Below are 287,500 nucleotides of genomic sequence, written 5' to 3' on the forward strand. Positions count from 1 at the left end.
ACAGGAGGGAGCACCAGGACAGGAGGCAACCCCTCCCCCCCCTGGTGGCCGCAACCCTGCACCTACCTACTATCACCCTGGGCGGGTGGGCAACCACGGAGACCTGGGGAAGAAGGGGGGACACTGCGCAGCCACCAGTAGAGGAGCGGGAAGATTCTGCGTCACGGACAGTCACGCGCTCACTAGCAGCAGGCACAGGAAGTGCCGCGAGCAGCTGTGAGCGGGCTCGGGGGGAGGAAGGGAGGGTCCCAGGTGGGGGGGGGGAAGCAGGGAAGATACGCGCGCGCTTCCTTGCACATCGTGAGCGCGCTAAATCCTGTCACGCCAGTGCCCTCTGTCCCCCGCTGTTGGCAGCCCAGGATCCAGGGGGGGGGCAAGCGCCCCCCTTTGCCCCCCCCCCCCTGCAGACGCCCATGCTCCTGCTCTATGTAACGGTGTTTCCCCCACCCAATCGCAGATAGGGGCCATTACAGGGTGTGTGGTGCATATACCTGCTGGTAACAGGAGGGCTGCGTCGTCCGGCGATGGTAGTGGGGACACAGAAACAGGCTTCTAGGGTTCATACTCCACATATCTCCTTAGCAGTGCAGCGCCTCCATCTGCCGTAGGCTCCAGGAACTGAAGGTGATCTCCCACGGTATAACTTATTACCTCTCCCCCCAGTAAGGTCACAGGCCAAGGGCACCCGCAGCCGTCCTAGCTCTTCCCCACCTCCCTAGCAGAGGCAGAGGTATGGTCTCACTCTCCCCTGGATTTGAGAGCACATGGGAAGGCCCCAATCTCAGGCTCCCAGTTGTGTGACCTGCCTAACTCAAGTGGGGGAAGGCACAACTAACTTTAGGGTGGTCCTGTCTTTAAGTACAGCCAGGAGATGGGCATCGCGTTGTCCCAGCTACAACAGGATGCACCACCCCCTGCTGTCACTCAAGTGCAGTACCAAAGGTGAGGGGGAAAACCCCATACCAACTACTGGCAACCTGATTGTACCAGGTTTTACTGCCAGCCCATTGGGTAGAATAGTAGTCAGGGGTGGCCCTGCTACATCTATATATGTCTGTATAAAGGTCGCTGTCCTTGCGAGTCTCCCCTTGTTCTTTTACACTCCCCATTTCTCACACACCTCCTTGCTCTCTCACCCCCTTCTATTTCTCTCCCCATTCTCACTTCCCCCCCCCCCCCCCACCTCCCTTACTATAAAGTCAATGGATACCAAGGCAACAATATTTGTGCAGAAAAACTGGTTTAGTATATGAAATATTTAAAACCAGAGACAGCACAGAAAACACAGACAAAGCTCAGTTTTAGCACATCCAGTGAAAATCATACACGGTACAGTGCCTAAATATATATGTATAAATATCTATTACGTAAAATGGTCTTTTAGTTTGACATTTTTGGCCAAAATTGTTGTAAGCCCCTGAGCCAACGTCACGGCAGACCACAATTCAGGGGTCCCTAACGCTAATATAAATTCTTAATAACCTGTGTAATAACAGGAAGAATGATTTATAGTAAATCTGTCAATATTAGTTGCAAAGTTCTAAGTCTGATTGAAGCCTTTATTAACCTGTACATTACCAGGAAAAGCACTCTGAATTAGAGTTGTCACAACCATCCAGCAAGCAAACAAGTTCCCCTGTGTGGAAGATGCTATGGAGTGAGCCCTTAACCATTTAAATGTGGGAGGGGGTGAGCTTAAATTAAGTAGGAGGTTGCCAACCTCCAATCAGCCAGGACTAGCTGAAACACAATTGTAAAATATACAACTATATGCTTATATATATGTTGTGGTTATTTTGGGGGTTCAATAGGAGCTTGTTAGGTGTCCAGTATATTTTAGTATATGAAATAGACATACAATGTCACAATAAGACTTGATCATACAGCATATATAATCGATATGACCAGATAAATCCACATTGGCATGTAGATACCAAAAAGTATTACATGAATATCCCAATTAGACGAATGCAGAAGAAACTAAATATATAAACAAACTATCTTACCAGAATTGAGAAACATGTGTAGGCTGATTCCTTAGACCTGAGAGGCATCTTGCAGCCCTTTGTCAGACTCCATTTAATATACTAAACCTTTTTTTGAGCAAATATTGTTGCTTTGTTATTCGATGACTTTGTAGTGACCAGACTGCTCCCATTTTCTTTTTGGTGTATTTATACATGTCCCATGTCCACATTAATTCACATCTGCGGTGTGATCACAGTGTGATATTTAGGTGTCTGGAGCTGGTTGTGACTGGATTGTGGGAAAACACAGAAGTGTTTTGAATCTGTTCTGTACTATACGGGATGCTATGTTTTTGAAAGCTTTCAAGTGCATTTAAATGGAGGTGTTCAGTGCTCAGTTTAAAGCTGCAGACCAAGCAATATCCTACGTGTTTTTTTGTTAATAAATCAGTTCTGAGAAAATACTTGTAGCATTCTTTTTTTTAAACAACCCTGAATTACATTTTTAATGTATTATAATGTAAAATAAAGCATTTTTGTTTCTATAGCAACCATTTACAAAGTCACATCCCCTTCCTCTTCTGAAGCAGGCTCTGGCACACCCCTTTTTGAGCCCTTTCCGTTTTCTAGCAGTGCACCAATTGTATCTAGTGACTGCCTTGGTCACATGATCTTCCCCACAGAACTTTGCATCTTTGGTCCTCTTCTGCTGCACTGACAGCCATTTAGTGAACCCCCGAGCCGAATCTTCGCCAATGGATCACAGGAGAACGGATCGATCGGTAACTTAGCTAATTACTTATCATTGTGTGGATTGTATTGACGCACATATTAAGGGGAAACATTTTATTTATTTATTTTTTAAATGGCAGCTTGGACTGCTGCTTTAATTTGTAAAAGGTAATGACATGACAGTTTCTTAAAACATGTGCCTAACATTGTCACCTAAACTATCAATATATATGTAACCCTTATCCCCTCTCCCCCCCCCAGTCTCCTAGGGAATCTAATGCTCAGGCTACGTGTCTTTGTGTGATGCATACCAGGGGGCCCGGAGTCTCCCGCGATGACATTGGGGAGAACAGGACAGGCTTCTGGGGTTGTGCCTCCATCTCTCTTACTGGTGCAGCGCCTCCATCTCCTGCAGCCCCCAGCTGTATGGGGTGAAGTATCTACAAGAGAATGTTCCTACCCCTCCTCCCGATACACTTCACTCTCAAGCAGGAGTACAAGTAAAAGTGCAAGGTCTTTATTGGTCTTCTCTAGTCAGCAGCCAGATCACACAGCAAGCTGTCCTCCAGGATGTCCCTGACCTCACTCCCGGCCTAGGGCACCAAGAGTGGGTGTGGCTCTTCCCCTATCCTCTATGCAGGATAGGAGGTATGGGGTGCACCCTCTCATTCCCCGTAGGGAGGCTTCAAGCCTGCCAGTCCTGGCAGCTTGGTTTGTGTCACCCTTGTCCCTCTCACTCTGGGCACAGACCCAAATAGGAAGTGGTAGTACACTAAGTAGCTCCAGCAGGCACCGTCCCTGTGTCTTCTGATTGGACACAGAGCCTGATGACCTGCCTTCATTGACTCACTGCACTGCCTGAAGTGGGGAAAACCTATGATTGCTCCTGGTACCTGCCCTTACGCAGGGATTACTTCCAGGAGGAGGGCAGATCTATAGCCCAAACCACACAGGGCTACATATACTAATACAGGAAAAGATCAAGTTTGAGTAACGTCACATAAACCATAGTGAAAGAAGAAGAGACAAAGGGGGTGTATTTATAGGGTGACCAGATTTTGAAAATAAAAAACCGGGACACATTATAAATATATATATATATAACAGTTTATTTATTGTAGTACACTTATACTTTACTACCATTAGAGAGTGTGTGTGTGTGTGTGTGTGTGTGTGTGTGTGTGTGTGTGTGTGTGTGTGTGTGTGTGTGTGTGTGTGTGTGTGTGTGTGTGTGTGTGTGTGTGTGTGTGTGTGTGTGTGTGTGTGTGTGTGTGTGTGTGTGTGTGTGTGTGTGTGTGTGTGTGTGTGTGTACACCTCAATAATCGAACAACAAAAAAAACCCAGATGTGAATGATTCTGAACCCATTAACCAGTGTCTGGATGCCCCCTCTTCACAATTTCTAAAAGCAGCAATCCCGGCTGGGATCTTACCTGATCCGCAGTCCCTCAAGGTACTATACTGGAGGGGAGGTGTTCCTTACCTGTCTTCCGATGTCTCCCGCGTGAAATTTGAGCCAGATCTGGAAGAAAGCAGAGTAGGTTACTTCGGTGTAGGTATACGGCAGTTAAGATAAGACAGAGGGTGAGGGAGACAGGGAGGGAGGGCGAGGGAGGGAGGGCGAGGGAGGGAGACAGGGATGGAGGGAGACAGGGAGGGAGGGCGAGGGAGGGAGACAGGGATGGAGGGAGACAGGGAGGGAGGGCGAGGGAGGGAGACAGGGATGGAGGGAGACAGGGAGGGAGGGAGACAGGGAGGGAGGGAGACAGGGATGGAGGGAGGGCGAGGGAGGGAGACAGGGATGGAGGGAGGGCGAGGGAGGGAGACAGGGATGGAGGGAGACAGGGATGGAGGGAGGGCGAGGGAGGGAGACAGGGATGGAGGGAGGGCGAGGGAGGGAGACAGGGATGGAGGGAGACAGGGAGGGAGGGCGAGGAAGGAAGGGAGGGCGAGGGAGGGAGGGAGAGCGAGGGAGGGCGAGGGAGACAGGGAGGGAGACAGGAAGGGAGGGCGAGGGAGGGAGACAGACAGGAAGGGAGGGCGAGGGAGGGAGACAGACAGGGAGGGAGACAGGGCGAGGGAGGGAGACAGGCGAGGGAGGGAGACAGGGCGAGGGAGGGAGACAGGGCGAGGGAGGGAGACAGGGCGAGGGAGGGAGACAGGGAGGGCGAGGGAGGGAGACAGGGCGAGGGAGGGAGACAGGGAGGGAGGGAGGGCGAGGGAAGGAGACAGGGAGACAGGGAGGGAGACAGGGATGGTGAGACAGGGAGGGTGAGACAGGGAGGGTGAGACAGGGAGGGTGAGACGGAGGGTGAGAGGGTGACACAGGGAGGGTGAGGGAGTGTGAGGGTGAGACAGGGAGGGTGAGACAGGGAGGGTGAGACAGGGAGGGAGGGGGGGATGAGACAGGGAGGGAGGGTGAGACAGGGAGGGAGGGTGAGACAAGGAGGGAGGGAGGGTGGACAGGGAGGTAGGCAGTGAGGGTGAGACAGGGAGGGAGGGTGAGACAGGGAGGTAGGGAGGGAGGGTGAGACAGGAGGGAGGGAGGGTGAGACAGGGAGGGAGGGAGAGACAGGGAGGGAGGGAGGGTGAGACAGGGAGGGAGGGTGAGACAGGGAGGGTGACAGGGAGGGAGGGAGGGAGACAGGGTGGGAGGGAAGGAGGGAGACAGGGTGGGGGAGAGAGAGGGAGGGAGACACACACCCACTGACACACACACTGATATAGACACACACACACACATACACTGATGCACACACACCCCACTGATACTGTTACACACACACACTGATACTGATACACACACACACTGATACTGATACACACACACACTGATACTGATGCACACACCCCCACTGATACACACACACCCCCCCACTGATACACACACACACCCCCACTGATACACACACACACACACCCACTGATACACACACACACACTGATACACATACTCACACCCACTGATACACACAAACCCACTGATACACACACACCCACTGATACACACACACACACACACACATACACTGATGCACACACACCCCCACTGATACTGTTACACACACACACTGATACTGATACACACACACACTGATACTGATACACACACACACTGATACTGATGCACACACCCCCACTGATACACACACACACCCCCACTGATACACACACACACCCCCACTGATACACACACACACACCCACTGATACACACACACACTGATACACATACTCACACCCACTGATACACACAAACCCACTGATACACACACACCCACTGATACACACACACACACACACACTGATACACACCCACCCACTGATACACACACACACACACTGATACACACACACACTGATACACATACACACTGATACACACACACTGATACACATACACACTGATACACATACACACTGATACACATACACACACACACACTGATACACACACACACACACACACACACTGATACACACCCACTGATACACACACACCCACTGATACACACACACCCACTGATACACACACACCCACTGATACACACACAACACACCCCCACTGATACACACACACATACACACACACACACACTGATACACACACACAGATACACACACACACACACTGATACACATACACACTGATACACATACACATACACACTGATACACATACACATACACACTGATACACACACACCCACTGATACACACACACCCACTGATACACACACACCCACTGATACACACACACCCACTGATACACACACACACACACTGATACACACACACACCCACTGATACACACACAACACACCCCCACTGATACACACACACACTGATACACATACACACACCCACTGATACACACACACATACACACACCCACTGATACACACACACCCACTGATAAACACACACATACACACACACAGATACACACACACACTGATACACATACACACTGATACACATACACATACACACTGATATACATATACACACACACACACACACACTGATACACATATAAACACACACACACACACACACACACTGATACACATATACACACACACACACACTGATACACATACACACACACACACACACACACTGATACACATACACATACACACTGATACACATACACATACACACACACACACTGATACACACACACACACACTGATACACACACACCCACTGATACACACACACCCACTGATACACACACACCCACTGATACACACACACCCACTGATACACACACACCCACTGATACACACACACCCACTGATACACACACACCCACTGATACACACACACCCACTGATACACACACACACACCCACTGATACACACCCACTGATACACACCCACTGATACACACCCACACCCACTGATACACACACAACACACCCCCACTGATACACACACACACACTGATACACATACCCACTGATACACACACACATACACACACCCACTGATACACACACACCCACTGATACACACACACATACACACACACAGATACACACACACACTGATACACATACACACTGATACACATACACACTGATACACATACACTGATATACATATACACACACACACACACACACACACACACACACACACACACACACACACTGATACACATATACACACACACACACACTGATACACATACACACGCACACACACACACACACACTGATACACACACTGATACACACACACAGATACACCCCGCCTCCCCCTGCACTGCCCGCCAGCCCCTGCACCGCCCGCGACAGCGCAGCAACCACTGCCCGCCCCCGAGCCCATCTCCCACACCAAGGGGACGGGGGGAAGTGAGCGCTGGGGGGCAAAGCTGTGAGCGCCGGGGGGCAAAGCTGTGAGCGCCGGGGGGGCAAAGCTGGGAGCGCCGATGGGCAATGGTGGGAGCGCCGACGGGGCAATGGTGGGAGCGCCGGGGGGGGGGGGCAATGCTGGGAGCGCCGGGGGGGGGGCAATGCTGGGGGCGCCGGGGGGGGGCAAAGGTACAAGGTGGTACAAAGGCAGGCGCACCCCCGCTACCACCTCCTATTACCCCCCCTGGCTGGGACCCGGGACAGAAGGGGGACACTCACGCGCACAAAGGAAGCCGGGAAGACACCTGTGCTCTGCACAAAGCGGAAGTCCCGCCCCCCACTTCCTCTGACCTGCCTGCAACCAATCCCCTGCGGGCCGGCTGGCATTCTAAGTCCCGCCCCTGGCATCATCATTCATCCAATCCCCTGCGGGCCGGCCGGCATTCTAAGTCCCGCCCCCGGCATTCTCCTGCATTCAGTCCCCCCGGCAGCATTCTCACACACATACAAATACTTACCGCCGCCGCATTCTCGTCACCGCCGCTGCCCCGCACTACCGGGACCAGGGACAGAAACCGGGACAAAAACCGGGACAGACTTAAACCGGTACAGGCCTCAAAAAAACGGGACTGTACCGGTAAAACCGGTACGAATGGTCACCCTATCGATAAGGCCCTTATCGAGCACTTATCGACCAAAATGGCTACTCGTATTCAGATAGCCTCGATAAGTGCTCGATAATGGCCTGTATCGACGCAAAATTTTATCTCCATCCGAAATTCGCTGACTGAGCAGCGATCAGCCCCTTATCGACCATTTTCGGATGGTTGATAAACTCACGCGATTCAGAGACCCGCGAGTCTGGTGTCGCTGCCTATCGCAGCCCATCGCAGCCCTAAAAAACGATTTTCTCCCCAAATCCAATTCACCACAAAATTGTTGGTCAATTGGTGGGGAGATGGGTCGGGAACTAGAAAAAATCAGGCCCCTTTCCTGCCTCGGATTGATGCCGGGGGTCTCCGGAGCTGATAGCCATTAATAGCAGCTCCGGACCCCCCCGGCATGCATCCGAGGCAGGAAACATGCATGTACAGCAACTTCATTACCTTAGTGGCTAACCGCTAAGGTAATGAAGGGGTTAAACACCCGTGCCAGGCTTACTGTAAGAAACATACAAAACAATACAATACTGTGGATAGCGGGGGTGGGTGAAGGGGGAATTTGGCCCTTAGTGGCTGTTTAAGCATTGCGGGGGGGTTTCGGGTGGAGTTAACCCCTTCATTACCTTAGCGGTTAATACCGCTAAGGTAATAAAGGGGTTAACCCAACCGCTACCCACCCGCAAGGTCTAAACACCCACCCTTAGGGCTAATACCCCCTTCACCCACCCGTCAGGCCTAAGCACGCACCCCAGACTGACTATACCCACCCTATACCCATTGAGTAGTATAGTGGTACATCATACCCATATAATAATAATAATAATATGGGCATGATAAGCCTCTATAGCACTCAATGGGCACCCTAATAAAAATACAGTAATACATAAGACACACAATAATAAAGCCAACTAAACTACCAAAAAACACACTTCACTAAATACAAACAGTAGCCAGCTAATCCAATCAATATAATCAATAGCAACATCAACATTGAATTAATGAAAGCATTAACCAATTTAAACAATTAATTTCGAAAGCAACTCAAAATGAATAGTAACACTAACCAATGTAAACAATGAATTAATCCAACATTAATGAATGTAACCATTAAAAGACAAATAAATAAATTAAAACAATCTCTGAAGTATCCATAAAACACATGAGCTAACATAATATAGCATTAAGTACAAGCGAACACCAATCGCAAACATTTTATTACATTAACCATAAACAAACAATCACATCCACATCATTAACTGCAATAACAAGCGAGAAATGCCCCCCAAATATTGGCAAAATAATGTATTAATCTGATTGACTGAAATACCTTGTGACACAGCGGCCATCTTGGATTTACCGACGTCATGTTAAAGGTAAATGAAGCACAGCCATTCTGATTGGCTGGCATCATTCCCTTTAAGTGACGTCATGTAAAAAAAAAAAAAAAAAGTCGGAACATGGTTTTAACAGCCAATCAGGTGGCTGTTAACCATTTTGAGGCTAAATGTGACATCACAAGCCCTATTTAAGGCCGTGACGCCTCATTTGAGCCCAAGAAGCCGACGAGACAGCATCGGCTGGGATTTAACATGGGGTATTTTGGATTGACAGATGAAGAAAGAAGATAAAGAAGAACAAGAAATGGTTACAGATGAAGATAGAAGACGGTGAGTAAAGAAAGAAAAAAAGAAGATTGGGGTACCTGAGCCGGATCTTCATGGCGGATGGCATCGGATGCTGTTCGAGGCCTTCAAGGTACGTGAGCTTCCTGTTTCCCCGGGAGTCGGAGGGCCACCGCTTCTAATGGTAAGTAAGATATTCTATGTTTGTAAATGTCTCTTTTTACAGGTTTAATCTTTGGATGTGATTTTTTATTTTTGGGGGGAGGCACATTGACTGATAATATATTAATCTGTACCTCTTTAGGGAACAGATTAATACATTATTATGCCAATATTTGGGGGGCATTTCTCGCTTGTTATTGCAGTTAATGATGTGGATGTGATTGTTTGTTTATGGTTAATGTAATAAAAGGTTTGCGATTGGTGTTTGCTTGTACTTAATGTTATATTATGTTAGCTCGTGTGTTTTATGGATACTTCAGAGATAGTTTTAATGTATTTATTTGTCTTTTAATGGTTACATTCATTAATGTTGTATTAATTCATTGTTTACATTGGTTAGTGTTACTATTCTTTTTGAGTTGCTTTCGAAATTAATTGTTTAAATTGGTTAATGCTTTCATTAATTCAATGTTGATGTTGCTAATGATTATATTGATTGGATTAGCTGGCTACTGTTTGTATTCAGTGAAGTGTGTTTTTTGGTAGTTTAGTTGGCTTTTATTATTGTGTGTCTTGAGTATTACTGTATTTTTATTAGGGTGCCCATTGAGTGCTATAGAGGCTTATCATGCCCATATTATTATTATATGGGTATGATGTACACTATACTACTCAATGGGTATAGGGTGGGTATAGTCAGTCTGGGGTGGGTGCTTAGGCCTCCCGGGTCACGGTGGGTTAACCCCTTAATGACTATAGCGGTTAGGAACCACTAAGGTGATTAAGGGGTTAGGGGCAATTAGAATGTATTTATTTTGTATATATGATTTCTGGCAACGGAGGACAGAGGGACCTGCTGTTGTGGTAAGTATAACTTTATTTATTTTTTTATATATATGTATGCTACTGCACTGTTTAATAATGGGCAAATAATCTATTATCCATATCTGGATAATAGTTATTTTGCCCATTACTGTACTGTATGGGTTTGGGCGGAGGGGGGGGCGTGTATTGATGTGTTTTTAAATATTTATTTAAATATATATTTCTTCAATAGTGCAGAGGTGCAGGGGGTCTCCGGAGCTGAACCACGTTGGTTTTATGTCCGGGGATCCCCTGCTTCCCGAGATACAGGCCTCTTTATGGGGTGCCGGTATCCCTCTGCATTGAAATGTCCCACGTCACGTGACCGGGACATTTCCTTGCATAGGAGATACCGGCACCCCATAAAGAGGCCTGTATCTCGGGAAGCAGGGGGTCCCCGGACATAAAATCAACGTGGTTCAGCTCCGGAGACCCCCTGCACCTCTGCACTATTAAAGAATCTATATTTAAATAAATATTTTTCGGGCCACATTTCAGCTGGGAGAGGCGGCTCTCTCAGAGCAGCTCTCTCTGCAGCAGAAATAAATTGCTGGTTTAGGCATTTTCAGAGGCTCGAGGCTCTCGCTGGCAGCAACTCGCCCGTTTTGGGCATTTTGCTATCACTGGTAATCGAGCCTTTCTGAATACCGTGATAGCAACGCCCAAAAAAAACTCATTTTAAATTCACTGGCGATTTTTTTTATGAACCTTCTCTGAATAAGGCACAATATCCCTATGCCAATGAACCATGTAACATAAGGAATCAAGAGACATACAAAACCAATAAAATTATAAACAAATAAATCCAATCATATACTGATACTCCAATAGGAGGAGGACTTATAATCAGGTGAGACACACAGTGAAGAGGGGGCTGCTGGAAAATGGAGAAGTGGCAGGTAGAATAAGTTCCAAAACTACCCAAAAGCCCAAATGGACTAGAGAAATAGGTAAGATTTGTTGAGGTGGAATATATTGAGCCCAGTAACTGCAGAAGAAAATGAAGTGCACTGATAGGGGAGGGCTCAGGTGGATCTCACCATTCCAGTAGATGTAAATGATCCTGTTCGGTAGTACACGCAGAACCCGTCAGATAAGCCTCCAGAATGATAGACAAGGAGACCACGATGTACTAATCCGTTGTGCGGTATCACCAGAAGGGGTATGTACAGCTTCTCCGTCGGTCATTCCACTCACCACGCCAGGAATCCGGTGCTGTAGCATAGATCGGAAGCCCGAACTCCGTTAGTGGTCAGCCAAATCATCAAGTGCCTGGCCACCTCACAAATCCTCAGCCACATGAAGTAAAGTTTGCCACCAAACAATTATTGCTAATTTCTCCTAGACCCCAAACGCCTCGACCAAGGAATCCTCTCAACAGCTGTTCGGCACTAACGTGATGAACCTACACGTTTCGTCAGCTGATGCACTGACTTCATCAGGGATGTGTCCAAAAGTGGTAACTGTAAGTCCATATAAAACATCCTGATTGGTTAATAGTAATGGGACAATTTGAAACTGAAAATGAGAGTTTGTAACTTGAATACTCAAATGGCAAAACAATACATGAATAGAGATCAAAAGACATGTGAAGACATTAATCACAAATGTAATAATTGTATAATGAAATGTCAAATGAATAACAAATGACAACATAGATTACTCAAGTGAAAGACTCTGAGCATGTCTACTGCATATGCCCGAAAGTAAATCACAATTTTAATGAATAATAAATAAATAAAATATACGAAATAACTCAAATCACTACATCTAAATAAGTTATTACATTGAATCATCATAATTAATATTTTAATGAAACCTTATCTAATGTAACAAGAATAAAAAATGATAAATCAAAAACAAATATAAAACATGATACATGAAAGCCAGACCTAAAACGAGAAACTGGACACTAGACGATGGTACTAGTGTACAGATTCTCATTTAGACCTCCTGGAATCAAGCTGTTGAGCTTGAAAATCCAGAAGGTCTCCCTACAAGAAAGCACCTTAACCCCATCGCCAGCCAATATGGAAGGGGGGGTGTGTCCCAGGCCCATAACTTTGGGACCTATAGTACTTTTACTGTGGCAAAGAAGAAAGTGTTTGGACAGTGATTAGTGACACCATTTTTCATGGATTAGGTTAAACCAATTTAGAGCTGCATTTTACTTTACTTGCATGCATTTCCACGATTTCTCAATTTAATCTTTTCTGTAGTACACTTGATTGTTTTACACTTTATTTTTATTTATCATATACACCTTTAAATCTGAGAGCTGGTTCTCCTTGAAAAAAAAAAAAAATTATATATATATATATATATATATATATATATATATATATATATATATATATATATATATATATATATATATATATATACCATAATACTGAGTTAAGTTATGGTGAGTAAAAAAGTGGAAAAAAACCTCCACAGGAGCAAAAAGTGGCACTGAGTGCTCATTTGCATGTCATTTCCCAGAATCCCTTGCTGCAGTGGAAGTGCTTTATGCTGGGTGATAATGGTGAAAGGTGGGGTTGCAGACCTGCCTAAGACATGCAGATGAGCATACAGTTGTATTTGCATATATATATATATATATATATATATATTGCAGAATAAATGAGTTCAGAGAAAGTCTGAGGAAACGCGTAGGGATGGTACTATTGCACATTATTATAGTGCCCATTGAATTTTACTTGCAGCCGAGAGGTTTGAGCAGGCCAAACATTGCTCCGGTATACTGGGACTCTTTCATTAGTGGGAACCTGCGCCACAGGACTATTGTTGTCGGAGGAACTTGGAACCTGTTACACTACTGATGAGGAGTGACGACATCAGAAGTATTCCCAGCGGAAGAGCGGAGACACCTCGAGGCTACTCCTGCACATGAGCATAACTCACACAATGCTGGTTTTTTTATTGTACTCTTGTGAGTTTTGAATCGTCTTCACATATGTTTTATAAAATTTTTAAACGTTATCACACGAAGATCGGGCGCTTTTTTCTTCTCTTTTTTGTTAGGTTCGTCAAGGGAGTTTGTTGCACCCAAGAAGGAAGCTGCCAGCATCTTTGTTTCATTTGAGATCAACACAGGTCACATCACTTTATTAGATTCACTCACATAGTATACATATACATCTGGACAATAATATACACACATACATTTTTTCATATATATATTTTTTCACTTGTATTTTTATTTTTTCAATTTTTGTATTTTTATTTTTAATATTTTTTCATTTCATTTTTTTGTATACTATATTTTTTGTTCCATTGTATTTGTATTAGTTAGCATTGTATTCACATCATTGATCACTGTATGGGCACATCATTTTTGTTCATTAATACCTTATCATCTAGGTTAGTGGTACTGTATTTATATTGAAACATAATAATATTTTCAACCCAATATTTCCGGTTATATCTTGCATTTAGGCGCAGTCTTTTTCTTTTTTCTATATATATATATATATATATATATATATGAAAAAAGAAAAGACAACAGGCGCACACCTAGTGCATTAAAGTTTACCAATAATTTTATGGAACATTTAAAACCAGACAAATGCCCACTCACAAGTAAAGCGTTATTTGAAAGCAGTTATGAGATTGGCCCTCATAAGCCAGTGGTGCCGTTCGAGCCTGTAATGGTGTCCTCTCGTGCGCGGTCTCCTTCTACCGGAAGTGACGCTCACCCGGTCTGGTGTCCCGCACAAAACGGAAGTCCCTCCAGGAAACCGAGGCCTCTCCTGACTGCCTCTAGCTGCTGCACCATATATATATATAAATAATACAGGGGTGGGCAACTCCAATCCTCAAGGGCAAGGCCGCCGACAGGGGGGGAGAGCTGGGACAGGTGCCCCGGGACCAGTGGCTTCGGGGGCCCAACCGGCTGGCGCTGCAAGTTGGGTCCGACCTCTGGCCGCCCTCTCGCGGCCAGGCTCAGGCTCTCCCTCAGCTGCAGGCCTCTTCCTTTCGCTGTCCCACGCCGAGCTTCCAACACTGGCGCGCGATGGGCCTCTGATGTCAGACGTCAACCCAGCTTCCAGTGCGCGTCCGCATTGGAAGCTCAGCATGGGACAGAGTAAGAAAGAGGCCTGCAGCGCCGGCTGGCCAGGCCCCTCGCAATCACCGCGCCGGCCTGACCATCCACAAGGTAAGTCTGGTTTTTTTATATGTATTGGGGGGTGGGAGTATTTTGTATATATATTGTCGGGGTATTTTTTTATATTTATTGGGGAGTGGGGGTATTTTTTATATGTATTGGTGGTGGGGGGTGGGGGGATTTTTTATATGTGTGGGGGGTGGGGGGTGGGGGTATTTTTATTATGTATTTAGGGGTGGGTTTTTTGGTATGCATTTTGTGGGGGAGGATTAAGTGAGAGGGGCAGTCGCGTAGCTAGACACGGGCGGGACACCGGGCAAAAAAAAAAACAGGGCCCCATTAATATTATTACTGACTGATTTTTTTTTTCTACCTCCCTGATCCTCTCTCTCATCATCAGTTTCCCCCCCCCCCCCCCTCAGCTCACTCTCTGTCTCTCCCTCAGCTCAGCCCGTGCTCTCTCTCTCTTTCTCTCCCTCAGCGCTCTCTGTCGCTCCCTCAGCTCATCGCGCCCTCTGTCTTTTTCCCTCAGCTCAGCGCGCCCTTTCTCTCTCCCTCAGCTCAGCGCGCGCTCTCTCTTCTCTCTCCCCCCCAGCTCAGCGCGCCCTTTCTCTCTCCCTCAGCTCAGCGCGCGCTCTCTCTTCCCCCCTCAGCTCTGCGCTTTTCCCCTCTTCTCTCTCTCCCCCCCAGCTCAGCGCGCTCTCTCTCCCCCCCTCAGCTCTGCGCTTTTCCCCTCTCTTCTCTCTCTCCCCCCCAGCTCAGCGCGCTCTCTCTCCCCCCCAGCTCAGCGCGCCCTCTCTCCCTCAGCTCAGCGCGCGCTCTCTCTCTTCTCTCTCCCCCCTCAGCTCTGCACTCTTCCCCTCTCTTCTCTCTCTCCCCCCCAGCTCAGCGCGCTCTCTCTTCCCCCCAGGTCAGCGCGCTCTCTCCCCCCCAGCTCAGCGCGCCCTTTCTCTCTCCCTCAGCTCAGCGCGCGCTCTCTCTCTCTTCTCTCTCCCCCCCTCAGCTCTACGCTCTTCCCCTCTCTTCTCTCCCCCCCCCCCCAGCTCAGCGCGCTCTCCCCCCCAGCTCAGCGCGCCCTCTCTCTCCCTCAGCTCAGCGCACGCTCTCTCTTCCCCCCTCAGCTCTGCGCTCTTCCCCTCTTCCCTCTCTCCCCCCCAGCTCAGCGCGCTCTCTCTCCCCCCCAGCTCAGCGCGCCCTCTCTCTCCCTCAGCTCAGCGCGCGCTCTCTCTCTCTTCTCTCCCCCCCCCCTCAGCTCTGCACTCTTCCACTCTCTTCTCTCTCCCCCCCCCCCCAGCTCAGCGCGCTCTCTCTCTCCCCCTCAGCTCAGCGGCCTCCCCCCTCTCTCAGCGCTCTCAAGCTCTCTGCTTCAGCACTCTCTCTCCCCCTCAGCTCTTCCTATCCCATACCTACCTTTGGCGGGAGATGATAAAGAGGAGCTGTGGCAGCAGACACCGGCAGTGAGGCTTCGGCTCCCATCTTTACTGTAGCACGCGCGCCCGGCGGGGAGGCGGCACGTGGAAACCGCGATCTGCGGTCTCTGGTGAGATGCAGGACATTGCGACGAGAGGCGTGGCGGGGATTTCGCAGGGGCGTGGCCATGACCTCACGCAGCTGGTTCACCCTCATTGGCTGAACCGCTGGTGGGGGTGTGGCCACGCCTGTCGAAAGTTGTAAATACAATTTTGTTGTCTTTGCAAATACTTGTCGTAGAGCACGGCTGCCAAATGCGCGCCAAGGTACATAGTGGGCCCAGCCCCATTGAGGGGCAGTTCTTGTTCGTCGCCTTCGCACACCATCTCCCCCCACCTGTCTCTACGGTGGGGAGGGGAACGCGGGCTATAGCTACGCCCCTGGAGAGGGGTAATTGACGAAAGGTGGTGGCGAGTGAGAGGAGAGAGGGGGAGGGAGGGAGTGAGGAAAATAGGGAGTAAGAGTGAGACGCAGGGGAGAGAAATACATGCGAGACGAGAGGGGGTGAGCGAGGAAGAAGGAGTGAGATGGAGGGGAGAGAAATACATGGGAAGAGGGTGGGAAATAGAGGGGGCGAGTGATGTGTGAATTGGAAGGGAGGGCTCGTAATACCGCCGAGATGGGGGGACGGATATAACTCTAGTCCTGAGCTCCGGGAAATCTGTCTGTGGCCATGCTCAAGGGCCACCAACAGGTCATATTTTAAGGATATCCCCACTTCAGCACAGGTGGCTCAATCAATTGAGACACCTGTGCTGAAGCGGGGATATCCTTAAAACCTGACCTGTTGGTAGCCCTTGAGAACTAGAGTTGCCCACCACTGAGATAATATGTAGCACAGATAGCTTCATAATAAATAAAGAATGCAGGTTACCAAGTCCAAGAAGAAGAATTTGCTTCAAAACAATGGAGAGAAACAAATGACCTGTGTTAACTTTCTAACATTTCATGCCGTTCTCTTAGAAGATGAGTTTAGTGCCACCTTGGACCTGGCAGGTTTATTTGACACAAAGAGAACAGAAAACTGCAAGTTGTATCAATTTTTGCCTATATCTCATAATATGGCACTGACTTATCCCCCAATTCCTCTTATAACCACCGCTAAAACACGTAGTGGAGCAAAGCCCATTGAATAATATATATAACTTGTGAGCACATTCACATGTCTTAGACAGGTCTGCAACCCTGCTTTTCACCATCATCACCTAGCATACAGTGCTTCCACTGCTGCAAGGGATTCTGGGAAATGACATGCAAATGAGCACACCGTGTGACCTTTTGCCTGAAAACCATTTTTACATGGAACCCTTATAAGCTAATGCTTGCTGTTAACACAGCTTTTAAGCAACCACTGATGGGTCTCATCAGTGTTAGGTTGGTTGGACTGTCTTTGCAATTTTCATGGCTGTATACATTGACGCAACGTCAAATTGGATTAAATTTGCACCGGTTTTGGGGGCAATGCTCCAGTTGATACAAATGAACACTTAATACATATCCCCCTTTTGTGGACACATACTGTAACACAGGGGGGCGCAAACTTTTTTCCCTGCGCCCCCCTGCCGGCTGTCCCCTCACTCCCGCGCCCCCCCCTATCTCCCACCTACCTGCGCTCTGGCGTCATGACGTCACGTTGCCAAAGCAACGTGACGTCACATGACCTCGCGGCTTCATTTTGACGCCGCGTTGCCATGGCGACGCAGGAAGGAAGCCGCCGGAGCCTAGGTAAGTTAGGTTTACAGAGGCCCTGCAGCTCCCCCGGCACGTAATTTAAGTGCATGCAGGAAGCGCGCGGGGCCTCTGTAAACCCAGCGCCCCCCGGCCGGCAGTCTCGCGCCCCCCCTGGGGGTCGCGCCCCATAGTTTGCGCACCGCTGCTGTAACATACAGTAATGATGATTCAAAATCCCAAAAAGTAAAGTACGATCACAGATGTTGCAAGACTTACATTCTTTCTTACCACAGCTCTCGGCAAATGGAGACCAGTAGCAAAACATAAACCATATTCACTGAAGGCAAATCAGTTTCTTTGCTGTGACCTCAGAGAAGATAAATCAGGATACAGCTGTATACTGTTAAGCAAGTCTAATAGTTTCTGCCACATATATGGTAAGACTGACATGCCACCAGGAATCTACACCTAGTCCCCCAGGTTGTTGAGAGAGGGTGGGGTGCCGAGACCCTGTTGGGCTGGGGGTGAGGAAGAGGGAGTGCCGAGACCCTGTTGGGCTGGGGGTGAGGAAGAGGGAGTGCCGAGACCCTGTTGAGCTGGGGGTGAGGAAGAGGGAGTGCCGAGACCCGGTTGAGCTGGGGGTGAGGAAGAGGGAGTGCCGAGACCCTGTTGGGCTGGGGGTGAGGAAGAGGGAGTGCCGAGACCCTGTTGGGCTGGGGGTGAGGAAGAGGGAGTGCCGAGACCCTGTTGAGCTGGGGGTGAGGAAGAGGGAGTGCCGAGACCCGGTTGAGCTGGGGGTGAGGAAGAGGGAGTGCCGAGACCCGGTTGAGCTGGGGGTGAGGAAGAGGGAGTGTCAAGATCCTGTTGAGCTGGGGGTGAGGAAGAGGGAGTGCCGAGACCCTGTTGAGCTGGGGGTGAGGAAGAGGGAGTGCCGAGACCCTGTTGAGCTGGGGGTGAGGAAGAGGGAGTGCCGAGACCCTGTTGGGCTGGGGGTGAGGAAGAGGGAGTGCCGAGACCCCGTTGAGCTGGGGGTGAGGAAGAGGGAGTGCCGAGACCCGGTTGAGCGGGGGGTTGGAGAAGAGGTAGTGCCGAGACCCTGTTGAACTGGAGATGGGGAGGAGTGCAGAGACCCTGTCGAGCTGGGGGTGAGGAAGGGGGAGTGCCGAGACCCTGTTGAGCTGGGGGTGAGGAAGAGGGAGTGCCGAGACCCGGTTGAGCTGGGGGTGAGGAAGAGGGAGTGCCGAGACCCGGTTGAGCGGGGGGTTGGAGAAGAGGTAGTGCCGAGACCCTGTTGAACTGGAGATGGGGAGAGGGAGTGTCAAGATCCTGTTGAGCTGGGGGTGAAAAAGAGGAAGTGCTGAGACCATGTCCACCATCCTTTGCATCACCATCCAAGCTCCTCCATTCTCACCCCCACCCAATCCCATCCTTTGCAGAAACCTCAAATCCATTAAACCATCCTCCCTTACCTCATCAGTCTCCTCCCCCACTCACATCATTTTCCTCTCCCACTGAACTCTGTCCTATCCACCCTTAACCTTGCATTAACCTCCTCACTCAATTCAATCGCACCACTACACCCTGTGTGTCTCACCACAAAGCCACCGCAACCCTGGCTCATCTGCCAACTCAAAAACACTCAGTCTCTCCCTTCGCACAGCCGAGAGATCATGAAATTCTTTCACTTGCCACCTTCCAATCCCTCCTCCACTTTCAAATTGCAAAAACAAATATACTATAACACTCTTACCAAACCATGATCACCCCATCCATGCCAACTGTTCTCTACAATAAACAATCTGCTATCTCCCCATCCCTCTCACCTAAGCCACCCTTTCCCTCCCTCGTATCATGAACCTTGCCTCCTACTTCTCACAAAAAATTAACATCCGTGCTTCCTTCCCCGCTGCTGCCCCCCTCCCCCATACCCACTCCCTCCGCCCAACCTCTGACGATGATCTCCTCTCAATCATCAAACGCTCTCATCCCCCTACATCCCCTTGTGACCCCATTCCACACTCCCTTTCCTTTCTCTCCTCCTTCAACTTCTCCCTATCCACGGTCAATACCTAGACTCCTTCAAGACTGCGGCAGTCATCCCTCTCCTCAAAAAAAAACATGTCGACCCTGCCTTCCAACTTTTGCCCTCCCACATTTCTTCCATACTTATCCAAACTCTTTGAGCGCATCACTCACAACCAACTCTCCACCTTAATCCACACCCATTCCCTCCTTCCCATTGTCCAGTCTAGCTTCCGTCCCTCACACTCTACTGAAACTGCCCTCCTCACCATCCATGACTTTCTCTCCCAAGCTCGCCACTCCAAACTCTCTTCCATCCTTATCCTCCTGGGACCTCTCTTCAGCCTTTGACACTGATAACCTCACTTTTATCTCCACCCTAACCAACCTTGGCATCACTGACACCGCCCTCATGGTTCAAATCCTCTCTCCCACCGCTCCTACTCTGTCACTTTCAACAATTAATCCTCTCCGCCAACCAGCTTGCAAGTAGGCGTGACCCATGGCTCTGTCCTTGGTCCTCTCTTTTTCTTTTACACTGACCCCCTCTGACTTCATCTCCTCCCATGGATTCAAGTCCATTTCATTGCAGACGACATCCAAATCTATTTCTCCTTCCCACTATTCTACCCAAATTTTCCACACAAATCTGTCAGCCTTTTCCACCTGGATATCCTCCCACTTTCTACAAATTAACACAGCTAAGACTGAAGTTCTCTACTTTCCTGCTTCCTCCCATCATATCCAATCCCCACCATCTCCCCCTCTGCTCACAACCTTGGAGTCATCTTTGACCCTTCCCTCTTCATCTCTTAACACATCACTTCCACCTATCGCTAACACCTATACAGTATAAGAAAAATGTGTCCACTCATTTCGCTCTCCTCGGTCAAACTTCTCATCCACTCCCTCATCTTAACCTGTCTCAACAACTGTAACTCCCTTCTCCTTGGGTTCCCCCCTCTACACCTCCATACCCCACTAATAAATCCAAAATGCTGCAGCCCATACACTTCTCAAATTCCCAAATCCCCCCTATCCGAACTCCACTGGCTACCCATCCAACACCGTTCCCGCCTTAAATTCTTCACCCTCATCTACAAATCTCTCCATGGTCTTGTCCATCCTTATCTTTCAACACTCATCGCTCGCTACACCCCTTCCCGTCCTCTTCGCTTCCTGACTGCCACAACCCTCACTCCCCCCCCCCCCCCCCGCCCAATCCCGTGCCTCTTCTCAATTCTGATCATTTGCCCCCCTCCACTGGAACAAGTTCCCCCACCACATCCAATCTGACTCCTCCCTATCTTCAGAAGCCCATTCAAATCTCATCTCCTCTCCAACACATTCCATGATCCCCTGTTAACCTCCTATCCAAACGCCTCCAAGAACCCACCACCCATGATGTCCCTTACCCCCACCCCTGACTAAAGTCTCTCCATAAATCCTCCAAAGTCACCCACCTCTCCGATACAATCGCCTCCACTGGCCGACCTAATCACCATACCACGACAAGACTAAATCCAGAGACCTGACCCCAACCCCTGCCCACTAATCAAGCAAGTTTTACCAACTAATGTACAGCACCCTGGATAAGGGCGCTATATGAATGTTATTATAAATTAAATAAGAGAAGCCCCTGTGTTAACTACTTCAAAGGGTATAACATTGCAGAGAGCTTGCAATTCATCATGACAAGATTTTTAGTCATAGTAGATGTTAACCTTATAACAATGTTGCAATTTCCATTTTGAAGTTCAAATCGAGCTACTGTATAGTAGTACTTTATAATTGCAATACTGTTTCTGTATTGTATTTCCACAACTGAATACTGTACGCAATGTTGTTCTGGCTGGATAAATCCTAGCAGCTATAACCCCTAATCTGTATAGGTAATTGTCACGGGAGACCAGGTTCTACAACACCTTTTCATAACTGGGATCATTTGATTGAGCAAAACAAGATGGTAAAATAAATGGTAATTTATTTCTTATAAAAGATAGACACAAAGTTACACAATTCAAGATTAACACACGTAGGGGATGGGGCTAATGAATAAATCCGTTTCTGGAACGAAATTCCTTCATATCACCTTTTTAGAGCACTTTCCAATGACCGGTAGTTACTCACAAAAAGTCCTGGACATCTGTTACTTCGCCGCTGTTGGTGTGGCGAACCCCTTCTTACCCATTTACCTTGTCTGGAAGATGCTGCAGCAGGGATCCTGGCGGTGAGTCGTAAGAACGTTTCCAGGGTCCGAGGTTGGCGGAGTAATGCGCTTAGCTGTATCCGAAGATATCACTCAATCTCCGTATACAACTGTTGGGGTATTACATAACTCTGAAACCCAGCTACATAGACACATTCTGCAAAGACTTTCTCCGCCAAACCCACCCTGAAACTTACAGCCTAGACATCTCCCGATCCCAGCAAAGGCAAAAATCACATAATTCTTTAATGTCGCAAAATCAGTATACAGTTGCAGTAATACATTTCCGACATCTGGGACCAAGAGCTGACACTAAGACCCTAACACACGGGTCAGGGTTAACCAAGTGGGCTTGACCTTTATTATAAGGCTGATTAACCCCTTCACCGTCACAGTAATAGATGAGACAAAAATCGGTGAAGTGTAAGAATGTCCCTATTAAGGAATTGTGTCTTAGGTTGTGAAGACTAGATCATCAATTGCCAAGGCAGCAGCCTCCTAACAAGTTATAAAATAGCCCTTTGTGGAAGTGACAGTGCTCCGTGTCAAAGATGTCAAGACTCCCATCTGGCTAACACGTGACCAGGTGGTGTCTGATGTGACGTCAGATGCTAGACCGACGTACGTTTTGCATCATGAGGGACCAATTGCCTTTATTTTGTACACAAACCTCATGTGGCCACAAATATAAATTCAAAACTGAATCTCCTGATTACATTGCATATTTCTATTGGTCACCTGAGCGAGCCCTAACCCATGGCAACAGTAGCCAAATGGAGTGGAAACAGGGCAATGGTGACCAGATTTTAAAAAGTAAAAACCGGGGCCCAGTAACAACAATTATTTCTAAAACAAAATGACATCACTTAAAAATAAATATAATGGTGTGTGTCCAATAGCGTCCCAATGTATGCTGTATTACCGATTTATCCCCCTATCGTCTGACACTCTGAGTGCCATTAAACATCAATACAGACGATCTGCCTAATTATTTAGTTGGAGCTTATTAATAATATATCAAATGGATTACTACGAAGTCCGGAATCAAAGTTGCCCAAACTACAACTAAAAGTAACTAGGGGCACAATAAAGTGATCTTCCCAGCCATCTAAATGGGGTGAGGTTCAACAGATTTATCCAAATGAAGTCAGGTTGAAGTATGGGACACACAGACACATGCTTACCGTATCAGTGACAGCATACAGTACTGTAGCCAGGGAGAGGATGAGCTGCATGAGCAGAACATGGCCACCTATGACCTGAGGAGTCATTGCGCTGCAGTCCCTGCTCCTGGCAAAACGGGGACATTACAAAGATTGTCGGAACAGTTACTGAAAACCAGGGACTGTCCCAGCTAAACCAAAACGTCTGGAGACCCCAGCAATGGTGGTACCGATATCTTCAGCTACTCTTTGCATCAGTCCAGGGTTCCTGCGGCATGTCCACTCAGTTACACTAATATAATACTTACTGCATTGGACATTAAATATCAAGCAGAATGCATTAACTATCATCAGTTATAAAATGTAGAATGTTTTCTTCAATTTTGAGACGATAATGACTATTTCATAGCATTTTTCTCCCTGTGGAACTCAAAGCGCGTCACAATGACAGTATAGTGTGCGGCTTACAGCACATAGGATTGTTACAGACACAGTCCCTGCCCCGATGAGCTTACAATCTATGTTTTTGGTGCCTGAGGCACAGGGAGATAAAGTGACTTGCCCAAGGTCACAAAGAGCTGACACCAGGAATGTAATCACGGAGGCATGCCTCCTTCTCACTGCTACATGTGTTTAAGGCACAGTAGGTTTACATCAGACTAAGCGTGATTGTTTAATGCAGCTTAATTCAACAGGGGTTCCTTACAATGCATCTGATCTCAGACGCGCTATTAGAGGATTGGAGTTCCTCAGAATTTCACATGGGGTTCCTTAACCAAGAATGGATGGTAAACCATTGGTGGATAAAAGTGAAGCAAACAATAACCCCGGGTTGCGCAAACCATTGGCGCTGCGCACCCCTCACCTTTTTGCCGGCGTCAAATGACACCGTGGGTTCACGTAACCCCATAACGTCATTTGACGCCACGTCGCCTTAAGCCGCCTGAAACAAGGTAAGTAACAGAGGCCTTGCGTGGTCTCCACAGCATTTAAATGCCTTGGAGAACAGCGCAGGGCCTCTGTAACCGCCGCGCCCCCCTGCTTTAACCCATTCATTGTATTACTGTGAAAAGGTTATAAAAGAACATATTTAGAAAAAACTTGGAATATACAAGTATTTTATTATTTCTGTGATTACTGAATAATTACAACATTTAGATGTGGCAAACATTTTTTTTTTTTTTTTAAACACGACTTTGCTTAAGATTGCATCGTAAATAGCAAAACATATTTGGTTGTCTTAATGTCTTCATTTTTAGAAAGTTAAATACTTGGGGAAAAAACTGCTTTTTACACAACTTTGCTCCATTTATATAAAAGGCAGCTCTATAAAAAACACTTTTTAGAGACTGAAATTGTTTTATTACCATATTAAGGGACAGAGCAATGTACACAGAGCACAAGTAGGTTTTGCTTTGACACTGACAGAAGACCAGGTAAAAACTGTGTAAAAATTTTTTTTTTAAATGTCCCTAAAATGTTTAAAGTGCAGGTTTTGTTTACAAATACCACTGTTTTGAAATAGAGTGCATTTTGTTTGGGTGGCATTTAATTGTACAGGTATAAAGACTTACAAAGTTGCAGCTTCTGTAATAATGTTCATCAGGAAAAAAAAACAGCATGGCTTTGCAATCACATGCAGACTTCCAGTGACTGGGGGTTAAAATGAAGGTTCATTGCGGCTGTGCCTTTTGCAGAGAAGAGGATTATGAATGATTTATGGGAATCAGACGTGAGAATACACACCTCCATACATGTAAAGTCTGCTGCTATAGTTTTATTGATTCTTTTAACTTGCCTGAACTGGGGGGTGGGGTCCTGTGGAGTACATCTAGGGACTCCCAGTTTCCAAGTAACATACTGTTTAAGACCACCACGCAAGAATCCATGCCCACGCATAGCTCCTGGTGACCCCTTGGTTCAGGTAAAAGCAAGAATATATCGTGGTGAAAAAAAACGTTTGTGAACCCCATTGATAATTACGGAAATGCCATAGTTTTTCCATGATAACCTTCTTGAATCAAAACCAGTCTTTTCTTAAATATCCAATATGTTTTATATTGAGCAATTCCATGTCTTTTGAAACAAAATGATGTATGAATTAGACAAAATGAGTGATTAAGAGGCAGGGTATGTGAAAAAGTGGAACCCTGGTGTTATCAGCTCAATTAAAGGGGATAATTAGAATCAGATGTTTAAATAATTAGGTAGATCTTCAGCAGTAAGTTTGGGAGGCCCCACCCTATATAAAGATCAGAAACTTTGTGAGTTTGGTCTTCATACAGCTGTGTGGAAACATCATGCCACGATAAAAAGAAATATTTGGCGGACCTCGGAGAAGCAGTTATTAATGCTCAGTCTAGAAAGGGTTACAAAACCATTTCTAAAGATTTGGGGCTCCAACAACAGTCTACAAATGGAGAAAGTTGAAGACCATAGTCACTCTACCCTGGAGCGGTCGTCCTCTCCAAGAACAAACCGGCAAATCATCGAGGAAACCACAAAGAACCACAGAATAACATTAAAGGATCTGCAGGCCACTCTCGCCTTGGCAATGGGAGTGTTTGACTCAACTATCAGAAAATGACTGAACAAGAATGGTGTCCATGGAACGATATGGAGCAGGAGGGAACCAACCAGGCACTCTAACAAAAAAGTTAATTTCTTAGCAAATCCAGTACCAACGTTGACTGCATAAGCAGTCTTTATCAAGGTGAGGGCTAAATAACAGGCACCAAAGTGAAGTATATATACTTATGCAGTCGAAATGTTGGTACTGGATTTGCAAATAAATTTACTTTTTTGTTCGACCGAGTGCCTGGTTGCTCCCTTCTGCTCCGTGACTTCCTTGGGTGCAGTAAAGGATCTACCCCATCTCCATGTGCACCGGCAAAGTGCTTTCAGTACCACCTACAATTGTGTGTCTAACGCTCTCTGCGGTTCATGGAAGGATAGCCAGGAGGAAACTACTGATCTCCAATAGTAACATTGCTGCACTTCGGAAGTTCGCCAAAGAGCACCTACATGATCCAAAAGACTTCTGGAATAATGGACAGACTTGTCAAAAGGTTAAACTGTTTGGTCTCAATGAGAAACATTATTTTGACAAAAACCAAACACTGCATTCGAACAGAAGAATCTCATCCCAATCGTCAAGCATGGTAGTGGAAGTGTGATGGTTTGGGGCTGCGTTGCTGCTGCCTCAGGACCTGGACGGCTTGTCATCATTGAAACAACGATGAATTGTTCATTGAATCAGAAGATTCTAGAGGAGAATGTCAGGCCATCCATCCGTGAGCTGAAGCGAAAGTGGATCATACAGCAAGACAATGATCCTAAACATACAAGCAGATGTACAAAAGAATGGCTACAGAAGAAGAAATTTCACGTTTAAGAATAGCCTAGTCAAAGTCCGGACCTAAACCCCATAGAAATGTTGTGGCAGGACCTGAAGTGAGCTGTCCATGCAAGGAAGCCCTCAAATGCTATAGAGTTGAAGCCGTTCTGTAAGTAGGAATGGGCCACAATTCCCCAAAACCGATGTGAGCGACTGACCGGCAGTGACAGGAAACTCTTAGTTGATATCATTGCTGCTCAAGGGGGCGCCACCAGGTACTGAATCTAAAGGTTCACATACTTTTTCACACACGGATGTTGAATGTTGAATTATTCGTGGATACATAAATGTTGAAAAAGCATCAAGTTGTGTGTCATTTGTTTGATCAGGTTATCTTTACCTACTATTAGGACTTAGATTAAGATCTAACAACATTTTCAGATTGAAATATGTAAAAATTCTAAAGGGTTCACAAACATTTTTGCCACTGTGTGCACGCACGAATACATAATTACACACACACTTTTCGGGGGAAGATTGCTACTTTACTTCACTTACATAAAACATGTCACCACTTTTAAAAGCGCCCCTACTGATGTATTTCATGGTGAGCAGCTACTCTTTCAATTTGTCTTTTGTGTCTATGAAGTATATGGACACAAGCCCATATTTACTAAGCAGTCTTCTGCCACAAACCACCTTACCGCCCCATCGACTTGCAAATATATGTATCCCTTTGCATCCACTGTTATTTTTAATATCTTAAGATACTTTCTTACATTTCTATTTTTTTTTTACACTGGCATGTAGTTTGAAACCACTCTCACTAAACCATACAACTGCTCACATCATCTATAAGCATCCCAGATCTCTCATACTACAAGTAATACAGTATTGCTTGTGACCTTAAATACTGAATATGAATATACAGTGATGTGAAAAGCTTTCCATTAGTAATTTTTGTTGTACATGCAGATTATTAGAAGTTCGCAGCACCACGTAGATCTCACCTAAAAATTTTTTTAAAAATAGCACTAAAATACCGTTTCGGGGACACAGCCCCTTCCTCAAACAAACAACCCGGGTGGCTTTTGTCTGAGAAAGGGGCCTTTTTCCCGAAACATTACTTTAGCTCTGCCTGCTCCTATGCAGTAAACCATAGCATTGTTTGGCATCATTACTCGTTTGCCTCCACCTTTGTTTTCTACATTATAATGATAAAGCGTTAAGACATGAAATGCATATGAGCTGTGAGAGTACAGACGACCACCATAAACAGTGCTCCTTTATGTTGTAATGAGTTTATTATCTACTGTAAATAAAAGTACCCCTTCGGGTTCTGTGCTATGACTATCTGAGATCCTTATTACAGTTTTGGAAGAGAGCCAGCAGGTGCCAGGACTATCCCAAAAACATAGAAGAGTCCAACGAGGAGATTCAGTTTGGCTGTCCTCTGTGGGATTTTGCTGAAATTCTGACTTCTGAACTGTCGCTCTAAAGAAAAAGCCATGGGGATGGTGAGCAACGGCAGGGCCATGCTGATAGTGTAACGTGTTGCCAGGATGCTGAAGATCAGGTAGGGGAAAAACACAAGCAGGTTAAACAGCATGTAAGAGAGTGTTGGGCCAATGAGAATGGCCAGTGTGACTATGCCAGCCTGGCGGTCCGATTCCATGTCCCGCGTGTTGTTGCTGTGCAGGATAGCCTCGGTGCTGAGTGCCAGGGGGACGGCATACAGTAAGGGCGAGATGGTGAGATACCCAACCTGAGCCGCGTGAGCAAACATGACAGCCAAGGGCCCGAAGGTGATGAGGATCACAAGGTCTCCCAGAGCCACGTACTTAAATCCGATCCCTGTAAGAAATGTAGAAGGAGCCATATTTGGAAACGGAAGAAAATGGATAACAGAAGTTTTACAGCAGGTGTAAGATGTGCCCTACGCCGGAAAAACGTTTCCTTCTTTCCTATGCACTAAAAAACTGGCAAAGAATGTACTCTTACTGCTGTCACCCCCAACACGGGCAAAATAATGAAGGGAAAACATCATCAGCATAACTAGCCTGACTCACAATGTAGACTTGTTTGCTTACTGCAATCAGTAAACATTTATCCAAAGTTAAGACTATGCAGAACAACTATAGTAACAAACATAGAAGGTAATAAAATGTCAGATTTAGACGTTATAAACTAAAAATAAAAAAATAATTAAACAGTACAGGTATCCGAACGCTTATTCTAGATTGTCTGCTTCGACTAAACTGGCCCATTTTCAGGCGGAATTTCCCATTGACTTCAATATAGAATTTAGGCTGAAAACAGCCCAAATCGGCTGATCTAGAATAAGCTCCTGAATTCGATTTTTTTTTAGCACAAATAAAAAGTGGAAGAGCCTCTTAAACAACCTGTGAATGGATACTAACATGTGTAAATTGGGAACTCAACACTTGTATTCTGTTGTGTTGCTGCCCATGCAATTCTCCATGTTTTAAGTGTTGTATGGATTAGTTGTATGTATGTGTGTATCTCTTTATGTATATCTTTATTTACATAGCGCCATCCAGGTACATAACGCTTTACAATACACGTGACATTATATTATAACACAATGGGGAAAACCGCTTCAGACAAAATAGGAAAAGGAGTCCCTGCCCCGAAGAGCTAACAATCTAAGTGGTAAGGGGAGAATTGACAGAGGACAGTAAGAGGGCGTTCTAGTAAGTGCGCCTGCAAGGGGCCAAGGTCAGTGCATATGAGATGTATAGTGTCTAGTTGAAATAGCAAATCACTTTCACTGGTAAAAGGATTACTTAGATATACCGGAGATGTGTTATCGGCTCAACCTTTGATACATCACATGTATACAATTATCTTGAGTGATTTTTTTATTCGCCATTAAAAGCTTTTAGGGGTGCCAGGCTCCACTACATTAGATATTAAAAACGGAAGACCCCCAAACCCCACACATTTGTTTTTCCTCCACAGTCCGAAACCCCTATTCTCAGGAACCTGCCAAATCCTGAGAAATGTAAAAAAAAATTTTTAATATAACGATAGATTAAAAAGAATTAACATGGCCAAATGTGAGAGAGAGAGTGAGAATGACCTGTTGCCTCCAATAAAGAAAAGCAGCACATAAAAATGGTCGATATTTCAGGACCCTAGGGAGACCCCTACATTGTAAATCGCACCGTCCAGCTCAGGGGGTTACCCTGGTTTCAATTATAAATAGAAAAAACCTCTTACAGAAAAAAAAATGGGGTTATTGGAGATTTAATGTTTAAATAGAATTGCTGCTAAATCTCAGTTGCAGACGTCATTCTTTGAGTTCTTGACAACAGCTGGCACCGGGCTCCAGTGCTGTTGATCTCATATCTGAATACACTTTACATTCCCTTCGTGACACTTACCTCCAGTATAGAGGAACGAACTGGACAGTCCTCCAAAATAAATTAGAGCCATGTGCTCTAGCTTCAACTTAGACAGAAAATAAAGGCAGGCAGCACACAAACAGCCCAGCGAGTAGAGGAAAACGCCAAACCGTACCACATCCTGCGGCTCCAGGATTCTGTCTACTAGTGTCCGGTCATCACTTTTCTTGTGATCAATACCTTTGGAAAAGTCATAGTAAGTGTTCACCAGGTTCCCAGCTCCATGCACGGCCAACACTGCCACTGCACAGACCAGGAAGACCAGGAAGTCCAACGTACCTTCAGATCGGTAAGCAAGGGCACTGCCCAGTGCCACAGGGGTAAGAGAGGCACTGAAGCTCCAGGGCCGAAGTGCCAGGACATAGGTAGCACATTTCTGTTTCCAGCTGATGGTCTTTGGTGCTGCTCTGTCCGTTAGCTGCTGCACTGGGCCATTACATAATGAATGGACTTCTCCTTTGAGTTCTGTCGGCTCCACCCCTGTGAGGTCTTCTGTGCCGATACCAACTTTATTCACCTTGTCATCTGGATTCATGATCAGGTTTTAAAGTGGAGCAGGTACAACTGTTGGAACTGTGTTGTCGGTAGCTGCAAAATGTAAACACACGAGAAATCAAAAAGGTTTTTATTTAAAAATATTACAAAAGACAACTCTGTTGAATTTGAAAAAGTAATTGTAGAACACGAAACGGAGAGGAACATCTAGCGCATAAAAAGATAAACGTCAACATTTTCGGGTTTTAAAAGTGAACGCCGCAGAAACTGAAATACTAATCCTATCAAGTAAAAACAATATGAAATGGGAAGGAAAATGCCCAAATCAAGGTAACCACTAAAATATTTAGGAATCTATATTGATCCGGAGGGTAAATATCTTTACATATCCCTACAATAAATCACAGAATTAGAGGGGTGGCAAAATCCTGGCCCAAGATAAAATTGAAAAGTCAATGCATTGGACTAAACAGTAATATTATGCCAGGGCCAATAAAGCAGACTCCCCCCTTGCAAACAAACTTAAGTCTATCTCCAATGTTGAACAGATTAGAAAAAGAAGGATATTTTCCTAAGCTTCATAATAACCCGAGGCCTCCGACTCAGGAGGGAAGAAAGAGGGGAGCAATTCAAGAATATTTAGAAAAAGCAGGCTTGACCAAAATATTGGACGTAGATAGAGAAAATTTGGAGAATCCCATCTCATTAGATGAGATCGGAGACAATTAAGTCTCTCAAAAATAATAAGTCCCTGGGCCCAGATGGATTCCCGAATGGGTACTATAAATAAATTTGCCACCGGACTGGCACCTCACTTGCGGGAGGCATTTAATTTATTTACGAGAGGTGACAGTTGCCCCAATACCCTGACACGGGCACATAATGGTTATCACTAAAGGACAAGACGAACTGTGATTGGGTCATCATATAATACAAATTACATGTTATGAAAAAGATATTAAATTAAAAAAAATAATTCTCAATTACAAATAGATTCTATTTTAGAAAGTGACTAAGATTCCACTCTACATGCATCCCAGTGGGGAAGCGAAATGTAAAAAAAAAGCTGTGTGTGCTGTGCACGCGCATAGTAAGTGAAACGTCTTTAACTTTTGTCACAGAAATTGTATTTGTGTTGTTTTAAGAAAAAATCAAAAAATACCATTTCATTGACAAAACGCAAATAAATTTGGACTTAGAACGTGCGTGCTTGGCACACATCCCCTGTATTTGCAATAAGCGTGAATTCCTTGTGTGTGTGTGCGTGTGACTGTGTATGTCTGTATGTGTGTGTCAGTCAGTGTGTGTGTATGTGTGTCAGTGTGTCAGTGTGTGTGTATGTGTGTCAGTGTGTGTGTGTGTATGTGTGTGTATGTGTGTCAGTGTGTCAGTGTGTGTGTGTGTATGTCAGTGTGTGTGTATGTGTGTCAGTGTGTGTGTGTGTATCAGTGTGTCAGTGTGTGTGTGTGTATCAGTGTGTCAGTGTGTGTATGTGTGTCAGTGTGTGTGTGTGTGTGTGTCAGTGTGTGTGTGTGTATGTGTGTCAGTGTGTGTGTGTGTATGTGTGTCAGTGTGTGTGTGATGTGTGTCAGTGTGTGTGTGTGTATGTGTGTCAGTGTGTGTGTGTGTGTATGTGTGTGTATGTGTGTGTGTGTATGTGTATGTGTGTATGTGTGTGTATGTGTGTGTATGTGTGTCAGTGTGTGTGTGTGTGTGTGTGTGTCAGTGTGTGTGTGTGTATGTGTGTCAGTGTGTGTGTGTGTATGTGTGTCAGTGTGTGTGTGTGTATGTGTGTCAGTGTGTGTGTGTGTGTATGTGTGTCAGTGTGTGTGTGTGTATGTGTGTCAGTGTGTCAGTGTGTGTATGTGTGTCAGTGTGTCAGTGTGTGTGTGTCAGTGTGTGTGTGTGTATGTGTGTCAGTGTGTGTGTGTGTATGTGTGTCAGTGTGTGTGTGTGTATGTGTGTCAGTGTGTGTGTGTGTATGTGTGTCAGTGTGTGTGTGTGTGTGTATGTGTGTCAGTGTGTGTGCGTGTGTATGTGTGTCAGTGTGTGTGCGTGTCAGTCAGTGTGTGTGCGTGTCAGTCAGTGTGTGTGCGTGTCAGTCAGTGTGGGTGCGTGTCAGTCAGTGTGGGTGCGTGTCAGTCAGTGTGGGTGCGTGTCAGTCAGTGTGGGTGCGTGTCAGTCAGTGTGGGTGCGTGTCAGTCAGTGTGGGTGCGTGTCAGTCAGTGTGGGTGCGTGTCAGTCAGTGTGGGTGCGTGTCAGTCAGTGTGGGTGCGTGTCAGTCAGTGTGGGTGCGTGTCAGTCAGTGTGGGTGCGTGTCAGTCAGTGTGGGTGCGTGTCAGTCAGTGTGGGTGCGTGTCAGTCAGTGTGGGTGCGTGTCAGTCAGTGTGGGTGCGTGTCAGTCAGTGTGGGTGCGTGTCAGTCAGTGTGGGTGCGTGTCAGTCAGTGTGGGTGCGTGTCAGTCAGTGTGGGTGCGTGTCAGTCAGTGTGGGTGCGTGTCAGTCAGTGTGGGTGCGTGTCAGTCAGTGTGGGTGCGTGTCAGTCAGTGTGGGTGCGTGTCAGTCAGTGTGGGTGCGTGTCAGTCAGTGTGGGTGCGTGTCAGTCAGTGTGGGTGCGTGTCAGTCAGTGTGCGTGCGTATGTGTGTGTCAGTCAGTGTGTGCGTGTGTATGTGTGTCAGTCAGTGTGTTCGTGTGTATGTGTGTCAGTCAGTGTGTGCGTGTGTATGTGTGTCAGTCAGTGTGTGCGTGTGTATGTGTGTCAGTCAGTGTGTGCGTGTGTATGTGTGTTAGTCAGTGTGTGCGTGTGTATGTGTGTCAGTCAGTGTGTGTGTGTGTGTGAGAGTCAGTCAGTCAGTCAGTGTGTGTGTGTGTGAGTCAGTGTGTGTGTGTGTGTGTCAGTCAGTGTGTGTGTGTGTGTGTATGTATGTCAGTCAGTGTGTGTCAGTTAGTGTGTGTGTGTGTGTGTATATGTGTGTGTCAGTCAGTCAGTATGTATGTGTGTGTGTATGTCAGTCAGTCAGTGTGTGTGTGTGTGTGTGTGTGTGTGTGTGTCAGTGTATGTATGTGTATGTGTGTGTCAGTCAGTGTGTGTGTGTGTGTATGTGTGTGTGTCAGTGTGTGTGTGTGTGTGTGTGTGTGTATGTGTGTCTGTCAGTGTATGTGTGTGTATGTGTGTGTATCAGTGTGTGTATGTGTGTGTCTGTCAGTGTATGTAAGTCTCTCTTTCTGTGTCCTGCCCCCTCTCTCCTTATCCCCCCCCCCCCCGAGCTGCGGACTTGCGGGGGGTCGGGCTTGAGGGCCCCCCCTCCAGCAGTGCTGCGTGGGAAGCGGCACGCTCAAACCCCCCGCTTCCCGCGTTACTGGAGCAGTAGCCGTGGGAGGCGACAGGGCACGTCGCTGGCATATGCTGACAGCGCAGCGGGCGTGTGGGGGGAATTGGCGGCCATTAGGAGTGACGCCATCATCCGGTTAGCCTCCATGATCTCGGGGCTCCTCTCCTCCTCCAGCCCCGGAGGCGCTCAGTCAGCGGGACACACCCACACCGGAAGCTCTGAGCCAGCCATCTTTGTATACCCATGGCAACGGACGTGTGGGGTTAACGGCGGCCGTTAGGAGCGGCGCCAGCGGGTGTGTGGGGGGAGTGGCGGCCGTTAGGAGCAGCGCCGGCGGCTATCGCCGCATGTCACATCAGGCATGTGGGGGGAGGGATGGGGGAGCCGTGACGTTACTTCCGTTTCACATTTCGTCCCCCATCTCTCCCGTTTTACCCAATCAGAATAGGTGCCACTAAAGAAATTTCACTTCAAAAAGAGGAATGGTGTTCATAGAACGATTGCCAGGAGAAAAATTAACATTGCTCTAAAAAATAACATTGCTGCACGTCTGACATTTGCCAAAAAGCACATAGATGATCCACAACACTTCTGGAACAATGTACTCTGGACAAACGAGAAAAATCTAAAACTTTTTGGCCTCAATACGAAACGTTATCTTTGGCAAAAACCAAACACTGCATGCGGACAGAAGATCCTCATACCAACCGTCAAGCATGGTGTTGGAAGTGTGATGGTTTTTGGTCTGCTTTGCTGCCCCAGGGCCTGGATGGCTTGCCATCATTGATACAACCATGAATTCTGCATTGTACCAAAAGATTCTAGAGAAGAATGTCAGGCCATCTATCTGTGAGCTGAAGCGAAAGTGGGTCATGCTGCGAGACAATGATCCTAAACATGCAAGCAGATCTACAAAAGAATGGCTGCAGAAGAAGAAATTCCACGTTTTAGAATGACCTATTCAAAGTTCAGATCTAAATCCCATTGAAATGTTGTGGCAGGACCTTAAGTGAGCTGTTCATGCAAGGAAACCCTCAAATGCCACTGAGTTGAAGCAGTTCTGTAAGGAGGAATGGGCCAAAATTCCTGAAAATCGATGAGAATGACTGACCAGTTACAGGAAACGCTTAGTTGAAGTCATTGCTGCTCAAGGGGGTGCCACCAGGTACTGAATCTAAAGGTTCACATACTTTTTCACACATGAATCATTTGTGAATAAATAAATGGTGAAAAGGTATCATGTTTGTGTGATCAGGTTATCTTTATCCATTATTAGGACTTATATTAAGATCTAATAACATTTTAGGTTTAAAATATGTGAAAATCTTAAGGGGTTCAAACTTTTTCTCGCCACTGCACGTCCATCAGGTTCAACCAACAGATACGTATCCTATATTTGTATTTACTGTATATTAGAAGACAACGACAGAAGGGTCACATTCCAATAATCTGTTTAAAATACTGTGACGGTAGGGGTAGCTGGCATCACAAGTGTGTTTATTCTCTGTATTTTGTATTTCTGTGTGTTTCCGAGGTCTTATCCAAATAAACCTCATTTTATTTAATTACCTTGTTTTGTTTTGTGACTGATCCCTTAAATATAAATGTGTTAAAAAGACCTGATCTACCGTGACAGGCTTTTTGCGTTTTATTGCTCTATTTATTTTATTTAGTAATCAAAGACTAAGTTTTAAGTCCACTCAATGTACATATACTACACAAAGGCATATTGAGTGCTCAACAGATCTGGGATCTTTTTCTCTATTTGTAATTAAAATACCTTATAGAAATAAAAGTGGACAGGTGAAACACACAAAGGTTTCATTTAGACAACATAGAGTAGGTAGTATGTAAACTACAGCCCAAAAGCCAGTTTGAAATGTGCTCATGATTCCACACAGACTTGAGAATAGCAAACCTCAGTAATGATTTGAAGGATGTATTTTGTGGCTGGATCATTAAACAGTAGTTTAATGATCTTTTTCTGTAAAAAAAAAAACACAGTGCTACTAAGAACATGCAATGCCACTTTACACAAAGTGGAGTGTTTTCACTTTCGATAGTATAGAAAGAAAAGGGAAAAAAACACAGAAACACACACACACTTTCAAATTATCTTTTCCTCTGACCACAATACCAGCTAATCACCAGGGCAATAAGGCACTCGTTACGCCACCACACAGGCTTTGTGATATCACATTACACATGGTATAGTGAGGGTCCTTGTGATAACTGAACCGTTATATATCTGACACACTTAGAGTGACAACTGTCGGTGATCGACCCTCACTGGTGAGATCGCCGGAGCCTTTACTCACCTACTCTCTACCTCCAGACGTGTCCCCTGGACGCGGCCATCTTCCTTGTGCCGCTGTCAAATGATTCCGACCGGGAACGTGTGCTACCGTTACTAATATCACTGCGCGCTTGTGATTTGCCGCCACAGTATCACCCCGCGCTCCACTTTAATGTGTGAGTTACAGATAGCTGTGTGTGAACACAAACCTGCAGAGCCAGGACATTAACCCCTTCACGGCCAGAGACCAGCCATACCAGGATCCCCATCCCCTCTCCCCAGGAATCCTTTCACTGCCAGAGACCTGCAGAGCCAGAACTCCACTCAATATTAACGTATTCACTGCCAGAGACCTGCAGAGCCAGAACACCACTCAATATTAACGTATTCACTGCCAGAGAACCAGAACACCACTCAATATTAACGTATTCACTGCCAGAGAGCCAGAACACCACTCAATATTAACGTATTCACTGCCAGAGAACCAGAACTCCACTCAATATTAACGTATTCACTGCCAGAGACCTGCAGAGCCAGAACACCACTCAATATTAACGTATTCACTGCCAGAGACCTGCAGAGCCAGAACACCACTCAATATTAACGTATTCACTGCCAGAGACCTGCAGAGCCAGAACACCACTCAATATTAACGTATTCACTGCCAGAGACCTGCAGAGCCAGAACACCACTCAATATTAACGTATTCACTGCCAGAGACCTGCAGAGAGCCAGAACACCAGTCAATAGTAACGTATTCACTGCCAGAGACCTGCAGAGCCAGAACACCACTCAATATTAACGTATTCACTGCCAGAGACCTGCAGAGCCAGAACACCACTCAATATTAACGTATTCACTGCCAGAGACCTGCAGAGAGCCAGAACACCAGTCAATATTAACATATTCACTGCCAGAGACCTGCAGAGAGCCAGAACACCACTCAATATTAACGTATTCACTGCCAGAGACCTGTAGAGCCAGAACACCACTCAATATTAACGTATTCACTGCCAGAGACCTGCAGAGAGCCAGAACACCAGTCAATATTAACATATTCACTGCCAGAGACCTACAGAGAGCCAGAACACCACTCAATATTAACGTATTCACTGCCAGAGACCTGCAGAGCCAGAACATTAAAATATTCACTGCCAGAGACCTGCAGAGCCAGAACACCACTCAATATTAACGTATTCACTGCCAGAGACCTACAGAGCCAGAACACCACTCAATATTAACATATTCACTACCAGAGACCTGCAGAGCCAGAACTCCACTCAATATTAACGTATTCACTGCCAGAGACCTGCAGAGCCAGAACACCACTCAATATTAACATATTCACTGCCAGAGATCTGCAGAGCCAGAACTCCACTCAATATTAACATATTCACTGCCAGAGACCTGCAGAGCCAGAACACCACTCAATATTAACGTATTCACTGCCAGAGACCTGCAGAGCCAGAACACCACTCAATATTAACGTATTCACTGCCAGAGACCTGCAGAGCCAGAACACCACTCAATATTAACGTATTCACTGCCAGAGACCTGCAGAGCCAGAACACCACTCAATATTAACGTATTCACTGCCAGAGACCTGCAGAGCCAGAACACCACTCAATATTAACGTATTCACTGCCAGAGACCTGCAGAGCCAGAACACTACTCAATATTAACGTATTCACTGCCAGAGACCTGCAACGCCAGAACACCACTCAATATTAACGTATTCACTGCCAGAGACCTGCAGAGAGCCAGAACACCACTCAATATTAACGTATTCACTGCCAGAGACCTGCAGAGAGCCAGAACACCACTCAATATTAACGTATTCACTGCCAGAGACCTGCAGAGCCAGAACACCACTCAATATTAACGTATTCACTGCCAGAGACCTGCAGAGCCAGAACACCACTCAATATTAACGTATTCACTGCCAGAGACCTGCAGAGAGCCAGAACACCACTCAATATTAACGTATTCACTGCCAGAGACCTGCAGAGAGCCAGAACACCACTCAATATTAACGTATTCACTGCCAGAGACCTGCAGAGAGCCAGAACACCACTCAATATTAACATATTCACTGCCAGAGACCTGCAAAGCCAGAACACCACTCAATATTAACGTATTCACTGCCAGAGACCTGCAGAGAGCCAGAACACCACTCAATATTAACGTATTCACTGCCAGAGACCTGCAGAGAGCCAGAACACCACTCAATATTAACGTATTCACTGCCAGAGACCTGCAGAGCCAGAACACCACTCAATATTAACGTATTCACTGCCAGAGACCTGCAGAGCCAGAACACCACTCAATATTAACGTATTCACTGCCAGAGACCTGCAGAGAGCCAGAACACAACTCAATATTAACGTATTCACTGCCAGAGACCTGCAGAGAGCCAGAACACCACTCAATATTAACGTATTCACTGCCAGAGACCTGCAGAGCCAGAACATTAAAATATTCACTGCCAGAGACCTGCAGAGCCAGAACACCACTCAATATTAACGTATTCACTGCCAGAGACCTGCAGAGCCAGAACACCACTCAATATTAACATATTCACTGCCAGAGACCTGCAGAGCCAGAACTCCACTCAATATTAACGTATTCACTGCCAGAGACCTGCAGAGCCAGAACACCACTCAATATTAACATATTCACTGCCAGAGATCTGCAGAGCCAGAACTCCACTCAATATTAACGTATTCACTGCCAGAGACCTGCAGAGCCAGAACACCACTCAATATTAACGTATTCACTGCCAGAGACCTGCAGAGCCAGAACACCACTCAATATTAACGTATTCACTGCCAGAGACCTGCAGAGCCAGAACACCACTCAATATTAACGTATTCACTGCCAGAGACCTGCAGAGCCAGAACACCACTCAATATTAACGTATTCACTGCCAGAGACCTGCAGAGCCAGAACACCACTCAATATTAACGTATTCACTGCCAGAGACCTGCAGAGCCAGAACACCACTCAATATTAACGTATTCACTGCCAGAGACCTGCAGAGCCAGAACACCACTCAATATTAACGTATTCACTGCCAGAGACCTGCAACGCCAGAACACCACTCAATATTAACGTATTCACTGCCAGAGACCTGCAGAGAGCCAGAACACCACTCAATATTAACGTATTCACTGCCAGAGACCTGCAGAGAGCCAGAACACCACTCAATATTAACGTATTCACTGCCAGAGACCTGCAGAGCCAGAACACCACTCAATATTAACGTATTCACTGCCAGAGACCTGCAGAGCCAGAACACCACTCAATATTAACGTATTCACTGCCAGAGACCTGCAGAGAGCCAGAACACCACTCAATATTAACGTATTCACTGCCAGAGACCTGCAGAGAGCCAGAACACCACTCAATATTAACGTATTCACTGCCAGAGACCTGCAGAGAGCCAGAACACCACTCAATATTAACATATTCACTGCCAGAGACCTGCAAAGCCAGAACACCACTCAATATTAACGTATTCACTGCCAGAGACCTGCAGAGAGCCAGAACACCACTCAATATTAACGTATTCACTGCCAGAGACCTGCAGAGCCAGAACACCACTCAATATTAACGTATTCACTGCCAGAGACCTGCAGAGCCAGAACACCACTCAATATTAACGTATTCACTGCCAGAGACCTGCAGAGAGCCAGAACACAACTCAATATTAACGTATTCACTGCCAGAGACCTGCAGAGAGCCAGAACACCACTCAATATTAACGTATTCACTGCCAGAGACCTGCAGAGAGCCAGAACACCACTCGATATTAACATATTCACTGCCAGAGACCTGCAAAGCCAGAACACCACTCAATATTAACGTATTCACTGCCAGAGACCTGCAGAGAGCCAGAACACCACTCAATATTAACGTATTCACTGCCAGAGACCTGCAGAGAGCCAGAACACCACTCAATATTAACGTATTCACTGCCAGAGACCTGCAGAGCCAGAACACCACTCAATATTAACGTATTCACTGCCAGAGACCTGCAGAGCCAGAACACCACTCAATATTAACGTATTCACTGCCAGAGACCTGCAGAGACAGAACACCACTCAATATTAACGTATTCACTGCCAGAGACCTGCAGAGAGCCAGAACGCCACTCAATATTAACGTATTCACTGCCAGAGACCTGCAGAGCCAGAACACCACTCAATATTAACGTATTCACTGCCAGAGACCTGCAGAGAGCCAGAACACCACTCAATATTAACGTATTCACTGCCAGAGACCTGCAGAGAGCCAGAACTCCACTCAATATTAACGTATTCACTGCCAGAGATCTGCAGAGCCAGAACACCACTCAATATTAACGTATTCACTGCCAGAGACCTGCAGAGCCAGAACACCACTCAATATTAACGTATTCACTGCCAGAGACCTGCAGAGCCAGAACACCACTCAATATTAACGTATTCACTGCCAGAGACCTGCAGAGCCAGAACACCACTCAATATTAACGTATTCACTGCCAGAGACCTGCAGAGCCAGAACACCACTCAATATTAACGTATTCACTGCCAGAGACCTGCAGAGAGCCAGAACACCAGTCAATATTAACATATTCACTGCCAGAGACCTGCAGAGAGCCAGAACACCACTCAATATTAACGTATTCACTGCCAGAGACCTGCAGAGCCAGAACATTAAAATATTCACTGCCAGAGACCTGCAGAGCCAGAACACCACTCAATATTAACGTATTCACTGCCAGAGACCTACAGAGCCAGAACACCACTCAATATTAACATATTCACTACCAGAGACCTGCAGAGCCAGAACTCCACTCAATATTAACGTATTCACTGCCAGAGACCTGCAGAGCCAGAACACCACTCAATATTAACATATTCACTGCCAGAGATCTGCAGAGCCAGAACTCCACTCAATATTAACATATTCACTGCCAGAGACCTGCAGAGCCAGAACACCACTCAATATTAACGTATTCACTGCCAGAGACCTGCAGAGCCAGAACACCACTCAATATTAACGTATTCACTGCCAGAGACCTGCAGAGCCAGAACACCACTCAATATTAACGTATTCACTGCCAGAGACCTGCAGAGCCAGAACACCACTCAATATTAACGTATTCACTGCCAGAGACCTGCAGAGCCAGAACACTACTCAATATTAACGTATTCACTGCCAGAGACCTGCAACGCCAGAACACCACTCAATATTAACGTATTCACTGCCAGAGACCTGCAGAGAGCCAGAACACCACTCAATATTAACGTATTCACTGCCAGAGACCTGCAGAGAGCCAGAACACCACTCAATATTAACGTATTCACTGCCAGAGACCTGCAGAGCCAGAACACCACTCAATATTAACGTATTCACTGCCAGAGACCTGCAGAGCCAGAACTCCACTCAATATTAACGTATTCACTGCCAGAGACCTGCAGAGAGCCAGAACACCACTCAATATTAACGTATTCACTGCCAGAGACCTGCAGAGAGCCAGAACACCACTCAATATTAACGTATTCACTGCCAGAGACCTGCAGAGAGCCAGAACACCACTCAATATTAACATATTCACTGCCAGAGACCTGCAAAGCCAGAACACCACTCAATATTAACGTATTCACTGCCAGAGACCTGCAGAGAGCCAGAACACCACTCAATATTAACGTATTCACTGCCAGAGACCTGCAGAGAGCCAGAACACCACTCAATATTAACGTATTCACTGCCAGAGACCTGCAGAGCCAGAACACCACTCAATATTAACGTATTCACTGCCAGAGACCTGCAGAGCCAGAACACCACTCAATATTAACGTATTCACTGCCAGAGACCTGCAGAGAGCCAGAACACAACTCAATATTAACGTATTCACTGCCAGAGACCTGCAGAGAGCCAGAACACCACTCAATATTAACGTATTCACTGCCAGAGACCTGCAGAGCCAGAACATTAAAATATTCACTGCCAGAGACCTGCAGAGCCAGAACACCACTCAATATTAACGTATTCACTGCCAGAGACCTGCAGAGCCAGAACACCACTCAATATTAACATATTCACTGCCAGAGACCTGCAGAGCCAGAACTCCACTCAATATTAACGTATTCACTGCCAGAAACCTGCAGAGCCAGAACACCACTCAATATTAACATATTCACTGCCAGAGATCTGCAGAGCCAGAACTCCACTCAATATTAACGTATTCACTGCCAGAGACCTGCAGAGCCAGAACACCACTCAATATTAACGTATTCACTGCCAGAGACCTGCAGAGCCAGAACACCACTCAATATTAACGTATTCACTGCCAGAGACCTGCAGAGCCAGAACACCACTCAATATTAACGTATTCACTGCCAGAGACCTGCAGAGCCAGAACACCACTCAATATTAACGTATTCACTGCCAGAGACCTGCAGAGCCAGAACACCACTCAATATTAACGTATTCACTGCCAGAGACCTGCAGAGCCAGAACACCACTCAATAGTAACGTATTCACTGCCAGAGACCTGCAGAGCCAGAACACCACTCAATATTAACGTATTCACTGCCAGAGACCTGCAACGCCAGAACACCACTCAATATTAACGTATTCACTGCCAGAGACCTGCAGAGAGCCAGAACACCACTCAATATTAACGTATTCACTGCCAGAGACCTGCAGAGAGCCAGAACACCACTCAATATTAACGTATTCACTGCCAGAGACCTGCAGAGCCAGAACACCACTCAATATTAACGTATTCACTGCCAGAGACCTGCAGAGCCAGAACACCACTCAATATTAACGTATTCACTGCCAGAGACCTGCAGAGAGCCAGAACACCACTCAATATTAACGTATTCACTGCCAGAGACCTGCAGAGAGCCAGAACACCACTCAATATTAACGTATTCACTGCCAGAGACCTGCAGAGAGCCAGAACACCACTCAATATTAACATATTCACTGCCAGAGACCTGCAAAGCCAGATCACCACTCAATATTAACGTATTCACTGCCAGAGACCTGCAGAGAGCCAGAACACCACTCAATATTAACGTATTCACTGCCAGAGACCTGCAGAGAGCCAGAACACAACTCAATATTAACGTATTCACTGCCAGAGACCTGCAGAGCCAGAACACCACTCAATATTAACGTATTCACTGCCAGAGACCTGCAGAGCCAGAACACCACTCAATATTAACGTATTCACTGCCAGAGACCTGCAGAGAGCCAGAACACCACTCAATATTAACGTATTCACTGCCAGAGACCTGCAGAGAGCCAGAACACCACTCAATATTAACGTATTCACTGCCAGAGACCTGCAGAGAGCCCGAACACCACTCGATATTAACATATTCACTGCCAGAGACCTGCAAAGCCAGAACACCACTCAATATTAACGTATTCACTGCCAGAGACCTGCAGAGAGCCAGAACACCACTCAATATTAACGTATTCACTGCCAGAGACCTGCAGAGAGCCAGAACACCACTCAATATTAACGTATTCACTGCCAGAGACCTGCAGAGCCAGAACACCACTCAATATTAACGTATTCACTGCCAGAGACCTGCAGAGCCAGAACACCACTCAATATTAACGTATTCACTGCCAGAGACCTGCAGAGACAGAACACCACTCAATATTAACGTATTCACTGCCAGAGACCTGCAGAGAGCCAGAACGCCACTCAATATTAACGTATTCACTGCCAGAGACCTGCAGAGCCAGAACACCACTCAATATTAACGTATTCACTGCCAGAGACCTGCAGAGAGCCAGAACACCACTCAATATTAACGTATTCACTGCCAGAGACCTGCAGAGAGCCAGAACTCCACTCAATATTAACGTATTCACTGCAAGAGATCTGCAGAGCCAGAACACCACTCAATATTAACGTATTCACTGCCAGAGACCTGCAGAGCCAGAACACCACTCAATATTAACGTATTCACTGCCAGAGACCTGCAGAGCCAGAACACCACTCAATATTAACGTATTCACTGCCAGAGACCTGCAGAGCCAGAACACCACTCAATATTAACGTATTCACTGCCAGAGACCTGCAGAGCCAGAACACCACTCAATATTAACGTATTCACTGCCAGAGACCTGCAGAGAGCCAGAACACCACTCAATATTAACGTATTCACTGCCAGAGACCTGCAGAGAGCCAGAACACCACTCAATATTAACGTATTCACTGCCAGAGACCTGCAGAGCCAGAACACCACTCAATATTAACGTATTCACTGCCAGAGACCTGCAGAGCCAGAACACCACTCAATATTAACGTATTCACTGCCAGAGACCTGCAGAGCCAGAATACCACTCAATATTAACGTATTCACTGCCAGAGACCTGCAGAGCCAGAACACCACTCAATATTAACGTATTCACTGCCAGAGACCTGCAGAGCCAGAACACCACTCAATATTAACGTATTCACTGCCAGAGACCTGCAGAGCCAGAACTCCACTCAATATTAACGTATTCACTGCCAGAGACCTGCAGAGAGCCAGAACGCCACTCAATATTAACGTATTCACTGCCAGAGACTTGCAGAGAGCCAGAACGCCACTCAATATTAACGTATTCACTGCCAGAGACCTGCAGAGAGCCAGAACACCACTCAATATTAACGTATTCACTGCCAGAGACCTGCAGAGCCAGAACACCACTCAATATTAACGTATTCACTGCCAGAGACCTGCAGAGAGCCAGAACACCACTCAATATTAACGTATTCACTGCCAGAGACCTGCAGAGAGCCAGAACACCACTCAATATTAACGTATTCACTGCCAGAGACCTGCAGAGCCAGAACACCACTCAATATTAACGTATTCACTGCCAGAGACCTGCAGAGCCAGAACACCACTCAATATTAACGTATTCACTGCCAGAGACCTTCAGATCTAGAACACCACTCAATATTAACATATTCACTGCCAGAGACCTGCAGAGCCAGAACACCACTCAATATTAACGTATTCACTGCCAGAGACCTGCAGAGAGCCAGAACACCACTCAATATTAACGTATTCACTGCCAGAGACCTGCAGAGCCAGAACTCCACTCAATATTAACGTATTCACTGCCAGAGACCTGCAGAGCCAGAACACCACTCAATATTGACATATTCACTGCCAGAGACCTGCAGAGAGCCAGAACACCACTCAATATTAACGTATTCACTGCCAGAGACCCGCAGAGCCAGAACACCACTCAATATTAACGTATTCACTGCCAGAGACCTGCAGAGCCAGAACACCACTCAATATTAACGTATTCACTGCCAGAGACCTGCACAGAGCCAGAACACCACTCAATATTAACATATTAACTGCCAGAATCCTGCAGAGAGCCAGAATACTCGCCCTGTGTTCCTAGCATATGGGCCGCAATCATTGATACCATCTTGTTTTTGTCAATAAACAAAATTTACTTTAAGCAGAACACAATATTCACTAAGAGATAGAAGAGTTGTGTTTTTTTATTTAGTGTTTTCGGATTACCAATGGTTTTTGACATTGTTATCCAGCCATTGATGGCTATTGCTTCTTCATCTGTGTATGTAAACTGGCTGTCATTACATTCTATCCCACACATGTACCGGTTGGGCCTACATGTGTGCGTATTAAATCCTCACATTCTTCAATGACTGTTGGTTTTGTTTTGACAGTTTGCTAGACCTCTATTTTACAGAGGGAAAGGATAAGGATACCAGCTCAACCTATACAAATTGTACAAATGTAAATAGATAAAGGGTCAGTGCACTAGGGGAAAGTGAACTTAAGAACGTAAGAAGAGAGGTTCTGTTTAACAGATATCTCCTGGGTAGAGGAAAACAGGAAAGGCCCCAAATAGCATGCACTCTAACAATAGGACTGGTTGAAGGCAGAGACACGCAGAATGACTCGTATGTACAAATGAGGGATTAGTTAGTGAGAGAATGGAGTAGGACAAGGTCTAAATATACTGAAGACCAAGCTAATTCATCCCTCAAATATCAGCAGGTATGAGGATATGAAATTAAATTTTAAACCCATTTATTTCAAACTAATTAAAAGAATGGGGGGACACAAGTGCTAACACAACATGGCACAAAAATGTTGACAAAGACTATGGTATGACCCTTTTATGGCACCCTCTGCCCATTATCTATCACCCCTCAGTTTAAAGTCCCTACCTGTTAAGCAAGGAGGGGGGGGCTGCCAAGGGACCATTCGCCACAGCCGATCAGCTGCTGGACACCCACTGGCCGTTTCACCAATAAAGTAAGTTAATTGGAGGATTTTAGCGGTTAGGATAGGGGGGTTTAGGGTAAGGAGTTAGGTTTTTAGGGTAGGGGATTATGGTAAAGTTTTTTAGGGTAAGGGGTTAAGGTTTAAAGGATAGGGGGTAACGTTAGTATTAGTGGTTAAGAATAGGGTTTTTTTTAGGGTAAGGTTAGGGGCTTACCTTGGCGGCGAAGCAGCCGGAGAGGTGAGTGGCGGCTAAACGCCTGCGGAGATTTGGTCGCGTCCAAATGTCCTCGACCGTAGCCAGCCATCTAGAAATGTAAAATTGCGACACGTGCTTGCATCGCACTAGACACTTTCTCGTCTTGTCATGCATAAAGGAGGAGCAGCTTTCAAATGAACTGTGTGCCACTTTCTTTTTATGACTCGCTGGTCACCTAGAAGATACTGTTTTTATTTAAAAAAATTTACTGGCGACATCAAGATTGATTGACAGTCTCTTAACGATGTGTACAGTTCCAAAGTGCAGGGAAGCAGTTTCAGGCGAGGAGAATCCGACTCCTGCAGCCAACACAACAGAGACAAACAAATTCTTCAAGATGCACGTCGCCTCTGGGACAGAGGTGGTAGAGCTCTACTCACAAGTTCAAAATGCTATTCTTCATGTATTGTGACAGCCAAGAACAGAGGAGGAACAACGTTTCAGGTCCCACATGGACCTTTTGTCAGGTGAAAGGCCTCTATGGGACCTGACACGTTGTTTCTCCTCTGTTCCTAATAATGTGTGTGTAGCCGTGACCCCTGATTCACCTCAAAGAGTGGGAGGTTGCGCTTGCAAATAGTAGTTGCAAAAGCCCGCGAAGGAGGAGAGTGCATTTGGCGGGAGAAAGCAGTCCCTTGTCCCAGCAGCCCTGCTGGGAGGGTCAGGTGAGAGAGTCTAGCCAATGGGCGGAGGAGGTGCCGAAGATATAGGCAGTGGTTGCGCGCACGTGGAGCTAGAGCTGATTGGAGAGGAGACGGAGAGTCTGTGAGGGGAGGTTGACCCGCCCCGGCGCAGGCCAGGTGCCCCAGGCCCAGTTAGTCCTGAGTCACCTTAGAGACAAGCTGAGCTAGGGATCGCCTTAGTGAGGTTCCTGTTGCCCTAGTAACTATACGCCTTGACCGGGACTATACTTGCGAGGAGGAGGTCTGGGCTCAGACCACACTTGTGTTGCCGAAGTTCAGGTGGGAGCGCACCGAGACCCTTTGTGAAGATTGTGGCGGTCCCGAGCACCGGAGTGCTCGGCAGGTATTTCATCAAGTGCACCAACGGTACCATTCATTCACCCGAGACACAGTGGCTGCGCAGTCACCCATACACACACATAGGGCTTGCTGTGAGCGGGAGAACTAATCCGTAAGGATCGGACACGGGGTGGGCTCACCCAGTGGCGGGTGTGGGAAGTATTGGTGGCGTCCGCCGTGGCGCATGTTTGTGGGGCGTCCGCCGTGGCGCTAGGGAATGTTGGCGTCTGCCGTGGCGTGCTATATAACGTATATATATATATATAGGAATGTTATGGCCTGTAATGTACTGTGAATTTGGTCTGCAAGTAAACGAGATTGGTTTTATGACTTGGCTGTGTAAGTGTAATTCTTGCATTTACGTCCTGCGAAGACCCACTCCCCCTTTGGCAGGAGCTGTCGCAGGTGGAGGCGCTGCACCTGTTATAAATATTGCATGCACCCCAGGCTCTCCGTAGCAGAGACTTAGGCCCTGTGAGCCAGCAGGTAATACAGCACATAGTAGCGGATTGCTAGTGATAGGAAGCAGGGCTACATTTGGAGGCGCTGCTGAGATTTCAGACCTGGAGTGCCCCTCGAACCTAAATTGTTATCACCATGGCTTTGCCCACCCGTCACGAGATACGAGACTGGGCCCGTCAAGTACGCACGCCTACCCGTCGCGCCAGCCGTAGCGCTGGCCCGAGTGCCCATGGCCTTACCCTTAGAGACTTTACAGACGGCATTGCGACAACTCCCGGGTTTTGCCAAAGCTCGCCTGGTAGATGTAATGGTAGATCACGACTCCAAGTGGAATACCTTGCTTGTGGACTGTCGGCGTAACCTGTTAGCGCTCGAACCTGCCGTTCCGCAAGCTCTGGCCTTGCCTGATGCACCGCCCGCCGGTAGTCTTTTTGTTTACCCCCTCCGAGATCCCCTCGTACGTCCATTGGATGAGGACGACCCCACACTCCCTTTGATTCACTATGCCACGAGTGACGCCGGTAGCTGCCGGTCCGTGTCCAGTGACCCGGGATCCAGCGCCTCCGTTGAGGCTGGAGTGAGTAGTTATATGCTGCAGAAACTAAATGACAAGATAGACCAGTTATCTAGTCCTCCCAGTTTGCCGCCGCTAGTCGAAGCGCTTACCTTAGCCACCCACGCCCAGAACTACTGGAAGCTAAAAGCCTTCTCGGGGACCCTCCCTGTGCCTACCGGGGAAGATGGGGTAGAGACGTGGAAAGAGCATACGCGGGGGGTAATGGAAGAGTGGTTGTGCACCGATGTAGTAAAAAGACAGAGACTCATGGAGTGCCGGCGGCCCCCAGAAGCCACTCTGATCGGTATACACCGCGAACAGTACCCCGATCTTTCCTCTCGCTTGATGATAGAGTTCCTGGCCGAATCCTATAGCGCGAAAGAGGATGACGGGGCGTTGTGGGCCAAGTACTATGCCGTAAACCAGAAGGAGGGGGAAGAGCTGTCCGCCTATATACACCGTGTGCAAATATCTCTCGGGCCGCTGCTGCATTATAAATATGTGCTACCCTCCCAGATGAATGAGTATCTCCGGAAGCAGTACCTCCGCGGATCCAGTCCTTCTCACCCAATAGCCAGCATGATTCGTGATCACCTCACCCAGGGCCCCCCCCCTTCGTTCATCCAACTACTGCAACAGGTGAAGAAACACGAGACGCATCTAATGCTACACTCCCCTCAGAGACCAAAAGCTAGCGGTAGCACTAAATCCAAAGGAAGTACGGAAAAGAAAGAGGAACCACCGGACCAGCCTGGCTCTGAGAAACCGCCTTTCTCAGGACGGTCGTCCACTCCGCCTTATTGTCGGGCTACCCACAGAGATATGTCATGCTACACGTGCGGGAAGCGGGGGCATCTATCCTACGATTGCTGCCTGGGCACTTCTCGACACCGGAGCCCTTCACCCCAGAAGTTCCCGTCCCAGGCTATGGTCTGCGAGGTGTATGCGACAGATGCCGACCCAGACGGGACCCCTTCCGGAGGGGCCGAGCCGATAGAAGATGGTAGTCGGTGGGACCGGTAGCATTGATCCGGGTTTTAGTGGATGGAATCTACTCCTCTGCACTACTAGACACCGGATCCCAGGTCACCATCATATACCGAGGGTTCTATGATCGTCATCTTCAAAAGCGTCCGCTGCGACCGGCTGACCACATCAAGGTACACGGGCTAACCAACGACGACTACCCCATCGACGGGTTAGTGACCGTGGATCTGGAAATACAACAGCTCAACATGGGAAAATCTCACCCCATGAAGGTGGACGCCTTGGTGTGTCCGGAACCCCGAGACACCCCCAAGTACCCTATTATCCTCGGTACCAATGCTGATATCGTACAAGCTGTCATCCGGGCCTATCTACACGAGACTAAAAAACTCCCCATGTCTAGCCTACAGCTGCAATTGGTTCAAGCCGACCCAGCCCAGCCCTCCTCTCCTTCAGATGACTACGGGCTGTTGTTCTGTGGACGGAAGGGGTGGACGAAGCTTTTCCCCGGCGAAACGCAAAGAGTTTCCGCTTGGTGTGCTTATGCGGAGCGCCTAGCCGAAGACCAGCAATTCTCACTAGAGAGTACCCCCGAGGAGGATGTACGACGAGGGTATCGGCTCGTACCCGAATTCCGCCATTGGCGGGGCGCCATTCCTAGACGCATGTGATGGTGCAGAATCTATCACCCTTCCCCCTGGCCATCGATGTGGGGCAGCGGATAGGAAGAATCTATCCTGTTAGTTCAGTGGAAGAAGCCGTGCAAGTAAACACGACCCGAGTGGAAGAAACAAGGACGGCCCTGGACTTTGATTTTGGCTCTTCCGAGTTGCCTGGAGCCTGGAAAGAACGGTTACGGGTACAACTGGAACAGAGGCGCTCCGTATTCTCTACCGGGGAGATGGATGTGGGGTGTAGTCGCAACGCCCAGCACACCATTCGCATGATGGATGAGAAGCCCTTCAGAGAGCGTTCTCGCCGACTCGCTCCCAGGGATGTGGAGGATGTGAGGGCCGCTATCAATGACATGGAAGCCGCCGGGATTGTCACAAAATCCCAAAGTCCCTACGCCTCTCCTATAGTGGTGGTGAGAAAGAAAAATGGAACTGTGAGACTGTGTAGATTATCGGAGGCTGAACAATCGGATGGTGCGGGATCAGTATAACCTCCCTCGCATAGAAGAGATCCTCGATACCTTACACGGGAGCCAGTGGTTCAGCGTACTGGATCTACGGTCTGGGTACTATCAAGTCCCTATGAGCCCAGAGGATCAAGAAAAGACAGCCTTTGTCTGCCCCTTGGGGTTTTATCAGTTCACCCGCATGCCCCAAGGCACATGCGGGGCACCCGCCACCTTCCAGCGATTAATGGAGAAGACGTTGGGGGACCTAAACCCACGAGAATGCCTGGTGTACCTAGATGACATCATAGTCTTCGGGAAAACCCTGGAAGAACACGAGACCTGTCTCTTGAAGGTGCTGGATAGATTGTCCCAAGAAGGTCTCAAACTCTCTCTGGACAAATGTCGGTTCTGCCGGACCTCAGTAACATATGTAGGACACATAGTGTCAGGTGCCGGAATCGCCACTGATCCCGCTAAAATAGAAGCTGTCGTTAACTGGCCTCGCCCAGAGAACGTGGGGGAGCTGCGCTCATTCCTTGGTTTTTGCGGCTACTATCGGCGATTTGTGGAAGGGTACTCACGTAGGGCCAAAGCCCTCAACAGCCTGCTCCGCATATACCCGTCGGAAACGGGCCAGAAGACCCACTCTGCCAAACAACCCTTCGGGGATAAATGGACCCCCGAGTGCGACCAAGCCTTCCACGACTTGAAGCAGAGCCTGACGGCTGCTCCGGTCTTGGCCTACGCCAATCCCGACCAACCCTACATCCTACACGTGGACGCCAGCCTGAGTGGCCTAGGAGCCATGTTGCATCAAAAATATCCTGAGGGGTTGCGACCCGTAGCATATATCAGCCGTAGTCTCACAGTCAGCGAACAGAACTATCCGGTACACAAGCTCGAGTTCTTGGCCCTTAAGTGGGCCATAGTGGACAAACTTCTGGACTATCTGTACGGGGTGTCGTTCGAAGTACGCTCCGACAATAATCCTCTCACCTACATCATGACCTCAGCCAAACTTGATGCGACCGGACATCGCTGGTTGGCCGCGCTCTTCAATTACAACTTCACCTTGAAATACAAACCTGGGCCTTTGAACATTGGAGCTGACGCCCTGTCGAGGTGACCGGGGTTGATCCCTACCACCGACGAAGATCAGTGGGAAGAGATTCCTGGACCCGGAATAAGAGCACTCTGTGGCACGGCAGCCATCATAGATGAGCAAGTAGCCTTTTCGGAATTGCTGGTGGCTGACTCCCTAGGGTGCACCTCTACCGCTATACCTGAAGCCTATCGTGACCCGAGTGGGATGCATGTTACCCCCGATCAAATCATTGCTTGGGAGGACATGGTACGTTACCAAGAACAAGATCCGGTCGCAGAGACTATCCGTGATGCCATTCGACAAAAGCGACGGGACCTGCTTCGCCAGACTCCGGGGGATGTCGGAGGTATACTGATACGGGAGGCGGACAAATTTGAAATCCAAGATCGGCTGTTGTACCGAGTGGTGAAGTATCATGACCATCCGGGTCGCCGCCAACTAGTGTTACCAAAACAACTACAATACTTAGTGTTGAAAGCTCTCCATGATGAACACGGACATCTGGGGGTAGACAAGACTTTCGGACTAGTGAGAGATAGATTTTTTTGGCCAAAAATGAGAGAATCCGTGGAGCATCACTGTCGTAGGTGTGTGCGGTGTATCCAACGCAAGACTCTAACCGCTAGAGCTGCCCCCATGGGCCATCTAAAGAGTACGGGACCTATGGACTTAGTCTGCATGGACTTCTTGTGCATCGAACCCGACACCCATGGTATAGGGAACGTGCTGGTCATCACTGATCATTATACCCGCTACGCCCAGGCCTTTCCGACCAAAGATCAAAAAGCTATTACGGTGGCTAAGGTGCTCTGGGAGAAGTATTTCATGCATTATGGGCTTCCTCAACCTCTGCACTCCGACCAGGGACGGGACTTTGAAAGTAAACTAATAAAAGAATTGCTGAACCTCTTGCACATTAAAAAGTCCCGTACTACCCCTTACCACCCAGAAGGGGATGCTTTGCCCGAACGTTTCAATTGCACTCTGCTGGACATGCTGGGCACGCTAACGGGTGTAGAGAAGACTAAGTGGAGTCGCCATGTGGAAACTCTAGTCCATGCTTATAATTGCACCCAACACGAATCTACCGGGTTCTCGCCCTACTTTCTTATGTTTGGCCGTGAAGCCCGTCTACCAGTGGATATCCAGTTAAGAGTCTCCACCGATGGGGTGCACAATACCACCCATTTTCGCTACGTACAAATATTGCAAGAGAATCTACAGCAGGCCTATGGGCAAGCCGAGAGATCCACCGAAAAACTGAATGCCGGGAACAAAAGGCGCTATGATCACAAAGTGAAACATAGAGACATTAAACCTGGTGATGCCGTACTGCTCCGCAACCTGGGAGTACCGGGAAAACATAAGTTGGCTGACCGTTGGCGGGAAGGGGTGTACAAAGTAATTTCTCAAATGCCTGGCCTTCCAGTCTACCGTATCAAAGACTCGGAGGGTCGGGTAAAGACGTGGCATCGCAATCATCTGCTCCCTATTCCCCAAATAGAAGGAGACTTGGAGTGGCCTACATCTCCCCTGAGTGGGGAAAGTCTGGAAGATCCAAAGGAAGGAACCTCTCAAAAGGGCCTTCCGGCCGCGGGGGCATCTCCCGGAGGAGCTATGGGCAAAGAGCCCCTTGGCCCCATGACAGAGACACTGACTCCAGTGAGTCTGCCGCTAGATCCCCAGAGCCCGTGCTTTGTGCCACAAAGAGACTACAGATATACCTAGCCCCTCAAGGGCCGAGTTGGAAACACCCGATGAGAATTGCTACTCTCCCAAAGAGGTAGCGGAAGAGCCAATTCGCAGAAGCCAAAGAGCTGGCCAACCTCCCACGAGGTTGGCTTATGATCAGTTCGGGGTACCCCATTATGAGGCTCAGCAGTGGGCTCGCAGCCGGGTCCAATCAGTGATTATCATGTTTAGTGAAATGTACAAGTTGATAGAGAGACCAATGTATTAGTGTTTTTCATTATATAACTGGTTGTGTTGTTATCATTGTCCAAGCGGGGTCGTTGGAATCCACAGGGGGGAGGATGTAGCCGTGACCCCTGATTCACCCCAAAGAGCGGGAGGTTGCGCTTGCAAATAGTAGTTGCAAAAGCCTGCGAAGGACGACAGTGCATTTGGCGGGAGAAAGCAGTCCCTTGACCCAGCAGCCCTGCGGGGAGGGTCAGGTGAGAGAGTCTAGCCAATGGGCGGAGGAGGTGCCGAAGATATAGGCAGTGGTTGCGCGCACGTGGAGCTAGAGCTGAGAGGAGAGGAGACGGAGAGTCTGTGAGGGGAGGTTGACCCACCCCGGCACAGGCCAGGTGCCCCAGGCCCAGTTAGTCCTTAGTCACCTTAGAGACAAGCTGAGCTAGGGATCGCTTTAGTGAGGTTCCTATTCCCCTAGTAACTATACGCCTTGACTGGGACTATACTTGCGAGGAGGAGGTCTGGGCTCAGACCCCACTTGTGTTGCCGGAGTTCGGGTGGGAGCGCACCGAGACCCTTTGTGAAGATCGTGGCGGTCCCGAGCACCGGAGTGCTCGGCAGGTATTTCATCAAGTGCACCAACGGTACCATTCATTCACTCGAGACACTGTGGCTGCGCAGTCACCCATACACACACATAGGGCCTGCTGTGAGCGGGAGGACTAATCCGTAAGGATCGGACACAGGGTGCGCTCACCCGGTGGCGGGTGTGGGAAGTATTGGTGGCGTCCGCCGTGGCGCTAGGGAATGTTGGCGTCCGCCGTGGCGTGCTATATAACGTATATATATATATCTAGGAATGTTATGGCCTGTAATGTACTGTGAGTTTGGTCTGCAAGTAAACGAGATTGGTTTTATGACTTGGCTGTGTAAGTGTAATTCTTGCATATACGTCCTACGAGGACTCACTCCCCCTTTGGCAGGAGCTGTCGCAGGTGGAGGCGCTGCACCTGTTATAAATATTGCATGCACCCCAGGCTCTCCATGGCAGAGACTTAGGCCCTGTGAGCCAGCAGGTAATACAGCACATAGTAGCGGCTTGCTAGTGATAGGAAGCAGGGCTACATGTGCAACGACGAAATCCAGCAGATAAAGTATATTTTAAAAACATCTACATTTGAATTTTATATAGGCCCAGATCCACAAAAAGGGGGTGGGAGTTGTGGATCTGGGGGTATTGTTGTATTTCAATAACATTAAAGTGTCTGTAAAGCTTTAATTAAATAGCCGCTACTACAGCATGTTACAAACTTAGGCATTGTCATCAGCCATTCATGTTTATGAACCCCAGCAGGTTCTTTCAAATCTAAGGCTGTCTCACATTTTAATCTGGTCTGTAACTGTTTCATACGCTCATAATATATATTTTCTTTAACTGTGCACGCAATGTCTTGTATATAATGTATACCCTGCTCATTTATGTAACTGTACTTGTAACCATGTATTATTTGTTTAACTCTGTGCCCAGGACATACTTGAAAACGAGAGGTAACTCTCAATGTATTACTTCCTGGTAAAAATATTTTATAAATAAATAAATAAATTAAAACTGCAGACCAAAGCAATTTCCTGCACGTGTGCTTTTTTTTAAATAAATCAGTTCTGTACTATTAGAAAATACTTGTAGCATTTAAAGAAAACAACAACTCTTAATGACATTTTTAATGTATTATAATACAACAAGTGTAGCACGTGTTTCTCCCCCCCCCCCCCCCCCAACCACCTCCCCCCCCTCACCTTCCCACTTTACCGGAGATATAGCTTCCATGCTAGTATAGCGTGCACGGATAAAAGCATTAATTTTTCCACGCCCCCGACCCGCTTTGGATATCGTACAGTCCTGGTCTGGGCCTTTCAGGCCCAGAGGCTCTGGGACCACAGCCTCAGTACTGACCAAACCCAGATATTTTGCAAAGTTGTGAGCTTGCATTTTAGAAACTCACCACGCGGTTCCTCTGATGTTCGGCGGGAACCGTGTTCAGACTCCAGGATCCTCCTCAGGGACCCTGAACTCTCCTCCTCAGTGCCTGCGACGAGTTCCATCTTGGGGGTGCTAATTTTAAGTGGCCTAACCAGCTGGCATACTCCACAGGCACTATATTCCTCACCAACTGCAGGCAGATAGTCCCAAATTGGGGGTGCGGTCTTTCAAGTCATATCACTTGCTGATCTAGCACATATTATTTGAGCAGACGCTGCAGTCCCAACATGGGGGTGCTGTCTTTCAAGTCATATCCCCCCGGGGCATGTGCTGCAACATGCCCTTGGCTGATACCATGATGGTCAGTCACATCTCAGCCCTGGAACATGTAACTTTAGAAGTACTCTACAGATAGTCCAAGTTGGGGTTGCTGTCTTTCAAGTCATACCCCCGGGAGGCATACTTATCTGTGGGCACTCGGTTGATACCGTGGGGTTCAGGCACGTCTCAGCCATTCAAAGGTGAGGGGACCTGGCACTGATACGGTGTGTTTTAAGCACCTCTCAGATCTTGCATAATGTCCCGGACAAGATAATCAGATGGCCTTGATACGGTGTGGTTCAGGCAACTCTCATACGGCAGCGGTGAAGTTTGCATCGTGACCCGGATACCATCCCTGGGTATCCTGCTTGCAAACAGCTGGGAATATTTTGCCGGGATACGGTGAGTGCCTCCATTCACTTCTCCTGCAGCATATTCTCATCCCAATTAAACTGCCCCTGTGGCCCATCTCAGCAGTGCCTCCAAATGTAGCACATGTCCCCCCCCCTCCCCCTTACCGGAGATCTGGCTACTACATATGGGTTCTCTGGTGCTGTTAGCTCACTTGTGGTCTTACAGGAGGTCTGAGGGGTCCGCGGGTGGTGTATGGGAGCAGCAACAGGACAGGCTTTTTGCTCTTTAGGGTGCAGCGCCTCCATCCCATGAGGATCCTGGCAGAGGCAGGATGGTCCCCACAAGCAACTCTCTTCTCCAAATAACACACAGTATTGTTGGTACAACTGGATATTTATTCAGCCGACAGATGGCCATCCTCCACAATCCCTTGAGCAGACCCAAGGGGCTTGAGGCCCAACAGTCCCTCTTCAACTTCCTCACCCCCTCACAGGGCAAGAGGAATCACTCCCACTCCACTGAGGGAAGACACACACCAACAACACCACAATTTGGTGGAGTGCCAGCTTTTATAGGCTTGTAACTCTGCCCCATAACAGGGCAGATTCAGGTACTGAAAGGCATCACACCATATAAATGTGACTGTAAGGGAGTCAAAGGGTTAAACTCCCTTTACAGGACATGAAACTGCACTGGTGTCGGATTTCATACCTGAACTTGGAGGTTGTGACGACTCAGGAGATTCCATCCTCTCCTTGTCCCTCTCTCCCATCTCCTGTTACCCTTTCTACTCCTTCCCACTCCTCTCCTTCACCTTCTACCTCTCTCCCCTTGCGGCAGCGCGTTCCCCACAGGTCCCGCATACCCACGCGCTCCCTTAGCCCCTGCTTTGATCCTCCCCGCTCCCTCTCCCCCGCGGTAGCTCCTTTACCTTCCCCTGTGGTGCCATCTGTCCCGTTGCCTCCTCCTCGCGTGGTGCCCATGGCGCGGCGTTCCGCGCACTTGGTGACGCGTCCGGTGCGTGCACTCCCTCAGCCCATGGAGGACGCGCGTGCATGCTCCTCTCTGCCTTTGCTGGCCATCGCACGGGCACAAGCCTCACGCGCGTTCCCCTCCTCTTGGCTTCGTCCCCCTCCTGCGGTCTTCCCCTGCTCCGTGCGGGCTGCGCCTGTGTTGCAACCTGTGCGCGCGCATCCCCAGCTTACAGACTCTTCTTATCAGGTTCCCCCTGTCTCCGCCTCCCAAGCTGTACAGGCCATTCCCCTGACTGACTCTTCTGTCTCCTCCTCTTCTCTCCCTGACCTATCGCTTGCTTCTCACTCAGAAGCTTGTGTGAAGAGCTCCCAGGCATTTGGTAAGGAATCAGCTTTTTTCTTTCTTTATTTGTTATATTTTGCTGTGGATCTGTGGGGGAGTATACTGTGAGTTTTTAGAGGGTTTTGGGTGCTTTTTTAGGTTAAAAACCGTTTTTGGTTTTCACCCAGAGGCTGCAGTGATTCAACCCAGCAAAGCTACACTGTGGCTGGCTGGAAAATGCAGTCTCAAACCCTCTCTCCTCCCCTACCCCTGGTTGTTTTGTTATACTTCTAATTTCACCTTAATTTAAGCCTGATTTCCTTTTGTCATTTGCATTTTTGGGAGCTCTGTGTCTTACTTTAAGACCTTCAATATTGTGGTGTGGCTTCTTGTAAGAGAGAGAGTTTAATAATAAGGGGAGAAAAGAGAAGATTACAGCAGGTTTTAAAAAAGCTGTTTTTCTTCCCCTCCCTGTGCAGAGATAGTTAATTGGTTCTTAAAGGGACAGTTTCATCTCTGCATCTCTCTCCCTAAGCACTATTTCCTCCCCTTGCTTAGAGGCTTATTTCATCATGCCTGGGGGGAATAGGACTAGTGCAGCAACGGATGCCACACCTGGACATCGGACTCCAAAAACTGGGGCCCCTAGGATCAATAACCACAGCCCTAGGCCTGGTACATCCAGTGCCCTGGCCACACCTCCCCCGGCTCCTGTTGTCAGTTTAACCCCTGCAGTCCCAGTTCCAACATGGGCGCAGGTGGCAGCTGCAGGCATTGACCCCAGCAACAACAACGCTGGGGCCACGCCCGGTGTGAGCAGGAAGCTTGGGGTGAGGTGCCCAATGTCACCTGGCCTTAACATGGAGATCTATGTGAGGGCTGTGGCAGACGTTGTGGGTCCCTCTGCTGTGGTGGCGGCCAGCAAGATGTATGGGAGGGGCATTTTCTTCCTCCGTACGCTGGCTGCCACCCACACCCTGGTGCAGAAAGGCATCAGTGTAGGGGGGACCTACATCCCCATAGAACCCATGGAGGGGTTAGGCACAAAAATCATCCTATCCAATGTGCCCCCCTTCATCCCTGACAGCCTCATGCGCCCACGCCTGCAAGCCCTGGGAGATATTAAATCTCCCATAACAAAAATTCCGCTGGGCTGCAGGGATAGAGCGCTGAGGCACGTGCTCTCATTTAGGCGGCAGGTACAAGTGCTGCTGCTGGGGAGCACAGAATCTGTGGAGGGTTCTTTTGGGGTGCCCTATGAGGGCATAACATACACCGTGTACTATGGCACGGAGGGGGTAAGGTGCTATTTGTGCAAGGAGCTAGGGCACACTCGTAGGAGTTGACCCAAAGGGAATAGAAATCCCACTTCAGCTCCTGCACCCGCCGCTCCCTCTGCCAAGACACCCGGTGCCGCTGTGCCCACCACAGCGGGGCCCTCGAGGGCCCAGGTCCCTCCAGGGACCGCAAGAGATGTCACTGTCCCATCCCGAACAGTGACGTCTGTACCTCTACCCAAAGAACAGAGGGAGAAGGATAAACCCTTGAGGGCCCGGGTCCCCTCTGGGACCGCAGGAGATGTCGCTGTCCCATCTCGAACAGTGACGTCTGCACCCACCACAGCGGGGCCCTCGCGGGCCCAGGCCCCCCCTGGGACCGCAGGAGATGTCGCTGTCCCATCTCGAACAGTGACATCTGCGCCCACCACAGAGGGGTCCTCGGGGGCCCAGGTCCCCCCTGGGACCACAGGAGATGTCGCTGCCCCGTCTCGAGCAGTGACATCTGCACCTCTCCCCGGGGAGCGGAGGGAGGGGGTCGCCCTGGAGTGGCCACCCTCTGTTGTCGCTGTCCCCCCCCGGAAGGAGACACCCTGTGCCGCTGCGCCCACCGGGGCGGGGCCCTTGGGGGCCCAGGCCCCCCCCTGGGACCGCAGGAGATGTTGCTGCCCCGTCTCGAGCAGTGACATCTGCACCTCTCCCCGGGGAGCGGAGAGAGGGTGAGGGGGTCGCCCTGGAGCGGCCACCCTCTGTTGTCACTGTCCCCCCCCCCCGGGAGGAGACACCCTGTACCGCTGCGCCTACCGCGGCGGAGCCCACAGGGGCCCAGGTCGCTGCCCCATCTCGGGCGGTGACGTCTGCACTTCTCCCCAGGAAAAAGAGGGAGAAGAAAAGAGTCACCCTGAAGAAGTCACCCTCTGTTGTCGCTGTCTCCCCCCAGAAGCACCCTACCCCCAATGTAAGCACCGTACAGGGTGCGGGGAAGCGGTGGGAGGCTCCCGCTGAGGAGGTGGCGGTACCCTTTTTTGGGGAATCAATCCCCAGGAAGAGGAAAGCAAAAACTAAGAACAAGAGGGTGATTGAGGAGGGCGAGGAGAGTGAACCGTATTACGTTCACCCTCAGAAGTCTCCGAAGCGGAATGCAACATCAATTCCGCACAGGGTGGCCCTGTCCGGCCCACAGGTTAGGATTAGCCAGTGTAAGCCGGACCCCATAAATATGCAGCCCCCCCCCCCCTCGAAGATCTGGAGGAAATGCAGGAGGAGGTACCCGGCGTCCCTGGGGTGGAAGATCAAAGTGCTCAACAACATGAGGCTTTGCTCCTAGAAATGGACATTGGCGAGCCTTCCAACATCCCTCCCAGTTGGAGAACATCCCCCGGGGACTTGTGTTTTGGTGAATCTGCCGAGCCGGACACAGTTGTCTTCGGGGACTCGGAGGTCGGCCAGGATCCCCCTCCGGCTGTGCCGCCTTCGGGTGGCACACCTGAGGCTGAGCCCCGGTTTGTGTCACCGGAAGAAGGGGATGGGCTAGGGCTGACCCCCGTGGTTGGGGGTTTGGAGGATGGAGTGGGGGAGGCGGGTGTGGGTGAGGATATTTTAGCGAGCACTTCATTTTGCATCTGGGAGATGCCAGATGTGAGCTCTCCTGGTGAGGAGTTTTGGTTGGGCACTTTGTTGGAGGCGACTGCTGGGCTGGACCCTCCCTATGAGGTACTTGCTGAAAAGTGCCCTCCCGCGATTAATGCGAACGCCCGTGGCATCCCGTTTGTTCGCATGGTGGTAGAGGAGACCAGGAGGGCACTGTGTGCCTCGTTGGCCCCCGAGGACACTAGGGAGACCGCTACCTCTGCCATACTGCCACCAGCTACCCCTGAACATCCCACCCCGGGGTTGGATGTGGAGGATATAGTGGACCCCCTCGTGGAAACACCGAGGAGGGGACCCACTTTAAGGCTGAGAAAGGCCCCCGCAGAGAGGGGCAGGGGTCTTCAGTTTTTCAGTCAAGAGGAGCTCGGGGAGTTGGGGCTCAGTGAGGAGTCCTCTGGCACCGCGGAGGCGGTGGACTCTTTGACCCCCATTATCCCTGCCCAGGAGCTAGATGGTTTCCTGGAGGATACCCTCTGCAAACACGGAACCACAAAGGTGCAGTTGGCCCTTGGAAGGTGGAAGGATGCCTCGGTCATTCTCCACTCTCTCTTAGTATACATCAGGGCTAACCACAAGGCCAAAATCTTGGGGCCTATCCATCTTCGTGTCCTGAAATTTCATAAATTGATGCGAGACCACATAAAGGCTTCTCGGGGTGTAGCTCCCTGAGCGCCTGTGGAAAGCAAAACTCCTGATTACCAATGGGTTTGAGCATCGGTACACTTAACATGAATGGCTGTAAGGACGGGTTTCGCAGGTTCCAGGTACTCTCCTTTTTACAGAAGGGAAAGTATTCTGTGAGTTTCCTGCAGGAAACCCATACCACTCCAGAGGCTGAAGCCAGCTGGCATCTGGAGTGGCGAGGCAAGGTCTTCTTCTGCCACCTCACTTCGTCATCTAGTGGGGTGGTGACACTGTTCTGTGAGTCCTTTCAACCAGAGCTACTGCTTGCCAAAACTGTTGTTCCAGGTCGCCTGTTGCATCTCAGGGTCTGGCACGAGGACTACACGTTTAATTTATTGAATGTGTATGCTCCTGCCACCGGACCCCTGAGAAGGCAGTTCTCCGTCAGAATGTCTGAATACCCGGAGACAGTGGACGCAGACGAACACTTGGTGCTCGGAGGTGATTTCAACTGCACCCTCAAGGCTCTGAAAGACCGGAATGGCCCGGAGCCACACCCGTGTTCTGCGTCGGCCTTGCGGGAGGTCATCAACCGCTACTCCTTGGTAGACGTCTGGCAAGAACACCCATATTAGGGTGTTTAGGGGTGAACGGATGTCCTGGTCCTGGATCGACAGGCTGTATATATACAGCCACAGCCTGTCACGAGCCCAGTCCAGTACCATTAGGCTGGCGCCGTTTTCGGACCACAATTGTGCGTCCATGACGGTGGCGCTACTACCAGCTGTGCCCTCGGCCGCCTATTGGCACTTCAACAATACGTTGTTGGAAGACAAGGGGTTTGCGACGTCGGTCCGAGACTTTTGGATGGCCTGGAGAGGTTGCAGATCAGACTTTGCCACGTTAGAGCAGTGGTGGGACATGGGCAAGGTTCATCTGCGCCTCGTTTGTCAGGAGTACACCAAAGGTGCAAGCAGGCGGCGCGATGCTGAGATCGAGGCCCTTAGGGAAGAGGTGCTCGATCTCGAGAAGCGGCTGTCTGTGGCAGGAGACCAATACCTGCAGTGTGCGTACGTGGAGAGGAAGTGCGCTCTCCGGGACTTGGAAGATTGGAGAGCTCGGGGGGCATATGTGCGATCCCGCATCCACTTCCTTCGGGAGATGGGTCGCGGGTCGCGCCTCTTCTATGCGCTGGAGAAAAAGAGGGGAAACCGTAAACATATCACCTGCTTGCTAGCAGAAGACGGTACCCCTCTGACTGACCCGGAGAGCATCCGGGACAGAACCCGGAGATTCTACGTAGACCTTTTCTCTCCGGAGTCCATCCAGCCAGACGCATGCAGGGTCTTATGGGAGGGGCTTCCCACAGTCGGCGAGGTTGGAAGGGAGCGGCTTGAGTTACCTTTGACTCTGGCCGAGCTGTCTGAAGCCCTCAGTCTCATGTCCCGCGGAAAAACGCCGGGGCTAGACTGGCTGACTGGAGTTCTTCCGGTTTTTCTGGGAGATGCTGGGACCTTATTTCACCGAGGTCCTGGCCGAAGCCCTGGAGACCGGTGAGATGCCCCTTTCGTGTCGGCGGGCAATACTGTCTTTGCTGCCGAAGAAGGGGGATCTCCGCCAGATCTCTAACTGGTGACCGGTCTCACTGCTAAGCACGGACTATAAGATCGTAGCCAAGCGCTCTCGCTGAGGCTCAAGTCAGTGCTGGCAGAGGTGATTCACCCCGACCAGTCCTATACTGTCCCGGGCCGGAGTATTCATGACAACATTTTTCTGGTCCAGGACCTGCTACATTACGCGCAGAGGACTGGTCTGTCACTCGCCCTCCTGTCCCTAGATCAGGAGAAGGCGTTTGACAGGGTGGATCAACGTTACCTCATGCAGACCTTGCGGGAGTTTGGCTTCGGCCCACAATTTGTGGGCTTTCTCCAGATGCTGTACGCCTCTGCAGAGTGTCTGGTGAAGATCAATTGGTCCCTGACGGCACCTTTTGTGTTTGGTCGGGGAGTATGTCAAGGGTGCCCCCTGTCTGGGCAACTGTACGCGCTGGCCATTGAGCCCTTCCTCTGCCTACTGAGGAGGAGGCTCACCGTGCTGGTGCTGCGGGAGCCCGACATGCGGGTAGTCCTGTCGGCTTATGCCGATGACGTGCTCCTCGTGGCCCAGGACCTAGATGATCTAGAGCGGGCGCAAGCGTGCCAAGAGGTCTACACCGCGGCCTCTTCTGCTCGGATCAACTGGTCTAAGTGCTCCAGCATTTTGGTGGGTCCCTTACAGGTGGACTCTTTGCCCCTCATGTTTCGTAATGTCTCGTGGGGGAGCGATACTCTCAAATATCTGGGAGTCTACCTGTCTGCTGCGGAGAACCCGGCCCCAGAAAACTTCAGTGATCTTGAGGAACGAGTCATTGCTCGTCTGGGGTCTTGGGTGTATCTGTCGAGAATGCTTTCCCTCAGGGGAAGAACCCTGGTGATCAACCAGCTGGTGGCCAGTCAGCTATGGCACCGGCTGTGGTGATCAACCAGCTGGTGGCCAGTCAGCTATGGCACCGGCTGATAGCCATGGGTCCGACCCCCGAATTTATCAACAAGATCCAGAGGATTTTCTCTGGATTGGGAAGCATTGGGTCTCTGCGGGAGTTGCGTGCCTTCCTTTGGAGGAGGGTGGACAGGGAGTGGTGTGTGTCCGCTCCCAGTTATACACTTTCCGCCTCCAATACCTGCAGAGATACTTATTCGCAGATCCGTCTCCGCAGTGGTGCCAGCTGGCAACCAGTTTCTTTCACCAGCTGCGCAATATGAGGTATGACCGGCAACTGTTTATCATCAGGCCCGAGGGTTTAGGTAGAGACCTCTCGGAGCTGCCGGCATATTACCAGGACTAACTTAAGGCCTGGAAACTGGTCTCCGCGACCAGGAAGGAACAGGTGGTGGGGGTTGATTTCCTCGCCGAGCCCCTGCTGTATAATCCGGCAGTGGGGGCTCGGATGTTGGATTCACCCTCTATTTGCCGCCGGCTAATCCTGGCACAGGTGACCAGAGTTGGGGATCTCCTGGACTTTGAGTGGCGAGACTGGGTTAGGGCAGAGGTGCTCGCGCCCCGTATGGGTCTGCGTACTGCCCGCGTCCCTCATCGTTTGATCCGGGAGATTAAAGATGCCATCCACCCCGACTCACGCACCTTCATTGAGGGGGTATTGCAGACCGGAGAGCCTTGTCAACCTATCAACTTCAGCTCTCCGGATCTTTGCGTGGAACCAAAGCCACGGCAACCCCCTCGGGCTCCTCTCTCCCCCAACCTCAGCAGGTTGGGGGATATGTCCCAGGCATGTTTCCGCGGCATGCCGAGGAAAGTCCTGTATTCTCTAGTGCTCCATATAGTGCACTACCTCGCCCTTGTCACCTGCCCTGATACTATTTGGAGGCGGGTATTTCCTGCGAATGAGGGCGAGAGACCCCAGTGGAAGGAACTCTATTCAGGTTTGGTTCCCCGTCCCGCCAGGGATTTGAGTTGCACTGAGCACAATAGAGTACTTGGCACACTTCACGGACTCCCCCGCCGCCTGTCCCTTTTGTGGCGAGCGGGAGTCCGTATATCACATTTATTTGAGTTGCGCCAGACTGCAGCCCCTCTTTTCCTTCTTGAAGAGCCTTCTCCTGCAGTTCTGGCTACACTTCTCCCATCATCTTTTTATTTTTGGGTGCCCAGTGTCCCGGAACGATAAGCCTAGGGATCTCCTAGTCAACCTGCTCCTGGCATTGGCTAAGGTAGCCATTTGTAAAACCAGGAAACAGGTTTTGGAGAGGGGGGTCCCAACAAACATCGTGGCCATGTTCCGGGCGCTGGTGCACTCCCGTATTCGGGCAGAGTACTTGTACGCCGAGTCTACTGGGACGGTTTCAGAGTTTGCCTCCCAGTGGCGTTAGGCGGGGTGCTCTGCTCGGTATCCCCCATCAAGGGTTCTTTAGAGTTAACCCTTCTGCTTTAAGTGCACTTCAATAGTGCACTTGTTGGTCTTCTTTTGAATATTTGTTTGACTGGTTTTTCTTTGTTCTACTTGGCAACAAGAATTGCTGTTCAACTGAATTGGCCGGCTTCGCCGGCCAATCAGTTTTAAACCAGATCAAAATAGACCCACTTCTCTCTCTACTCCTCCCCTCTCTGTCATTGGTGCACCTTCCTTTATAATCCCTGTCTGTCCACCTATTCCTTGCTCTGCATAGTTCCTGTTTCCCTGTGTTTACCTGACCTATGCTGTGCTCCCTCTGTGCTCCTGTGATTACCTGCTCCTGTGTTACTTTGGATTTCCCTGGCTTTGACCCCTGTTTACCCTGGACTACTCTACTCTCTGGTATCCCTTTGAACCCTGCTACGCATACGACTCCGCTGACCTCTGGCTTCCTAGGACCTGGCTTGCCCTCTGACGACTCTACCCTATGGATCCCTGAACATTGGCAAACGGACACGACTATTCTCATGGACATTCCCCAAGCGTTGCAAGTATACACTAACAACTCTTCCAACAGGCCCAGCAACGCTATACCACACTCCGGGCTTGCTCCCACTCCTGTGGGTGTGTGGTATCATACCGTTCCCACCTCAGTACTGGGGTCTAGCTTGGTCTGCGGGCATACAGGCGTGACAGAGGTGTCTACAATGAACTCCTGATTGAGCAGGGATAAAAGGCAGGAGGTTGCCAGAGACAGGGAGTTATTTTTTCCCCAGAAGGGTAGAGAGGCTTCTCCCAACCAGGAGGGACCCTGTTTGTTATGGACCCTAGGACTGAAGGAAGCAGGCGTGCGGGGTCCAGCTGCAAATCACACCCAGGATAAAGATTCCTAGGGACTGGACACAGCATGCTCCCCGGAACCGGCATTCCTGAATGGTGGAAGGAGCTACACGGAGACCCTGGGATAGGAATCCCCTGCGGATACAGATAATAAATAAGACTCTGTGATGTTTAAAGACTGTTTGTTTGCACAGGATAGTACATGTTTTGGGACGTCTTTCGTATCTTTAAGATACGAGGGTAGGGTTGTGACAAAAGGTCTGAGTACCGTATCAATATAAGAGCTTGCCCGTTCAGTAAGGTTCCCTATCCCCAACACAATAGGTCTGCCTGTGGGGGGAATCTTGTTCTTATGTAGCTTTGGCAAACTGTAGAATGTGGAAATCTTAGGGGTTTTTACCCAGATGTAATCATATTCATTTTTATTGATAACCTTTTCTGAGAGTCCTCTCTGAAGGATGATGTTGAGTTTGTTGTTATAAGCCATGGTTGGATCCCATTCCAATATTTCGTGGCAGGTGGGGTCCGCCAGTATTCTCAAATTTTCTTTTTTGTAGTCACAGCTACGTAGAATCACTAGGTTACCCCCTTTATCTGAGGGTTTGATGACTATATCTTCATTTGTTTCCAATTCTTTGAGAGCTTTCCTTTCAAAAGTTGATAAATTGTTTGGTATTTGGCCAAGATTTAAGTGTTCCTGGTCTCTTGTGACCAAATCCATGAACACGTCAATGTTGGCAAATTGTTCACTGAATAGTATGAATTTAGATTTAGGACGTAAATCAGTATACGGGCCCTCACCTGGTGTTCTATTACTCTCTTCTAGTAGGGCTTCTACATTCTGGTATACTTCCATGTCCTGGGTATCCATGGGTGGGACTTCAAGGGAGTTGTCAATTCTTATTTCCCTCATACGGAAGAACTTATGAAGTTTGAGTTTTCTGCCAAATAGATTAGTGTCCTTTACCCATTCAAATAGTCCATACACGCTGTCGGTGAGTATGATAGGCCTTTACTGAGTAGTTTGAGATGGTGTTCATTCAGGACAATATCAGACAAATTCACTATTTGCATTTTAGAGTCATTTAATATCTCGGGGGCTTCCCCCTCTTATTGGGATATTGTGGCCCTGTGGCTCGACTTCTTAGTACCCAGACCTTTCCCTCTTCTGGTTTTCCTCTTCCTCTTTGGCCTGATGCTGTCCTGTGCTGGTCTAAAAAAGGAACCTGGGGGGGGGGAGGAGGAGTGAGGTGCAGGCTATTTGGTTAGTCATACCCTCTGTCAGAAGTGAGTTTAATCTTTCCTCCTCACTATCTGACTTTTCCCATTCTGTGGATGAGGTCTGGTCAGGTTTTTTGGCTTTAGGTTTATTTTTGGTGAACTTGTATCGAAAGATCTTATCTTCTTTGAAGTCTTTCTTATCTCTGGCAAATTTGCGTCGTTTGCGTTCTTTTAGTTCGCTTGCAAAATTGTCCAAGTTTGTTTCTAATTTCCCCTCAAGTTCAATGAATTTGGGGTTTGGTCTCCAGGTTTCGACTTCTATTAGTTTTATTTCGAGCTCATTTTCTATTGTTTTTAGTTTTTCTTTCTGAAACTCTAATAATAGATTCATCAACATTATTGAGCATTGTTTTAATACTAGTTCCCATGACATGATGAAATCTTCATCTACTATATTATGGGCTGGGGGGACATTGACTCGTAGGCCTCTTGGGATAAGTTCAGCCGACAGATAGTTCTCAAAGCTGAAAATCTCCCACCAGGACCTCATTCTTAGTTTGTAGGTATTGTCTAGCTCTACCTTTTGTCACAACACTACCCTAGTATCTTAAAGATACGAAAGACGTCCACAAAAGGTTAGAGGATGTCTACATCAGTGAAGACACTATCCTTGTGAGTCTAGATGTGGAGGGACTATACACAAATATAGACCATGAATATGGTTTAAGAGCAATCTCCCATTTCCTGAACACAAGAGGTAGATGGCATGTGACACACAACATCTTTATTACGGATTTGCTCAAATTTGTGCTAACAAGGAACTATTTCCTCCTCAATAATAAGCTATACCATCAGCTTAGGGGCACCGCAATGGGAACCAAATGTGCCCCTACATATGCGAATCTCTACCTGGGATGGTGGGAATCCCAGGTAGTCTTCACTGAAGAGATGGAGGAATATACAGAGCACATTGACCTCTGGGTCCGCTACATCGACGATGTGCTCGTTTTGTGGCGAGGCCCGGAGGGAGCTCTAAAAGAATTCATTGGAATACTTAATACCAATGTGTATAACCTCCATCTAACCTTGGAACATGACAGAAATCTTATATGTTTTTTAGATCTACGCATTTCAAGGGGTACAGATGGTATGCTTAACACCACTGTATACAGAAAAGCCACGGCTACAAACAACCTCCTGGAAGCCAGTAGCCATCACTCTAGAGCACAGGTGAACCGTATACCCATTGGTCAATTCCTGAGAATACGGCGTAATTGCAATACTGACCATGAATTTGAAGTACAATCCCAGAACATGACCCAACAATTTCTGCAAAGAGGGTACAGTAAAAAGAGCATCAAGAAGGCCTACAAAAGAGCCAAATACACTACCCGCAGATCACTTATAATGAACAAACCATCTAACCATCAAGATAAAGTGATACGCTTTATAGGCACTTTCAATAGAGAATGGCCCCAGGCATGAGCCATTCTCCAAAAGCATTGGCACATCTTAAGGGCCAATGAATTACTGACAGGGGTTACCAAGGAATACCCATCTATGACCAGTAGACGGGCACGAAATCTACGTGACCTACTGGTTCATAGTCATTTTACAGAAAAGACACCAAGGACCTGGCTACCACCCAAACCCACAGGATCATACACCTGCCAGAGATGTTGTAAGGAATCCGCTCCTCGGTTTACTGTTTGCCTTACCTTGCAGACAGGTGCAGGCCTGGAACACTTCCCCTGATATTTACTGCAGCCTGGATTCACTCACCAAAGCAATACTGCCACACGCCCCTTCTGCCATTGGTTCTCTGACCTTTAAGTACTGCTTTCCCACAATGCTCCCTGCCGAGCATAGTCCTTCCTGGATGTCTCTGTGTTCTGCCATAAGCCTTGTCTTGTCTGTCTCCTTGGTTCCTGAGACCGGCTGCTAGTGTCACGCAGCGGTCTGTTCCTGTGCTGAAGCGGAGTACTCTCCTTGTTGTCTTCAGCTCCCTGGTTCCTGTGACCGGCTGCTAGTCTCATGCAGCGGTCAGTTCCTGTTTCCTGTGCTGAAGCTGAGTACTCTCCTTGTTACTTCAGCTCCTTGTTTCCTGTAACCGGCTGCTATATTCACGCAGCGGTCTGTTCCTGTTTCCTGCACTGAAGCGGAGGTTTCCCTGTGTATCTTCAGCTTCCTGGTTCCTGGGGCCTACTCTTTCCCTAATCTAGAGAGGCCGTGTCCTGGTTCCTGCGCTGAAACGGAGGATTCCCCTGCGTCTTCAGCCTCCTGGTTTCCTGCACTGAAGCGGAGGTTTCCCTGTGTATCTTCAGCTTCCTGGTTCCTGGGGCCTACTCTTTCCCTAATCTAGAGAGGCCGTGTCCTGGTTCCTGCGCTGAAACGGAGGATTCCCCAGCCCGCTCAGGACTCTTGCGCTGAAGCACTGGTTTACCAGTGCAGCTAGGCGGTGTGCTACTCTGGTCTGTCTACCACCTCCTGAGACCAGTACCATGGGCCATGGTCGCCGCACGCGCAGAAGCCACTCCCGCGCTCCTAAACTGAAGCGGGGCTCTACTGACTACCTGTTGCCGAACTCCTGCTTGAACAACGTTTACCCTGATGTCTCCAGTCCTGACCTGGCGTGTCCACCGACGATGCTGTCTTCTCCTATCCTGATCCTGCTACGTACGACTACGAACTGCGCAATCTGGATCAGCCTGCGCGGTCTAAGGTCGGTGCTTTTACAACCCCACGTCAGCCACGCGATCCGACCCAGGTTTGTGGCGAGCACAGCCGTGACAGTATGCTCGGCCCCACAAACTCGGACCGCCCTGTGGTGAGGGTTGGTAAGTTTCTGTCTGAAATCCTGTAGATCAGTCCCAGTTTGAAAACCAGTATCTGTGCGAAATACTACCCCTGATTGAAGAACAGATTATGTATGAAGGTTTAACCCCGTTGCAAAGACAATGCCGTAACGATCTCATTATTAAGGCTTACTGCCTCAAGGACTTAAAACGGTCTCTAGCCGCTTGTGTTTGCTCCCCTGGTTCCCCTTTAACCTGGGATAATGTGAATCCTATCAAACTTGCCAACGCCCAAGATATACTCTTTGCCTTGGCCTTATCATTGGACATTCCCGTAGTACAACAGGACCCTCTCTTCATGTTGGTTCATGCTCAAGACACACTCCGTGTACTTTCCCAGACTTTGGACATTTGCATAAAGGAACAGGACCCTCTCCTCGCCAGCTACGCTGCCGCTTGGCAGTCCACCTGTGCTGCCAGTCCTGTCGCTAAACCTGGGGACGTATCTCCCTCTCCAGGAAATGACCAAACTGACCCACTATCACTGCCCCCTAATGTAGAAGCTGCCACGGTCCCTAGCCCTGATTGTACACCCGGGTACTCTGACACCAATGATACGTCTACGTTAACACCTGCTGATCAGTCCTGTGAGGTTCCCCTGGAATATACCTATATTTCTCTAGCCAACACTAAGGCTCTAGTATCCGAAAACAAGTCCCTTTGTCCCTCTATTCCTAACTCTGAATCTCCCTTTTCAGCCCTTGAAGTTTTTCCTGCTTTAACCTCTGCTAGGCAGTTCTGTATGCCTTCCCTGTCAGAGAACGAATCCCTCCTACCTCCACGTACTCAGTTTGAATTTCTAAGTTCTGTTCCCAGGGTCATTCCTGTATTAACCCCTGTGGGGCAGCTCTCTGAGTCCCCTTTGGTAACCCCCTGTTCTCCGCCAGCCATGGTCACGTCCCTAGCTCCAGAGGAAAAATCCCTTGTCTCACCTATTACAGAGGAAAAACTCTCTATGTTCTACTCTCTGGTACTGTCTGCATTAACTCCTGTAAATTCTTGCTGCCTCCAAGCTAATGCCTTCGTTCTAGCCTCAGAGAATGAGTCCCCAAGTCCTACAGCATAGGTTGCATTAAATGACTTCCCCAAGGTTGCTGAATCCTTAGTTAGTTTTTGCTATAAAACCCCTGCTTCAGCTCAAGTCTCAGCTGCTGCGCCCCCTGAAACTTCGGCTAAAGTTCTGTTTCCAGTTAAATGTATTCAGTTACCAAGTTTTTCCCTAAGCTTGGTCGCAGAGTTCCCATTCCCGGGTACTTCGCTGAACCAGTCTATCACCCAGAGAGCGATGATCCCTGCTTCAGCACATAGTCCCCACGTTGTGGAATCTGCAGTCATTTCTGGTTTCCCAGACACTCCTTACCAAATACCCACTTCAGAGACCAGTACAGTTATGATTACCCCCCGTGTACTGTCTGTGTTCTCCCCTTCTCAAAGCTTAGGGTTAAAACCGTACAGTGGTCAGTATGCCCCTCCTGGGGTTCATGTGGTGTTCCCAGGAGGGTTTGCTGACACACTGTTTTCACTCAAAAGTGACGCTTTTTCATATGTGCTAGCTAGAAGCCTGCACACAGTTTCCCCTCTCTCTGAAATTTGCCTTGCTGGCCCTGATACTCGGAGAGGTAAAAACCTCCCTTCAGATTCAGAATCTCTTTCTATAGAGGTCGTCCTTGCTGTTAGTTCCCCTGATTTCTCTGCCCATGCAAACCCTCCAGGGATCAGCATATGTGTTGTTACCCCCTTAGTACAGTCTGAGACCACCCTGCCTATATTACAAGTCCTGGTGTTTAAATCTGAGCTATTTAGTTTTACTGCCCTTGCTAAACCTCAGTCCCTCAGCACTGCAGCTAAACGTGCTCCAGCAACCGTTGGGTTACTCGGGGTAAAAATTAAAATTTCTGTCTTAAAGGGTACTTTCTCACACATGTCCAGCAAACCTAGAACCTCAGTGATTGATTCTAAGTCACTTATCACTATATCTGATTTTCTCACTAGTCAAACCCTGACACCCTCACCACTGGCTAGGAGTCCCGTTATCAGAATTTTTGCACTAGTAAACACGCCTAAATCTGTTTTTGTCATGACAAGCACCCCTGTTGTTAGGGCCCTTGCAGTTTTGGATAAGACTCATTTTACTTCAAAGGTTTCTGCTATTGTGAGTTTCCACGGTTCCAACTTACCGCTTATTGTCTCTTTAACTCCCATCATTACTCTCCCATTACCAGTCACTGATTCCCAGGCACCAGCTCCTGACGCTAGTTCTCCTATCGGTACCCCTGCTTTGCGAGATGTTTCTGTTATAGATTCCGAGCCTCCAGCTCCGGAGTCAATTCCTTTACTCGCTGCTGTTTTTGTAGTCACTCAGGTCCCTGTCACTGAAGTACAGACTTCAGCTTCTGAGGTTAGCTCCCCTCCCTCCGCTACCCTTGCTCTGCCTGATTCTCAAGTTTCTGATATTAAAGCCCCAAAGCCTATTCCTACTCCCCAGACAATACAATCTCCCACTGAGGGTTCCCCAGTATTTGGGAGCTCCACTGCTGTGTGCTTCTCTGCCTATGTGAAACCATGGTTTTCCCCCTCGGAACCTTCTGTTGCCCCTGTTATTTCCTTTGAGTTGGAAATACTCTGTACGTATCCCAAGATTTCGGTCTCTATGTCTGGTTTACTGCTTGCCCTGTCACCTTCCATACCAATACCGAGAAATGCTCCCACCCTCCTTATACCCTCACTGACCACTACCTGGGAGACATCTGGAGGAAAAGTCCCTCTCAAATTCCTACATGCAGAGGTCAGCCAAGACTTTGTCTGTCCTGAGGCTCGTCCTGGTATATTCGATCAACTATCAAGGCCGCTTATCCTAAATTCTGGTCCCATTACTATAAACTGGATTCCCAGTGGGGAGTTTTCTGCCGTTTCTGCTCCGGAACCCTCTGGTTCTTCACAGCCTTGGATTCCCAAGCCATTTCGCGGGGCGAGCCATGTAACAATGATATCTCTACCACCACTCTCATATCCTAGAACAGTACTCACCAGGAACTACTCGTTTACAGATCCCCTTTCCGCCTAAAAATCTTTAGGAACAACTCGATGTCCCCGAGACCCATGGATGGCCCTGTCTGGCCGCAGTTCTCTCTGGGGGGTGCGGGTACACAAAGGAGTGACCACGAGTCTCTGGACCATGACTCTAACACCAATCCTAGACGGTTCAAGAACAACTCCTGGTCCCCCAACTCTATGAGTGGTCTTGTTCGCCCGGAGGTCTCACGTGAAGGGGGGGTACTGTAAGGAATCCGCTCCTCAGTTTACTGTTTGCCTTACCTTGCAGACAGGTGCAGGCCTGGAACACTTCCCCTGATATTTACTGCAGCCTGGATTCACTCACCAAAGCAATACTGCCACACGCCCCTTCTGCCATTGGTTCTCTGACCTTTAAGTACTGCTTTCCCACAATGCTCCCTGCCGAGCATAGTCCTTCCTGGATGTCTCTGTGTTCTGCCATAAGCCTTGTCTTGTCTGTCTCCTTGGTTCCTGAGACCGGCTGCTAGTGTCACGCAGCGGTCTGTTCCTGTGCTGAAGCGGAGTACTCTCCTTGTTGTCTTCAGCTTCCTGGTTCTTGTGACCGGCTGCTAGTCTAATGCAGCGGTCAGTTCCTGTTTCCTGTGCTGAAGCTGAGTACTCTCCTTGTTACTTCAGCTCCTTGTTTCCTGTGACCGGCTGCTATATTCACGCAGCGGTCTGTTCCTGTTTCCTGCACTGAAGCGGAGGTTTCCCTGTGTATCTTCAGCTTCCTGGTTCCTGGGGCCTACTCTTTCCCTAATCTAGAGAGGCCGTGTCCTGGTTCCTGCGCTGAAACGGAGGATTCCCCTGCGTCTTCAGCCTCCTGGTTTCCTGCACTGAAGCGGAGGTTTCCCTGTGTATCTTCAGCTTCCTGGTTCCTGGGGCCTACTCTTTCCCTAATCTAGAGAGGCCGTGTCCTGGTTCCTGCGCTGAAACGGAGGATTCCCCAGCCCGCTCAGGACTCTTGCGCTGAAGCACTGGTTTACCAGTGCAGCTAGGCGGTGTGCTACTCTGGTCTGTCTACCACCTCCTGAGACCAGTACCATGGGCCATGGTCGCCGCACGCGCAGAAGCCACTCCCGCGCTCCTAAGCTGAAGCGGGGCTCTACTGACTACCTGTTGCTGAACTCCTGCTTGAACAACGTTTACCCTGATGTCTCCAGTCCTGACCTGGCGTGTCCACCGACGATGCTGTCTTCTCCTATCCTGATCCTGCTACGTACGACTACGAACTGCGCAATCCGGATCCGCCTGCGCGGTCTAAGGTCGGTGCTTTTACAACCCCACCTCAGCCACGCGGTCCGACCCAGGTTTGTGGCGAGCACAGCCGTGACAGATGTAAAGCATGTCAGCATATGAAGACTACGAAACAGTTTAATAACTGGAACAACACCAAGACATACCAGATTCATACCTTCATAAACTGCCTAAGTACAGCTTTATTTACCAAGGCATCTGTACTTGTGGAAAAATCTACGTCGGGAAAACAAGACGGTGCCTTAAAGAGAGAGTGCTGTAACATATCGGCACAATAAGAAATAACGAAAAGAGTGGAGATGAGCGCATGTAAGGAACATAAAATAAATGGATGAATAAATAAATAAACGGTAAGGTGGGGGATGATAATACTATAGATACTCACACGGGCCATTTATTTATTTATTCATCCATTTCTTTTATGTTCCTTACATGTGCTCATCTCCACTCTTTTCGCTATCACACCAAGGATCAGGGGTTGATCCTATTTCGATTGAGCTGCAGTACCATCAGGGACAGTATTACTTCTTGTCACACCGAGCCTTGCCTCCTCCTTCAATCCATGCCACTTCGGGGGCTCTAAAGAGATTTATTTGAGGGAGCGCCACTGTCTTTTCCTTTTTTTTACAATAAGAAATAAAGCTGATAAACTTTTGTCCAGACACGTCAATCTGTGTCATGAAGGGGACATCAAAGCTGTAAAATTCTGTGGGATTGACCACTTCATCAGAGGTCAAAGGAAGGGGGACTGGGACAAAGTCCTCCTTCTAAAAGAATCCAAGTGGATCTACACACTCGGAGCGCTAGCACCAAGGGGTCTGAATGAGGGATACATGTTCACCCCATTTTTATGACCCCTCTATTTTAAGAGTAGTTTTTCCTTTCATAAAGTGTGATGTGACATTACCACCCTCATTTCTATTATACTCCTCCTTATACCTTCTGCCGTCTTTTGAGTCAGGGATTAACCATATCCTATGACATTACATCTTCTCTTCCAGTTTGGAAGTGATTCTATTTAAGGGCATCTCTGGACCCTATTTTCAATGACAATCAACCATTGGACCAATATTTACACATGTAACTATCAGTATTATTCTGCAACATCATTTTACATCACCCTTGAAGGATCACAGGAAATGGATCAGTTCATTCCACCCTGTGAAGTCTGACTTAGTGGCACACCAGAGATTCTGCATAAACTTGCTTTATTTCAGTCTTAGCCAGACACTTACTACCATTTTCTGTGCAGGCATGTACACATACACAGGATTTCATAGCTGTGCATATAAGCACAGAATCTCTTACATGCACTGGCACAGCAAGGGTTAACCATGACGTCATTCCCTGGAGGACCTATATATACCTGCCAGCCTGCAGGGTTCCCTCACCATTACTTACCAATTCTCCTTGAGAAAGCGTCTCTCGCGAAACGCGCGCGTCGGCTCCGTTTTCAGACGTGCACGCACAGAGGGCCTCATGCAGAGAGCATCGTTATTTCAAAACTCGCCATTTTTTGTTCAATTTCCCTCAGAAAACGGCATAAAATGGCGAGTTGCGAAAAACGCGCCATTTTTTTATTTCTATGTTTAAAACTCGCCTCGCGGCTGGCGAGAACCTCCATCGCGCCATTTTTAAAACTCTCCGAATGCAGAGAGGTGCGAACGGCAAGTTGCGGCTGTTCGCGCCAAAAAAAGGCGCGATTCTCGCATTTTTGCCGCGCCACGAAAATATGGCAAGATGGCGCTCGCCGCCTATAGTAAAGGGGAAAAAAAAGGCGCGAATTTGTTTTTACACGTTTCTGAAGCGCGCATCTCGCCAATTTAAACTCGCCACACGCATCCATGTTAAACATAGCAGAATTCGCACTTTTCTGCATATGGAGAATAAAACTCTCCAAAAAAGCTACTTTTTATGAAATTCGCCATTTTTAAAATTCTATGCTCTCTGCATGAGGCCCAGAGTCTGATCGCCACCGCACCTGACTTTCTCGCACTGCGAGCTGGTGCGGCTCTCTGTCCCTGCCCTATACAGGTTTTTTACGCGCCCCGACGGACACATAAAACCTCTTTCTCAGTTACAGGGATACTATATTCTCTCAAGATTTATGTACTTACGATAAGTTTCATATTATTTTATCTGATCAGCCCGTTATGCTGTATATCTCTGCTAATATACTTACCATTATACAAGAGTCTCCTCTAATAGCAGTGTCTGCGGTCCACTTATCAGTACACTATATATGAACAGTAGCAGCTGCCTCATCTGTGTCCTATTTTATTTAGCTGACCTTGATGTTTAAGTGTACTGTATGGTTCTGTTCGACACCTCAGAACCTGCATGTAACAACCTCTAACCACACAGGGTGAACAGAGGACACCCTCCAAAATATATGTTCCACCCCAAGGTAACTTGAGGTCATAAGCACTGGTGCTGGCTGCACAGCTAGCCATATACTCATTTACGCTCAGGGGTCTGAATCCATAAGGACCTTATACAGTACCATCGGTTCTAAGTACTCACCTCAGCAGCTTCATTTAAGCATAGACGATCTAGGTAATATATATATATTTACCTAGATCATTGCTGCAGACCCCCTGAAAGGTTACCTGAGGTCAAGTCAGCCATAGTAATAGTGCAGATTCGCCTACACCATTACTTACAGTCACACAGGGAGGATTCAGTTGAGCTCTGATCATATCTGTTATTTGCTGGTTGAATTGTGGTATATCAAATATATTATAAATGTGACACCACAATTACCCACTGGCTACTGTAAATCCAACCGTCCTATTCGTTATACTTTGGTTTATTAGGTTATCTGTTTCAGTGATTTACAGTTAATGTTATCTTGTGTACGAGAATTTCCTGTACGTGTTCACTCACCTACAGATCCTTCACAAGGACTGTTATCTAGTGTGGTATTAGTATCTCCTATTTACGCACTAGCACTTCAGGATCCTGAGCCAACACGGCAATCAGTATCTGGATCCAGCACATACCTTCCGTTCGTCGTTTTAATACCCTTTATTTTATCTTGGTTGCTCAATAATAAAGATTACGTTTTAACCACTACATTCATCACCAGAGGGTGAGCTTGAGTGCTACACTTGGGTTCTTTCTCTACCAGTCTCCTATAAATCATCACCCATTAGCACCGCTCACCACTACTATCATTGTGGCAGTAGCAGGGGCTCCCCTATTTTTACACTGAAGCAGGGAAATTAATACAGACAGTGACCCGTGAGCCGTACTGATTCTGGAAGTAAAGTCAGCCACACAGCATAGGACTACTCGCTGAGATTGGAGTATATGCAGGAAAAGTCTGGAAAGTGTGAATAATCGGGGAACATGTGTCTTTCGCCGTGTTCCCTCCTCTCTTACTAACAGTACTGCAGCGCGCACCCGCGCTTTTTATGCTACACAACAGACTCTGGCTCCGCCCCCTCGGACACGCCGCTCCTCCTCCGTGCGCGGCGCGCACGCGTAATGTCACGCAACGATCTCCAGCTGTGCGTCAAGCCTTTACGAGCCCCTTGTTCTCTGGCACCTATCCCAGCCTCCGCTGGGGCCGCGCCTCTGCCTCCTGTGCCATTGGCTTCCTGCCTCATAAATACCCTGCTAGTGCTCAGATGCATTGCTGAGCATAACCATTGTAGCCTTGTGCGGAGCCTTGTCCTGTCTTGTTTCCTGAATCCTTGCAGTTTGACCCTTCGTGTACCAACCGGCTAGCCTTCGACTACGTCTACCTCTCCTCGACCCAGGTTCACGGACCACCACGACGCTGTTCTCTCCACTCCAGCCCATTGGCTTACGTACTTTGACTATGCTGCTCTCTATAACCCAGGACCCCGGCAGGTATATTGGATTAACCCTCTCTCTCCAACCCAGACCCTGCTACGTTGACAATCCCCCTTCTAGGCACGCCCCCGCTGCCGTGGGTGTGCGGCACTGTCCTTCCCACCCCAGTACCGGGATCAGGTCTAGTTTGTGGGTTCATTATCACTTTGAGGTTAGTTGTACTAATTATAGTATTTATTCAGTTTTGGGGGGTTTGATTCAGTGTTGTGCGTTCTGGAGGGGGGGTGCTTGGTGTGTGTGTGTTACAGGGAGTCTGTTGTGTGTGGGGAAGGGAAGGGTTCTTGTTGTGTGTATGTTGGAGGTTAGTTGCACAACTTTATTGTGAAATTAATATATTTTGAAACTATGATATTTAAAGTACCAGCAAATGAATCTGTTTTTTTTTTAATGTTCATATAGTATGTGTGATTAGACAAGCTGATTGTTTTGTACTGTGTAAAAAACTGTTGATAGAAATATTTTTTTCTTTAAATATAAATGTTTAAAATCCTTAATATACTATTTTGTTTTCGTTACAGATTTCTATCGACAGGAACACCATTTCATAGCTTGGTAATATCTTTTAAGGTGGGGGAAAGTGCAGTGGCAAATATTATTCATGAGACATGCGATGCTATTTACAATGCATTACATGCTGATCATACTGTATGCCATTTCCTAGTGAGCAAATGTTAAGTAATGTGGCTAATGATTTCTATAGCGTCAGCTGTATAGATTACAGGCATTTCCATTCTATTGTCTTGCAAGTTGTTGCAGACGCAAAATGTTAATTTATTGCAATTGACGTAGGAGCCTACGGAAAGCAAAGCGATAGGGGGGTGTTTAGAGCTTCATCCCTTTATCAGCTTATAGAAGACAAGACATTGCAGTTACCTTTGGAGAACAGCTTGCCATCGAGTACAACAAGCCAAAAGTTACCACATGTACTATTAGCGGATGAGGCATACCCGTTGCTGACATATCTCGTGAAGCCGTATAGTCGACAACATTTAACCAAAGAAGAAGAAATCTTTCATTGCAGACTTTCCAGAGCAAAACGCTGTGTGGAGTGTGCATTTGGTATTAGGATAGCAAAATAGAGAATACTATTAAAAGCTATATAAACGTCTGTGCCAAATGCAAGGAAAATTGTGAAATGTGGGGCTCTGCTGCATAATATTGTTATTGATTTGGAAGGCACCACCAATGGGTCAGTGATGGACCATGTGCCTATAGTTGCTATCCAGCTTCAAAGATCCATTCTAGGGGAAATAGTACACCTGGAAACAGGGCCAAATACATCCGGGATTCTTTCAAAGATTATTTTAATGCAGAAGGAGCTGTCCCATGGCAAAATAAGATTGTTAATAACAAACAAATGTACTACATTTTAACTATTGCTCCTGTATTTTATAGTAATACATTTGTAAGTATGTGAGATTATATTGCCTTATCTTTTTTGTTACTGAAATGTCGCAGTATACTCTTTGTAAATGAGAGAAAAAACATACACATGGTTTTAAAACAGTAAAAAAAAAATATTAACAGAGTGTAGAAACATGTCAAACTTAACTTAAATATTATAAATGGTCCAACAGGGAAACAAAGTCCAAGTACAATGCACCATAACACATTTTTTTTAAAAATTTTATTCCTTCTCGTGAATTTTTTTTAACTGCGTTCAAAACTACAGCAGTGATTTCCTGGCGTACGGTTAATTTCACAACCTGATATAGTTGTTTGATATAAGACTGTAGAGTGTGTAAAAAATTCCCACTCTTCATCAACGGGGGCTTTGAAAACATGAGACATCTCTAATTTTTGTGCCTCTATTGATACCAGTTCTTTTTTAAGTTCACTGGCAGGCCTTGCTTTTTTGGGGGGCAGCGGTTCCTCTGATGATGAACCAATTTGTGAGGCATCTACTTCAACTGTGACGTCCCCCTCTTCGGTGCTTTCCGGGCGGCTCCAAGTTTGATACTGTCATGGCTGGCATCATCTTTAGGTTATAGATCAAGCATTTTCCAATTTCACCCTTCAACAATATCCTCCTATAAATCAGGTATTCTTCAATTACATTGTTGCAGGATACATGCAACCACACACGCGGGTTCTCTTGATAAGGCTTCTTTATTGAGCCTTAAAAACATACAGCACACAAAACAAAATAGCTTCTCTTCAGCATACAAAAACAAAATAGCTTCTCTTCAGCAGACAAAAACAAAATAGCTTCTCTTCAGCATAGAAAACAAGGCAGCTTCTCTTCAGCATGAGGACACAGACAGCTCATCACACATGTACTTTGAAAATCAGACCTTATAGCAGTAATCTCTTCAGTATTTCAGTCCTGTCTCCTGACCAGCTAGCCTGCATGTGTGTACAGCCTGGGGGTTTTAGAACACCTTGATTATGCAGCTGGGGTCAGACTAATTAAGCAGCCCTTCTCACCTGAAACTTAACCTCCTCACTGCTGCACTGCAAGCCTAAACATAGGTTTGCCAGGTATATGGCTGGTGACGTTCATTCACCCTGTCACAGACATATATACATATTTTTATGCAATTTATCAAGACTTCAGCAATTGAAACCTTCAAAAACATCATGCAATATCTAAAGTATTCTGCAGAAACATAAATACACATTTTAATGCCAGTTACAGCATTATGCAATAAAAACCTTCAAACAATTACATGCAATGGATACGTCAATATCCAATTACATAAATAGTAAATTTTATTCAATAGATCAAACATTCGTGAAATAAATAAATACACATTTAATAAAATGATTAAATAAATGAACTTGCATGAAATGGACAATATTTCTGACATTTCCTTCCACAACTTGTCGTGCAAATTTCTGTCATGGTCGTACTTGCTCCTTTAATTCCATAGAGGATCTCTTTTAAAGGCCTCAGAAATCACAGCTTCAATTGTGGAATTATCCATTATATTATTAGATTATAACACAAAACCACACCACCACTATAATAAACCCCGGAGAAGTTGGGTAGGGCAGCTCACAGGCAGAATAAACGCTGCTTTGCTCTGATTGATTTTCTACACATCATGTGACCCTGCCGTCGCGCTACAAAAATACATATTTTTGTCTCCTCAAGCCAAGTTCTTGCCGACGCTCACACTATACACAATCTCATTGACCTAGTGTGATTGCTCGCGCGCGCGACGCAGCCTGAGACACCTGTGCAGAGGTTGCCAAGATTATTGTACCTCGTGGTACGCTGCCGCGGAACGTACACAAACGCACCAGCGGGAGAAGCGGGCATTGTTTTGCACCATCCGCACGCGAGACGGGGTGTGGCTATTCCCCCCCCCCCCGCAGGCGCACGCCACTGGTTGCAATGACGCTGCCTACATCTGTCCACGTGTAAACACGACCCCGATTGGTTGCACAGCACCCAGATATTTCCCGCTTTCTTTTCCAATTTAAAATGTTGCGCGACACCGATTTCTCCGTAATCACTAACTCCCTCCAAACAGGTCGGTCTTGAAGACATAAAACATTCACGTTGAGTCCTCCCCTCCTGCTGCTAAATTAGAAACAATGACTTTTCTATCATCTCCCCAAAGTTCACAAGGGGTTGTCCCCACCACCAGGAAGACCGATAGTATCGGGGATCGGTAATGTTACCTCTAATGCTAGTGTATACCTTGATACATTTTTGAGATCATTCGTAAGCTCTCTCCCCTCACATCTAAAAGATACTAAGGATATTTTGCTGAAAATTGATGATGTGCAAATCGATGATGATACCTATCTGGTAGGCCTTGATGTGGTGAATCTTTATACAAGTATACCACATGAGACTAGCCTGGAGGCAACCAATTTCTTTTTACGATCTAGAAATATGGAAGCAAGTTTGCACAATGAATTTATTATTAAATTGCTAGACTTCACACTAAGTAGCAATTTTTTCATATTTAACGGGAAATACTATCATCAAATCCAGGGCACAGCTATGGGGACCACGTGTGCCCCCACCTATGCCAATTTATATCTAGGCTGGGGGGAGGAAACTGTGGTCTTCGGCTGTGCCCTGGAAATGTATGCAGACAACATTATTTTATGGGTCCGCTACATTGACGATATCCTACTACTATGGAGGGGTACATCTGAACTTCTAAGCAAATTTGTTGGTAAACTTAATAACAACATGTGTAATTTGAGACTGACCATGCAGATGGATAAAAACAGTATTGACTTCCTGGACATTACAATGAAAAAAAATACCAACGGGTATCTAGAAACAACAATATTCAGGAAGCCAACTGCTACCAACAGCTTATTAAAGGCTGATAGCCACCACCCTAACCATCTCATAAGAAACATACCAACTGGCCAGTTCCTCCGACTTCGGCGTAATTGTTCAACTCTGCCTGACTTTGTAACAAAAGCAAGGGACATGAGCCAATGTTTCTATGATAGGGGCTACAGTAAGGGAATGGTTAAAAAATCATATCGAAGAGCACTCCATACACAAAGAGACACATTACTGACCCAGAACAAAAGAAGAGGAGTCACAGAGGAAGTAATACGCTTTATTAGTACTTACAATACACAATGGAATGATCTCAAACGTATTTTCAATCAGCATTGGCATTTACTTACTGAAGATGAGGACTTGGTTGAGGTACTTAATCCATCTCCTACATTCACCAGTAGGAGATCAAGAAACATCAAAGATAGAGTAGTACAAAGTCACTACCAACCTGTCTCCACTAGGACTTGGCTTAATCATAAACCACAGGGATCCTTTCCCTGTGGCAGATGCAAAGCTTGTGCTTTTATGTCCCCAACCAAAACTTTCACAGACACTAACAAACAAAATACATTTAAGATATGAGATTTTATCAATTGCAACAGCAGAGGGATTGTTTACCTTATTACATGTGCATGTGATAAGATGTACGTGGGTAAACCTATCGACAACTTAAGGTGTGTGTTCTTGAACATCTGGGATCGATACGGAATAGCCATGATACAATGCAAGGCATGTTAATGGTATCCATCACGGAGATTGTAAAATACTACACTTTGCGGGCATTGAACAAATACCTCTAGAGCCACGCAAAGGTGACTGGAATAAACAACTTCTGCAAAAAGAATGCAAATGGATTTTCAATTTGAAGACGTTGAGCCCTTTAGGGTTAAATGAAGGATTCATATATTCATCATTTATTTAGCAATACACTATACCCATATATTGGGAATCTAGTTAGATAGTATATGGTAACACCTAGTAGGACCGTATTGACCTTAGGGGCGGTCCACTCAGAGAGCCTTCATTTCTACACCCTAACATATCCATTACATAGCACGTTACTAATGACATATCTATATTAGCATGTCTCTTATGCGTATTTGCACTATTCCCACTCTGCTGTTGCAATTGATATTCTACTAAATCTGTTCCTGCTTCCAGACCACTATATGTGGTTCTGTTTAAGCATTAACTGGTTCCTGTGATTAACACTATAGTGTGACGAGATGCATGTAGAATTCTTAGGTCTTACACTATTCATTATTAATTAATCATAGTGCTGTACTGAATGCTATGTATGTAGTTTCTGATTATAATCAGAATATGCGGGACCTAACCAATGGGGTTACTCACCTGTTATGTATACGCCCCCTATCCCGCCCCAGGAGGGTATGAAAACCATATTCCTGAGAGTGCATTTACACTCCTCCCCCTTGAAGAAGCGCCGGGGAACGGCGCGAAACGATCGTCGGGTTCGGGTTATTTGGGCGACGCATTCACTGATGACGTCAGCCGATCTGGAGCAGTGACACAGTATGCCGGGCAAAATTCAAACCGCAAGCAGACGCTGAGAGAACGGTTGTATTACCTCCATTTGGTCACTCTATCTCAGTACGATCGTTGTGCATACTATATATACTTAAATATAGTGAGATATAGGCTCAGCCTGCACAAATGATAGTGCATATTGGGCACACGATCGTTACAAATGAGTCTGTTTAGCCACTAATGTTTCAGATAAACAATGTTGCATAAATTGTTACCTATGGCTGTACTTTGTATTTATGTATAGACTACACTGTGCATATTGAATACATTGTGCGTATATTCACCATTTATCTGAATACTGTGAGGGGTCTTTAATTAGAAACTCCATACAGGCATACCCCGGTTTAAGGACACTCACTTTAAGTACACTCGCGAGTAAGTACATGTCGCCCAATAGGCAAACGGCAGCTCGCGCATGCGCCTGTCAGCACGCCCTGAACAGCAATACCAGCTCCCTACATGGACCGAAGCTGTGCGCAAGCGGGGAGACTATAGAGCCTGTTAGAAATGCGTTATTTACATCAGTTATGCACGTATATGATGATTGCAGTACAGTACATGCATCGATAAGTGGGAAAAAGGTAGTGCTTCACGTTAAGTACATTTTCGCTTTACATACATGCTCCGGTCCCATTGCGTACGTTAATGCGGGGTATGTCTGTATTGATTTGAACTTGCTCATACGTGATGTGAACAAACACATACTTACCTTGTGTATATATTTGCAATTGTTGAAACAAATATACAGGCATACTTCAGTGTTTTCCTTTTTAAATGATTTTATTAGTATATAAAATGAATATAAATATTTTTTCTAGAAGAGTTAGCATTGATTAATTAAAATTTTATTATTTTTGGTTTTTTAACCCTCTGGTATTTTGCAGTATATGGATGCTGGGACTAATCTGTTCATTCATACACTGGCTGTGTGCAAATTAGTGGGAATCTTTTTGTAACCATTCTTTGTTATTTGTAATATATGCTAAATTAGAAACAATGATTTTACTTTTCACCCAGGAAAGAGAAATGATACGCAGGCCCTTTTTCAGGGCCAATCTATAAATACATGTCAATTATAGCAGAACATAAACACTCCAAGATTAGATTGGTTTAAACATACTTTATGCAAATCAATTGTTCCTCCAAACCCCCCCCCCCCCCCCCATTTGTGTTCCTAATTGTATAATTACAGATGTTCTCTCCTGAGCACCATATTGCTGGTGCACTAATGGTTTTAGAACCAATTTACAGTCCGTCCGTCCCCCTAATAAACCTTAGCTGAACTCTAATAGGTTTGGGTAATTTGCCCTTTTTTTTAATGCTTAGTACGTCTCAGTTTACGGTTCAAACTATTTTTTTAAATTAAAAGTAATTAATGGGATTTGGTTGTTCAACATCAATCTACCAAGTTTTCTTTAATAGAATATTATGAATATATATTAGCATTGTACTAAAAACACTAATTTGTGTGACAAGTAGTCATGAATAACCAAATCAATAGAACTGGACAATTAGTGTGTTTTTTTCACAGCTAGTAAAGGGAGATTTTTCTACTACCAAAAGTCTCTTACAGGAGTAATCCAAGCCATCTTTTTTGTCACTGTAGAGGGAGAGAGGGGGTGGCCCGGTATTAAAGGGGTTGCACCCCATTTGGCCACCCCTGACCGCACCAGGGAGACAAGGGGTTAACTGGACTGAGGTCCAGAAATGTGATTTAACCCTTGTTATGACCTGTAAATGTATGTTCCCCTGTTCCATTGTAATGTCTGTGTTAATCAGTGTCTGCATCACATACACACTAGAATCCATCCGGGAGCACAAGGGTTAATAGTTCTTTAATGATTATAGCCCTTTGTGTAGTTTTCCCGCCTTTTCAGGCACCAGTTTGCAGGTCCCCCATTGACCGCCATTAGGGCTCAATGCATATCAATAGGAATTTGTGCTGTTTTAGTCCTGTTTCCTGTAGTGACCAGCAGGTGGCGTCCGAGAGGAAGAGCGGCGGTTTCCCATTGAAAGTCAATGGGCTCATTGACTTCAATGGAGATGCCTCGAGGTAACCTAGTTGGCTGCCGTCCAGACCGCAAACCGCAAAGCGGATACAATGTCCTTCAAAAGAGCTAAAATCACTGGGTCAAGTTCAACGTCAATTAGCAGGGGAATAAACAGTTCTAGGGCACCTAGGGATAAAATTCTTGTTGCCCCTAGTTCCTAGGCTTCCCCCCACTCGACCACAACCGGGTCCCCGAATCCTGGACCCCCGATAAGGGTCGAACCAGATAGAGCGGGTCGCGCCATAGGCTTTGCCGGCGGCGGCAGAAACGGCTCAGAAAAATGACTAAGTGAGAAATGCTGAATTTTAGGAATCCATATCTCCGGTTCCGGAGGGTTCAGCGGATCAGGGTTTGGGGTATCGGTAGCCACTGCTCCGGCATCGCTGCAGAACCATCTTTGACCCGCTTGGACCAACCCGACGGAGTAGGGACCCCCTTGAAGTTCGGGGCTTTTCCCATAGACTTCAATGGCAGAAAACACCATTGACTTCAATGGCGGCGATTTACCATTGAAAGTCTATGGCGGAGCGGCCCGTTGTTTTCAATGGGGATTTAGTGAAAAGCTGAGATTTCTTTTTCAATGGAGATTTTTGTATTAAAATGATTTAATGTGCATTTGTGTAACTCCGGTTTTTAAGGTCGTAGCAAGTCGCTTTTTGGACCATATGGTGTCCCAGTTCTGGCAATGCGAACTGGGAAGTTTGGACCTGCTAAACCTAACGGAACCGGATATTTTAATACGTTTATATTTTATGCTTAATAGTGTATCTAAGGTATGGACAAAGACCCAGAGGAAATTCTTTTGGGCCATAAGGTAGCAGATGGCCCTGGGGACGCCGCTATGTCTAGGATTTAAGGGCTGTTCAAAGAGTTTTATCACCCTCACTGTTTATCCGAAGCCCAAACCAGGGCAGGTCTTAAGTGTTCCAGTTAACACCTTTCAACAAAGGTTTTCCTGCCAGAACTCCAAATGGTAGACTGGCTGGCATTCCTGATGTAAAGGTGGGGCTTCAGAAATGAGACCCCCAGAGTTCTACTGCGCATGTGCCAACTAGCAGGGGGGCATGGGTCAGAATGCTTTCCCACGTTAGTGAGTGGCTGGAGGTAATTGTAAACCAATCCCCTGTGCTTAAGGTTAAGAATAGAAGGAGAATGGTTTATAAACTGCTGTCCACCCATATATCCTTTGTCTTCGCTTGCTGATATGGTTACCTGATATCACCTGAATGATTTCCTGACTGCTGAGAGAAATGCTACATCATACTTCTCATTCCCCAACCCTTAAGTAAGTGTACTTCTTGTTTGTTACTGTATTATCTGTTGTGTTCACCTTTATTCTAAGGAATAAATACAATTTATTATATCTTAAGCCTCGTTCAGTTCAAACCCAATTATTTTTGTGTAATATTAATAAGCCTGTGGAAGCTATCGTCACAGTCACTTAAAATAAATGTAATACAGGGTTGAAGCAGGGGGTCTCTGGAGCTGAACCCCGTTAATTTCAGCTCTGGGGACCCCCTGTTTCAGGAGATACTTGCCTCCAAAGGGGGTGCCGGTATCTCCTGCCATTTAAAGCAGCAGGATGACATCACAGCTTCCTATTGCCTCGTGAGCTTTGAAAAGCAGACGTAATGTGAACCCGAGTGGCTACCGGCGCCCACTATGGAGGTAAGTACCTCCGGAAGCAGGGGGTCTCCGGGGCTGAAATGAATGGGGTTCAGCACAGGAGACCCCCTGCTTCAATCCTGTATAAAAAAAATAATAATATACAGTGTTCAACAATTAATTATAACCCCACGCCCGTGACGAGTGGATTTAGGCCGCTGGCGAGCCGTGCTGCGGCTCTATGAATTCCCCTGCTCGCGCCCAAAATTTTTACATTTTTTAAAAATAAATAAATAATCCCCCTCCCTGATTGGGTTAACGCGGGGAAGAGGGCCGGCAGGCAGCTCTGGGTTAGCCCCTTCCCCCGATCTCCTCCCCCTCCTGATCTCCTCCCCCCCCTGCCCCCGATCCCCGCTTGCTGCCCGGGGGTGTCAGCCTGTACCCGAGGGAAAGGCGGCCCACCCTCCTCCCCATCAGGTCGTACAGAGGGTGCTCCCCCTTGGCTCCTCTCCAGCAGGGCACAGGGAAGCAGCCGGGCCCCCTCTCCGCCTCCTCCCTTACCCCCCAAGCTGCCTCGGACATGGAAAGGAGGCAGCTCCCCAGCAGCAGAGGGAGCCGGGGCCGGAGGTCCAGCAGCAGCACGTACAGCGGGTACTGAGAGAGCCGCCTCTGCAGGGAGTGCAGGGACAAGCGGAACAGACACGACTTGCCCCGGCCGAAGGGCAGGTGCAGAAGCCCCGTCGGCCCAGAAGCCTCTTCACCTCCGCCCTCCTCTTCATTCTCGGGCCCTGGGTACACCAGCAGGGTGGGGAAGTCCTGCAGACGGAAGGCCAGCGCGGGCAGATGTCCACAAGCCCCAGCGCCACACGATCCACCAGCACATCATTCACCAGCAGCTCTAGCGAGAAGACGCACTCCGGATGGGAGGCATGAACTAACTTGTGGGGCCCGGGCAACATCGCAGGACACTACAAGAGTGCTAGAGACAGCTGGATTGGAACTGGAGCTGCTACTGTTGTCGTTGTCAGTGTGGAGGGCCCACTGCCGTGCGGAGGCCCCACTGCTGCCATGTGCGACCCCCTGCCTTGCGGGTGAGTGTGTCTGTGTGAGTGAGTGTGTCTGTGTGTCTGTATGAGTGCGTGTGTCTGTGTGAGTGAGTGTGTGTGTTTCTGTGTGTGAGTTTGTCTGTGTGAGTGTGTGTCTGTGTGAGTGAGTGAGTGTGTGTCTGTGTGTCTATGTGCCTGTGTGAGTGAGTGTGTCTGTGTGAGTGAGTTTGTCTGTGTAGCTGTGTGAGTGAGTGTGTCTGTGTGAGTGAGTGTGAGTGTGTCTATGTGAGTGAGTGTGTCTGTGCGAGTGAGTGTGTCTGTGTGTCTGTGTGAGTGAGTGTGTCTGTGTGAGTGAGTGTGTCTGTGTGAGTGTGTCTGTGTGAGTGAGCGTGTCTGTGTGAGTGAGTGTGTCTGTGTGAGTGTGTCTGTGTGAGTGTGTCTGTGTGAGTGCGTGTGTCTGTGTGAGTGTGTCTGTGTGAGTGCGTGTGTCTGTGTGAGTGAGTGTGTCTGTGTGAGTGTGTCTGCGTGAGGGTGTCTGTGAGTGAGTGAGTGTGTGTTTGTGTGTGTGTGTCTGTGAGTGTGTCACCCTCTCCCTGTGTCACCCTCTCCCTGTGTCACCCTTTCCCTGTGTCACCCTCTCCGTCTCCCTGTGTCACCCTCTCCCTCTCCCTGTGTCACTCTCACCCTCCTCTCCCTCTGTCACCCTCTCCCTCTCCCTGTCACCCTCTCCCTGTGTCACCCTCTCCCTGTGTCACCCTCACACTGTGTCACCCTCACCCTTTCCCTGTCGCCCTCTCCCTCTCTCTATCGCCCTCTCCCTCTCTGTCGCCCTCTCCCTGTCTCCCTGTTGCCCTCTCCCTGTCTCCCTGTCTCCTTCTCCCTCTCTCTGTCACCCTCTGCCTCTCTCTGTTGCCATCTCCCTCTCTCTGTCGCCCTCTCCCTCTCTCTGTCGCACTCTCTTCCTCGCTCTCTGTCGCACTCTCTTCTTCGCTCTCTCTGTCACACTCTCTCTCTGTCTGTCTCTCATTCTCTGTGTGTGTGTTCTCTCTCTCTGTGTCTCTCATTCTCTCTTTGTCTCTCTTTCTCTGTGTGTCTCTCTTTCTCTGTGTGTGTGTCTCTCTTTCTCTGTGTTTGTGTCTCTCTTTCTCTGTGTGTGTGTCTCTCTTTCTCTGTGTGTGTTTCTCTCTTTCTCTGTGTGTGTCTCTCTTTCTCTGTGTGTGTCTCTATTTCTCTGTGTGTGTCTCTCTCTCTTTCTGTGTGTGTCTCTCCCTCTCTGTGTGTGCGTGTGTCTCTGTGTATGTCTCTCTCTTTCTGTGTGTCTCTGTGTGTGTCTCTGTGTGTGTCTCTCTCTCTCTGTGTGTCTCTCTTTCTCTCTCTATCTGTGTCTCTCTCTCTCTCTCTCTCTCTCTCTCTGTGTCTTTCTCTCTCTGTGTCTCTCTGTGTCTTTCTCTCTCTGTGTCTCTCTCTCTGTGTCCCTGTGTGTGTGTGCGCCGCTCTCTGTGAGTGTGTCTCTCTCTCTGTCTCTCTCTCTGTGTGTGTCTCACCCTCTCTCTCTCTCTGTGTGTCTTTCTCTCTGTGTGTGTGTGTCTCTCTTTCTGTGTGTGTGTCTCTCTGTGTGTGTGTGTGTGTGTGTGTGCCGCTCTCTGTGTGTCTCTCCCTCTCTCTCACCCACACTCTATCTCTCCCACACTCTCTCTTTCTCTCTCTCACCCACACTCTCTCTCACCCACACTCTCTCTCTCACCCACTCTCTCAACACACTCTCTCTCACACTCTGGATCTCTTATTTACCCTATATATCTTAACTGCCCTATACCTACACTGAAATAACCTATACTGCTTTCTTCCAGATCTAACTCTCGAGCTTCACACGGAAGACATCAGAATCCCCCCTAACCCAGAAGACAGGTAGGGAACATCTCCCCTCCAATGTATAACATTGCGGTAATGAGGGTACCTGGACATTGAGGGACTGCGGATCAGGTAAGATCCCAGGTGGGATTGCTGCTTTAGATATTGTGACGCGGGGGTGTCAAGGCACTAGTTATGGGGTTCAGGAACATTTACACACACACACACGTAACAAGGACTAATTGTAGTATAATGTAATACAATAAATAAACTAATGTCAAAAACAAATGTTGTTCTTACTAGGAATTTATTCAAATTTTTTTTTTAAAAGTGGGTCTGGGGGCGGGACTAGGGGTGGGGCTAGGTGGCGAGTAGATTTTTTTGTTTGGCGAGTAGATTTTTGGGTGATTTGTCGAACACTGATTATATATATATATATATATATATATATATATATATATATATATATATATATATATATATATATATATATATATACACACACACACACACACACACACAGTTAGGTCCGGAAATAATTGGACACTGATACAAGTTTTGTTATTTCGGCTGTGTACCAAAATAAATTCAAGTTACAGTTAAATAATGAATATGGGCATAAAGTGCAGTCTATCAGCTTTAATTTGAGGGTAGGATATGTAGAAGGAAAGGAGCACAGCTTCCACATCAGTGGATCAAAAATAGATAGGGCAACTCCAGATGTAGTAAAATTGTGTTTATTGCACAATCAGCTTAGCAATGAAGGTGTAGGTGTTTCTTTCCTTCTACATATCCTGATCTCTACCACTGAGAATTGCACGCTGCAGAGTTTTTCCCTGTCTGGATTTCACTGTCAGGTAAAGGGCAACAGCCCCTCTGTACGTACCCTTTCAGTGCCTGCTGTTTTATTGATCTAAACCCTATAGGTAGGTAATTACTTACCAGGTGACCAATCTCTGTGGTAGCCAGGTGGGCACCACTAGGTCCTTTAATCTCTCTTGGGTGATCTCTGTTATCATACAGTTATTATGGACATTGGGACTATACTCTGAATATATTGTTCTTATACAATAGAGCACTTACTGGTGAAGCGCCATCTACCAAATCACCATTAATTTGAGGGTAGTCACATCCAAATTGGAGGAAGGGTTTAGGAATTACATCTCTTTAATATGTAGCCCCCTCTTTTTCAAGGGACCAAAAGTAATTGGACAATTGACTCAAGAGCTGTTTGATGGACAGGTGTGGGCTATTCCTTCGTTATTTCATCAGCAATTAAGCAGGTAAAAGGTCTGGAGTTGATTCCAGGTGTGGCATTCGCATTTGGAAGCTGTTGCTGTGAACCCACAACATGCTGTCAAAGGAGCTCTCAATGCAAGTGAAACAGGGCATCCTTGGGCTGCAAAAAAAAAATCCATCAAAGAGATGGCAGGAACATTAGGAGTGGCCAAATCAACAGTTTGGTACATTCTGAGGAAAAAAAGAACGCACTGGCGAGCTCTGCAACACAAAAAGGCCTGGACGTCCACGGAAGACAACAGTGGTGGATGATCGTAGGATCCTTTCCACGGTAAAGAAAAACCCCTCCACAACATCCAGCCAAGTGAAGAACACTCTCCAGGCGGTAGGCATATCATTATCCAAGTCTACCATAAAGAGAAGACTTCACGAGAGCAAATACAGGGGGTTCACCACAAGGTGCAAACCATTCATAAGCCTCAAGAATAGAAAGGCCAGATTAGACTTTGCCAAACAATATCTAAAAAAGCCAGCCCAGTTCTGGAACAGCATTCTTTGGACAGATGAAACTAAGATCAACCTGTACCAGAATGATGGGAAGAAAAAAGTATGGAGAAGGCTTGGAACGGCTCATGATCCAATGCCTACCACATCATCTGTAAAACACGGTGAAGGAAGTGTGATGGCATGAGCATGCATGGCTTACAATGGCACTGGGTGTCATGGTGGACTGACCTGATCAACAATTTTATATTTTGGGGAACTAGATTGAGCACACAAGTTGAGCAAAATAAACGGACATTTATTTCCTTACTAGACAGACACACGACAACTTTAGAATATTCTTGACAAAACACTTACTGAGATAGAGAACGGGATAAAATGTCCAGAGATGAAACAAAGCACAGGAATATTGTCTTTTAAAATGCAGTCCTGTTACAAGGGTGCAACTTGCCAGCCCAATATGTCCTTGGATAGTGCAAAGTTCATTCTGGTCCGTTGGGGTTCGTTAGATAACCCCCAGCACTAATGAAATCCTGAAGCAGAGTTCTGTCCTTGGTTCCGATGAAACGTTGCTGCTGCTCTTATCCGCTCTTAGAAGCGAGGTGGAAATTCAATCACATGGTAAAAGAAAGACAACGGGGATAGCTCAGGGGGCATGTATATAGGGTCTGAGATCATATCTCCAACATACCCGCCCAATCCCCTTAGTGGGAATTTCCCACTCACCAATCCCCAACTTGCCCACAGTTTGGAGAGTGAGCACTACAGAGATTTCCGGTTGGTACAGCGCCTGTGCTAACCTGACAGCTTGGCTGCTTACCATATGTGTACTCTCCTTTTCCCTGGTGTCTCCCAGGCTAGGACTTGGTCCCAAAGGTGTGAACTAGCCCAGATGACTAACAGGATCTCCTATTCAGCGAGCACCCAGGCTAATTCACACCTTCTGGCTCTGGGGGCTTTCATGTGCAACACTCCCCTAGACTCATAGGCACTGCCTCAATAGGGGGTCCATGAAGTCTGCATAAGAAAGTGCCCCCAGCTCATGGGTGTTAAAACATTTGGTCACTGGATGCATTACAAAGGCAAGCAGAAAAAATGTATCCTGCCGGTACTTTTAAAACTGCAGCCAGAAAGGCACTTTATTAAAAATATGTTTTACTTATCCTACAATTATATTACTAATATGTGTGTGCTTGGGGTGTTACTCTGGGGCTGCACACCAAATTTCAGGGTGCTAGCCCCTTCCGTTCCCAAGTTAGGGCTTCTCCTTGAGTCGGCAATGCTGGGCTATGGGCTTCTCACGTCAATTGACTTGCGGTTAACCGCGTTCCCATGTCAATTGACAGAGTTCCCATGCCAATTGCCTGCCGCCTTTCAAGTTACGCTACTAACCGGGACTGGATACATTGTAACCGGTACCCACTTGAGACTGAAACCGCAATACTTTGATTGAATTGACCTCGCGGTTGCGAGTTCAAGCCTTAGTAATGGATACCTATGTTACTCAACGGAACAAAGAGACCACGCCACGCTTCTCCAATTAGCTTGCGGCTTGGCTCGCGCAGTGGCATCTTGTGTCCAAACACTAGTAATGCAGGTATACAATGCAATACATTACCGCAGGCCTATACAATCCTGCAAAACGGGGACAATAAGGTACAGAGGGGAAAATAGTACATTTATAGTGCATATAAAATTAACCCCTTCATCCCCAAAATGAAATAGGGTTAACCAGCCAAGCATACTGCCTTTATTAATGCGCTTTTTAACCCCATTTTCATTACACAGGGTCACTAGTGTCTATTGATGATGTGACAGAAGACAGAAGCAGCCGGATGAATCCTGGTGTGTATAGGGATATATTGTCTGCTCAGATTCAGCCAAATTCAGCGAAGTTGATTGGACGGCACTTCACTTTACAGATGGACAATGACCCAAAACATACTTCGAAAGCAACCCAGGAGTTTTTTTAGGCAAAGAAGTGGAATATTCTGCAATGGCCGAGTCAATCACCTGATCTCAACCCGATCAAGCATGCATTTCACTTGCTGAAGACAAAACTTAAGGCAGAAAGACCCACGAACAAACAACAACTGAAGACAGCTGCAGTAAAGGCCTGGCGAAGTATCACAAAGGAGGAAAACCAGCGTTTGGTGATGTCCATGCCTTCCAGACTTCAAGCAGTCATTGCCTGCAAAGGATTCTCGATAAAGTATTAAAAATTAACATTTTATTTATGATTGTGTTAATTTGTCCAATTACATTTGAGACCTTGAAATAAGGGGACTGTGTATGGAAATGGTTGCAATTCCTAAACGTTTCATACAATATTTTTGTTCAACCCCTTGAATTAAGCTGAAAGTCTCGGTTGTTTCATTTCAAATCCATTGTGGTGGCGTACAGAGCCAACATTATGAAAATTGTGTCAGTGTCCAATTATTTCAAGACCTAAGTGTGTGTGTGTGTGTGTGTGTGTGTGTGTGTGTGTGTGTGTGTGTGTGTATATATATATATATATTTAAAACCAGAGACTAACATGAAACACAGACAGAGCTCAATGCACATCCAGCAAAACTTTATACACGATACAGTGCCTAAATATACAACAATTTGGCCAAAATGTTAAACTAAAAGACCATTTTATTTAATAGATATCAATACATGTATATTTAGGCACTGTACCGTGTATAAAGTTATGCTGGATGTGCATTGAGCTCTGTCTGTGTTTCATGTTCGTCTCTGGTTTTAAATGTATACTGCCATGCTCAGTAGCACTCCTCTGTGACACTTATACGCTTATATATATGTTGTGGTTATTTTGGGGGTTTAACATGAGCTTGTGGGTGTTCTATATGTGTGTGTATATATATACACACATACATATATACATACATATACAGACACACACACGCTTGGATTGCCTCTTTAAAGTTGTTCACACACACACACACACACACACACAAACACAGCAATACAGCTAGCATTATAGATATAACAAAACATAGATCTTTGAATTACCGTCTTAGAAAACCTGAAATGCTGCAAGACCCCCGGCTTACAATTCCACAATATGCAAGTAAATCAGATGGCACCAATTTTTTTTAACCCCTAATTTGTTAGAAGTATATCTTCAACAGACACTGGCCACCGCGCCATCAGTCCATTAAAGGAGCAATCCAAGCGGGCAAATTTATGGGCTGAACCCTGTTAATTTAATCTCATGGGACCCCCTGCTTCCAGAGATACTTACCTCCGTACGGGATGCTGGTATCTCCTGCACGTTTTAAAGCACCCGTGTCACGTGGGCCAATAGGAAGCCACACCGGATGAGGTCACGAAATAGAACCACGATAGGATATAGATGAAAATGAGAAGAAAAAAAATATCAAAGCAAATGAGTTTCTCTCATACCATCCATGACTATTGGGATATACAAGAGCAGTTGTTAGAGAAAGAATGGGATGGAATTAAGAAACCCACACAGATGTACATTTAGCTCTAATTAGGCCCCTTGCCATATATACTAGTGTCTCCAGGTGTTATACACGACACTGATCTCTGATAGATGACAGTTTATAAATTCTATATCTACTGCATTCTGTTTTCTCCACCTCAAGGGGTTTTCATCTCAGTATTTCTATCTATTATACATAATAATGAATGAGAAAGGTGCAAGCACGAAGTACCTGGCAGAGCAGCTGATAAGCAGCTCTCATTTACTGTGGATCAGCAATAGACCTCTAGACCATCAGGACAACAGCAATAAATATCCATCAAGAGCCGTCTACGCACTTTGATTTAGTGTGTCGTTAATGCATAAATTCTATTGAATGTGCATGTATTTAATTGAGGCCCTTTCTCTTATGTATTCTTGCCAGCGTCTTACATTCCATTAAGAGTGCATGTGTACCGAGTGGTTATTAGTTCCTCCCATTAACCCTTTATCAATTTGAAGGGCTTATTAATGTATTCTTAATATTACTGTATATCATAGAGCCTGACGAAGCTGTAGCATCGGCGAAACGCGTTGCTCAAACACAGAAGGAAGTTTGTCCCATTGAAGCCTCCGTAGCTTACCAGGTGTGCTGTGTTCAAAGATCCCCTGCATGATCCTGTATTCCAGACGCAGCGTTCAGGTTATCCCATACTGCATTGCACACAGTCAGTGGTGTTGCTGATTTGGGTTGCTGTATATGTGAGTGTTGTGTTTTATGTGTGAATAAATGTTTTTTATCCACTATTAAACACATCTCCTTCACATTTTATCGGGATCACGTGGGTGTGAGCTGTGTCTGGCACCTGGAGATATATCATCATTAAAGGGAGAGAGATCTCTGGATCCATTTCATAGGAACAGAAACCCCCTGTTGTGTATGTATTTACACATGCCTGTGTGAGTATTGTGTTATTATTAGCATTACTCACTTCCAACCTCACTTGGCTGATCCCCCTGCTATACTGTCAAAGCACATTATCTAATCCCTTGCTCCCTATATACGGCATTGGGAGTAATGTAGGACTACGTGGACAAGGACTACCATAGAAGAGTTACAAGTAAAGACAAGATAAAGACAAAGACAAGTAAAGACAAGCACATATACCTCTCGTTGTGCACTTACTTACACATGGCCGTGTGAGTATTGAGACCTCACATTTGTGTTATTCCTCCTATCCCCACCAGCTGAGACTGATCACACATTTCTATCTAATCCCTTGCTCCCCCTTTCATGTGTTTTTTCTGTATCTATTAAGGGTCCCAGATAGATCCTGTTGGGGTTGCAGAAGACTGGGATCCTTATCCTTCCCCTCTTTGAGGGGGAGGGTAGCCACATTTAGTTACGGTAATTTTATTCCGTTATCTATTCTTTGTTTTAGTCCCCACACGAGTTAGCGCCCGAGTTCTTTTTGTTTATTAATGTAAGGAGCAGGGTTGTACTGACAGCCCTTACTCGACTACTCGACACATTTATTAGTTTTGATCGAGGTACCTATTCTAGTATCCAGTCTTGATCATCTCCATGTCGTTGTTTGGTTTCAACACCCTTTATTTTATATGGAATCATTAAAGTTTATTAAATTCATTCCATAAAATCATTCATTGGGTGGGCGAGTGCCCGAACTGGGTTTTCTTTTTCTTTAGTGTATCATGTGTACCTAACCCAGAGGAGCACCACCACCATCAATCAAATTATTGCAGCAGAAGCAGAGTTACGCTTTATGGTATATACATGTAGCCAGGTCACCCTCTGGGTTTTGTTTCCCCACCCCCCCCCCTCCCTGCACTCACCTCTGTGGCGGTCGGGAGGGTTGAGGCCGTCTGCAGGGGCGCGCAATGGCAGGAGCTCCAGAGGGCGCGTGCCGGGTACCAATGCGGCGTCGGGTGGCGATAGCATCGCTGAGGACTCCCGGCGGGTCCTTGCAGAGAGAGTCGCCATTTTGAGGGACACTGGCACATGCGCAGAAAGCGGCGACCATTACATGTCGCGCATGTGCATTGATCAAGCGCACAAAGCCACGGCCAATGGGAGAAGGCTCTTGGCAGGGACTACAAGTCCCATGCGCCTTTGGGACCGTCACCTGACACCAGGGTGCCAATAGGGCGCAAGGATTTCCCCCAGGCAGGGAAGTAGGAGGCTGCAGTTAAGCACGTTTATCCAGTCGGCGACAGGAGAGGCTAGGGGTAGGTGGTGAGTTTTCCTTGGGTCAGTGACCCTCTGCACTAGGCCAGAAATCCCCCTAAGCCGAGGACCCTGAGACAACCTTCAGTTTGTGGCTGCTGTAGGGACAGGCCCTATGATAGGGAACCTGCCCCATTAGAGCTGCATAGAAAGTTAGGGATCCAGCAGACGCTGTATATCCAGGAGAGGGGTCTGGGACCAGCCCCCCTCAATCCAAAGAGACTACCCCAAGGTGGGATCACCTCAGAGGCCAGCCTTCCACGTGGAGATCACGACACGGGAGCAAAGGTCGCTGGATCGCGGATCCACTTTGGTTGCAGTTGGAGTGACCGGGTGCTGGAGGTAAATAAAAGTCACCAGCTATATGCCTGGAAAACCTATGTCTAGTCTGCAGTGCAGCACTGACTAGGTTAACTTCAGCTGGGAACCTCAGGACAATTAGTTGGATCCCAGCTGCCTAATCAAGGTGTGTTAAAAACCCAGGCTGTAGACACATGGTGCTGGCTGTTGAGGAGAGAGGAGTAAGCTACTGAAAAGATTACTGAAACAAGGTCTGTTATCAAAGTACATGAATTATGTCTCCTGCATAGAAAATGGTAGCTGCCTGATTTTAACACTGTCTGCTAAAGAGAAGCCATTTTTCTTTTTGTTTGCTGATGAAAAGCTATTTTTGTTTTTGTGTGCTGTATATCTTCTAAGGCTAAATAAATAAGCCTTGTCAAGAAACCCGCGTGTGTAGTTGCATGTACCCTGCAACACCATAGAATAACTGAAGTTTCCTTGTTCTATTCTAATTTTAAAGTTGTGTGTTGATATGTACATACACATACAGAACAATTGGGAAAAATGTATTAAAGTGTTGTTGAAAATTTGGAATTAATGATTTTTACTGCACTAATGTTAATCATGCAATAAAATATTTTACTTCTGTAAATTTCATTAATGTCTTATTATTTCCGAAGGGGAGAGAGAGGGGGAAAGAGGGACAGAAGGGGAGAGAGAGGCGGAGAGAGATACAGAGGGGAGGGGTAGAGAGAGAGGGGGGGAGGGGGCGAGAGACAGAAGGGGAAAGGGGGAGGAGGGGAGGGAGAGACAGAAGGGAGAGACAGAGGGGGAGAGAGAGAGACGGAGAGAGAGGGGGAAAGAGGGACAGAAGGGGAGAGAGAGGAGGAGAGAGATACAGAGGGGGAGAGAGAGACAGAGAGAGAGGGGGAAAGAGATTCAGAAGGGGAGAGAGGGGAGGGGGAAAGAGACAGAAGGGGAGAGAGACGGAAAGAAACAGAAGGGGAGAGAGACAAAAGGGAAGAGAGAGACAGTAGCGAGTGCTCACCACAAACAGGACAGGACCGCGAGACTGAGGTGGGGATGTTGGAATAGACCGAACTCTAACCGGGAGACCGTGTCTGGAGTGCAGAGTCAGGTAGTGTAGCTGGGTCAGGATAGGAGAGATCAGAATGGTCGTATATACTCGCCGTGGTCAGGGGTAGAGACGGTCGAAGTCCAATAGCAAGACTAGATCAAAGGTCAGAGAGGCGGAGGTCCAGATACAAGCCAAGGTTAAAACAGGAACAGGATACGCAAGACAAGACAGCAGGGAGTTTGAGGCAAACACAAGTACATAAACAGGGCTTATGCTCAGCCATTAAGTAGGAGGGCTGGCTGAGTATTTACAGGGCAAGCAGCCAATGGAAAGGCAGCACACAGGTTCAAGGTAACGAATGAAATCCACCCACTAGACAGATTTAGTCCACTGATAGGCAGGGCGGGGAGAAGTGCAGGAGAAGAGTAACTGGAAATGGAGTTAACCCCTCGGATGCCCGTGGTAGTGGGACGCCTGCGCGTGATGTGCCTTACCCGTGACGTCATGGGGCAGAGCCTGAGTGAGATCCGCGTGGTGTCCCCCAACCTGGTAGAGCGGCGAGCATCAGCCGCTTTGTCACGGGACACGTCGCGGGGGCGGGGCCTAAGCGCGGGACATGCGGTGTCCCCCCAACCTGGTAACGCGGCGCGAGTCCGAGACCAACGGACAATCCTCACAGAGACGGAGAGAGAAATGGAGGGAGAGACAGAGGGGTACAGTGGAGTTGACAGAGAGGGTGAGACAGGAGGAGAGACAGAGAGACAGGAGGGAGACGGAGAGACAGAGGGGTACAGTGGAGTTGACAGAGAGGGTGAGACAGGAGGAGAGAGAGGTGAGTGTGGAAGAGAGGTGAGCGGGGGAAGATAAATATTACTTTGTTGCTTACATCTTTGGATCTGCCAGCTGTGAATATCATCCTCTATAACCATAACATTTTTATTAAAAACAGAAACATAGCCATTGTGTAAGTCAATTTTTTGTTACTATACATTTTACAATTAAAAAAAACAAAAAAAAAAACACCTTTTAACACGTTGTGTTCAGTTAATATACAAATTAAACCTTTAAGAGTAACCACTGTAAAATAAATATACAAATCTACAGAACTAAATAGCTGCATGCTTGGCCTGTACTGATTTTATCACCAAAGTGTTAATCTCCTGCCTTAATAATAATTCAGGCACAGGGTCCAGTTCTCGCGTGTAAGGTAATATACTGTTTAAATAAGCATCATCATCATCTGCACCGTTCTTCTCTGATCCCTCCATGAACAGCATTTTTCGATCCTCTATTTTTACCATCTTCTTGTGTAACTCCAGGCGTGTCTTTTTTCCCCCCCTTTTTTGATGGATTTGGAACCGATTCAAGCGATGTTGGTGCATCGCACATGCTATCGTCAATGGTGCTGAGCTCTACCAATTCTTCCTGTGGTACAGCTTCAACAACCACATTTGATGACGTTGATGCCGGAGTCATTTGTGGACCAAGAAAATCAAGCTGCTTAAAATGTGGCCAGGCGGACGCCCTTTGACTGCTGCTTGGCCCTGCATCGCCGGGACGTGGGATTTCCCCTTTTTTTAAACTCTCTACGATATAAATCCCTGAAGTTTTCCCCATTTGGACTTTAATTAGTCGGCTACAAAAATAATATTTAGAAATTATTAGTAAACAAATATTAAAATGAGATAAGTTATGTTAACCATATTAACTAATTTAAATAAAGAGATCAATAGCAGAGTTGCATCGCCTCCCTCGTTGTAGAGGGATTGGACCTCCTATCCCGTCAGAGGGTAGGGGAGAAGAGGACGGCCTGTTGGGGACTCAAGGCCCTTGGGTCAGCTCTGTGGATGAGAAAATTAAAGGATGGTGTATCAATTAAAAAACAAGTACAAACCGTAGGATAGACACTTGTTGTAGCCCGAGTTCATGACGCACAGAGACTGCACGTGGGGACATACCCTGCTCCAGAAAGGGCACTCATAGGATGGAGGCGCTGCAGCCGCGATGAGACACCATGCCCTGCAGCTGCTCCCGCACACCATCCCGTGGAACAGAAGAATCTCCTGTACTGACAGGTGAGCATCAGCACCAGTATCAGTATAAGTAAGATCTCATTGAGGGAGGGGGAATAGGTGCTACATTTCTATTACACTACTTTATAAGCTGTTAAAAATTTCGTAAAACATACATTTGCTTTTCTACTTACATGATACATTCATTGCCTCGCTAATCTCTCTCCAGAGCCTATCATTCACTTGACGATCGTGGTAATTGTGAGACTGCTGGTTCTACAATGCATCTCTTTTAAAATATTAATCCGATCAGAAGATCAATGCTGGCTTTATCCACAGTTCTATATGTATTCCTTAATAGTAAAGATTTTCTGATTAATAAAATATTGTATACTGTGAAACCAGTAAATCTCAGTCACAGCACTACTGAGACACACCTAAAGCCACGTTTTAAGTCACTAGGTGTCAGCATGTACTGTTGTGCTACACGATTAGCTATGCTCTCTGATTGGGTGCAATAGAAGCTATATGATTGGCTTATAGCAATTTCACATGGTGAGAACGTCGCTGTAAAAATTAAATTCTATTGATAACGATTTTGGTTCGCTATGTCGCGCCAACTATAGGCGCACGCGACGGATTCAATACACTTGTTTTGACACAACGTTGACGGTACTATAAGCGCGGCCTTACAGATCGCTTTAGGTGGAGCCAACGCACTCCGTGCCCAGGAAGCTGCTATCGCACTCCGTGCCCAGGAAGCTGCTATCGCTCCTGTAGAGTGGGCTTTAAAAACCCAGTTGGAACAGTGCTGTCTAAAACGTTATAAGCTCGTGCAATACAGTTTGTGATTCATATAGCCGCAGAAGAGACCGATTCAGCACTTTCCTGAAGCCTAGAGAGAGCGAAAAAGGGTGTGTGTGCCGATTATGCACATTTTAAGTGAAACTTCTTTGTCTTTTGTCACAGAAATTGTATTGGTGATGGTGATGTTTTTAATTAAAAATCAAAACACAATTTCGGTGCCAAAACGCAAAGAAGTTTGACTTAGAACACGCGTGCGCGGCACAAACCCTGTTTTAGCTATTTGCACTTCTATATTTATAGTAACTGAATTCCTTGTGTGTGTTGCTTCTGCGCATACATGTGGCGCCGGCACACCGAGCCAGTGGCTACTTCGCAGGCATGCCAAGCCGGCGAGTGGGGGAAGGGGCTACCAACACCGTCGTTGCCTTCTGTCACCATGAAGGCGATTAAATGCAAGGGAAATTTTGGTACTGTAGGTGCCAGCAAAAAAGTTTCACTTCAAAAGTTTGTCGGGTTTCCTGAAGTAAAAATGTATTTAAAGGGTGCCCTAACATCCAAATTGAATGATGTTTTCTTGAGAGTAGCAATAGGGCAAAAAGAAGGAATAATTACATAATTCATGTGGAAAGAGCTTTCTACTTTCGGTGTCAACTAAGGCGGAATTTTTATTGACAACTTCGTCCTGATGCAATCTGAAAAAGTGGAGGTGTGCAGGAGAGGGGTTGTGGCCCCCTGAACTTTCTGGGTGATGGTACAGCCATAAAGAAGACTACTGTTTCTGTGATTGTCCTGATGGAAACGCCAGCCAAACGTTTCATTAAGGCCTTAACTAAGGCTTGTAAGATAATTGAGAGATCCCACTAAGGTGATTTTTGGTCTCTCAATTGAACAGTAACATCAACAGATGCTCTGCTATTGAATACTGCAATAAGGCGCTTAAAAGGAGGATGGGTCCTTATACTTTGTCAAATCCTTCTTGCATGAATTCCCACAGATGAATAATTTGTATGTCTAATTCCAGGTGGGATCTCTTGCAACACTGAAAATATTTAACATATACGGTTATGTATCTTAAAGAGATCACTTATTATTTGATGTGTCAAGTGTCTTTAAATAAGCCTGTTGGAAGGCCAAACGAGTGTGAAGATGTAGCCAATGTTGTTGCACCCGCTGGCGTGCTCCCATGGGTGAAACAGCGTGTTGGCCCTACCCCCTCATGCAAGGCCAATTCAAAACAATGGCCGCTTCTCCTGCAAGTGCATTATGTATGTCCGTTGCAGTGCACCAGTAGGAACATCTGTAGAGAAAGATTCCCGGATTTGGATCGTCCCCCATTGGAGCATGTCTGGAGAAGATGGTCCACAGCTACAGTAGATTGATCAGGTCCATGGAACATGTCCCCATGACCAAAATGTGGCTACCAGAATCACTACTGCTTGATGTTTCGTACAACTAATGGCAGCTGTGGAACTGGAAGAGACAAGGTAAGCCAATAAAAAAAATCCTCCTTGATTGTCAAAGCACGCTGATGCTTTGCTAGAAGGCGGAACCACCTTAAGAAGAATGGTGTAATCTTGGTGTTTAAGAGGCCATGAGGTCTATGACCGCAAGCCCCACATCTCTATTATGATCTTGAAAATGGACATGCTCAGAGGCCATTCCCCTGGACAAAGTTTAAGCTGAGAAAATCTGCTTGCATGTTGTTTTCACCTTCAGGTAAGTGGCAGAGATAAGAGATCAACATCCCCTTTCCCAACCAATCATCATTGCTTCCAGCATGGCCCAACAGCTTCTTGTTCCTACTTGTTTATATACTGTAGGTCATGTCAATGTTCCAAATTGGCAAACGGGGTTCAGTTGATAATAAGTAGTTTTTTTGTACAGTATGATCATACTCATTCAAAAGTCTACAAGACTCTCTCTGCCAGAGAGTGTCCAGGCAGCAACCTTTATACATTTTTGGTTCCTTTGTCTAAACTGTTACTAGGCAGATTACACTAACCACTCCTTAATTCTTAAACCAATCATCTTACAGCTCATTAAACTTTGTTTGAACTGGCCTCAAACAGCCGTGAATAGGTACCTGGTACTCACTAACACAAGAATATAGACGTCACTTTAGGCAGTCGTAAATCTACTTAGAAGCGAAATCCTCCCATCTATACCAGACACACATTCCGTCATACAAAATGGAAACTGAACATCACTTTCAATTCTTCTCCAGAGACCCCCTGTAGAGGGAGAGGGGGATTGGCCCGGTATTAAAGGGGTTGCACCCCATATGGCCACCCCCTGACCTCACTGGGGAGGCAAGGGGTTAACTGGACTGCGGTCCAGTAATGTGTTTTTTCCCTGCTTCAGCCCCCAAATGTGTATTCCCCTGTAACCATGTATTTTTCCCAAACCAGTGTCTGCACCAACACTCACACAGGGATCCGTTCAGGAGTAGAAGGGTTAATAGTTAGGAAGTGATTATAGCCCTTTGTTCCATTTTCCTGCCTTTACAGGCTCCAGTTTGCAGCTCCCCATAGGTCGCCATTGCAGCTCCATACAATCCTATGGTGAATCCGGCAATTTGGGCCCGTTTCCGTAGAAGACCTGTAGGTGGCGCCCGAGGAGGAGCGGCGGTTCCCCATTGTAAGTCAATGGAGCCATTCATTTCAATGGGGATTCCTCGACGCTGACCTCCAGGAACGGGTTGGCAGCCATCCAAACCGCAGACCGCAGAAGCAGATACATTATCTAAAAAAGAGCTTTGATCACTACCCGGTCAAGTTCAATCACAATTGGCGTGGGAAACTTAGGTTCTACGGCACCCAGGAATAAAATTCTTTTTGCCCCTAGACCCTAGGAACCCCCACACTCGACCACCACCGGGTCCGAGAATGAAGGACCCCCGTAAAGGGTCGCACTCGCAACAAGGGTCGCGCCATTAACTCTAATGGGAGTGGTGGTCCCATTGAATCCTACTGCGGCGCCGGCCCATGCATTTCCTAGGGAGGCACCGGCCATATTGATTCAATGGAAGAAAGCCGCGTGGCTTTAAAACGGCTAAGTCCGAAAGGGTAAAAAGTGTAAGCCCATATCTCCGGTTCTGTAAGTACCAGAGGGCTGAGATTTTGGTTGCAGGTAGTCACTGTTCCGGCATGACTGCAGGGCCATTTCCAGCCCTCTCCGATCAACCAGACGGAGTATGGGCAAATGTGTAAATTGTGGTTTTCCCATTGACTTCATTGGCGGAGTTGCTCCATTGAAAGCTTATAGCGGCGGAGCCCGTTGAATTCAATGGGAGAGTGAAAAGCAGAGATTTATTTTAGCTATAGCGGAGAATCCTGCATTAAAGTTAATAGGGGATTTTAACTTGTTTTTGGTATCTCCGGTTCTGGGGGTCGTGGAGGGCTGAAATTTGACCACTATGGCAAGGGTCCTCCGGCATGAGGACCTGGCAAATTTCGGCCCGCTCAGACCCCCAGAACGGATTATTTTAATATACAGAGATATTGGAAATTGTACTGTATTTCAAAGCGGGGATAAAAGCCCGCGAAAGTTATGGGCTCTGTTTAATACTCAGGAGGGCGACCCATTGTCTACAACAGACCCCCTGATTAAAGGTTCAGCCACTCTGGCTGTATACATTAGGGCGGAGAAACGGAGGGCTTGAGTGGTCTGTAAGTGCTATAATTCACACCTACAGACAAAGGATTTCCTGACCAAATGCAGGTCTGGTAGACATGTAGGCGCCCTGACTTTTGTGTGGGGCTAAAGAAATGAGACCCCAAGGGCCAGAAGTACGCATGTGCCAACTAGCTGGGGGACATGATCTATCAATGTTCCCACGTTAGAGATTGGATGCAGTTAATTGTTCTCCAATGCCTGGCACTCAATGACAGGGTATAGGACTGGAATCACATATAAACCAGTGTCAGTCCTATGCTCAGAGTCTTCGATTTTACCCACTACTTGATGCCTGATTGCTGTAGGAATTGCCAATCTTGTACCTGATTGCTTTATTACCCAACCCCTAAGAAAGTGTTATAACTTGTCTGTTATTTGTATTATCTTGTGTGTTCACCTATCTAGGAATAAACTATCTTTATTATATCTAAGTCGTGTTCAATTCAACCCAGTTATTTTGGTGTGTTTTATAACCTATCACTAGCTACCGTGAGCCCCCCCCCCCCCCCAGTCCATTTCAGTAATATATCAACAGTAACTTCATTTTGCAATATTATTTAGTCAGTCACCACTGTCCAACTGTTGAATCTGAAATTGGCCTAATAGGTGGCACGCAGAAGACCTTTGAGCTTTTAATATGGCTCTTAGTACCAAGATATTTAAAGGAAGAATGCACTGCCCTTGGAGACCATGAACCCTGTACTAATTGGCTTCCGGTGTCCAGCAAAGAATCTGTAATGACTCCCTTTTGGTAACTGTAGATTGCCTGGGATCACCACTATCAAAGATCACGTGTCCAATGTTAGATCTTTTCTGGAATTTGTTGGTTGCAACAACAAAAAACCTCACTCACCTCCCTACCTACCTGGCTGCTCCCCTCCATAGCTACTTCTCCCGCAGATGTCCCACTTAACACTGCCCTGTTCTGACTCCCTCAGCTGCAGGCAGAAAGCAGAACCTCCGCTGCTACATGCGCGTAATCACGTGACCCGGTGATGTCACGCTGACGTCAGAAGGCCCGCCCTCGGAATGGGAACCGGGCACCACGGAGGAGGAGGGGGGAGGAGACGCTTTGCTGGCCGCGGTGGGGTGAGTGGGGGGTGCAAGAAGAAAAGGATACCGGAGCAGACTATTGAGGGGGGAGAGGAAGCCAGGCGGTGGTAGAGGGGGGGGGGAGAGAGAATATTGCGGGGAGGGAGCGTCTCTGCTTCCTTTTACCTGCAGAACGGTAGCGCTATGCATTCTGGGGGAGTGACTTTACTTTTCGCCGTGGCTGGCAATCGCCGTCGAAAAGAGCAAAGTGGCGTCCCAGAATGCTGAGCGAGCTGCTCTGCAGGTAGGAGGAGGAAGAAACGCTCTGCAGGGAATGGGGAAGACGTTCTGCAAGGCGCGGGGGGGTCGCAGTGCGATGCTCTGCGGGGGCGGCCATGTTGATTTGCGTTCCGTGATTTTGCGACAGTTTGCGTTCCACTGCAGCTATTTTTTACGACAGTGTTTGGGTCGTGCTGATATAATACTCCCCAGACTATTGATATTGTTGTACATACACGTAATTAGTAATAGCATTATAATAATATATACATCATACTATTGGTATTATTAAACACACACTTCTATCATCATTATTATTAAGGTGACCTTTTTTGAAAGTGACGAAATACAAAATTATTAATCATTTCACTCATGCACCCCCCTTTCTCTCACCCAACTCTCCACCCGCCCTCTGATCCCACTGTCCCCCTCTCACATTCCCCTCTCACTCCTCCACCCACTCACTCCTCCACCCACTCACTCCTCCACCCACTCACTCACTCAATGTCCCCCTCTTCTCACACACACAGCTCCCCCCCCACATGACACACACAGCTCCCCCCCCCACAAGACACACACAGCTCCCCCCCTCCACAAGACACACACAGCAACCCCCCCTCCACAAGACACACACAGCTCCCCCCCTCCACAAGACACACGCAGCTCCCCCCCCCCCTCCACAAGGCACACACAGCTCCCCCCCTGCACAAGACACACACAGTCCCCCCCCACAAGAAACACACAGCTCGCCCCCCCCCCCCCACAACACACACACATTGCTCCCCCCGAAGCCACACACAGCCCCCCCCACAAGACACAAACACACACAGCTCCCCCCCGAAGCCACACACATACAGCTCCCCCCCCCCCCGAAGCCACACACACACAGTCCCCCCAGACGCACACACAGATCCCCCCCAGACTCACACACAGCTTCCCCCCCCCCCAGACACGCATACAGCACCCCCCCAGAGGCGCACACAGCTCCCCCCCCCCCCAGACGTGCACACAGCTCCCCACCCCCAGATGCGCACACAGCTCCCCCCCTAGAAGCGCACACAGCTCCCCCACAGCCTCCTCAGGCACGCACACAGCTTCCCCCCCCTCGAGACGGACACAAAGAAAAGAACACACAAATTTGACCATTGGGATGACGGGACTGGGAAGGCCTCGCGCTGTTCCTGTTGACGGATGTGGACGTTGGGCCTGCCTTCCGGGGGCGGGTCTGACGCTGCTAGCGGAGGAGTTATTAGTGGACGCCGAGCTGCTACAGTAGCAGCGAGGGAATCAAACATCACATATGTTCCGCTTTTGAAATTGCTGCGCCAAGAAGTTTGGAGCTGCAATTTAAAAACCGGTACAAATGAGACGTTTTACTCACCCGTTCGGGACAAGGCCTCAAACTCGTACTGTCCCGGTCAAACCAGTACATATGGTCACCTTAATTATTATATTTTTTATTTAGTTATAAAAATGTTTTACCAGGAAGTAATACATTGAGAGTTGCCCCTCATTTTCACGTATGTCCTGGGCACAGAGTTATAACAATACATGGTTACATTAAAAGAAAAGGAGGTTATACAGTCAATTCACAGACATTTTATGGACAGATAGAGTTGAAAAATTGGGTATAGGGGATAAAAGTGCTGGTGAGTTTCAGATTGAAATAGAGAAGCTTTAACATCACCAAACATCAGCGAACGGCTCGCACCCTTTAGCTGCCTTTCGGTGTGATACACACACACACACACACACACACACACACACACACACACACACACACACACACTGTGTGTATGTGTATATATATATATCACATACACACACACACTTCATACGTCGGTGTATGTATATATGCATGCATGCATGGATATCTTTATATAGCGCCCACAGTCCCACAGTGTAGTCGGCACTTTACAAAGACAATACAATACAGGGAATTATAATACAATAAGCGCAGCAAAGTCAGACAATAGGAAAGGAAATCCCTGCCCCGGAGAGCTTACAATCTAAGTTGTGTGTTGGGAGACTCACAGAGACTGCAGGTGAGGGAATAAGTGCAGTAGATGGCAGTGCTTGGTCACAGTGGTTGGTAGGAGTGATTGTGGGTCAATAGCCATGAGTCCAGGCTACTGGGATGCTTCACTTTAGAGGGGAGTTTTAAGGTTTGTTTTTAAGGTGGGGAGAGTAGGAGCACGGCGTTTACCGAGTCTGAGGGAGTCCCACAGGTAAGGAGCAGTGAGGGAAAGGGGTTTAAGGTGAGAGAGCAGTAGAAGTGCAAGAGGTAGAGAGGAGACCGTTATGGGTAGAGGGCAGGAGACGAGCAGGGGCATTGCGAGAGATTAAAGCGTATATGTAGGAAGAGCAGATAAGTGGAGAGACTTAAACGTAAGGCTGAGAACTGTGTAGGTGATCCGAAATTTGAGAGGGATTTAAGGAGGAGTTGAACAGAGACTGTTTTGGTAAAAAGTGAAATTATTCTAGTAGCCGAATTTTGGATAGATTGTAAGGGAGGTGTGTGTGTATATAGTGATGTCTCCGTCACAGCGTAGGATCTTATGTTCCAGATTAAGGCAGGAAACTTAGTATTTCTCTATATGGGGTTTATTTACAGGGTTAAATAATACACTAACAGCCCCACCGTCCCATTAAGTCAAAACAAATCATAAAATAAATGCCTACTTCTCTTAGGAGACTAACTACACATTCAGCTTCAACCCTTACTAACTGGATGGACAATTAAGCTAGTTACCATCCCAAAACAGGTACTATTATAGCTAAACATATACAGTCTCTGCTCACAGCAATATAGCATTTCTCTTATCTGTTTCTCCAAGGTTATGGAGCAGATGTCCTTGCTTCAGCACAGTCTCGCGTCCTTCCTTCCTATGGGAGCACAGCCCCACGAGAGCTCAGAGAATCTCTCTTCTGTAAGTCCAGTGTTAAGGACAGGACATCCCTGCTTCAGTACGGTCTCGCGTCCTTCCTTTTTCCTGGGATTAACAACCCAGGCAGTCCCAGCAGGCTCCGACTGTGCCAGCTTCCACAGCTGGGGAGAACTCGTCTCTGTCCCCCTTCTCTGGGAACAGCAGTCTCTCTTATTGTTTAGTCACTTCCTGACTTTTAAAACACCTTGTGCAATCAGCCTGCTCAATTAGTTTGCAGCTGCTGCTGGCTTCTCTAGGGGAATTAACACTCTGTACGCTGGAAAGTCCCATAACTGCCCAATTCTAGCACTTAGAGACAGTGATTGTATCACTATATATATATATATATATATATATATATATATATATATATATATATATATATTATCTTACAACCTCACTGCTACCTTCTTATGTACATGGATCATAAGCTCTTCACCCGTTCTTTCCAGGAAATTTGTCTGATGCCTCAAATGGTAACATTTTCACTCCCAGGTTTCCCCAAATGGTTTTATGGTTTTTTTTTTTTTCTATTCGCGCCAAAACAGCTGATTGGGTTGAAATTCCCCATTGAAAATATTCTGAACGGCTATTTTGGACAATCTAGAATTTACCCCCTTAATGTTTTATAGCTCGTGAAATTAAATGGGGAATACTGTGATCATAGCAGATAAAAACAATTATTGGCTGGAGTCCTCTCAGAGAAGAGCTTTCAATATAAAGAGGAGAATTGTATATAAACCTCTTTGCGGGTGGGATATTATTATTATCATCGTTTATTTGTAAAGCACCAACATATTCTGCAGCGTGGTACAATGGGGGGGGGGGGGGTACAGAGGTTTGAGAATGACATAAAGAGTTAAATACAAATAAGGTTAAAGAGATAATGAGGACCCTGTCCCTTACAATCTTATAAAAGGATATAGTGGCTGCTAAATGTGGTGTAGAGTATAACTCAAGTTGAACCATTGTTCAGCGCAACAGCTGATCCCATTAAGGTTTGAGGGTGGGGATGTTAGGGGGTGCTGCATAGAGTGGAGATTGCTCCAGCCGCACAGCTGGTCCTAATCATACATTATCATTAATATACTTCAGTAGACCAACAACCGAATTCTTTGTAGATATAAGGTTCAAAAGTATTGAAGCCCGCCAATGGTTCTTCAGAAGAAGCGATTTTGTGAGGTCTGCAACGTTGGTGTACAGCCACATCCATAAAGAAGTCTCATATTGGTTCTTTAAAGAGCAAAGGATCTAGTAGCACCTGCATTTTAACAATAAAGAAAATGGACACACTAGGAGAGGGAAAGTGCTTCTTGTTTGCCATGAATTTCTATGCATGGTAGCCTATAATAACCGATAAGTCTCTAGGTCAGTGTTTCCTAATGCCAGTCCTCAGGGAACCCCAACAGGTCAGGTCTTACGGAGATCCCTGCTCCAGCACAGGTGGCTCAGCCAAAATGACTGAGCCGCTGATTGACTCACCTGTGCTGGAGCAGGGATATCCTTAAGACCTGACCTGTTGGGGTCCCCTGAGGACTGGAGTTGGGAAACACTGCTCTATGGCAAGGGTTGTCAACTTCAGTCCTCAAGGGCCACCAATAGGTCAGGTTTTAAGGATATCCTTTCTTCAGCACAGGGGGCTCAATTAGTGGCTTAGTCAATGATTGAGCCATCTGTGGTGAAGCAGGGATATCATTAAAACCTGACCTTCTGGTGGCCCTTGAGGAGTTGTTGACTACCCTTGTGCTAGGCCAATATGGATATTAGATTGTTCATGTTTTATGGTGGTTTGACTTGGAGTCTAGCTGCAAACTGTGGCTCCTTTTCATGGATCAGCGTGAGAGTTTGTCATACATATAATTTATTGCATTTACTTTTCTGGTGTGTTCTAAAGAAGAAGATAGTGATTCTCAAATACACCTACTAACTCAATGACAAATATCCATACTGCTTCATAACCCCTTCACTGCCGGAGGGGTCAGTGCAAAATGACATTGCAAAGCTGTCAAAAGATCTTTAATATAGGTAGTACTCGCTTACCGACGGGTGCCTTAGTACTTCACCAATGGCCAGAGTTGGGCCTATGCAGAAATAGTAATAAGCATAATAATTTTGTCATTCAAAGTCTACCCTCTGCAAAGCTGGGGTGATGCTGCAGGACATATGTTGGACCAGATTTATATATATAAAAAAAAAATCCCATTAAAGCACTGTGATTATATATATATATATATATATATATATATATATATATATATAATATATTTAAAAAATGAATAGACGATACCGTTCTGTGGCTAACGAAATGCTTTTATTTGTGTGAGCTTTCGAGATACACTGTTCTCTTCTTCCGGCGGTTCTTCAATGAATAAAGCAAGGTTTAACTTCAAAACAGTGCATCTTGGAATGGAATCTTGGACACCACTGACCTGCTAAACAAACTGAATGCCATTAGCCCCCTCCCAACAGTAACACTACTAGCAACCATATAAAGTCACTTTACACAAACATCCCCCACAAAGATGGGATTTCAGCCTGCAGATACTTTCTGGGACCTCAGGAGCCACTCACAGAGACTGTGACTAAATGCATCAAATTTATTCTGACCCATAACTACTTCACATTTGGAAATGACACATACCTCCAGACAACCGGGACCGCTATGGGCGCTCGGATGGTGCCACAGTATGCCAGTCTTTTCTGCGCAAAACTGGAAAGTGACTTTCTTTCCACCTGTCAATTGAAACCCCTTACTTACCTTCGCTACATCGATGACATCCTCCTGATTTGGACCTCTGGTGAACAGGACCTCTTACAGTTCCATGAGAACTTCAATACGTTCCACCCGACCATCAACCTCAAACTCACCCATTCCAAGTACGAAGTATATTTCCTAGACACCACCATTACTATAAAGAACAACCAACTACAGACGTCTGTATACCGCAAACCTACAGACCGAGCCAGCTGTTTGAGGGACAACAGCTTCCACCCGACACACACCAAACATGCAACCATCTATAGTCAAGCCATATGATACAACCGGATATGCTCTGACACAGCAGACAGAGGCCAACGGATTGCAGCCTTGAGATTGGATTTCATAAACCGTGGATATAACCACAGAATTGTAGACCAGCAAATTCACAAAGCCACCAGAATACAAAGAAGTGATCTCCTTGAATTCAGACAGAAAGAGACAAGCGACAGGGTACCTTTGGTAGTCACACATAACACACACATAGAAGCCCTACGCAAGATCACCAGGGAACTACAACCCATTCTCCAGGAAGATACAAGACTGCAACAGGTCTTCCCTGAAACACCCTTATTATCCTACAGCCAACCTCATAATCCCAAGGAAATTATGGTGAGGAGTAAAGTATTCAACAGTACAACTGAATGCGGGACAAGACCATGCCAGGATGCAAGATGCAAAACCTGCGCAATGCTCCACACATCGGGCACAATACTAATACCACACAAGAATCTGGAGTACAAAATCAGAGGAAGCTTCACCTGTTCCTCCAGCAATGTCGTCATCAGGTGCAAGAAATGCCCAGGGGGCTGTTACTACATAGGTGAGACGGGACAAGGGCTAAACAAGAGAATGAACCTGCATTGCCACAGAATCACACTCAGAACAAGAAACAGTCCTGTCGGTGAACATTTCTCTGACTCTGGCCATAAGATGAACGATCTGAAGGAGGCCATACTCAAAGGTAATCTTAGAACACCGAAAGAGAGATGGTTGCATGAATACAAATTTATGCAACTGTTCGGGACACTTAGTGGTGGCCTAAACCGAGACCGCAGTTTCATGAGTCACTACTGACACGAGAACTCTCTTCCCATGAGTGTTTAAGGCCATGTCTATGCATACTGCGCTATATGATTGCGCACACAGCTGTCTCTTACACATACATATACTCTATGTAATTCCATCCCTATATACCAATAGGGACCACATAGTATCTACACACACTTTTAGTAATGCAACACCCTCTTATATTTCCACACCTACCCATACCATTGGTATACACTCCCACTCCACACACCTTTTGTAAAGTACTGTGGGCACTGTATAAATTTATATTTACATACATACACAGTCGTACATCACTAACATTCAGGGACTATTTAACACCTCAAGTCATACATTGCATATTGCACAAGGAGGGAGGGAGGGATAGGTTTCAGTCACAGATACATTCCAGGATGCACTGTTTTTAAGTAAAACCCTTTCTTGCTTTATTCATTGTAACACCGCCGGAAGAAGAGATCAGTGTATCTCGAAAGCTCGCACAAATAAAAGCATTTGAGTAGCCATAGAAAAGTATTGTCTATTCATTTTTGATTATTAAATGTGGCTAACATGGTACAGATTATATATATATATATATATATATATATATATATATATATACTGTACCAACCGAGAAAGCAACCTTGTAAAAAGCACACGGACATACCAAACAAGTGTAAACAAGGATTTTATTAAAGTGAATAAAAACAAGGGATAAGATTAAAAGAGGAGGGGGACTCACATCTACCAAGTATATGTACCTTGAGGCAAGGGTCTAACCATGGAGCCAAATCTGACACCCAAAAAACACAAGGAGCTCTATAGAAGCAAACATGTGAAACCTGTAAACACACTTCAAATAAGTACATCCACAGATAGGTAATCACCACACAATCTAGGTGAATAACTACAGTAAGTGGAGGCATGAATAGCACAGATAGCAGTATTGTATATATGTCACCACTAGAAATATGGGTGTCACAGGCGAGAAGTTGGCCACGGCCTCATGTCAGGAAAAAAGAGGTAAGGGCCCCCCTCAACAGACTCCCACTCCAACGCGTTTCGACTTGAAACTGTCTTCTTCGGGGAGTGGTGAGGGGAGAAATGAGCTAGCATTTATAGGTAAGGTTAGTGGGGAGAATTGGCGCCAAATTAAATTGTAATACACAGCAGCTGTGGTAAATGGGAGTACTCTCCTTAAGACACAGCGTCCTGATTACTGAGGAGACAAAACTATTGACCTCATTGGTCTAGGGAAATCAGGTGGTGCAACCATGATCATTCTGTGTAAGAAACGGAATATGACGTAATGACGTCATCGCGCATAGCGCGTCATTACGTAGGGTTGCCATAGCAACCATAGAAGCATATTATCAAACGGGCACCAGCCCAGATAGCAGGGAGCAGCCGGGGCCACACTGGTGTAAAATGATTGGCCCTACTAATCCTCCAAGGGTCTATAACCCCAATTAAGCATACATCATGGTATGATACACGATCGAGGGATGACGCTGAATGACGTCATCACGCATGTAGGTCATTACGTGAAGGTGTCAGCTGGATCGCGCAAATATAAGCAGAGTAACTGATGACTATGGGAACTTCGTGGACCAAAGGAACAAGTGTTGCATACATGGTGGTAAATGTCAAAGGGGAGTATATATTGTAAACTGACCATAGTTTAAATATATTTGCTAATCAGCCGTTGGTTAAACAGAAAATCCCCCTCATTTAAGTATACACTAGAGAGTCAATTATTAGTATGATAATAGACAATATTTACAGTGGTTCTAAATGCAAGCAAAGGAAATAGTTGACAAAAAATCTACTATATATTTCTGAAAGCACTGTATGTCTGCGTCCCTAGCGGCAATCTCATTGGTCCCTTGGCCTGCCCGCCCCCGCACCTCTCATTGGCCTGAGGCAGAGTGACGGGCAAAAACACACACACACACACACACCACCACCCCCCCCCCTCACACCCCCCCCACACACACACACCCCCCCCCCCTCACACACACACACACACCCTCACTCTCCCCCGTCAGTTGGACCGCAGCTCACCTTCCACACACACACCCCCCTCACGTGCACCGCTACCGGAGAGGGGAAGCGCGGCGCGGGACTCCCCCTCACGTGCGCCGCTACCGGAGAGGAGAGGCGCGGCCCCTCGCGTGCGTCGGCTCCCGGACGGAGGGGAAGCGCGGCGCGAGACTCCCCATCACGTGCGCCGGCTCCCGGACGGAGGGGAAGCGCGGCGCGGGTCTCCTGCCACTCTTGCCCCCCCCCCCAGCTTCCCGAACTCACCTCCTGCCCCAGCCAGATGCCACGGGGTCAAGGTAAGTCACCCACCGTCTCCCACCCACGCACTGTCACCCAGTCACCCACCCAGTCACCCACACACCCACCCAGTCACTTTCACCCAGTCACCCACCCACTCAGTCACCCACCCACCCACTCAGTCACCCACCCACCCACTCAGTCACCCACCCAGTCACTTTCACCCAGTCACCCACCCACTCACTCACCCACTCACTCAGTCAAAGTCATGGTGCCCACCCAGACCCAGTCACCCACCCAGTCACCCACCCACCCAGTCACCCACCCACCCACCCAACCCAGTCACCCACCCACCCACCCAACCCAGTCACCCACCCAACCCAGTCACCCACCCAGTCAGTCTCCCACTCACCCACCCAGTCAGTCTCCCACTCACCCACCCAGTCAGTCTCCCACTCACCCACCCAGTCAGTCTCCCACCCAGTCAGTCTCCCACCCAGTCAGTCTCCCACCCAGTCAGTCTCCCACCCAGTCAGTCTCCCACCCACTCTCCCACCCACTCTCCTACCCACTCTCCCACGCAGTCTCCCACTCACCCACCCATTCAGTTTCCCACTCACCCACTCATTCAGTTTCCCACTCACCCACCCATTCAGTTTCCCACTCACCCACTCATTCAGTTTCCCACTCACCCACCCATTCAGTTTCCCACTCACCCACCCATTCAGTTTCCCACTCACCCACCCATTCAGTTTCCCACTCACCCACCCATTCAGTTTCCCACTCACCCACCCATTCAGTTTCCCACTCACCCACCCATTCAGTTTCCCACTCACCCACCCATTCAGTTTCCCACTCACCCACCCATTCAGTTTCCCACTCATCCACCCATTCAGTTTCCCACTCATCCACCCATTCAGTTTCCCACTCACCCACCCATTCAGTCTCCCACTCACCCACCCATTCAGTCTCACACTCACCCACCCATTCAGTCTCACACTCACCCACCCATTCAGTCTCACACTCACCCACCCATTCAGTCTCACCCAAAACCACCCACCCAGTCTCACCCAAAACCACCCACCCAGTCACTCACCCCACCCACCCACCCACTCACCGACCCCACCCACCCACTCACTGACCCACCCAGTCACCGACCCTGAAAAAGTCAGCCAGTCACCGAAAGTCACCCACCCACCCACCAACCCAGAGTCACCCACCCACCCACCGACCCAAATTCACCCACCCACCGACCTAAAGTCACCCACCCACCGACCCAAAGTCACCCACCCACCGACCCAAAGTCATCACATTACGGACTTTTGGATAATGTGATGGATATTTTTCATACTTGCTGTAACATGGAGTACTTTCATGATATCTTTTTCAATACAAGACTATGTGATGACAAGCAATTTCATTGGTTTTTATGAATATGTCCTATCAGGACCTTGTAAAGTTAGGACTCGGTGTACTTTAACTAACTACATTGTCATATTATGTTATCCTTATCTTTTTGTTTGAAAGAATTTGGACTATATAACACGCATATGCTTTTTTAAGTAATTATGGATTTATACTATGTACCTATATACAGTTTTGCTATGACATTTTCCTGTTATATTATTTATTTTTTGTCAACTATTTCCTTTGCTTGCATTTAGAACCACTGTAAATATTGTCTATTATCATACTAATAATTGACTCTCTAGTGTATACTTAAATGAGGGGGATTTTCTCTTTAACCAACGGCTGATTAGCAAATATATTTAAACTATGGTCAGTTTACAATATATACTCCCCTTTGACATTTACCACCATGTATGCAACACTTGTTCCTTTGGTCCACGATGTTCCCATAGTCATCAGTTACTCTGCTTATGTTTGCGCGATCCCCCTGACACCTTCACGTAATGACCTACATTGCGTGATGACGTCATTCGGCGTCATCCCTCGATCGTGTATCATACCATGATGTATGCTTAATTGGGGTTATAGACCATTGGAGGTTTAGTAGGGCCAATCATTTTACACCAGTGTGGCCCCGGCTGCTCCCTGCTATCTGGGCTGGTGCCCGTTTGATAATATGCTTCTATGGTTGCTATGGCATTACGTCATTACGTCACATTCCGTTTCTTACACGGAATGATCATGGTTGCACCACCTGATTTCCCTAGACCAATGAGGTCAATAGTTTTGTCTCCTCAGTAATCAGGACGCTGTGTCTTAAGGAGAGTACTCCCATTTACCACAGCTGCTGTGTATTACAATTTAATTTGGCGCCAATTCTCCCCACGAACCTTACCTATAAATGCTAGCTCATTTCTCCCCTCACCACTCCCCGAAGAAGACAGTTTCAAGTCGAAACGCGTTGGAGTGGGAGTCTGTTGAGGGGGGCCCCTACCTCTTTTTTCCTGACATGAGGCCTTGGCCAACTTCTCGCCTGTGACACCCATATTTCTAGTGGTGACGTATATACAATACTGCTATCTGTGCTATTCATGCCTCCACTTACTGCAACTACTCACCTAGATTGTGTGGTGATTACCTATCTGTGGATGTACTTATTTGCAGTGTGTTTACAGGTTTCACATGTTTGCTTCTATAGAGCTCCTTCTGTTTTTTGGGTGTCAGATTTGGCTCCATGGTTAGACCCTTGCCTCAAGGTACATATACTTGGTAGATGTGAGTCCCCCTCCTCTTTTAATCTTATCCCTTGTTTTTATTCACTTTAATAAAATCCTTGTTTACACTTGTTTGGTATGTCTGTGTGCTTTTTACAAGGTTGCTTTCTATGTTGGTACAATATTACTTCAACCTTTAGCACCACTGTCTAGTATTATCTATACTATATATTGACAGTTTTGTGGACACTAGTGATTCATTGTGTTGAGCGGTACTTCTGTGTGTATTATCATATATACACACATATATATATATATATATATATATATATATATATATATATACAGTGGTTGACAAATCACCAAAAAATCTACTCGCCACACAAAAAAATCTACTCGCCACCTAGTACCAAACGTGTGCTGCTTGGGCCAATATTTACTCGCCCGAGTGTTAAATCCACTCGCCCGGGGCGAGCAAATGTATAGGTTTGTCGAACACTGTATATATATATATATATATATATATATATATATATATATATATATATATATATATACATGTAGAGGTATCAGTACCGTGTTAGCCGAGCTTCAATAATCAAAAAATAAATAGATGATACCGTTCTGTGGCTAACGAAATGCTTTTATTTGTGCGAGCTTTCGAGATACACTGATCTCTTCTTCCGGCGATGTCCAAATCAGGAGGATGTCATTGATGTAGGGAAGGTATGCCAATCTGTTCTGCGCAAAACTGGAAAGTGACTTTCTGTCCACCTGTCACTTGAAACCCCTTACATACCTTCGCTACATCGATGACATCCTCCTGATTTGGACCTCTGGCGAACAGGACCTCCTACAGTTCTATGACAACTTCAATACTTTCCACCCGACCATCAACCTCAAACTCACCCATTCCCCGGATGAAGTACATTTTCTAGAGACCACCATTACTATAAAGAACAACCAACTACAGACTTCTGTATACCGCAAACCTACAGACAGAGCCAGCTATTTGAGGGACAACAGCTTCCACCCGACACACACCAAACATGCAACCATCTACAGTCAAGCCATACGATACAACCGGATATGCTCCGACACAGCAGACAGAGACCAGCGGATTAAAGCCTTGAGATCAGACTTTATAAACCGTGGATATAACCACAGAATTGTAGACCAGCAAATCCACAAAGCCACCAGAATACCAAGAAGTGATCTCCTTGAATACAAACAGAAGGAGACAAGCGACAGGGTTCCTTTGGTGGTCACATATAACCCACACCTAGGAGCCCTACGCAAGATCGCCAGGAAACTACAACCCATCCTCCAGGAAGATACAAGACTGCAACAGGTCTTCCCTGAAGCACCCTTATTATCATACAGACAACCCCATAATCTCAAGAATATTATGGTGAGGAGTAAAGTATTCAGCAGTACAACTGAATGCGGGACAAAACCATGCCAGGACCCAAGATGCAAAACCTGCGCAATGCTCTACACAGCGGACACAATACAAATACCAGACAAGAATTGGGAATACAAAATCAGAGGAGGGTTCACCTGTTCCTCCAGCAATGTCGTGTACCTCATCATGTGCATGAAATGCCCAGGGGGCTGCTACTACATAGGTGAGACAGGACAGGGGCTAAACAAGAGAATGAACTTGCATCGCCACAGCATCACACGCGGAACAAGAGACAGTCCTGTTGGCGAACATTTCTCTGACTCTGGCCATAAGATGAACGATCTGAGGGTTGCCATACTCAAAGGTAATCTTAAAACCCCGAAAGAGAGACGGTTGCATGAATACAAATTTATGCAACTGTTCGGGACACTTAGCAGTGGCCTAAACAGAGATCGAAATTTTATGAGTCATTACTGACACTAGCGAACTCTCTTCCCATGAGCGCTAAAGGCCATGTCTGTACATACTGTGCTATATGTATGCACACACAGCTGTCTCTCACACATACTAATACTCCTTATTTTTCCATCCCTATACACCAATAGGGACCACATAGTATCCACACACACTTTTAGTTGTGCTACAAACTCTCACATTTCCACACCCACCCACACCATTTATATCCCTCTCACTCCACACACACCTTGTGTAGAGCACTGTATATACTGTGGGCTCTCCATTCATTTTTATTCACACTGATACACATACACACTCTTTCTTCACTTGCTTTCAGTTACGCTTTGACACCTCTAGCCATAAAACACATCCACACCGGGGGAAGGACAAGCACAGATAACATTCCAAGAGACACTGTTTTTAAGTTATCCTTGCTTCATTCATTGTAACATCGCCGGAAGAAGAGATCAGTGTATCTCGAAAGCTCGCACAAATAAAAGCATTTCGTTAGCCACAGAACGGTATCATCTATTTATTTTTTGATTATATATATATATATATATATATATATATATATATAATGTCTCTCTGCTATATCATCCTGGATGGCCCTCCGCCGCCTTAAACTCAACATGGCTAAAACAGAGCTCCTCATACTTCCTCCCAAACCTGGCCCTACTACCTGCTTCCACATTACTGTTGGAACTACGATCATTCACCCAGTAGCCCAAGCACGCTGCCTTGGGGTCACACTCGACTCCTCTCTCACATTCGCCCCTCACATTCAAAACATTTCTAAAACCTGTCGCTTTTTCCTCCGCAATATAACAAAGATACGCCCTTTCCTCTGTTGCTCGACTGCTAAAACTCTGACTCAGGCCCTCATTCTCTCCCGTCTTGATTACTGTAACCTCCTGCTGTCCGGCCTTCCTGCCTCTCACCTGTCTCCCCTACAATCTATCCTAAATGCTGCTGCCAGAAACACTCTACTCTTTCTGAGATCTGTTTCAGCATCTCCCCTCATGAAATCCCTCTCCTGGCTTCCGATCAAATCCCGCATCTCACACTCCATTCTTCTCCTCACTTTTAAAGCTTTACACTCTTCTGCCCCTCCTTACATCTCAGCCCTAATTTCTCGCTATGCACCATCCCGACTCTTGCGTTCTTCTCAAGGATGTCTTCTTTCTACCCCCTTTGTATCTAAAGCCCTCTCCCGCCTTAAACCTTTTTCACTGACTGCCCCTAACCTCTGGAATGCGCTTCCCCTCAGTACCCGACTAGCACCCTCTCTATCCACCTTTAAGACCCACCTTAAGACACACTTGCTTAAAGAAGCATATGAATAGCACTGTGGCTATTCTGAACACATGATACATAAAGCTTGGCCCCCTGCAGACGCACTTACCAGAACTCCCTCCTACTGTCTCTGTACGTTCTCCCTACCTACCAATTAGACTGTAAGCTCCTCGGAGCAGGGACTCCTCTTCCTTAATGTCTAAAGCACTTATTCCCATGATCTGTTATTTATACTATCTGTTATTTATTTGATTACCACGTGTATTACTGCTGTGAAGCGCTATGTACATTAATGGCGCTATATAAATAAAGACATACAATACAATATATATATATTGAGAATAGAGTATAGAATATTGATATATCTATTGAGTGTCCTGCTTTATTTTGCAAAGCCAGTATAACCAGCGCCACACTGATGAGACCCATTTAGGTCCAAACGGCTGTCTGTGGGTGGGTTTACTGGCTATGCATCTTAAGCCTGGCTGTGCTCAAAGCTGGAAATGCAGCAAGCTTAAGCTTATAGGGGACCATGATACATGGTTTTGAAGCAAAAGGTGGCACTGTGTGCTCATTTGCATGTAATTTCCCAGAATCCCTTGCTGCAGTGGAAGTGATGGTTGATAATGGTGAAAGACAGGGTTGCCGACCTGTCTAAGGCTGAGGCCATAGAGGGGTCCAGCCGTGCTCCTCCGAGCTGACGCTGAGGCTCGCCTGCTCGGTCAGGAGTAATTCCATGGACTGGCAGGCGAGCCAGCGTGCGCGATCGGGAGGTGGTGGGAGGCGGGGCAGTGACATCACTGGGCCAATAGCCCGCGAAGCGCCGACGTCGACGTCATGACGCTGCTTCTCGCTGATTGGGTGTTTTCAGCTGACAGCGCGTTGAGAAACAGCTTGGCTGTCGGCTGAAAATCCCTGCGCCTCAGCACGCCTCCGGACGCTCGCGGAAGCCCCCTCTAAAGACATCCTCATTGAGGATGACGGGGCTCAGCGCGGAGCGTCCGCACGGCTCAGCGCGGCTTCCCCCTCTATGGACCCAGCCTAAGACATGCAAATTAGCATACAGTAATATTTCCATTTGCTATTTATATATATATATCTTTATTTCATATAGCACTTTTCTCCCAGTGGAACACATAGGATCACACAGTGACAGTACAGCGCGCGGTGCGCAGCACATAGGAATGTTACAGATTACACTCTATGTTTTTGGTGCCTGAGGCACAGGGAGATAAAGTGACTTGCCCAAGGTCACAAGCAGCTGACACCGGAACTGCTTCAAACTCTTGAGTCCGTGTGTCTACTCACTGAGCCACTCCTCTTATATAGCTCTTTTTATACACCAGTGTTTGCTCATTGGACGTTGGTAAACGACCCCCCGTGCGCTCGGGTTGTAATGCAGATATGGGCCGATGGTTCTTGCAGGAACTCGCAACATTGCTTTTGTATTTTCTTTATTTACGTTTAGGGACACGTGCGCTGACCCCTTTGGATTCGGCTGGTGCTGTTGCCCCCTCTCCGAGCCAGCATGTCTGGCATAATGACAATGCTGCAGCAGTTTGCCAACGGCCTGCGGAGTCGGAGTGAAGAATCGCGCGCCAAAGCGGCCAAGGATCTGCAACATTATGTCACCACCGAGCTGCGGGAGGTGAGTTACGGGAAGGGCGCGGTGGCTGGCGTCTGGTTTCCAAATCATATCGAACTGTTACAGTAATGAGGAAAACACGAAAGCAGGAGCGGCCATCTCCAGTCCTCAAGGGCCACCAACAGGTCGGGTTTTAAGGCTGTCCCGGCTTCAGCACAGGGTGGCTCAGTCGAAGACTGCCACCCGTGCTGAAGCAGAGATTTCCTTAAAACTTGACCTGTGGGTGGCCCTTGAGGACTGGAGTTGGCCGCTCCTACTAAAGTCTCCCCTGGCATGTCTCACACGCCTGTTCTAGCCTCTCACATATACTAAGGCAGCGCAGGAAATCAGTTTTGTTAAATTGCCGCTTTTCAATTTCCAGTTTCACTCCCATCCGTTTTTTTTTTTTCTTCTAAATTTCTCATATTTTGAGGTTTTTAGGTATTTAATGAAGTTTTTTTTTTTAAGCTTTATAGCTGAACTTAAGTGGGAGGGAGGAAGTCGGCTTAGCCTTTAATGTGATGTATAATTGTCTTGCCATTGGCAAATGTCAGACTAGTATTTCATGCCCTGCAAGGGTCTCTGGAACTTGCCACGAAACTGACACTAATACCCCTTATTCAATATACTTTAGAGTCGTCTTCCCCAATTAAATCATAGTTTAGCAAATGGTTTAGTTCAGTTATTTCCCTTCTCAGCCAGAAGAGGGGTCATTAGCTCATTGCGAAGCAATGCGTTGGTAACCCCTCCAGCAGCAAAGGGCTTAATGTCAACATGCCTTATTGACAGGGCTATAGCAGAGCAGGTCACGACTGCTCCATGCTATAAATCGTTTTCTGTCGTGTCAGACAACTAGAAGGAGAAAACAAATGTGTAATATTGACTTTCTGGTGGAAATAGGAGCATAACCCCCGGTTTGTAAATTGGTTTAGGACCTTCTAGCACTTGGTTTAGTGGCTTGGCACATTGGTGCGAGCCAACTATTCATTGTCGTGAAAGAGCCTAAGAATGTGGCATTCTGGTGATGTTTGACAGTACGACCGCAAAGATTTATTTGTTAAACGCAAGAGCTTTGCAGCTGTAGAACAAAAAGCATAACCGTAACGCATAGTGGTTAAATATCACAGCATATTTCCTTCATACTTTTAATTATGTGCAATAGAAGAGAGAATGGCAGAGCACAACCGGAAATATCCCAAAAAAAGTTAGGAGGAAAGTGCGTTATCCATAAAAATATTTAATGGTCAAGAATGGAAAAATGGCAAGGCATTCCCCTACCAACATGTTTCGTGCTACACAGAGCACTTTATCAAGGCATACACATCCCATCATCACCAACATATTTAAAGAAGTATAATAAATTGGCTTACCAATCATAGACCATAACTGGGATCCTCCCCACACATCATGCTGATGGCAATTTATTGAGTGCCGCTTTTGCTGGTTTACCAACCGGGATACCACACCCAGTACCCTGCCCAATTCAAGATATATACTCCAGGCATCACACAGGAATAATCATCATATTACATCAATTGTCCTGTATACAGTCTTTAGCACCACGAGCTTTGCCGAGCTTTGCCGAGCTTTGCCGAGCTTTGCCGAGTTTTGCCGAGTTTGTTTTTTATTATGTCCTTACATTTTTAGAATAATGAGGGAACAAGTCCCGAATGCCTCCATGTGGAGAGAAAGGCAGTCTCTAAATGTGGGGCGCTGCTTGTCCCTTTAAGTGTGGTGAGACTTCATATAGCATATGTGACGGGCAGAAGCGAGCGAGAACACTCAATCCCATCATATCGTAACCTCGCCATTTCTAGATGAATATCCAGATTGACTTTACACCGTACACTTGGGTGATGAAGAAAGAGTGACCTTTATTCATGAAGGAACACGCCACACGGCAGAGGAACATTTCAGGCTGGTACATGGGCTATTTACACCTTCCCGATGGAAGGCCGTGTGAAGGCCTGAAACTTCGCGCTGCATGTTCCTTCATGAATAAGGGTAACTTCCTTCATCTCCCAAGTGCACTGTGTGAAGGGAATCTGGATATTCATCTCCATATTGTGAGTGTTACTATATGATGTGATTGAGTGCTGTCTCTTCTGCTTTTCACATAGACTTTTTTCATTTTTAGGAATGTCATTAAATAATAATTGTTTCGCCGTATTCCTTCAAATACACCATTTCTGTACCGTTGGACGACAAGCTTGTTGATGAGGATGAAAGAAGGTAACGTGATGGCATTTTGTGAAATTGCCACGTCCTAAACGAGTCCTCCTTCCCTCTGTAGGTGAGCCAAGAGGAGGCCACTCAGTTCTATGATGAACTCAATCATTTTATCTTTGAGTTTGTCTCCAGCTCTGACGTGAGCGAGAGGAAAGGCGGCATTCTTGCTATTGGTATGTGATCATATTGGTTATGTGGGCTCATGGTGCAATGTAATCTGTAGGACGTAGCAGACAGTGCGCCCTGCGTCCTCACCCACCTCTTCTGCCCACAGTCAGCCTGATTGGAGTAGAGGGAGGAAATGCCACCCGAATCAGCAGGTTTGCCAACTACTTGCGTAACCTCCTCCCCTCCAACGACCCAGTCGTCATGGAGATGGCCTCCAAAGCCATGGGTCGCCTTGCTATGGCAGGGGACACTTTCACGGCCGAATACGTGGAGTTTGAGGTGAAGCGCGCGCTGGAGTGGCTGGGAGCTGACCGGAACGAAGGGCGCAGACACGCTGCGGTGAGAGAGCAGACTCATACGGTGCATGCCGTATTGGATGAAGTTACTGTTCAGAACAGTGTTGATTTGTTGTAGGTGGGGAATGCCTTTTTCTGGACCAACATGAGAGTTCGTCATAGATGTAGTTATAGTCTATAGAGCTGAACTTTGCAGTGGCATACACACATCTATAAACAAAGTAATTTAATAAAACATGTAGACGGTTGTCTGTGTATTAATTTTAGACGTGCCTATACAAGTACAAAGGGAATTAGAATATAGCTAGGCAAAGTAAGGTTGGTAGCCCTGTTGCTCACTCCATATAGTAACAACGGAGGGAGAGGGAGTAGGGGTTGTGATACCTTTTTATTGGACCAACAAGTAGTTGATGTGTTACAAGTTTTTGAACCTCTCAGGGTCCTTCATCAGGTGTGGCAGAAACAATCAGTTGATTTCTGTAATAACTGATGAAGGAGCCTGAGAGGTTGGAAAGCTTGTAACGTATCAACTACTTGTTGGTCCAATAAAAGGTATCATACCCCCTACTCCCTCTCCCTCCTTTGTTACTACATAGCAGAGAGAGGATTTTTATCCTATTTACCTTTGTAGTCCTATGGACGTGTCTTTTTTTACATGTACATGAAATTGATGTGAAATATGGAGAGCTCAGAGGGACCTTTTGGGAAGTTACTCAATTCATAAAGTGCTTCAAGTTCAAAGAAGTCAGGGGAAAGGGCCAATGCTGAGCACTGCACTGATGTGTCTTGTCTATCTGTCCTTGTCCAGGTGCTTGTCCTGAAGGAGTTGGCTGTCAGTGCCCCCACATTCTTCTTCCAGCAGGTACAGCCCTTCTTTGATAACATCTTCTTTGCTGTGTGGGACTCTAAGCAGGCGATCCGGGAGGGGGCCGTGGCAGCCCTGAGAGCCTGTTTAATCCTAACAACGCAGCGTGAGCCTAAGGAGATGCAGAAACCGCAGTGGTACAAGGTAAGAATAGGATTATGTTTAGGAGGAATATAGCTGCTGTATAATATATAGTACTAGCTGAGAGCCCCGGCGTTGCCCGGGATGTTTGTGGTGTGGGGGTGGCATTTGGGTGGGGAGTGGTCCACGCGGCCCATGTGCGGTGGTAGTGCTGCTGTGGCTGTACTGATGGTGATTGTATTGGTGTGCTGATTTGGGAGGGTTTGGTGCTGATGTGGGGGTGCGGATGTGGGTGTGCCGATGGGGGAGGTGCAAAGGTGGCGATGTGTGGGTGCTGATGGTGTTGATGGGGGCTGGGAATGGTGGGGAGGCGAGAATGCCAGTGTGCTGGGGGGGCATACCGGTGTGCTGATGTGGTGGTGCTGGGGTGTGTGTGTGTATACATGTTTGTGTGTATACATTGTATGTGTGTGTGTGTATACATGTGTGTGTGTGTGTATGTGTACGTGTGTGTGTGTATACACGTGTGTGTGTATACACGTATGTGTGTGTATACACGTGTGTGTGTATACACGTGTGTGTGTGTGTATACACGTGTGTGTGTGTATACACGTGTGTGTGTGTATACACGTGTGTGTATACACATGTGTGTGTATACATTGTGTGTATGTATATATTGTGTGTGTGTATACGTGTGTGTGTATACACATGTGTGTGTATACATGTTTGTGTGTGTGTATACATGTTTGTGTGTATACATTGTATGTGTGTGTGTGTATAAGTGTGTGTGTGTGTGTGTGTGTGTGTATACATGTGTGTGTGTGTATACATGTGTATGTGTGTATACATGTGTGTGTGTATACATGTGTGTGTATATACGTGTGTGTGTGTACACATGTGTGTGTACACATGTGTGTGTATACACGTGTGTGTGTGTATACACGTGTGTGTGTATACACGTGTGTGTGTGTATACACGTGTGTGTGTGTGTATACATGTGTGTGTGTATACATGTGTGTGTGTATACATGTGTGTGTATACATGTGTGTGTATACATGTGTGTGTGTGTATACATTATGCAAAGGTGGCGATGTGTGGGTGCTGATGGTGTTGATGGGGGCTGGGAATGGTGGGGAGGCGAGAATGCCAGTGTGCTGGGGGGGCATGGGATACCGGTGTGCTGATGTGGTGGTGCTGGGGTGTGTGTGTGTATACATGTTTGTGTGTATACATTGTATGTGTGTGTGTGTATACATGTGTGTGTGTGTGTATGTGTACGTGTGTGTGTGTATACACGTGTGTGTGTATACACGTATGTGTGTGTATACACATGTGTGTGTGTATACACGTGTGTGTGTGTGTATACACGTGTGTGTGTGTGTGTATACACGTGTGTGTGTGTATACACGTGTGTGTGTGTATACACGTGTGTGTATACACATGTGTGTGTATACATTGTGTGTATGTATATATTGTGTGTGTGTATACGTGTGTGTGTATACACATGTGTGTGTATACACGTGTATACATGTTTGTGTGTGTGTATACATGTTTGTGTGTATACATTGTATGTGTGTGTGTGTATAAGTGTGTGTGTGTGTGTGTGTGTGTATACATGTGTGTGTGTGTGTATACATGTGTATGTGTGTATACATGTGTGTGTGTGTATACATGTGTGTGTATATACATGTGTGTGTGTACACATGTGTGTGTGTGTGTGTGTGTACACATGTGTGTGTACACGTGTGTGTATACACGTGTGTGTATACACATGTGTGTGTGTATACACGTGTGTGTATACACATGTGTGTGTGTATACACATGTGTGTGTGTATACACATGTGTGTGTGTATACACATGTGTGTGTGTATACACGTGTGTGTGTGTATACACGTGTGTGTGTGTATACACGTGTGTGTGTGTATACATGTGTGTGTGTGTATACATGTGTGTGTGTATACATGTGTGTGTGTATACATGTGTGTGTATACATGTGTGTGTGTATACATTATGTGTATGTATACCTGTGTGTATACGTGTGTGAGTGTATACGTGTGTGTGTATGTGTACATGTGTGTGTGTGTATGTCTCCATGTGTGTGTGTGTGTATGTCTCCATGTGTGTGTGTGTATGTCTCCATGTGTGTGTATACGTGTACATGTGTGTGAGTATACGTGTACATGTGTGTGTGTGTACGTGTCTACGTGTACATGTGTGTGTGTGTGTCTACTTGTACATGTGTGTATGTCTACGTGTACGTGTGTGTGTGTCTACGTGCGTGTGTGTACGTGTGTGTGTGTGTACGTGTGTGTGTGTGTGTGTGTGTGTACGTGTGTGTCTACGTGTGTGTGTGTGTGTGTCTACGTGTGTGTGTTTGTGTCTACGTGTGTGTGTTTGTGTATACGTGTGTGTGTGTATACGTGTGTGTGTGTGTATACGTGTGTGTGTGTCTACGTCTGTGTGTCTACGTGTGTGTGTGTGTGTCTACGTGTGTGTGTGTGTGTGTCTACGTGTGTGTGTGTGTGTCTACGTGTGTGTGTGTGTGTCTGTGTCCCTGTGTGTCCTTTGGCCCGTGACTCCGCCTCAGGGAAGGGGGGGGGTGGGGGGGAGGTGGTGGGAAGGGGTGGGGGGGAGGTGGTGGGAAGGGGTGGGGGGGAGGTGGTGGGAAGTGGGGGGGAGGTGGTGGGAAGGAGGGGGGTGGGGGGGAAGGGGAGGTGGGGGGGAGGTGGTGGGAAGGGGAGGGGGTGGGGGGGAGGTGGTGGGAAGGGGGGGGGTGGGGGGAAGGGGGGGAGGTGGTGGGAAGGGGGGGGTGGGGGGAAGGGGGGGAGGTGGTGGGAAGGGGGGGGGGGTGGGGGGAAGGGGGGGGAGGTGGTGAGGAGGTGGTGGGAGGTTGTAAGGGGGGAGTGAAGGGAAGGTGAAGGGGGGGTGAAGGTGGGGGTGGAGGGGAGGTGAAGGGTGGGGGTGGAGGGGAGGTGAAGGGGGGGGGAAGGTGAAGGGGGGGGTGAAGGGGGGGGTGGAGGGGAGGTGAAGGGGGGGGGGGTGAAGGGGAGGTGAAGGGGGGGGGGTGAAGGGGAGGTGAAGGGGGGGGGAGTGGAGGGGAGGTGAGGGGGGGGGAGTGGAGGGGAGGTGAAGGGGGGGGGTGGAGGGGAGGTGAAGGGGGGGTGGAGGGGAGGTGAAGGGGGGGTGGAGGGGAGGTGAAGGGGGGGTGGAGGGGAGGTGAAGGGGGGGTGGGGGGGGAGGTGGGGGGTGAAGGGGAGGTGGGGGGGGTGAAGGGGAGGTGGGGGGGGTGAAGGGGAGGTGGGGGGGGTGAAGGGGAGGTGAAGGGGGGTGGAGGTGAAGGGGGGGTGGAGGGGAGGTGAAGGGGGGTGGAGGGAGGTGGAAGGGAAGGGAAGTGGAGTGAGGGGAGGTGAGGGGAGGTGAGGTGAAGGGGGGTGAGGGGAGGTGAAGGCCGCTCCCTCACCCGTCCGGAAGCTCACTCACACGTCCGGCAGCTCCCTCACCCGTCCGGCCGCTCCCACGTGGATCTGAGGCGGGAGGCAGCTTGTTGTGGCCGCTCCCCCGCTGTGTCCCGGGCGCTCGCTCGCTCCGCTGACTGTAGCGGCGCCGGGGGGGTGGAGGGGAGGTGATTTGAAGGGGGGTGAGGGGTGGGTGAAGTCCGCTCACTCACCCGTCCGGCCGCTCCCACGTGGAACTGAGGCGGGAGGCAGCTTGTTGTTGCCGCTCCCCCGCTGTATCCCGGGCACTCGCTCCTCCGCTCACTGTAGTGGCGCCGGGGGGGGGGGGGGGGGTGTTTGAAAGCGCGGGAGACACGGGGAGAGGAGGAGGTGCGCGCCGGTGTGGAGGCTGATTTCGGGGAGGAAGAGGCGGAGGCGGGTATGTGAGGCCCCCCCCCCCCCCCGGGTTATACAATGCTGCTAATGTACACCCCCCCCCTACTGTGTGTGTGTGTGTGTGTGTCCCTGTGTGTGTTTGTGTGTGTGTGTGTGTGTGTCCCTGTGTGTGTGTTTGTGTCCCTGTGTGTGTGTTTGTGTCCCTGTGTGTCCTTTGGGCCGTCACTCCGCCTCAGGCCAATGAGAGGTGTGCGGGGGTGTCCTTTGGGCCGTCACTCCGCCTCAGGCCAATGAGAGGTGTGCGGGGGCGGCCCAAGGGACCAATGAGATTTCCCCTAGGGACACCGGACATCCAGCAGGCAGGCAGGCTGGCATGCATGCATGCAGGCATACAGTGCTTTCACTAATATAGTATACTAGCTGAGAGCCCCGGCGTTGCCCGGGATGTTTGTGGTGTGGGTGTGGCATTTGGGTGGGGAGTGGTCCACGCGGCCCATGTGCGGTGGTAGTGCTGCTGTGGCTGTACTGATGGTGATTGTATTGGTGTGCTGATTTGGGAGGGTTTGGTGCTGATGTGGGGGTGCGGATGTGGGTGTGCCGATGGGGGAGGTGCAAAGGTGGCGATGTGTGGGTGCTGATGGTGTTGATGGGGGCTGGGAATGGTGGGGAGGCGAGAATGCCAGTGTGCTGGGGGGGCATACCGGTGTGCTGATGTGGTGGTGCTGGGGTGTGTGTGTGTATACATGTTTGTGTGTATACATTGTATGTGTGTGTGTGTATACATGTGTGTGTGTGTGTATGTGTACGTGTGTGTGTGTATACACGTGTGTGTGTATACACGTATGTGTGTGTATACACGTGTGTGTGTATACACGTGTGTGTGTGTGTATACACGTGTGTGTGTGTATACACGTGTGTGTGTGTATACACGTGTGTGTATACACATGTGTGTGTATACATTGTGTGTATGTATATATTGTGTGTGTGTATACGTGTGTGTGTATACACATGTGTGTGTATACATGTTTGTGTGTGTGTATACATGTTTGTGTGTATACATTGTATGTGTGTGTGTGTATAAGTGTGTGTGTGTGTGTGTGTGTGTGTATACATGTGTGTGTGTGTATACATGTGTATGTGTGTATACATGTGTGTGTGTATACATGTGTGTGTATATACGTGTGTGTGTGTGTACACATGTGTGTGTACACATGTGTGTGTATACACGTGTGTGTGTGTATACACGTGTGTGTGTATACACGTGTGTGTGTATACACGTGTGTGTGTGTATACACGTGTGTGTGTGTGTGTATACATGTGTGTGTGTATACATGTGTGTGTGTATACATGTGTGTGTATACATGTGTGTGTATACATGTGTGTGTGTGTATACATTATGTGTATGTATACCTGTGTGTATACGTGTGTGAGTGTATACGTGTGTGTGTATGTGTACATGTGGGTGTGTGTATGTCTCCATGTGTGTGTGTGTGTATGTCTCCATGTGTGTGTGTGTATGTCTCCATGTGTGTGTGTACGTGTACATGTGTGTGAGTATACGTGTACATGTGTGTGTGTGTACGTGTCTACGTGTACATGTGTGTGTGTGTGTACGTGTACGTGTGTGTGTGTGTGTGTGTGTGTACGTGTCTACGTGTACATGTGTGTGTGTGTCTACGTGTACATGTGTGTGTGTCTACGTGTACGTGTGTGTGTGTCTACGTGCGTGTGTGTACGTGTGTGTGTGTGTGTGTGTGTGTGTCTACGTGTGTGTCTATGTGTGTGTGTGTCTACGTGTGTGTCTACGTGTGTGTGTTTGTGTCTACGTGTGTGTGTTTGTGTATACGTGTGTGTGTGTATACGTGTGTGTGTGTGTATACGTGTGTGTGTGTCTACGTCTGTGTGTCTACGTGTGTGTGTGTCTACGTGTGTGTGTGTGTCTACGTGTGTGTGTGTGTGTCTACGTGTGTGTGTGTGTGTCTGTGTCCCTGTGTGTCCTTTGGCCCGTGACTCCGCCTCAGGGAAGGGGGGGGGTGGGGGGGGAGGTGGTGGGAAGGGGGGGGGGGTGGGGGGGAGGTGGTGGGAAGGAGGGGGGTGGGGGGGAAGGGGAGGTGGGGGGGAGGTGGTGGGAAGGGGAGGGGGTGGGGGGGAGGTGGTGGGAAGGGGAGGGGGTGGGGGGGAGGTGGTGGGAAGGGGGGGGGGGGGGGAAGGGGGGGAGGTGGTGGGAAGGGGGGGGGGGGGGGGAAGGGGGGGAGGTGGTGGGAAGGGGGGGGGGGAAGGGGGGGGAGGTGGTGGGGAGTTGGGAAGGGGGGTGGGGGAGGTGGGAAGGGGGGTGGAGGTGGTGGGAGGTTGTAAGGGGGGAGTGAAGGGAAGGTGAAGGGGGGGTGAAGGTGGGGGTGGAGGGGAGGTGAAGGGTGGGGGTGGAGGGGAGGTGAAGGGGGGGGGGAAGGTGGAGGGGAGGTGAAGGGGGGGGGTGGAGGGGAGGTGAAGGGGGGGGTGAAGGGGAGGTGAGGGGGGGGGAGTGGAGGGGAGGTGAAGGGGGGGGAAGGTGGAGGGGAGGTGAAGGGGGGGTGGAGGGGAGGTGAAGGGGGGGTGGAGGGGAGGTGAAGGGGGGGTGGGGGGGGTGAAGGGGAGGTGGGGGGTGAAGGGGAGGTGGGGGGGGTGAAGGGGAGGTGGGGGGGGTGAAGGGGAGGTGGGGGGGGTGAAGGGGAGGTGAAGGGGGGTGGAGGTGAAGGGGAGGTGAAGGGGGGTGGAGGTGAAGGGGGGTGGAGGGGAGGTGAAGGGGGGGTGGAGGGAGGTGGAAGGGAAGGGAAGTGGAGTGAGGGGAGGTGAGGGGAGGTGAGGGGTGGGTGAGGTGAAGGGAGGTGAAGGGGGGTGAGGGGAGGTGAAGGCCGCTCCCTCACCCGTCCGGCCGCTCACTCACACGTCCGGCAGCTCCCTCACCCGTCCGGCCGCTCCCACGTGGATCTGAGGCGGGAGGCAGCTTGTTGTGGCCGCTCCCCCGCTGTGTCCCGGGCGCTCGCTCGCTCCGCTGACTGTAGCGGCGCCGGGGGGGTGGAGGGGAGGTGATTTGAAGGGGGGTGAGGGGTGGGTGAAGGCCACTCACTCACCCGTCCGGCCGCTCCCACGTGGAACTGAGGCGGGAGGCAGCTTGTTGTTGCCGCTCCCCCGCTGTGTCCCGGGCACTCGCTCCTCCGCTCACTGTAGCGGCGCCGGGGGGGGGGGGGTGTTTGAAAGCGCGGGAGACACGGGGAGAGGAGGAGGTGCGCGCCGGTGTGGAGGCTGATTTCGGGGAGGAAGAGGCGGAGGCGGGTATGTGAGGCCCCCCCCCCCCCCGGGTTATACAATGCTGCTAATGTACACCCCCCCCCTACTGTGTGTGTGTCCCTGTGTGTGTGTGTGTGTGTGTGTGTGTGTGTGTGTGTGTGTCCCTGTGTGTGTGTTTGTGTCCCTGTGTGTGTGTTTGTGTCCCTGTGTGTCCTTTGGGCCGTCACTCCGCCTCAGGCCAATGAGAGGTGTGCGGGGGTGTCCTTTGGGCCGTCACTCCGCCTCAGGCCAATGAGAGGTGTGCGGGGGCGGCCCAAGGGACCAATGAGATTTCCCCTAGGGACACCGGACATCCAGCAGGCAGGCAGGCTGGCATGCATGCATGCAGGCATACAGTGCTTTCACTAATATAGTATACTAGCTGAGAGACCCGGCGTTGCCCGGGATGTAATGTTCCCGTTCCTCTCTCTCCTCCCCCCTCTCTCTGTTTGTCCCCCATTCACATCAATCCAGTCCCCCCCCTCCCTCCCTCCTTTACAGCTTCATGTAGCGTGTGTGCGTCAGTCACTGTGTGTTTGCTCGCGCGTCAGTGAGTCTGAGGCAGAAACACAAACACACACAGACTGACTGACGCACACACAGTCAGTGTGTGCCTCAGTCAGTGTGTGCGTGCGTCAGTCAGGCTTTGTGTGCGCGTCAGTCAGTGTGTGCGTGCGTGCGGCAGTCAGTCAGTGTGTGCGCGCGGGGCGTCAAAGGCAGGGGGGGGCGTCAAAGGCAGGGGGGGCGTCAAAGGGAGGGGGGGGCGTCAAAGGGAGGGGGGGGGCGTCAAAGGGAGGGGGGGGGCGTCAAAGGGAGGGGGGGGCGTCAAAGGGAGGGGGGGGCGTCAAAGGGAGGGGGGGGGGCGTCAAAGGGAGGGGGGGGGCGTCAAAGGGAGGGGGGGGCGTCAAAGGGAGGGGGGGGCGTCAAAGGGAGGGGGGGGGGCGTCAAAGGGAGGGGGGGGGGCGTCAAAGGGAGGGGGGGGGCGTCAAAGGGAGGGGGGGGCGTCAAAGGGAGGGGGGGGCGTCAAAGGGAGGGTGGGGGCGTAAAAGGGAGGGGGGGGCGTCAAAGGGAGGGGGGGGGGGCGTCAAAGGGAGGGGGGGGGCGTCAAAGGGAGGGGGGGGGCGTCAAAGGGAGGGGGGGGGCGCCTCAAAGGCATGGATTCCTCCCCCTGCATTTCCTGCAGTGGACAGGAGGGGGGGGGCAGTGGACAGGAGGGGGGGGGGCAGTGGACAGGAGGGGGGGGGCAGTGGACAGGAGGGGGGGGGCAGTGGACAGGAGGGGGGGGGCAGTGGACAGGAGGGAGGGGGCAGTGGACAGGAGGGGGGGGGCAGTGGACAGGAGGGGGGGGGCAGTGGACAGGAGGGGGGGGGGCAGTGGACAGGAGGGGGGGGGGCAGTGGACAGGAGGGGGGGGGCAGTGGACAGGAGGGGGGGGGGGGCAGTGGACAGGAGGGGGGGGCAGTGGACAGGAGGGGGGGGGCAGTGGACAGGAGGGGGGGGCAGTGGACAGGAGGGGGGGGCAGTGGACAGGAGGGGGGGGGCAGTGGACAGGAGGGGGGGGGCAGTGGACAGGAGGGAGGGGGCAGTGGACAGGAGGGGGGGGGCAGTGGACAGGAGGGGGGGGCAGTGGACAGGAGGGGGGCAGTGGACAGGAGGGGGGGCAGTGGACAGGAGGGGGGGGGCAGTGGACAGGAGGGGGGGCAGTGGACAGGAGGGGGGGGGCAGTGGACAGGAGGGGGGGGGCAGTGGACAGGAGGGGGGACAGGAGGGGGGACGCAGTGGACAGGAGGGGGGGGCAGTGGACAGGAGGGGGGGGCAGTGGATAGGAGGGGGGGCAGTGGACAGTGACACACACACACACACACACACACACACACACCTCAGTTGATGCGCCCTTTCTCAGTTCCGTTTGGCGCCGGAGGTGGGGAGCGACACCTACCTGTACTTCCGGGCGCCGCCACCGTCTGACTCGGCGCCGCGAGGGAGGAAGGGGGTCCGCCATCTTACGCGCCGCGTGGCAGCTGCGGGAAGCGAGGTGATTTGGAGCGGGGAGGGGGGAGAGGTGATTTGGAGCGGGGAGAGGTGATTTGGAGCGGGGAGAGGTGATGCCGCTGGGGAGGGGGAAAGGTGATTTGGAGCGGGGAGGGGGAGAGGTGATGCCGCTGGGGAGGGGGAGAGGTGATGCCGCTGGGGAGGGGGAAGAGGTGATGCCGCTGGGGAGGGGGAAGAGGTGATGCCGCTGGGGAGGGGGAGAGGTGATGCCGCTGGGGAGGGGGAAGAGGTGATGCCGCTGGGGAGGGGGAAGAGGTGATGCCGCTGGGGAGGGGGAAGAGGTGATGCCGCTGGGGAGGGGGAAGAGGTGATGCCGCTGGGGAGGGGGAAGAGGTGATGCCGCTGGGGAGGGGGAAGAGGTGATTTGGAGAGGGGAGAGAGGTGTGTGTGTGTGTGTGTGTGTGTGTGTGTGTGTGTGTGTGTTTTATTTATTTTTTTGGACCTTTGGCCCGTCACTCCGCCTCAGGCCAATGAGAGGTGTGGGGGGCGGGCCAAGGGGGTGGTGTGAGTGTGTGAGGCCAATGAGAGGTGTGCGGGGGCGGGCGGGCCAAGGGACCAATGAGATTGCCGCTAGGGACACCGGACATCCAGCAGGCATGCATGCAGGCAGGCAGGCAAACATACAGTGCTTTCACTTTCACTAATATAGTATAAGAAGAAGAAGATACACTGATGGGCAGGTTTGTTTCTCTTGTTCAAAAATAAATAAAAATGATATATATGTCTCTCTTTATGGATTACAATGTTGCATGCTTCTTGGGTTGCCCCTGTTCTTTGTATGTACATGAAGGTGCCCCATATATCTGCTAGTGTCTAATTACGAAAATCAAAAAATGCTCATCTGTGATCCATTCTCAGTACTGTGACATACACAGTCTTCGCAATCTCAACATCCAAACCCACTACATTGTTTATATATATATTGTGTCAATTGGAGTGCTGCTGTGATAGTGACCTAATGCCGGGGTGGGCAAACTTTTCCTCCTGCACCCCCTGTTCGCCCCCCGCACCCCTTACCTCAGCTCCAGCGTCAAATGATGCTGCGGGAGTCGTGACGTCATGTTGCCATGGTAACATGACGTCACGTGACCAGCCGACGCTGCGTTGCCATGACGACGTGTCGCTGGAAGCCAAGGTAAGGGAAGTTACAGAAGCCTAGCGCATTCCCCCGGTATTTCATTTAAAGAGTGCGAGACCTCTGTAACCGCCGCCCCTCCGTTTGTGCACCCCAGACCTAATGTGTACAACAAAACCCAGTGCTACAGATGACAAATTATTTAGTACATTTGCTATGTATTTTATCTATATTCTTTCATCATAAGTATGGGTCATTTAGTTCAACCAAACCATTTTAAGCCTGCAACCACGTCACGGTAAGAAACCCATTCCAGTAGGTCCTACACTACCAATATTATTCTGTCTTATGTATTTCTTTCAACGCATCAGTGTCTGATTCCGAATAAGGCTGCGGCCATGGTACGGGCGATGGCGTGTGCGGCTCTAACAAAATGCAGGGGATCTACGGGGCCGGCCATAGTGCGCGCACGAGGAAGCGCGACGGAGCGGCAGATTTTTTCCGCAGACAAATGATTTTGTTTTTGTCACGGGTCACGTGTGTGGTTCAGCCAATGAGGGCGAACCAACCCCGTGGCATCACGGCCCCACCTCCCCGTCGCGCGCGTCATAGAAATCCCATAGGCCATGGATTGCTCAAGCTGCAGGCGCGCGCGGCGCCATGTGCTACGTTGCTCGCGCGCCTACTATATCCGAGGCCTAATTAGCAAATGCCCATCTGTGATCCATTCTCTGGGTTGTGTTAGGAAGAGTTGAATGTTGTCCTTCTCTCGAAGAGATGGGCCACTTGTCTTCATGGTCTTTTTAACTACTGATTATACGTTTCATTCAGCAAACCTTTGAGGAAGCTGAGAAAGGGTTCGACGAGACGCTGTCTAAGGAGAAGGGCATGAACCGCGATGACCGAATCCATGGAGCCCTTCTGATCATCAATGAGTTAGTGAGGATCAGCAGCATGGAAGGGGAGGTAAGGACTGTGGGCCAAGGGCAACGTTGAGAGGCTGCAGGACCTTGATCACAGGACGTGTAAATCTGAATCATATAATGAAGAAACCCTGTGTCAAATATATTTGCTCGAAGCCGCAGTCGTTTCCTGACAATTGGGCAATATACTGATATTATCGTGATGATGATAATTTTTTTTATGGTGATTCTACGATCAGTCACCTATAGGAGTCGATTACATTTTAGGGACAGGTGGTGACATGCAGTTTAAGACGCGGCAGCCTCATAAAATGAACATCTTCCACTGTAAAAGGGATCCCGGCATCCATCCTTACGCTCCATCCCTCAATGGTGGCCGCGCAACCTTCCCCGTCCCTCAAAACCCTTCCCCGCCTATATCTCTGATCATCAGTGATAGGTGGAAGTAACAACGTTTTATATATTATAATATATTTCTTTAAAACCACCTTAAATTGTAATCAGTGTTCAAACGAAATACCATACAAATTATAATTGATTTATTTTTTTACGTTAAAAATGAAATAGTTATGGCCTTTTTTCCTACTTAACGATTATTTATTGTGATAAATATCTCCATAATGATATATTTCTTAATGTGGTAATTGTGCAATTTTTGGGGGTCTTGCTTAACCTTACTGATTAGTATTTATTGCTGGGTAATGAATAGTACTTGCTGACATTCACCATGCTGGATACGTGGCATTCTTTATAAACCGTCACGGTTTCAGGTTTTATCCCCTGTAAACACTTATGTTTACCGGGCATGTTGCCAGCCAAGGAGTTTCTGACATTGAGCATTGTTGGATAAAAGACGACTTTCTTGACATGGTTTATGTACAGTATCACACTCGCTCTTCTTGTCGTGGCATATGATGCTGTTTGAGAGTCCTTCAATACATGTCAGCACAATACATCGTAGGCCTCACCAGCAGTAACGTTTTACAGCACAGGGGCATCATCAGCATTGTAGGGAAAACAAAATAGAGTTTGTTGTTCAATCTCACCCCGTTGTCCTTCGGTTCTTAGCGCTTGAGAGAGGAGATGGAAGAGATCACACAGCAGCAGCTGGTACACGACAAGCATTGCAAGGACCTCATGGGCTTCGGAACAAAGCCACGTCACATTACCCCCTTCACCAGCTTCCAGTCTGTGCAACCCCAGCCTTCCAATGCTCTGCTGGGCCTCCTAGGGTACACTGGGCAACAGGGGATACTGGGATATGGAACTGCCCCCATGCCGGCCAAATCTACCCTGGTGGAGAGTCGCAGCTGCCGGGATCTTATGGAGGAGAAGTTTGATCAGGTGAGGAGAATATTTGAATCCTTCTCCCTCGATACTCCCATTTCCATAAATGCCCCGAATAAGGAACTCTCTCTCCTCCGCTCCTTTACAGATCTGTCGCTGGGTCCTAAAGTGCCGGAGCAGCAAGAGCCCCCTAATCCAGATGACCATTTTGAATGTGCTCCCACGTTTGGCCGCATTCAGGGCCTCTTCTTTTACAGGTGAGGACTCGATAAGGTGTACACTTGTCTCAGTGTTTGGGGTCTCAGTCCTTCCCAGTTGTGTCCTGAGTGGTTCTGTGTGCTTTCCTTAGCAGATCAATACCTCCCGGATACCATGAGCCACCTGCTGGGCTGCGTGCGGAAAGAAAAGGAGCGCACCGTGGCCTTCCAGGCTCTGGGACTCATCTCTGTCGCTGTGAGGTCTGAAATTCGCACTTACCTGCCCAAAATCCTTGAGCACATAAAATTAGCCCTACCACTCAAAGACTTCGCTCACAAGTGAGTATAACTGCCAGTGGGGCTCTGGTACTAACAAATACATCTTACCTAGTAACTCTTAGACTTTGTATACATTTCCTTTGTCGATGCAAAGGTGGAAGTGTGTTATGGGGAATTATCCCTTTAGCTCTTTAAGGGCAAATGAGAGAAATGAGTGGCAACTAATATAGGATAAGTCCCTGTTGTCTAAATTTATCATAGGTTGAACTTGATAGATGTAGATCGATAGGGAGGAGTGGCTCAGTGAGTAATGACTCTGGCACTGAGAGTTTGTAGCAGGGGAATCTGGTTCAATCCCAGTGTCAGCTCCTTGTGACCTTGAGTAAGTCACTTTATCTCCCTGTGCCTCGGGCACTAAAAACATAGATTGTAAGCTCCACGGGGCAGGGATCTGCGCCTGCAAAATGTCTCTGTAAAGCGCTACGTAAAACTCGCAGCTACGTAAAACAAGAACATGCTATTATTATTATTATTATTATGTATGTCTTTTTTTACAACCTCATCAACTATGTAACTATGTAATTTAACATTACCTATGTAACTAAAGTCAGTCAAACACAGACATAAAAACAGTGCCCACTAGAAACTGATCTTGGCTGAGCTGAAGAGTCTAGCCCATCCAAAAATAACCCTGTGGCAATCAAAGTCAAAAAAGAGCAATACACCATTATTAGCAAAGATGATCTATTTAGTCATCATAGATAATAACATGTCCATAGTTGCAGCTCCTCAGAGCAATATAAATGTTTTGAAGTGAAACTTATTTCATGGCACTGCTATCCACAAAATTCTTATGGGGAAAAAACCTGCAAATAATCGCGGAAATAATAACGGAAGTTACTCACTGCGCATGTCTCCAATTGTGTGGAAGTGTCGGGTCAAATCTCCTGCACATGCGCATACACCACTCCAGTACTCGCCGCTGCGTGTGTGTGGAAGCGCCGGCCAAAATCTCCTGCGCATGCACATACACAACTCCAGTACTCGCCGCTGCGTGTGTGTGGAAGCGCCGGCCAAATCTTCTGCACATGCGCATTCACAACTCCAGTATTCGCCGCTGCGTGTGTGTGGAAGCGCCGGCCAAAAGCTCCTGCGCATGCACATACACAACTCCAGTACTCGCCGCTGCGTGTGTGTGGAAGCGCCGGCCAAAAGCTCCTGCGCATGCACATACACAACTCCAGTACTCGCCGCTGCGTGTGTGTGGAAGCGCCGGCCAAAATCTCCTGCACATGCACATACACAACTCCAGTACTCGCCGCTGCAGTACCCCCTTCCTGCGCTGGTCACAAGGCCGTTATACGTGATCCACGCATGCATACAAGGGACATGCATCTGTGCTTCCTCCACCTCCGAACATGCGCGAAGGTGACCGCCTGACAACACACAGTCATTGCTCAGCGCATGCGCAATCGTTCCCATTCCCCACCACACATGCGCAGACAGATGCCTAACTTCCCAGAAGCATGGACATGCGCTAATGCACCCCGCCATTCACACATGCACACACATACCCCTCTGTGTACCATTTCCCCTCTACAAACTCTGCGCATGCTCAAACGCTCACTAACGTAATTCCCTCCAAAACCATGCCCCCCTGGCCCCCCATCCCCCCGCTGGTGCTGACCGCGCTCATGCTTGAGTGATGACGTCACCAACTCTCCAAGCATGAGCGCGGGTGTCCTGTGAATTTTGCGAGCGCGGGGGGGGGGGGGGGTTGCATGGGGGGCCTATTGAGCGCACTTCGAACACTCTTTTTTTTATTTTTTATTTCCCAAGCGCCAAGCTTGGGAGAGCATGCGCGCGCCGCGTGAGCGGGGACGTGAGAATTCACTTTGCACAAAGTGAACTAGGCAGGCGCCTCCCACTCAGCACTAGCGGGGACACAGCCCTACACAACTCTATAGCCACTCTGGACAGAGCGCTACACAACGGAGCACATCAGTACCATTGAATCACCCAACCTCCCATTGGGCCTTTATCATACCAGCAACTGCACTGCCAAAACACAATGTACTACTGTACCTTCATCCTACTTTAATGACCCCACACACACTACCTCCTTAACATTTCCTCTTCTAAAACTAACTTCACTATCATACTTTCACCCTTCCCTATTACACCACACATTACAATCAAACTTACACTCAACCACATCCTGTACTTCACTAATAATAGAAAAAAACAAACAAAACAAAAATTAACCATTACAAACCACAACAAAAAAATTAAATCTATAACAAAAGAAACCCTACACACACCACTCATTAGCAAACTTTCCCTGCTGGGCCACTACTTTCAAATCTCCTAACTTCACTTACCATCATTTCCAATAGTTCTGGCACAAATGTCATACTACTTCAGCCACTTGCCTACACCAGCTTACTATTTATAACATCCCTTTCACCTACAACTCTTGCTCAAAACACCAAACCAATACTGTATCAGTCAGAAAATTAGAGAACTCACAAAGCCCAACCAACCTCGACATTATGGCTAAATCAAACAAAGAAAGACAAAACAAAACAAGAAAAACAAAAATATCACTCCAACCACACAAAATAAAGGGGGAGGGAAAATCCCCAAAACATCTCTGCAACGTAAACGAGAGTCACGAAGCGTCATAATGTTCGCACTGGTGGAGTCGCCATCAACCATAACTTACCACACAGTCCACATGTTCCTATCTGAAGTGATGATTACACAAGTTGGGGGTATATACGCTGCTGAATACATTTTACCCAATGGCCATGTTATCCTCATTGCCGTTACATGCTTTTCTCCAACATCAACTATCAACAATATCATCGACCTTCTCCGCTTCACTCTCCTACCCTACTCTATTGTACATGCAGACTCCTTGCAGGAACATCATCATACAATACCCATGCTTTTAAGTAGAGACTTTAACATCAGCAGAGAGGAAGCACGTCCACGCATTAAAGTCTTGAAAGAAACATTTGAGTTTAACTCTCAGCACCACTCCATCCATTGCAACTAGAACATCAGGTTCTAGCTTCGATGCGGTCTTCCAGCGCCATTTAGATACATCACAATCCCAAGTGTATGTCTCTTCCTTTAGTTATCATAAATCTATAATTTCATGTATTACAAATCATGCTATGTAACTGGCATACCAGCACTACAGTAAATGTATTACATTAAAACCAGTCTGTAATTAATCCGTCCACATTCCTATGTACATTGCCTTTAGTTTACCGCTGTGAAGTTTAACTTACATCGCGTGTGCATGCCATACACCCCCTCTTTGCATTGTTTATTTTTGCTGTACTTTCCCTTTCTTTGCCTTGAACAAGTGTGTGCAGCGCACAGCATGAGAGAGACGCACGTCTGACCAAAAATGAAGCTTTATTGGGAACACATAAAATCGAGGGTAGTAGCCCTTCTACGCGTTTCGTGCAGGCGATGCACTTTATCAAGAAGTTTCACATCATAGTACACAGCCTGTTTAAATACAGCTGACTGCTGGTTTTGGCGCCAAAACACAACTACTTCACTTTCCGCAATGCGCCACCGCATCAATTACACATGCGCAACGGCATGCAGTGGGAGAGGGGGTGGGAGTCCCAGTCTAAGCGATCAATTGACCCCACAGCATATGGAGGTAAAAAACTCACCCAGTGCTGATAGGCGTCACGATCATCCCCAGTGGAGGACCTCCCTCCCCCACGTCATCCTGCGCATGCGCAAGAGAAGCGGGGACGAAGCTAAGGACCTCCCCTGCTCGTAGGTGCGCGCGCACCCCCACACAACACCCATACAGACACAATGGCCTGAAGGGAGAGGGGGAGGAATTGCGCGCGCACCCCGCACAGCGAGAGACCCAACAGTGAATAAGCGACAAAACCAGCAGTGGCTGCAAAAAAACATATTAAAACTAATACAAATAGCACAAGAACTTAAAAATGGTTATTAAAAAGGAATATATATATATATATATATATATATATATATATATATATATATAACCTATGTACTCTACTTGAATGTGAAAGACACACTACTGATGATGATACAAACTTCCATAACCCTAGTATAACTTATAATGTAACATTCTTATAGGGATTAATTTGTTGATGTTTAAACCAGAAAGGAAAAAAAAGAGAGAAAATTAATACATATATCCACTAATGTAATCAGGATTATTTCAGGGCAAAAAAAGAGAAAGAAACCCCTATGGTCTTTCACTAGTATTAATTATATGTATAGACCATAATTGACCGCAAAAAAGGGGGAGAACAAGAAAGAAGAACCAGAAACAGGAGAGAAAGAGAGAAAGAGAAAAAGACTATGGAAAAATAAAAAATACTAATAATAATACTGACAATAATGATATAATATTGAGAAGGAAGAAAATATAAAGAAATAAACAAAAGAAGAGGAGGAGACATGAAAGGATGTATCCTCCATAATGTGGGGAAATACAGATATATGCATTTCTTAGACTCTCAAGGACTGTAGTAATCCATCTGTCATTAATGTTGTTATCACACTTCAAAGATTAGATATAATACTGATCAAGAATTCTATATTAAAACTCAATAAACAATCCTCATGAGAAATACATCCTATGCAGACCCGGAGATTGGAAGATCAAAAGTGGCAATAAATCCCAATTTGTATCTTTTGGTGTACTCAATAGTAAAAAATAATTATTAATGAAGTAAGAAACAATCTCCCTTTATAGACTGGTTCAGGCATAACCTATCTAAGAAATTGGTGGATTTTCCATTCTATATTTATCCCATCAGGGAACCGAGTCTTCAGAGTGAAAATCCAATATGATTCCCTACAGTCAAGGACTTTAATCATATCACCCCCTCTCCCCCTTTTTTTTTACAATTGTTTCTATACCAATGAATGACAAGTCCTCAGGACCCCCTCTCTGCATTCAGAGAAGTGTTTGGATACAGGATGCAGTAAATCCTTTTTTGTAATTAGTCTGTGATGTTCCTGCGTCCTGATCTTTAGAGCCGTTTCTGCCTACATATCTCTTCCCACATCCACAACTTACAAGATAAACTACAAATGTTGTATTGCAGTTTATGAAATTTGTGTGGACTGTGGGAAGAGATACTGCTGGTTGGCTTCATGTATTTATACAATGGTTACATCTAAATGATCCACTAGTGGAATAAGTGTCTACATTTCCAACAGGAGCGGAAATGACACTAGCAGAGATAAAAGATGCTAACGTTTTAGCTTTCCGATATACAAATTTCGGTCCCCTGCTTGTATATTCACGCAGTATGGGGTCCATATGCAATAACCCCCCATGTTTATTTATGATCCTGTTCACTTGACCACTAGCTTTACTATACTGTGAGATAAACAGGGGACATTCCTTGTCCCCACCACCTGTTCCACAACCTCCTGTCCCCCCCGTTGGGTTTAATCAATTGTTTTCTATGTCTTCCCCTCCTCATTCTAGACACTTTTGTAGGAAGCAATAAATCTCTATCGACATTGGTAACTTCTTCCAATGCGGATTGAAGCATATCACGATCATAGCCTCTTTCTATGAATCGATTGGTCAACTCCCCAGACTGAGTTTGGAAATCACCCAATGTGAAGCAATTCCTCCTCAGTCTGAGGTATTGACCTTTGGGTATCCCTGTAATGACTGACCTGGGATGACAGCTGTCCGCTCTGAGAAAATAATTCCTTGAATTAGCTTTTTTGTATACATCTGTTTGTATTTTGAAATCCATGTCTATATATAACAGAATGTCCAGGAAGCTAATATGATGTGTATCATAATTGAATGTGAACTTTCTTTGCCTTGGTTGTCTTGTGAGGAAAAGTATCAGTGGGTTACTGTAGATCACCTCTCTCGGCAGGAGGCAAAAGTCTATGCAGGTGGATGCCACCGTGTTTACGTGCATCAGCATGCTGGCCAGAGCCATGGGTCCATGCATCCAGCAGGACATTAAAGAGCTCCTAGAACCCATGCTGGCCGTGGGACTAAGGTAAGTGTATCTGATTCATTGTGATGTGTTACAGTACTAGGGTGTGTTGCTCCTTGCTGTCTGAGGATATGCTGCTGATTCTCCTCCTCACAGCCCTGCATTAACCGCTGTGCTGTATGACCTGAGCCGCCAGATCCCTCAGCTGAAGAAAGATATCCAGGACGGGCTGTTGAAGATGCTGTCCCTGGTTCTCATGCACAAACCTCTGCGTCACCCAGGGATGCCAAAGGGTCTCGCTCAACAGCTGTCATCTCCTAGCCTCACTAACATCCCCGAGGCCAGTGACGTGGGAAGCATCACACTCGCTCTCCGCACCTTGGGCAGCTTCGAGTTTGAAGGTGATGGACGCAGGACGCATTAGTGCAGCTATTCTGCCGTTTACATGACGAGTCTGGCGTGTTAGAAATAAATACATCCCAGCACTTCACGGGAAGGGGTTCTCAAACCTTTTCCTAGGACTCTGAGCCAAACCAGGTTTTTGGGACTACCATACTCCCGTGTAAGCCAATTGCATTCACGTGTTTGCAGATGTAGTGGTTATTCCTAAAACATGGTGTGGCTGGTGGTCCCCGAAAATAGACTTGAGGACCACTGCCCCATAAGAAAAGCAAACAAAAGTAAGGGGGAAGTGCTGCCTTTAATAGCTGACTTGTGGTTAAGAAGAGTGCAAGCTCTCTGGACCACAAAGGTCCCATCTCCAGGCAGATTTAGAAAATCTGCGTTTGTCTATGTAGGGGATAACACTTTGTCACCCTCTACTTGTGCTCTATAGGAAGAAAGTCTGTAAAAGTTTAAGTTGCTATATAATCAGTCAGTATCCTGCACAAGGTCTAAGGTTGTCAATTAGAAAACATACACACACACTATAAATCATCGCAGTCCCCTCTGGCAGTGAAGGGGTTGACTCATTGCGAAAGCCTACAGCAAGTCAAACAGGCCTTCTTTTAGTAGGCACAATGCCAGAAGGTTCTCCGTTTAACTCCATCTCACCCTGAAACCTACTGGTATTCTAGAACAGGGGTGTGCAACTCCAGTCCTCATGGGCCACCTACAGGTCGGGTTGTACGGCTATCCCTGCCTCAGCACAGGTGAACGACTGAGCCACCTGTGCTGAAGCAGGGATATCCTTCAAAACTGACCTGTTGGTGGCCCTCAAGGACTGGTGTTGGCCGCCCCTGTTCTAGGGTATTCAAAGCATAGTGACACAGGCACGTCTAGTTTGTGCTTTTATTGGTAGTTTAAACATTTTGATTCCCCCCACTGGGTTTTGAGAATGGTCCCTGGGTAGGCTAAATGTTGACCTACCACTATGTACATTGTAGTAATCAATATAATATTGGGGAAAATCTTTATAGTATGTTCACAGTAATTAAAAATATATATTTGATGGTATATGTAGGATAATTACCTGTGAGTGCAAAAATACTTTTTAATGTATGTAAGCTGTAATATAAAGTAGTAATATTTTGTTTATATAACTAAGCACTGGTGTTGTTATGTAGTATGTGTGTCTTGTGTTTTGGTGTTAGATGTTTTTCAATTCAGCCCAAGTAAGTAGAAACTTGTCTTTCTCCCCAGTTGAACCTATGTCTGTATTTTGTGATACTACTTTTGTCAGCGATGTTGACTTCTGTTTTCCCGTTGTCAGGCCACTCCTTGACTCAGTTTGTGCGTCACTGCGCTGACCACTTCCTTAACAGTGAGCACAAGGAGGTCCGGATGGAAGCCGCCCGCACCTGCTCCCGTCTGCTGACCCCTTCCATCCACCTGATAAGCGGCCATGGGCACGTCGTGAGCCAGACCGCTGTCCAGGTGGTGGCTGATGTCCTGAGCAAACTGCTAGTGGTCGGGATAACAGACCCAGGTAACCAATGAAAACCACTGGCATCATATGGATGGCTCGGGATTTAAATATAGTTATTGTGGATGTCTACATTTAAGTGGGATAAGATCTTTCAAGGCCCTTTCCGCTTCTCTTATAACCCTCTATATCTGTCCGGCAGATCCTGATATCCGGTACTGTGTATTGGCCTCATTGGACGAGCGCTTTGATACTCACCTGGCGCAGGCAGAGAACCTGCAGGCTCTTTTTGTGGCGCTGAATGACGAGGTATTTGAGATACGGGAGTTGGCAATCTGTACCATTGGGCGTCTCAGCAGCATGAACCCTGCCTTCGTCATGCCCTTCCTGCGTAAGATGCTCATCCAGGTGCGTCCTCTTGGGGTATCCAACCCCTCTCTTGGTATTTGTTTGGGTCTCTGGAAATATTTCATGGGTTTTATTTGCTTTAGATTTTGACAGAACTGGAACACAGTGGTGTCGGCAGGAACAAGGAACAAAGCGCTCGCATGTTGGGACACCTTGTATCCAACGCCCCGCGGCTTATCCGCCCTTATATGGAGCCCATTCTCAAGGTAGAGTGTGTATACCAGCTCTGGGTGCATGAGTCACATGGAGTGTGTGTGTCTGTGCGCTAACAATGTTGTTGTCTTAATAGAACAGCCCTCATTGACTTCATTGTACTTGCACTGCCTGTTTTATACGAATAGTTCATGTTCGTGTACATGAATCAGACCCATTCTATGATTCCTGTATATTCGAGCATAGGGCATACATGTTGTCTGGGGTCCCAGAAGTAGCACCTCACCATATGTTTGTATGCACACTGCTTCTTGCCCTCCGTTGGGATACATGGGGAGAAAAGCAAACGCCTGCACAATTGCGCCACACAGTCTTATTGCGTAATGCCAACCCAGTACTTCTCTACTGCTTGGAGAACTCTTATCCCACAAGTGCACTGACCGCTAACGCTTTATCACCACAACCAAGAGATACTAGAAAACGGTCTAGGACATTTGGTCGTGGCTGTTTTGGCTTTACCAAATCGCCACCGACGTTTTAGCTTCCAGTCACCTCGCCGCCGGGAACATCCCTTCGCCGGCCGTTTCGCCATCAAGGTAAGCCCCTATCTTTATCCCTTACCCTAAAAACTCCTAATACAAATGCTACCCCCTATCCTAAAACCCAAGCCCCTTGCCCATATCCCCTACCCTAAAATCCTTACCCTAAAACCCCCTATTGTAACCGCTGAAACCCCTTAAATGAACTTACCTTGGAGAAGCGGCCGGCGGCTGAGCGTCCAGGCGGAGACTTGATCACAGCGAGACGGCCGCAACCAAATGTCCGATTCCACTGGGAAAACTGGCTCAGAACAGCATGGAAAGGGAAGTGGGGACTAAGAAAGGTGATGGGAAGAGTGGCGCAGATCCCAGAGTAAAAATGAAATGGATGCAAAGAAAGCAGCACAATGTCGACGCAACCGATTGAAGCGGGATTAGGGAAGGAGTTGAGCGTCGCATACAAAAACATGTGATTGACCATTTATTTCAGAGTACAGTCCAGTGGTCAGAATTACATTGAAAGCGGTAAGCAATTTTTGTCTGCAAAGTGAGGCCCACATGGGCTGCAGTCAAAAACTTCTATTTGCTACCCTAGTATATTTTGGGATCCACCTTGCAACTGCTTTCTAAAACAAAATCTAAGTATCCAGTCGTGGGCATGTTGTATAAATGACCTGTGTTTGCGTATCGTGCCGCAAGAAGATGGAGATCAGAGAGTCTGGCCGTGGAGTAGGTGTCTGAGAAGCTGAGCAAAATGACCATGCTATTTATTTGTAATTGTCAGGCTCTGATCCTAAAGCTGAAGGACCCGGATCCCAACCCTGGCGTTGTGACAAGTGTCCTGGCAACAATCGGAGAACTGGCGCAGGTCAGAAGGGCAAATGTTTGATGTTGAAAATAGTGGTGTTTGAGGACCTATGTCCGGTATAACCTGCTTTCTGCCTGCAGGTCAGTGGGCTGGAGATGAGGAAGTGGATGGATGAGCTCTTCCCCATAATCATGGACATGTTGCAGGATTCTTCCTTGCTTGCTAAGAGACAGGTTAGTACTCTGTTAATCTCCTGCGCTGGCGCTATTACCAGGTGAGGGATATAACAGGCTGGCTGACACTTCCACGCTGATCCTTTGTAGGTCGCCCTTTGGACCCTGGGGCAACTTGTCGCCAGCACAGGATATGTGGTGGAACCATACAGGAAGTACCCGTCTCTGCTGGAAGTGCTGCTTAACTTCCTAAAGACTGAGCAAAACCAGGGTATTCGCCGGGAGGTGAGATCATCCGTATTATGGATGTCACTTTATTTCATTTCACTTAGCATTGCAGAACTCACATAGAGTATTTAAGTATTGTTATGCTTTTGCTAAAATGATATCATTTCATACTTTCTGATAGCCTTCTCAGCTTGGCGAAGTCTACTTGGCTAATATAGCAACGTCTGGTCCTGAAGACTTAAAGGCCTGTATACATTCAACATGCCTCTGCATTCCCAATACGTTCTGTATTCTTTCCTTCTCAGGCTATCCGTGTGCTTGGGCTCCTGGGAGCTTTGGATCCATACAAGCATAAAGTGAATATTGGAATGATTGACCAATCCAGAGATGCCTCGGCTCTCAGCATGTCAGAGTCCAAGTCTAGCCAAGACTCCGGTACGAAGGTCACAGGTGGAAGGGAGCGGATTTGATATGTGTTGCATTGCATGTGTTTTCCCCTTTTACATTCTCTACCTGACTCCTTTATTTGCTCCATCAGCTGACTACAGCACCAGTGAAATGCTGGTGAACATGGGAAACTTACCCCTGGATGAGTTTTACCCGGCTGTTTCAGTGGTTACACTGATGCGGATCCTGAGGGACCAGTCGTTATCCAATCATCACACCATGGTGGTCCAAGCCATCACCTTCATCTTCAAGTCTTTAGGACTAAAGTGCGTGCAGTTTCTGCCACAGGTTATGCCTACTTTCCTGAGTGTTATCCGCCTGTGTGACAGCAACATCCGAGAGGTATGGACCCCTCCCAAAGCCAGGGAATACCTTTACCAAACCACATTGTGCTTCTCCTTCACGTTGTTACCTGTGTCAGCGAGAACCTTATTGTCCTTGATTTCTTGTGCTATTTCATGTACATTGTACTTGTTCTGTCCCCAGTATGGGGTTTCTTTGCCTATGGCTGCAGTTTCCCTAGCCCTCGTTGTTACTATATAACTCCAACCTGTCTTCACCTGAGGCCTAGCAACCCCTTCCACTGACCTCTGATTTGGTATGATCCAGGCCCCCCGGCTCTTGGTTTCACCCTGCACTATTTCCTGCATGGCAGGTCATAGCCCCTTCCTTTTCAAGCCAGCAGCCATTGTGAGTAGTCCCTCCCTCACTGATTCCCCTGGGACCGCTTTGTGTTTTTACCTTCCCCTTATTATTCTGCTGCCCCTTTTGTTTTCGGTTTACCCCCTCCAATAACGTTTTCAGAAGCTAAAGAAGGACGCTGTGTACTGGAAAAGGAGATGAGTTAAGCTGCCTGTTTCTGCTCACTTAGTCACAGTGAGCCTGGGGCAGAACAGTACTCATATGGGTTGGTTTGTGGTATTGTGCTGTCGGGAGTGTCCAAAGATAACCATGCGGTACTAGTTACTAATGGGCAATGAGAACCGTTTCAATACTGAAAGGGGTCAGCCGCACATGCCATTTGATTAAGTAGAAAAACAGCATTATTTACAGGGGGGGGAAGGGGGGGAAGGGGCGGCGCGGCTGTCAGACAGGACCCGGCTTCCCCAAATGCATTTAAAATAAATGCCGGGAATTGCGCGAGGCCTCTGTAACTTTTCACTTACCAGGAGTGCCAGCGACGCGTCTCCATGGCAACCAGTGTCAAATGATGACGCAGGGTCACGTGGCGTCAGTTGACTCTGGAGCTGTGCAGGGGGGGAGCGGGGGCGCGAGCCGGAGGGGAGAGGAGGGGGGGCGCATGAGAGAAACTGTGCACCCCTGATTTACAGCATGGAATAATTTGTTAATGTGTTCTTTTTGTGCTTTTGTTTCTGCAGTCACACCAGCCTTCTCCACAGGTAAGTAACGGCAAAAAACCCCAATAACTTTGCACCATGGTCATATACAAGAGGGCTTTCACTAAAACAGGTGGGGAATCGGATTCACTAGGCTTTACTCCTGAGCTAATTACATCTGATTAGTGGTCTCCACATCTGGATTGTTTTATATTTCCATCTTATTGACCAATTCATAACTGTAAGCAGCACGGTCCGTGGCACTTGAAGTACAATAGTAAGGTTATGGCCCTGCTTTCTGTTAGGTGGTAACTAGTTGTACGTGCTGTTCCTACTAGAAGACTAGTAGTTCCTAATGCTGATTGTTAATGGAAGGAACATTGGTGACATGAGCCATTAAGCCTATTGCAGAGGCATGCAGCTGTTACATAGGTTTTATGATAGAATAAGACCCCATTCCTGTGTAGGTCTTCACTCTATAAACCTCTAATAAAGTTTCTTGTACCTTTCTGTTTTTGCTCATGTACCTTTGCCCTAGAAGAGGACGGGTCTGATGTCGCCTCAGGTAGGTAACACCCTGATCATCAACTTGTTTGTGCCCTAACTGATTTTGGGATCTGCGATCAATGTTTCCTGTCGTGGAGGGGTTTAAAGGGAGGAAGGGGGTCTGCTAGGACCAAAGTTAACTGGTAGTGATCTGTGTTTAATGGGTTATATGTAGGTGATAGATGCCATGTATTTTTTTTTTTTTTTTAATCATCCGAGAAATGTAAGTATTTTTCAATATTAATCTTCAGTATATTTCATGATTAAAACCGTTGTTGGGTCCTAAAGGAATGTTTGCTGTACTTGTTCTTTTTGGCAGCAATCCCACTGATTGAGCCACCCGTGCTGAAGCTCGTATATCCTGAAACCCTGACCTGTTGGTGGCGTTTGAGGACTGGAGTTGCCCACCCCTGGTGTAGAACCTCCCTTGTACTTAGGAGTGTCTTAGATCATTCTAACTAGCTGTCTCTAATTCAAGAATTCAAGCAGTCATTAGATTCAATATATGACATATCTAGGAACGTCTGACGTCACACTAAATCATGCTCTATTAGGGAGCGAAACGTACGTTGGGGCACACGATTTAGTGTGACGTCAGACGTCCTTAGACATTTCATATATTGAATCTAATGACAGCTTCAACTAGAGACGGCTACTTAGAATGATCTAAGACAGGGATGCGCAAACTGGGGGGCGCAGTGATTGCAGAGGGCCCGCACACTTCCCCAAGGCATGCCAGGGGACCGAGCGAGGCCTCTGCAACTTCACTTACCGTGACTCAGTCGGCTTCGGCAGCGCGGTGTCAAATGGCGCCGTGGGTCACATGACATGACGTTACATGACCCCGCTGCGTCATTTGACGCTTCAGACGAGGTAAGGGGGGCGAGAGCAGTAGGGGAGAGCAGGCAGAGGGGCGCAAGGCATAAGGTTTGCGCATCCCTAATCTAAGACTCTCCTAAGTACAAGGAAGATTCTAGTTGCTGCTATAAGAATAAATGAATAAAAACCCTAGTGAGTGAAACTCTAGATCTACAGAAGCCAGACTCACTACCCTCTTTCTCTAACTGATTTTAAATTGAGTTGTAATAAATATATACCACTGTAACTATAAATATTTCAGATATTACTTATTAAGCGCTATAATTTTATTCAATTACCTTGACTCAGACGACTCGTTGCTATGGTGATGCGGGGGGGTCACGTGACTTCACATGCGCGTCGCCATAGCAACGCAGCGTCAAATGACGCCATGGGTCACGTGATTTCCCCCCCCCCACTGCGTAATTTGATGCTGTAGGAAGATAAGGGGGGCACGAACACGGAGGCAGTGCTGCCACGGGGGGGTGCAGTGCCAAAAGATTGCGCACCCCTGTCCTATACTACTGCATGGTTTTACTTTATTGCAGTTTCCCTATATGTTGCCCCTTTAATCCCCATCCCTCTTCTCAACCACAGTTCATGTTCCAGCAATTGGGAATGCTGGTTTCCTTTGTCCGGAGCCATATTCGACCCTACATGGAGGAAATCTTTGCTCTCATGAGAGTAAGTGTAATAGTTTCTGCTAGACTTCAACGGACTGCTCAGTTAGGTCTTTCTCCCTGGACCAGATAGCTCGGTATAACACCCCTGCACTCTTCCACTCTTGCATGCCATCTTTGCAACACATGGCAACAGGTAAAACTCTATGTATTAGAAGGAAGGAGCACTCACGAGATTGGAATGCCTGCCAGAGGTGCACACAAGGACATATATAAATCAGTCTATGTGCTATATCAATAAGAGTGGTTGAGAGCACTCACATGGAGTTGTATAAAGGTGCATTTATTATTAAAAATGGTCTGTTTCTATCCCAACCTCGAGCTTTCCCAAGAAAGGTCCAGGTTGGGACCGAAACGTTGACCGTTTTTTAATAATAAATGCACCTTTTATACAAGTCCATGAGAGTGCTGTCAACCTTCCTTACTAACAGGTACAACGCTCTCAATATCTGTTAAAGTTTCCCAGGACAACGTGCCCTGATACCCATTCGGTATATTTGTGATGGTATAAAATGGTGAACGGTACCACTACTTAAATAGCATACATGTAAAATAAGCGGTGTCCTCTTCTGTAACCAGACACCGTACCACTACTATCTCCATACTAGCTGTCCCAACTCTTGGGTTTCCTTGCTACGAAGCTATTTGGAGAGATGGATGCACACACAACTGGCTACAAAATCACCCTTTTGTATGCAAATAATTGAGTGCCATTATTTGTGGTTTCACTGGATGTTCACACCCTCCCATTAATGGAAGTTAATGCCCTTTAACGAGGCTGCCAGTACGGTTGCTCGTACCTGTGATATCAATCACCTGTTGTAAACCAACCTCTTGCCACATTGTTCCCAACAGGATTACTGGACAATGAATAACCCAATCCAAAGCACCATTATCCTCCTAATTGAGCAGATCGTGCTGGCCCTGGGGGGCGAGTTCAAGCTTTATCTGCCTCAGCTGATCCCTCACATGTTGCGTGTCTTTATGCACGACAGCAGCACCGGGCGCTCCGTGACCATTAAGGTGAGTACGGCGGAACGGGGACACAGTCCAGGCACTGGAGGCCTATTTAGTACGGTTTAGAATACATGTGCGCGGATGTTTTTCCCGCGACCAAGTCGTCGCCGGCGTGTAGCCGCCTCTCGCCTCGCAGCAGGGACATCTCTCCGCCAAGGTAAGCCCCTAACCTTACCCCTTACCCTAAAAACCCTCCATCTTAAACCCTAATACTAACGCTACTCCTTACACTAACCCCTTACCCTAAAACCTCTATCCTTAACGCTCTACCCTATCCGCTAGAACCCTTTACTGTACTTACCTTATTGGCGAAACGGCCGGCGTGTCAGTGTCCAGCGGGGAAGGGTCCCTTGCCGGCCAAACTCCGGCGGCGACATGGTTGCGGCCAAACAGTCGCGGCCAAATATCCGATTCTGTATTTAGTATGGCGTGAAATGGGGTAATTCAGGTCAATGGAAGCTAATGCATTGTAAACTGTACTATTCCTCTTATCACCGTGTGGAATAAGGAGGAGTATCTCTGGCTAGGCCATGTATACATGAATGTTCCCCACTTTAGAATACATGCTGGTTCTCTTTTAGCTTTGCTTTGTATTTGTTGTTCTGAAAATGTATAATTTGAGCCAGTTTGTGCACTGCCTCTCGGGTATCTCCAACTTCCTCTCTCGATCTTCAAGTATGAACAGATTAAAGCTGCACTCCAAGCAATATCCTACATGTGTGCTTTAAAAAAACTAATCAGGTCTGTACTATGAGCAAATACTTGTTGCATATTTTTTTTAAACAACTCTGACATTTTTTATGTATTATAATGTAACAAGAATTTTTTGTGTCTATAGCAACCATTTACAAAGTCACTTCCTCTTCTAAAAAAGGCTCTGGCACGCCCCTTTTTGAGCCCTGCCCTCTCTCTAGCAGTGTACCAATTGTATCTAGTGACTGCCTGGTCACATGATCTTCCCCACAGAACTTTGGTCCTCTTCTGCTGCACTGACAGCCATTTAGTGAACCCCCCGAGCCGAATCTTTGCCGATCGATCACAGGAGAACGGATCGATCGGCAACTTACCTAATTACTTATCATTGTGTGGATTGTATTGATGCGCATATTAAAGGGAAAATATATATATATATTTTTTAAACCGCAGCTTGGACGGCTGCTTTAAAGAAGCGAAAAATACATTCGATCTGCAACCATGATACTTTTCTTTCCAAAGCCACACTTCTTCTTCTCAGAACCAAAAGAAGGGGACTTGGCATATATAATGTAGCTGATCTAAGGCCGCGCGTATAGTGCCGGCAACGCGTGACGCCACCTGTCGCCGCTACCGAAAGTTGTATTTCGCTTTGCAGCGGCGTCGCGGACGACCAGGCCATTGATTGGTTGTGGGGCTGTCACATGAGGCGACAGCCCCTGAAAAATCAAATATTGCCGGCTTCCAAAAATCGCGTCGCTTTGTCAACGTCGCGCTTACTATAAGCGCACGCGGCGGCGGCGACAATGCTTTTGTTTTCGGGCAACGTCCCGTCGCCGGCACTATAAGCGCGGCCTAAGAATGAAACTGGACTTTTGGAGACAAGATGTTACAAGATTTTGGATGGTAGATACCAAAGATAAATTCACATCTGCATTAAGAAATAAAAGTTTGATGACTACATACAGGCATACCCCGCATTAACGTACGCAATGGGACCGGAGCATGTATGTAAAGTGAAAATGTACTTAAAGTGAAGCACTACCTTTTCCCACTTATCGATGCATGTACTGTACTGCAAACGTTATATACGGGCATAACTGATGTAAATAACGTATTTGTAACAGGCTCTATAGTCTCCCCGCTTGCGCACAGCTTCGGTACAGGTAGGGAGCCGGTAATGCTGTTCAGGACGTGCTGACAGGCGCATGCGTGAGCTGCCGTTTGCCTATTGGGCGATATGTACTTACTCGCGAGTGTACTTAAAGTGAGTGTCCTTAAAGTGGGGTATGCCTGTACTTACACTTTATATTAATAAGTAACAATTTCCCCCTCTTTTTCAGTTGTTGAATGCGATCCAGATGTTTGGGGCTAATTTGGATGATTACCTGCATCTCTTGTTACCTCCTATAGTGAAGCTTTTTGATGCACCCGACGCGCCTTTGCCCACTCGAAAGTAAGGATCTCCCCATGTGTCTGTGCATGTTGTAGGACGTGGGGAGTGATGTTCTTCTGTCTTGGTGTAGAACTTGTGTGTGGGTTTTTGAGGTGACGGTTGCTCTTTCGTAGAGTGGCTCTGGAGACCGTGGATCGATTGACAGAATCACTGGATTTCACAGATTACGCGTCTCGCATAATCCATCCCATTGTCCGGACACTTGATGTAAGCCCCGAGTTGCGACCAACAGGCATGGACACTCTCTCCTCATTGGTCTTCCAGCTCGGCAAGAAGGTAATGTTCAACCCATCAGTAAGCTGCCAAATCATCTGGTCCTCTATCTCTCTGTATCCCTATCTACTGGAGAACATGTTAAGCGCATAGGAAGTTTTAAAGAGGCAATCTAAGGCAGCGGGTTTTTTTTTGCGACTAATTTTTTAAAATATAGATAATTTGGAAGCTGGGGGACCATGGAGTCGAGCCCCATTAATTTCAGATCTGGGGATCCCCTGCTTCCGGAGATAATTGTCTGTGAATTAGGTGCCGGTAGCCGCTCTCCTCAGCTACCAGCGTTCACAGTATGTCCTCTGTTCAAAGATGTTACGGCCTGTGGGCCAATAGGAAGCTGTGATATCATCAGTGCGGCTTCCTATTGGCCCATGTGATGCGGGAGCTTCAGACTTGGAATCCCTGCTCGCTGAGCCGGAGCAGCGCCCGGTACCAAGTTGGGAGGGAAGTATATCTGGAAGTAGGGGGCCCGAAGCTGAAATTAACGAGGTTGCTCCTTTAACCACCAGTTATAACAAAACTTTTCTCATTTTAATTTGGTTTCATCTGTCTGTGCGGCGGTGCCTGCAACATCTTTTTCTTGCCCACCTGTCACTAAATTATATATATATATTTTTTTAACATAGAGCGGATCGTATTCCAGAAAATCTGGACCTTAGGGCAAGTCCATAGTATATGTGCCAGATCTCCACCCTGACCACACCCTCACTAAATTATATTTTGATGGCATTTTCCAAGTCTTTAGGATAGTGGGCTTGAGTCCGATACAATGTGATGATATTCAAATGAATTCTGCTGTCCTTCTCGTTGTATATACCTTTCTGCTGCATTCCCTTTATCGTCCCCCAACGTAATATAGTACGACGACGTGACTGCATTCTTAGAGGCTCTCCCCCAGCTATACCCTCTCACACTGCATATTTGCATTCTCACCGGATGTACTGCCATCCAATACTTCAGTGGTCAGGAAGCAATGTACATGGAGCAATATATTTTAATAATAACTTTATTTCATATAGCGCTTTACTCCCAATGGGACTCAAAGCACGTCACAATGACAGTATAGCGCGCGGTGCGCAGCACATAGGAAGGTTACAGACACAGTCGTTGCCCAGATGAGCTGACACTCTATGATTTTGGTGCCTGCGGCACAAGGAAATAAAGTGACTTGCCCAAGGTCACAAGGAGCTGACACTGGGAATTGAACCCGGTCATTGTTTGCAGTGTCTTTACTCACCAAACTGTTCTGTTCCTTCTGCATAGTTTGCCATCTCACTAAAGATCAATGTAAATAAAAGAATACCGTTTTAGGAGAGGAAAGTCCCAGTGGTTAGGCAGCACTGTACTAGTGCTTTACTGATTTAATGGTGCGGTTCCGTCTAGGTTTTCTTTCTTCTTCTGGTAGGTGGGCAGTAGGGTGTCTGTCGCTGAAGTGCTTTCATTTCAGCTGCGGACCCCTTGCCTCCCAAAATACTTACCCCTTAGGTGCTACCGGTAGCATCCCCGTTTGGTGAACAACATTTAGGCTTAAATGTCTCATGGCATGGGAGCCAATAGGAAGCCGTGTCATCATCCATCGCAGCATCTTATTGGCCCATGTGACAGGGATTTAAACCTCCATAGAGCATCTGCAGAGGTAAGTGTCTAGGAAAGCGGGGTCTCCCCAGAGCTGAAATGAATGCACATTTTTAACATGCAAGGTTTTTTTTATAGGTTGAGTGTTTGTGAGAGAGATTTCTTCTGGAATAAGAATAACTTCACGGGGAAATATCACTCTGTGTTTCTTCTTTTATCTTTACAGTACCAAATATTTATTCCTATGGTGAACAAGGTTCTTTTGAGACACAGGATATTGCACCAGCGCTATGAGGTGCTGACCTGCAAGATCCTGAAGGTACGTAATGGGATTGGGAGAAGACGGAGCAGAGTTCTCACCAAGTATAGGATGAATCAGCCAGCCTGGGGAAAGATCTTGGGGTAGCCATTTTAGCAGGACTTTGTAGTCTTGTAGCAAAGGGAGCTTGGGTAACAGAGTTCGCTTAATTATGAGTTTCAAATCTACTGCGGGCCAATAGGAAACCGTGACGTCATCTGGTTCGGCTTCCTATTGGCCCGCGTGACGCGGGAGCTTTAAACTTTAAACCCAAGCTAGCTCAGCTAGAGCCACTACCGGCGCCCCCTACAGAGGTAAGTATCTCCGGAAGCAGGCGCCCCCCCGGAGGTGAAATTAATGGGGTTCAGCTCCAGAGACCCCCTGCTTCAATTCTATGTTAAAAAATGAAAAGAATGGAAATGGCACGAATGGTTCCTTTAACAAAGCTAGCATGGTGACCGTAAAGATACTCGGGTGCGTGAAGGTAGATAAGGTTTAGAAATGTTGTAAGGGTTAAATTAAGTGTACACCTTCATATGTCAGTACATGAAAATATATTTGTTGAGGCTGATTTTGAATTTCATGTGGTCATCCGTAAAATGAATAAAGCTTCTACTCTTTAGTGCAGCTTCAGCACCCACCTTTTGCCCCAGCAAAGCGTGTCCCACCCATGTGTTGCATGTTTACGGAATGTGCACTGTTTTGGTTTTAGGACGAATAGTCTGGGCCCGTTATATTGAAAGATGCCGGCCTATGCTCTCCACAAAGAATATGTCGCACACCAAATAGAAAAAGCAAAAGTGCGATACTTATACTGCTGCTCGTAACGCAAGGGAAGAGACCCACTGCTTTCCGTTTTGGGATTTTCAAAAGAAAATGTATTGAGCCCAAAAGGTGAACGGACGTTCCTGCTGTCTGTGCAGCCTTTATCAAGGGAACGGTGTGTTTATCCTCCCATTCCCTTGATAAAGGACGCACAGACAGCCGAATCGTCGGTTCACGGGTTTTGGCTCAATACATTTGTTTTTGAAAATCCCATGTGCCCTAATTCTCCTTTTTCTGCTTCTGCTCTCCAACATTGTATGTGTCCCTCTCACTCTCAGGGCAAGGAGGCTATAATAGCAGACTGATACGTTATGTGAGGTACAGAAGCTGTGTCTCAGTTTAGTTTCCACTTTTAGGGATACACCCTCGCTGATGAGGAAGAGGATCCATTGATTTACCAGCACCGGGCAATAAGGGGAAACCTGGGAGAGGCCCTAGCCAGTGGGCCCTTAGACACCGGACCAATGAAGAAGCTGCATGTCAGCACTACCAACTTGCAGAAGGTACAGAGGGAAGCCTTCAATACCTGGACAAGGGAAATTAGCCCAGTTCTGGCTCAGAGAAGAGAATTTGTCCACCACAGATAGAGTATGTGATGACTTTTTCGAATGATTCTTTTACCCCACAGGCTTGGGGAGCAGCTCGACGCGTCTCCAAAGACGACTGGTTGGAATGGTTGAGACGTCTGAGTGTGGAGCTGCTGAAGGATTCTTCCTCTCCTGCCCTTCGCTCCTGCTGGTCCTTAGCACAGGCCTATAATCCACTGGCCAGGCGAGTGCCAGAGAATGCCCGGTGCTCTCTATCTGTGGCTTGTTGTGCTTTTGGAGGAGGTGTTAGTTAGGGAAGCGTTATTGAAGGATACTTTCATGTTCTTGTCTAATCTGCTGTCCACAGGGACTTATTTAACGCTGCCTTCCTCTCCTGCTGGTCGGAGCTGAATGAGGATCAACAGGACGAACTGATCCGCAGCATTGAGCTGGCTCTGACCTCACAGGACATTGCAGAGGTCACACAGACACTGCTGAATCTGGCAGAGTTTATGGAGCACAGTGACAAGGTATCAAGCTTTTGGGGCATGGGGAAATCTCATGCATACATCCAATAAACGGAATAACATACAAAACAAGAACACATTAACGCACACCAATATAATAGGTACTGAGGGCCCTGCTCATGAGGGGAGGGAACCTGGAGTAACATTACCATATCCATGTTGTATTTTGTTTGAAAACTAAGAATACCAAACGTTTAAATTGGAGGCCCAGCTAGCAGTGCGTGAGTGGATTTGTCTACCATCCTGCTGGCTAGTTTTGCAGGCCTTCCCTTCGTGTTTTTTTTGCAGACACATATTGGCGGTCAGTGCGATCCCGTATTCTGTGCGGTTTGTCAGGGCTTCTTTCTCCTTCTTTGTTACTTGATAGAGCTAACGCCATCCTGTATTGTTCTACAGCCTCTAACATCTTACGATGCCCTCTTCTCTGCCTGCACTACTGGGCATACTTCACACCCTGAGCCTGTTCTGTTTGGGTATTTTAGGAGGGCTTCCACTGAACCTGTTTGGTTTGGGGATGGGGGGAACCTGTTTTGTTTGTCGCTAGTGGGGCCTCCTCTGAACCCGTTTTTGTTTGGGCTGGGAGCTCCTCTGAGGCTTCTTTGTCTTGGACATTGCTCTTCATCGCATCCTGTACTCTTCTACAGGGCCCCTTGCCACTGAGAGATGACAATGGAGTGGTGCTTCTTGGAGAGAGAGCTGCCAAATGCCGAGCCTATGCCAAAGCTCTTCATTATAAAGAGCTGGAATTTCAGAAAGGCCTCAGTCCAGCAATTCTGGAGTCGCTCATCAGGTAGGCCTACTGGGAAGCTATCAAGGAATAACATGCTGTGTTTCTCACTTGGGAGGGTTAAGGGAGGTGTGTACATGCTTCTGCTCCCGTGTGGTCTGCGCTATGACTTCTGACCTAAGGACAATCATTCCTCAAGTTATGGGCTGTGAGAAGAATACAACACATTCCACACCTTACTAAATCAGGCAATGGGGGAAGTTCTCAGTTGTCACATTTCAGGCACATCAGCCCGAGCCCCCCATCACCTCTAACCCAACACGTCTTTAGGACAGTCCTATAGACACACATTGCTGATATATATATATATATATATATAATACACACATGCATACAGTGCCACTTAAGTCCATTTCAAACTCCACAGAGCACTATACATTAGTGTTAATGTGTATTTACAGCCACACATACATACCCCCTCCTGCCGCAGTTCTGAAATAACAACCAAAGTATTTTACAAAAAAAAACAATTTATTAAAATTTGGGCTCTTTAGCCAACATGTTGTTTTTTTATTTATTTTTTCCAGTTTTGTGAAGCAAATAAAAATAGAATTTACAGTATTCTAAAGCAATCACATCCCGGGGAGTGTTCTATGTACAAATTCTTTACATGGTCTGCAATGTTTTTAGGATACCCTGCTTTAGTAACTCTTGTCGAGGTGGGTGGGAGCAGATATTTGTCCTTTAGTGGTTTTTCTGGGGAGCACCTCCCTCTATCAATGTCTCTTCTATCAGTGGGCTGCAATCCCACTAGCTTGGTTAGTGTAGTGTATACATCACTCTGTAGTTCATGTCTTGGTGACCTCTGGGTAGAAGTAAATTGTTTTGTGTGTGTAGCAGTAAGGGACATTGGATCAAATGACCCTGGTTTGACCCAGTGCATGGGTCACCGGGTTATTAGGAGAGGGGAAGAACCCTGGAAGTTACAGCTTGGTGAGCCACCAGACGTGGTGGTCCCTAGCAGCTGTCCCCATTGGTCAGGATGCTGAGTCCCGTGACTTCCCAAGTCTGCAGCAGACAAGCTCATTACATACACAGTGCAGGTAGATTCTATGAGAAAGGAAAGGAAGTAAACCCGCCGGGGAGGGGGGAGGCATTGCTTGTGATGAGGTCCTGGGCTGCTCTGCGGATAAGCAGCGGTCACGTTCTCCCTCAGGGTTGGAAGTCCAGCGCACGGATTTTCAGTTCTGCCCGCTTCAGTGAGTAGGAGGAACCGTGCCAGCCATACCAGCTAATGCCATCTGAATGCTTGGTGTGGTCGCCATTGCGGTAGAAAATGCCATTGAGGTTGGAGTCGGTGCAGCAGTTGTACCAGTATCCACCTGCAAAGGTATAACAATAGGCAGCTGTTAGGTCACTAGCCTAAACCGTGTGGATCCTGCGTACAACAGTGATTCCGTCGTTAAGGGTAATGCCTGCACCAATACTTTGTTTTGTCATCCCAAATAACCGCCGGTGTGAGTGTTTAAATCTCTGTTGATGAGGGAGAAGAAGCGGCTCACTGAGTACAGACACTGACTGCTAACAATGACACTGAGTTTTTTGAATCGGGGGACCCTGGTTCAATTCCCAATGTCCACTCCTTGTGACCTTGGGCAAGTCACTTTATCTCCCTGTGCCTCAGGCACCAAAAATCAGAGAGTGTAAGCTCCTCTGGGCAGGGACCTGTGCCTGTAACATTCCTATGTGCTGCGTACTGTGCGCTGTACTGTCATTGTGACGCGCTGTGTGTCCCATTGGGAGAAAAGCACTTTATGAAATAAAGTGTTTATTAATGTAAAGATTGCTGCTCATCTGCATCGTTAATCAGCTGCAGATGAGGCGATGGAAATTGTTAGTGATAGCAGAATGTTTGCAGCACATTCTTTACTTCATTTTACAACTAATTAGAAGTGCAACCTTTGCAAGACCACGATCTATGCACCTGCAAAATGTTTTGCTGAAAGAGGTTTCTAACTTTGTGCTCCCTAGAGCAGGGGGCCTCAACTCCAGTCCTCAAGACCCCCAACAGGTTAGGTTTTAGGGATATCCCTGCTTCAGGACAGGTGGCTCTATAAGTGGCTCGGTCTTCGACTGGTTAAGCTGGGATGTCCTTAAAACCTGACCTGTGGGGGGGGGGGGGTCTTGAGGACTGAAGTTGAGCACCACAGCCCTAGTGTAAGCTGGTGGTGGCGTTAGCAGTGTGACGACAGCAGCCCCGTTGCAGTTTCATATGCCTGACCTTGTTAGTTCCCCTCTGAAGCTTTTTGTCAATGCTCTGCCTCTCGCTCACCTTTGCGTAGCTGTGCGCAATCATCCAGGCACTTGTCGTTGTCCTTGTCCTTGGTGCTGAAGGCGGTGTTGTTGTGGTAGCGTAGGGAGTCCCGACCAGCATTCCCACTGTAGTTCCCCAAGAAGAGACGGTAGCTGTTCTGCTCATTGCTGACTGAGAATGGGGTGTAGTCTGCATATCTGACACGTCCCTCCCAGTCCTAAGTACAGAGAAAACATACATAGAGGTCAATGTAAACCGTGAGACACTTTAAAGTTCTATGTACCATCCTGAATGTCCATCTCTCACCTTTTATAAAGGGATCTATGTTGTGGTCTTGCATCAACATTTTTCATCATTTGCACAAAGTGTCTTAACAGGGAAACTCAATGTGCTACAGGATTGTGTTCTGGGAACCAGGCCCAGTGCCACTACTTTGCGGTACTTCGCGGTTTTGGTGATAAACCTTAATAAAGTTTGCATGGATCAACCGAAACGTAGGATTGTGGCAATTAAACTTCTTTCCATAAGCGCGTTTGTGCCCTCCTCTTATTACCTTTACCGCCATGCTTTATTGGACTGACCAGGAAGGTTCTTTTTGAGTTGGAGCACCGGCCATTGTTTATTTCCTGTTTTTTACAGGAGTGCTTAGGGAACCTCTTCTATATGGTTTTGGTTATAACCCACCCCTTCATTGCTTGGGGTTGTAGTGAGATCTGGCAGAAGGAGTATTAGATGGTCCTTTCTTTTAGCTCTTAATGAGGTAATTCCTTGTTCATAGGGGAGTGTAGACTATATTACTCACTGAATACTTCTCTGAGTGCACCCTCACCTCTAGCTCCACTCTTAGTACAGTTGGCCTCCTAGTCAGCCGATATATGTGCTCATTTCCCAGCCAGAAGTCTCCACGGATGTTGCCAAAGCCATCTCGATACTGCTTCCAATCGCGGTTGAAGGAAGTCAAACCAACCTTACGCCTCTGGATAAGAGTCCAGCCACCGCCTTGTGTTTCCATATCACAAAACACCTAAGCGTATCGAGAAATGGCAAACGTGAGCAAAGGACACATATGTCATGAATAAAGAAGCATTTTATTCTGCAATTCCTCACCTCTATCTCTGGACTTCCCAGGAAATCATCTGCAGGGAGCTTGTAGACACCAGAGATCTTGTAATTCTTCTGGAAGAGTGATGAGCAATCATATACTGCATCTGTTAAATGAGAGAGGTGTTTAGGGGAAAACAATATTGCACCATAATTGCTAGGTTTAGAACAGAGACATGAAGCAGTATCACTAACCCACCCCCCCTAACCCAGAATGTACAGCCTTTCTATTTTTCAATACCTGTTCCAACTTAAAGCGGAACATTGTTACCCCCCCCCAACTTTCAGACTGAATATTATTTATATTCATATAAGACCATCTTTTTCTGTCCATTTCCCAGGTGTCTGAGATCCGTTCCTCAGTAATGCATAAGAGCACAATTACAGACAGCCCTCTCTTTTGTTTTGTTTTTTCTGCTGCAAGTGAAGCATTTCAAAGCCACCTACATATTTGAGAATCCCCAGCCTTGATTTTACCACTTTCATGTGCTATACGACTGATTGGGAAGTCTAAGCTATTTGATTACCCTGAGGGATTGTATATTGTGAGCTTTGTTTCACATTCTGCTGACACTAATCCAGTCTGGGAGGGGGTCCTGTACATCCACCATGCATGCAATGTGGATTTACAAGGCTTTGGAGGCGCATACTAGGGCTGCTTACAGACAAGTTGCTGCTAGAAGATTTATTTGTGGAGAATGCATCTCTAAAGCTGTACCTCACTCCTGTGTTTTTGCAACTGTTGAGAGGTGTGTTAAGCAACTGTCATTTAACTGTCCAAATGTGTACCACCCCTCCCCATATTTTGTAAATGTAGATGGTATACTACCCAGGGCTAAAGATAATTATCAGTAAGGAATGATAATGTTGAAGCAGGGTCCTTCTTACCTGCTGAGGTCTGAGTTAGAGTTTGTGCTGCCTGGAGCTGCATGATATCCATCTGGTTGTTCATCTCTGAGTACTTTCCCTCTGCATCTGTCAGGCGTGTTTCCATCTGCTTGTAGCTGCCTTCCAGCTTCATCACCTGCATCACCACATTCACCCAGTCGCTCTCTTGCTTCTTGCTCAGCTCCCCCAGCAGGCTGCTCAGGTTGGCAATCTGCACCTTCAGGTCTTTGACATCTTCGCAGCAGGCAGGCACCTTCATCAGTCCATTAGCACCCACTGGTTTCCTCTTTGGAGACTTCTGCAAAAGAGCAGGGGAGGCTCCTAAGGAGAAGATGAAAATGCTGACCCATACAAGATACCTAAGGTTCATCTTGGGCATCTTACATGAACACATGAAGCAGTGCAGAACCCGAGAGGATAAGGTGCAGAGCTTGATCAGATACAGATGCTTTCTCCTTTTTCTTCTTGTCTCAAGCTGCTGTCTTTGCCTGTTTATTGGTAACGCTGAAGTCTCTTGACTTGCTCACTGTCTTTCAATTTGCCTGTACGCTCTGATCTGCTGAATATCCCTTTTGCAACATCTTAAATATCCCAACTTTTGGAGCCTTCCCTTCAATGCCCTCCCACCCGTCCCACCTCCTCCTCACCAGGTGCCAGCCTGCTTGCTTGAAGCTTCCAGTCAGCCCAAAGCTGTGGGTGGGGCTTGGCCAGGCAAATCTTCTGATCCCAGTAGTCTAATCATTCCATAGCATGCAGTCAATATTAACCCTTTCTGAAGGGTGGAGGCATGCTGGAATGTTGACCAGCTGTAGGGAAGGTCTGGAATGTACATGGTGGATCTACTTGGAAAGAATGAATGCTGTCTCTCAGTTGACATCATCACCAATGCCACTAGTCTGGCATTCCTGCAAAAACCCTTTATGCTTTCTACATATGGAAGTCTTTGGCATTTGTCGTTGCTCACCAAACAAACCTTAAGGGTCATGATGGAAACCTATTTTTTTTTAAGCACCGAGGTGTAAGGACGCAAGAATAACATAGCACGTGCATCTCAGGCTCTCTGCAGCACGTCAGTGACTGTGAGAAACGTGACAACTCGCACACGAGAGGCTGTTGTCAATTTAGGGACCAGGCAATTTCTTTGCAAGCCTAGGATAAAAACAGAGCATGGAAGGCAATATTAAGGAGAGCACCACTTCTAAGTCTACTAATTTCACGCCATCTGGCTCCATCGCATCCTTCTGTGATACTGGCACAGTACCATAACAAGCCGACCTGGCCACCCCGCCCAACAGGAACACGAGTCCCCGGGGCCCTCTCTTGACTCCAGTTGAAAAACAGTCCCCTCATCTCCTAAGAATGTGAGCATGGGGAGAAGAAAGAGCTTCTACCTAGCCCACGGGGGAGCGGGGGGAGGGTACAGGAGGGGGGGGATCAAGTGAACTGCAGAAGCCCCAGATTTACACTAGGAGAGAGAAGCCGACGCTTCCACTTTCTTCTTTTTTTTCCCCCAGAATTTTAAATTGAAAAACACCTTGTGATGTTAATTTCCAACACATGTCCCAAGAGAAACGACGGGTCCCTACTAGGGGGGAGGAGGGGGGGAGAATGGGTTACTAAGTCCCCTCGCCCCAGGGGGAACTTGTAATGCATTGCAGACCCGTCTGGCAGCCAAGGGGTTAAATGCTGGGTCGCATTCTGCAAAAAAATATGTTGGAAAAAAACAAAAGTATTTCAGGCAAATTACATAAGGGAAGTAATTAAGGCTAAATGTCTCCATTATGTAACTGGCTACATCATATACTTTATTATTTCTCAAACACCGTGTGCAGTAGATTTTTTGATTACTTCGAAGTATTTAATACCAGGAGGCTGTGCTTTCGGTAAAATAGTGGCTTAGAGTCCTAGAGGTCCAGTATTACTCACTTAGCAACACTTGTAGGAGTGGTGATAAATAAAAAGCGCTTGACAATGTAACATCTCTATCTGTGGTTATCGGTTATTTCTTCAGTAGCTTCTTTCTTGTATAGTCGAAAGTGTCTAATTTCATAAGCGGAGTAACAAATATTACTGAGCCGGGGGGAAAAACGACTGTCATTGGGGATCTAGTTAGGAGCACATAAATATTAAAGGGAAATGCTACGGCGATTCCAACGCTGTCGCGATCGGGATTCAATTCTACAACTGATTTCAAAATAAGCACTGCATGAAATACACACACAACTCAGACCCCAAATCCACCACATCATATATATTGTGTCAAACTGAGCGCTACTGGGAGTGTGACCTCATGTATAGAACAAAAGATAAAAAGGCCCAGTGCTACATCTAACTTGATATATCATTAAATACTTATCTGTTTATCTTCTCATAAGCAAGGGTCATTTAGTTGAATTATTTGGCCTGTGTGTTTGTTCATTTCAGTTGATAAAACAGCATGGAGGTTAGTGACCCCTGCTCCCTGTTTCCAAGCTCACTCATCCCACCTTTTTAATTGCAGTTCTTGCTAAGCACCGGTGAATGACCAGTCTATTAAATGACCGTCTATCTTAAACGCTGCAGCCAAAAACGCTCTACTCTTGTCTAAATCTGTCTCAGCTTCTCCCCTGCTGAAATCCCTCTCCTGGCTTCCTATAAAATCCTGCATCTCACACTCAATTCTCCTCCTCACTTTTAAAGCTTTAGGCCGAGTTCACACTGCCTGCTACGGCCGCGCTCTTCCGTGCGCGCCTCCGCCGCCCGCTCCTGCAACCCAGCGATCTGTGAGCCAGCTGCAGGGAGACAGGTCGCGGCGATTGGGGTGGCGTGACGAACGCGGCACGGAGCTGGTTCGGCTTTATTGGCTGAACCAGCTCACGTGACGCGACTGCAGCCCGAAATTTCAATTTGGGTTGTGGCGGCAAAATGTTGCAGCGTCAACGCTGTACTTTGCAGCCACAAGCAGTTTCTAGTGTGACAACTCTCATCCACTAGCCTCAAAGAGTGCCGAACGTGCGCACGCACGTAGCGTTGCAGGCAGTGTGAGCTAGCCCTTACACTCTTCTGCCCCTCCTTACATCTCAGCCCTAATTTCTCGCTATGCACCATCCCGACTTCTGCTCAATGATGTCTTCTCTCTACCCCCTTTGTATCTAAAGCCCTCTCGCGCCTTAAACCCTTCTCACTAACTGCCCCACACCTCTGGAATGCCCTTCCCCTCAATACCCGACTAGCACCCTCTCTATCCACCTTTTAAGGCTCACTTTAAGACACACCTGCTTAACGAAGCATATGAGTAACTCCGTGGCTAATACTATACACATGATACATAAAGCCCTTTGCAGACGCACTTCCCAGAATGGTTAAAAGAGATCCCTGGGCGCTACCTCTAAATTTGATAAGGCTAGGGAAATAAAAATGTGGAATTACAACCTTAAAAGTTCAAAAGGTTCCCCTCTGCTTCTTTGTCTCTTCCTGTGACTCAAAAAACCCCAAAAGGATCTATCCAGGATCCTTGATGGTGTAGGGATACAAAAGGAAAAAATGGGGGAGCACAGGTTGAGGGGTAAATAGGAATAACAAATTAGGTCCAGGTATGTTAGTCCCTGAAACAATAGACGTGGGGATATTAAAGTGTATAATACTATAAACACTTACACGGCCTTGTGCAAATGCTGTCGCATCAAGATTTCTTTTGGTCTTCTCCGCTTCTCTTGTGTTGTTTTTCCTCTTTCTTCGTCTGTGCACTTCTACTCTTCGTTCTTTGATGCGGTGTCACCCTCGGAATAAATGAATGAATAGATGAATAATGGGAGGTGATAGATAATAATAACAGAACTCTGACTCTAAAATTATATAAAAAGCAGAAAAGACTGCAGTCACTCACACGGACACGGACACGTGTGAGTGCAGTCTTGGGGAGGTTTCTTTATCCTCTGCAAACACAAAAGTCCCTCAAACGTAGGCACTTTATTATACTGAATAGACAGTGGGAATTGGAAGTGAAAATAATGACTGAATACTATTACTCACACGGCCAAGTGTGAGCGCACACTTGGATTGGTTTCTTGATGTTCCTCCTACGAGCTCCAATCAGTGATCCAAATGTAAGAGATTCCTGCCACGGGATATTATGGACAAGGATCAGACTCTTACACTGGGTGAAAGGCCATGGTCTTTATCTAAAAACTAAGTAAACAATGAAACAATAAAACAATAAAAAGTGCTTAGAACTAAAAGAGTTATAAGCACTACAAACGGTTAGCAGCCGGTCCCTTGGAAGATAGTGCAGGGCGCGTGGTGCGCAGCTAACTGTGTCCGCGTCCGGATACAGTGCTGTGCCTCCGTTGTGCCACTCCGGACGGCGGCCGTGAAAGTTAAAAAAAACTAGGGGGTTTCGAGCTCCGCGTTTCGCCCTTTCTTGGGCTTCTACGGAGGCTGAGGAAGCCCAAGAAAGGGCGAAACGCGGAGCTCGAAACCCCCTAGTTTTTTTTAACTTTCACGGCCGCCGTCCGGAGTGGGACAACGGAGGCACAGCACTGTATCCGGACGCGGACACAGTTAGCTGCGCACCACGCGCCCTGTGCTATCTTCCAAGGGACCGGCTGCTAACCGTTTGTAGTGCTTATAACTCTTTTAGTTCTAAGCACTTTTTATTGTTTCATTGTTTACTTAGTTTTTAAATAAAGACCATGGCCTTTCACCCAGTGTAAGAGTCTGATCCTTGTCCATAATATCCCGTGGCAGGAATCTCTTAAATTTGGATCACTTATTGGAGCTCGTAGGAGGAACATCAAGAAACCAATCCAAGTGTGCGCTCACACTTGGCCGTGTGAGTAATAGTATTCAGTCATTATTTTCACTCACAATTCCCACTGTCTATTCAGTATAATAAAGTGCCTACGTTTGAGGGACTTTTGTGTTTGCAGAGGATAAAGAAACCTCCCCCAAGACTGCACTCACACGTGTCCGTGTCCGTGTGAGTGACTGCAGTCTTTTCTGCTTTTTTATATAATTTTAGAGTCAGAGTTCTGGTATTATTATCTATCACCTCCCATTATTCATCTATTCATTCATTTATTCCGAGGGTGACACCGCATCAAAGAACGAAGAGTAGAAGAGCACAGACGAAGAAAGAGGAAAAACAACACAAGAGAAGCGGAGAAGACCAAAAGAAACCTTGATGCGACAGCATTTGCACAAGGCCGTGTAAGTGTTTATAGTATTATACACTTTAATATCCCCACGTCTATTGTTTCAGGGACTAACATACCTGGACCTAATTTGTTATTCCTATTTACCCCTCAACCTGCACTTACCAGAACTCCCTCCTACTGTCTCTGTACGTTTTCCCTACCTACCAATTAGACTGTAAGCTCCTCGGGGCAGGGACTCCTCTTCCTTAATGTTACTTTTATGTCTAAAGCACTTATTCCCATGACCTGTTATTTGTATTATTTGTTCTTTATATGATTGTCATGTGTATTACTGCTGTGACGCGCTATGTACACTAATGGCGCTATATAAATACATACATACAATACATTAACGACAGCTCTCCCTCCATTAGAGAAGTTATGAGAGCTTTGTGCTGGTGCAGCAGTGTTTAGCCGCGTCCATGGTCAGTGCGACCGTGCGGCGCGCTCAAAATGCTTAAGGCAATGATCGCGGCCACAGATCGCGCGTGCGCCACCACAACGGGGCGCACGGCGCGCAAAGACACAAATTCATTTGATTCCTGGCGCGACGGCCAGGTCACGTGAGTGGTTCACCCAACGAGGGCGAACCAGCTCCCGTGACGTCACGCCCACGACGCCCCCTAGTCGCTTCCAATTAGAGCGCACAAATAGCTGAAGCTAGAGGCAAGCATGAAGCTACTAGAACGGTCACCTACCCGCACACACCCACCGTGGACTCGGCCTTAGGACCTACAGATGGGCCATACTGTGAAATGGTTGTAGGCTTAAAATACTTTGAAGAACTAAATGACCCTTGCTTATGAGAAGATAAACAGATAAGTATTTAAATATGTAATATATCAAGTTAGACGTAGCCTGAGGCCTTTTCTCTTTTGTGCTACAATGCATGACACAGTCTAAAAAGTCCTTGAATTGATGTTTTTTCCATAATAGAAAAGTACTGGAGGATTTCAGTCGGTAGTAGGAATTTCCATGTGTACAGTAGGACAAAAATACTTTGTTAGAAATAATAGCAAATAAAAATGCCAGAGCACATTCACACGTCTGACAGGTCTGCAAAGCTGCCTTTCCCCATTATCTCTTCGCCTGCAATGCTTCCACTGCCGCCAGGGATTCTGGGTATTGACATGCAAATGAGCACATAGAGCGTCACCTTTTGCTTCTTGTCATGGACCCCCATACACATACGCCTGCCGTATTACAGAGCTTTTCAGCACAGCCTGGGCTAAAGAAGTGCAGAGCCCGTAATCCTACTCACAGGTAGCTGTTTTGAACTTTTATTACCCAGACTGTGCTGAAATTCTGGGTAATGCGGCAGGCATCAGCTTAAAGGTCTCCATGTTAAAATAGGTTAGATGCAAAAGGTGACATTGTTTGCTCATTTGCATGCCATTTCCCAGAGTCCCTGGCTGCAGTGGAAGCCGTGTCTGCTAAGTGATAATGGGGGAGAGCAGGGTTGCAGACCTGCCTGAGACGTGAATGGGCTCGCACGTGATGTTTTGCTTTGCTGTACACTGTACGGTGGAGGCTTTTTGTCACTTTTTTTTTTACCCACCTGAACTTATATAATGTGTGGTTTTAACTTTTATGAGAAATAATATAAAAATTGTTCTGTAGAAACTGCACGTTTTATTGGTCCACTTACGTTGTTTTAACAAGGTGCAACCTTCCTGTCCCTTCTTCCTGGAAGTGCACTGTTTCTAATAAGGAGGGAAAAAATGAGATAACTTGGAAAAGATAAATAAAATTGTCCCTGAATCGTTGAACCACTGCAGCACCTTGAAGGTCCTTCTGAGAGTAGATGGTCTATGTATATGGCCTTTTCTAGTGCAGAACCCTGTACCCAGACCTGCAACATCTTATCATCCAGGCAACTTGTATCCCAGCAACCTAATGCTCACAATATATCTGGTGCTAATATCCATGCAGCCTGCGTAACAACCGTTTAATACCACATCAAAGAAAACCAGGCGTGGGATGTATGAGGCACGTTAAAATGGGAATGTGGGGGTAAAAGTCACATTGTTAAATTGATACTATCAGGATGTCAGTGCAACCACTAACTTCCAGGACACGGTATGTTTAGCTGACTGGTAGAAAATGCATTTTTTTGTTGCTTTTGTTTAATGAATATTGGCGTATGTAATATAGGAGGCTTTATCATTTCTGAAGCTGATGTCATTGGATTGAGTCCTTCTTTGCATGTTACTATGAATTCCAAGAAGAGCACTTTGAACTTGAGTTTTCAAAAAAGAAAGATTGCTAAGTAGATATGACATGGCAAACTTGAAATCCTATTCTTCAAGGTTAAGGCTTAGTCCATAGACACTTCGCCCGTGCAGAGGCGCGCTGAGGCTCAGGGAAAGCACCGCTTTCCCTGGCCTTAGAGCGCGCGCCGTCTGGGGGCGGGCCAGTGACGTCACGGAGCTGGTTCGCCCTCATTGGGCGAACCGCTCACGTGACCGCCCCTGCGCTCCGGTGAGCTCTGAAACTTAACATTTGTTAAGACACACGCTTCCGCAGGCTCTGAAACGTAACATTTGTTAAGACACACACTTCCGCAGGCGTGCGGAAGCGTGCGTGCGCCCCTGCTAAAGCCGCTCTCATTGCTGCTGCAGGGGCTCAGTGCCGAGCAGCAGCGCGCTCAGCACGGGTCCGCACCTAAGCGCTGACCATGCCCGAGGCCTTACACTTTATACCTCTTACGTTTCTGCTCCCTAGCATTTCATGTCATTGAATGCAGTGTTTTTTAACCTTTTTTTGGTTAAGGAACTCTATAATTATATTATGACATTCTGAGGAGCCCCAACCCTGAGATCCAGTGCATTGTAAGGAACCCCAACCCTCTCTAATAGCGCGCCTGAGATCAGATGCATTGTAAGGAACCCCAACCTCTCTAATAGTACGTCTGAGATCAGATGCATTGCAAGGAACCCCAACCCTCTCTAATAGCGCGTCTGAGATCACATGCATTGTAAGGAACCCCAACCCTCTCTAATAGTGCGTCTGAGATCAGATGCAATGTAAGGAACCCCAACCCTCTCTAATAGTGCGTCTGAGATCAGATGCAATGTAAGGAACCCCAACCCTCTCTAATAGCGCATCTGGGATCACATGCATTGTAAGGAACCCCAACCCTCTCTAATAGCGCGTCTGAGATCAGATGCATTGTAAGGAACCCCAACCCTCTCTAATAGCGCGTCTGAGATCAGGTGCATTGTAAATTCTGCTGTATTTGATACAATTTTCAAATTACCTGAAAATTGCAGGGATCCCTTTAGGGATGCCCGGGGAACCCAAGGGCTCCTAAGAACACCTGTTGATAACCGTTCATAAATCATCTTTATACTTTGCAAGTATATTACTATATGACAGAGTTTGGCAATAAACCGATGCGCGATAATAAATGGTGATAAGTTTTTTAAACATCACAATACTATGGTCAGTCAGACATTTTTGGGACTTACAGCTCTGACAATGTAAAAGGAATCCGTGCACCCATCTTTCACTCTCCGACCCTCAACGTATACCCTCTATCCCAGAGGGTCAGTTTGCCCCCTTCCTCTTAATCCCCTCCCTACCCCGGCCTCTGATGTTCAGTGATGGCCAACAGTAAGGGCGTTTGTATATCATTTCAAATATAATGTATTTAATAAAAACTAAATACCTTCCAAATTATTTTTTTTTTTTTTACATTTAATTTGAAAAGTTATTGAAAAGATCATTTTTGCAATACATATCATCACTATAAGTTCTTTATATCATTATCGTGAGTATTTTTATTTATTTATTTGTATCATTGCTCAACCCAACCATATGAAGATATCGGGTCTTGATAAGCTTGTGCTTTGCATGTTGCACTAACACCTGTCTCCAGCAGTACAACTTGGTATAGTTTGGGATTTCTTGGGAGGTGGCTGTCTTCTGTGCACTTCACGGATATTGGAAATGAGTTGTCTAACTCCTGATAGGAAGCAATTCAAATTAGAATTAAAGGACCACCATTGAGTTATTACTGCAACATGAGAGGTGATACTTCGTATTCCAATAATATGTTCCGTTTCATGGTCCAGCCTATAAAATAGTCACAATAATACATTCCATGTTGGGTATACATAATTCATGGTCTTCAATGTTGTACCCCTGTCTAGTTTTGGTTTTCTACCCTTTAAGTGCTGCAGAGTCATTGTAGGGCTTCAGGGGTTAAAGAGTTACATATATGCTGATACTGAGTCCACATTTAGCGATGAAGCATGTTCTGTCCCAGGAATGAGGTCTTGATGTTCCACCAGTGTTACCCTTCACCTCCATGATCCCACCCTATCTAGTTCCTATGTGAAGTAACTCCAGCTCCACTGCCATTGAAGCTCATTGTGTGAGTTCGTGTAGCGTTTGCGTGTGGAGGAGATTAAGAGGTGCTGGAAAGGGGATGGAGGGGGGGGAGAGGCATTTTTTTTTCCTTGTGGCTTGATGCCGTTCATGTTTCTTTGAGGTTTGACTGGGGTCTCGTGACCCTGGTACAGCTGTTATCACACAAACCTCCTATTGTACTCGGGCCCGTGCTCTGTGGTTTCAGATATCCTAAAGAAACAGGCATGTTGACGAGAGGCAGGTTAGGCCCTGCTGCCCACTGCATCGCATCTGAAGTCGCTTAGAGACGGCGTGTCTGTGCCGCAGATGTGTGAGGAGCTGTCAGCCTTCCTCCCAGGAGTAGGAAACTTAGTGTTTGGCTTCAGCTGCTTTAACTCTTCTAGTGTAAATAAACATAACCCGTGGCTCTGCAGGACCTTCACTCAAGTGTCAACCACAGCACCAGTCAGAGAGCTCCTTACACACAAGAGCATTCTAAAGAGCATGGAATGGTGTGAGTGACAGCTGTGTGCATGAAGGCGCTGTGTGGACTGTGTGATTTGCTTTAGTTGGAAGCATAGCTCTTACAGTTCATGGATCCAGATACAAGACTGGTGTGTTGTTAACTAATAATTACCTCTAAGTTAGTGTAACGATGCGCTCACCACAAACAAGTCGTGACCGCGAGGCCGAGGTGGGGTATTTGATAAACGCCAACCCACAGGCGCGTGGGCGCGTCTGGAGTGTGGATAGGTCGAGGTAGCCGGGTCGGGGTAGGAGAGATCAGGATGGTCAGTGATACTTGCCGAGGTCTGGATTGGAGAGGTATGGATCGTCGTTGGTAAGCCGGGTCAGGAGCGGAGAAGTGCGGAATCCAAAAAACATGCAAGGTCAGGCAACATAGGACAAGACGGGCAAGGCTCAGACAGGGGGCAGGATAGCAGTGAACACAGCGCACATAAACAAGGTTATGCTCGGCCAATGTGCCAGAGGGCAGGCTAAGCATATAAGTCTGAGTCCATAGACAACAAGCCCGTGCAGAGGCTGAGGGAAAGCGGGTGCTTTCCCTGGCCTTACTACGCGCGCCGTCCGGGGGCATGTCTATGGGCGGGCCAGTGACGTCACGGAGCTGGTTCGCCCTCATTGGGCGAACCGCTCACGTGACCGACCCTGCGCGTGTAAACTAATATTTGAGTGTCGGCTACGCTTCCGCACGCCTGCGGAAGCGTGCACGAGCCCCTGCTAAAGCCGCTCTCATTGCGGCTGCAGGGGCTCACTGATACACATGAGTGCGGGTCAGCGGCTAAGCGCTGACCGTGCCCGCGGCCTAAGGCAGAACAGTCCAATGAGCTGGGAGCATACTCAGGAGTATGACTGGCTGTGGTTGGCTGAGGGAGACAGCACAGGTGTATCCCTTTAGACAGAGGAGTGAGGAAGCTTCTGCGGCGTGCGCTGGTGCCGCACATAGAGGGTGCGTGCTGTGCGGCAATGACGTCGCTGTGCGAGCGAAGCCTGGAGGCGGGAATGGCGTTTAGTGCCGAGTGCGGTCCGCGCGCGCCCCTAGAAGGAACGCTGGCATTCGCCGGTCCGCGAGATGCGCTGCAGGAGGCAGGAGAGCCGATCGCAGTTCTAGGCAGGTCGGAAGCGCGCCGGGGAGGGCGCGAATGACGGATCCTTACGGTTAGATCATTTTGATCTCAAAGTCTGGAGTTGTGGAGGAACATACACACAGACAAAGCATGTGACCCTGTCTCTTGCACGAGAGGGAAAAGTATATTTATTATTCTTCACTTAAATATTAAGTAAAATTGTCTCTTTATTATCTCAGCTTCATGCTGCACTATTCAATAAGCAATCCTCACTTTTAGTTATTTATTTTTATGCTGCAAACCCCAGAGATATCTGCTTTATATTTTTCAATGTTTTTTTTTTCTTATTATTAAGTAACCCAATATATTTCATAATATCACTGCAACCTCAAAAGCACAGTGGGGTATAATCACAGAATAAAAAATAATATACAAACATGAAAAAAAGGAATTTGCAGAAACATCAGTTAGCATTTTATTAATATTACTGGTATGGTCTCTAAATCCCTAAAGAAAGAACCACCTGTGCCTGTTAATTAAATGCATATTCTGTGAATTCGAGGTACAAATGTAAAATAATCACCCCAGAGCTGGATAGTTGTGCACTTTGGTTTCCTGCAATTTATGAAGCCACATGGAAAAATATATATATATGTCACTGGGGTTTCTTGTTTGCCTTCCTCTGTATCAATAGACTCTAAGTACGGATATAGGATAAAGTATCTGTCGCCTAAATTCAGCATAGGTTGAACTTGATGGACGTTTGTCTTTTTTCAACTTCATCTACTATGTAACTATGTAACTATGTAACTATGTAACTATGTAACTATGTAACTATGTAACTATGTAATACCTGTACAACACTGCAGTGTTAGGCTGCGCTTATAGTGCCGGCGACAGCGACGCGACGTCGCGTCAAAACAAATGCGTCGCGTACGGAGTAAGCACGGTGTGACGGAGCGACGGCGCGGTCGCGATGGCTGGAAGCCATCTTAATTCGATTTTTTCCAGCGACCGCAGCCTGACGACGCCGGCGCTATAAGCGCGGCCTTATAAGAAACAACGTGGTTGGCTCTATTCTTGGTTACTCTTTGTGTGTTAATAATTGCGTAGCTGTTGGGCCCTCTTAGGCCGCGATTATAGTAGGTACGACGGCGCATGCGGTTTCGCGTGCTGCGCGAACAAACTGCGGCTGCTGATACGGGCCGGTCATATTGAGCTTGGGCGCGATGTAGAGCGACCCCGCGCGGCAGATTTTTCAAACGACAAATCATTTTGTTTTTGGTTTTTTTCCGCGCAATGGCCGCGTCACGTGAGCGGTTCAGCCAATGAGGGCAAAGGAGCCTGATGACGCGTCCACCACGCGTCCCCAATCGCTCCATCTCACTGCACGCATCGCTCGGGCGTCAGGCGCACGCCTACTATAATCTTAGCCTTAGAGGCAGCAGTGTATGTCAGTGAGCAGGGATATGCTGTTATTAAAGGGAGGGTAACCTCACTTTTACAGATAGACACTCATTTTCCCTTTCTTTCTTTGCCTCTCAGCATTAACAATAAGCTCCAGCAGCCTGAAGCAGCCTCTGGGGTCCTGGAATATGCCATGAAGCATTTTGAGGAACTGGTAAGTGGCTCATCATTTCTTGGGGGCTTCTCACTTAAAGCAGCAATACAGGTTTCATTTGTTTTTGTTTTTTAATTACAGGATTAACTGTGTTCATTTCAGCTCCGGGGACCCCCTGCTTCCAGTATACTTACCTCTGTAGGAGGTGCAGCTAACTCTGCAGCCAGGGAACTGTGTGCCTAACTTAATGGCAACGTTTAAATCTCCTGCGTCATGCAGGCCAATAGGAAGCCATGACGTCATCCGGTGCGGCTTCCTATTGGCCCGCGTTGCCCGGGACATTTAAACTCCACCGAGACACCAACACCCCTATGGAGGTAAGTATCTCTGGAAGCAGGGTGTCCCCGGAGCTGATATTAACACCGTTCAGCTCCGGAGACCCCCTGCTTCAATCCAGTAATTAAAAAAAAGGAAAGAAATGAATCCTGTATTGCTGCTTATAAAGCAATTCTGGGACAATAGATGACAAACGCACCTGCATTTGTGCTTCAATGTCTCTTACTAAAGGCTAACCAACGTTTCAGGTCCATTAAACAAATATTTAGAGTTCCCGACACTACTAAGCAGCAGCTCCAGTGCATATTATGGCTCGCATCAAGCAGAGAGAGGGGGAATGTGCTAAGACATGAAGGAGAAGTGAGATGAGAGGAGTGGGGGGTTCTGTCTGTCTGCCCCAGGCTGAGGCCCCTTCACAAAAGCCGACTCTGTTCTGTGGAAGGTAGCAGCTGTGATTGCTTCCTGCAGGCTCTGCAGTTAGTGAGCAGCCTTAACGATTACATCACCCCCCTCCCCCCTGCGCCGTCTCTGGGAGAATAATGTCATTGTGCGGGGTACCTCTGGGAGGGCTGACCTGCATCGACGGGAGAGCAAAGGGGCACTCCACACAAATCTCTTCCCCGAAAGCAAAGCCGCAGTTGGAGATCTGGATTTCTCTGTTGATTCGAGAGATCCCTAGAGTAGTCTGCTTATTCCTCCTGAGCAAGGAGCAGTGACCTCAGTGACTGTAACTTACTGTATTCGGGGAAGTGTGAGAGAAAGAGACTGGTTCCTTGCACTGACGCCTAAATGGGAACTTTGTGGCTTGCTTCCAAACCACAACTTTCTAGACACGGGTTATAAACATCTCTCCAAAGGAGCCCTTGATTCCTTTACCAATTAACCATACTGATGTGAAAACAAAAACATATAATTTGCTGTGTTTACATGGACAGCCACATTTTGGTGATATTTCTTACGTCTTCCAAAACCACAGTACAACGTTCACATACTTAATAAATCAATCTAGATTTTTCTTTTCCTGTAAGTGATACGTGACGGTTGGTTTTCAGTGTTACACGTACATGAGATTTCCAGGGTTTATGTGTAAACTGGATTTCTGTAGAACTTTTCACGACAGACCAGAAACGGTATCGGCAGCATTTTTTTGTCCAGAACTGCACAAACACACTGTTGTATTTTGTATGATATTTAAGGTATGGCCGTACAAATGATAACATATGCAAATCCTTTCTCTGCAGTTGTATATACAAAGCTATTTAAAATCGGGTAACATGCCATTGAAGCCGCAATCCTGGCTGCCAAATAAGTCTCTCAGTTATCCCTCCAAATAACCCACATCTATGATAATACCAAGTAATATAGGACATAAAATACATCTCCTCAGAATGATTTGAAGGTTAACTTAGTTCTGTTGTTGAATAAAGATATACCTAAACAAGGCATGTTTTTATTTTTGCCTTTGTCTTTTCCAGGGGTCCATGTCAAAATGGATTAGAAGCAAAAGGTGACACACTGTGTGCATGTCATTTCCTAGAATCCCTTGCTGCAGTGGAAGCACTATATGCTAGGAGATTAATGGGGAAAATCAGGGTTGCAGACCTGTCTGAGACATGTGAATGTGCTCACAAGTGATATTTTCATTTGCTGTACAGTGGAGGGTATTTGTTACTTTTTTTACTCGCCATAACTTAAGGTGTGTTTGAAACCTATCCCAGTCAGTATAATCAGCCGTACTCAGATGAGACCCAAAAACATTCTGTAAAAATAAGTGACCAGCGGGGGGTGGGGGGGAATATTTTTTTTTATAGATTTGAGTTATTTTGGGAGATACTGTAACTGAGAGATGTATTTGGCATTGTGGTTGATTTTCCTCCATGCCAAGCTAGTTGAGGAGGGAGTTTATGTCTGACCTCACACGTCTTTCCCACGGCAGGAGATTCAGGCTACGTGGTATGAGAAGCTGCACGAGTGGGAGGATGCTCTCCTGGCATACGACAAGAAGATTGAGGCCAATAAGGACGATTCAGAGTTAATGCTGGGACGCATGCGTTGTCTGGAGGCTCTAGGAGAATGGTAAACACACAAGCTTTTCTCTCCCAGTATCGTATCTGTCCTAATTTTGTCACCCTGGAGGACCATACAGACACTTTAGATGACTGTCCTTCCTCTGATGAATCCCAACATGTAAAACTGTGAACATGATCAATAGGACATGGCACAATTGTAACAAGGCACTTTTGAGGTTGTCATGTCACGCTCTCTGGTATTACCTGGTTTCCTTCATCTTAGCTGCCGCAACAGTGAAGATGAGGATAAAGAAAAGGAGATGAGCTGTATGTCAGACTTTTAAATGGCTTTCTGTAATACCTCAATGCTTTGATGACCATTTCAGCTGTCTTGACGATATAAAAATACAATCTATTACAGATCAGGGGTAAAAGCACCAGAAGTAAATGTAGAGCTGAAAAATCTCTAACTATGGAGGCCTCAACCCTACAATTGTCCCAAAGTGATGCTGCACCCTGAGCACATGTTCACCAAGCATGTCATTGATCAAGGGATTGGGCTACAATAGTGTGTTTATTTACATAGTCCTATTAATAGGGCAGGGGCGGCCAACTCCAGGCCTCAAGGGCGACCAGCATGTCAGGTTTTCAGGATATCCCTGCTTCAGCCCAGGTGGCTCAGTCTCTGACTGAGCCACTGATTGAGCCACCTGTGCTGAAGCAGGAACATCCTTAAATTCTGACCTGTTGGTAGCTCCTGAGGACCGGAGTCGGCCGCCCCTGCCCTAGAAGAACATAAATGGGCGATTAGAACAAAAACGATGCCGTGTACATAATGAAACTGAGAAACAGATGGGCAGGACAGTCTCCCACATTCATATTTATGAATTGCTTGTGGAAAAAAAAAGGCCTGAAAATAACAATATCCTCCAAATACTGACAACTTTAACCCCAAGGTTCTCAAATGTAGGGGAAGAAATGTTTTTTTTTGCAACCGTTCAGGGAAAATTGTAACTATTCACACAACGAAGATTCATATTTTTTTTTTCTGTCTTCGCAAATCCAATAGCAATTGAACAAAGTGTTTTTGCGATAGAGAGAATGCGTTAAGAGATTGACTTTTGTGAGACAAACTAGGAGAGATTCCCACGACTCTTTTCACGAAAGACTTCAAGAATCAACATGTCCAGCCCGGGAGAAAGAAGAGGAGAGAGATATGGTGGAACGTTTCAGATACACCAGGGGTATGGGCAATGTGCAGATAACATCATTGAAATGAAGAGGGGAAGGATGGAAGCAGATGTAATGCTCACAATAAGGTTGATGGTGTGCTTCGAGAAATGTAAGGAGGTACTTCTTCACTGAAAGCTGCGACGCCATATATTCGGCCAGGTGCATTTCTATGGGACTTTTGAATGAGGAAGTGTTTGTCAATCAAGTGTTTCGTTACCCTTATCCCATCCTGTCCTTATCAGAGAGCCAATAAAAGTAAGGGATGGGGCTGTACAAGCCATTGCTGACCTCCCAGTGACATCGGACACAAGGGAGAAGCCTGGGGAAGTCCCACCCCTCCCAAGTCTAACTAACATAAATAAAAGATACGTATGTGTCAGATTTGGGGTTAAAAAATGTATCGTTTACCCAGATGAGACTGCCCTGGATAGGCACAACGGAGGGGTGACCATATTTGTCCTGATAAAAACCGGAACAAATGTTGCCCAGACCGTTCCTGCTCGGCTGGCAAGTGCCGATCTCACATGCACGATGGGCGCTGGCCGGCCGCGCATGCGCTATTGGCACTTGCAGACCGCGTTTGCACGGCCAGCAAACACCGATTCACATGTGTGCACGAGCGACCTGCAATCTCCCTTCGGGTATAAGCGACATGTGCGGCCGGCGCCGATAAAAACCCGAGACAGTGGCCAAAAAGTCGGAACAAAGGCCTAAAAACTGGGACGTCGGGTCAACCAACACAAGGGTATCCTAATTATGAATGAAGACAAAGCACAAAGGGGTCTACTCTAAGGCTTCCCAGGACGAGCGTGCCAGGCGGCTCGAGGTGGTCCTATCTGCCGATCATTTATATGATTGCCAGCTCATGTGGCTCTCCCTGAGCTTAATCATCACAGGTAATGAATGCTCCTTGTCTGCGTTGCTCCTGTAACTGTTTCATGTGAAATCTGCTGAGATTTTGCTCGCTGAGGCAGACTCAGCAAGATTTTGATTATTTTGGTTGGCCTACTAATGCCGACATTAATTGTTACGGGCACTAACTATGCTAACATATTTTATGAGCCTTTGTGGGTTCTCTTTAAGTGAAGCATCATAGGCCACAGTAATTGTGAAAGGGCCATTTTATTAAGCGGTGCAGATCCATAAGTTACCCTGTGGCGTCATATGACCCATTCACTTAAAAGGTCCATACGGTGCCAGAAGGTGTCACCGTGTGGTAAATATGGTTCTTAGGGTGTGATCCGCTAAGGTCCATTGCGAGATAACCCACCTGATCTGGCTTTAATTGCCATTGACTTGATGAGCAGCCAACACCAGATCTGCTGTGTTAACGCACAGTTATGAATCACCCCCCCTTAGTCTTTTATAAATGTAGCAATGGGAAGCACATGAGATAATCAGCCTCAATGCACCAATTATTTACTATGCTCGCTACTGCCAAATTTTTATAAATACATGATTTCACATTTAAGTGATTTGCCATGGGTTCAGACATGTTATTGAAAGAGAATTGAAGGCTGACTTAATGTACAGTACAGAAACAGTTGGAATATGCATGCCTCTGTGGGGAGGAAGTTGTAAAGTTCTAAGAACTCTTCTTCATGCTGATCACATACAAATCTTAATCCCATTGCATTTCAGACAAAATAGAGTAGAACATATTTTTGGGATTCTCTTAGAACAGGGGTCGCCTCCAGTCCTCAAGGGCCACCAACAGGTCAGGTTTTCATGATATCCCTGCTACAGTAGAGGTGGCTCAATTACCTGTGCTGAAGCAGGGATATCCTACAAACCTGACCTGACAGCACAATACCCTACAAACCCCCCTCCCTTACACCACAATACCCCAAAAATCACCCCTCCCCTACACCACAATACCCCAAAATCTCCCCTCCAGCGCAATATCCACACCCCCCCCCCCTTTCTACAGCACAGTACATGTACCAAGATCCATAACACCACATTTTTTTTAATGCAACACGCAAATCTTACATTCTGGAAGAGGCCTCAGGTGTCGCGCCGGTCCCGCGTTGCGATGAAGATGTTGCGCCCCATTTCCGTCGGTGGGCGATGGAGATGCGACCCAGAGGAATGGCAGGCAACAGCTCGGGAGAGTTGGGACCCGACCGCTCCAGCGCCAGCCAGGCCCCCCGCATTCGCCAGGACAATTGTCCCGGCTCTCTCCGCCTGGCTATCGCCTTTCCGCATTGCGTGACGTCACTCGGAAAACGAGGTGACGGTACGCCGTACCAGTGCGTACCCCCACAAAAAAACCACTGCCAAGAAGTAAATATGCAGTGTAGTCACCAGTAAGTTTCTCGGAAACCGGGGTATCCCGGAGATGAATATAGTGCGGTTCACCTGTGGAGGACACCCCGGTTTCAATCCTGGTACAAAAAATGAAGGTTTGTTGGGGTGGATTGGATTGAATGTAAGTATGACCCCTTCACAAGCTCTTAACAAGGGTGATATATGAAACATATCTCAAACTATAATTTTAGACAGTATCTTGCGTGTCTGAATTCTAGCACTGCTTTCTGCTTTATATATTATATATCCTGTGGTATTTGGTATTAGGCTTAATGTGCCTATTGTGTTATTTGTTACGTGGTTGAATGTTTTCGATGCAATGTTAATGTCACCACGACAATTATACCAGGGATGAATACACTAGAGAGAACTGCAGAGTTGAACAAAAGTGAATTTATTGGGAAAAGTTTCCACACACCTCCAGTACATCAAACTGCACACAAACTCTCCCAACTGGGGAACAACCTAAAGTAAGCGCTGGATTTGGAAATCCGCCGCCTCTAGGCACATACATATGGCTCCCGCCCTCCTTCTCCTTCTGATTCTCAGTGTCAAATGATGCCACGAACGGCACCAACATGACGTTGCATGGTCTCGCGTTGCCATGGTAATGAGACGTTGTGTGACATCGGCGGCGTCATTTGACGCTGCGAGTCGAAAGCAGAAGGAGGGCGGCAGCAAGGAGGCGGCCGCCACATGCAAGTGCTTCCCATCAGACCCGATAGGCCACAGAGTACGGCAAATGCATATGGGGTGGACATTTTTGCCGCCCGGGCCAAATGGGAAAACTTGCGCAGCTGTCCTTTGTAGTATGAGCTGCACTGCCTTGCTCTTCGTGAGCCAACAGTTTCCCTTCAAACGCCTCCGCAAGTCTCCGGAACACCCTCGGACGACTTTGGATATTTAAAGGGTTCACTTCGGCTCTCCGAGTACGCTATAACATGTCTCCGGAACCAAAGCCAGGCTTCTCCTCATATATCCCATGGTCTCCATTCACCAACATGGACGACGGAGGACCGATCAATCCCAGGGAGGATTTTCTTCGGAGTTCAATAGGGAGTGAGGGCTCACCTGCATTGGACCAATCCTGACCGAGGGGAGGTTACCAGACTTACCGGACAGCCCATAGGGGCGCGCTTAAGTAGAGCGGGCATTTGAACGGACCAATGGGAATCGCCTACATGGCACAGTCCCAGCAACGGTTCCCCTGGTCCTCCAAATACACCCGAAGGCAGAGGTGACTTTGGGCCAAACAAGGGTCCCCCCTACGGAGAGTCACTTTCCCCACACCTGAGTCCACAGCCCTGCCTCGCTTGACACTATCCCGAGCCATTCACCTTATCTCGCCATGGTTCTCGTTTGTGTGGAGATTAGATAATGGTATACCCATCTTCCACAAAGGACCGCACATTGAAACCATTTAAGCATACAGAAGTGCTGGAACCAGACTACAAAATGTAATATCAGCCCAATGTGAGCACAGTATACATACACAGAAGAAGTACAAGGAACTGTTCATACATTACTAAATTCCTTGTATTATTGACATGTGCTAAAAGCAGCCAAATCTACCCCTACCATCACAGTTAACATATGCTAAATGTTGCTTCACATATAGGAGTTTTTTCATGGTTGGGTCAAGGTCTCTCAGATCCTTCCCCCCAATAACTATCTTGTCTTCAGATCCTTTTTATGGTTTGACAGAAGCAAATATAAGCGCATCACCCAGTGTGTTTGAGCGTCACCCGGAGCAGCGCTTCGTGCTGACAGTCTGTGTGTAGCCGTGGTCTTGATAGGTCATTGACTGATTGGGTTCTGAAAACAAACACTCTGCAAACATTACAAGTGTATCTAATTTCTCTCTGTGCTCATCCCGTCTCTCCCTCTGCTTGACTGTCTGGATTAGTGCTGCATTTCCAATCGTGCACAAGGGTGGAGTTTAGAAGCCGTTTTGTGATTCACAATGGCCCTTAGAGGCAAGCTACACATTTTGGTTTTTTTTTGTTTTTTCTAAAATCTAGGTCCAAAATATTTTTTTTTAAAAATGTAATTCTACATCAGTGGGTCTAGTAATACACATTTCAATCTTGGAATCCTGATGTAATTTATGGCACAGGAAGCGTGAAGTACATTAACATTACAAATCCCTGTGACTTCCACTTTCCCAGGAACAGCACACACCATACCCATCACCCCCTACTTCTACAGCTGTTGTGCCTTTCTCAAACTGTGCTCCCAGAAGAATTCACTCCATACAGTTCCGTATATATACTGTATGTTCTAAAACCACGATAGCTGTTTTGTAGATAGAGGTCCAGGTTGTGTGAGATATATATGTGTGTGCGTATGTGTATATATATGTACAGTGTTCGAGAAACCTATACATTTTCTCGCCCCGGGCGAGTGGATTTAACCCCCGGGCGAGTAAATATTGGCCCAAGCAGCACATGTGTGGTACTAGGTGGCGAGTAGATTTTTTTGGTTCGGCGAGTACATTTTTTGGTGATTTGTCGACCACTGTGTGTGTGTGTGTGTGTGTGTGTGTGTGTGTGTGTGTGTGTGTGTGTGTGTGTGTGTGTATATATATATATATATATATACTGAGTTAAGTTATGCAAATGTAAATACAACTGTATGCTCATCTGCATGTCTTAGGCAGGTCTGCAACCCCACCTTTCACCATTATCATCCAGCACACAGCACACAGCACACAGCACTTCCACTGCAGCAAGGGATTCTGGGACATGACATGCAAATGAGCACACAGTGCCACTTTTTGCTTCCAAACCATTTTTAACATGGTTCCCTATAGGCTTAAGCTTGCTGCATGGTCACAGCTTTGAGCACAGCCAGTGTTAAGGTGCATACCCAGAAAACCACCCACAGACAGCTGTTTCGACCTTTATGGGTCTCATCAGTGTGGGGTTGGTTAGCTTCTCTGCATACCCAGTTAATTTAGGTCCTTTACATCTCGGTAGTGGCCCTACCATGAATTTATTAACATTGTGTTGATCTACTACAGTACTTGGAAAAGTTTGAAAACTCCTGTGTTAGATGGATGTAGCCGGGTAAATGGGACAGGTTTGTACTGTTCCTGATGAATCAGAAGCCACTGGGCTTGTGCACTGCGGTCTCTCAGGCCCAGATCCAGACAGCTCCGTTAACTCAGGGCTCATAACGTTGTGTTGTCAAAATCAGTAGCGGACGTTATGTTTGCTGATGTTAACTCTAATCCACAACGCTAATTATATGCACAAACAACAGCTGTTCATTATACTACTAGAATAGGCATAACGCCATGTTAATGGCGCAATCCAAGCGGACAATGTTTTTGCTAACTTTTTAATTTTTTTAATCTAGGATTGAAGCAGGGGGTCTCCAGAGCTGAACCCCATTAAGTTCAGCCCCGGGGACCCCCTGCTTCCCGAGATACAGATCTCCAAAGGGGGCGCCAGTATCTCTGCAAAGTTTAAAGCTCCCGCGTCACGCGGGCCAATAGGAAGCCGGAACCGGATTACGTCACAGCTTCCTATTGGCCCGCTGGGCGTCGGAGCTTTGGAAAGCGGCCATTAGGTGATCCCTGCTAGCCGAGCAGAGCAGCTACCGGCACCCCCTAAGTATCTCAGGAATCAAGGGGTCTCTGGAGCTGAAATTAACGAGGTTCAGCTCTAGAGACTCCCTGCTTGAATAATATGTTTTAGAAAATAAATAAATTGCCCGTTTCATTGCCTCTTTAAGTTAGCACTGCTTGCATTAGCTTAACATGACTCACGTTTCCCCTGTCTTACCTAAAGGTGGCGTTAGCTCCTCCAGACCCTGAGAGAGAAGAGTCCTATTTTACTTCAGTCTCAAGTGTGATATATATATATATATATATATATATATATATATATATATATATATATATATATATATATATCCCCTCAAACCAACCTTTAAACATGTGGAGAAACACCAGTGCTGAAAAAGGAGCATACAGTACCTGGGTTATATGCTAATATAATTCAAATGCAATGTATATTTTAATTACTCCTATTACCATATATCCCGGATATCTCCCCACTCTTCCTCTCCAGCAAACCCCATATTTCGGGCTCTTGAGGGAGCTAACACCACCTTTAGTCAGCGGTGCGCAAACTAGGGGCCACGCCCCCCAGGGGGGAGCGAGACTGCCTGCCCGAAGGCATTTAAATTCAGTGCCGGGGGAACTGCAGGGCCTCTGTAAACCTTTACTTATCACACGCTCCACACGTGTCGCCATGGCAACGCGGCATAAGTTTGCGTCCCCCTGATCTAAGTAACGGATCGTTAAGTCCTTGTGTTACCTGTACCGGAGCTCTGTGGAATTGCATTGTTGGAGAGAACACCTTTTGCATACCATTAGCATAACGTCTGTTATAGCAGGGTGCGCAAACTTTTCCCCCTGCCTGCTCTCCCCCCCTCCTTACCTTGTCTTCAGCGTCAAATGACGCTGCCTCTGCCCCCCCCCCCCCCCCCCCACTCCTGCAAAATCTTGCGCCCCCCAGTTTATTATAGCAATGCAAGGCTCGTTACAGCTGAAAATAGATCTTAACACCGTTGGTGAACTTTGAAGATGCACGTTAGCACTTACCAGTGCGTTAACACAAGTTAACTTCTCATTAAGTCAATAACGGAGCTTCATGGATCTGGACCTCAGTGTCGGAAATGACATCACAGATCCCCAAACGGCCACTAGCGTAACCATATTTAAATAATTTGATTGTAAAGTTAATTTTGGATAGCTAGTGTTGTTTATATATACTTGTATAAACACATTTCGTAAAGGGCATAGCCTGCCTTTAATAAAGCCAGCACGTTACTCAACAGCTATATTTTTTCCGACGTCAACATGTATAGGACAATTGCACCGTGAAGTTTGCAATCACGATGGAAAAGGAAATGTAAAAACAATATGCTATAGGAAAATACTTCTTGGATAGAGTAAGCTGGAATGTTGATTTAAGATCTAAGGCGAAGATACTGGTAATAGCCTCTCCATGGAAACCTACAATGCAGCTCTTGAGTCAGTCAATTAAACTAAAGGGGGCATTTTTCTCAAAATTATGAAAACAGCCAAAAAAAACATTGGGAAAGAAAGAAAATGTGTTGTTTTTTTTTGTCTTTCTGGTTGTTTTCTTAGCAGATGAGCCAGTGCTTGAAAGATTTAGTGTAAAGCGTTGTTAATTGTAAGGTGGGGTTAAAAATAAACCATGCAGTGCTGCAATCTTTAAATGACATCCTTTGTATTGTGGATTCTAATGGAAAAATCGCTTTAATAACTTCCTTAGAATAACAGCAATATTGTTCCTACTGGTAAATCCCAAACAGGTGTTCCTATTTTGATTTGTGTCTGATATGAGAAGGCTTCTTCTGTGTTTCATACCTCGGTTGAGGACGGAAGGGATTGTGTATTTAGAGAGGGCAGGAGGTCTCTATTATTCCTAATTTTCATCATGGCCTCTGGAGTTTGGAATAAAATGTGTTTATTTACCATGGTGTTAAGATTAGCACATCCTATACGTCTCTATATCAAGCCAATTATCCCTATATGTGTGGAAAGCTGAAGAAGGGTCTTGAAACTTGGCGTCGGTGTCGCATATCTTGGATTGGGAGAATTGACTTGGTCACGGTGACACTCCTGGCAAAAATATTGTATCTCTTTAGGTCTTTACCAATTCCAATAGTCAGCAAAGATTTGGACGTTTTGCTGAAGAAGATTAAACTTTTGTATTTGCTGGTCAAAGCCACGGGTCAAAAGTAGAATACTCTAACTCAGGGGTTTGCAAACTATTCCCCCTGCCTGCTCTCTTACCCACCCACCCCCCGCTCTCAGGATATCCCTGCTTCAGCACAGGTGGCTCAGTCAACGACTGAGCCACCTGTGCTGAAGCAGAGATATCCTTACAACCTGACCTGTTGGTGGCCCTTGAAGACTGGAGTTGGCCACTCCTGCTGTACGGATGGCATGCTCCCGATGACAATATTCGTTGGATCGTTATTTAAAATTCCTCTATTCGGCCCCTAGCTTTGGACTCTCTGTTGTGGATACATAATGAAGTCAGACCGAGCTGCTCCTTTCTGCTCTTTCAAGTTCTGGAGTACCTCCTTCATCAATACTAAGTTGACCTCTTCCACAAGTAATATGACCCTCCCCTCCCCCCCCCCCCCCATATTTAACAACCCGGCTTTTGTCCCAGGCGTTCTTAGTGGCACGTTTGAGTGGTGGCAGAAGAAAAGGCCTCAGGAGAGGCAGAGAGTTTCCTGCTTGGAAGTCACGTTAGGCCCTTTGCGCCCCTAACAGAGAAATGCCAAATTCCTAACACACAGATGTTTTGTTGTCTACAGCTAAGACACGTTAAATCCACGGGCCCCATTTACAAGACACCCTTTAACACTAATTTTGAATCTATTTGTAGAATCTGACCCCTGTCTAAAAATACGACGACCCTCCTCTATCATGAATGCCTCCACAAAGCCACAGATTCAGACTTCTCTTATATCAAACAAAGACCGTGGGACTTCTTTAGACCCTGTCGACTGGGGGGAAATCTAAGATACTATTTCTTCTCCATCAATACTACCATCAAAGAAAACGGCTATAAAATGCTCTACAGATGGTATCGTTCTTCTGACAAACGTCATAAGGCATTTCCCCAGACATCTTCACTGTGTTTCCTCAAGCGTGGAATGACAGACGCTTTCCTGCATTTATAGTGGCAGTGTCCCGCTATTGATCTATTATGGAAACACATCTTCGCTATGATTAATTTGACTCTTCATTCCTCCTCTCGTCCTGATCCCGTACTAGCCTTACACCCAATCTAACCAAGAATGAACACAGACTCCTTACCCACGCTTTACCCGCCGTGAAATGTATCTATGTATGTATATCTTTATTTATGTAGCGCCATCCAGGTACATAGCGCTTCACAGCGGTACAGGTGATAATAATACTGGGGGTTGTGAGATTTTCTGGGGGGCGCGGCGTTTACAGAGGCCCGCGCTTCCCCAAAGCATTTAAGTGCCTCTGTAAGTCTCTCTTACCTGGTCTCAGCCGCCTCTTCGGTGACGCATCGCCATGACAACGGGGTGTCAAATGGTAACGCGACGTCACATGACATCGTGATGTCATTTGATGGTGCCGTGCCACAGAGCCGGTAAGAAGGGGGGGGGGGCGTGAGCAGGGAGGAAGAGCAGGGCGGCGCAAGCAGAAAAGTTTGCACATCCCTGATATAACACATAGTGGAAGTAAGCGTTTCAGACATAAAAGTAAGTAAAAGGAGCCCCTGCCCCGAAGAGCTTACAATCTAAGTGGCAAGTAAGGAGAACCTTACAGAGACAGTAGGAGGGTGTTCTGGTACGTGCGTCTGCAAGGGAACAAGGTCAGTGCCCATGACGTGTAGCGTCAGCCAACGGAGATGGCTGCATTGCATTCTCCTGGCAACAACCAGCTCCTGTTAAAAATACGATTTAAAAACAAAATTAGGCAAATAATGGTTTATGAAAAACGGACGGCCTTCCTCGATGATACCACGAACATGTCCCAGGTTGAGTGAGACCCCTGGCTTTACACTGAAGTTGACCCTGCTTCTGATAGAGACCTACTACTCTTATAGATTGCTGGCTGACCAATTGTAACTTTTGGTTTCTCCCCAGTGAGACGTCTCTGACCTTCTCTTGTGTTTCCATGATGCGGTTGATTTGTTCTCCTTTCCCTCCCCTTTTTTTTTTGCATAAAGCACAATATGAATTTGAAGTGAAAATAAATTCCGTGTATTTCTGGGCGCACAGGTCTCTGCCCGGAAGCTGCGTGCTAGAAATTGGCGTGCCGTTCTGTGCTTTGTACCCTTTGTGGGCCTTGTCTCTTGTGTTTTTATGCCCCAGTAATTTACCTTTGCATGTTTTATTGTGTGGCCGTGTTTGCTGTCTGTGAGCACTTGTTTGTTCTGATCTATACATCTGTAAACATGTCTGCTGCTCCTTTCCGCTTTTCTGTGTAGCTTTCTGTGCCATGCAGTGTTTGCATAGCTGTCTGCTATGTGATCCCTCTCTATGTCCGCCTGCTCCCTGCTGGGTGTCTTTATACCTGTTTGCTTCTTACTATGTATTTGTATACCTATTTGCTTCTCATTGTGTGTCTGTACGCCTGTCTGCTCCTTGCTGTGTGTCTGTACGCCTGTCTGCTCCTTGCTGTGTGCCTGTACGCCTGTCTGCTCCTTGCTGTGTGCCTGTACGCCTGTCTGCTCCTTGCTGTGTGCCTGTACGCCTGTCTGCTCCTTGCTATGTGCCTGTACGCCTGTCTGCTCCTTGCTATGTGCCTGTACGCCTGTCTGCTCCTTGCTGTGTGCCTGTACGCCTGTCTGCTCCTTGCTGTGTGCCTGTACGCCTGTCTGCTCCTTGCTGTGTGCCTGTACACCTGTCTGCTCCTTGCTGTGTGCCTGTACGCCTGTCTGCTCCTTGCTGTGTGTCTGTACGCCTGTCTGCACCTTTCTGTGTGCCTGTACGCCTGTCTGTGCCTTGCTGTGCCTGTACGCCTGTCTGCACCTTGCTGTGTGTCTGTACGCCTGTCTGCACCTTGCTGTGTGTCTGTACGCCTGTCTGCACCTTGGTGTGTGCTAATACGCCTGTCTGCACCTTGCTGTGTGTTGTATGCCTGTCTGCACCTTGCTGTGTGTCTGTACGCCTGTCTGCACCTTGCTGTGTGTCTGTACGCCTGTCTGCGCTTTGCTGTGTGCTAATACGCCTGTCTGCTCCTTGCTGTGTGTCTGTACGCCTGTCTGCGCCTTGGTGTGTGCTAATACGCCTGTCTGCACCTTGCTGTGTGTTGTATGCCTGTCTGCACCTTGCTGTGTGTTACGCCTGTCTGCGCCTTGCTGTGTGTCTACACCTGTCTGTACACCTGTCTTCGCCTTGCTGTGTTCCTGTACTCCAGCCTTCCCTACTCAGTCAGTGTACCCCCTGTTTGTGCCATAATGAATATGTATGTGTATATTACATACATAGTTACATAGTTGATGAGGTTGAAAAAAAGACGTACGTCCATCAAGTTCAACCTATGCTGAATTTAGACGACAGATACTTTATCCTATATCCGTACTTACAGTATATTGATCCAGAGGAAGGCAAACAAAAAATCCCAGTGACATATATATATTTTTTTCCATGTGGCTTCATAAATTGCAGGAAACCAAAGTGCACAACTATCCAGCTCTGGTGTGATTATTTTACATTTGTACTTGGAATTCACAGAATATGCATTTAATTAACAGGCACAGGTGGTTTTTCTCTATATGTGCGTTATAGTGTCAGACAGTGCTGTGTGTCTAACTGTCCATACCATACTGCCTCTGTATAATATACAATGGGTTTTCAGGGGCCAGCTCCACCAGCAGTGCTGTGAGAAATGGACCATAGTGAACGAGGAGACTCAGGCCAAGATGGCTCGGATGGCTGCCGCAGCTGCATGGGGCTTGGGTAAGGCTGGAGAAGAAGATGTCAATCAATGACCATATATGTGATGTCAATGCTCTGATATGTATGTAATAAAGGCACGCCTCTTCAAAATGTGTACTCATCTGTGTTGCTGGGCTCACTAACGCTACAAAGTGCAAGTGAATATAATGTAATAAATAAGGCTAGATTACTATAAAAACAGAAGTGTGAAGTGACAGTAAATACAAAAAAAAAAGAAGCAACTAAAGGCACATTGGCTATAAAAATATTAATTATGCAAACACGATCAATATTTCTAGTAGAGTTCAGATTTTCCGCAGACCAACATGTATATATTATGGCCACGTGCATATAGTTTCTATTATTTTAATGTCGTATATCACTCCTTGACTGCCAACACTTTGCTTTGCAATAAAGTGATATCGACCCCCCTTTGGCGTTTTGTTGACAGAAAGTGGCATAATGTCCCATTATTATGAAGGAATGTCCCTGGAGGAGGGTTCTGAGGTCACTGCTGTGTGACGGTGAACTTGGGGAATCTTGCCGTGACATCACTGCTGCAGGGTCATGGTGTGTGATGTCACTCGTGCTTGTCTGTTTTCTCTCAGGGCAGTGGGACAGTATGGAGGAGTATACATGCATGATCCCCAGAGATACACACGATGGAGCATTTTACAGAGCGGTGCTTGCTCTTCACCAGGACCTGTTTTCACTGGCCCAGCAGGTGAGCACCCCGTGTCTACAAAAGATCACTGCATACTCGCAAGACAAAGCATGTTTGGGCTACACAATGAACCTGAAATGTCAATGTGCTGACGCTGTAAATTGTAATATATTCTGTACTAGCCGAACATACCCGGCATTTGCTCGGGAAGTCTAAGAAACTCCAAAATACTGATATTCATAAATGGATAGTTACATTCTTTAGTTTCTTAATGTGAAATCCCCTGCTAAAACAACAACAACTGCACTCAGAATAGTTGAATTGCCTCTGAGGTCCTGAAGTGTTTGAGCGAGAGCCTCTAATGCTGCGTGTTTGTGGGACATTGTACTCTCGTCCCAAATAATGATCTCACACACCTGAAGAACTTTCACTGCTCCTGTATTTTAGCTAATGTTGCAAATTAGATTTTCAGAGTGACCAAGATTAAGTGGGAGCTTGAGGCTTGTGTGATGGGATCAGGGAATTTGTGATGTCATTTGTGATGTCATTTGTGAATTGAATCCAAACAACTGCTCCTTGATCCCAGGAACCATCATGCTAAATTTGGTTACGATATCTTAAGAGGCGTCCAAATACATAGCGAACAGACAGACAACTGTACAAAATATACAGTAGACGGGCTTGTTACTCTGTACGTAACCCATTCTTTGTGTCTCAGTGTGTTGATAAAGCCAGAGACTTGTTGGATGCTGAGCTGACTGCAATGGCTGGAGAAAGCTACAGTCGGGCTTATGGGGTAAGTGTCCCTGTCTTTCTCATCATTTGTTTGGACCCTATTTATTAAGGGAGAGAAAAGAGTTCATGCACACTTAAATATGCAATGAGTTCAATGCAAGTTAATGGAAGTCGATGCATTGTTAACCATTTGTCAGCTTACTTCTCACCCTATTGAATACAGGCGTTGCAAGGCCCCTTATACTTTCCTCTATTTGCGATCGCGCGGCGAGGCCCTGCTCTGTGAGCGATTGGATGATGTAATGTGTTGCTTGTGATCTGTAGGCCATGGTTTCCTGCCAGATGCTCTCTGAACTAGAGGAGGTGATCCAGTACAAGCTGGTCCCTGAGCGCCGGGAGATCATCCGCCAGACCTGGTGGGAGAGGCTGCAGGTGAGTGGGAGGGCTGCAAAAAAATAAATAAAGTGTGTGGGAATGAAAAGGAACACCAAAGAAGAATTCTCCTGATGTGTGATCGGGGAATCAACATGCTTGCCCCAAGGGCAGCGTGATCACGTCTTGGGTTTTGTGAGCCGGATTCTTGCGTGTGAAGTACAGGGTGTGAAGAGAACAGAGGATGGACGTTCTATTAATATAACGGTTTACAAGCCTTCCCGCTACACAGAGCATTCTTGGGCCATTTACAGAATTTTAGTCACATTTCTAATATGCCGTGTAGTGTCTGCACAGAGGTTTATTAGGTGTGGGGGAGTAGGGGGAGCAGGTATTTCTCACCTTGAGCAGCCAGACTGTCTGTGCTAAGTTTTTTTCTCTGGCGTGTGCTCAGTAGACACACACACAAAGGCACACCCATGGCACGTGATGAGTGGCACACACACACACACACACCCTGTGCAGACAATTTGTGCTAGCGGAAGGTGTTGGCCAAAGGCTGAGTTCCTGGCCAAAAGTATCTGTGATATTCACATCTGGGAAATGCAGAGCCAGAGGAAAAACAGATCCCGATGTGTGTCTGTGCCTCAAAACCCGTGATGCGTCCTGGGCTCTGTGCGTCTGGAAGGTGTATTATTACTAGTCTCATTTCCTACTAAAGCATCAACGTATTCCACAGAATAGTACAATACCCGAGACAAATAGTACTTACTACATAATGACACATACACAATAACGCATCACTCCCACTTATTCAAGTAAAAATGTAAACACCGGCTTCATATATTCCTTAGATTTTACACTATAAATTCATTCTTCAAGTGGCGCCATTGCAGATACCAAGAAAAAGAGACCTTGTGAATGTAGTTTTTTTGGGGTTCAGGAATGCACGCATAACAGAGGAAAGACCTGCGTTAGGTTATTGATAAAGTGACGATGACTTGTGGTGGCTCATATTTGTCACACACACAACAGACAAAGTGAGCCTGGTACTTTATGGGGCTTTCTTGTTGCTTTAATTAATGCAGCCGTTCCTGGCCTTTACTGCGATGCAATTATCTAAGCTGCCAGTCTCCCCGCTCTCCCCGCTCTCCCCGCTCTCCCCGCTCTCCCGTGATCGATCTGTGCAGATCCTGGTTCCCAGGGCACGCAATGTGGCCTCCAAATTCATAGGCGGAAGTGGTGTATCTTCCCAAGGAATCTTCATACATAAAAAAAAACCATGAGAAAGGGCCTAACGAGCGGGGGGAAATGCAGTACGTATCATCTAATACTGCACAACTGATTTATTTATTTTTTTTTTTAATCACATTTTTCAATGAAATGCTGCTTTAAGAAAACATATAATAAATGATCCCAGGTTTATGGTGTCGGATTATGTGAAGCTCCTCGTGTTTTTGTTTCTTTTTTTCCCCAAAGGGCTGTCAGCGTATTGTCGAGGACTGGCAGAGGATCCTGATGGTTCAGTCTCTTGTGGTCAACCCGCATGAAGACATGAGAACGTGGCTGAAATACGCAAGCTTATGTGGCAAGAGCGGGCGTTTGGTGAGAGCTGCAACGTCTGTTTCCCCGCCTAAAGAATCAATAATTTCTTAGTTGAAATGTGCAGTGCAGGGGGTGTTTGTTTTAACCTTTTATATACAGTAGCACAGACTTTGCCATTGTGCTCTGCAAGGCTTCTAAAACACTGTTCACAACGGCAGAGTGGGTAAGAGTAGAATCTTTCATCCAAGAATATATCCGAGCTATCCAGAGAAGACTCAAGAAAGAACTACTTGGCCAAAAACCACACAATTAGCTTGTGGTTGTAACGTACGTGCTCACCACAAACCTGGACCGGACCGCGGGTCTGAGGTGGGGATAGACATACACCGACCTTAGACCACGAAGCCGGATCCGGGTTGCGAATTCCGTGGTCAAACATAGCCGGGTCAGGACAGGAGAAGGCAGGATAATCCGTGGACAGGATTAGAGAAGGCTGGGTAAACGATATCCATGCTGGGGTTCGGCAACAGGACGCTTGAGCGAAGGTGCTTCAACGTAGAAAGGAACAGGGGATCCAGTGCTTCAGCACAAAACAGCACTCCCTAGCCGGGTACAGCTGTGAGTAGTGGAGGCCACTGGAAGCAGGAGATTGCAGCAGGTAACAGGAACACCGATGCAGGCCTCTGCAGGTGGGATATGCAGATAGGTAACAGGAACTGAGGATCCAGTGCTACAGCACAGAGCAGCACCCCCTAGCCGGGTACAGCTGAGAGTGGCGGAGGCCACTGGAAGGACACAGGAAACAGGCACTGCAGACAAGACAAGAAACACCGAGGCTTCAGTGTAACCACGGCGGAGTCTGCCAGTAACTAGGAGCAATGGCAAGAAGACCAAGAAAGGCCAAACAGAGAAGCTGTGGCAAGCACAGTTACTAGAGAAAGTCTATGTTCAGCAACTTCCTGGTGGGCGGGGCAGGAGTTAAATAGAACAGGCAGCTAATGAGGCAGAGCTGCATAGGAGGCAGCAAGAAGCAGGCTGCAGCCTAATTGCAGAAGCAGGTGATGCTGATTGCAGAAACAAGGGGGGAGTTGTCTAGAAGCTGCAAGGCTCTGTAAGGAAAAGGTTTCAGCAAAACCCAGGAGCGGATTCCTTACAGTGGTAGAGCAGAGATTAGCAGTGATTCATGGGCATGTATTCAAGTGTCCCTTCTGCCGTTGATTGTGATTACTTCCCTGTTTCTGCTTTCCAGGCTTTGTCTCATAAGACCTTGGTGCTTCTTCTTGGAGTGGATCCGTCACGTCAGCTGGATCACCCTTTACCTACTGTGCACCCCCAGGTCACTTATGCCTACATGAAACATATGTGGAAGAGCACACGCAAGGTACAAATCATATATCTGCGACCCTTGCTCAGAGCAGAACACACAGGGAGCCCCTAGCTTCCGGCTGGGATGAGAGCAGTTTCGAGTTAAGTGGCTCGAGTTCCCCCGAACGTTCTGTTTTTGCTTTTCTGGGATTGTCGCTATCACGTAGCTGGCTGAGGGCTCTGAGCGCTCAATGAGAAGAGCAGATACAAGTGCAGTGAGGAGAGAGTACAGAGGGATGGAGTGGAGGGAGTGACAGTGGCAAGGCCGGACTTTGACCTTCTGAGACCCTAAGCTATGTCAAGTTTGAGGCCCCAAAATTTAGAAATAGATGTATTATTCTTACTGGAGGGACTATTGACAATATAAACATGAAACGGAAATGAATGACAGCATTATACTGGCGTTGTTATATACAAAGACGACGGTGTGAAGCTAAAATGAACAGTGTTTGCACATCACATTCATTTTAATATTAAAACGTTTTCTTTCGTGATTTTTGGAGAGCAAAGTCGCTGAGGATGTCTTCAAATGATAAGCTCTAAAGTTTGTCACTTTCAATGCACATGATGCTTAAGCACATATTAGAACGAAATAGTCCATATTTATAGAGAATCTTCTTTTTCCCCAGATCTTCTTTATTTATCACCCGGTTTTAAAACTTGAAATGCATCCCTTTTTGTTTCCTATTTTTGAAGCCCCTCATATTGTGAGACCCTGAGCTGTAGCTTAGTTAGGTGATGCATAAGTCCGGCACTGGCTCTCGAGTGTGGGGCTTCAGTTTTATTGGGGGACTGGTCTCCCTGGTGGGGTTATCTGTATAGCTGGAAGCAGGTCAATAGTTCTATGCACTAACAAGTGGAACGGGAGAGATAGCAACATTTCCTTCGGCCATCACAGAGACTCACCGTATTTACCTAATGCTTTTCACACCTCTCATCTCTATCTGAAGCTACGCAGACGCCGCCTGTTGCTTTCTTCACATGCACTTCTCGCCCCTTTGTTTTTGTTTTTTTAATGCCCCCCTGTGTATTTTGTCCGGTGCAGATTGAGGCGTTCCAGCACATGCAGCACTTTGTGCAGACGGTGCAGCAGCAAGCTCAGCACGCGGCAGAGGATCAGCAGCACAAACAGGAGCTGCACAAACTCATGGCCAGGTCAGCCCCTCACACCCCTCACCCTGTCATTGCCATGGTCTGTGCCCTCATACGGTCTTGTGGCCACGGGTATAGGCCCACATTTAGTAGACCACACTAAGACCTAGCACAGCCTATTGCCTATTGAAGAGCGCCATAAGGTATGCTATGGTTTAGCATTGTTCAAGAAATCTGGGCCATAAACTCTCTCTATGGCCCATATTTACTAAGAGGTGCCTTTCCATAAGACACCTTCCAGCCCCAGAAGACGCCTTACAGTGAATAGGCCACAAGGTGCCTTCTAGTTCCGGAAAATGCCTTAGGGAATAGCACTACTTAGTAAATATGGACCTGTATGTTACTGTTGTAAGATACAGATGTAGCCGAACGTAATGTTTGCGTGACCCCGAGCACGCGGTCCCATGAAGTATTAATGCTGTGGGAGGTCCCATTGAAAAGAATGCCCCCCCTCCCCCTTGCAGTGCCGTCACGACAGGCACCTCCCCCAGCGCCTCGGTTTTTCCGCCGTTTCACACGCAGCCACGCGATCGCGAAGACTGGCTACATCTGTATGTAGTCAGTGGTGCTATTCCTTCAGGCAACTTCTGGCCCATTCACTTAGCGGTGAAATATGTCTTGCGGCGTAGCGTCATTCTCTAAGCATTTCTGTTGTGTGATCTTCTTCCCAGAGATGTAATAGTCTCTCCCTGCTCTCTAGGTGTTTTCTAAAGCTCGGCGAATGGCAATTGAGCCTGCAGGGAATTAACGAGAGCACCATCCCTGCAGTACTGCAGTATTACAGTGCGTCCACGGAGCATGACCACAATTGGTACAAGGTGAGAGGGGAGGAGTTGTGAGCATTCTAATGACATGAGGCGTTGTCCCACCATCCTTTCTTGGAGGCCCTACTGCGGTCCTAAGTCCTGAGCAGCTGTCTACAAAACAATATGTGCATCGCAGGGAAGTGAACGTGTATATGGTGTGCTGAGGAAGGCCGGTCTCATGCTGTTCTCTTCCTCGCAGGCCTGGCACGCCTGGGCAGTGATGAACTTTGAAGCCGTGCTGCATTACAAACACCAGAACCAAGCCCGTGACGATAAGAAGCTGCGCCAGGCCAGCATCGCCAGCGCCAACACAGAGGGCAGCGAGAGTGAGAGTGAAGGGGACAGCCACGAGAACAGCCCTGTTCCCTCTCCTGTGCAGAAGAAAGTCCCCGAGGTACAGAGCAATGAGACACATAAAAACGGGAGTGGGGTGCCATATGCTTCCCTCACACAGGGAAGGCTGCCAATAAGACCGTCGAGTTTCAGTTCCCCTCCTACAGAATATTTAAAGGGGCTTAGATTGGAGTTATACTTTGGTATGGAGTTCTGTCCTAAATATGATAGGGGGCTCGGGCATCAGTTGAACGTGCGCTGCGTGACGTCCCATTGGGCAACTCTCTGACTTATACGTCTTTCAATTCATCCTCTATATATGTCATCAGGTGGCAGAGGGTGGTAGGATTGGTTAGTTTGTCTGTGATGGGCTTTTTCTTCCCTTTTTTTTTCTATATGTGCGGAGGTCGTCAGGCTCTAGCTTTCAAAGCTTTTAATGGGGGGGGGAAGGGAGGGTTGGGGTTCAGTTTGATGTGAGTTGTTAATTTGGTTTATGTCATTCCTCAGCACTTTGTAGCACAGGATTCATCTCAGACCCTCTTGCTGTACACGGTCCCAGCTGTGCAGGGATTTTTCCGTTCCATCTCTCTGTCCCGAGGCAACAACCTACAGGACACTCTGCGGTAAGAGGGATCCACAGCCCAGTGTGTATTCAGTGTGTGCTCCTGTTGCTGAGTGTTTGAGCTGAGGACAGCTTGGCCGTGTAAGGCACTCTATTCCCTGCACAATTTCCTCTTGGGCTGTGTGTTGTTTTCCGAAGGGAGAGATCAGAGAGTGGCAGATAAGGACACAGGCATTTCCTGGATAAGAGCGGATATGAGAGGCGCCTGAGGCTGCCGGTGAAATCCCACATCCAGATCTAGTCTGTGGGTGGAAGAGACGAGGGGAGCACAGCTACATTAACAGGGCAAGGCTCTGAGCATGGAGATAATGACAAATATCTAGCATGAGCACAGTGATGGCCACCAGCACCGTGACATTAAAGCAGCCGTACAGGTTTCATTTATTGTTTTTTGTTATTACAGGATTGAAGCAGGGGGTCTCCGGAGCTGAACTGTGTTAATTTCAGCTCCGGGCATGCCCTGCTTCCCAAGATACCTCCGAAGGGGGTACCGGTATTTATGCAGCCAGGGAAGTGTATGCCTAATGAAATGGCGACGTTTAAATGTCCTACTGGCCAATAGGAAGCTATGATGTCATTCGGTGAGGGTTCTTATTGGCCCGCATGACCAGGACCTTTAAACCTCACAGAAATTTCTGCACTGCTACGGAGATAAAAAAAATCTCTGGAGGCAGGGGTCCCAGAACTGAAATTAATGGGGTTTCCTTCTGAAGACCCCCTGCTTCAAATAAAAAAACAACAAATGATACCCGCTGCTTTGATAGGAGAAGGGGCGGAGAATGGGGGTGCCATAAAGGAGAAGGACAGTGGGAACCAAATGAATGGTGTAGAGAATGATTGGGCAAGAGGAACAAACAAAAGGGTAGGGTCCTGGGAAAAAAGGTTTAAATAAGGGATAAACCGAGCAGTGACAATAGCGGCATGTACAGTAAGTAGGGCTTTGTGCTTTTTGAATGGGGGAAAGGGGTATAAACAGCTGGGGAATTGAAAAGTAATGGCTCTCACAGATCATGGATGTTTGTAAAGGGCAGGTGCCCAGCAATAAGGTGATGTATATCGTAGTGGTTGTACACCGCAATCGTCACAACTAGTGTTGTACCGAGTCCTCTAATTTGCCAGGAATTAGACATTTTGCCGGCCGCGGTTCCCGTCTGGGTAGTTTTCAATTACCTGCAGGTGGCGGTGGGTGAGGAAGACCGCTGCTGAGGGTGAGGAGGACCATGGCTACATCGTGGGAGCAGCGGCAGACATCCTGGTGGCGGTGGCAGCAGAGGACGTCCTTGTTGAGCCGGCGGGAGCAGCGGAACAATCTTATCACAGCTGATGCCGGTGGGAGCCGGGGAACATATGACCGGAGCAGGAGCGTTACTATTGGACAGCTGGGAAGAAGCTGGCCGTTCAATAGTAACGCTCCTGTTTCGGTCACATGGTTCCCCGGCTCCCACCGGCATCAGCTGTGATAAGATTGTTCCGCTGCTCCCGCCTGCTCAACAAGGACGTCCTCTGCTGCCACCGCCACCAGGATGTCTGCCGCTGCTCCCACGATGTAGCCATGGTCCTCCTCACCCTCAGCAGCGGTCTTCCTCACCCACCGCCACCTGCAGGTAATTGAAAACTACCCGGACGGGAACCGCGGCCGGCAAAATGTCTAATTCCTGGCAAATTAGAGGACTCGGTACAACAGTAGTTGTGACGATTGCTGATTACAACCACTGGGGCGCTAGGCATTACTCCTATGTTGCGCCCCTCCCTTTTTTTATATAGGTTTTTTAGAAGTTTATTTCAGATCTGGAGGCCCTTTTGGTTCCCAAGATACATACCCGGGAAGGTGCCGGGTTACTTCCTGTTTCTTTAAAGCCCCATGTAATGTGGGTTAATGGGAATCATCCTATTAGCATGTGTAACACAGAAGACTTCAACGCCATTTTGTTTCCCATGGAGGGGATGCTACTTTCGGCACTTTCCCCGGTAACTATATCAGGAAGCACGGTGTCCCCGGAGCCGAAATGTGTTTTAGCTGCACAGCCCCACTGCTTCCTATCCATATAAAATGCATTTGGTTAGCAGGCGGAACTGCTCCTTTGATAGTCTTGAAGATTTGTATGGCATCAGAACGATCCCCCGTTTTGGCCCCAGCTGGGATTTCATCATGGTTGTGAAGCAAAAAAAAAACCAGCCGAGCCCTCAGCAGCAGCTAGGTATATACAAAGCTCCAGCACTGGTGGGGTATATAGAATAGACAGATCAGGTATATGGCGAGGCAGGGGCTCCAGCACTGGTGGGGTATATAGAATAGACAGATTAGGTATATGGCGAGGCAGGGGCTCCAGCAGTGGATAGGTATATAGTAAGGCCGGAGTTTCATTCTGGAGCTTAGAAATGTGTGAGGGATTTAGTTAATATGGGGAGGGAAGAAAACCAGTGTAACACATAGGAAGGGCCACAGACTCGGATATTTAACAATCTCAGACGAAAATTGTAATATCTATCAACTATCAACTGTATGTTGGCATGTGTGCACATTAATAATGAATAAGAAACCCTTTATTGGGTTTTCAGAAGATTAACCCTTTGTTGGACCTGAAATGTATTGCGTTTTTCATTGGTATAGAGATGTTTCATGGTGGAAAAGTATTAAATGCAACGGTGTTGGTAAACGCACTTCTCTTCTGCAGAGTCCTCACTCTTTGGTTTGATTACGGCCACTGGCCAGATGTGAATGAAGCTCTTGTGGAAGGAATCAAAACCATCCAGATTGACACCTGGTTACAAGTAAGTGTGGAAGGAGCTACACCTGCTTCATTAGCACTCAAGAAACGGGGTGGAATGTGACACTTTGATCTTCATTAAAGATCAATGCGTGTGATTTCCCTTGTTCATAGCTGTGATTTCTCAAAACCGCAGGAATAAGGAATTCATAACGTTATCCAGAGAGTAAGAAGTATGTGATGTGACATACAGTCTTATTTAATTCCGTTAGGTGATCCCTCAGCTCATCGCCAGAATTGACACACCACGGGCTCTTGTGGGTCGTCTTATCCACCAACTTCTTACAGACATTGGAAGATATCATCCACAGGTAACTGTCTTCCAGGCTGACTCATCCCAATGTCCTTCCATGTACATCTCAAAGACACGATGACTTCAGTTCATTCCATACACATGTGTCAGGCCCAACTTCCCCCATGTACAACTGAAGAACATTGGTACCTGCTGTATACAACAACATGGTGTTGTGCCTAGGTTTATCCCATACACATCATGGCCAGTTAATCTCCCTCTTCTTAAGGGATAAGAGCTTACGGTCCAGGTACCACCCTATTTACACACTGAAGGTATGATGGCCCATATTTACTCTGCTGCCATAAGCACCTCATAGTGCTGCAGGACACCTTACACCCTATTGACATGAAAGTCAAGGTGTCTTATGGCAGAAGACTGCTTAGTAAAAATGTCCCTATGCTCAAAGCAAAGCCGTCTAAAGGCAATCTGCTATAGACCGAGGAAATACATCCTGCTCAGGTATAATGCATCTCATTGGGGGCATTACTCCCAAGCAGAACACAAACCTCTGCTGACAAAACAAACCACTGATTCAACACAAAATAATTGTTACATTCTTTGAAAAAACCTGTTCTAATGGAAAAGACCTCAGGGATATGGAAAAATACCTTCACAGTGTCAAACAGCGTCAGACCCGACAATGGAAACGGTTTACTTAGAGACATTCCATCACAAGTATTATGTCTTCGCGTGTACAATGTGCATGAAGGTGTAACGATCTGGTCACACTAGTACTAAAATACATACTGTACAATAGCCGGATAAATACAGAGATGTACAAGAACATTCAGTAATGCCTTAAAGAAGCAGAACAATGAGAAATGTATGGAGAGATTTATAAGCTATAGACTCAGGAGAAATGCAGAAAGCATAGAGGTGAGGAGAGCCACGGATACAATGTAATCCACAAAGAGCTCTGGAATTATGTCATATTTAGTTTCAATTCAAATTAATTCCCTTTAGAAAACATTAACTAATCATGGGTGCATTTCTCCTGATTAAATACTTTGTTATGAAATGACCCTTTTTTTGTTTTTTTTGTTTAACCTATAATGACGCGGATGTATGTATCCTATTTCGTGGTATGTTACTTTGCTTTTTTGCAGTTTAGCATTTTGATTTCAGCCCTCAAAGCTATTAAAGCAGCAGTTCAAGCAATATCCTACATGTGTGGGGGTTTTTTTTTTTTTTTTTTAAATAAATCAGTTCTGTACTATGAGAAAATACTTGTAGCATAAAAATGTAAAAAAAATGTTTTAAAGACATTTTTAATGTTTCTAATGTAGGAAGCATTTCCAAAGTGACAGCCCCTTCCCCTTCTGATAGGCTCTGGCTCTTGATCCCCGCCCTCTCTCCAGCAGTGCACCAATTGTATCTAGTAACTGCCCAGCCAATCATATTCCAGGACTACATTGCCCACAATGCTGTGCAAGAACTGAATTAAATAACCCGGAGCAAGCGATCAATTACAAGAGAACGGATCGATCTGCAGCTTAGCTAATCACTTGTCGGTGTGCAGATTGTATTGATGCACATATTGAATGGGAAAAATATATATATATTATTTATCTTTTGTTTTAAACTGCAGCTTTAAGCATATCGCATTACAGGCATACCCCGCTTTAAGGACACTCACTTTAAGTACACTCGCGAGTAAGGACATATCACCCAATAGGCAAACGGCATCTCGCGCATGCGCCTGTCAGCACGTCCTGAACAGCAATACCGGCTCCCAACCTGTACCGAAGCTGTGCGCAAGCGGGGAGACTATAGAGCCTGTTACAAATGCGTTATTTACATCAGTTAGGCACGTATATGACGATTGCAGTACAGTACATGCATCGATAAGTGGGGAAAAGGTAGTGCTTCACTTTAAGTACATTTTCGCTTTACATACATGCTCCGGTCCCATTGCGTACGTTAATGCGGGGTATGCCTGTGTTACATACATGCTCCGGTCCCATTGCGTACGTTAATGCGGGGTATGTCTGTATAAAAACTACAATTAATTTCTTCAGAAAAGTGTTAGAAGACGGAGTGTGCCTACTTTTTTGCAGCTGAAACTATTTGGTGCTACGTTGACCTGCACGTTTTATGACACCGTTTTCACTATTATTGCTTCCCAGTGAAATCCAGCTGCTGTCATTTCTGTTCTTCTAAAGATAACACAAGTCTCTGACAATCTCTAGACAGCTTAGTAAATATGGGCACCTCACTTCTTCTTTTTTTTTTCTTTAAATGGATGACAAGCAGGGGGGTCTCCAGAGCTGAACCGCATTCATTTTCACTTCACATCACGAGATGCGTACCAGGAACATTAGTCCTTGTATTTCAATTCCCAGCCTCGCACGGCCAATAGAAATCCGCGTTGCCGCGCTAAAAATAATCTAGTGGCGGGAACTGCGCCTTTTTAACGGTGCTCTAGGAGTCATGTGTTGCAATGAAGTATGGAGGATATCCTGTATGCTATTTACAAGGAGAGCTAGCTACACCACCAGTAACAATCTGATATTGAGAGGGATATGAGAACGAAATAGGTACACTATCCCCTGTGATAAAAGCTACCGCAGAGAAGGGGTGCACCCTGGGGGATTAAATATCAAATAGAATTGAGTTGGGATGGGGGGGGGGGGAATGACAGCAGCAGATCTGCCATGAGAAAGCATTCGTTTTGGGGCACTAGATATGCTGTATGTCTGCCACCTGTGCTGAAACAGGGACTTATGGAGCCACCCGTGCTGAAGCTGGGACTGATTGAGCCATCTGTGCTGAAGCTGGGATAACCTGAAAACCTGGTGTAGGGGTTGGGGATGGGGGGGGGGGGGCTTGAGGACTGGAGTTGAGCACCCCTGAAATAATCCATTCATTACTGCACTTTGCTCCCTGTGGATATATATCCAGCAGAGGTTTCAGCACTTGAATTGTTCACTACGATTTAATGAGTATATACATGTAGTTAGTAGAGAAATGCATTGAGCTCAAATTTATTCTAAGAAGAAATACTGCAAAACCTGGTCAGGGGAAGGATACGTTTGGTTAAGCTTATGAGAGCTCATTTGCATGTTATTTCCCAGAATCCCTAGCTGCAGTGAAAGCACTATATACCGAGTGATTATGAGGAAAGGCTGGTTTGTGGGCCTGTCTGAGACACGTGAATGGGCTCACAAGTGGTCTTTTTTTTATTTGCTTTTAACCCAAGGAATAAGTCAGACTATGGAATTTGCTTCCAGAAGAAGTAGTGGCTGCAAATCCGTAAAGGAATTTACGATGAAATGTGATCTGCTCCTCGAAGAGAAGCGTATACTGTAGGAATGAAGTGTTTGTAGTTATAAGAATCAGCATGAAGCTACCAAATGATTTAAGGCCAATAAGGCAGGTAGAGCCATTGGGTGTTATTTTATTAAAGTTTTCGGGAATTTGTAGCGCAATATTTCCTCACTAGTAAAGAGTATTAATATTGTGAAACGAGAATGAACAATATGACTGACTGTGTTTTCTCCCCCGATACCTGGAGAAATCAGGGGGGGTGGGGGGTTATTCATTAAACAGTGATGGAAATCAGGGGGGGGGTATTCATTAAACAGTGATGGAAATCAGGGGGGGGGGTTATTCATTAAACAGTGATGGAAATCAGGGGGGGGGTATTCATTAAACAGTGATGGAAATCAGGGGGGGGGTTATTCATTAAACAGTGATGGAAATCAGGGGGGGGGGTATTCATTAAACAGTGATGGAAATCAGGGGGGGGGGGTTATTCATTAAACAGTGATGGTGCCGATCAGGGCACTACGTGTGCATGTATCATTTTATTTATTTAGTGCCAACCATGTCTGAAGTGCTTTACAACATTACAAAAGGATGGTAAATAATGTACGTTGCCAACAATGAGAATATGTGCAAGAGGTATATGACATGAGGCTAGAAGAGATCCTACTCCAAAGAGCTTACAATCAAAGTGTTATGTTAGGAGGCTCACAGACACGTTAGGCGTAAAACGTTCATTATTGGAAGTGCACACAGGGGAGGAATAGCGCGTCTGGAAAATATCACACGGAGTTCGCATTGACTTAAAGCAGCAGGACGGGTCCTTTGTTTTTAATAGGGTTGAAGCAGGGGGTTTCTGGAGCTGACCCGCGTTAATTTCAACTCCCGGGACCTTCTGCTGCCCGAGGTACTTACCTTCGTAGTGGGTGCTGGTAGCAGCTTCGCAGGTTTAAATGTCCTGGTGACGCGAGCCAATAGAAGCCGCAAGGGATGACGTCACGGCTTTCTATTGGCCCACGTGACAGTAACTTTTAAATCTGCCATTTTGATAGCCCAGCTGGAGATGCAACTGGCAGCACCTTTGGAGGTATTTATCTCGGAAAGCAGGGAGTCCCCCTGAAATGAACGTGGTTCAGCTCCGGAGACCCCCTGCTTCAAACTGATTACTGTAAAAAGGAAAGCAGGATTGCTGCTTTAATGGGAGTGTCTGTGCGATAGTGCCTCCATCAGTACGACTGCGTTACAGGAATAACCCCCGCTGGGTAGGCTGAAAGCACAGGCCCACGCTAGTCGCCATTTTCTTCTTTTATATTGTTTTATTTTTTATTTACTTTCCAACTCTGTTTTGATGCTTCATTCAGAAGATATGTGTTTGAAATATTATGGGAGGTTAAAATGGAGCTCTCCCCAGGACCCACTGCAGTCTAAAGGTTACCATGGAAGAGACGCCTTTTCTGCTGATGCTCAAGTGCTAAAACTCAGGCACAGGCCCTCATTCTCTCCCGTCTCAACTACTGTAACCTCCTACTGTCCGGCCTTCCTGCCTCTCACCTGTCTCCCCTACAAGCTATCCTAAACTCTGCTGCCAGAATCACTCTACTCTTTCCTAAATCTGTCTCAGTGTCTCCCCTGCTGAAATCCCTCTCCTGGCTTCCGATTAAATACCGCATCTCACACTCAATTCTCCTGCTCACTTTTAAAGCTTTACACTCTTTTGCCCCTCCTTATACCTCAGCCCTAATTTCTCGCTATGCACCATCCCAACTCTTGCGTTCTGCTCAAGGATGTCTTCTCTCTACCCCCTTTGTATCTAAAGCCCTCTCCCGCCTTAAACCCTTCTCACTGACTGCCCCACACCTCTGGAATGCCCTTCCCCTCAATATCCAACTAACACCCTCTCTATCCACCTTTAAGACCCACCTTAAGACACACTTGCTTAAAGAAGCATATGAGTAGCTCCGTGGCTGATACTGTACACCCGATACCTCAAGCTTGTCCCCCTGCAGACACACTTACCAGAACACCCTCCTACTGTCTCTGTACATTCCTCCTACTTACCATTTAGATTGTAAGCTCTTCAGGGCAGAAACTAATTTTCCTAAATGTCACTTTTATGTCTGAAAGCACTTCTTTCCATGATGTGTTGTGGGGGTTGGTGCAACGTAATAGGTGAGAAATAATATGAAAACAAGGTGCTGAGAGAAAGTAAGGCACCTATTTGTAGAGATGCACTCTGGTGGGCTTCCTTGTTTGTATATATATCCTGTAGTCATGATCTGTTCTTAACTTGTTTATTAATGACCTTGAGGTTGGCATCGAGAGCAAAGTCTCCATCTTTGCTGATGACACTAAATTGTGTAAGGTAGTAGAATCAGAGCAGGATGTAATTTCTCTTCAGAAGGACTTGGAGAGACTGGAAACTTGGGCAGGTAAATGGCAGAAGAGGTTTAATACAGATAAATGTAAGGTTATGCATTTTGGAAACAAGAATAAACAGGCGACTTACACATTAAATGGGGATAAATTGGGGGAATCCTTGATGGAGAAGGATTTAGGAGTGCTTGTAGACAGCAGGCTTAGCAATAGTGCCCAAAGTCATGCAGTAGCTGCAAAGGCAAACAAGATCTTATCTTGCATTAAACGGGCAATGGATGGAAGGGAAGTAAACATAATTATGCCCCTTTACAAAGCATTAGTAAGACCACACCTTGAATATGGAGTACAATTTGGGGCACCACTCCTTAGAAAAGACATTCTGGAACTAGAGAGAGTGCAGAGAAGAGCCACCAAATTAATAAAGGGGATGGACATTCTAACTTATGAGGAGAGGCTAGCTAAATTAGATTTATTTACATTAGAAAAGAGGCGTCTAAAAGGGGATATGATAACTATATACAAATATATTCGGGGACATTACAAGGAGCTTTCAAAATAACTATTCATCCCAAGGGCAGTACAAAGGACATGGGGTCATCCCTTTAGGTTGGAGGAAAGGAGATTTCACCAGCAACAAAGGAAAGGGTTCTTGACAGTACGGGACGCTAAAATTTGGAATTCATTACCCATGGAGACGGTGATGGCAGATGCAATAGATTTGTTAAAAAAAGGTTGGACATCTTTTTAGAAAAAAAAGGTACACAGGGATATACCAAATAAGTGTACATGGGAAGGATGTTGACCCAGGGAATAATCCGATTGACAATTCTTGGAGTCAGGAAGGAATTTATTTTTCCCCTTATGAGATATCATTGGATGATATGACTCTGGGGTATTTTGTTTGCCTTCCTCTGGATCAATAAGTAAGTATAGATATAGGATAAATTATCTGTCGCCTAAATTTAGCATAGGTTGAACTTGATGGACGCATGTCTTTTTTTTTAACCTCATCTTCTATGTAACTATGCTGTATTGGGCACTTAAGCTTCCTCTGAACAAATATTCTCAAATCAATATACAATGCAAGAGCTCACATACTAAACTGGATGAATCATCTTTCCATTGAAACTTACCAACTTATTTATTTTATTTATAAAAATGTTTTACCAGGAAGTAATACATTGAGAGTTAGCTCTCGTTTTCAAGTATGTCCTGGGCACAGAGTTATAATAATACATGATTACATTAAAAGAACAGAGGTTATACAGTCAATTCACAGACATTTCATGGACAGATAGAGTTGGAAAATTGGGTACTAGGGATAAAGGGCTGGTGATTTTCCGATTGAAATAGAGCAGCTTTAACATCACCAAACAGCAGCTGAACGGCAGCAAACGGTTCATACCGTTTAGCTGCCCTTTGGCTGCGCCAAAGGCTGTCCGCCTTTGGGGCAACGCAGATGTACACTGGGGTGGTTGATTTTCAACTTGAAATAACACCCACATTTCTTAGTGTATTGCTGTGGTGAAGAAAATGCAACTTGTATTTTCAATAACCGTTCTGTCACAGCTAACATGTATTAATCATTGTGAGTTTTATGTTCATTTTATGAGCTCAGAAACTTTTATTTGCTTTCATAACGATACAAAAAGTCCAGTTCTCTCTCCTTTTTTTAACCTTTTTGTTTAGTTAGTCTCTGCTTGCAGTAATGACCCCAGTTAACCCACATTGGTGCAGAGGTCATCACCTCTTGTTACTTCACGCCTCATTAGCTTAGGATAAGGATTGCTTGCATGCCCCTTGCTTAGTGTTGTGGGTTAAGAGAGCATGTAATGTGGCAACGTTTGGTATTTTATTTCGCTTCCTTATGTCTCCCACAGGCTTTAATTTACCCTCTCACTGTGGCCTCCAAATCTACAACCACAGCCCGTCACAATGCTGCCAACAAGATTTTAAAGAACATGTGTGAGCATTGCAACGCGTTGGTGCAGCAAGCTATGATGGTAAGTGGCAGAGTAGAGTCTCAATAGCTCCTGGGTAATGAAGTAGTGCTCTCAGAAAAGGCTTACTTCAGTATTAGGCAACATCTTCTTTTTTGGGGGGGGGGGCTAACCATTGATATTATAAGACAAGCTTTCGAGATTTTTCTCTCTCACTCTCTTCCTCGGGTCAGCAATACTTATTTACAGAGATTTCACAGTGTAACACAAATGTAAACAAACAAGATAATCTAAGGCAGAAGATGTGGATAATTAATGGGAAAGGGCATGGTAAATAAACAGAGGGCAATAAATGGATGAAAAGGATAGTGAGAAAGCATGTAGGACCATACATCCATCAGCAGTGTGAAGGCTGGTGGGTGTGTTTGTCATTCCCTTGGCCATCAATTATCCACATCTTCTGCCTTAGATTGTTATCTTGGTTTTTCACATCTGTGTTAAACTCATGGAATCTTTGTTAATCAGTATTGGTTTGGCCTGAGGAAGGTAGAACTATCGAAAGCTTGTCTTGTCATATCGATTGTTAGTCCAAGTAAAAAAGGTACCACCTAATACTGATTTGGGGTGTGATTGCGGCGCTCGCTCTGGATGATATCTAAATATATCAGCCGATCAATTATAACAAATCTATTAGAAAAAAAATCAATAAAAATTGTATATATAAAACCAGATAATGATATTATACTGACCCTTTACAAGAACTGGAGCTCAACCTGGAAAGGATCCTCCCTTGATCCTCATAAGGCAGTAGAGGTATAGTTGTGGTGAGCGCAGGATACAATGAGGATGTATATGGAAGACACTCAATTAGTGATAATATACTTCAAAGATGAAATAAAATAGCATAAAAAATAACGAAATCGGGTTTTGGTGAGGGTGAAAGATGAACAGGTACGTACGTATGATAACAGCTATACTCACACGGACAAGTGTGAGCTCTTCGAGGTTTCTTTACGTTCGTGTTGTCACCCCTCAGGATTGGTCCATGGATTCCTAGTTGTCTGTATTAGTGGACAGTCTGTGTCCTTGCAGTGAACCCGGAAAGGATGACCATGGCAGACAAAGATAAAACGTATGGACTTTATTAGAAACAAATATAAGTATACATGAACTTGCATGTATAGAAAAGCACTTCCAGCACAGGTAGCCGCGTTGATACCACATTGGGTCCCAACGTGGCTACCTGTGCTTTTCTATACATGCAAGTTCATGTATACTTATATTTGTTTCTAATAAAGTCCATACGTTTTATCTTTGTCTGCCATGGTCATCCTTTCCGGGTTCACTGCAAGGACACAGACTGTCCACTAATACAGACAACTAGGAATCCATGGACCAATCCTGAGGGGTGACAACACGAACGTAAAGAAACCTCGAAGAGCTCACACTTGTCCGTGTGAGTATAGCTGTTATCATACGTACGTACCTGTTCACCTTTCACCCTCACCAAAACCCGATTTTGCTATTTTTTATGCTATTTTATTTCATCTTTGAAGTATATTATCACTAATTGAGTGTCTTCCATATACATCCTCATTGTATCCTGCGCTCACCACAACTATACCTCTATCAACTAATACTGAAGAACTAATTTCCCCTGCACTGTCGCAACTGGATTCACACGGCTATTTCTACTTAATTAAGAAATGACTTCAATGTTTACAATATGGCGCAGTAATGCATGTAATTGGCTACGCTCAAGTGTGTTGGTGAAATTCCTGAAGAAACAGTTGGGTGGTCCTCGTGTCATGCCAGATAGTCAACCTTGTTTCTCTTGTGGCCTAAGGTGAGTGAGGAGCTGATCCGCGTGGCGATCCTTTGGCATGAAATGTGGCACGAGGGTCTGGAAGAGGCATCCCGCCTTTACTTTGGAGAGAGGAACGTGAAAGGAATGTTTGCCGTGCTGGAGCCTCTTCATGCCATGATGGAGAGAGGACCTCAAACCCTTAAAGAAACTTCTTTCAATCAGGTACCTCTTGTGCTCAACCCACCACATGGCTAAGACTTGAACATATCAACTCAGAATAATCTAAAGTGTCTGTGCTGATAAAAGGACACCGGGTGATTTGTAGGGAAAGCTTGCTTTCTGTGGATAGTTTTTGCTGTAACATGTCTGTTATTTCACTCCTATTTACTTTCCTTTCCCTCCCCCTTCTCTCTTTCTCCCGTGATCTGAACACCGCTCCCTACACCACTGCAGGCGTACGGCAGGGACCTGATGGAAGCACAGGAATGGTGCCGAAAGTACATGAAATCAGGGAATGTGAAGGACCTGACGCAGGCGTGGGACCTGTATTATCATGTCTTCCGACGCATCTCTAAACAGCTGCCCCAGGTGAGAGGGTGGACAGTGTCTTTTTTTTTTTCTTCTATGAGTCCATCTTCATCTTTGCATCCAAAACGTGTTAACTTGCACAGACCATCCTAGCACATGTCCTAGTTCAGTGTATGTCTGAACCATTTCTCATCCTCCCATGCACTCTTTTCTTTTAGCTCACTTCCCTGGAACTTCAATATGTATCCCCCAAACTGCTGATGTGCCGGGACCTGGAGTTAGCTGTGCCAGGGACATATGACCCCAATCAGCCAATAATACGCATCCAGTCCATCGCTCCGTCTCTACAGGTCATCACCTCCAAGCAGAGGCCTCGCAAGCTGACCCTAATGGGTGTGTGATGCCTTTTCACTTTATGGGCAGGGAACGGGCAAGAGGGAGATAAATAGGGATTATCTTAGTGAGGTTGAGTGGTCGGACCTTACTAGCGTGCTGCAGCTAATTCTGAGTTCCCGTCTGCACTCCCTCGCTACATGAGTGCGAACTCTGATGAATTCATTTCCCTGGCAGGAAGCAATGGGCACGAATTCATGTTCCTGCTGAAGGGGCATGAGGACCTGCGCCAGGATGAGCGAGTGATGCAGCTTTTTGGGCTGGTAAATACTCTGCTAGCCAATGACCCAGCATCTCTACGGAAAAACCTTAGGTAATGACCGTACGCATCTCCTGTATCTCTGTGATGTATAAGTAAAAGAGTAAGAATCAAGAAGGCTAGGCTCTCTAACCCTGGACTTCGAATGCTACACATAACCTAGTTATAAGATGCTAACATCAATATCTGACACGACTTGGAAATTAATGGGTTATTGCTCCATCTGCATTAACTTCCTGCAATGCGTAAATGTTTATCTCGGCAGTGCAGGATTGTTCTTTCGTAGGACTCTGCCTGTCCCCTGGGTAGCAGAGGCTTAAATAACGCCCTGGCGTGTTTTGTAGATTTTTAACGTGGTTTAAAATCCTCTGCAAATCTCCCATGCAGAGAGGTGATCAGTAAGTAGGTGTAGACACAGGTTGGGATTTCTTTTCAGCATAACTTATGGGCTTTGTTTTCTTCCTACCTGCAGTATCCAGAGGTACGCCGTCATCCCTCTGTCCACTAACTCGGGGCTGATAGGCTGGGTGCCTCACTGCGACACGCTGCATGCGCTGATTCGTGACTATCGTGAGAAGAAGAAAATCCTGCTGAACATTGAGCATCGGATTATGCTACGGGTAACACATAGAGCCGGCCTGCACAACACGCGGGCCGCGTGCCCGCGGCGGCTTTCCCTGTCCTCCCTCCCAAGCCTGCTTTCCCCCCCGCGAGCCCGTTCCCCCCCCCCCCCCATGAGCCCGTTCCCCCCCCCCCATGAGCCCGTTGCCCCCACCCCCCGTTCCCCCCCCCCTGCGAGCCCGTTCCCCCTCCCCTGCGAGCCCGTTCCCCCCCCCCCCCTGCGAGCCCGTTCCCCCTCCCCTGCGAGCCCGTTCCCCCCCCCCTGCGAGCCCGTTTCCCCCCCCTGCGAGCCAGTTACCCCCCCCCCTGCGAGCCCATTACCCCCCCCCCCGCGAGCCCGTTACCCCCCCCCCCCGCGAGCGAGACCGCTCTCCCCCTCCTCCCCTCTGAGTCCGCTCTCCCCCTCCTCCCCTCTGAGTCCGCTCTCCCCCTCCTCCCCTCCGAGTCCGCTCTCCCCCTCCGAGTCCGCTCTCCCCCTCCTCCCCTCCGAATCCGCTCTCCCCCTCCGAATCCGCTCTCCCCCTCCTCCCCTCCGAATCCGCTCTCCCCCTCCTCCCCTCCGAATCCGCTCTCCCCCTCCTCCCCTCCGAATCCGCTCTCCCCCTCCTCCCCCGCGAGTCCGCTCTCCCCCTCCTCCCCCGCGAGTCCGCTCTCCCCCTCCTCCCCCGCGAGTCCGCTCTCCCCCTCCTCCCCCGCGAGTCCGCTCTCCCCCTCCTCCCCCCTGAGTCCGCTCTCCCCCTCCTCCCCCGCGAGTCCGCTCTCCCCCTCCCCCCCCGAGTCCACTCTCCCCCTCCTCCCCCACGAGCCCGCTCTCCCCCTCCTGTCCCGCGAGTCCGCTCTCCCCCTCCTCCCCCGTGAGTCCACTCTCCCCCTCCTCCCCCGCGAGTCCGCTCTCCCCCTCCTCCCCCGCGAGTCCGCTCTCCCCCTCCTCCCCCGCGAGTCCGCTCTCCCCCTCAAGCCTGCTCTAAGGACTGCGCGCTGTATGCGTGTGGCACTTCTTGTTTGCGAGTGCGCTAGTCCTGTCTGCTCTGCCGCCGTGAAGTGAGGTATAGAGGGGAGAGTGAGGTGCAGGGGGTGATGTGAGGAGAGGTGCAGGGGGGGTGAGGAGAGGTGCAGGGGGGGTGAGAAGAGGTGCAGGGGGGGTGAGGAGAGGTGCAGGGGGGTGATGTGAGGAGAGGTGCAGGGGGGGGTGAGGAGAGGTGCAGGGGGGTGATGTGAGGAGAGGTGCAGGGGGGTGATGTGAGGAGAGGTGCAGGGGGTGATGTGAGGAGAGGTGCAGGGGGTCATGTGAGGAGAGGTGCAGGGGGATGATGTGAGGTGCAGGGGGGTGATGTGATGTGAGGTGAGGTGCAGGGGAGTGATGTGAGGAGAGGTGCAGGGGAGTGATGTGAGGAGAGGTGCAGGGGGGGGTGATGTGAGGTGCCGGGGAGTGATGTGAGGAGAGGTGCAGGGGGGTGGGATGTGTGTGGGCTGTAGGGGGGTATTGTGTGTTATGTGGAGGGGGAATATTGTGTATGGGTGAGGGGGAGAGATGGGGTTGTGAGATAGTGGATGAGTTTCGCGAAGGTTGACGATGAGGGGTGGAGAGGGGGATATGAGGATGAGGGGTGCTGGGGGAGATATGAGGATGATGAGGGGTGCTGGGGGAGATATGAGGAGGATGAGGGGTGCTGGGGCATATATGAGGATGATGAGGGGTGCTGGGAGAGATTGATGAGGGGTGCTGGAGGAGATATGAGGATGATGATGGTGATGAGAGGTGCTGGGGGAGATATGATGATGATGATGATGATTTTACCCGTGCGGCCCGAATCTGTTTTCCTTGGAGCAGTTCGGCCTTTCTCGCTTTACAAGTTGTGCCGGCCTGACGTAGAGAGATGATAGAAAGGCTAGGCATGTGGCTGACGTGACGGTCAACAAAGGGAAGAGAAATAATGGTGTTTTCTCTGTTGCAGATGGCTCCTGATTATGATCACCTCACTCTAATGCAGAAGGTAGAGGTTTTTGAACATGCCGTTAACAACACTGCTGGAGATGACCTAGCCAAACTCCTTTGGCTAAAGAGTCCCAGCTCAGAGGTAGGAGCAGCTCCTGCAATGTCATGCAGTGTCTTTACTTTAAGTAAGCTCCAAATAGCATACGACTCAGAAAGGGTTCATATAGTTGTCTGCTGCCCTGACAAAAACCGAACGTCTATCGCTATGAATTGGTTGATTCATGAATAAATATTGTAGTTTTGTAATTGCTTCGCTGGAAGTTCCCAGCACTTTCAGTGTCTGTATTTATTTGTCATGTAACATTTTTCAGGTCTGGTTTGACAGAAGAACAAACTACACACGCTCCCTGGCAGTGATGTCCATGGTGGGATACATCCTAGGCCTGGGTGACAGGTAGGAGAAAGAGGGATATGCTAGAGGTTACACAGTGTTAACACAGGGCTGTGGGTTACTGATACCCACCTAATTAGCAGCGCAATTCTAACCATCCCTCTCTTCTTCATGAAGACACCCTTCCAACCTGATGTTGGACCGGCTGAGTGGGAAGATCCTTCACATTGACTTTGGAGACTGTTTTGAGGTAATAGTCTACTTGTTAACGGAAAAGATGTATCACCATTTGTAATTGTGTATAGAGATAAAGCAGCCAGTGTAATTTCATTAGCCATCATAGAATAGGCACAAGGTGTGTTGTACAAGAGTAGTTGAATCTAGAGACGCTTTATAGTTGAGATGTTAACACTTTTGCTGTCAGAAGGTGCTGATGGCTGTGCTAGCAAAAGGATTTAGCTAAAACATCCAAGTGGTTCCTGTTTGCTGTTGATTATGTACCTCCAACAGGTCAGGCTATCTCTGCTTCAGCACAGGTGGCTCAATCTGGGACTCACTCATTTTGATTGAACCACCTGTGCTGAAGCAGGAATATCCTTGAAACCTGAGCCATTGGGGGTGCGTGAGGACTGGAGTTGGAAATCACTGAATTAGACGAACGTGGGAAATGTGACCCATGGGACACAAATCCTCCCTGATAACAGTTCACTGGCTATTCAGGTAATCATTTTCTGAGCGTGTTTGCAGAATATTCAAACAAAAGCACCAGTGGAGCAGGTCTTCTCCCTTCCACCTCCATTACATTTTGTTACCCTTTGAGGAGATGAATAGATTTGTTCGATCCCCCCAAAATGTAAGAATTTGATACATGATCATCGACAGCAAACAGGAACCACTACTCTTATGCTCTAATTCATTGATTCCCAAAAGGGGCTTTGCGAGGTCTCTCAAAGGGGTTCCTAAAAAAAAGTGTAGCTGTGGATTCCAGGCAGTATAGCAAGTTCCTGAGCCCTTTTATGTACTGCGCACTTAGTAAGGTCACAATCCGTACCTTAGCGTATAGCTGTCAATTACAGTACGAGCATCCAAAGTCGCTCCCCACAATGCTTTGCATCCACAGGGACAGGGCGTTGTGGGGCGTGGCTTTGGAAGCTCGCACAGTAATTTACAACAATTCCACCCATGTTGTCTGCAAACCAAGAGGGGTAGTTTGGGGCCTTCTTTAGTGTGTGTTGCCCCAGTGATCTCAGGATAGTATAGTGCCTGGGATCAGTGAAACGTTTTGTTAGCAATAGTCTGATGGGTTGTCAATCAAATGTATTAATCCGGGGTTCACGGAACAAATAATTTTCATGCAGGGGGTGCACAGTGTAAAACATGTTGGGAACCACTGCTCTTATTTATCTTCTAAAACATATAATTCAAAGATTGGGAGATGGGCACACCAAGGTGTATATGACTGGACCAAAATTCTCTTTTCCACACTGCCAGTAGTAGCATGGTTCATTAATGTAATTCTCGTATCCAGCGATTCACTCACCCTCACCTGATGCATGTCCTCCGTGGGTAGGAGCAATGATGTAAAAAAAATCGTGCTGCTAATACAGTAGAAGTAGAGTAGCATTGGGACTTTTTGTCTTTTGTTGTATGCATCAGGTCATATAGTTACATAGTAGATGAGGTTGAAAAAAGACATGTGTCCATCATGTTCAAACTATGCTACATTTAGAAAACAGATACTTTATCCTATATCTATACTTCCTTATTGATCCAGAGGAAGGCAAAGAAAAAACCCCAGTGTCATATCATCCAATGATATCTCATAAGGGGAAAAATAAATTCCTTCCCGACTCCCAAGAATTCGCAATCAAATTAATCCCTGGATCAACATCCTTCCCATGTTTACTTATTTAGTATATCCCTGTAACCTTTCCTATCTAAAAAGATGTCCAACCTTTTTTTGAACACATTTATTGTATCTGCTATCAGAGTTTCCATGGGTAATGAATTCCACTTTTTAACTGCCCTTACTGTAAAGAATCCTTTCCTTTGTTGCTGGTGAAATCTTTTTTCCTCCAACATTAAGGGATGGCCCCGAGTCCTTTGTACTGCCCTTGGGATGAATAGTTCATTTGAAAACTCCTTGTACTGTCCTCGAATATATTTGTATACAGTTATCATATCCCCTCTTAGAGGCCTCTTTTCTAATGTTAATCTAATTTAGCTAGCCTCTCCTCATAAATTAGATTGTCCATCCCTTTATTAATTTGGTGGCTCTTCTCTGCACTCTCTTTAGTTCCAGAATGTCTTTTCTAAGGAGTGGTGCCCCAAATTGTACTCCATATTCAAGGTGTGGTCTTACTAATGCTTTGTAAAGGGGCATAATTATGTTTACTTCCCTTCCATCCATTGCCCATTTAATGCAAGATAAGATCTTGTTTGCCTTTGCAGCTACTGCATGACTTTGGGCACTATTGCTAAGCCTGCTGTCTACAAGCACTCCTAAATCTTTCTCCATCAAGGATTCCCCCAATTTATACCCATTTAATTTGTATGTCGCCAGTTCATTCTTGCATCCCAAATGCATAACCTTACATTTATCTGTATTAAACCTCATCTGCCATCTACCTGCCCACGTTTCCAGTCTCTCCAAGTTGTTCTGGAGAGAAATTACATCCTGCTCTGATTCTACTACCTTACACAATTTAGTATCATCAGCAAAGATGGAGACTTTGCTCTCGATGCCAACCACAAGGTCATTAATAAACAAGTTAAAAAGCAGGGGTCCCAGTACCGATCCCTGAGGTACTCCACTCACGACTTTAGCCCAACCTAAAAAAGTTCCATTTATGACAACCCTCTGTTGTCTATCCTTTAACCAGTTTTCAATCCAGGTGCATACATTACTGAGTCCAATTTGCTTTATTTTGTACACCAACCTCCTGTGTGAAACCGTATCAAAATCTTTGCAAAATCTAAGTAGACCACTTCAACTGCATTACCCTGGTCTAAATGCCTACTTACCTCCTCAAAGAAACAAATAAGGTTAGTTTGGCATGATCTATCCTTCATAAATCCATGCTGACTATTACTAATGCTTTTGTTTTCCATTGGGTATTCCTGAATATTATCCCGTATTAAACCTTCAAGTAGTTTCCCCACTATTGAAGTCAGGCTTACAGGTCTGTAATTCCCCGGTTGTGATCAGCTCCCTTTTTAAATATAGGCACCACTACTGCTTCACGCCAATCTTGTGGTACTGAGCCTGTGGAAATGGAGTCCTTAAATATTAAATATAATGGTTTTGCTATTACTGAGCTTAACTCCTTGAGAACTCTTGGATGTATGCCATCGGGGCCAGGTGCCTTATTTACTTAAATTTTTTCAAGCCGCTTATGAACTTCTTCCTCAGTTAACCAATTGTTCATTAATATGGATGTTGTGGCTTCCTCCTGCGGCACTACTATTGAAATTGATTCTTCCCTGGTAAACACAGAGGCAAAGAATCTGTTTAATACCTCTGCTTTTTCCTTATCTCCAATAATCTACCTGCCCATCTCACACTGAAAGGGTCCTATATTTACTTTTCTCATTTTTTTGTTATTAAAGTTCTTGAAGAACTTTAGGATTGATTTTACTTTCTATTGCAATCCTTTTTTCATTATCCATTTTTGCTAATTTGATTGCCCTTTTGCAATTTTTGTTACATTCCTTATATTTCTGATACAATGTCTCCGTCTTTTCTGACTTAAAGAATCTAAACGCCTTCCTCTTGTCCATTTCCTCCCCACCTGTTTATTTAGCCACATTGGTTTTGACTTATTTCTTTTATACTTATTACCCAAGTGTATACACTGATAAGTGTGCTTTTCTAACAATGTTTTAATGACTGCCCATTTATCTTCTACATTTTTCCCTGCAAAAACATCATCCCATTGTATTACTACTAGATTAGACCTCAGTTTATTAAAGTCTGCTTTTCTAAAGTTTAAGGTCTTTGTTGAACCCAAATAATCTGTTTTTTGATAATTTCTTTCAAAAGAGACCATGTTATGATCACTGTTACCTAAATGTTCCAGAACTTGAATATTTGTTACTACTTCTACATTGTTTGATATGACCAAATCCAGTATTGCCCCTCTCCTGGTTGGTTCCTCAATAATTTGGGTCATATAATTGTCTTTAAGCACCCCCAAAAACCTGTTTCATTTTGTTGTAATGCTAATCTCATTGCCCCAGTCTATGTCTGGATAATTAAAATCCCCCATTATGCAAACATGACCCAGTTTTGATGCCTTCCCCATTTGCAAAAGTATTTTAGCTTCCTCAATCTCACAGATATTTGGTGGTTTATAGCATATCCCTACAATCATTTTCTTTATACTTTTACCTCCACTGCTAATTTCTATCCACAAAGTCTCTACATTTTCATCATTCCCTTCATAGACTTCATCCCTTATAATATGTTTTAGATCCGGTTTAACATATAAACATACTCCACCTCCTCCTCTATTTGCTTGATCATTCCGAAAAAGGGAGTCTTGGTCTATTGATTTCCCTTTGAATCCAGTCGAGCGCCATCTTTGTCCAACGAGGGTTATTTCTACTCGCGATACGGCCGTCCTACTGACATTTTAATTTATTCATCCTTGTGATGATGTCACAGACATTTGTTTGCTATCTAAGCTATTCATTCTTTTTGCTGTCTCTTAGGGTAATGACCAGCATACATCTCTCCATACTTCTTTGAGTTGTCTGAAGTTTCTGAATTATCTTCAGACCGAATACAATCTTTCCCTTGAAAGATTGTCTAGTTTCTTACAAGTGCACTTTATTCCATCTTCATTCTCCTATTGATTTCATTCAAAAGGTTCCCATCCATTCTTACTTGATGGCCAATGTAGACACAGCCTTCGACTTCTAGTTTTATTCTATTTTGCTCTTTGCAGAGTTGACCAATTAGTTCAATGTCCGTTTGGTCTTGCTCAGATTCATATGGAGGCCCATTTTCCTACTTGGTTTGGCGAGTTCTCGAAATTGTTGCTTGGATTCCTTTTGGGCTTATGTCAAAAAAAGGGATAGTCATCTGCAAACCGTATGTGACTCAAAAAGTCACTGTATTTACATTCTTTTTTCTTCACAATGTAATGTGTTGTACAATTCTTCATGTGTTGCTGTGAAAAGCTTTGGTGACGTGGTGTCTCCCTGTCGCACACCCTTGCTGATCCTTATCTATTCTGACTCCTGCACACTGTGACCAGTGGTAGAGGCAGGTAGTGCACACTGGGTCCTTCTTTCTTTCTGTTCTTTTATTGTAAAGGCAAAAACAATAATAACAAAGGATGGGAACTGTGGCATAAGTGGGTAAGTGGCATAAGTGGGAGAGAGGTGAATGAAGATGGATTCTACCAGGAGATGGAATACAGACAGCTCCTAGTGGCTGCTGACTCCGAAAGAAAGCACATTTTCCTGTCCTGGCAGGAACAACCAAAGGACTATACCAACTATCAAAATATAGCAGGGGAGGAAAGCCAAACCAACAGAGGTTTGAGCAGAGGTGGGTTGCCAAGGCAACAGGCTGGGTGCTATGGGGGAAATCAACAATGATGCAACTTACACTGAGGAGCAATGGCTGTCACAGAACAGGGAAACCAAACATGCAGAGTGGTTCCAGGACATTATCCTGCTTGTATCTTCATGTAATCTAATGGTTGATGTGGCATTCTTGTAAATGTTCTTTATAATATCAATGTACGCTTCTTCAACAGTTTGTCTTTTTAATGCATTGAGAACCTCTGAGGTGTAGACAGGATCAATAGCTTTTTCGTAATCTACGAATCGTAAGCGGAGTGGTAGATCATATTTATTACTTCGGGAAATCACTTCTTGTACAACTTGGATGTGGTCCATTGTGTTTTATTCACTGCGAAATCCCGCTTCTTCTCTAGGCCGGTCGCAGTTGATTAGTGACTGATTGGTCTGTTCTTGATGTCTTCTTTGTCTTCTTTCTTGTGGATGAGAATAACTGTGACATTACTCCATTGTTCTGGAATGTTCTTGTTTTTCAAGCAGCATGTAAAGAGTTTTGCAAGGATTTTCTCTACTTCCCCAGCTTCTTCCAAGTTTTTAGTTGTAATTCCATCTTCCCCGGGAGCCTTCCCATTCTCCATGGATTTTATTGCTTTTGACACTTCTTCTGGAAGAACGCATGGTACATTATTGGTGGTTTCTTCTTGCTCTACCACTGCTGGATTGGGCCCTTTATGGGTTCTCACAAAATTTCATGTAGAAGTCCTCAACTATTTTTATAAGTGCCCTCTCTTTTACTGTTGAGATATATATATATATATATATATATATATATATATATATATACATATGTATATGTGTGTGTGTATATATATGTATGTATATATATATATATATATATATATATATATATATGCAAATACAACTGTATGCTCATCTGCATGTCTTAGGCAGGTCTGCAACCCCGCCTTTCCCCATCATCACCCAGCATACAGCACTTCCACTGCAGCAAGGGATTCTGGGAAATGACATGCAAATGAGCACACAGTGTCACTTTTTGCCTCAAAAACCATTTTTAACATGGTTCCCTATAGGCTTAAGCTTGCTGCTTTCCTGTGGAGGGTTTTTGTCACTTTTTTTTACTCACCATAACTTAACTCAGTATTATGGTATATATATATATATATTTTTTTTTATATATATATATATATATATATATATATATATATATATACACAGCTGAACCCCGTTATAGCGCGTCCCGTTATAACGCGAATTCGGTTAATAACGCGTTTTTCACGTGGCTCCTGTTTTTAAAAATAAATAAATAAATTTTAATTTAAAAAAAAAAAGATGTAAATTTTTTTGCACACTGCACACACTGCACACACTGCACACACTGCACACACTGCACACACTGCACACACTGCTCACACTGCTCTCACTGCACACACTGCTCTCACTGCACACACTGCTCTCACTGCACACTCCCAGCACTCACTGCACACACTCTCACTGCACACACTCTCACTGCACACACTCTCACTGCACACACTCTCACTGCACCACTGCACACACTTTCACTGCACCACTGCACACACTCTCACTGCACCACTGCACACACTCTCACTGCACACACTCCCAGCACTCACTCTCACTGCACACTGCACACACTCACACTGCACACACTCACACTGCACACACCACACAGCACTCACTGCACACTGCTCACTGCACACACACTCACTGCACACACTCACTGCACACACACTCACTGCACAAACTCTCACTGCACACACTCTCACTGCACACACTCTCACTGCGCCACTGCACACACACTCACTGCGCCACTACACACACTCTCACTGCACACACTCCCAGCACTCACTCCCACTGCACACTGCACACACCACACTGCACACACCACACTGCACACACACCCAGCACTCACTGCACACTGCTCACTGCGCACACTGCTCACTGCACACACTCTCACTGCACACACTCTCACTGCACACACTCCCAGCACACTGCTCACAGCACACACTCTCACTGCACACTGCTCACAGCACACACTCACTGCACACTGCTCACAGCACACAGCACTCGCAGCACACTCTCACAGCACACAGCTTTCACAGCACACAGCACACTCACAGCACTCACAGCACACTCACAGCACACAGCTCTCACAGCACACTCTCACAGCACACAGCTCTCACAGCACACAGCACTCACAGCACACTCTCACAGCACTCACAACACACTCTCACAGCACACTACACCACACCTCCCCCTCCCTACCTTTGGTGTCAGCTGCTGAGATCGGAGCGGAGCTGGCATCAGGAGATGGGGGGGGGTGTCGGTAGGAGAGGGGGGTGAGTGAGGAGCAGGCTGGGACTCGGAGGGCCGCGTGGGCTATGCCACGGAGGGCCGGTAGGTGTGGGGGCCTGGGGGGGGGAGGAAATGGATGCCGGTGGTGGGAAGTAAGGAGCAGGTTGCGGCTGTACTCGCTGTTGCTAGGGGACGTGTAGGGCTTCCGGCCACCTCTTCCTTCCTTCCCTCCTCACTCCCTCCCAATCAGGCGCGCGGCAGCCATTTTTAAGAAAAATTAGCGTGACCCCGGTTCTAGCGCGGTCGGATCGGGTGGCCCCCGAGGACCGCGATATAACGGGGTTTAGCTGTGTGTGTATATATATATATATATATATATAATCAAAAAATAAATAGATGATACCGTTCTGTGGCTAACGAAATGCTTTTATTTGTGCGAGCTTTCGAGATACACTGATCTCTTCTTCCGGCGATGTTACAATGAATGAAGCAAGGATAACTTAAAAACAGTGTCTCTTGGAATGTTATCTGTGCTTCTCCTTCCCCCGGTGTGGATGTGTTTTATGGCTAGAGGTGTCAAAGGGTAACTGAAGGCAAGTGAAGAAAGAGTGTGTATGTGTATCAGTGTGAATAAAAATGAATGGAGAGCCCACAGTATAAACAGTGCTCTACACAAGGTGTGTGTGGAGTGAGAGGGATATAAATGGTGTGGGTGGGTGTGGAAATGTGAGAGTTTGTAGCACAACTAAAAGTGTGTGTGGATACTATGTGGTCCCTATTGGTGTATATGGATGGAAAAATAAGGAGTATTAGTATGTGTGAGAGACAGCTGTGTGAGCATACATATAGCACAGTATGTACAGACATGGCCTTTAGCGCTCATGGGAAGAGAGTTCGCTAGTGTCAGTAATGACTCATAAAATTTCGATCTCTGTTTAGGCCACTGCTAAGTGTCCCGAACAGTTGCATAAATTTGTATTCATGCAACCGTCTCTCTTTCGGGGTTTTAAGATTACCTTTGAGTATGGCAACCCTCAGATCGTTCATCTTATGGCCAGAGTCGGCGAACATTTCTCTGACTCTGGCCATAAGATGAACGATCTGAGGGTTGCCATACTCAAAGGTAATCTTAAAACCCCGAAAGAGAGACGGTTGCATGAATACAAATTTATGCAACTGTTCGGGACACTTAGCAGTGGCCTAAACAGAGATCGAAATTTTATGAGTCATTACTGACACTAGCGAACTCTCTTCCCATGAGCGCTAAAGGCCATGTCTGTACATACTGTGCTATATGTATGCTCACACAGCTGTCTCTCACACATACTAATACTCCTTATTTTTCCATCCATATACACCAATAGGGACCACATAGTATCCACACACACTTTTAGTTGTGCTACAAACTCTCACATTTCCACACCTACCCACACCATTTATATCCCCTCTCACTCCACACACACCTTGTGTAGAGCACTGTTTATACTGTGGGCTCTCCATTAATTTTTATACACACTCTTTCTTCACTTGCTTTCAGTTACCCTTTGACACCTCTAGCCATAAAACACATCCACACCGGGGGAAGGACAAGCACAGATAACATTCCAAGAGACACTGTTTTTAAGTAATCCTTGCTTCATTCATTGTAACATCGCCGGAAGAAGAGATCAGTGTATCTCGAAAGCTCGCACAAATAAAAGCATTTCGTTAGCCACAGAACGGTATCATCTATTTATTTTTTGATTATTGAAGCTTGGCTAACACGGTACTGATACCTCTACACATATATATATATATACACGCACGCGCGCGCGTCAGGGGTGGGCAACTCCAGTCTTCAAGGGCCAGCAACAGGTCATGTTTTCAGGATATCCCTTCTTCAGCACAGGTGCCTCAATTAGTGGCTCAGCCAAAGAGCCATTGATTGAGCCACCTGTGCTGAAGCAGGGATATCCTGAAAATATGACCTGTTTATGGCTGCAGTTGCCCACCCCTGCTCTCGATGCTACAACATAAGTGAGTTTGGAAAGAGTAAGCGTAACATTTTAAATTAGCACGAGTAAGATTCTTCTTACATTCCATACTTTGTATATTTAATGTTTCCTAGAGAACTGGAACTTTGTTTTATTTGTATACGTTTATTTGACTAATTATTCTAATTATCTCAGGTTGCCATGACGAGGGAAAAATTCCCAGAGAAGATCCCATTCCGTCTGACACGAATGCTGACCAATGCTATGGAGGTAAGGAGAGGATCTGGGCACCACACAGTGTGTGTAACACAAGCTGTGGGGCATATTAATATCTTTACGTATTGTATCTCTCCAGGTGACTGGGCTTGATGGAAACTACAGGACCACATGCCACACAGTGATGGAGGTGTTACGGGAGCACAGAGACAGTGTCATGGCTGTGCTGGAGGCCTTTGTCTATGACCCTCTGCTGAATTGGAGACTGATGGACAGTAAGTACTGTGGTAGAATGGTGGGAAAGACACCAGTGGCATAGCTTAAGCAAAATGTAGGACATGGCTGGAGCCACATGAAAATATCTTGGTCATCTAACATCAGAAAGCTCAGCCATGCTGGCAAAGAATCACCACCACCACCACACTTCATTATGGTCACATTTTGGATTCCCATCAGGTAAGAGGGTGAGATTGCGTGAAGATAAATCCCGCGTCTCTTTGGGGCCTATTCTCGTAACTGCGAGTTGTCAATCCATGTCTAAAGAGCCCTTTCCGATCAGATTGGCATGCTTTGCTATTCTGTAAGCCCTTCTCACATGTCCAATTCACGCGGGAAAAGCTTTTTTAGATGCGGTTTCACTCCGGTTCTGGCAATTCAATTGGTTTGTCTAAAAAGCCTCCAACTCCCTTTTTTTTTTTTTTTTTTTACTACAACTGGAATTCTCGTAGCTCCGTTACCAAAACCGCGTCTAAAAACTCGCTTTTTTTATTCACGCCACCTCACGGTTGGCGAGATAGCCCCAATAGACGTGGTTTTGCATCCTTACAAGCCACAGAAACAGTTTCTGCACTGCAGAACATGAGCTGTACAAAAAATGAGTGATAGTGCGCAACTAATACCGTGATGATGTGATAGGATAAAATACACAATTGTGAATAAAAGGTGTATTAAACAATAGTGGTGACCTTGTAGGTGTAATTTCACAATCAGTGCGTCTGCAGCCCTTCTTGGGGGGTGGCTCAACACCCCTGGGGCTAGAGAAACAGAGAAAAGACAAGGCGCACAACGCACATAGTGAAATACAGTTTATAAAGTTAATTAAACTAGAGGATAATGAGTTCTGCGTACATCAATATGTATAAAATCAAGCATTTGATAAGTGGGGTTACCACACAGGGGAACAGCTGGACTCGTCAGACTTCATCCACTTTCAGAAGAGGAACCGGAGACCCACGATCATCTGACCAGGTAAGGGGGGGGGGGGCCCTCTGGATCTGTGAAGGGCACACACGCTGTTCCTGGATGCTGAGATGTTGAGTCCGCAGTGTGGATGTACATACACGTCCCAGTAACACGTACAGTCTCCTCTGCTGTTGCCTTTCCACTGCTCCACGCCGGTAACACGCTGCTGTGTGGTAATCACGGGACGCCCGCTGATGTGTGGTAACCCCACTTATCAAATGCTTGATTTTATACATATTGATGTACGCAGAACTCATTATCCTCTAGTTTAATTAACTTTATAAACTGTATTTCACTATGTGCGTTGTGCGCCTTGTCTTTTCTCTGTTTCTCTAGAACATGAGCTGACCTACTGTATATGTGGTATTAAGTATTCTGTATTCATTTTAGCCATTTTACATTAAAGTTGAACTCGTGTACGTTGTCCAAATAATTTGGTCGCCTATAGAAATATCAATACACTACAAAACAGTACATCGAAACGATCATCCCCACTATTACTAATAATATCAATTAATAATAATAATAATAACAATTCATTTCATAATAATTAAAATAGCTCGTATAGAACTGACAGTGTATGCAGTGCTGTACATAAAATCTTTTCTGGCACGAGTCCCTGCACCGTTGAGGTTGTAATTTATTTGGGATTAGATCACGTGACTTGTCCAAGGTCACAAGCAGAGCACACCAGGATTCGAACCCGACTCCACTACAATGTCAGTGTTTGCAGATAGTGCATTTACACACTGCCCAACGCCTGCCATGCACCATAGTAATGGGAAATCACCAGTGGACTCATTAAAAGCCACATCTCCTCATTAATTTCTGTAGGTGTCATTTGCCCCCAACCAAAGTAGAAATATCTTATTGGTAACAATCAGTGCAAACATATATAGTGACATTTGCTATACTGCAAGTTGCATATTATGTTTGAAGTTTTTTCACACCACATCTTTCAAAATAATACAAATGGCGCCCGCTGCGTTTATACATAAGGGGAAACCGTCTTCCTAGTTCACTTTTAAATAATTTAATGTGAAATATGTCGCTTACTTGTAATGCTCCTCATGTGGGGGAATGTACACAACGGTTACCCACATTTTTTCGGACTGATTGATTTGTTCTGCAGCCTAAATTGTTAATATTTATCTATTGGTGTTCATGAACCTAATAATGTATGGGGTACAGAAATGATACCAACTCAAAATGTTGCATCAAAACATTTATTACGTTCACTCCGCTTCAAAACCAAAAAAAGAACAACTTCTGAAGATGCCAAAGCACGTGGTTTGACAATGACCACTTTGGAGCTATGAGAATAGGCCACTTTGAATTTCTGAATTATATTATGTATTGTAGTTCCCTCCAGCACCAAAATGTTTATGAATAAATACAGATGGAGCTGCCCACAAGCTCATCATTTTTATCTGGTTAAGCAGTGCCGAAACAGTTTTGGGGTAGGTTCCAGGTGGTTCAGACCTGTTCCTCCTTGCATCTTTTCTGACTTTTCAAGATCGATAGCATGAGATCAATACCCAGACAAAACACCGCTTTTATATAAATCCTCAGGCAGGATCTCATCACCCTCCCCAGTAACAATATTTGTTTTCACAGCCAATATAAAAGGCAATAAACGGTCTCGTACACGGACAGACTCCTACTCAGCAGGACAGTCTGTTGGTGAGTTCAACTCAGAACTTTGCAATGTCCTCAGAGCCTAAATATCATAGGGTTACCACATTTCAGTTGTTATAATACGGGGCGCCGAAATCCAGCATGAAAGTGTGACGTCGTAATGAGCGATGCATGATTTGCAAATGTTTCAGTGAATGGTATCTCACGCTTGACCACAATATTCTTTGGTTTTTATCATCTCTGCTCTTGGCCGGCCGGGGAAAGACGCGCACTGAGCTAACGGGTGGTAGTGGGAGAAGAAGTAACATCTATGGGGTGGGTGTCTTAGCCTTATGAGATGACTAGGCAGTGTCCTACCTTTTATTATTTTAATAATTTAGTTAGGGCGACATATATCAGAAAAGGTAACTATTACACTTGAGTAGAAATCTATTACGTTTATATGTCTGATTTCATTAGTCATTTGAAGTTCAGGCATTTCACATCAAGGCAGTAAAATACAGGACAATTACGCGTCTCAGCAGACCTTTCCGGGACAATTCAATGAAGTAAGGGACAATCCCATATATACTTGACGTCTGGCAACATTAAAAAAACATTATTAACCCTAGAAAATTTAGATATTTTTGCTTTTTTTACATTCTAACCAGGGTTGCAAGGTGTCTGGTATTGAACCGGACAGCCCGGTATTTGGTTACTCTGTTCGGTAAAAAATGAGAGTTAATACCGGACATGTATGTGTCCGGTATTACGTCACTGGACTTGGTAACCTGCCGGAGGGGCAGCTGGAAATCGCGGGATTTCCCCAGAGAAGGGAGAGGGCAGGGCTGCTGCTAGGGGGCTGAGCAGCTTATTCCATCCTGATAGGCTGCATTACACAGCAGCAGCCAATCAGGAGGAGGTAGCAGGAGCCTTGGGGTGGTGCCGAAGAGCGCAGGAAAAGCATGGAGCGGAGAGAGGTGAGGCTGTGTCCTGCCTGTATCCTGTGTGTATTTGTTATGTTTTGTCCTGGGGGGTGTGTGTGTATTTGTAGGTTTACTGTTTTGTCCTGGTGTGCATGTGTTTTCTCTGGCTGTCCTGTGGGGGTGATAATGACAGGGAGGGTGGGATGAGAGAGGATGAAGGGAGGTGGTTAGAGGATGAAGGGAGGGGGGGAGTGAGAGGATGAAGGGAGGGGGGGAGTGAGGATGAAGGGAGGGGGGTGAGAGGATGAAGGGAAGGGTGGTGAGAGAGGATGAAGGGAGGGGGTGAGAGGATGAGGGGAGGGGGTGAGAGGAGTAGGGGAGGGTGAGAGGATGAGGGGAGAGAGAGAGGATGAGGAGGGGTGCAACAATCTTGGAATTTGTGGGAGGAGCAGTAAGATTAGTATTGCTCGCCATGTGCAGTATGACTGCAGGTCAGTTATTTATAAATGATCTGACCATTACGTCATTTGTTCTAAATTTCACTCCAAGCGTGCACCAATGTGCACTATTTCATATTCGATTTCCTAAAAATATACTCGGAAGGGCGCTCCCTCCCAAGACTCCTCCCCGGGTTTTTTACCAAACAGAATATAAATTGGTGCAAATTGGTGAATACTTGGAGTGAAATTTAGAAAAAATTACATAACAGTCAGGTCATTTATAAATAACATTCTTCCCCACCAGCGATTCTCGCGCGTCGCACCTTTCGCCATTGTGTCCAGTATTTTTGGAGAAACCACCTGGCAGCCCTAATTCTAACGTTGGCACAACTGGCCCCACCAAGTGATTAGATATGCCAATATGGGGGATCGTTTTTAATATGTGGTGTGTCAGGCTACAAATCAAAGCCAACAATGGACATGAGTTACTGGCCAAGGAGCATCCACTAATATCTATTGCAGAGTTTGTTGTGCATTTTAAGAGCTTGTTAACTGTATCGATGATGTCATGGTCACCTTCCAAGCAGAAGACTGTTGGCAGCAGAAGAGAATGATATACCGGGTTGAGGCTACTGTCCTTCCTCACCACTGTAGAATATGGGACTTTGCTTAAAATTGCAATGTCGAATATAGCAGCTTCACCTGCAATATGTTTTGGTGGAAACGTATGTTCTTCTCTTCAGATGTTACTGCCCTTGGTCCTTGCTGTTCTGTAGATTCTTTGGGCTTAGCTGTGATCTTTTTGTTTACCTTCTTCAGAAATACTGGAAACTGTGGAGTTGGGGGAGCCAGCACACAAGAAGCCTGGGAGCACAGTTCCAGAGTCCATCCATTCGTTTAGTAAGTAGAGCTCCCTTGGTTAAATCGTGTGTGTTGATAATGGCAGAGAATGATATTCTGCTCTCTTTCCTTCTTCCCCTGATATGTGCTGGGATGGTTGTTCTTTGTCTTACAGTCGGTGACGGTTTGGTGCAACCTGAAGCTTTGAATAAAAAGGCCATACAGATTATTAACAGGGTGCGAGATAAGCTTACAGGTAAGTGCGAACCACTTAAATCTAGCCTCAGAATGTATCGGGTGACACGAGCTGCAGATATTTAAGAGGATTCAAAGATGGCATGTGCACTCCAATCTTACTCACAATGGTGGTTGGTGCAATAGCACAGGGGTGCACAAAGTGCGGGGCATGCCCCGCAGGGGGATGGGAGAATTTCCAGGGGGGGGTGGCTACAGAGGTTCCCGCGCTCTCCCCCAAGGCATTTAAATTAAATGCCGGGGGGACCGCACGAGGCCTCTGCAGCTTCTCCTACCTGATCTTCAGCAACATGTCACCATGGTAAGTCACATGACCCCACGATGTCATTTGACGCCGAAGCCGAGGGGGGGGGGAGGGCGTGAGCCAGGTGGTAAGCAGGTGAGGGGGCAGGTTAAAAACTTTGCGCACCCCTGCTCTAGCAGGTGAGTGAGAATCCCAAAAGAAATCGCTCTGCAGACTTCAATAAAGGACAGGGTCCTGTGTCACTCAAAAAAACGTTTGGCAAGAGTCCAATAGACATTTTAAAGTCTTGCTAACGATGCAGACATAGTGTACACTGTTATTATTCTTTATATATTCTTTATATAAATATATTCTTTATTTTTTCTTTATTTCTGTTTTTAATTTTTACCCCAAATATCTGATGATGCTGCACTATTATGAAAGGAAAACAAAGAAGAATAGTCTCTTCAATATAGCATGGATTTTGGATTGAAATACATAGCACATGCCTTATGCATAATTTCTCCAATAATCGGATGAAATGATCAGGATATGGAGTTCAGTGCTGGAAGATCTATGAGACTGATCAGCAGCAGTTTGTACATGGACATACACAGTCTTAGCAAGCTCAAAACCCAAACCCCCTGCATTATATTTATTTATTCATGTCAATTGGAGTGCTGGTGGGATAGTGACCTCAAGTATACAACAATAGACAAATAAGCCCCAATGCTACATCCAGTGTGACAAATTATTTAGTTCAATACGGTCTGTTTGGTCTTCTCATAAGTATGGGCCATTTACTTGAATCCTTTGGCCAAAGCATTTCAAGCCTGCAACCACATCTGTAGACCCTCTCAGCAGGTACCTACACTAGCAAATTATTTACTGTATTTTGTATTTACATATATACTGCATGGAGAGAGAAGAGGAAACATAACAACACTATAGCCAGCAGCACGGGATGCAGTGTCTAAGGGGTGCAAATGAAGACGCACTAGATGTTCTATGTCTGAGCTACAGTGCAGTTAAGACTGGTTGGTTAGAAACCAGAAGTCTACCTTGATGTGGTTGCAGGCTTGAAATGTTTTGGCTAAAGGATTGAACTAAATGACCCATATTATGAGAACTAACTGATCGTATTGAACAGAATAATTTGACATTTTGGATGTGTCATTGCTGCAGTTTGTATCTGTACTGAGAAGCTACGGATGCCGGTCTCTGAAACTATCAACATGTTGACTATTAATAAAACCAAACACGCAAATATCTCTAATATATGGGGTTTTTACACTTTGCAATATTTGTTTTTTGTTTTCAGAGTACGCTGTCCAGAACAACATGGGAAACACAGGCCTTTGGCTACCAGAATCTAGGAGTCCTCAAGGGCCACCAATAGGTCAGGTTTTAAGGCTATCCCTGCATCAGCACAGGTGGCTGACATTGAGTGAGCCACTGATTGAGCCATCTGTGCTGAAGCATGGATATCCTTAAAACCTGACCTGTTGGTGGCCCTGGAGGCCTGGAGTTGGCTACCCCTTACCTACAGTCTCCTCTTTAGTACTTGATGCACAGGGAAATAAAAGGAATGATCAAAAGTCGAAAAGCTGAAATAGGGTCTCTAACCTTTTTATTAGCAGATGGGCCAGAAACACATTGATGGTGTCTCTGGCAGACAAGTGTGGTCATTGTCCTGCTCCTAACATCCTAATGTTTTCTGACTTCTAAGGGCGGGACTTTGCTCACGATGAAACACTCGACGTCCCCACGCAGGTGGAGCTACTTATTAAGCAAGCAACATCCCATGAGAACCTTTGCCAGTGTTACATTGGGTGGTGAGTACCCAAACTCGGCTCTCCGCTCTCGACTAGGCCTGAAGATCTCATAACATTACTCCTCCCTATCAGAATTAATTGCTGGATGCTGAAAAGCTTTATTCCCCTGATGTGGTGTCCTCTTCTTTTTAGGTGTCCTTTCTGGTAGTAAGACAACCGTGCACCCTCACAAGCCTTCCACACTTTGTGTGTGGACCTGTCTTCAGTGTGCGCCAAGGAAGATGAAGGTTCTGACATCACAAAATCAAATCAGTGTTACTGTCCGCGGAATCTACTCTTATGGATTATTTTGGCAACGATGCATTTCACTCTTTCTGTGCTGGAGTCGCCCATTGCAAGCCACATCTTGGGGACCCTACCAGCAACTGCGGGGTTAATTTGTGCCACATTGGATTTGTATGTTTTGTACCGTCTCACTTCTATCAGGCTCACAAATAACAAACTGTAAACTCGCGGGTAGGTGTTACAGATGTACAACTGGGAACCATGTGTGGGCTGGAAGAGGATAGGAGGACAGATGATTCCCAGCGTCAAACTCAGAGAACGAATCTGTTTAGACCACTTTAAATGGGTAACACAATGTTGTGTAGCTGTGAAGAATTATGGTTGTTGAAAAACGAATTATTAAATGTATACATGACGCAAAGTGTATAGTGCAGATTTGTTTCAATATTATGTCACTTTTTTTTTTGTCCAATAAATGAAAAAATATCATAGAATTAAATATATCTCAACGGTTCCTTTATTCTGAAAATCTCTTTAGTCAAATGCATATTTTCACCTCCAGTGCATCCGGATAAGTTTTTATTATGCTATAGTAAACAAATAATGCGTCTGAATTCTTTGCCAGCTCCCTCCAAGTGGGGTGTTTGAGCAAACTGGTTAAAGTGCTTGTTGGCGAAAAGTGCATTCACATTTTTTTAAAGAAATTTGTCATGTCAAATAGGAACACACTTGAAATAAACCCTTATAACTACTCCCTGTGTGTGTATCCTCACTTTTATTAGAGAACAGGAAAGGAGCACTCACGCAAACCGTGATAAATCTTGCCACAGGGGCTTGAACGGCTGGAAGGATCCAGATGTTAATAACCAATAAATCCTTTTTATAGAGGGTGCGGGTGCTTCGTACTCAGTTACCCTCACTTTTATGTCATTTAAAGATGCAAACTACATTGTATAAATGAAGACACCGTTTTAATGACTGTGGCAACTTCACTAAAGGCGGTAGAGAGTTAAAGCCCTCAATCTGGCATTAACAGCTACTAATTAGCTGTTCAAAGCAATGGTATTTAACGCTGTTATCGGGTGTGTGAATCCGGAGCGGGACCTGATTGAAGAACACCCCTATTATGGTACATTTATTGTGCACCTTACAAAGACTGAAAGGGGAAATAATGTGTTTGAGTGTAATATACATAGTAAGTGTGTAAGTATCTCATCAATCTAAGCTATGCCTTTGTATTGGTCCCCTGCTCTAGCTGTAATGTGTGTAGTTTAAAGAGGCCGTCCCACATAGCATATACATATATATATATATATATATATACACATACATACACACACTGGTAGTAGATGGGCACTCCATCCAGTATGTATGCCAATAACGGGGTGCTCTGTAAATCAGTATGCCAGTATCTTGGGGTTGCCAGATATCCCAGTATATACGGGATTGTCCCTTATTTCATCGACTTGTCCCCGAAAGGTCTGTCGGGACACAATTGTCCCGTATTATAGCGCTTTGACGTGAAATGCCTGAACTTAAAACTGCTATAATGAAATCCATTATAAAAACATAATAGGTTTCTTCTCAAGTGTAATAGTTACCTTTTCCAATAATTACTAAATTATTAAAATAATAAAGTTAGGCCACTGCCTGGTCATCTCAGGGACAGATACTCGCACCATGCAGTAGGTTTATTGTAATCCAAACTTCACATCACTGTTTCGGCCCTCAACGGAGCCTATTTCAGGATCCAGGAAACATAGATATTAATTAATACCCACAAACAAACCTGAAAAGTCAAATAGCCCATGAAAAAATAATCCAGCCCACAAGCTAAGATGTCATTAGATAAATATTAATTCTATCAGGCAGATGCACAGATGTTTGTGGATGTTTGTGGATATTTATTGCTATCTATGTTTCCAGTAACTTGAAAAGGCTCAGTTGAAGGCCGAAATTGGATTACAACAAGGGCGCACAACCTTTTCAGTCTGCGTCCCCCTGCCTGCTCTCCCTCCCCCCCCCCCTGCTCGCTGCCCCCCTCGGTACCTTGTCTGCGGTTTCAAATGACACTGCGGGGTCACGTGACCCGCGGCGTCCTTTGCAACAGTGTTGCCATGGCAAAGTGTCGCCAGAAGCCGTCGGAGACAAGGTAATGGAACTTTGAGGCCTCGTGCCGTCCCTCAGCATTTTAATGTAAATGCTTTGGGGAAGAGCGCAGGGCCTTTGTAAGCGCCGTGCCACCCCTAGAAAATCTCGTGCCCCCCCAGTTTGCACACCCCTGGATTACAATAAACCTATACTGCATGGTGCGAGTACCTGTCCCATGGACATACATATATATCCCCCTTTCTGGGGACTGCTAAGTAATGTAATGAGTTAACAAGGTGGGATCACTCTGGTATTGCCCCTTTCCATCATGTGATGTAAGATGACAGAAGGGATTGCCATACATTGCAGGTCTTGTGACCAGTGATGTCACCATAGGGAATTAGAAGGATGTAGATATAGCTCCATATGCATGTTCTAGTTGCAGGTTCCTCAGTGTTCTGGCACAGGGCCTCGCCATGAGTCCTGTAAATATGTTTAAGTGTATAGATATGTATATTAAGTGTGTTCTGTTTATTGTTTTCAATTAATGAACATGCCGTATATAGTTAATGCCTATAGTAATGAGCCAAGATTGTAATCAAGCGGGAGGACTGAGCATGTGCTTAGTAGTAGCTCTCAGAGTAGTGTCTTCGGAGCATAATCGGATCGGCCCCACCACAAGGTCCTTGGTAAACTGATCCAATAATAATGGACGAAGTATGCAATACACAGTAATGGGATAGTGATCCCAGAAAGCAGAGTGTATTCTCAACAGGGGCCCACTTGAGATGGGTCGATATTGACGCTACAGTATGCAGGAGATTGCCAATCTAACCAATACTAAGGGAAACAAGCATAAGTACCTCCCCAACATAGGAGTGAGAGATACCCGGGGAAGAAGAATAACTTTATGATTTGTGACCAGTTAATATGTCTAACATGAAGTATGTCCTTGTTTGACGAGTCTTAGAAACAGATGTGCATAAAGCTCTTTTTGTATTATAAAAGTTCCTGGCGCCCATCCTTATTCTATCTGCATATCCACGCCCAGCCTGCACCGAACCAGCACCCTGAACAGGTTTGAGAGACTGAGCATTGCCATGTACGGGCTGTCCTCGGTTATCCAACGTAAACCCGGTCTGGGAGTAGCGTTGGATAGTGAAACCGTTGTAAAGTGAGTCCCATGTTAATCAGTGGCGGTGAGCGTTGGATAACGGCCCATAGGGTTGCATTATAAAGCGTCGGATATGCCATCCGTGGTAGTGAGGACCACCTGTATATAGTTCAACTCGATGTAAACTCCTTTAGTGCCGGGCAAGGAGGGTTATATATACTGTGTGTACACACAAACAGGCACACCCCTTCCCCTCATTAGAGTATTTGCTTAGAATTATGCAGTAACCAGATGACCAGACATCCTGGTGTTAGAATCATGTTCTATTTCTGTTTGGTCAACAGCAACAGCAAGGTTCTCCGGATAGACCACCACCGCCATAGAGGTTGCCAAAGATTTGGATCTGCCTTTTATATTAAGGAATATATGAGTAGTAGAACCAGTGGTCGACAAATCACCCAAAAATGTACTCGCCGAACAAAAAAAAATCTACTCGCCACCTAGTACCACACGTGTGCTGCTTGGGCCAATAGGAGCTCGCCACAATGTTAAATCCACTCGCCCGGGGCGTGCAAATGTATAGGTTTGTCGAACACTGGTAGTAACTACTGATTACGAGAACTCCCTTTTCCATTGAAGAATGTATTACACTATTTTGTGTTCCTATCCCTCTTTTCTCGGTGGGATATTGCTCTCCCCTATGTTGAAGAAAATTGAACATTGGAAAAATTTAAGAAACCGCTCTATAAGGGTTTGAGCAGCAGTATATATTCACTTTGAATTTTGAACGTATATATTTCTATTCACTGCTTTGAATTCGCAGTGATTTCATCACTTAAATGCACGGAAATGATTTTATTTTGATTTAAAGTTTTGCACTACTAAGATAAGTGCACTTTATGCTATTGACTATTATAGACTTTCACTTTGTATATCGGTTCACAAATACTATAATTAATATTACTTGCACTTATTTATTTGTATTAATAGGAGCATCGATTTGTATACTCTGTTTTGTTTACACACAAGCAACACCCAAAATATTATGCACAGTTGCACCCAAATAGAGAAACCCACAAACTATATCATAACACCCATACACATAAGCTACACCCAGAATATTACAGTGTTATATACACCCAACCCGCACACCACCACTGCTAATGAATCTCACAATGATATACTATAGTTGGGAATTAAACAGAAACGTCTGAGTGATGAAGGGTTAATAGCTCCACGGCCGATCCCATGGCCTCTTCACTTCTTACACCCGCTGCCCCATACACATCTCTGGGAAAGTCACATGCTGATCCCATGAGGATACTGATATAAGAAGGTGATTATCACACCACCATGCTGCTCTCTGACATGTCACATGACCTACCTAGCTGCCCAGTGCTGCTCATACAGGAGGTGAGGGTGACTGACAACTCAGGCAGCCAATCACAGCATAGACTGGGGCAGAAGTGACCGTTGCCTGAAATGGTGTGGGTGGAGCTTCCAATTGATCCAAACAGTCACTATGGGGGGACCCCAGAGCTCAGTGAGTATTAGAGAGGGGGACATATTGCAGTTAGTGACTGTATAATATAATGATGTTAAAAATCATTGAGACTGAGAAAATGGGTGCACATGCATACACATCCACCCCCCCCCCCCCCCAACCATATTAGGACCATCTGTGTGGCTGGACCAAACTCCACACCATCTAACACCCCCTAACCGGATTAGGATGAACTGTGCGGCTGGAGCATACCCCATCCTGGCACATACGCCTCCCACAGTGAGCAGCCACTTTACCTTTTGTTTCAACATTGCCCCTTATTCTCTCTAGATTGTAAGCTCTCCGGAGCAGCGCCCTCATTACCCGCTGTATCTGTTTCTCATTATTTGGTATGTTATTCTGTTTATGTCATTTACATCCCTCTGTAACCCCAGTGCACCGCCATGCAGAATATGTTGGCACTTTACAAATAAACGATAATAATAATGCATGTGCATACATACATACATACACACATATATACTAACACATAAATACACACACTCATATACACTCACATATACACACACTACTATACATACAGAGATATACACAGTCACACTCACACACACACACACCGATAGACACACTCGTATACATACACTCATATACACTCACACTACTATACATACATAGATATACACAGTCACACTCACACACACACACATACACCGATAGACACACTCGTATACATACACTCACATATACACTCACAGATACACATACACACATATACACTCACAGATACACATACACACACACATTGTAAGCTCTCTGGGGCAAGGATTTATTTTTCTTTTGTCTGACATTGTTGCACTTATTGTATTATAATTCCCTGTGTTGTCTTTGTAAAGCACTGAGTACACTGTGGGCGCTATATAAATAAAGCTATATATACACACATACACACTCCTAGTCTCCTGTTGGTGGGATAACAGCAGGTGCAGGTCCAATTATGATGTAGCATTGCCTGGTTACACAGAAGAGGGTGTTTCCCCGGGATTCTGCTCCTCACATGCGATTTGAGGAGTCAGAGGTAGCAGTTACTTTTAGCACTACGGTACCTCTAAGGATCCTCTGCGATGGGAAACATGATATCTAATGTGGTGTCCCTCGCTGGGCTGGGTGAAGAATGTGCGCTCCAGGTCAGGCCAGTTCCATCTAACCTGGCCAAGAAATCCCCCACCCAACACTGCCCAGCCACGTAAGAGAAGGATGATGGGGGTGTAACTAAAGGGAAAGACCACATCAAACCCTCCTGAGCCAAGGAGGAGGGGCATGAAAAGAGAAAGGGATCACCCCCTTAAACACATCACACCAGTGTAATTCTGGAGAAGCTCAAGACTCTCTTCCCCTCCCTGTCTCTCACTCCCCCACTCATCCCTAACACCCCCTCTCCGTCTCACTCCCCCCCTCCACCTCTCATTCCCCGTCTTATTCTCCCTGCCTCTCACTCCCCCCCCTCCGTCTCTCATTCCTCCCCAGTCTCTCACTTCCCCAGTGTGTCTCTCACTTATGTCTCACTCCCCCCCTCCGTCTCTCATTCCTCCCCAGTCTCTCACTTCCCCCGTGTCTCTCACTTATGTCTCACTCCCCCCCTCCACCTCTCATTCCCCGTCTTAGTCTCCCTTGCCTCTCACTCCCCCCCTCCGTCTCTCATTCTTCCCCAGTCTCTTACATCCCGTGTCTCTCACTTATGTCTCACTCTCCCGCTCTTACAATCCCTCTCTCTATCTTTCCCTCTTCCACTCCCCCCCTCTCTCCCCCTCTTGCAGTGAGCACCAGGCCTCCGCAGCTTGGGAGCCACCCGTACCAGGGACAGTTGTACCAACTTTTCCCCCCTGTCGGCCGCGGGACCCTTTAGGGACGCCCGCGAAACCCCGGTTGAAAATGAAACAGTAAGGTTTGTGCGCTGGAGCTGTGAATAAAATGAATGGAAGTAATCCGTTTGCAGCTGCGTGTGAGGCGCCACTCCTCAGGCACTCCTATAAATGAGAACTCCAAATGGAGCTCCCAAAACGACAAAAAACCAATGCACACAAAGCGCACTATGGATTAGATATAAAATAATTTTAATACCATACATAAATATCTGGTCAAAGGACCACAAAAGATGTATATATCACAATAAATAATATACAGGATACAATAATCAAATGAAATGTTGGTTTTTATTTGATCAAAATAAAATCAAATGAAAAGCTCTATAACACTTTACATAAGTATATAAACATATAAACAATCCCACTATAAGGTAAAAGACCCAGTATTAGCTCTTTCAGAGCATAGCAGCCCAACACGAACAACCAATTAAATCTGAAGATACTGTCACAGTGGAAGCACTTAGAAAAACTCGGTTAAAAAACACAATGAGGGGAATGGACACTAACCACAAGCTGCAGCAGGTGACTAGTGTGAACGCGATAAAGTCCAGACACCGCGAACACACTGCAGATCTCCCCTCCGCTGGCGCTTCCCGGTAGTTCCCTTCCAGCCAATGGGTGAATGCGCAGAGCAAATCTCTCGTGACCTCTACGCGTTTCGCAACCACGTGCTTTATCAGGAGAACACATTAGAGGTTGCTCATGCGCATTAAGTACCACTCACAGCCAATGAAAAGAAGCTGCCAACGACTCCAAAGTACGATCATTGCCATTGAAAAATACATATACTAAATGAGGATAAGTGATAATGAAAAGCATTACAATACAATAGTGATTTCTAATAACTAATATCCCTTATAATCAATTCTTACGATTAAAGAGAAATAGTACCACTGAAGTAAACTTTGATCTCCAAACTAATTTTTTGAGGGATAGGTTTATTCAGACAAATTATAAGGAGACCCTCGTTGATTCAACAATTGAGAAAGTAAAAAAAGTGAAACGCGTTTCTCTTTTGCAGTATAATAATAAAAATCACAAAAAGTTAAAAACTAGAAACCGATCTGATATTGGAACGAGTGTTAAGAGGTCTATTGTATCTAAAGCTGCCCCAGCTATTATTATGCAGTTTACTAGAGCACTCTGCTCTATAAAACAGATTTTGAGCAAATACTAGAGGATTTTGAAATTAGATCCTATTTTGGGCCCACTAATCAAATCAAGACCAGGGACCTTTTGAGTCAGTGACAAGGGTGAGCGGCATAAAGTTCTCGTAGGAAGCCACACTGGCACGTCTCCCTCGCTCCCCCACTTGTTTATTTAAAAAAGACCTCACCATACGATACTATGGCTGTTGGATTTCATCTTAACTAAAAATAGGGTTACCATAATTCCACACTCAGAAAAGAGGTCACCAAGCCGTAACACCCATCGCGCATGCGTGTTCGGCTTTCATTCGCGCATGCATGCAAGGCGAACGTCGACTGCACATGCGTGAATGAAAGCCGACAGCGCATGCACGAGAGATGAGAGCCGACTGCGCATGCGCGATGGGTGTTACAGCTTGGTGACCTCTTTTTTGAGTGCTGAATTATGGTAACCCTATTTCTAGTTAAAATGAAATCCAACACCCTACTGTATAGTATGGTGAGGTCGTTTTTAAATAAACAAGTGGGGGAGCGATGGAGAAGTGCCTGTGTGGCTATCTAGGCCCTCTCAAGGAGAGCCAATTATCTACATGGCACCAAAGGGGGGAATGAGATTTTACGAAATCATGATGTCTTCACCATGGAACTAATCCAGTGGCCCATTGGCCAATCCATTCATTAAAACAGTGTTTTTCAACCAGGGTTCCTAGGAACCCTTGGGTTGCCCGGGCATCCCTAAAGGGTTCCCTGCAATTTTCTGGTCATTTGAAAATTGCATCAAATACATAAGAATTTACAATGCATCTGATCACAGAGTTTCTATTAGAGATGGTTGGGTGTTCCCCAGAATTTCACTTAGGGTTACTTAACCAAAAAAAGGTTGGAAACCACTGCATTAAAAGCAGCAATAAAATAAAAATGTGTCAATGTATCACGGTCTTGGCACCAAGTTTTAGGCTGTGTGCATCAGCTTGCATTTTGAGGAATGTCTATAGGCGTTAGGGAGGAGTTCCATAATCCCTTAATTGGGAACTAATATTGTATGCTCTATGAATGGAACATTAGGCGCCAAAAATGTAATAACATACTACGCTCCCCACAGTGGATACTATTTTTATACTTAGGAGTTACATGATGCACAGATTATAATGAGATGTCAGGCTCTGCATTTCTGTGTCTTTTTTTTAATGTTGTATTTGCATAAAAAATAAATAAACCAGGTCTTAAATGGCTTAGGGGCCTATTCAGGTAGCTTCAATAAGTGAGTTAACACTTTACAAGCGATTTTCCATATGTAGCTATTCGGAAAGCAGTGATAACATGTCAAAATCACTTGTAATTGGCCTTTTTTACCAGCGTTATCACTCTTGCTTTGACAAGCTGAGTGGTAGGTCAGAAAATGCAGAAATCCCCCTTTTTTGCCAGTCACTGCTATTCAGGTAGCTCCGAGATGCAAATTAAAGAAAAAAATACTCACAGTTTTTTATCATCACCTGAAAGGTGGCGAGATCGGATTAGCAATTTGCATCAGACAGAGTAGAATTTATTTTTACTACATCAGAGTGAAGCCGGGGGTCTCCGGAGCTGATATTAATGCGAGTCATCTCCGGAGACCCCCAGCTTCAATTCTATGTAATAAAAATAAAATTTCAACCGAGCTTCGTTACATTTGTGGGTAACTGCTAAGATAATTAAGGGGTTAAATATCAGTACCTGGTTTGTTGGTGGTAGAGGGGGTGTGTGAAAGTTGTGGTTGCCCCAGGGTGGGTGTCTAGGCCTCCCTAGAGGGTTGAGGGAGGGGTTAACCCCTTATTTACCTTAGTGGTGGTAACTGTTAAGTTAATGAAGGTGTTAACCCCTCTTACTACCCACCCCGGAGCAAATAACCCTTTACCTAACCTACCACCAACACAACACACAGGAATGGGCAATAGCCCTATTTGCCAAATATGGCTAATAGCGCTTTTGCCCATTCAAATATACAGTACAGTGCAATAGAATAAAATACAAATTACAACACTATAAACAAAACCTATGGCCATTTAATCCATTGACTGTCACTGTGGTTATCTATGGCCTCAACAGGGGCACAGGTATCCACATTGACAACCAATGGGCACCCTACTGCCCACCCCCTCTACCTCGAAACCCCACCACCAGCACCACACACTATGGGTAAAAGCCCTATTAGCCAGATCTGGCTAATAGCACTTTTGTCCATTCAAAATCAATCAATAGCCAGCCACCCTATAGTAAATACAATGTGTACTTACCCCTGCCAGGATGAAGGCCATCCTTGTCCTAATCCTCATCTTCAGTGGCACCAACATTTAAATAAAAACACTATCCACTGGCCAGTAACCCCAAAATTACATTAGCGGGTAGTAACCGCAATGGTAATTGTCCTGGAACAGGATTGTATATTTTCTGTATATTTTCTCTGCTCTCACACTGCCAGCTCTCCCCAGGGAAGTTACATGTTTTCCCCTGTTCCAAGCAGCCAATGCTCCTGTATATATTGCAACATAGTTGTAACATATCAATATTTCCGCATGCCACTAGTCAGTTGCCCTGGCAACCTCCCACTGCTCATAGTTGAGATTGGTTTTGCCCTCTCCCTCTGCCCTTCTCTGTATATTGTTATTCCCCTTGGCTTGTTCCTGTCTGGAAAGGAAAGTGTGCTCTCTCTTTTCAACAACAGCCAAAGTGAGTAGACACTGCCTACTGATCTTCCACTGCTGCCTTAGAAAGAGATTCCTTTTTACCTTCCCCTCAGAGAAGCACTTCCTCTCAAATAGGATACTTCTCCTCATAAGAGACATTTCCTACCACAAACTACAGGCAAGTACTGTACTTTTATATTTCTGTTAACCCCACTCAATAAAGTTGAAGAAAATAGAAGAACTTTGTGTACTTTAAAAAGGGATGAGTTTATGCTACATTGATCTTCTCACATGCTACAAGTGAGCCTGGATACAGAATGGTAAAAAGGATACCTTGTGCTTAGGGAGCCAGCACAGAAGGCTTCTACGGCCATACTGCTGGGAGGCAAGCTGCAGTACAACAGCCTTCTGGAAGATCAGATAATGCACTACAGCTTTAAACATCTATACAGAGCAAACAGCTTTAAACAGCTATACATAGCAAACAGCTTTAAACATCAATACAAAGCAGGGAGATTTAAACAGCTATACAGTACAAAGCAAACAGCTTTAAACAGCTATATAGAGCAAACAGCTTTAAACAGCTATATAGAGCAAACAGCTTTAAACAGCTATACAAAGCAAACAGCTTTAAACAGCTATATAGAGCAAACAGCTTTAAACAGCTATATAGAGCAAACAGCATTAAAAACAGTGTCTCAGACACAGAAGCTGCAGCACTGCCATACAGATCCGTGCATTATATACAGCACTATAACTATCCTATTCTGCCTGAGACTACACTCTGCACAGCTACACAGTGAGGTACTGCCATCACACCCACCCCTGCGCTACATCCCCATGGCAAAGGCTACCAAGGGCCACACCACAGACATCCGCCAGGACACGGCTCAGAGCCACATCGCTACGCTGACCGCTGCAGGACACCGACCGACACCATCTGAGAAAGTCGTCCATCTCTGACGCAGGTCACAGACCGCACACCACATGCACTGGCTAAAGGCCTACACACACCTGCAGCATGGCAGAACCCAGACCCTCACCAGACACCACGCATGAGAGTGACAACTCAGACACCATGCAGGAGAGCGACAACTCAGACGCTGAGAACGCTACACAACTGCAACAGGAAGGCGCCAGGTCAAAGCGGACAGTTACACTTACATAAAAGGCCCACGAAAAATATGAAGCTGACATTGATGCAAGCGCAAAAGCTACCAAGGCGCGAGACATCGCAGAAGCCGCACATGCTATGGCCGAACATGGTCGGAAGGAGACAGCCATAAGGTCAGAGAGAGCGCGCGAAGCAGAGCAGGAGTAGGTAGCCACCTCCACAGCCACAGCCGCCGCAGCCACTGCACATAGGAAGGCCGAGTTGGATGCGGACTTGGAGGGCATGGGTAAGGAAAAGGACGCCGCCGCAGCCCAAGCTGAAGTCTTAGAAGCAGCCGCATGACAGGATGGCGGGGAGCGATCGCACAGCCGGATAGCCTCAGAGGATCCAGTTCAACGCACCGAAGACTATGTGAGGAGCCTCCCCACTGTGAACACCAGCGCACCATCCCAACACGATGAGGAGGGCATCGCCTATGCCGAAGACCCAGCTCTCTAACTGCATGGTTAGCCCAGCGATTCACCAGCCCAAATCATAGAGACATCCATATACTTAGATAGACATAGATAATAGTCTTAAAAGAAAAGTCTTATCTGTTAGCTGGGTTGCTGTAGGGGAAGGCTTCTTTGTTCTCCTGGTGTCCACACCCATCTGTGATAAGGCAATGTCAGGATCCAGGTATAGAAGTATCATCCCCTGTGTCCTGTTGTCAGCTTGCAGTCTCTTTTGGCAGGCTCAAGACATATGTCTCCTTGTTCAGCCCAGTTGTGGACTAAGGAGTCTCACTTCCTGTCTCAGAAGCAGGCTTTTTCTAACCCCTTTAATCAGCCAGGTGGTGTTAGTTAATTGCCTACCAGCAGTTAACCACCACACTGCTGGATTAGAGGCAAATTTGTGAACAGGGATAAGTCCCCTGTTACAGCGCTTTTGTCCATTTGTGGTAGCAAAAATAAAAATAAACACTATTAAATAAAATAAACATTACAATACCATAAAAACAAATACTAGCCAACAAATCCATTGATTGTCACTGTGGTTACCTATGCCCTAAAACGGGGACACAGATACCCACATTAGCAGTCAATTGGCACCCTATTGTCAACCAAAGGGTTTCCTACCCTTGATGGGATAAAGGCTCATCTTCCTCATCCAACTGTGGCACCAATCAACTCTTGACCCACAAAACAATGATCCTCAGCTTGAAGTACAGCATGATGAGCAGAAGTCCACGATCCTCGGTTGCTTGAAGAGAAGTGACCGGTGAGTAGATCTTCTTTTCTTTTTCTTCATTTTTCTCTTCTTTCAGGTCTTGCAGATGTTGACACGTCATCTTCTTCCTGTTAAATGACAAGGTGACAGGCCTTATTTAGGGCTTGTGACGTCACATTTGACAGGCACATGGTACATCCATCAATCCGATTGTACCATATGTCTAAGCATCAAGTTTGGCAGAGAATGACTTCAAAACTTGATGGAATCACGTGGTACATACACCAATCTGATTGGTAGATGTACCATGTGATGCCTTCCCTTTTTTTGGGTGATGTGACGTTACCTTAAAGGGAGGAAAGCACAACCAATCATGTACCATATGCTTTCCTCCTTTTAAGGTGACGTCACATCATCAAAAAGGGAGGGCATGACATGGTACATCTACCAATCATATTGGTGGATGTACCATGTAATTCCATCAAGTTTGGTAGAGAAGTTGAATGTGTGTGGATGGCAAAGAGTTAAATAAAGGCAGGGAACCATTACAGAAAATTAACCCTCAACAGTGCTCCCTCCACATCCGTTTCCACCATCCAGGACCTGGGCGCGTCATGTGACCGCTCCAGGAGAAATCACATGATCGGAAGTGCCACCTGACTCTGGTACTGTAAAGGTTAAAGATGTGGGTCCTTCCTAGAACCAAAATGAACCAATGACATTGGCGTGTTTATGGAGTTAAATGTAGATGTGTGACACCTTCCTTCCAATAACGTAACACCTATGTCACTTTGATTTACATTGTGAGCTCCTCCAGAAGCCCTCACTCATCACACACATCCAGAGGCCCTCACTCATCACACACTCCTCCAGAGGCCCTCACTCATCACACACTCCTCCAGAGGCCCTCACTCATCACACACTCCTCTAGAGGCCCTCACTCATCACATACTCCTCTAGAGGCCCTCACTCATCACACATTCCTCAAGAGGCCCTCACTCATCACACACTCATCCAGAGGCCCTCAAGCATCACACATTCCTCCAGAGGCCCTCACTCATCACACACTCCTCCAGAAGCCCTCACTCATCACACACTCCTCCAGAGGCCTCACTCATCACACACTCCTCCAGAGGTTGTCACCCATCACACACTCATCCAGAGGCCCTCACTCATAACACACCCATCCAGAGGCCCTCACTCATAACACACCCATCCAGAGGCCCTCACTCATCACACACTCCTCCAGAAACTCTCACTCATCACACACTCCTCCAGCCAGAACGTATTGAAAACCAAACTGAAGAAAACACCTATTACAGTACTTGCATGCAATATGTATGATATTGATCTATGTACTACATAATTCATATGTAATGTGTGTGTGTAATATTGCTGACAGTATAATTAGTTTGTCATTCACTTCCCCCGAGTTCTATAAACTACTGGTGACATTCCATGTCAATGGGAATTTCTGAAGATAACTTGTTTATACAATAGTACCATTATGAATTACATACACATGTATACACAGAGGGTTCACGAAATGATCAAACTTAGTGATCAAGTCACCATGTATTATTTTTTTTTCTAAAGCCGTCAATTCTCCCATACAGTATTTAGATTTTTTTTTTTTTTTTTTTAAAGCTGGGACAGTTAGGTATTGGGACTGGAGTATATTATTATATAGAGAGAATCACAATAATATTTCCCATTACGTTTTTTTTATATATACAAAATCATTGCTTTGGATCTTGACAAGTATGTAATAATGAGATAATTATCTTTGGCCAGAACAAAAACCGTTTGCACAGTTCTTCCTAGGTTACTGCCACGGATATTAGATATCTTGCCCCCACCAACATGGCGGATTTCTTCCCACGGTGCATGACGTAGTTTGTCTGCGCGCTAACAGCAGGGCTGACGCATGCGCAAACGGGTACTTTCGGGTGGGAGAAGATGGCGGCGTCCGGTGGAGGCGTGAAGAGCAAGATGAAGGAGTCGGGGACCACCGAGGCAGCTGCACATGAACAGCAAGATGGCACGTCTGAGCCTATTCCCGGATTCCCCGACACAGAGTCTTTTGTTAAGGTTTGTGGGGTCCAGGAGATGCCCCCATGTGCTTCCCCCTTCTCTTTGCATGTGGCACGCATGTTATAGTCCCATGTACGTACTGAGCTCCGTGCCTCCGCACTGGGCCCCTGTGAGAAGATATGAGAAGCAGGGCATTTTTTTAAATTATTTTTATTGCTAAGTAGATGCCAGATGTGTGGTAAAACACTTGTCGTTGCACCAAATGCACTGGACTTCCCTCGTTGTGCCTCCTGTGATACTTTAAACTAAACACAATCCCCAAAGTAACGCATATGTCGTCCTCCAAAGACCAAACTCAATGATGTTTGGGTATCTAAAAGCCCTCCACAAATGTCATGGTTTTTTTTTTTTATCAGCGAGGCTCCATAGAAGTCTGAAAAAGCTGATGCTAAAGATCTATGAGAGTGACTCAAAATAAGTGAGATGACCGTTCTGATGACATATCAGGTACATCAATGAGGAATGGGTTGTGTTTTGAGAACACCTCCCATATAGAAAGGACCCTTTTAGTGGTGCACAACAGATCTAACTAAATATATGTAGGTCTTCGGATGCAAACGTGGCTAACTGTTAAAATGTAAACTTTATTAAGATGTCAAAAAATAGAAATAAAAGTTTTAAAAAGTAGACCTGTAAACCACACAGTTTTTATATAGGTCTGATAACGTAATTGCGAATAGTACCAGTAGTTTCAGTGTTTTTGTTTTACTGGTATAATGAAACAGTGTCATAAGACACATTCATTCAGACTGCAGAACAATGAATGCTGCAGTGATTCTATTCTGCTGCTAACTATACAGAAAAAATACTCCACTTGTTATTCCATCCTCATAACTGGAAGTGTGTGTGTTATTCTGCATCAGAAGGTAGCTGCAGTTTTGCTAACTGCATCAATAGGTCTATAACATGGGTCCTTTGGGTAAGCAGCTGAATCAAAAACAGTGATTCCATCCAACAGTGATTCCCAATAGTGTCCAGCACTTATTTACTGTTAAATAGGCACAGATATGTCCTGCAGAGAGCAGAGAATATAGATATATCAGGTAGTAATAAAAAGAAAAAAAAACAGAACTTAAACTCACCATTAGCATAAAAAAAAAATATATATATTCTTTAGGCCTCGGCCATGCTCCCAGCTGGCGTGCTGAGGCGCAGGGAAAGCGGGTGCTTTCCCTGGCCTTGCGGTTGCTTACCGCACGCGCCGTCAGGGGGCGGGGCGGGCGCGTCACTGGCCAGTGGCGGCCCAGTGATGTCACGGAGCTGGTTCGCCCTCATTGGGCGAACCGCTCAACAGACCGGCCTGTCGCGCCGGCAAGCGGGGGAATTTTTAATTCCCCTAAGACCTGCGCTTCCGCAAGCGCGCGGAAGCGCAGGTGAGCCCCTACTAAAGCCGCTCTAATTGCGACTGTAGGGGCTCAGTGCTTAGCTGGAGCTCGCCTCAGCACGCTTCCGCCAGCAAGCGGTAAACATGGCCGAGGCCTAATACATATCAGGCAGTGTAATGTCCTTAAATGACCTATCCATTTGGTCTTTTTGTTATACTGGGAGCTCCTGCAGGTTCATGTGATGGACCTGGAGAGGCCAGAACTGAAAGATGTCAAGTGGCCAAAATTGTACAGACCAGAGTCTAGGTTATTTTTATAGGGTTACACACTCCATTTGTTATATGCAAAAGTTTTGGAGTATGGATTCCCTTCCATGAAGAGTTTGTAATTGATCCCTCTGTCTTTCATTACAATTCCATAGTCCTATATTTTAGAGGTCATTTTATGCTAAAGTGCAAATTTGTGGGTGCTATAACGCTGTATTAGTTTTGATTTAAATCATCATGACAAATAAATAATACATGAATACAGCGCTACTCATAATTTGGTGTCTTCTTTTTGATAGCATGCCCTTGGGACGGTTGTGTCAACTACAAAGGCTTCCTCTGGCCTCCCCCAATGCGGGGATGAATATGATTTTTACCGCAGTTTTCCTGGATTTCGTGGCTTCTGCGAATCGCAAGGAGACCGTCTACTCCACTGGTAAGAACAATTCCTTACATCGCTGGTTTCTAAACAGTGTTAGATTTGTCTGCTTCACTACATCACTAATTTGGTCCTGTATTAAAGAGGCAATCCAAGTGCTTTTTTCCCCCCCTTTTTTACGCAGGATTGAAGCAGGTGGTCATTAATGGTGTTCAGCTCCGGAGACCCCCTGCTTCAATCCTGCGAGAGAAAAAAGCTTGGATTGCTTATTTAAAGGACCTCAGCCTTTGTCTGAGTCCCCTGTAGTCACTGCGGCGCGTGCTAGAGGGTGCGCGCCTCACATCCCTCTATGGGGTAGGCCTCGGTGGCTGCGTGGGCGTGCAAAGCGCTGTGACGCGTACACTGGCAGGGAAGACAAGCATTTTGTCGTCACGTGGCGGCGCACAGCCATTGGCAGAGCAGATAAGTCCCGGCATGGCCATGTCCTTGGTTATGGCCCCGCGCTCCACTGGAGCTCCCTACAGACTGCCGATCGCGGCTGCAGTCGCTGCACATGCAGCCGGGAGGCCTGGGGCCGTAGCCTTTTTTCTAACTCAGATTTCTAGCGCCTGTGACGTTGACCATCATACTTTTTTAGGCACAGTCCGTAATGACTTCGTATGAAGGATGGTGGGGTTAAACAGGGAGTCTAACTTGTGCCTTTAGGATTCTGTAACTACTTATAAAAAATCTCTTTAATGCAAATCTTTCTCCTGACAGTATGAGCCAAATTATGCAGTATCATGGGTGTCGCAGTAATATTCGGGATCGCAACAAACTCACAGAGCTGGAAGATAAGTTTGATTTGCTGGTGGATGCAAATGACGTTATTCTGGAAAGAGTGGTGAGTTTGTTGCTGCAGGTGCCATCTGTCCAAAATCAGTCCTTTCACCCACTCTTTTGACGTCGGTAGTGGCAACCCGCTGTTTCAGGAGCTCCGGTGTACCGAATACATGGACACACACCCTGCTGAACTGGTTGTATAAAGCGCTGATTTATATATACCTTCTTTACACCTTCTTTCCCCCTGAATTTATATAATGATAGGCTTTATGAATGCCTCATGTACACATCTTATGCTATATTGATATAACTCTCTGACTTGTACCCAGTTGCAATGTCTGACAGGCTAGAGCAGTAAGATCAAACATAGGGATCAGGCTGTTCACAGGGTATGTATACACCAGCAGACCAGCCTTTACACTGTTTTCCCTAGATGGATGTGTAACATACTATAAATGACAGCAACAAAATGTGCAGACTGCAAGCAGACACCTTAATAGCATGTGTATATGTTCTGGGTAATGTTGCAATATATATGCCTTGCTACACTGTGCTAACCCTCTGATTACTGGGTGTAAACATCTACACCCTGACAGTGTGATTTAAGGTAATCAGCGCATTTTCTACCTTATCAGTAGGAGCTCCATCTGAGGCACCATACGTATGTGCTTTCTGGGCATATTCCTATGCATCATATCACACACATTCAGGGATTCCTTCTCCCCTGTATGTCAGGTGCCCCTAGTGGGCTTTAGAGGAGACTTATACCCTCGGCAATATCGGGTTAGCACTAACCTAATTTTAATATGTTCACACATTTACCCTATACCTCCACGTGTATATTCCCTATTAAATGTCAATACACTTTTTTTTGTTTTGCATCATTTGGCACTTTAGGCTACCAGCTTGGGTTTATATTTTGTCCCACCTAATGTTGTCCCCATACAGTGCAATTGTGGGTTTCTTTTTCTAGCTAGGATTCTCATCCTGACTAGTTTTCTGTGCTATCACCCATTATTACAGCATGTAGGGTAGCATCGAATTGGGTCTCGTGAAGAAGTTATTGCACTGTATGTATTTACGGTGCAGTAGCACATTGCGACATGTACAGACGTACACCATGAAGAACAATTGCTCTTGCATAGTATACTGTGAAGTCCTTGAAGCCACAATCTGTAATTTTTGTCTTGCGCATATATATATATCATTTTTATTATTTATTTATTTATTTTACCATGATTCACACTGTGGGAAACCCAAGTGCTAAACCATCCTCATTTTAGCTCTATATACTCACTGGTGAAGATATTTAAATAGCTATCCAATAGGGAGCTGCAAACAAGGATTTTGCAGCTTCCTATTGGCCCGCTGGACCTGCACGGTTAACTTTTCACGTTGAGGGAGAAGAAATTCAAGTAACTAGTGCGTATCGAGAGATCCAGAGGTGGTCCCTGGGGCTCAAAATGGCACAATTTTTATGTCTGGAATACTCGCCCGTTGGAATTATATTTTAAAAAGGGGCAGCAAGGATTGCTGCTTTAACACCTCAGCAGCGAGACTGGGATGTAACTTCATACCGTGCAAACAATGTGTTAATATCTGAACTGTTAATAAATGGGGATCCCTGTGCCTGTGTGTGTTGCATCGCCCAGTTCCTGCTGTGTTCCGCAGTCTTGGGAGAAGCTGTGTTCTCGAGCTATGTACAGTGCAGTTTAATTTGTCAGGAATCAAATGTAAATGTAATTTCAGGGCATTTTATTGGATGAAGCTTCCGGGGTGAACAAGAATCAGCAGCCCATCCTCCCCGCTGGGCTTCAGGCCCCGAAGACTATTGTTTCCAGTTGGAACAGGAAGGTGAGACCCATAACTAGACCCAAGCTATTCTATAAAAGAACAGAACTGTGATATACTGAAATGCAGTAGAACAGTGTGGTGGTTTTTTCTTTGTTTGTTTTTTGGTTGGGGAGCCCTACAATTGTGAAATTCTGCAGTATCCCAACCCTCTCTAATAGGAGAAGGTGCAGCTCTGTGTGTAAAGACACTGACTCTGTAAGCTTTACGGGGCAGGGACTGTGCCTGTAAAAATTCCTATGTACCGCGCACTATACTGTCCCATTGAGAGGAAAGCGCTATATGAAATAAACTTATTATAATAGCACGTCTGCGATCAGATGCATTGTAAATTCTTCTGTTTGGTACAATTTTCACATTACCTAAACATTTCGGGAACCTTTTAGGGATGCCCCAATGGAAACACTGTTACATAGTGACAAAATAATATTGCTAAAATGAAGATACTGTTGATATATTTTTGAAATGGACTGGGGGGGGTCTCTGGAGAAGGATTGAAAGTGATGTTAAGTTTCCATTTTGTGTGAAAGAATGTATGTGGTGTGTAAATGGGTGATTTCGCTCCTAAGTTGATTTGCGAATGTGTCTAAAGTAACGCCCATATTCTTGTGATGGTGAGTACCAGGTACCTATTTATAGTTGTTTTGAGGCTAGTTCTAACCAGGTTTAATGAGCTGTAAGATGATTGGTTTAAGAATTAAGGAGTGGTTAGTATAATCTGCCTAGTAACTGTTTTAGACAAAGGAACCAAGAATGTATAAAGAGGCTGCCTGGACACTCCCTGGCAGAGAGAGAGTCTTGTAGACTTTTGAATGAGTATGATCATACCATACTATGTATTAAAATAAATTACTTATCAACTGAACCTCGTTTGTCAATTTTGGAACATTGACAATAGCAACCCCTGTTTACGCATACATGTAAGTGAAAACAAAATGAAAAGGTGCCAATTGACAGCCCACCATGGCCTTACCAGTAGCCAGAACATATAGCAACAGATCGGGAATCCTATGATTAAAGCAAAAAATGTACAGATTCCAACATGCATGAGTCACATTTTTTCTCTTGCTTTAATCATATAATGTGCATGGCCTGTTGCTATATTTCTATTCCGAAAGTAAATGATTATTTTTGCACATGTTGGATTATCTCAGAATGACCGACACAGCAGAGAATTTCTCTAGAAGTGTAGGGTTACTGGCTATGCACGTCTTTAACCCAGGCTGTGCTGAAAAGCTGTGTGATACGGCAGGCATACGCTTATAGAGCTGCATGTTAAGATTGATGAGAAGTAAAGAGTGACGCTGCTCATGTTATTACCCAGAATCCCTGGCTGCAGTGAGAAAGGCAGGGATGCAGACCTGTCTGACATGCAAATGCAGCACAAGTGATATTTGTATTCTCTCTACAAGTGTCAGAATTCACGTTTCATTGGCTGCATTTTCTCTCCTGTTTTCCTGTGTCGTTGGCATAGTGTTCAAGGAAGCAAAAAAGCAGGGAAATCATCTTGAAAGGAAAATGAGTCTGTGCAGCCAACACATTAAGCAGAACTGAAAAAATTACAGTCCTCTCCAAATGAGGAGTATAAACACTACTTACAACAGCTTGATAGTCTTCATCAAGATGTGGTAAGTAGTGTGTGCACTACTCATTTGTTCACCTTCGTTGCCCATATGCTGTAAGGAACATCACCTAAACTCTTGCTTTGTTATTCTTAAATCCACCTTTTTTTTTTTTTGTTCCGTCGGTAGGGCAGCGACGCGAGCAAGAGAGGGAAATCCGAAATCTTCCGCCTACTTCACGCCAAAAACATCCTGCGCCCACAACTCAAGTTTAAAGAAAAGATTGACAATTCCAACACACCTTTTGTTCCAAAACTCTTCATCAAGCCCAATGCCCAAAAACCTCTCCCTGAAGGTGAGACGCGCTTCCAGGCAGTGTCTGTGTGCAGGGTGCAGTCGCTAACTTTTTGGTTTGCGAAGTAGCCGTTGTGGTAACATGGGCTCTGGCTGAATTTGCTAAAGATACCACTGCTGTTGGGTCTGCTCCAAACCCTTTTAAGTTTTTGATCATCATAACAGCTGTTGCAGACGTCTTCCTTTTCAGCATCTTTAACAGATGTTTATAGCGATCTTCCTCAGTTACTACCTCCTTTGTTAATCAAAGTAAATAGGTGAGAGTATCTGTGCAATCTTTTGAATCAATAGTTTTTTTTAAGGGAGCAATCCAAGCGGGAGTTTTTTTTTACCATTGGATTGAAGCAGGGGATTTCTGCAGCTGAACCCCATTCATTTCAGCTTCAGTGACCCCCGGTTGCCAGAGATACTTGCCCCTGAAGGGGGTGCCGTGTCACGTGGGCCAATAGGAAGCCGCACCGGATGATGTCACGGCTTCCTATTGGCCCGCTGTGCGCAGGAGCTATGGAAATCGGCCATTACACGGGAGAAGGAGCGGCTCAGTGAGTAAAGACACTGACTGACACTGAGATTGCTGCAGGGGAACCTGGTTCAATTCCCGGTGTCGGCTCCTTGTGACCTTGGGCAAGTCACTTTATCTCCCTGTGCCTCAGGGACCAAAAACATAGAATTGTAAGCTCTACAGGGCAGGGAGCTGTGCCTGCAAAATGCCTCTGTAAAGCGCTACGTACAATTAGCAGCGCTATACAAGAACATGCTATTATTATTATTATTATCCCTTAGGATACATAGAAAAATTCCAGAAAGCGCTAAAAATGTACAAAAATTATCAATAATGTAAAAAATACCGATAATAAAAATTACCAATTGTAATTGATCAAGCTAAAAAAAGCCTAATTTTCCAAATGAAGGGGTGTGCTTCTTCAGGAGTACTCCCAAACTCTCATGTATTTAGAAGATAAACTGTAGAAATAAGACGAGCACAAACACACACCCCTCTATGCCGCAGATTATTTTATTACTAAGGAAAAAAACATATAACACTGGGAATGATTCCCACTCACATTCTCGGGTGCTGCATTCAGCACTTGGACTCTGTGTTCAGTTTTCAGACGTCGGCTTTCTCTGCAGTGCCTGAATCTCCCCCCTCTCCATTGCTGCCGGGTCGTGCGCTCGCGCACGGGTCCTGGTACTTCCGGGTTACACTCCGAGTCTTCTCCAGTGCAGGAGGAGGGACTCCAGTGAATTTCTGGAGGCTCAAGCAGACACAATGCAAAGCGCTGACCCTGCGCCTGTCCTCGGATAGCCCTACGCGTTTCGAAAGCACTCTACTTTCTTCCTCAGGGCCATGGGTACAATTCTCCCCTTTGCCTAGAGGTGTCCTTTTTATATAGAAGTTCATGTTTAATTGCTCCATTTAAAAAGTCCATATACATTGACATTAGACATTAGACATATATTAGTAAAAAATATCAGTATCAAAAGAAGTTCAATACATGTAATAAAGAAAATACAGTACATAGATCAATAAAGTGCAAAACATACCAAAAAGAACACCTTAATCAATCCAATATCCAGAGGAAATACATTTTACTTATTCCATATCAGTAAAAATTATGGAGTAACCTATAGGTATACAATGATCCTCCTATATAAATAAGAATTACTATATATAATGGATAAATAATTTAATAGTTGATCATACACTGCCCACCAGACAATACTCAAACCCTACTCCTTATCCACAGTTACCACATTTTTTAAATATTTAAAAATGAAAAGGGTACCAATAGAATTCATATCAAATATTTTTTTTATTTTTTTATACATAAATAATACATAAATAATTTTGAATTAGTCCATCGTTCTTTAAATATTCATTTTATATACACATAGAATGTGTCCACATATTAGACAATACTTTGATCCACTTATTAAAATTAAGCTCTAAGATTTGAATTGCCTAGTGTTATCCAATTCTATTTAATTCTTCCAAAAGTTATACTAAGAATTATTAAAATAATAAAATTACGATTTATTAAAAATAAAGTTAAATAATAATTAATGGGTAAAAAATTGTTTACTAAAAACTGACATTAACTATTTAAAAATATCTACTAAAAAATGTTATTCTAAAATTAGAACTTTAAAAATTATTCTAAAAAAACAAATACAGCTGAACCCAGTTATAACGTGGTTCTCGGGGTCCACATGAGACCGCATTATAACCAGGATCGCGAAATGGCCGTTGCCTGCCTTTCAGTACTGTGCAGTAGAAGTTAAGTTTGATAATAGCGTCAACGACATCACACCAATCCTATGGTGTAGCAGGTAGAGAATCGCTACCAGTGTATGAAGGCTCATGGGTTCGATTCCTGCATGGTGTGTGTGTGTGTGATATGTTATATAAAAAAAACCTTAGGGATGTGGGCAGCCTGATGAAGCAGAGACGAGAGAGCTGTAGATGCCGGGTAACTCCTTGCACGGCAGCCATTTCGCAAAAAAAAAAAAAAATGGAGATGTTTTTAAATCGGGAGCCATGCTCAGACAGCGTTATAAGCGGATCCGCATTGTAGCGTATCGTGCTATAACAGGGTTGAGCTGTACTAAAAAATACTATCTTATTTTCATCTTAAAAATGTGGCTAAGTCTCTATATCAATATTTAAACCCCTCTACGGCAGTGATTTCCAACCTTTTTTGTTTGGAGGAACCCTTGAAGTATTTTCAAAAAATCTCGGGGAACCCCTATCTGGCTGACACATAATGGGTTCCACAGGGGTCAGTCACAACATTTCACACCTCAGGAGCCACCTCTATTTCCCACCCTCTACCCATGTATTTCTCTCCCATCATCTCACTAAGGCTGAGTCCATGGTCAGCGCTTATCCGCTGAGGTGCGCTGACGCGTGTCAGTGAGCCCCTGCAGCCGCAATGAGAGCGGCTTTAGCAGGGGCTCGCGCAGGCGTGCGGAGGCGTAGCTCTTAATTTTTTTTTAGTTTCGGCGCTCACGGGTGTGCAGGGCCGGTCACGTGAGCGGTTTGCTCAATGAGGGCGAACCAGCTCCGCGACGTCAATGGCCCGCCCCCGGACAGCGCGCGAACTAAGGCCAGGGAAAGCTCCCGCTTTCCCTCAGCCTCAGCGCGCCTCCGCACGGCTGGAGTCCCCATGGACTCAGCCTAACTCTCCCCCGTCCCGCCTCACATGTATTTATCCCTTGCGTCTCACTCTTACTCCCTCTTTTCCTCACTCCCTCCCACTTCCCTTCTCTCACTCGCCCCTTCCGTCAATTACCCCACTCTCACTCAATCCACATACCAAAAAAAATCACTCCGGGGGGGGGGGGTCTGTGGTCCGTAGGAGGAACCCCTGAGACTGCTTCAAGGAGCCCCAGGGTCCCATGGAACTGTGGTTGGGAATCACTTCTCTACCTCTACTTGAGGTCTGTATCTCGTGAAGCAGGGGGTCCCGGAGATGAAATTAATGGGGTTCAGATACAGACCCCCCCCCCCTGATTTTATCCCATCTTTGGATTGCCTCTTTAATGATTGTGCCGACTGGACCATGTGTGTAGTTGAAGCAGCCTTACACAGACCAATATACAGTATGGTGTGACACATCGCACAATAACACCCGTCCTCCTCAAACTGCAGCGTTATATGCTTCTTTATTTAGCAGGAAGTACAGATCGCCCTGTGCTGTACTTTCTGCTAAATAAATAAGTATATAAGCTAGAGTAGAATGGGTCTAGCAACAGGTCACACAAACATCTTTTCTTCCCCCACTCCTGTGCGCTGTCCCGTTCGCGCCCCCCCATCCCTCCCCGGGTGTGCTCCGTCCTGATCCACTCCCCCCGGGTGTGCGCTGTCCCGTACCTCCTACCCCCCACCCCTGGGTGAGGGCCGTCCCGTTCCTCCCTCCCCCCCCCCCCCCCCCCCGGGTGAGCACCGTCCTATTCCTTCAGTGTATTTTACATGCTTTTAGTTCTTCTACTGTTGGATTGGAAACCCTTTTGAAAAGGTCCTTTCAAAAGCCATGTGCATTACCGGTTCATTTAATGAATTCTTTTTATTGGCGTATGCTCATATATCCCCCATCTTCCTATATATGCCATGTGGGTTTTTGTTTTTTTGGCAAACCTAAAGAGAAATCCCATTTTAATGACCATGCCGCCTCTCAGTTCTCAGGAATAGACGGGAAAGACAGAAGCGACCAGAGGACCTGGACGTCCCGCCAGCTTTGGCAGACTTTATCCATCAGCAGAGAATGCAGCACAGTGAAGGTGACATGTAAGTACTTGGCCAAAAGAGCTCTGGTTTATGTAGTCCATCTTTTTTCAGTATCCATAATATCTAACTGAGGGAAACTCGGGAAAACTGCCCCAGTGTTTTAAGAGTTGTGTTGTTTGTTTTTTTTTAATGGTTTTTATCCACTGCAGCCTGTGATTCAATGTGAGTTAACCATAACTCTTCTCCCCAGGTTCTCCCATCCGTATCAGTATGAATTAGATCACTTTACACCTTTGGAATCCTCATTACAGAAGCCAGAAATCCAGGTGAGCCCCTGAGCGAGAGATCACCTGGTGGGGTAACTGTCTTGGGGTAGAGAGGGAGATTTCCAGGGATTAACCAACCACTTATTTGTATGTTAGCAGGTGCTTCCGTCCCTGCAGGAAGTCCCCTGTCATTTTGTCACCACCCTGGATGATCTGGTGGAATTGAATGAGAAGCTATTACAGTGCTCGGAGATTGCAGTGGATTTGGAGGTGTGTGGCTCCTATTTTGAGCGTTAGGTTTTAGAGGGTTCTCTATGCACTTGACTCCCTGGTGCAATTACCGACTTCTCTTTACTCCCCAGCATCATTCCTACAGAAGCTTCCTAGGCCTTACCTGCCTGATGCAGATTTCCACTCGGACTGAGGATTTTATAGTGGACGTGTTGGAGCTGCGAAGCGACATGTACATTCTGAATGAGAGCTTTTCAGATCCAGCCATTATCAAGGTCAGCTGAGTAATCGCACTTCTTCCTCCATGTCTTCCCCCCCCCCCCCCCCCTGCTCCCCTCCATCTACTTTTCCGTTATCCTAATATAACATGCCATACTTGGGGGGGGGGGGGTTGCCCTCAGGTGCTGCACGGAGCAGATTCGGACATCGAGTGGCTGCAGAAGGACTTCGGCTTGTACATTGTGAACATGTTTGACACACACCAGGCAGCTCGTCTTCTTAACCTGGGAAGAAACTCTCTGGATCACCTCCTCAAGTTGTACTGCAGCGTGGAGTCTGACAAGCGATACCAGCTTGCTGACTGGAGAATTCGGTAAGTTACCGGTACCCTGCCCGGCTGTGTGTGGGGAGAGGGCACGGATCAGGGAATGGCAGTCGCCTAATGAGCTGCACCTTATTTACAGACCACTGCCAGAGGAAATGATTCAATACGCCCGAGCAGATACTCACTACCTGCTTTATATCTACGACAAGATGCGGACAGAGCTTCTGAATGCAGGAAACGAGCAGCAGAATCTTCTCCAGTTGGTCTGGCAGAGGAGCAAGGACATCTGTCTGAAGGCAAGTTATTTTTCCCAGCGCCATCTCCAATGCATATATCTCCGGAGACATCTCATAATGTTACTGTTGTATTTCTGCACAGAAATTTGTGAAACCAATCTTCACAGAGGAGTCCTACCAAGACCTCTACCAGAAGCAGAAGAAACCTCTGAACACACAGCAGCTGTCTGCTTTCAGACTTCTCTTTGCCTGGAGAGATAAGATGTCCCGACAGGAGGATGAGAGCACAGGGTGAGGAGACACAGGATTTTCACATGCCATCTCTGTAGAGACCATAGTTCAGGTCCACGGATTATGTATGTATATCTTTACATGGCGCCTTTAATGTACATAGCGCTTCACAGCAGTAATACACGTGACAATCATATAAATAACAAATAATATAAATAACACAATGATATAAAGGGAGAGGATGGCAGAGAGAAAGCGGGGCATGTAGATCAAGAGAGGAAGATAGGGCAAAGTTGTAGTTCCTGACCAGGTTGTCAGGGTCTGCAGCAGGGCTGAGAGAGGAGAGGGAGGAGCGTAATGTGGAATCAAAAGCTGGTAGGCTAATAGAGGGCAGGTCTCTGCAGAAACGAGGGTAGATTATGCTGACAAACAGCACCTGTGGGGAACCAATACTTATTTCGCTGGCTTCTTGACAAACTGGTTGGTGTTGGCGGCTGCTTTTGGCTTGTAGTTTTTGTGTGCACCTATTCTTGATTTAGATCTAATTCTATATCTTATAACTTTTCAGATATGTGCTTCCCAACCACATGATGCTGAAGATAGCAGAGGAGCTACCCAAGTAAGCGTTCTTTAAACATACAAGAGGTGAAGCTTGTTGACTGTTTTAAACCATTCTCTGGCTATACCTATACTCTCTCCACTTCTCTCAGACCCGTCTTCTCTCTGCCTCCTTTGTCACTGCAGCATTTTTATGCCTCTACCTCTTGTTCACATGCAGCACCCTTTCTCTGAAACTCTCTTCCTCTTAACCTCCATCCGGCATCTTCTCTCTCTCACTTCAAAACCCATCTGTGAAGCCACCTGTTCAATGAAGCATTTGCTCACTTAACTACTCTTATACACTGTAACCTGGGGGGGGGGGGGGGGGGCAAGATTTTCTTGGGGGGGGCTTCTGTAACTCCCTTACCTGCTCTCTGCTGGCTCTTCAGCAACGCAGCGTCAAATGACGCAGAGTCCTTGGAGAAGGTGGGTGCAAGCGCTGGGGCTGTGTGTGTGTGTGTGTGTGTGTGTGTGTGTATATGTGTGTATATGTGTGTATATGTGTGTATATGTGTGTATATGTGTGTATATGTGTGTATGTAATATTTATTATTTAATTATTTTATTTATTTTTTGGTAAAGCGCTGCCTACCTGATTGACACTGTCAAAAAAAATTGCATACCTAAATAAACTGTGTTCTTGTGTATAGCTCCCAGAAAGCGTGCCCCTATATCTCAGCTGGGAGCACGCAGAAGTTGGTCAGTTACTTCCTATATCTCAAATAGCAGTGTGTTGCTGCTCCAGGAATCCTCTTTTCAATACACACTGAAACCACAGCTCTGCCACCTGGTTCTCAGTTCTGTGTGTAACGATTCTCGGTGTGTTTTCAGGGAGCCACAGGGAGTAATTGCCTGCTGTAACCCAATCCCTCCTCTTGTGCGACAGCAAATCAACGAATTATATCGCCTCATTCAGCAGGCACGAGAGACCCCCTTGCTGAAGGTATGTCGGGACAGAGGCGGGCACCTACTTTTGTGATCACTACTGCCACCTGTATATTAGAGCGGTTGTGTGCAACTTTTTTTGTTTTTATATAGCAGTGACCCCATGTCTACTATCCACGGTCACGCAAACATTGGAGGATAAACTCTGCGGGGGTGGCTGCTTCTGAATGGAGCCCCGCAGCGTCAGTCTTCTGGCTGAATCTGCAGCAACTAAGTTGCACTACAGCAGCAGCCGCTTGTCCCCATCCCTGTCTCCGTGTTTCTCTCTCTAGCAGAAGCAGCAGTCTCTCCCGCTCCGCTCACTCAGCCTGAGTGATAACGTGGATGCCCGAATGTGGATCTGCCCATATTCGGGCATCTACAACGTCACCCAGGCTGACTGAGCGGAGCGGGAGAGACTGCTGCTAATGCTTCTGTAGAGGAGAGGGAGACACGCTGCTGCATTGCAACTTAGTTGCTGTGGTTTCGGTCAGAAGATGAACACTGTGGTGGTCATTTGCCAACAGCTCCTAAAGGAATTGTGCACCACTGAGTTTGAGCACGTATCACTATAGATGGACACTGACAATCCCTGTTTTTTTTGGGGTGTTCAGGATTCATCCCCAGAAACTCTTCTTTGGGTGCAGACTCCACCTCTTGCCCCTTTACTAGCAGGAGGTGCTGGATAAGCATCTTATTTGTAGTCCTGACACTGTGAGGGTTGTATGCCCATTCCCCAGGATAGTGCGTACTGTACCTATATAGTCACAGGAGCACTTGTTTGTGGGGTGACCGCACATTGCTGGGGTCTGCATGTAGTCCAGAATTACTCCTGTTTCTCATCTCCAAACTTCATCTTCCTACAGTCCGAAATGAGCAGTGCAAAGAAGAAAGGACCCATGCCAAACCCGGAGGTAGGATTTACGGCCCTTTTTTGAGATGCACCACTTAATGACGTCTTACTGCAAACATTGCATATAATATATGTATACTTCTCTCTCACTCAGAGAATGGAGGCTCTGCTTTTTGGACCTCACGATGCATCTTTGTCTCCTGCGGCTGTTAATCACGTCGTTACTGGAGCAGGTAACGAGGGAACAAACGATCCCCTGCACGCTTCACTGCTAGGGAAGCAAGTGTTGGGCATCATTGATTGTAAAAATAATTGGTGTGGTTGAGGCTCTGTGTACAGCAATCAATGACTGGTCAGAATCTCTTACACTCACTCACTCGCACACACTCATTTAGGTGCAGAAATTGCACACACACACACACACACACACACACACACACACACACACACACACACACACACACACACACACACACACACACACACACACACACACACACACACACACACACACACACACACACACACACACACACACACACACACACTCGTTTAGGTGCAGAAATTGCACTGGCACAATGTAGCCAGACTTACTGTTTCCCAGACCGCCATGCTGAAGGCAGCGGCACCGAGACGAGTAGGTTTGTGGCTCGGGAGGATGAACGATGTGAGGCCCTGAAGGGGACCTCGCAGTGCTAATCATTCACTTGATGGGCCATCAAACTGATACTAATCTTTTTAGATGAGCTGCGCAGCTTTCTCCAGCTCCCTTTGCCGTCCCCAGCAGGCATGGATCGGTCTCCGCTCTGTCCTAACCCCCTGGATGACATAGATGCCCGAAATATGGATTTCTACATCGAAGGGTGGTACTATAGGAACATATTCAGGCATCTGTGTCCCCCAGGGAGTTGGGACTGTCCGGATGGCTGCTTCTTGCCTTCAGAGCTGCTGGGGACGGCTGCGCAGCTTATCTCGAAGGTCGGTATCGGTTTCCTGATGGCCTGGGAGGATTAGCGATGTGGGGATCGCGACGCCGAAAACGGCAAGTCTGGCTACATCTGTAAGCGCCATGTGGTTGAACTTCCACTTGCAGGGAGGCGAATGCTTTACAACAGCACTAGTTTTACAAGTTTTTATATGTGCTTTAAACCCATCAGCTCAGGATATAGATATGTGGTGAGTTGGTGCATCACAAAATAAGCTCACAGAAACAAGTCCATTTAAGTGAATCCAAACTTCAGAACAACCGCATAAGTAACAGAGATGTTCATCCCAGGGAGAAAAGGAGACCTAGTGGTGACCACACAGCTACCACATCAAATGGTCCCTATTGAGACATAAGTCACCCATGGGGCATAATCAATAAGCAATCCCACACTAGAGGTAATAATAAAAGGGCTGATGCCCTATACCTGACTGTTAGTTCCAGGTAGGATGAATTCTTCAGCGTGTAGATCAGAAGGTGAAGGAAGGAAGGAGCACAGCTATCCTGCGCTGATAGGAAGGTGAAGGAAGGAGCACAGCTATCCTGCGCTGATAGGAAGGTGAAGGAAGGAGCACAGCTATCCTGCGCTGATAGGAAGGTGAAGGAAGGAGCACAGCTATCCTGCGCTGATAGGAAGGTGAAGGAAGGAGCACAGCCATCCTGCGCTGATGGGAAGGTGAAGGAAGGAGCACAGCTATCCTGCGCTGATAGGAAGGTGAAGGAAGGAGCACAGCTATCCTGCGCTGATAGGAAGGTGAAGGAAGGAGCACAGCTATCCTGCGCTGATAGGAAGGTGAAGGAAGGAGCACAGCTATCCTGCGCTGATAGGAAGGTGAAGGAAGGAGCACAGCTATCCTGCGCTGATAGGAAGGTGAAGGAAGTAAGGAGCACAGCCATCCTGCGCTGATAGGAAGGTGAAGGAAGTAAGGAGCACAGCCATCCGCATACAGAGTGCATGGAATGAAATAGGGCAACTCCAAGTACAATAAAATCGAAGTATTTATTAAATCAGCTTTGCAATGGGGTAGGCGAACGCACCAACGCGTTTCGTCCCGCAGGACTTTCCCAAGGTGTGGGGGAACATACAACAGCATAGTATTTGACAGAAAATATTTCGCGCCAAAAACGGCCCGAAATGACGTCATCACTGTGCGTCCCCAAGTCGGGTTGCTTCATCACTGTGCATCCCAAGCATGAATCGCACCCGTGAGGTGTGGATCAAAACGGGCAGTATGATTGGATAACATGACAGAACATTGAATAAGAGCACTTTAATCAAAACAACATAAACTGACAATGGAAAATAAAGAATTAGAAACTAAATATAAACCAAGAAGGATATATACTGTTAATATAACCACGTGGAACTAGAAATTGTAATTAGAAAAACATATATAGATACATAAACCACACCAAAACCACAAATGGCCATGATCAGAAAATAATAAAAAATAATATATCTCTTAATCATATAAGGTGCATGTTAGGGGTGGTGTACAATATATAAACATATTTCTATCCAGTTCCACAAAGGTATAGAAAAACCCTCTATCCTACATACATAAGGGAGCCATATCAGTGTCTAAATATTAAGGAAAAAACTGGACTGAACTGAAAAATCCAAATGTATCCAGTAATATATTACACAGTAGTTAAACAAATATATAACTATATATGACTATCCCTACAGAGACTGCACGAAAAAGTTAATATTAAGAATAGGTAAAAAATAATAAAAGGAAAAGTAAAGTAAAAATTACCCAATACTAAATCATAATCTAAATCATGGATCACAGATTAAAAATTACCTTAATCAAAACATTTAATATTCATAATAAAATCCCAATTAGCATGGAACAAATCAACTATCCTATTGTGTACATAAAGAGCCTATGAGGTTTGATATAAATGGGCACATTTAACGAAAGTAGAGAATAATTATACAGCTCAACCCCGTTATAGCGCGATCTGCTTATAACGCGGTTTGAGTGGACCCCGAATTTTTTTTTTTAAGGTTTTTTTTTTGTTGCACACACTGCACACACTCACTGCACACTGCACACGCTCACAGCACACTGCACACGCTCACAGCACACTGCACACGCTCACAGCACACTGCACACTGAACACGCACACTGCACACACTCACTGCACACACTCACTGCACACTGCACACACTCACTGCGCACACTCACTGTGCACACTCACTGCGCACACTCACTGCGCACTGCGCACACTCACTGCGCGCACTCTCTGCGCGCACTCTCGGCACACTGCATACACACTGCACACTACACACTGCACACTACACACTGCACACTACACACACACACACACACGTATATGTATCAATTAATATACCGAATGTATAAACACATCAACCCATAATCAAAAAAAAAATCACAAAAAATGGGTAAGATCCCAATCAATGTTCATCCCGTGAGGCACCCTGGTCATCAAAGTGAAGATCCAGAATGCCTCACGTCGATCCAACTGAAGGGTCCTATTCCCACTCCTTGGTGGGGGTGCAATAATCTCAATACCCTGGAATGAAAAATTATTAGGACCCCCTTTTGAACAATCAGAAAAATGTTTCGAGACCGGATGACTGAGATCTCCATTTGATGTCTAAATTGCTCCATCATTCTTATCTTGATTAAGGTAATTTCTAATCTGTGATCCATGATTTAGATTATGAATTAGTATTGGGTAATTTTTACTTTACTTTTCCTTTTGTTTCCTTTTATTATTTTTTACCTATTCTTAATATTAACTTTTTCGTGCAGTCTCTGTAGGGATAGTCATATAGTCATATATAGTTATATATTTGTTTAACTACTGTGTAATATATTACTGGATAAATTAGGATTTGTTTCAGTTCAGTCCAGTTTTTCCTTAATATTTAGACACTGATATGGCTCCGTTATGTATGTAGGATAGAGGGTTTTTCTATACCTTTGTGGAACTGGATAGGAATATGTTTATATATTGTACACCAGCCCTAACATGCACCTTATATGATTAAGAGATATAATATTATTTTTTATTATTTTCTGATCATGGGCGTTTGTGGTTTTGGTGTGGTGTATGTATCTATATATGTTTTTCTAATTACAATTTCTAGTTCCACATGGTTTATATTAACAGTATATATCCTTCTTGGTTTATATTTAGTTTCTAATTCTTTATTTTCCATTGTCAGTTTATGTTGTTTTGATTAAAGTGCTCTTATTCAATGTTCTGTCATGTTATCCAATCACACTGCCGTTTTGATCCACACCTCACTGGTGCGACTCATGCTTGGGATGCACAGTGATGAAGCAACCCGACTTGGGGACGCACAGTGATGACGTCATTTCGGGCTGTTTTTGGCGCGAAATATTTTCTGTCAAATACTATGCTGTTGTATGTTCCCACACACCTTGGGAAAGTCCTGCGGGACGAAACGCATTGGTGCGTTCTCCTACCCCAAGCTGATTTAATAAATACTTCGATTTTATTGTACTTGGAGTTGCCCTATTTCATTCCATGCACTCTGTATGCGGATGGCTGTGCTCCTTACTTCCTTCACCTTCCTATCAGCGCAGGATAGCTGTGCTCCTTACTTCCTTCACCTTCCTATCAGCGCAGGATAGCTGTGCTCCTTACTTCCTTCACCTTCCTATCAGCGCAGGATAGCTGTGCTCCTTACTTCCTTCACCTTCCTATCAGCGCAGGATAGCTGTGCTCCTTACTTCCTTCACCTTCCTATCAGCGCAGGATAGCTGTGCTCCTTCCTTCCTTCCTTCACCTTCCTATCAGCGCAGGATAGCTGTGCTCCTTACTTCCTTCACCTTCCTATCAGCGCAGGATAGCTGTGCTCCTTCCTTCACCTTCCCATCAGCGCAGGATAGCCGTGCTCCTTCCTTCACCTTCCTATCAGCGCAGGATAGCTGTGCTCCTTACTTCCTTCACCTTCCTATCAGCGCAGGATAGCTGTGCTCCTTCCTTCACCTTCCTATCAGCGCAGGATGGCTGTGCTCCTTACTTCCTTCACCTTCCTATCAGCGCAGGATAGCTGTGCTCCTTACTTCACCTTCCTATCAGCGCAGGATAGCTGTGCTCCTTACTTCCTTCACCTTCCCATCAGCGCAGGATAGCTGTGCTCCTTACTTCCTTCACCTTCCTATCAGCGCAGGATAGCTGTGCTCCTTACTTCACCTTCCTATCAGCGCAGGATAGCTGTGCTCCTTACTTCCTTCACCTTCCCATCAGCGCAGGATAGCTGTGCTCCTTACTTCCTTCACCTTCCTATCAGCGCAGGATAGCTGTGCTCCTTACTTCCTTCACCTTCCTATCAGCGCAGGATAGCTGTGCTCCTTCCTTCACCTTCCTATCAGCGCAGGATAGCTGTGCTCCTTCCTTCACCTTCCTATCAGCGCAGGATAGCTGTGCTCCTTACTTCCTTCACCTTCTTATCAGCGCAGGATAGCTGTGCTCCTTCCTTCACCTTCCCATCAGCGCAGGATGGCTGTGCTCCTTACTTCCTTCACCTTCCTATCAGCGCAGGATAGCCGTGCTCCTTACTTCCTTCACCTTCCTATCAGCGCAGGATAGCCGTGCTCCTTACTTCCTTCACCTTCCTATCAGCGCAGGATAGCCGTGCTCCTTACTTCCTTCACCTTCCTATCAGCGCAGGATAGCTGTGCTCCTTCCTTCCTTCACCTTCCTATCAGCGCAGGATAGCTGTGCTCCTTCCTTCACCTTCTTATCAGCGCAGGATAGCTGTGCTCCTTCCTTCACCTTCCCATCAGCGCAGGATGGCTGTGCTCCTTACTTCCTTCACCTTCCTATCAGCGCAGGATAGCCGTGCTCCTTACTTCCTTCACCTTCCTATCAGCGCAGGATAGCTGTGCTCCTTACTTCCTTCACCTTCCTATCAGCGCAGGATAGCTGTGCTCCTTCCTTCACCTTCCTATCAGCGCAGGATGGCTGTGCTCCTTACTTCCTTCACCTTCCTATCAGCGCAGGATAGCTGTGCTCCTTCCTTCACCTTCCTATCAGCGCAGGATAGCTGTGCTCCTTCCTTCCTTCACCTTCCCATCAGCGCAGGATAGCCGTGCTCCTTACTTCCTTCACCTTCCTATCAGCGCAGGATAGCCGTGCTCCTTACTTCCTTCACCTTCCTATCAGCGCAGGATAGCTGTGCTCCTTCCTTCCTTCCTTCACCTTCCCATCAGCGCAGGATAGCCGTGCTCCTTACTTCCTTCACCTTCCTATCAGCGCAGGATAGCCGTGCTCCTTACTTCCTTCACCTTCCTATCAGCGCAGGATAGCTGTGCTCCTTCCTTCACCTTCCTATCAGCGCAGGATAGCTGTGCTCCTTACTTCCTTCACCTTCCTATCAGCGCAGGATAGCTGTGCTCCTTCCTTCACCTTCCCATCAGCGCAGGATGGCTGTGCTCCTTACTTCCTTCACCTTCCTATCAGCGCAGGATAGCTGTGCTCCTTACTTCCTTCACCTTCCTATCAGCGCAGGATAGCTGTGCTCCTTCCTTCACCTTCCTATCAGCGCAGGATAGCTGTGCTCCTTACTTCCTTCACCTTCCTATCAGCGCAGGATAGCTGTGCTCCTTCCTTCACCTTCCCATCAGCGCAGGATGTCTGTATTTTAATTTCTTGTATAAATGTAGCAACGAGACAAAACCATTAAAATAAAAAAAGTGAGGAAGGAAAGATCGAAAAAGATGCAGGAAGTTAGCCGTCTACATCAGTGGTTCCCAACCTTTTTTTGGTGACGGGAACCCTATGTGAAATTCTGAGGAACCCCAACTCTCTCTAATAGCGCGTCTGAGATCAGATGCATTGTAAGGAAGCCCAACCCTCTCTAATAGCGCGTCTGCGATCAGATACATTGTAAGGAACCCCAACCCTCTCTAATAGCGCGTCTGAGATCAGATGCATTGTAAGGAACCCCAACCCTCTCTAATAGCACGTCTGAGATCATATGCATTGTAAGGAACACCAACCCTCTCTAATAGCGAGTCTGAGATCAGATGCATTGTAAGGAACCCCAACCCTCTCTAATAGCGAGTCTGAGATCAGATGCATTGTAAGGAACCCCAACCCTCTCTAATAGCGCGTCTGAGATCATATGCATTGTAAATTCTTGTGTATTTGGTACAATTTTCAAATGACCTGACAATTGCAGAGATGCCAGGGGAACCCAAAGGTTCCCAGGAATTCCTAGTGAAAAACACTGGTCTAAACCATCAGGCGAAGAGCGTGCAGTTTCGGTAGAAGCCGGAAGGATTTGAAATTCATTTTCAATGCGCTTCAGCATTCCAGTATCCTCAAAGATGCCATAAATACAAGATTGCTGCCGCCTGGCGCCCGACATGTCAGTTTATGCTGCGCTGGCGTATTACTATATTTCTGAACATTTTGAGGTTCGTTCTTAAAATGAGTGTCTAGCCTTATGGAAAGGGAATTGGTAAGGGAAGGGGTTTAATGGGGTGCAGACATACAAGATCTCTTGTAATGTAGCATCTGATCCATCTCTCTTCAGGCTTGCAGATGTCAGAAGGGAGCCTGTTTTCCGATGAAGAGATGAGCCCTACCGGCATACTCGCCAGAGCCACCATCACTATATTCGGTGTGCGTATACTACTCTTAATGTTTCTGTGCCTACGGGTTGTTCGGCTCTGAAAGGCGATTTTCCGTTTCGTCATTGAATTTGAACCATGCGTTGTGCTGACTTTCTTTGCCCTCAGGACTCCGAAGATGAAAGTGAAGAGGTAAAGAGCGTCTCCGTGTCTCGGCAGAAGGCGAGAAGTATATTGGAGTCCTTTGAGAACCCATTCAGAATGGTAAGACTTGTGACACGTGGGATAGAGCAGCAGTGTTCAAGACACACCCAACAGGTCAGGTTTGAAGGATTTCCCAGCTTCAGCACAGGTGGCGCAATCGGAAGCTCTGATTGAGCCATCTGTGCTGAAGCTGGGATATCCTTAAAATCTGACCCTGTTGGGGCGTTTTGAGGACTGGAGTTGAGCACCCCTGGGATACAAGATGCAGAGCCCCTTGCTTCTCACAGTGATTATGTATCTGTGTAGTGTTTCCTACTAATTCTGCTTGTCTCGCCTAGTTTCTGCCGTCGGAGGATCACGGTGCTCATGTCTCGCAGGCAGCAAAGTTGGACCCCTCTACCAAAATGTTTGAAGTACGTAACATTTCCGATAATGTTTTGTTGTTTATTAGCGGTCATTAGCTGCTCGGTCTCCTGCCAAGTGACCACACAGGCTGTACGTCTGTCTCTCTCTCTCCTATATAGATCAGTAACCGGTGGAAGCTGGTGAGTCTGGCACAGCAGGAAAGAGAGGCGAAAGCCAAGGAAGAAGCCAGACTAAAGAAACGGGAAGACAGAGGTGACCACCATTGTATTATGCAGTCAGCTGACTGGAGGAGGGGCTGCGTACTCTTAGGCTGAGAGCAGTCGGCACGATTGCGCTCGCACGACGAGCACAAATTGCATAATGCCTCTGAGCCCGCGCTGTGTGTGTGTGTACGACAGTGCGATGGCGCGACCGCGTCTTGAAAAGACAATGTTTGTTTTTTCAAGCTCGGCTGCATGACATCCACGACACATGAGCGGTTCAGCCAATGAGGGCGAACCAGCTTTGTGCCGCGTGTGCGACACCTCCCCACCGTCTCCCCAATCGCCGGCAGCGCATTCGCTGAGGCTGCAGGTCAGTCGCGTGCACGTAGTATAATCTTAGCCATAGACCTGTTTCAGTGTTAAAAAGGTATTATTTTTACATTGGATTGAAGCAGGGGGTCTCCAGAGCTGAGCCCTATCCATTTCAGCTCCGGGGACCCCTTGCTTTTGGAGATGCCTCCGTAGGTGGTGCTGGTAGCCGCTCCGCTCGGCAACCTGAGTTAATGTAGCAGCCGAGTTTCCAAGCTCCAGCGCCCTGCAGGCCAATAGGAAGCCGTGATGTCAGCAGGTTCTGCTTCCTCTTGGGCTGCGTGACGCGAGAACTTTAGGCTAGGTCCCCAGTACATGCTGCAGCGCGCGCTGCAGGAACAAGAACCGCCCCTCAATGGGGTCGGGCTCACTAGCTGCCTTCGTGCGCAATTTGCCACCGCTTTGTATGATGAGATTTTCAGAAGACAAGACAATTGTGTTTACAACTAGCGACCGTGTCACGTGGGTCCGTGACCACCAATGATAGCGCAGAGTTTCTCAAGCCAATCATAGAGAAGGAAATAGCAGCCAATCAGAGCGCCGTAGAAGATATTACGTCCTGACCACGCCCCCTTGACGCACGTCCAGTCGCAGAGGTTCATTGAGCGGTGAGACCGCAGATGGCGGCTTTCACACGTGCACGCGTCTCCCCCTCCCCCCCCCCCCCCGCCAGGCGCGCGTGCAACAGTGAGTACTGGGGCCGCAGCCTTAAACTGTAGCGAGCTAGAGCGTGTACCGTCACACCCTACGGAGGTAAGTATCTCCAGAGCGGAAATTCACGGGGGCTCACCTCTGGATACCCCCTTGCTTGAACCCCTGTTAAAATGGCATGCAATACTCCTTGAATGAGTTACAGGCACTTTCATTCATCTGTATCATTTACATTGTGTTCCAGCCGCCAGAGAAAAAGCCAAACAGGATCTTAAAGCTACAACAGAAGGTTTGAAGTCTGTTCGTGAACAAGCAAAGGTGAGTTTGTTGTCGGTCTGCTCCATCCAGGCAGTTTATTCAGTGACATTGACTAATGATACTGAAGATCTATATACACCCTTCCAGCTCTTTAAAGCAAATTACCCTTGGGTTAATAGTGACGTAAAATAATGGCCGCCATTGCAGGTTCCTCCATGCTAATTTTCCATGAGGATGTCCTTGCTACGTTCTGAGTACTGAGTTGTGTTAGCACGGAAGAGGGCATTGGTTTCCTAGTAAAAATAAATATTATGGCGTTTTGTGCATTTAGGATTTGTATTGCCACCTGGAATTACCTCTGTGCCTCTCTCTTTAAAAAGATCAAATCTGGAATGTTGTATTCACATCAAACTGTGCAAAACATAGATTGTCTACAATGTGTTCATTTCAACTGCGCTTTTTGCTTCTTTTGCCATATGCTCCTTAGGAAATGACAAGATAGACATTTTATGGATGCCTATGTATGTATGGCACACACAAACTGCAGTGTAGTAATTTTATTATAAACCTGCTAATGGTAAAAGGAAAAAATGCACCGTTTATTTGCACATCTTGTGTATTTGCTCATCTGAGACAGCGGAAGTCCTGTTCCAGGATCACACTCCCTTGGTGTCGCAGGAGAGAGCAGCCACTCGCTTGCAGCGTCCCGAGCCTGTTCAGTGCATGAGGAGACCGGTTAGGGATGCACTCCTGTGAGCACGTGACTTGTGTATGTGACACGGCATATACACAGCTATCCAGCTGACTCGCTTCTCTCCTCGCAGGGTCCCTAAGATGTGTTATCTCCCCTCAATGCGTCACTATATATCTATCTTAAATTGCTGCCACCACCACAGATAGTTTTAAGTGAATAGTGGCAGAGTATTTGGCCCCTGTTTACAAAGAAAAATCTAACTCTCTCAAACAAATGGATTGTAGCAAAATGCACCCGAAAATGCAGTGAATCGCTTCAAAAACGTTCATTTAGAGCCCCAAACCCTGCTTAAGTTTTAGATTTCATATGCAAAAGTACAGTGCTTAATTACAAAAAGTTGCACGAAACATACAGTATAATATATGCAGACGGTTTCATAAAATTAATGGTATCAAATAAGCAGAATCTATATACGTTGCCACATAACCAAATCAGATTTGTACAAGAGGTCATGGATTGGAATATAAGCGTCTTCACGAGTCTCGTTGGCATGGAACACTCCTCTGCAGTATGTGTATAATGGATTAGGACAGGCTTTTAGACCTGTCGAATGTCAGGCTTAAGCTGGGGAAAATTACAAGTAACTCCTCCCGGTCTATGGTATTTGGTGGAGGCCATTGCGCCACGACCAAATGGCCACTGGCGCTTTGCCGCAACTCAGTCCGCTGCCGGCCGCTATGGTAAGGAAACCCCCTACCCTGAGCTCTTACCATAAAACTCCCCTAATCAGTAATAAAAGTTACCCTTAGAAGCGGCCGGCGGCGGTGATTCCAGCGGTGAATCGAATGCGGCATAGGGTCCTTCTGGCGACACGGCAGAGACCAAAATATCCCATTCCGCCGCCTCCTGCTCAGTATACCCAGATCTTTCTCGTTCGATGTTGCCGTTACACAATCCCGGTGTCGCAACAAATAAGTGTGTAAGAAACATTTAGAAATGGTCTCGTTGCCCTGCAAGATGCCACATGTCCTCTGGCATCAAACGGTGAATGTGGACACCAAGAGTGGTGCTTCAACACAGGTGGATCAGTGCTTCTGACTGAGACACTGAGCCACCTGTGCTGAAGCAGGGATATCTCTAATACCTAGCCTGTTGGTTGCGCTGGCCACCCCTGGTGTAGACGAGTCAGGAATAATGAGTGATTTTGCGATTTGCAGCAGGAAGAGGCGGCTAAGAAGCGGGAACACGTTGTTGGTGAGCCAGAATCTGAGACCATAAAACCAGAGAAAAAGCGCAGCAAACGCACTGAAGAGACGAAGGAACTCCAAACGCCATTCACTGCCTTTGATTACAGCAAGTCTGACCTGAAGGTGTTTGCAGGTGAGATCAAGACAATGAACCTACGCTAGTCATCTATTCCTGGCCACAGGTAACAGTGCATTGTAATGATTGCTGTCTCCCTTGCCAGCTTAGGCAGTTCTGTAAAAGACAGACCTATTCTGTAGCGCATGGCTGCACTGTGATGTGTTTGGGGTAGTCCTGCCTAAGACGTGTGTGTTTAATAATTTGTAGAGCTGCCCCTTTAATAATCTTTCTCGTTAAAGCTGCAGTTCAGTCTTTTTTTTAAATTTTTTTTTTATTTTTTCACTTTAATAGTTTCATGTGGGCAATCTCTAATTACCTAAAGAACTGTATAGCTGCCGGTCAATCCGTTCTCCATGTATTGATAGGCGAAATTTGGTGACATCATTAGTGAAGGGATCTGTTTATATTCTGCTTGTCTGTCAGTGGAAGCTCATGAATATTCATGAGCACTCCTGCACTGACATATGCTAGAGGGAGGGCGGAGCTCACAAAGGGGTGTGCCAGGGCTTGTGACAGGACATGAAGGGGCAGTGCCTTAGCAAATGGCTGTTAAAATAGAATACAAGAAAATTGGTCTTTGAAAGTTGTTTTTTTTAAAACAGAAAATGCTAAAAGTATTTTTTCTTCCTACAGAACTGATTTATTAAAAAAAAACCCACACATGCAGGATACTGACTGAACTGCAGCTTTAAGGGAGAATTACGGTTGTAAAATATCTGGTCTATACTGCAATATCATTATTTTGTTCACAGGTAGCAGTAATGTCAAGAATTCGTCACAGTTTGACCCAAATAGGCCGACACAACCGGGGAAGGTAAGTGACGGTACTGACTGGATCTTTCAGACCTGGGTCTTAACACTTGGAATTTCATTCACAGAATAAACCAGCCAGGAGCCCATATCTTTCAGTACTAGTGTTATAACCAGGACCCCACACTGGCTTCATACTGCGGATCAGTCAATTAGCACAGCAGGAAGCCCTCTCCCCAATGCAGAAAATGTCTGTCACAAGCACATTGTTACATCTACATATAATCTCCAAGAACTACGCTCTCATATTGCTACTTATTCCCTAGTGCCACTCCAACTCCACCACCAAATAAATACATCGTTATTTGCCTAATTTTGCTGAGCATAATACAAGAAATAAAAATATAGGGCGGAGTGCGGTAATAAGTACAGTCTTCCACAAATATTAGGCCAGCGGTGTGCAAAGTGGGGGGGGGGGGGCGCGGGAGAATTTCCAGGGGGGGCGCGGCGGCTACAGGGGGACCGCGCGGGACCTCTGCAGCTTCTCTTACCTGATCTTTGGTCAAATGTCGCCATGGTAACCGGCGGCAAATTATGCCACAGGGTCATGGCACGTTGCCATGGTAACGTGACGTCACATGACCCCGTGATGTCATTTGACGGCGGAGGCGCGCAAGTTAAAAACTTTGCGCACCCCTGTATTAGGCCAATCCTTTTCCTTGCTGCACACTCCTTAAGATCATTTTAATATAGTGTCACTGAAGCATCATAGGGGTAGGTATATTGGCTCATCTGCTTTAGGCTGCGCTTATAGTGCCGGTTCGCGGCAAAACAAATGTATTGCTGCCGTTGCGTGCGCTTATAGTAAGCGCGACGCTGGCAGCGCGAATTCTTGAAGCCGGTCAAATTAGATTTTTCAGAGGCTGTTGCCACATGTGACGGCCTTTGAACCAATCAAAGACCTGGTCGCCCGAAAGCAAAATACAACTATTGCTAGTGGCAACGGGTGACGTCACCCCTCCGCGTCGCCGTCGTGCGCACTATAAGCGCGGCCTTACATAGCGTTTCCTTGGAGGTGTCGCCGCCCTTCAGGACAGAGCCCCTGACAATTTTCCAATTAGTACAGGTATATTACACATCAGTGTCAGTCTGCACATCACCTTCCAAGAGTATGTGAATGTATAAGGCTGCGCTTATACTGCCGGCGACGCGACGTCGCATCAAAACAAATGCATTGTCGCAGTCGCCGGCGCTTATAGTGCAGGCGACGGAGCGTCAGTGCTACTAAAAATCTGGTAGTCTCTGTTATTTGATTCTCTTTTGTTTTTTTTCTCTCTTGGAGACATTCTCCACCTTGCGGCCAATCAGGAGCTTCTCCGTCCCTCTGCCTTCCCCCTTTATGACGTCGCTGGCCTTTTAGCCAGCGACGTCGCCTGAATTTGAAATGTAACTATCGCAATGGCGACGGGTGACGTCAGCCGGCACTATAAGTGCGGCCCTTACGGCTGACAGAAATACATTTAAGTTTTATTATATTCACACCAGGGAATTTGTGCACCCACAGTTTAGCTCTATAGTAAGGTAACTATGATACTGGCTTTGACCAGCTATTAATTGCACTACTCGCAAAAGCATGTGCTTTATTTAACCCTTTCAGGACTTTCTCGCATTTTTTACAAGTCCATGGGACAATAATGACATATGTTCAGTGTACTGGTAAGGGATATGACTCCCTAATGGGTGCTCTAGTGCCTGACAAAAATGCCTGTGGAATATAAATGCAAATGAATCCTCTAATGAGGGGTAAGAGAACAGACAAAATCGCCCTTTTATACTCTACGGTAGTGCGTCTTCCAGCCTATCTTATATGTGGTGTGAGTAACCCCTAGGCATCGTATACATATGTGACGGAGCTCCAATAACCAGGAACATAAACCACTGACCTTTAACAGTCTTGGACATCAATCTTCCCCGGCGATCCCTCTCGCGGTGGGTCTTGACTGTCCCGTGGCTGCGTTGTATACTGGTGACGAAACGCCACACCGGCTAGAACAAGACAACACGCCGCTTATATTCTTCCTTAACACATACTCTCACCGCAGGGACTTGCTTTTCTCCGGGGTGCGTTAGGAGGGGCTCCTGTTCCGATGCGTGCTTCAGTCCCGGAGGGGATATAGATGCGGAAATGAGCACAGCTTTTTTTTCTTTCTGCATATATTCAGTGTAGGTACCTGCACATTTGGTTATGCCTCGACATTGGCTGCAGGCTTATACTGCTTTGGCATTTGACATCACTATTTTATTTTAGCCTAATTGGTAGGAGCCCAGGAATCGTTCTTTTTGTTTTTCTAAATAAAAAATATCACTTGTGAGCGCCTTGGCATGTCTGACTGGTCTGCAAACCCTGCTTTTCCTCATTATCTCTAAGGCTACGGCCGCAGTGTTGTCTGCTGCACACGCGCCGGTCTGGCGGTGTGTGCAGCTGTGTAAACCGCCATCTCCAGTCTGTGGCTGAGCTGCAGGAGATTGCGAGGGGGGGCGTGTGGGGGCGCGGCCATAACGTTACCCAGCTGGTTCGCCCTCATTGGCTGAACTGCCGGGGGGGGGGTGGGGAGGGGGTGAGGGAAGGGGGCGCATGTCCGGGAAGGCATCTGTAACATCATGTAGACCAGCGGTGCGCAATCTGTGGGGCGCGACCCCCAGGGGGGGCGCGAGACTGCCGACGGGGGGCGCGGGGTTTACAGAGGCCCCGCGCGCTTCCCGAAGGCACTTAAATTAAGTGCCGGGGGAGCTGCAGGGCCTCTGTAAACCATACTTACCCGTGGCTCCGGCGGCTTCCTCCCGGCGTCGCCATGGCAACGCGGCGTCAAAATGACGCTGCGAGGTCATGTGACGTCATTACGCCGGTGCGAGGGTAAGTTGGGGTTGGGGGGGGCGCGGGAGTGAGAGGACAGCCGGCAGGGGGGCGCAGGGAAAAAAGTTTGCGCCCCCCTGATGTAGACCATGGGGTGGCCAATTCCAGTCCTCGAGCTACCAACAGGCCAGGTTTTCAGGATAGACCAGCTTCAGCATAGGTGGCTCAATATCTGACCATCTGTGCTGATGCAGGGATATCCTGACCTGTTTGTAGGTAGCTCTTGAGGACGGGAGTTGGCTACCCCTGATTTAGACCAATGCTCCATGTATCACTCTCCATCCAGTCATACCTCCTGTAACCTGTCTCCTTAATGCAGAAAAATGCTTCAGGCAGGAAATCTCACCAGGCAATGGGAAACAAGAGCATGTCCTACCTGGCAGGGAAATCAGACCGGTAAGTGCACAGGTGGTTCTCTCTCTCCCCCCCCCCCCCCTCCCACTTAACTCTTGCATTGCTTGCTGGAAAGGACTTGCCACACATTGCTTTTGTGTAAGCGTGCAAGAAGGACAAGCAAGAAATAAGCCTCAGTGATAAACTTCAAAATGTTTTGTTGACGTTCATACACTATTTTTTTTTTGTAAATCAGGATTCATTTTAGCTACGATTACACTAAGTGGCACAGGCATGAGGTGCTGGTACAGGTTATCGTATCCACTCCAGCATGAATTCCCAATCAAGTCCAGGGGATTTAATGCTGGAACGGAATGTGCTGATTGATTCACGTTTTATTGGGAACATTGCATGCAACTATTGCTGTGAAATATAACTTTCAGCTCATTTTTGTTTTACCCTGGAGCAGATTGGCGTCCGTGGACCTCTCCCCTTTTTTTTCTCCTCGGTGCTCCTGTTAAAGCAGCTCCGTTTTTCCGTGTTTCCGTGTTTCCGTGTTTCGAGAAAATACTTGTAGCATTTAAAAAAATAAATAAAAAAATTACATTTTTAATGTTTCTAATGTAGGAAGCATTTCCAAAGTGACAGCCCCTTCCCCTTCTGATAGGCTCTGGCTCTTGAGCCCCGCCCTCTCTCTAGCAGTGCACCAATTGTATCTAGTAACTGCCCAGTCAATCATATTCCAGGGCTACATTGCCCACAATGCTGTGCAAGAACTGAATTAAATAACCCGGAACAAGCGATCGATTACAGGAGAACGGATCAATCTGCAGCTTAGCTAATCACTTGTCGGTGTGCAGATTGTATTGCGGCACATATTGAATGTTTTTCTTTTTGTTTTTTTGTTTTTACGGCAGCTTTAACTGCAGGTTTAACCATTGGCACAGAATATGCAACTGGGATAAAAAATGGCTACTGGGCCAGCTAATAGAAAGCCACCGCATCAAGTGGATGCTGCAACTTAATAGTGGTGACACCATTGCCATACTAGCAGGGGATTGCGGGGGGTGCTTAGTCCAAAACAATCAAATGTCCCAGTTCAGGGAACATAAAAAAAACTTGAGTATTGCTACTTTAAATGGTCATCGTTTTGAGAACGTCAGTGTGATTGTGCAATTCCACATTTTAACTGGGGAATTCTCCAAAGCTGAACCACCTATCCGCGCCAAGGACACCCCCAATGCCGCACGTTCCGGAGATAATGACAGGTTTATTTGTCAATGTTGTTCTCCCCTTAAGGGAAAGAACAATGGCTGCCAAATCTTGCAGATCTCATGGGCCAATAGGAACCCGCAACATCATCGGCTGGATGACATTGCTGCATCCTATTGGCCGTCCGTTTAAACGTCTGGGAAGTAACACCAGCAACTGAACCAGTGTCTGAGTAGTGTGTGTGTCACAGACTACTAAAGACCTTTTTATTATGTTTCTCTTTTCAGGGGCTTCAGACATAGTTGGCCGAAGAGATAAATACTGCACCCTCTGCAGAACTGAATCATGCTACCACTGTTGTGTTTTTTAAATTAAACTTTTAATGTACAAAGCCTTGTCTCCTTGTTTTACCCTCCCTCAGTCCCCTGTAAGCTTCTTCAGAACCTCTCCCTTCATTTCATACTGGAATCCGCAGATGTCACCTGCCCTTTATTATGTTAATAAAAACACAAGTGTACAGTTGACATTTAATAGGAAGCAAATTCTTTACTTGGAATCTTCTCTCCAGCAAATGACGTGCAGCGAGGTTCTAGAACATTGTGGCTGCAGATTATACAAGCCGTGTCGTCAGGAGGTGCTGAGAGATTTGTGATGCTCTACTTCTACTAGACATGGCTGCCTTTAGTGAACCGTATTTCCATTTATTTTGTGCGATCTTTTAACAAGTCCTAACAAACCTAACACTATTGCAAATACTTTAAATCGGTAATCCTCACCTTCTCTCTCTATATAAGGCTATATCACTTTAGCGCCTAACATTTTAGTATCTTGCTCCCAGTGCAGCTTTTTGTTTTATGTTTTTGGTGTTTGTTGTTGTAGTTTGAACTTATTTTTTTTATTGTCAATCACAGGTTCTGGGGAGAGCTTCATTTTAACCTCCCGGATAGTCCCATACAATATCTCCTAAACCAGGGGTAGCCAACTCTCAGTCCTCAAGAGGCTCTACCAGGTCAGGTTTTAAGGATATCCCTGCTATAGCACATGTGACTCAGTCAATGACAGCCACCTGTGCTGAAGCAGAGATATCCTTAAAACCTGACCTGGTTAGTGGCTCTTGAGGACTGGAGTTGGCCACTCCTGGAGTAGTGCATCATACATACAACTTTTAGTTTTATGATAAATTGTTTACAAAGATTTTTTAACACAGTTTAGAAGCAATTATGTAGACATTTCTAATGTGGATATTTTGATGAATCCTTGTAATTCGCACTATGCCAAAAAATCTTTTGAAAAGGTAGTGGCGTATTTGGTCTTGAATGCGCGAGCTTGTAGGTTAGGGTCCTACCAAAGCCTCTTCTGTTCCATGTGGTCTTTGGCAAATGATTTAATCTCCATGTTGCCGCCACAGTATATACAATTCTTAAGGAGCCTCCATGTCCAGACTTTGCAGGACGCGCACACCGAGTAGCTGACGTGTAGAAGGGAAGGGGTGCGGGTGATGGGCGCTTGTGCTTTTTGTGGGTTGAGTAAGGTATGGGCTGTAAGTACGAGAAGGGGTTAAGGAGGGTGGTATTTGAATGTATGGGGTAGTGTGTTGCAAAGAAGGATATAAATGTGGAGTGTGTGAGTAAAAGGGGTGTGTGCTTATGAAGAGGAGGATGAGGAAGGGGGGTGGCCAGAGATTCTGAAAAATCCTTCAGGGGTTCCTGTGCTCAAACGTTTGAGAGCCACTGTTCCAGAGAAATGACACTTATTAATATTGTTTATTTATAAAGCACCAACATATCCTGCACTAAAAGCTAGTGCTAAGCGCCAATTATACCAAATATAGATGTACAGATAAATAAAATATAACAATAAACAAGTGCCAAACATTTAAAGTGCACACAATTGATGCAAATCGGTGTATGGCAACTGTGATTAGTCCCTAAGCTGCCTTTTTAAAGGCATCTGATCTTCTTGGGATACCAGAATAAAAGACTAATGGAAAAATGACTTATGGAATGGCCTTCCCCTCAATATCAGGCTAGCACCCTCTCTAGCCACTTTTAAGACCCACCTTGACACACTTGCTTGAAGCATATGAGTAGCACCGTGGCTAATACTATACACACAAAGCTTAGCCCTCTGCAGATGCATTTACCAGAATGCCCTCCTACGGTCTCTGTACGTTCTTCCTACCAACCAATTACATTGTAAGTTCTTCGGGGCAGGGACTCCTCTTCCGAAATCTTACTTTTACGTCTGAAGCGCATATTCCCATGATCTGTTATTTATATGATTACCCCGTGTATTACTACTGTGAAGCGCGTTGTACATTAATGGCGCTATATAAATAAAGACATACATGGTGCTTATATACACCCCCCCCCCCATATCCTTGTCCTATAGACAGATGCTTATTCCATAGATATCCAATAGAACAATTTTACCAGGAATCACGCTGGCAACAAGAGACCACACTTAGTAATCCAAAATTATGTATTAAAACATACCGGCCCCGCAACTGACATTTCGGTCCACTGAGAGGGACCTTCTTCCAGGTAATGCAGGTAGTGTGTGTGTTACACATTGGGTGGATCAGAAGGATATGATCATTGAAAATTTGATGCTTGTAAAGGTGATCAAAGGAGATATCATCGCAAATCTATAATATTGGGGGACTCGCTGGTGCGAATAGAAATGGACTTGGAAGTAGCAGTATAAAAGTATTTTAATATAAAAGATAAAAATAAAAATTTTCACTGTCAAAAATCAAAGAACAAGACTTGAATGCCAAAAGTCCCTAATTAAATGCCGGGGGGGTCGCGTGAGGCCTCTGCAGCTCACTTACCGGGATTAAGACTTGCTCTACGCGTCGACTATGGCAATGCGGCGTCAAATGACGCCGTGGTGCCATGCGGAATGACATCACACGTCTGTCTCCATGGCAACGGGGTCATGTGACCCTGCAGCATCATTTTACACCGCCAAACACGTTAAGGGAGGGGGGGGGGCGGCGCAGCTCCAAAAGTGTGTGCTCCCCTGATCTAGAGGGAATGTTGAAACAAAGAGGTTAAAGTGGCTGCTTCTAATTGGATGGAGTTTGGCCACCCTGCTGCTCCCCACAGGCTTGGGGGGAGGGGTGTAAGGGTGGTGCTACATGGGCTTCCTTAGAAAAGGGAGTTTTTAAATGTCTGAAAGCAGGGGGAGAGTGATGGTGAGTGGTAGGAAATTTCAGAGAGGGGGGGCAGCACGGGAGGTCTTGTAGGAGGGAGTGAGGAGAGGGCTTTAGGGGTATAGTTGGAGACGAGGTCTGAGCTATAAGGGGGTAGACTGTGTCGTTGAGCGCTTTGTAAGGCCCGTAATATAGCGCGCGTGGCAGTTATAGGTGGCCGTGGCTGTGTATGCTAGGGCAGTGAGTGTGGAGGCGGGCGATAGCGGGGAAGACTCCAAAAAGTAAGTAATCGCGCCGCTACCGCAATGGTGACTCGGCTATCTGGGGCTGGGGCGGGTACTCTGGCCTAGTGCATTGGTCAGTGACCCCTGCACATCTGCCTCCCATCCCGAGTGACTTCCTTCCTGTAAGCCTGCTAATATCCCCAACTAGATCCTCCCCAAAACAGGAGGATTCCTAAGCACTATTGGCTAAGCTAAAGCACCTGACTGCTTGCAGCTATGCCTCCTGGGAACTGTAGTTCCCAAGGAGGCGCTTGCCTATGGAGACCGCGTGGGCGCCTCCCTAATGGCCGCCTACTCTCTTCTCCCTGTGCCTGTGCATACATGTAATGGCCGCCGCATCGCCCTATCTGCGCATGCGTGAGCTGGTTTTGGCCCTGCGTTACGGAGGGCTTCTGCTGCTCCCTTTAAATAATGGCTGCCGCATCGCGTATGCGCACGCGTGAGCCTCCACGCACGCGCGAACACAGCAAAGATGGCGGCGCCCTGCCGCCGCCGGGAGCCCCCGGCGACACTCGTCCCCGCAGCAGCCCCCACCCTGGTGGAGGTAAGGGAGAGGGACCGGGGAGCCAGAGGGGACCTGGCTACACAAAAAAAAAAAAAGGAAGGCAATATACTCATCAGTTATAAATGACGTTACATATGTGCATGAAAAAATGGATGATCCAGGGCACTACGAACTTTTAAAAAATTATTTATTCGATCATTAAACAAAACGTTGAAACGCTGTGTTTAATGATCGAATAAATCATTTTTGAGAATGCCGTAGTGCCCTGGATCATCCATTGTTTCATGTAGCTTTTGGATCTTTTTTTTTAGACAGGTATCCACTGAACCAGGAGCACTGGTTATTAGATTGTAAGCTCCTCGGGGCAGGGACTCCTCTTCCTTAATGTTATGTTTATGTCTAAAGCACTTATTCCCATGATCT

General features: G+C 46.6%; 4 protein-coding genes and 1 long non-coding RNA gene across 9 annotated transcripts; 2 read left to right on the plus strand and 3 right to left on the minus strand.

Moving 5' to 3' along the window:
• Nucleotides 1-24,619: 24,619 nt before the first annotated feature.
• UBIAD1 (UbiA prenyltransferase domain containing 1) lies at nucleotides 24,620-36,530 on the minus strand. The gene is made up of 3 exons (XM_075603480.1): nucleotides 36,429-36,530; nucleotides 30,263-30,871; nucleotides 24,620-28,709 (listed from the first exon to the last, which is right to left on the minus strand). Exons 2-3 carry the CDS (start codon nucleotides 30,816-30,818, stop codon nucleotides 28,222-28,224), a joined length of 1,044 nt encoding a protein of 347 aa, XP_075459595.1. The 5' UTR covers nucleotides 30,819-30,871; nucleotides 36,429-36,530; the 3' UTR covers nucleotides 24,620-28,221.
• Nucleotides 36,531-100,711: 64,181 nt separating this feature from the next.
• Nucleotides 100,712-107,724, minus strand: LOC142496702 (uncharacterized). 2 transcript variants are annotated; one of them, XR_012802086.1, is made up of 2 exons: nucleotides 107,147-107,724; nucleotides 100,712-101,632 (listed from the first exon to the last, which is right to left on the minus strand). It is a non-coding gene; the product is annotated as an uncharacterized LOC142496702 (long non-coding RNA). The 2 variants fall into 2 exon arrangements; XR_012802087.1 differs by having other exon boundaries at nucleotides 105,038-107,724.
• On the plus strand, nucleotides 107,263-237,464 carry MTOR (mechanistic target of rapamycin kinase). 3 transcript variants are annotated; one of them, XM_075603483.1, is made up of 60 exons: nucleotides 107,263-107,374; nucleotides 123,858-124,037; nucleotides 126,307-126,415; nucleotides 126,517-126,749; nucleotides 127,515-127,715; nucleotides 138,746-138,880; nucleotides 139,906-140,181; nucleotides 140,273-140,381; nucleotides 140,474-140,660; nucleotides 146,522-146,650; nucleotides 146,744-146,988; nucleotides 148,299-148,514; nucleotides 148,654-148,859; nucleotides 148,943-149,065; nucleotides 150,336-150,419; nucleotides 150,500-150,592; nucleotides 150,683-150,817; nucleotides 151,066-151,195; nucleotides 151,299-151,549; nucleotides 152,587-152,607; nucleotides 153,083-153,109; nucleotides 154,546-154,632; nucleotides 155,484-155,651; nucleotides 157,682-157,794; nucleotides 157,908-158,070; nucleotides 159,866-159,958; nucleotides 161,119-161,265; nucleotides 161,391-161,533; nucleotides 161,657-161,819; nucleotides 162,461-162,606; nucleotides 179,508-179,583; nucleotides 181,796-181,935; nucleotides 194,806-194,906; nucleotides 195,494-195,609; nucleotides 196,268-196,345; nucleotides 196,609-196,716; nucleotides 198,136-198,261; nucleotides 199,451-199,582; nucleotides 200,612-200,721; nucleotides 201,419-201,536; nucleotides 201,724-201,918; nucleotides 202,365-202,480; nucleotides 205,155-205,251; nucleotides 205,460-205,558; nucleotides 213,063-213,185; nucleotides 214,969-215,151; nucleotides 215,383-215,517; nucleotides 215,676-215,850; nucleotides 216,028-216,163; nucleotides 216,582-216,729; nucleotides 218,686-218,808; nucleotides 219,038-219,120; nucleotides 219,235-219,307; nucleotides 229,089-229,163; nucleotides 229,249-229,384; nucleotides 231,969-232,034; nucleotides 234,154-234,234; nucleotides 234,350-234,430; nucleotides 236,382-236,487; nucleotides 236,620-237,464. In XM_075603483.1, exons 2-60 carry the CDS (start codon nucleotides 123,918-123,920, stop codon nucleotides 236,633-236,635), a joined length of 7,605 nt encoding a protein of 2,534 aa, XP_075459598.1. In that variant the 5' UTR covers nucleotides 107,263-107,374; nucleotides 123,858-123,917; the 3' UTR covers nucleotides 236,636-237,464. The 3 variants fall into 3 exon arrangements, with proteins under 3 accessions (XP_075459598.1, XP_075459599.1, XP_075459600.1); XM_075603484.1 differs by having other exon boundaries at nucleotides 153,086-153,109; XM_075603485.1 differs by lacking the exon at nucleotides 231,969-232,034.
• Nucleotides 163,054-167,451, minus strand: ANGPTL7 (angiopoietin like 7). Its single transcript, XM_075603482.1, has 5 exons — nucleotides 166,847-167,451; nucleotides 165,965-166,065; nucleotides 165,687-165,881; nucleotides 164,876-165,074; nucleotides 163,054-163,925 (listed from the first exon to the last, which is right to left on the minus strand). The coding sequence occupies exons 1-5, from the start codon at nucleotides 167,238-167,240 to the stop codon at nucleotides 163,756-163,758; spliced, it is 1,059 nt and encodes a 352-aa protein (XP_075459597.1). The 5' UTR covers nucleotides 167,241-167,451; the 3' UTR covers nucleotides 163,054-163,755.
• A 13,936-nt stretch (nucleotides 237,465-251,400) lies between the features above and the next one.
• On the plus strand, nucleotides 251,401-283,522 carry EXOSC10 (exosome component 10). 2 transcript variants are annotated; one of them, XM_075603486.1, is made up of 25 exons: nucleotides 251,401-251,568; nucleotides 253,462-253,598; nucleotides 254,301-254,424; nucleotides 256,113-256,217; nucleotides 257,966-258,131; nucleotides 262,310-262,418; nucleotides 262,609-262,684; nucleotides 262,781-262,894; nucleotides 262,987-263,130; nucleotides 263,257-263,447; nucleotides 263,539-263,695; nucleotides 263,778-263,926; nucleotides 264,435-264,485; nucleotides 265,298-265,409; nucleotides 266,257-266,304; nucleotides 266,398-266,476; nucleotides 273,776-273,864; nucleotides 273,981-274,076; nucleotides 274,355-274,429; nucleotides 274,541-274,634; nucleotides 275,850-275,923; nucleotides 277,775-277,937; nucleotides 278,675-278,736; nucleotides 281,906-281,982; nucleotides 283,419-283,522. In XM_075603486.1, the coding sequence occupies exons 1-25, from the start codon at nucleotides 251,437-251,439 to the stop codon at nucleotides 283,447-283,449; spliced, it is 2,655 nt and encodes an 884-aa protein (XP_075459601.1). In that variant the 5' UTR covers nucleotides 251,401-251,436; the 3' UTR covers nucleotides 283,450-283,522. The 2 variants fall into 2 exon arrangements, with proteins under 2 accessions (XP_075459601.1, XP_075459602.1); XM_075603487.1 differs by having other exon boundaries at nucleotides 262,784-262,894.
• Nucleotides 283,523-287,500: the final 3,978 nt, after the last annotated feature.

Source organism: Ascaphus truei, chromosome 6 (genome assembly GCF_040206685.1).
Source record: "Ascaphus truei isolate aAscTru1 chromosome 6, aAscTru1.hap1, whole genome shotgun sequence".
In the NCBI taxonomy this organism is placed as follows: Eukaryota; Metazoa; Chordata; class Amphibia; order Anura; family Ascaphidae; genus Ascaphus; species Ascaphus truei.

Excerpts from the sequence above, each read along its gene's own strand:
- UBIAD1 (XM_075603480.1), bottom strand. The coding sequence starts at position 30,818 with ATGAATCCAGATGACAAGGTGAATAAAGTTGGTATCGGCACAGAAGAC. Across the intron at positions 28,710-30,262 it reads TTCGTTCCTCTATACTGGAG|GGATCGGATTTAAGTACGTG; the intron begins GTAAGTGTCACG and ends CATTTCTTACAG.
- MTOR (XM_075603483.1), top strand. The coding sequence starts at position 123,918 with ATGTCTGGCATAATGACAATGCTGCAGCAGTTTGCCAACGGCCTGCGG. Across the intron at positions 148,860-148,942 it reads TGCGTAAGATGCTCATCCAG|ATTTTGACAGAACTGGAACA; the intron begins GTGCGTCCTCTT and ends TATTTGCTTTAG. Across the intron at positions 149,066-150,335 it reads ATATGGAGCCCATTCTCAAG|GCTCTGATCCTAAAGCTGAA; the intron begins GTAGAGTGTGTA and ends TGTAATTGTCAG.
- ANGPTL7 (XM_075603482.1), bottom strand. The coding sequence starts at position 167,240 with ATGTGTTCATGTAAGATGCCCAAGATGAACCTTAGGTATCTTGTATGG. Across the intron at positions 166,066-166,846 it reads TCTAACTCAGACCTCAGCAG|ATGCAGTATATGATTGCTCA; the intron begins GTAAGAAGGACC and ends CTCATTTAACAG. Across the intron at positions 163,926-164,875 it reads TTGCGCACAGCTACGCAAAG|GTGGATACTGGTACAACTGC; the intron begins GTGAGCGAGAGG and ends ATACCTTTGCAG.
- EXOSC10 (XM_075603486.1), top strand. The coding sequence starts at position 251,437 with ATGGCGGCGTCCGGTGGAGGCGTGAAGAGCAAGATGAAGGAGTCGGGG. Across the intron at positions 263,696-263,777 it reads GCAAGGACATCTGTCTGAAG|AAATTTGTGAAACCAATCTT; the intron begins GCAAGTTATTTT and ends ATTTCTGCACAG. Across the intron at positions 274,635-275,849 it reads AAAGAAACGGGAAGACAGAG|CCGCCAGAGAAAAAGCCAAA; the intron begins GTGACCACCATT and ends ATTGTGTTCCAG.